A 244,690-nucleotide genomic window follows, 5' to 3' on the forward strand; every position below is an offset into this window, starting at 1 on the left:
GTTGCCATTCACAGCCCTGGACCTCCTAAACTAGAATCCCTGGGACAAAGGTTTTCAACCTTGACAGAGCTTTGGAAAATACTGATGTTGGAGTACCACCTCCAAAGATTTTGATGTAATTAGGCTGGATGAGGCCCAGGGAATAGATTTTTCATTTTCGTTATTATACTTCTCAGCTCCAGAATGTCTATGTAGCGCCATACATTGTTTTCCTGATTTCCTTGAGTTTTTTATTCAAGATTTCCTTTAGTTCTTTCAGCATATTGAACGTAGCTGATTTAAAGTCTTTGGCTAGTAAATCCAATGTCTGGGCTTTCTCAGGGACAATTTATGTCCATTTATTTTGCTCCTTTTTTTTTTTTTTTTTTTGATACAGAGTCTCGCTCTGTTGCCCAGGCTGGAGTGCAGTGGTGCAATCTTGGCTCACTGCAAGCTCCGCCTCCTGGGTTCACGCCATTCTCCTGCCTCAGCCTCCTGAGTAGCTGGGACTACAGGCACCCGCCACCGTGCCCGGCTAATTTTGTTGTTGTTGTTGTTGTATTTTTAGTAGAGACAGGGTTTCACCGCGTTAGCCAGGATGGTCTCGATCTCCTGACCTCGTGATTCGCCCGCCTCGGCCTCCCAAAGTGCTGGGATTACAGGTGTGAGCCACCATGCCTGGCCTATTTTGCTCCTTTTTTAACTGAAAAATTAAAGTTAACTTTACACTTGATGGGTGCCAAAAGTCTTGCACCCAGATCAGCTGCAGACAAGAACAGAAATTTTAAACAAATGAGATCAAAATCCTGAAGCATTCTCCACAGAACTGTAACAGGGATGAAACATTTACTAGTATAATCCTGAAGACAAAGCACAATCAAAGCAATGGCTACCAAGAGATGGAAGTGGTTCAGTCAATGCAAAAGCAGGCTGGTCAAGAGCAAAGATCATGGCAACTGTTTTTGGGGGGATGATCATTTTACTTGCTGACTTTCTAGAGAGCCAAAGGATAATAACATCTGCTTATTATGAGAGTATTTTGAGAAAGTTAGCCAAAGCTTTAGCAAAACAAAGCCCAGGAAAGCTCACCAGAGAGTCCTTCTCCACCATGACAATGTTCCTGTTCATTCCTCTCATCAAACAAGGTCAATTTTGCAAAAGTTTCAATGGGAAATCATTAGGCATCCACCTTACAGTCCTGATTCAGCTCCTTCTGATGTCTTTTTTGTTTCCTAATCTCAAAATATCTTTAAAGGACACCCATTTTTCTTTAGTTAATAATGTAAAAAAAAGATGACATTGACATGGCTAAATCCCCAGGCCTCAGTTTTTTAGGGATGGACTGAATGGCTAGTATCATCACTTACAAAAGTGTCTTGAACTTGACAGAACTTATGTTGAGAAATAAAGTTTATGTTTTCTGTTTTTATCTTTAATTTCACTTTGCCCCAAACTCTTTGAAGTCCCCATATACATTTATCTTTATATAAGTTAGGTGTGTAAAGTTATGTCTATATGCATAGATTGCTGTCTGGAACGATGTTCACCAAACCGGTAGGGGCGTTAAGGGTGATTTTTGCTGTCCTTATTGCACTTCTCTAACTTGCTTATGATGTACACATACTATTTTCACAAAAGGAAGCTGGACTTATGGGTTGAGAGGACTGATTAAGCACATCAGTTCATCTCTTCTCTCTCCAAATATCCCATTGAAATGATAACACAAGCATTCCAAAATTCTAATGAAAACTAACAAAATAATAATAATAATAATAATGCCTACCTCTCAGAATTGTGAATTTTAAAATCTGGCACATAGTGCTTGATGATTATTATCTGCATTTCCCCCATCCACTTATAGTCCTAAAGATAACATTATTATAGATGCTCTTAACCCTTCTTGTGACATGAAGTTCTTTGCAGTCTGGTGGAGCTCAAGGATGCCTTCTTAGCATAATATTTTTTTATTAATAAAATTATATATATAGGATTATAAAAGAAATCATTCGTGTTAAAGTACATTTATCAAAATGTTTAAAAAGTAAATCAGTCATAGAATAACATATGTGCTTTTACAAGATTTGGAACATGTCTAATAATGACCATGATTTCAAAGTTGTGATGAACGTAAGTGATATTTTGAAATAATTTCAACAACAGCAATGTGATGGGGAAAATACCTGATTTCTATTGCTGATGAAGTCACAGGAACACGAATACTACTACAGTCTCTTCTTTATTTTCATAATTGAAGAAAATGCTAAGTTTGAGCTGAACTTTGTGAAAATAAAGACAATTTTTCTCATAATCCAACTTCATGGATGTCCTAATTTAATAAAACAGGTTTCCATATGTCTTTGCCGAAGTCTGTTTATCTGTTTGGTCTCTTTCTTATTTATTACAGACTCTCCTCAAATCTACTATTCTTTACATTGTATTAGCCTAAGTAAAAAAATAATAAAAACCTATGATGCTCCTTGACAGTTTGCTTATATTGAAGGATGAGACTTAGACTAAAAGTTATTGGAAGCTATGTGCATGTGAGCAGGGCTTATTAACTATGAGCTTTGATGACTATTCATTAGTCATCAGTATCAGGATCTTTACATCTTTCCTTCTGAACTGGTCAAATTCTCCAGAAAAGACTCTTCTAGCTTCTTTTTAGGAGAGGATAATCCTCCCTTAGAGAGTATAGTCCTGGGCAGTGCAGTTTTTCTTTTCTTTCTTTTTTTCTTTGAGACGTGGTCTCACTCTGTCACCCAGGCTGGAGTGCAGTGATCATGGCTCACTGCAGCCTTGACCTCCCAGATTCAAGCAATCCTCCCACCTCAGCCTCCTGAGGTGCTGGGACTACAGGCACGTACCACCATACCTGCTAATAGTCTTTTTTTTCAACCTAGGAGTCTCATTATTTGTTTAGGATCAGCATTATTTGCTCAGAGTCAGCATTCTAGAGTGTAGGCTGGGAAAGAAGCCCGAGAAGCAACTGGGCAGAGCATCTCAACCTCCCTTATGTGAACTTTCACTTAATCCTTCTGCTTTCAGTCCGAAGACCCTATCTTTCACTATGCTTGGTGTCTCTCAAGCCAGATACCCCTTGTCTTGTAGTCTGCAGCTTGCTATCCAATAAAGTACCCTCTAGTCGCATGTGGCTATTTAAACTTAATTAAAATAGGCCAGGCCTATTTTATACCTGTGATCCCAGCACTTTGGGAGGCCAAGGTAGGTGGATCACTTGAGGTCAGGAGTTTGAGACCAGCCTAGCCAATATGGTGAAACCCCATCTCTACTAAAAATATAAAAATTAGCCAGGTGTGGTGGCGAGTGCCTGTAATCCCTGCCACTCGGGACGCTGAGGCAGGGGAATTGCTTGAGCACAGGAGGCAGAGTTTGCAGTGAGCCAAGATCATGCCACTTGGCACTCCAGCCTGGGTGACAGAGCAAGACTCCGTCTCAGAAATAAATAAATAAATAAATGTAATTAAAATAAAATAAACTTTCAGCTTCTCAATTGCACTAGTCACGTTTCAAGTGCTCTATAGCCACACAAAGGTAGTGGCTGGCTACTGCATCAGACAGTGCAGAACATTTCCATCACTGCAGAAAGTTCCATTGAACGGTGCTGCTCAAGAACCGGGATTGGCAAATTTTCTCAGTAGCCAGGTAGTAAACATTCCTGGCTTTGGATGCCATATGGTCTCCATTGCATCCACTCCACTCTGTCATTGTAGTATGAAAACAGCCACAGACAATATGTGGACTATTTTCTTAGCCAGATCCAACAGGCTGGATCTGGCCTGCGGACCATAGTTTGCTGACCCCTGTCTGAATGTACTGCCTTTTAAAAAAATCCCTGTACTGTTATTTTAGTGGATCTAGGGAAAGCAGAGTCTAAGATACACAGTTTTTTTTTTTCTTTAACCTACAAGTCTGATTATATGTTCAGGACTTGTCTTTTTCCTACACTTTAGGATCCACAAGCACAGAGCCCTGTCTTTCTTATTCACTATTCTCCACCTAGTGTCCAGCACAGTCCCTGACATGTAATTGTCTTTTAGTAGATCATGTTGAATGATTAAATGCTCACCAAGCCACCCTCTGTGTAATTTGGCTTTTCACTTGGATCTGCCTTCAGGAAAGAATGTGCTGGTTTTGCTGAGTAGATGTCAGTCTGCTTAACAATTATATTTCATGTTATCAATGAATACATTGACATTCCGATTTTCCATCTCAGTCTCATGAGCTTGGTAAATGTAATTCCACTTCTGAGGGAAGACATCAGCTGCTAAACTTGTGTAGAATCAAACAAATCTTGGTTACAGAAGTGTGAAGTCACAATTGAATTTGATAAGAAGACTTGTAAGAGACGGGAAATAATTTGGAGGACATAAGTACCTGGAGAATTTTAAATACTGCACTGAAATTGCCCTCTCAGCAAGATAAGCAAGAGAAGGTTATGTAGAATGTTAACATTGCTGTGACTGTAATAGAACAATATGCCAAGGGCGTTGTTGGAAATTGGTCTGGTGGGGCAAAAGCCACAGGATAGATGAAAACTATACGTGCCCCAGAAGAGTGGCTATCTTAGAGCTTACTGACTGGGAGGGGAATGAGGGAGCCTTCTGGAATGCTGGGAATGTTCTATATTTTAATCTGGTGGCGGTTTCACAGGTATATGCATGTGTGCTATTTCATTCTGCCATGCTGGTAAGATATGGCACTTTATCTTATAACTGTATGTAAGCTATTTCTTATTTGTTTCTTAAAAAAGAAAGGAATCATGAGGGAAATGCAAATCAAACCACAATGAGATATCATCTCACACTCTTTAGGATGGCTACTATCAATAAGTCAAAAAAAAAAAAAAAACAAGTGTTGTATAGGATGTAGAGAAATTGGATCCCTTGGGCACTGTTTTTGGGAATGTGAAATGATGCGGCCACTATGGAAAACAGAATGGCAGTTCCTCAAAAAATTAAAAAAACAGAATTACCATATGATGCAGCCATTTGCCTTCTGGGTATATATTCAAAAGAATTGAAAACAGAGTTTTAAAGAGATATGTGTACACCAATGTTCACAGCAACATTATTCATAATAGCCAAAAGTGGAAGCAACCCAAGTGTCCATTGATGAATAAATGAATGAACAGAGTGTGATACATGCATACAATGGAACATTCTTCAGTCTTAGAAAGGAAGCAAATTCTGACCCATGCTACAACGTAAGTGAACCTTGCAGACACAATGCTAAGTGAAATAAGCCAGTCACAAAAAGACAAATACCTTATGATTCCACTTATATGAGGTACCTAGATTAGTCAAATTCACAGAGGCAGAAAGTATAATGGGGGTTGCCAGGGGCTGGGTGGAGGGAAGAATGGGGAGATATTGTCAAATAAGTACAGAGTTTCAGTTTTGCAAGACTAAAAGAGGTTTTTGGATGGATGGTGGCGATGGCACAATAGTACGAATGCAGTTAATACCACTGAACTGTACATTTGAAAATTGTTAAGATGGTAAGTTTTATGTTATGAGTATTTTACCATAATTTTTAAAAAGTAAGAAATAATATATATATAAATTTTTCCTGATTATATTACAGTTGTTCATTTTTCCTCATGTTCAGCAATATTTAATGAGAAGACACGTGGCTTTCTGAGAGATACTGCTGTAGGACTACACAGATTGTAAATACAATCTTTAAACCATAAAACTCGTAACTGTTTAACTAGTTGTTATAAAACATGTTTGTTAAAGAAAACTTTACATGGCCACTTGAGTTGTAGAAAGCAGAGGCGACCAGTTTTGTGTGGTTATTTTTGCCCAATAAAGAAGGTGTAAATTTTTCACTGGGCAGAGAGCATTGCTGAATACACAGTCGTGCTGGGGCCTCCCAGTGGTTGGTACTATAGAGATGGAAGTTGCCTTTGATAGATCTGATCCAGCCACCATGGCAAGCTTTGTTTCTCCCACACCTGCAAGATTGAGAGCTAGGCTTGAGCAAATATGCTGCATTAAGGAAATCCAACCTAAGAGGTATCTTGGAAGACAGACAGCTTCAGCAGGCCACACTTCTCCACCCTGGTGAACTTCTATATCTGCACTAAATATGTATTACTTCTTTAATGAAAAAAAAACTCATACTTTTAATCAATCACTTACATAGTGCTTGCTATGTACCATTCACTGTCCTTAGTATTTTATAAACATTAATTTACTGGCCAAGCATGGTGGCTCACACCTGTAATCCCAGCACTTTGGGAGGCCAAGGAAGGTGGATTACATGAGGTCAGGAATTTGAGACCAGCCTAGCCAACATGGTGAAACCCCGTCGCTACTAAAAATAGAAAAAAAATTAGCTGGGCCTGGTGGTGTGTGCCTGTAATCCCAGCTACTTGGGAGGCTGAAGCAGGAGAATCGCTTGAACCCAGGACACAGAGGTTGCAGTGGGCCGAGATCACACCACTGCACTCCAGTCTGGATGACAGTACGGGACTCCGTCTCAAAAACAAACAAACAAAAAAACATTAATTTATTTAACTCTCATAACAACCCTAAGAAGGTACCTAATATTAGTACCTAAGAGGTAGGCACTAATAGTGCCATCATCATATTCTACAAATGAGGAGGTTGAAGCACAGAGTGGTCAAGTAACCAGCCCAAGGAAAGCTTACAAATGGCAGAGCTGGGACTTGAACCCAGGCAGTTAGCACCTGTGCCTGTGCTGTCAACAATTATGCTGCCTCCAAATCAGGCAGAATGAATTTCTTGGTGCTGGGGGGTATCCAAGTTCATTGGTGCTGCTATAGCAAAATAGCTGAGACTGGGTAATTTATAAAGAAGATAAATTTATTTTTTCACAGTTCTGGAGGCTGGGAAGTCCAAGATCAAGATACAGATACTAGCAAATTTGGCGTCTGGTAAGGGCTGCTCTCTGCTCTCATGATGGCACCTTCTTTGTTGCTTGAGATGGACTCTCACCCTGTTGCCCAGGCTGGAGTGCAGTGGCATGATCTCAGCTCACTGCAACCTCCGCCTCCCAGGTTCAAGTGATTCTCATGACATAGCCTCTCAAGTAGCTAGGATTACAGGCAGAGGCCATCACACTTGGCTAATTTTTGTATTTTTAGTAGAGATGGGGCTTTGCTGTGTTGGCCAGACTGGTCTCGAACTCCTGGCCTCAAGTGATCCGCCCGCTTCACCCTCCCAAAGTGCTGGGATTACAGGTGTGAGCCACTGCGTCCGGCCTCATGATAGCATCTTCTTGCTGCATCTTCACATGGTGGAAGGGGGCAAAAAAGGATGAATACTGTGTCCTCACATGACAGAAGAGATGGAAGGTCTAAAAGGGCCTAGCTAGTTCTTTTATAAGGGCACTAAGCCCATTCATGAAGGTAGATCCCTTATGTCTTAATCACCTCCTAAAGTCCCCACCTCTTCATACTATCACAACAGGTCTTAGGTTCCAACTTATAAATTCAGGGGAGACACACACACTCAAACCATAGCAAGGAGAGAACACCTTCATGTTTCCTTTCTCCTTTTTCTCTCTCCTTTCCCCACCCTTCTTGGTCCTTAATTTCAAGGAGGGGAAATTGTGCAATTTTGATCTAGATTGGTCAAATCCTACATTATAAAGGATTTTTTTCCCGGGACGGTTTTGAAGAGAGTTAACAGGTCTATAGCAGTGTTTTTCAGACTTTCAGATCTTCCAGATGTATAATTTTTTTCTCAAAAGTGTTGGGCAAAGACTTCTGCTGTCAGTAATGATAGAGTAATAGAGACCAGATTGATCCTCCCTTAAACAATTAGGAAAACAGGCAAAATGATATGAAACAATGCTTTCCATATACTGGACAACAGACAATGAAGACTATGATTCCTGAGAGAAAAAAAATGAGATGAGCCTTAAGATCACCCCTTCCTGTGTGGAGACAGTTTTCACAATGCAGCTCATAGAAGGGAAACTCAAGCAGAATGGCCAAAGTGGCTAGAATTTACAGGTAAGAGTGTTGAAGAGGAGTCCAGAGTTCTCAACCTCAGAGATCTCCAAGGGGCCCTCTTGAGTCTTTGGCTGTGTACTGATTTACACATATGTGAGAAAAAGTACCCAAGGCCGGGGGGGAATCTGCTGGAAAGCAGTAGGCTAAAGAGCTCATATAAGGTGAGAAATTGTTTGTGATTCCAACAGTTAAAATGCAGACACTTCTTAATATATCGGGCATCAAGCAGAGCCCTCATAAGGAGACTCATCTCAGTCATGAGGCTAAATTAGCCGTAGACCAAAGGCTATTCAGAACCTGCCTCTGAAAATCTTAAAAGCAAGGCTAAAATGAACCTAGATGATCCCATGTAATTTAACAGTGTCCCAAAACAAAGTTCAATACTACTTAAAGAAACACAATAAAATCCAGCACCCAATTACAAAATTTACAATATCCAGTGCTATTCAATGAACTGTTCTCCCTCAAATTCATATGTTGAAACCAATGTGATGGTAATTGGAGATGGTGTCTTTGGGGGGTAACTGAGTCATGAGGGCAGAGACCTCATGACAGGATTAGTGCCCTTACAAGAAGAAGCACGAGATCTTTCTTTCTCTCTCTCTCTCTCTACCCCCAACCCCCTGCCCGCCACCATGTGAGGATACAACAGAAAGGCAGCCACCCGCAAGACAGGAAGAAGGCTCTCACCAGAACCTAACCATTCTGGCACCTGATTGTAGACTTCCCAGGCTCTAAAATGGTGAGAAATAAATGTCTGTTCTTTAAGCTATATGCAGTATCACATTTTGTCATAGCAGCCTGAGCTGACTCAAACATTTGCATTCTTGGCCGGGCATGATGGCTCAAGCCTGTAATTCCAGCACTTTGGGAGGCTGAGGCAGGCGGATCACTTGAGACCAGGAGTTTGAGACCAGCCTGGCCAACATAGTGAAATCTCCTCTCTACTAAAAATACAAAAGAAATACCTGGGCATGGTGGTGGGCACCTGTAATCCCAGCTACTTGGGAGGCTGAGGCAGAAGAATCGCTTGAATCCAGGAGGCAGAGGTTGCAGTGAGCCGAGATTGTGCCAATGCACTCCAGCCTGGGCAACAGAGCGAGACTTGTCTCAAGAAAACCCCACAAAAAACATTTAGCATCCTATAAAACATTATCAAGCATGAAAATTTTTACTATCAATTAACACAAATAGACCCAGAAATCACAGAAATGATGGAATTAGCCAACAAGGGTGTTAACGCAGCTATTACAAATAGGCTTCTTATACAAAATGATGTAGAGGAAACCATCAACATAGTGAGGAAAGACATGGAAGATATAAGAGAACAAAATGAAATTTGTAGAGATGAAAAATATAAGACCTGAAAAGAAAGATACACTAGATAAGATTAACAGAAGATTAGACACTGCCAAATAAAAGATTAAAAACTTCAAGGCATAGTAATAGAAGAGATCTAAAATGAAGCACAGAGAAAAAAAGAGGAAAAGATGAAAGAGCCTCAGTCATCTATGGGATGATATCAAGTGGCGTAAAATACATGTAATCCAAAGGTCCCAAAAAAGTAGAAGAGAGAAAGGGAAGGGACCACAAAAATATTTTAAGAAATAATGGCTGAAATTTTCCCAATTTTGATGAAAAATATAAACCCACAAATCCAAGAACCTGAAAGAACTCCAAGTGGAAAAAAGCATAAAGAAAAGTACGCCAACGCATATATAATCAAAGTCATTGAAAACAAGTAATAAAAAGAAATTCTTAAAAGCGTTTGGGCTCACGCCTGTAATCCCAGCACTTTGGGAGGCCGAGGCGGGCGGATCACGAGGTCAGGAGATCGAGACCATCCCGGCTAAAACGGTGAAACCCTGTCTCTACTAAAAATACAAAAAAATTAGCCGGGCGTAGTGGCGGGCGCCTGTAGTCCCAGCTACTTGGGAGGCTGAGGCAGGAGAATGGCGTGAACCCGGGAGGCGGAGCTTGCAGTGAGCCGAGATCCCGCCACTGCACTCCAGCCTGGGCGACAGAGCGAGACTCCGTCTCAAAAAAAAAAAAAAAAAAAAAAAAAAAAAAAAGCGTTTGGGAAAAAAAGAGTTGGGAATCTTTTGGAGTGATAGGGGCTGTTCTATATCTTCATTGTGGAGCAGATGTGTTTATCAAAACTGCATATGTTAATCAAAACTCATAAAACTGTTTATTTAAAAGGATGAATTTACTTCATGTACATTATACCTGAAGAAACTTGACCCAAAAAATATGGAAGGAGGAGATGGGAAGGAGTGGGGAGAAAAGAAGAAAAAAGAAGGAGAAAGGAATAAGTGGAATGAGGTTGACCCAACATGGTCAGATAAGGACAGGGAAAAAAAACAGACTGTTTACTATCATCATCATAATTTCATTAAAAAACAAGAACTGTTTGGAAATAGAAAAGTTGGTGAAAGAAACCAAGGAAAAAGAATCAGCTATCTAGCATTTTTACTCTTCCAATTATTATTAATAAATATGCTGTTAGGAGAAATTCCCTGTTCCCATTAATACCTGCTGAAATTTTTTATTTCCAGCCTCCTCGTCAGCTTGGAATGAATATTAGCTAATATTTGTTGAATATTTACATGTCAGCACTGTTCTAAGCACTTTATTTGCATCTTATCTCTTAATCCTTTTAACAACACTAAGGTAGATATTATTGTAGCTGCACTAGAGGAATGTGGTTTAACTTTTATGTAACAAAGTTGGGAATTGTTTTTCTGTTACCATGGATTTCCAGGTTGAAGGTCACATAACCTGAGCATGCCCAGATGAACCAAACATGCAACCACAGGGGGACCATAAGCCCTGGGACCAAGGAACAGTGACTGAATTAAGAAGCTCGGGAGTTCTTGACCAGCCTGGGCAACAGAATAAGACTTCATCTCTACCAAAAAATATTTTGAAGAAGAAGAAGGAAGAGGAAGAGGAGGAGGAGGAGGAGAAGAAGAGGAAGAAGAAGAAAAGAAGAAGAAGAAGAAGAAGAAGAAGAAGAAGAAGAAGAAGAAGAAGAAGAAGAAGAAGAAGAAGAAGAGGAAGAAGAAGAAGGAGGAGGAGGAGGAGAAGAAGAAGGGGAGGGGGAGGGGGAATGGGAAGAGGAAGAGGAAGAGGAAGCAGCTCTGAGGTGAATGCAGGATCCAATCAGACTGTGCTCTGGCATCACCCCATGACAGGATCCAGTCAGATTGGGCCTCACTGCATCACCTCATTGCAAGGTCCAATCAGATCACTTCTCTTTACCCTGTGCTTATAAAACCCGATCCAGCTCCCAGCTCAGGGAGACAGATTTGAGCATTTCCTCCTGTCTCCTTGTCACTTGGCTCACAATAAACCTTTCTCACTGCAAAAACCCAGTGCTTCAGAGTTTGGCTTCCCGTTGTGCAGGGGCAAACCAACCTAGTTTGTTTCAGTAACGTTATTGTCCCCCTATCATAGACATGAAAACTGAGACTTCGAGTGAATAAGTAAATTGCGTTGAGGTCCCACAGAGAGAAGGTGGCAGAGCCATGTTTAGAACCCAGGCAGTCGGGCTTTAGCCATCATTCTGTGCACAAGTGTTTCCTGGGTAAGGCTCACCGTGGGGATGGCTCCACAACGTTCACCACCCCCATAAGATTCCTAGGGAGTTGCTTGTGAATTGGCAGAATTGATCTTGTCAAATACAATGTCTGGAGAAAATGTTTCTCTATCTCCCAATCCGTCCCATATCAGATCCTATGACTATAGGTTCTCTGATAATTATTATATTCTCCGTTTTTATGCCACAAATCCACCAGAAGTAAAATAAATACGTGAAAGTGATTTGAGGGTACTATGAGCTATACACAGCTAATAAACATGTACTAAGCACCTACAATCTGCCATGAACTTTCAGCTATAGTTTTGCTCCCAATTTACAGCTGCTGAAACTGGGGCCTCAAGAGGATAAATGACTTGCTATATGATTCCATTTATATAAAGTTTTAAAAACAGGTGAAACTAATTGACAGTGTTAAAACAAGGCTGAGTAATCTTTGGGGAGAAGGAATGTGTAGTGACTGGGAAGAAGCACAGGGGGCCAACCAGTTGTTGGTAATAATGTGTTTCTGGACATGGGTGGTGTTTATCTGAGTGTATGAGAAAAAGACAGAAATGGGCCAGGCCGGTGGCTCATGCCTGTAATCCCAGCACTTTGGGAGGCTGAGACGGGCAGATCACCTGAGGTAGGGAGTTTGAGACCAGCCTGACCAACATGGAGAAACACCGTCTCTACTAAAAATATAAAATTAGCCGGGCGTGGTGGCGCATGCCTGTAATCCCAGCTACTCGGGAGGTTGAGGCAGGAGAATCGCTTGAACCCGGGAGGCAGAGGTTGCAGTGAGCTGAGATCGCGCCACTGCACTCCGGCCTGGGCAACAAGAGCGAAACTCCATCTCAAAAAAAAAAAAAAAGACAGAAATGAAATTAGCTGGGTGTGGCGCTGCACGCCTGTAATCCCAGCTACTTGGGAGGCTGAGGCAGGAGGATTGGTTAAACCCAGGAGTTCAAGGCTTCAGTGAGCTATGATGGCACCACTGCACTCCAGCCTGGGCAACAAAGTGAGACCTTGTCTCTAAAAAATAAATACTTAAATAATAAACAAAAATGGAAAAGACAGAGAAAATATGAGGAAAAAGAGATTCTGTCAAACATAATCTATTATAAAGATTCTAAAAGTTTTCCACTGATGTTTAAAAAATATTCATCTATGAAGGAAAGAGAATCAGACCAGTATCAGATTTCTCATCAGAAGCCAAAAGCCAGACATCAATAGTGCATTATCTTGAAAGTTTTGGAAGAGATTTTTAAGCTGGAATTCTAGTCTCAGCCAAACATAATCAAATGTGAGGGCAAAGTAAAGGCATTTTCAGACTTGCCAGGACAGAGGAAGTTTGGGTTTTTGTAGTCTGTTTATTTAAAGTAAGAAGAAAACACTAAAGTCTTGGTTATAGTTGTAGGACAGAACATAATGTTAACTATATCAGTCAGAAGATACTTGGATAATGCTTGGTTGAGTTCCATAAACTTTATTATGCTGTTGTAGTAAATAAATCCAAACTGTCAGAGGCTTAAGACAACAAAGGTTTATGTCTTTGACATACTACACATTGACAATACAGTGGCAGGGGGCTCTGTTCTCCTGAGGATGGCTCAGAGGCTCTACCATAGGGAATGCTGTAAGGTATGACACCAGGGGAGAAGGAAATGTGTGTGTGTGTGTGTGTATGTGTGTGTGTGTGTGTGGTGGTGGTGCTCACACCAGCTATCAAATGTTCCAGCCCAGAAGTAACAAAGATCACTTCCTCTCACAACTCATTGGCCATAACTAGTCACATGGTTACACTCAACTAAAAAGGGTGGAGAAATGTAATTCTCAGTATATCCAAAGGAAATGAGAACTGGGTAGGGGTAGGGAGAAACCTTTGAGGTCTCGTCCCCATTAAAAAATGACAATTTATAAACAAAAGTGAGGCTGACAAAAAAATGGAAACGGGAAGCAGAGAGGAAAGATGGAGAGAAAAGTAAACCATCTTAGAAAACAGGATTTTATTTTATTTATTTATTTGTTTGTTTGTTTGTTTTGAGACAGGGTCTCGTTCTGTCGCCCAGGCTGGAGTGCAGTGGCGTGATCTCGGCTCACTACAACTTCTGCCTCCCAGGTTCAGGCGATCCTCCTGCCTCAGCGTCCCAAGTAGCTGGGACTATAGGCCTGCCCCACCACACCTGGCTAATTTTTTGTATTTTTAGTAGAGACAGGGTTTCACCATGTTGGCCAGGCTGGTCTCGAACCCCTGACCTCAAGTGATCCACCTGCCTCAGCCTCCCAAAGTGCTGGGATTACAGGCGTGAGCCAAGGCGCGCGGCCAGAAAGCAGAATGTTAAGAGGTGTTGTCCATGTGACGAAATAAGAAAATAGGAGTTATATTAATTGAATTTATGAGGAGAAATGAGAGAACTGCAAATAAGCATATAAATGTCAAACAATTGGAGGTGGAGAGAGCAGAGATTGCAAGTAGACTACAGGGAATGGTCCATTTGCCCAGACATTCATCCTAGTCTGTTCACGCTGTGCTATAGTTTGGACATGGTTTCTTTGACTCCTCCAAATCTCAGGCTGAAATGTAATCCCCAGTGTTGGAGGGATGCTAATGGAAGTTGTTTGGGTTATGGGTAGGATCTCTCATGAATGGCTTGGTGTTGTCCTAGTGATTGATAATGAGGGCGTTCTTGCTCTATTAGTTCCCTGGTTGTTAAAAACAGCCTGTGAACCTCCCCCTCTCTTGGTTCATTTCTCTCCATATGATCTCTGCACACACCAGCTCCCCTTTGCCCTCTGCCATGAATGGAAGCAGCCTGAAGACCTCACCAGAAACAGTTACTGGTGCCATGCTTCTCGGGCAGCCTGCAGAACCATGAGCCAAAATAAACCCAGCTCCGAGTATTCTTTTACAGCAACACAGACAGACTAAGACAGGCTGCTATAACAAAATATCATAAACTGGGTGGCTTCTAAACAATAGAAATTTATTTCTCACAGTTCTGGAGGCTGAGAAGTCCAAGATCAAGATGCTTGCAGATTCGGTGTGTGGTGAGGGTCTCTTTCTGGTTCATAGACAGCACCTTCTTGCTATATCTTCACATGGTGAAAGGTCAAGAGGTCTCACTCAGGCCTCTTTTATAAAGCCACTGATCCCATTATCACCTCCCAAAAGCCTCACCTTCTAATACCATCACCTTGGAGGCTAGGATTTCAACATATGAATTTTAAGGAGACACAAACATTCAGACCGTGGCACTGTTGTTTATATTTAGGGAGAAAATGATTAAAAGAGGTGATCTCCAGGGAGTGGTACTGAAGTTGGAAAATAATGTGGTCTTTATTTATTTATTTATTTATTTTTGAGACAGTCTCACTCTCTTGCCCAGGCTGGAGTGCAGTGGCACGATCTCAGCTCACTGCAACCTCCACCTCCCAGGCTCAAGCGATTTTCCTGCCTCAGCCTCCCCAGGAGCTGGGCTTACAGGAATGCACCACCACACCCAGCTAATTTTGTATTTTTAGTAGAGACGAGGTTTCGACATGTTGGTCAGGCTGGTCTCAAACTCCTGACCTCTGCCTCGGCCTCCCAAAGTGCTGGGATTATGGGAGTGAGCTACCGCGCCTGACCTCAAATAGTGTAGTCTGAGGTCATACATATAAGCTTTTACATTGGGCAAATTGCCAGGCGCACTGGCTCACACCTGTAATCCCAGCGCTTTGGGAGGCCAAGGCCGGCGGATCACCTGAGGTCAGGAGTTCGAGACCAGCCTAACCAACATGGTGAAACCCATCTTTATTAAAAATACAAAAATTAGCTGGGTGTGGTGGCAGGCGCCTGTAATTCCAGCTACTCGGAAGGCTGAGGCAGGAGAATTGCTTGAATCCAGGAGGTGAAGATTGCAGTGGGCCAAGACCATGCCATTGCACTCCAGACTGGGTGACAGAGCAAGATTCCATCTCAAAAAAAAATTGCCATTGCTTAACTCCCCTGAACTTCAGCCTCCTCTTCTATAAGGTGGGAAGGTAGGGTGACACTCTCCACTTCCTGGACTTGTCTGAGGATTAAGTGAAATTATGCATGGCTAGAGTTTGGCAGAGCAGCTGGCACATGGCTAGATGTACTGGCTAGAGGGACAAGGCCCAAACTGACGTTAGGTCCAGATCCAAGTCCCGATGGAAGAGCAGAGACCTCAGATTCTTGGAGACCATCCAACCTACTGCTTTCTCGGCCATCGAGCACATGGGGCCCAGTCTTATCCACAGCAACACAATGAATCAGTCTGCAAACCCAGGACTAGAACTGGCTCCTGACACCCAGCCCTGCTGGACACCCCTGCCACCTCTGAATCATCGACTACATTTGGCTTTGGACATGGAGAAAAGGGAGCAATTTGGGAAGAATGAAAACATTTCCTCCTGTGCAAATTGTTTCTTTTTGTGCTGGCAAGTCCAAGGTGTTCTGACAAAGGTCAAAAGTATTTATTTTCTTGAATATCATGGGAGTGAGAATGTGACACAGATGAGGGGGAGTGAGGGGGAGGAAAGGAGGGGGGGGAGGGCTGTTGCCAACTTCAATAGCTGAAAGGGCTTCTTTTTATTACAGGAAGTGTTTGGTTTGGGGGCACAGAAACAACCTCTAGTTTTCTATCAAAAGGAGCAGAAATTACAATTAGGAAAATCACAGTTTATAAACAGACTGACAATTCTGTCAAGGCTGTGCTCCATGCTGCCCTGCCCGCCTCCCCAGCTCAGATCCGGTTCCTCACCCCCATCTGAGCTTTGCCAGCCCACTGGGTCCTGACCCACTGCACTCCCCTATGCTGTTCCTCTGACTACACTGCCCGACCCCAGTGCCAACTCAGGCACTGTTCTTGACCTACCTGAGTCCTCCTCTAGGCCTCCTCCTCAAAAACCCTCCAGCTCTTCTTCTGTGTACATCACACCACATCTTTCTGTCTTTGCACTTACCAAGCTGCATCTCAATTGCCCCTACACCCATCTGTCCCTCCCAGTGGACTGCAGAACATATACTGGACCCTCAGACTCAGGTCTGGCATTCAGACAGAATCCTGCTTTTTTTGGCCTGCTCCATTTGGGGCCACATGGTGTTTTTGAGCTGTTTGCGTTCATCTCCAGAAACTAAAAATTAAGAGATTTCACATTAAAATCCAGATTTTTGGCTTCTCTCAATAAACTGGAAATCCAGCAACATGGGTCCAGCCCTCCCAGCAGCGGTCCCTTTTGGATACCCATGCCTTTTCTGTTTCTTCACAGTCCCTACCACGCCCTACTGTCTCCCTGACATTAAAGCCTTATGTCAGGAACCATTTGTCATTATTCTTGCAAAATATTTCTTTCTTACAGTGGATTAATAAGAAAGTGAAGTATTTCTTTTACTCATGTTCCTTCCTCACACCTGGCTCACTTCCCTTGTTTATGTTACCAGACTGGAACCCATAAGTACCTGGGCTTTCAACCCTTGCACCAGGCTGAAAACTTCTTGAAAACATATACAGGCTAAGTGTAGTGGCTCACACCTATAATCCCAGAACTTAGAAAGACTGAGGTGGAAGATCACTTGAGCCCAGGAGTTCGACACCACCCTGGGCAACATAGTGAGACCTCATCTCTACTAAAAATAAAAAAAATAAATAAAAAAAATTAGCTGGGCATGGCACCCACCTGTGGTCCCAGCTACCTGGGAGGGTGAGGTAGGAGGATTGCTTGAGTAAGGGAGGTTGAGGTTGCAGTGAGTCATGATCGCTCCTCTGCATCCAGCCTGGGTGATACAGCCAGACCCTGTATCAAAAAAAAAAAAAAAATGAAAAAAGATACAGTGCTTCGTAACATCTCTGTAGCTCCAACAGCCAGCACAGTGCATAGCTCAGAGTAGGTCTCTCGTAATGAATATAACTCTTGCTACTAGAAGAAGAGAGCCTCTTTATAAATTCTTTCATCTTCTTCATCATCCATTCTAAGGCAGGAAATTAAAGAAAGAAAGAAAAATAAAATTAAAAAGAGAAATAAGCTTTCCTGTATTAGGCTGACTTGTCCCAGAGGCAGCAACGGGCATAGCCCAGACCCAGGGAAAGTCTTGATAATACTATCTAAGAAGGCAGGACACAAAGGAATGTGCTCTGGAGACTCTCCCAGCACTCCCTCAACACAGGGAGAAGAAAAACAAATTTTCCTTTGTTTTATGGTATGAGTTTATAGATTCTTGTTCTCTGTAACTGGTGACTTAAAGTATTCTGTTTTATCTAAGCAGTGGTGTGAAGGTCACAAGCTGTCTGAGCAGGCCACCTGGGCCCATAGTGCAGGCCATGGAATAAGCCATGCTAGGCACTAGGCAAACCTAGATAATGGACATCTGGGTTGCATAGCAACGGTCATGTGTAACCCTGAGTTATGAACCTGTTACAATTTGATTAACTGTCTTTGTCCTGCCTCTGTATCCCTGCTTTCACACTGCTGTAAGCCTGCTTCAAGTTAGCCCACCCCTTTTTAAAGTGTGCATAAAAGCCAAGTGCTGTCTTTGTTCTTGGCCCAGTCTTTGGATGTTAAGTCGGCTGGGTCTGAGTGCACTCAATAAAGATATCCTCCTGCATACACTCCAAGGTCTCCCTCTGGTCCTTCTGATTCCACAACAATTCAACAACGATTTTCTGAGTTCACCTATAAGCCTATTTTCCTTCCTCAGTGTTCTTTCTCTTTGATGTCCTGGTACCTCTTGTAAACCCTAAATACTCAAAACCCCTCCTTAGATTGCCCTTTTACGTACCTCTTGCAAAACTTTGATGTTAGCAATTACATAAGAGAAGATCATAAAAACCATTAATTAGTAGTGAGAGTATTAATGTCAGTAATAAGTAGATATTAATGTTATTTACTGAGAGTTTCCCATGTATATCAGTTTGTTCTCACAATGCTAATAAAGACATGCCAGAGTCTGGATAATTTATAAAGGGAAGAGGTTTAATTGACTCACAGTTCCACATGGCTAGGGAGGCCTCACAATCATGGCAGAAGGTAAATGAGGAGCAGCAAAGTCACGTCTTACATGGTAGCAGGCAAGAGGGCATGTGCAGGGAACTCCCCTTTATAAAACCATCAGATCTCATGAGACTTATTCACTATCATGAGAACAGCATGGAAAAAACCCACCCGCATGATTCAATTACTTCCCACTGGGTCCCTCCCACAACATGTGGGAATTACGGGAGCTACAATTCAAGATGAGATTTGGGTGGGGACACAGCCAAGCCATATCACCATGTACCAAGAACTTTACATAGATTTCCTCACTCCAGCTTTACAACCCTGTGTATCATTAGTCTTCATATTAGTCAGGACTGTAAGTTGCAAGTAGAAAAAAAGTAACAACCAACTCTCAAATGGTTTAAGCCAAAAGGTTCATATAACTGAAAAATCAGATCTAGTATTCATGAAATCATTATGTGGATGACATAATTCTAAGAATTTTACATGTATTAATTCTTTTAATCCTGTGAATAATATTTTAAGAAAGGTACTAATATAATTTCCATTTTGCAGACAGGGAAACTTGAGTACTGAGAGTTCACAATTTTACATCTGAACCCACTTTCTGTGTGTAAGGGAATTACCTACTTCATTCAACTCCTTGGAACCCAGAGTTCAATTCTGCAGAGGAAGCAGAAAATGCCATGTCCTCCCTGCATGGAGGACATCAGTGTTGTGACTTAGGCGTTGCCCATCAGGTGCATCTGCCATGGACTTCGATTTTCAAACTCATATAGAGACTGTTCTCTGGCAGGTGTGATGAGAGAGTAAGATCCAGTTCCAGAGATGACAATCCAGTGGGGTTACGGGCAGCACTGGCTGTCTGGAACCAGAGGGCCAGTAGTGTCCCCAGGCCAATTCTGTTGATGTGAATGGAGACACCATGCCTGGCTTCTCAACCTCTGAGTTTGGTTCCCCTGTGATTCTATAATCTACTCCATATGCATTCAACAAAACTCGTGTGAGTCAATATTCCATAATAAACTCCCTTACATATATACATCTATCCTATTAGTTCTGTCCCTCTAGAGAACCCTAATACACTATCTCATAAAATAAATTAAAAATTAAAGAGGAAGAAACTGAGGATCAAAGAAGTTAAGTAATTTCTTTAGAGTCCCACAGCCACGGAATAGAGAAGTTAGAATTTGAATGGCTCAAATTTTGTTTTACTTTTGTTATTTTTTTGTTATTGCTTTTCTCATTTGGCTTGCAATAATGTTCTTAATTTTGCTTTTTCCCACTTTCCTGATTTAAATGCTCCCTATAAAAATTTAAATATATAAAGTTATAAGGAAGAAAGTAACATTCTTTGAAATCTCATCAGCATATAATAACTACTGTTAATATTTTACTGGGCATCTTTCATGCCTGTCTTAACGCGTATGGGCAATAGAAGTAACCTTTTTCATAAATCATAACAAATAATACACATTCTTTTAATCAAGAGCACCCTTTTTAAGTGTGATTTTTTTTTCTTATCTATCCTTTTCTTCTTCCTTTTCTGACCTCCATTAATCTCCCTTACTTACTCCACACTTTCTGGCTCACGATAACCCCTGTTAACAACTGATGTGTACACTTGCAGAATTTTCTCCAAGCCAATATAATTATACATTTCTTTATAGAAGTCCTGTTTTTAACTCTTGCAATATTCATATTAAAGGACACTAATGGGCTGTGCGCAGTGGCTCGTGCCTGTAATCTCAGCACTTTGGGAGGCCGAGACGGGAGGATCATTTGAGGTCAGGAGTTCGAGACCAGTCTGGCCAACATGGTGAAGTCTCATCTCTACAAAAATATATAAAACTTAGCCTGGCACGGTGGCATGCACCTGTGGTCCCAGCTGCTCAGGAGGCTGATGCTGGAGAATTGATTGAACCCAGGAGGCAGAGGTTGCAGTGAGCCCAGATCGCGCCACTGCACTCCAGTCTAGATGACAGAGTGGGACCCTGCCTCAAAAAAAAAAAAAAAAAGAAAAGAAAAGAAAAGAAAAGAAAAGAAAAGAAATAAAGGACACCAGTGGTGGCATTTGGGGCACCAGACAGTAACTGTTGAAAGAGATTTCAGCCATAGAAGGAGCCCTTCTTGACACCCCTAAAATTGCACTGCTGAGGTGATTGTCACGTGAGCTCACCCCGTCACAGTTCTGGAGTGAGCGTGAGAAGGCTGAGGGTGAGCACCTCTGTCCCCACCAAAGAAATGGATCGCCAGGCCCTGGTCTCGTGGTTTCCAGGTTTGCTTGCAGGCCTGCCTGCGAAGCTCAAGGAACTGCAGAGTCACTTCTGTCTGGAGCTCCTGAATGCAGTCCAGCTAACCTTCCCTACCCGGAAGCCCTTCAACATCTTTTCTCCATTCCCTTTACGGGTTTTATTCTTCTTTTGCCTGCTCAGCAATTTTCACCAGTCCAAGGACCGAATGCTCTGCTCTCAGATCAATAGCCCTTGGGAAGTACTGCAGACAGTCTCTGAGATGCACCCTAGCTGCTCCTGCAAAGGAATTGCTTTCTTTCTGACTCAGTTTCACTTGAATTAAGCTTCTTCTGCTTTATGAAAGCAGCCTCCTTCCAGAGCACAAGTTGACATCAACCCAGAACCAGAAAGAAATCAGTGGCTGGAACTTGTCTTATTCATCTCTGGAAAGTCCAGCTCTCCAGCAGAGGCTTAGAATTCTATTTCCTTTTTTGTTTCTTAGTCATTGCGCTTGAGAAGGCATTTAAAGATGCTCTTTGGCTAGAGTAAGTGCTCAGTAAGCATTTGTTGGCGAAGGGATAAAACAGTAAAGATGGAATAATCAGCATTTGGTAAATGGTTGGTGAAGGAGAATCAAATGAGATAACACATGTGAAATTGATATGTAATCTGTGAATAGTGAAAATTGTTCCTGGCCAGGCGTAGTGGCTCACACCTGTAATCCCAGCACTTTGGGAGGCCGAGGTAGGCGGATCACTTGAGGCCAGGAGTTCAAGACCAGCCTGGCCAACATGGTGAACCCCCCCCCTATTAAAAATACAAAAATGAGCCAGGCGTGGTGGCACATGACTGTAATCCCAGCTACTTGGGGGGCTGAGGCAGGAGAATCCCTCAAACCTGGGAGACGGAGGTTGCAGTGAGCCGAGATCGTGCCATTGCACTCCAGCCTGGGCGACAGAGCGAGACTCCATCTCAAAAAAAAAGAAAAAGAAAAAGAAAAAGAAAAAGAAAACCAAAGGGACTCGTCCGCAGCGTTATCTGCTGGCGCCATCTTCCGGAAATAAGTTAGCACAACAGGTCTATTTCTGTTTCAGCGGGGCGTGAGGGCACTGGAAATGCAGGCAAGGAGGGGAAAAGAGAGAATGAATTTTAGCAAAATCTCTCCATCTCCTCTGTCCTGGATCATCTAATTACTCTACCAAGATTATCATTTTAATGTAATAGTACTACTAACATGCTAGCACTTGTTTTGAGCACCTAGTACGTACCAGATACTGTGCTCAGTGTTTTACATGTGTTATTTCATCCTCACAGTAACTGCAAGAAGTGTATATAGTAAGTCCTCACTTAACTTCTTCGATGGGTTCTTGGAAACTGCGACTTTAAGCAAAATGATGTGCAGCACGTCCTCAAGTAATGTCCTTCCATTATGATTATGAGGGAAAAAATGGTTTCATCATACATCATTTCACTTAAAGTTGCAGTTTCCAAGAAACTATCAACATTCAGTTGATATTAAAAACCCGAGGCATACAAGGTGTATAGTGGACTTATCATCTCTAGGATTACATATCTAGTTGGTGTTTGGGATAAGACTGAAACCCAGTTCTGTCTGACTTCAGAGCCTGTGGTGGGCTGTTGTGAGTCAGGTCCCGAGGAATCAGACTCCAATATGGAGATTTGAAGTCAGGAAGTCTATTGCAGAGTGCTGTCGGGATTACATCTGTGGAAAGGAAAAGTCAAACTGCAGTGCAACCTCAGCAGAGGCCTTGGCTAATGCCATGGGGAATATAGAGCTGGGATGGCAAGAGGACAGGACCTTGGAATGTCCACCTCGAACAGTCATAGGGACTCAGCTGAGAGCTGCCAGCAGCCAATGCTCCCAGCAGCTGGGGGAATAAATGCCCCATCCTGGGGATGGGGGTCTGGGTGGCACACCACAGTATGCACTGCAGCGCCCACTACCTATTCCCCATGCATTGCTCCTCAAATAAGGGAGATGGCTGGGAGGGAGACAACATCAGTGATGGGGTAGTGGAGGAGGAATTCAGAGAGTAAAAATGGTTTTGTCTGTCTTCCATCCACCTGTGACCTAGGCTATGCATGCCATCCAGCTGCAATAACCAATACATTTGGGTCATTCATGTTGATATAATGTATGGATTATTTTATGGGTTGCAAGCCATTAACAAATAAATAAAATGCAATATTCCACTGGCTGATTGGAGATGCATTCTTTGACATTCTCAAATAAGAAATGGAAGAATTGGCCAGGCACAGTGGCTCACGCCTGTAATCCTAACCCTTTGGGAGTCCAAGGCTGGGGGATCACTTGAGGTCAGGTGTTTGAAACCAGCCTGGCCAACATGATGAAACCCCATGTCTACTAAAAATACAAAAAAAAAAAAGCCAGGCGTGGTGGTGGGCGCCTGTAATCCCAGCTACTTGGGAGGCTGAGGCAGGAGAATCACTTGAACCCAGGAGTCGGAGGTTGCAGTGAGCCGAGATCATGCCACTACACTCCAGCCTGGGCGATAGAGTGAGATTCCATCTGAAAAATAAAAATAAAAATAAAATAAAAAGGAGATGGTGCCTTCTGCCCTGGGGTTAAAAAAATTAAAAAATTAAATTAAAAAGAGATGGATCTATTTGTATAATATGGAAAGACCTCTAAGACATATTTTTGCATGAAGAAATAAGATTCAGTACCCTAATAAACTATATAAAAATTATATCTATTTCTAGAGTTTTACATACACTATAAAAGGATGGAATTTTACCGACTTGCCCTATGGAAGGATTCTACATCCCCACCCCACGTAAGTCAGGCATAGCCATATGATTTGCTTTGGCCAAGGGAATTTGAGTGGAAGTGACATGTGAGACATCCAAGCAGAAGCTTTAAGAGGCTCCCCCATTCTCTCTTTTCCTTATTCCATGAGATCAGCATGTTCCAGCTGCTTCTTCCAGCTGTGTCCAGAGATACAGCTGAATTCAACCCATCACAAACATGCAATTAAGATATAAATTTTTAGGCTGGGCGCAGTGGCTCACGCCTGTAATCCCAGCACTCTGGGAGGCTGAGGCAGATGGATTGCTTGAGCTGGGGAGTTCGAGACCAGCCTGAGCAACATGGTAAAACCCTGTCTCCACAAAAACCACAAAAAATTAGCTGGGCCTTGTGGCACACATCTGTAGTCCCAGCTACTTGGGAGGCTGAGATGAGAGGATCACCTGAGCCCAGGAGGTCGAGGCTACGGTGAGCCATGATCATGCCACTGCACTACAGCCTGGGAGACAGAGTGAGACCCTGTCTCAACAAAAAAACAAACAAACAAAAGACATAAACTTTTATTAATATAAGACACTGAGACTTTGAGGATGTTGTTATTGTAGGTTATTGTAGCATAACCTAACCTACCATCACTGATAATACATGTTGCTATATATAACTGATATGTGGTTACTTCTGGGGAGGAGAAATGGCATTGGGAGGTGGCGATCATAGGGAATTTTAGTTTTTAATCTTTAATATTTTAGTTTTCTTACAATAAAAATATATCCACACATTACTATGTAATAAATATACATTATTTTAAAATGAATACAGCAGGTATTTCCCTACTTAAAATTAAATGCCAAAAAATATCTTTTTTTTTTAGACCGAGTCTCGCTCTGTTGCCCAGGCTGGAGTGCAATGGCATAATCTCGGCTCACTGCAACCTCCGCCTCCCGGGTTCAAGCCATTCTCCTGCCTCAGCCTCCTGACTAGCTGGGATTACAGGCGCTGGCCACCATGCCCAGCTAATTTTTGTATTTTTAGTAGAGACGGGGTTTCACCATGTTGGACAGGCTGATCTCAAACTCCTGACCTCAGATGATCCACCCACCTCGGCCTCCCAAAGCGCTGGGATTACAGACATGAGCCACTGAGGAGCTCTATTTCTGATTAAACCTATAGACCTCTCTGAGTTAGGATCTCAGCCCTTGTTCCATTAAAATGAAAAGCCAAAATTGGTTGCATGTATAGCAAAGACCTTGAAATATCATAGACTGCCTTGCAATTTCAACTTCTCATTCAAGCCAAACAACAGCCCTCTTTATCTTTGAAGTTTACTTTTGAGCAAAATCAAAGTGGCTAGACTCCCTGATCCACTGCCTAGTCCCCAGCTTCATGTGTGTCAGATAGTTACAGTGACCAGAGCAAGAGTAGCAGCAGCACCTCTGGCCTCTCAATCACATCTATGGTGACTTTGAAACAAAAGCCTCCTGGACTTCTGCAACTCCTGCTCTTCTCATGAATTTGTAACCACCTAATTCCCTATAGTCAATCCCTTTCTGCCTACAATACCTAGAGTGGTTTCTGTTCCTATCTCCTGCACAGAGGCATGACTTAGTACAGGTTGGAAGATAATATTCAGAAAAGAGACACAAAGACAAAAAGATGAAAAATTGGAAAGAAAAAGAAAAAAAAACAGTAAAATTAGAAAGCCATTTCAAGAGGTCAAACACCTGAAAAATTAGAGTTCTGGAAAGTGAAGATATAGAAAATGGGGAGAGGAAGGAAGAAAATATTCAAAGAAATAATTCATGAAAATTATTCCAGAACTGAAGAAAGTATATTTTCAGATTGGGAGAGATCATTGAGGAACAATTAGATGTTATGTGCCTCCTGAGATGACGCCATAGAAAATACAAGTCCTGTCTATAAAATATGATTGCCAAAAACTGAACTGAAATCTAATCAGGCCTCTAGATTGAACTACCAGTTTACAGGACATTGGAGGGATGGTGTCACATTTTAAAACAACATGAAGGGCCGTGCGCGGTGGCTCACGTCTGTAATCCTAGCACTTTGGGAGGCCAAGGCAGGCAGATTATCTGACCTCGGGAGTTCGAGACCAGCCTGGGCAATGTGGCAAAACCCCTTCTCTACTAAAAGTACAAAAATTAGCCGGGTGTGGTGGCACATGCCTGTAGTCCCATCTACCCAGGAGGCTGAGGCAGGAGAATCACTTGAGCCCAGGAGGCGGAGGTTACAGTAAGCTGAGATCGCTGCACTGCACTCCAGCCTGGGCGACAGAGCAAGACTCCATCTCAAAAAAAAAAAAAAAAAGAAAGAAAGAAAGAAAGAAATGAAATCTGAGCAATAACTTCCATGAGCTTGAAGGTAGATTCAGCTCCATGACCTCCAGAAAGGAATGCAGCCCAGCTGACAACTTAATTTTTGCTTTGTGAGACTCTAAGTGGCGGATCCCAGCAGACACACACTATACTCAGTCTTCTTACCTACAGAATTGTGAGATAAGAAGTGGGTTCTGTTTAAGCTACTAAATTTGTAGTAATTTGTTACAGCAGCAATAGAGAACAATCATTAGCAACCAGAATATAGAAAACTTGGCAAACAAACAAGAAACAAAAACTTTGTTAATATTAGGGAAAACAAGAAGTTCTATAATAAAGGGAAAGCCATCATGGAATACAGCTGGGCAAGGCTGACAATAGTGTATTTATGGTCACAAAACTGTAAACACTGAATACAAATTTAACTAAAATTATGATATAATCATTTTGACATGATGCATGGGGGCCTGGAGCAGTGGCTCACGCCTATAATCCCAGCACTTTAGGAGGCTGGGCAGGTGGATCACTTGAGCCCAGTAGTTCAAGACCAGCCTGGGCAACATGGTGAAACCCCGTTACTACAAAAATTAGCTGGACACAGTGGTGCACACGTGTAGTCCCAGTTACAGGGGCACTGAGGTGGGAGGATTGATTGAGACCAGGAGGTTGAGGCTGCATGAGCTGAGATCATGCCACACTGCACTTCAGCATAGGTGACAGAGACCCTGTCTCAAAAACAAAAACAAAAAAAAAAAAAAAGGAAAAGAAAGAAAAAAAGGATGCATAGGGAGGGACAGAACATGACATTTACCTGTGGGATTTGGAGGATTTGGAGAAGATGCTGCATAGGGTGTATGAGAAAGAGACAGTCTTTATATTCCATAAAAATTACCCAATAGATATTGCTAAAAGTAAGAAAATTAGGGAATTACAAATTAAGTGCATAATTTTGGTAGCAAAAGGTGGTTGCTCATAGAAGCAGGATATAGGGAAAGGTGTTAAAGACTTTTAAGGCCGGGCGCGGTGGCTCACACCTGTAATCCCAGCACTTTGGGAGGCCAAGGTGGGCAGATCATCTGAGGTCAGGAGTTCGAGACCAGCCTGACCAACATGGAGAAACCCCGTCTCTACTAAAAATACAAAATTAGCCAGGCATGATGGCGGGTGCCTGTAATCCCAGCTACTCAGGAGGCTGAGGCAGAAGAATCACTTGAACCCGGGAGGCGGAGGTTGCAGTGAGCCGAGATCACACCATTGCACTCCAGCCTGGGCAAAAAGAGCAAAACTCCGTCACGAAAAAAAAAAAAAGAGACTTTTAAAACACACACATATAGCAGGTCTTGAAGAACTATTTTCCTCTATCAACTATTCAACTACGTGCAGGTTTAGTCTTAAGTAAGAATAAAATCTAATTTTAAAGCAATTGTTAACTCCAGGGGAAAAAAATTCCAAGTAATATATAAACAAATTGAAAGAATGCTGCAGTGGTATATGTGTAAAGTGATTTTAGAGAGCAAAATTGATTGGTCCATAGTAGGAAGTCAACAGAAACTTATCCAAAATTGAGAATTTAAGAAGGAATTGTGGGGTTTTTTTTTCTTTTTTTTTTTTTTGAGACAAGAGTTTTGCTCTTGTGGCCCAGGCTGGAGTGCCATGGCATGACCTTGGCTCACAGCAACCTCTGCCTCCTGGGTTCAAGCGGTTTTCCTGCCTCAGCCTCCTGTAGTCCCAACTGTCATTTTTTTTTTAAGAAATAAACAAAGAAACAGCTGTTTATGTTATTTAGAAATATGGAGGCACATAGCAGAAGGAACAGCTAAATGAGTTGAAATCACCACCTCTTGGGAGAGGTTAGCAAAAGGATGATGGGTGCGGGAGTGCCCTTTTTCATAATGAAAACAAAATTATCTGGCTTTTGAAATTATGCATAGTGTTACCTAGACAAAAATAAGAATTTACATTGCATTGCTCTGAGATGTTCTTGATTTTATAAGATGTTTTGTGTATATATATATATATATAGTTTCATGTATTTCTAAGGATGTGGGTGGGAGGAGGGATGCTGCCAATTAAACCATGACATGCCACTGATGGTAAAACACATGATTTCAGATATGTTAAAATATGAGAATATGTATATCTTTGAATCTGTGAAATACAGTACTTTTTTAAAATAGATTTTTTTTTTTGAGGCAAGGTCTTGGTCTGTCACCCAGGCTAGAGTGCAGTGGCATGATCCATAGCCCACTGCGACCTCAAACTCTTAGGCTCAAGTGATCCTCAGAAAATTGAGGTCATAGGGTACACGGCCAGCCTGAAAACTAGACAGGACAATACACAGAATCACAGTTTACCAGGAGCAGAAGCAGCTGGAAACAATAACTGGTGGGAACATTTAAACAGTAATTATGAATTGCTGGAGGCTGACTGTGGACTAGCTTGAGGGTTTAAAAAACCCAGGTGCCCGTTCTTGGGGGGCTAGGGGGCAGAGGTATATTTTTGTGAGTTTGGCCTCCCAGAGTCCCACCAGTTTCTCACAGTGAAGATCTGAACAAAATCCCCTCACACTTTGGACAGGAGTAGGGTAAATAAACCATGTGGAAATAAGCCCAGAGTGCTCTGTTCTCTGTAGCAAAGGCCTGCCCTCAATGGATACTACTTTACCAGCATCTTACTAGCCTAGAGGAAGGGCAATTAGACAACTACAGCCTCCTTTAGCTTTCCCATCTCATGTAGGGGGAGAAAAAAAAAGCAAAGAAATTCTTCTGGAGGTTATAGCCCAGGGACTCGGGCCCGTTAAAAAAAAAACCAAAAGCTGGGAGTGGTGGCTCACGCCTGTAATCCCAACACTTTGGGAGGACAAGGCAGGCAGATCACAAGGTCAAGAGATCGAGACCATCCTGGCCAACATGGTGAAACCCCATCTCTACTAAAAATACAAAAATTAGCTGGACATGGTGGCATGTGCCTACAGTCCCAGCTAGTCGGAAGGCTGAGGCAGGAGAATCACTTGAACCCGGGAGGTGGAAGTTGCAGTGAGCTGAGATCGTGCCACTGCACTCCAGCCTGGCAACAGAGCGAGACTCCGTCTCAAAATAAATAAATAAATAAATAAATAAATAACCAAAAATGGAGATTTAATTATAAGTTTAAGCTTTCCCCTCACCAATACCTCACCAGCACAGCAACAGAGCTCCATGTAAAAACAGTGGATTACAACTGAAAGAGCTGCAAGACACAAACCAGAATTACCAAGTTTCCAGAGAAACTGCAAGACACCAAGGGAGACAAAAACAAGAACATTTGAGGAAATTGAAGTCTCTGACACTTACAGCTACAGCAAACAGTAAACACAACCTAACTCCTAGACAGACAAAAAAACCACTAAAGCCCAATTTACCTCCGTTACTATTACCTGATACATCATGCCTGACTGTCAACAAAATTTATGACACATTAACAGCAAGAAAAAACACAGTATGAAGAGACAAAGCCAGTGGCAGAAATTTTGGAATTATTGGATCAGAAATTTAAAATTACTGTGATTAGTGTGCTAAGGTCTCTAATGGAAAAAGTAGACAACAGGCCGGGTGCAGTGGCTCACGCCTGTAATCCCAGCACTTTGGGAGGCTGAGGCGGGTGGATCACCTGAAGTCAGGAGTTTGAGACCAGCCTGGCCTACATGGTGAAACCCCATCTCTACTAAAAATACAAAATTAGCCAGGCATAGCTCTATTAATTTTAGCCAAAGCGGACTTCAGAATAAGGGAAATGTCAGGGATAAAGATGAGCATTACATAATGATTAAGGGTGAGATCTCCATGAAGACCCAACAATCCTTAATGAGTACGTGCCTTACAACAACAGACCATCAAAATATGTCAGGCAAAACATACAGAACTGCAAGGAGAAATAGGGAAATCCATTATTATTATTATTATTATTATTATTATTATTATTATTATCTTTGAGACAGAGTCTGGCTCTGTCGCCCAGGCTGGAGTGCAGTGGCGCGAACTCGGCTCACTGCAAGCTCCACCTCCCCAGGTTCATGCCATTCTCCTGTCTCAGCCTCCAGAGTAGCTGGGACTACAGGTGCCCGCCACCATGCCTGGCTAATTTTTGTATTTTTAGTAGAGATGGGGTTTCACCGTGTTAGCCAGGATGGTCTCGATCTCCTGACCTTGTGATCTCCCCACCTCGGCCTCCCAGAGTGCCGGGATTACAGGCACGAGCCACCGCACCCAGCCAGGCAAATCCATTATTATAGTTGAAGACTTCAACATACCTCTAGCACTAATTGACAAATCCAGTAGGCAGAAAAAAGTAGTGAGAATATAGATGTGCAGTACCATGAATCAACTGGATCTAATTGACATTTATAGACTAGTTTATCCCCAAACAGCAGAATACACATTCTTCTCAAGCTCCTATGAAACATTAACCAAGATAGACTACATTTTGGACCATAAAACATATCTTAACAAATGTAAAAGACTAGCAATCATACAAAGTATAACACCAGAGAATTAAACTAGAAATAAGAGAAAGCTGGAAAATCCTAAAATTTTGGAAATGAAATGCTAGTAAATAACACATTGGCCACAGAAGTCTCAAGATAAGTTAAAAAATATTTTGAATTAAATGAAAATCAAAATTTGGGGGATGTAAGGAAAGCAGTTCTTAGAGGCAAATGTATTGCAATGAATGTGTGCATTAAAAAAGAAGAAAGACCTAATATCATTAATCTAAACTTCCACCTTAGGAACCCAAGAAAGGAGAGCAGTATAAACCTAAAACAAGCAGAAGAAAAGAAAAAGAAATAAAAATTCAAACAGAAATCAGTGAAACTAAAAACTAGAAAATAATAGGAAAAATTGAGAAGACCACAAGCTGGTTCTTTGAAAGATCAGTGAAGTTGATAAATCTTTGGCCAGGCTAATGAAGAAATAAGGAAAGAAGATATAAATTAATTAATATAAATAAAAGAAAGGCCAAGGCCGGGTGCAGTAGCTCATGCCTGTAATCCCAGGACTTTGGGAGGCCGAGGCAGGTGGATCATGAGGTCAGGAGATCAAGACCATCCTGGCCAACATGGTGAAACCCCATCTCTAAAAATACACAAATTAGCCAGGTGTGGTGGCGCATGCCTGTAGTCCCAGCTACTTGGGAGGCTGAGGCAGGAGAATTGCTTGAACCTGGGAGGCGAAGGTTGCAGTGAGCCAAGATTGTGCCACTGCACTCCAGCCTGGCGACAGAGCGAGACTCCATCTAAAAAAAAAAAAGCCATCACTACTGATCTCATGAACATTAAAAGGATAAAAAGGAAATAGAAATAATTCTGTGGCCACAAATTTAACACCATGGATAAAATGGATCAATTCCTTGAAAGATACAAATTACCAAAATTCACAAGAGGAGAAAAATATAATCTGAATAGGCCTAGACCTATTAAAGAAAGTGAATCAATATGCAATAAACTTTCACAATAGAAAACGCCAGACAAAGATGGTTTCACTGGGCGAATTATACAAAATTTTTAAGAAATAAATGATACCAATTATCTGAAGATAAAAGCAGAGTGAATGTTTTCTATCCCACTTCAGGAAACCAGCATTACCCTGATACCAAATCTACGCAAAGACATTGCAAGAAAGGAAAATTAGAGACCAGTTTCTGTCATGAACGCAGATACAAAAATCCTCAACAAATTATTGGCAAATCAAATCCAAGAATGTATAAAATAAACTGTGCACCATGATGAAGTGGGATTTGTTCCGGGTATAAAAAGGCTAGTTTAATATTTCAAAATCAATGAGTATAATCTATTACAACAACAGACCAAAGGAAAAAAATCATGTGATCACATCGACAAATGCAGAACAAGCATCTGACAAAATCTAACACCCATTCATTATAAAAACTCTCCGCAAACTAGGAATAGAAAGATAACTTTTTAAACTTCATAAAAAATATCTACAAAAACACTGCAATGAACAGCATTCTCAATGGTAAGAAATTAGATGCTTTCTCCTAAGATGTAGAACAAGGCAAGCCTGTCCCTTTTCACCACTCCAATTCAATATTGTACAAAAGTCCTAGCTAATATAATAAGATAAGAAAATAAAATAAAAGGTATACAGATTCAGAAGGAAGAAACAAAACCATCTTTGTTCACAGACATGATTATCTATATGAAAAATCCCCAAAACTTGGCAAAAACTCCTGGAACTAGTAAGAAATAATAGCAAGGTTGTAGGATAAAAGGTTATTACACAAAGTGAATTGCTTTCCTACATACCAGCAATTAACTTGCGGGATTTGAAATTTAAAACACAATGCCATTTACATTAGCACAAAAATAAGTATAAATCTAACAAAATATGTACAAGTCTATGTGAGCAAAACTATCAAACTCTGGTGGAAGAAACTAAAGAAAACCTAAATAAATGGATAGATATTCCATGTTCATGGATAAAAGACTCAATACTGTTAATATATCAGTTCTTCCCTATTTAATCTATAGATTCAACACGATCCCAATAAAAATCCCAATGAGTAATTTTGTGGATGTCGACACATTTATTCTAAAATGTATACAGAAATGCAAAAGAACCAGAACAACCAACAAAATGCTGAGGAAGAACAAAGTTGGAGGACTGACACTACCTCACTTCAAGACTTACAACAAAACTATAGTAATCAAGGCAGTGTGGTCTTGGCAAAAGAACAGACAAATAAATCAATGGAACAGAATAGAGAATTTAGAAATAGACCCACACAAATAGTGAACTGATCTTTAAAAAGAAGCAAAAGCAATGCAATGGAGAAAGGATAGCCTTTTCAACAAATGGTGGTGGAACAACAGGACGTCCGCACACACAAAAATGAATGTAGATACTGATAACTTTCACAAAATTTAACTCAAAAAGGCAAAACTACAAAACTTCTAAATGATAACATAGAAGAAAATTTAGGGGACCTTGGGTTTGGCAATGAATGTTTAGATATGAGAAAGAAAAGACTCTTTTTATCTGAAGAATGTGAGCTCCTTTATCAGGCCCAGAGAGGCATTGAAATGTGACAGCACTCATGTCTCCTCCCACCTGGAGGTAAGTAATCATTTCAAAGATGCCTGTTAAATGAATTATAGACTGACTATTGCCACCAAGAGCTATGAATTAACCTAAAACACCCCATGCTGAACACCATAATGCATGCTCTATAGTACAGCTCTATAGTTCAACAATGTATATAGCCAATCACTAATCAATGTTATCTCTGTAAACCAATGACAATTCATTAAAAACAACTTTTGTAATCACCCTCTCTCCCTTTTTTTTTTTTTTTTTTTGGAGACAGAATCTTACTCTGTCGCCCGGGCTGGAGTGCAATGGCGTGATCTCGGCTCACGGCAACCTCCACCTCCTGGGTTCAAGTGATTCTCCTGCCTCAGCCTCCCAAGGAGCTGGGATTATAGGTGCATACCACCACACCCATCTAATTTTTGTATTTTTAGTAGAGATAGGGTTTCACCATGTTGGCCAGGCTGGTCTCGAACTCCTGACCTCAGGTGATCTGCCCTCCTTGGCCTCCCAAAGTGCTGGGATTACAGGTTGAGCCACTGTGCCTGGCTGCATCACGCTCTCTCCTAATTTGTTCTTTTTTCTTTAAAAACTTGAGCCTCTCTTTTGTTCTGTGGGGCACTTCCTATTGCTTCCCTGGCTGCAGTCCTCAACTTTGGTCCAAATAAACTCTATATTAATTTTGCCTGAGTTTCTTTCTTTAGCTCAACAGGTATAACATAAAAAACATGATCCATGAAAGAAAAATTGGTAAGTTAGACTTCATCAAAATTAGTGCAAAGTCACTGTCGAGAGGATAAAAGACAAGCTACAGACAAGAAGAAAAAATCTTTGCAAAGCACATATCACCTAAAGGACGAGTATGCAAAATATACAAAGAATTCTTAAAATTCAGTGATAAAAAAGCAAATAATCCAATTAAAATGAGTGAAAAAATCTGAACATACACCTAACCAAGGAAAATATACAGGTGGCAAATAAGCACATGAAAAGATGCTCAACATTGTATGTCATGAGGGAATTGCAAACTAGAACAATGAGATACCATTACACACCTATTCAACTGGTTAAATTCAGAAAAACAAAAACACAAACAACAAGAAAAAACTCTCACTATATCAGATGCTGGCATGAGTATGGAGCAACCGGAGCTGTTACTGTTGGTGGAAATACAAAATAGTACAGCTCCTTTGGAAAACAATTTGGTAGTTTCTTTATCTTTCTTTTTTTTTATTTTATTTATTTATTTATTTATTTATTTATTTATTTATTTATTTATGAGATAGAGTCTCACTCTGTTTGTTGTCCAGGCTGGAGTGCAGTGGCACGATCTTGGCTCACTGTAACCTTTGCCTCCCAGGTTCAAGCAATTCTCCTGCCTCAGACTGCCAAATAGCTGGGATTACAGGCACCCGCCACCAAGCGTGGCTAATTTTTGTATTTTTTTTGTTTTTTGTTTGTTTGTTTGTTTTTTTAGTAGAGACAGGGTTTCATTTACTATGTTGGCCAGGCTTGTCTTGAACTCCTGATCTCAGGTGATCCACCGATCTCGGCCTCCTGAAGTGCTGGGATTACAGGCATGAACCACTGTGCCTGGCCTTTTTTTTTTTTTTTCTCTGAGATGGAGTCTCACTCTGTCGCCAGGCTGGAGTGCAGTGGCACATTCTTGGCTCACTTCAACCTCTGCCTCCCGGGTTCGAGTGATTCTCTTGCCTCAGCCTCCCAAGTAGCTGGGACTACAGGCATGCGCCACCACACCCCGCAAATTTTTGTATTTTTAGTAGAGATGGGGTTTCACCATGTTGGCCAGGATGTTCTCGATCTTTTGACCTCGTGATCCACCTGCCTCGGCCTCCCAAAGTGCTGGGATTACAGGCGTGAGCCACCGTGCCCGGCAGCCTATTTTTATTTTTAATGTTTTTTTAGGGATGGGGTCTTGCTGTGTTGCCCAGGCTGGAGTACAGTGGCTATTCACAGGCACCATCCCACTACTGATCAGCACGGGAGTTTTGACCTGCTCTGTTTCCAACCTTGGCCAGTTTACCCCTTCTTAGGCAATCTGGTGGTTCCCTGCTCCCGGGAGGTCATCATATTGATGCTGAACTTAGCGCAGACGCCCAGGCAACATAGTGCACTGCAGCCCAGAACTCCTGGCCTCAAGCGATCCTCCTGCCTCAGCCTCCTGAGTAGCTGGGACTACAGGCACGCGCCACCACACCTGGCCAGTTTACTAGTTTCTAACAAAGCTAAACATTGTCTTAACGTATAATCTAACAGTCACACTCTTAGGTATTTACTCAAACAAGTTGAAAACTTATGCCCAAACAAAAACCTGCACACAGATGTTTATCATGGTTTTCTTCATAATTGTCAACAGCTGGATCAAGATAGCTCTCAGTAGGTCTATTAGTTCCCTAAGCCTGCCATAACAAAGGGCCACAAACTGGGTGGCTTAAAACCACAAAAACATATTCTCTCACCATTCTGGAGGCTAGAAGTCTAAAATCAGTGTGACAGCAGAGTCTTGCTCCCTTTGAGACTCTGGGTAGAATCCTTCCATGCCTCTTCCTGGCTTCTGGTGCTGCCCAGCAATCCTTAGTGTTCCCTGGCTCACAGCTCATCACTCCAGTCTCGGCCTCCATTGTCATGTGTTGTTTCCCATGTGTGTCCTGTCTTCAGATGGCATTTTCCTCCTTCTTTAGGGCACCAGCCACGTTGGATTAGGACCCACTCGAATGACCTCATTTTAATTGATTATACTGCAAAAGCCCTTTTCCAAATAAGGTCACATACACAGATTCCAAGGGTGAAAGCTTCAGCATATCTTTCTGGAGGATACAAGTCAATCCTTAAGAATAGGTTAATGGGCCAGGTGTGGTGGCTCACACCCGTAATCCCAGCACTTTGGGAGGCCGAGACAGGCAGATCACCTAAGGTCAGGAGTTTGAGACCAGCCTGGCCAACATGGCAAAACCCTGTCTCTATTAAAAATAAAAAATTAGCTAGGCATGGTGGCACACACCAATAATCTCAGCTACTTGAGAGGCTGAGGCAAGACTCACTTGAACCTGGGAGGCGGAGGTTGCAGTGAGCTGAGATCATGCCACTGCACTCCAGCCTGAGCAACAGAGTGAGACTCTCTCTGGAAAAAAAAAAAGAATAAGTTCATGCATAAACACAATATGGTAGATTCATACAAGGGGATTTTTTAAGCAATCAAAAGAAATAAGTTATCAAATCATAAAAAGACATGAAGGAAACTTAAATCACATTACTTAATAAAACAATCCAGTCAGAAAAGGCGACATATGTGCTGGGTACAATGGCTCACACTTTATTACCCAGCACTTTAGGAGGCCAAGGCAAGAGGATTGCTTGAGCCTGGGTGTTCAAGACCAGCCTGGGCAACATGGCAAAACCCCATCTCTATAAAAAATACAAAAATTAGCTGGGTGTGGTGGCACACGCCTGTAGTCCCAGCTACTAGGGAGGCTGAGGTGGGAGAATCACTTGAACCCAGGAGGTCGAGGCTGCAGTGAGCTGTGATTGCACTACTGCACTCCAGCCTGGGTGACAGAGTGACACCCTGTCAAAAAAAAAAAAAAAGAAGGAAGGAAAGAAAGAAAGAAAGAAAGAAAGAAAGCGAGCAACATATTGTATGATGTAACTATATGACATTCTAGAAAAGGTAAAACTATAGTGTAAAAGGTCTGCGGTTGCCAAAGGTTGGGGTGAGGGGAGGGAGTGAGGGATGAAGAGTTGAAGCAAAGATTTTTAGGACAGTAAAACTTTTATTTATATACATGACATTATGCATGTGTCAAAACCTATAGAACTATGTACAACATAAAGAATGAACCCCAATGTAAACTACGGACTTTAGTTAATAATGATGTATTAATACTGGCTCATCAATTGCAACAAATGTACCACTCTAATACAAGATGTTAATAATAGGGGAAATTGTGTGGAGGAGGGAGAGGGAATGTGGGAACTCTGTAATATCTGGTCAATTTTTCTGTAAACCTAAAACTGTTCTAAAAAATTAAGTCTATTGGCCAGGCACAGTGGCTCACACCTGTAATCCCAGCACTTTGGGAGGCCATGGCAGGAGAATCACTTGAGGCCAGGAGTTTGAGCCCAGCCTGGGCAACATAATGAGACTCTGTCTCTACAAAAACATTTTTAAAAATTAAGTCTATAATTTGAAAAAAGATTCACTGCAGTATATAAGGCTCTAGTATCACTTCTTTAAGGAAATCTTTCCTGCTCTCCCATCATATTCCCAAGATGGGTTAGGTGCTCTTCTCCCAAGCTCCCATAATACCCTGCACATATATTTATTTCTATGGTTGCACCTACCACATTGTATTTTAACATTTATCTGTATCGCTGTCAGTTCATAGCTGTGGTTTGCTGACGCTTGGCCTAGAATGCAGAGATGGTGAAATAAGCTAATCCATTGAACCCTTTAACAGGCACCTAGGAATGCCTGACAAAGGGCACTTCTGTTCCCTCAATGCACTGTTGATGTCATTTGTGGTATAATCATTATTAGCCCTCTGGTCCATTAGGCTATTTTCTGGATGACGGCATAAGGCACAGTCTTGTGACATTAAAAGTTACTTAGCCTGAGTAGTCTCTAGATTACTGGTCTAGGGTCTGCCAAAGACGATCCTCATGGGGAAGTTTTTGCACTAACCTCTCCAGGATTCAAATCCAATGGTTTTGACCCAAAACCATGCTGTTTACGTTACACAACACGTTCTCAATCTTGTTCAACTTAAAAGGTGGCACAGTACAGGGGTCACTGGCACACATGCCTACATGACAGATAACATAAGTGACAAAAGCAGACTCAGGTCGAGAAGGGTCCCTGGCATTTGGGAAAGTCCATGCCCAGTCTAGAACAGGCAGCCACTCCTTGGCTTCAGCCAATTGTTGCCACACAGAAATGTGGACACAGTGTTACCAGACAAGGCAGAGAGGCAGATTTCTGTTCACACAGAAACTTTTCAGTTTAAAAAAGTGTTGGCAACTAAGTCAAACTGCTTAGAAATACTGGAGATGGCATATTGGGAGGGTAAGGAATCATCCAATTGAATTGGGGTATTTACGATGGGGGAGAAATAGCAGCTAAAGGATAAGGGCAGCTTTTGGAGAACCCTGATTGTCACACTCAAGGAACTTATATATTGTCATCTAGGTCTGAGTGCACACTAAATAATTTAAGCAAGAACAGGACACGATTAGAATGGTATTTTTAAAAGATCACTTGGCAGTTGACGGGCGAGGCTGAGACCAAATGGTGAATTAGAAGTCTGTCATTTAGCTAAGTAAGGGTAAAGGCAAGACGGCAAAGGCCTATTTACTTGGCTTTTTCTCCTACCCGACTGCAAACTCCAAGACAGCAGGGCCCCACCTGCCTTGTTCATTGCTGTGTCTCCAGCACTAAGCAAAAAGCCTGTTCAACATTTGTTGAAAGAATAAATGAACAGGAGAGAGGGAAGGCGAGAGGCATTTTGAAGGACTGAGTTTAAAAATCAACTACCTTGAAGCCGGTCGAGGTGGTTCATGTCTGTAATCCCAGCACTTTGGGAGGCTGAGGCGGGTGGATCACCTGAGGTCAGGAGTTTGAGACCAGCCCGGCCAATATGGCGAAGCCCCGTGTCTACTAAAAATACAAAAACTAGCCGAGAGTGGTGGCATGCACCTGTTATCCCAGCTACTCAGGAGGCTGAGGCAGGAGAATTGCTTGAACCTGGGAGGCAGAGATTGCAGTGAGCCAAGATTGTGACACTGCCTGGGCGACAGAAAGAGACTCTGTCTCAAAAACAGAAAACAAAACAAAACAAAACAAAACAAAATCAACTACCTTCAGAGGAGTAGAATGTTGGTAATTGTGAGAGCAGTCATGGAGGGGAGGGGAGCCATGGAGGCCTGTTTCCTTCCCTGAACTTCCTCAACGAGGGGGCATCTTAAAGAAGAAATCATGTACACAGATTTTTGTGGGTTTTTTTTGGAGACAGGGTCTCACTCTGTCTCCCAGGTTGGAGTGCAGTGGCATGACCATAGCTCACTGCAGCCTACAACTCCCGGCCTCAAGCAATCCTCTCACCTCAGCTTCCCAAAGTGCTGAGATTACAGGCGCGAACCACTGCGCTCGACCCTACACAGGTTTTTTAAAAAGACGTTTGTGCATTGGATTCCTGGCACTTCACGTGGCCTCTTCAGTCTACCAAAGAAGGAAAAGGTAAGTACCCTGAAGGATTGAAAGGATTAAATGAACATTGAGGGATGAGCAATTTCTGTTCTTCCCTGGCTCCAGCATTACCAAAGCACACAGTAAGAGGACTGACATCGGCCTCCGACCCAGTGAGGATTACTTTCGGGGTGGAGGGGGAACTGCTAAACCTCGAATCTCCGGGACTGGCCCTGGCGCGTTTCCAGTCCCAGCAGAAAGGGCAATCCCCATCCAGACCACACTCCTAGTCCTCCTTATTCCCACACAGCCCGTATCTTGACCACCCCCAGCTCCGCCCTCTCTCCTCCCACCTCCTTTTCCCGCTCCCCCGCCCCATTTCCTTCTTCTCCGCCCACCTCCTCCTGGGTCCCTCCCCCGGCCATCCGCCCTGCCCCGGCCCCTGCAACCCTGCCTTTCGCTCTTCTTCCTCCTCCCTTCCGTCTGCGCCCCTCCCGTGGGGCCGTGGCAACCCCGTGCCTCGCTTGCCCAATGAGAACACGGTTTGGGGCGGGGCGCGGCCAGGACCGGAGCGGAAGTGGCGATCGGAGCGGAAGTGGAGCTACCGCCACCGCCGCCGCCGATTCCGGAGCCGGGGTAGTCGCCGCCGCCGCCGCCGCTGCAGCCACTGCAGGCACCGCTGCCGCCGCCTGAGTAGTGGGCTTAGGAAGGAAGAGGTCATCTCGCTCGGAGCTTCGCTCGGAAGGGTCTTTGTTCCCTGCAGCCCTCCCACGGTGAGTGCGGCGCGGGGTCCGACCGGGGCCCCCGGGGGCCCAAACTCGAAGCCCCTCTCTGGCTGCTGCGACGACGGCGGCCCAGTGGGTGGGCCCCGTGGGGTAGCGGCGCGCTGCCTCTTTCGCTCCGCGCGGCCGCCGGCGGCGAGGCCAGACCTCGCAGCGGCCCCTCCCTGTTTCCGGGGCCGGGCCCTTTACCTCTTGGAGAGGCTCGGGCCGCCTGAGGTCCTGCCGGCCGGGCGGGGTGCAACTCCGTACTGTGCCGTAAGGGACAGCGGAGCCGGGGATCCCGGACCCTCCCTCACTATCTGCTTCGGGCCCCACGCGACCCCTCCCTGCGTCTTGGTCGGCAAGAACGTCCCCTTCAGCCCTGTCACCTCTGCTCCGTGCTTTCTGGTTTCCAGAAATTAAAATTTAATCAAACGCGGATGAGTTTTCTAGCCCCAGTCCCCGTGTTTGGCTCCTCCTGGATGAGTAAGGGGTTTAACCTTGGGAGACAGCAGTGGGGGAACCCCCTCCCATTTTGCAGTAAAACCATTTCATCATCCTTCACTGGTTATGGAGCCTGGCAGGACCCAAGATTCCCTAGGAAGGGAATTGGGTTTGAATCAAGAAAATCTGTTTGTTGGAGCCGGTTACTGAGTCAGGCCGGATCCCCAGGAAAAAATATCAGGGGGTGAGAATCGGAGTATTTTCTCACAGTATTTACCGTCATTTAATGCCAGATTCTTTTGTGTCTTTACCCCAAATTCCCCCATATTGTGTGTTAGCACGTTTTTCGGTCTGAAATTTGCCCGGTGGCTTCCTGGTCGGGGGGTGGGGAGCGGAGGGAAGAAGAGGTGGGAAGGTGAGTGCATCTTTGCCGCAAATGGAGAACTCCCATATAATGGGGTTTTCAGAGGTGGCAGCCTTGGTAAGCAATTTGCCAACCTTTCTGTAAAATACATGTTTCTTGTCGTTGCCTTCATTGCATTTCTCTTTGGTAAGGCTAGATAGCATCAGGTCCTGATTTTGCTTGCCCTGTGTGGGAGATGGAATTTGGCAAGATGATGCTATGAACATAAAATCAGCCTCGGGAACCAAAAGAGAAAGGTGAAGCACTTATAAGAATATGAAAATTGTCTGCATTTCTCATTCTGTCAGTTCATGTGAAGCCAGACACAGATGCAGTTTGTAGACCTGGACACTGCAGCTTTTGCATTTTCATTTGGAAATGTGTATAAGTATTTGTTCTTGGTGAATTTCTTCTTGACTGCTTCCAGTGTACCCTATTTCTTACTTAGGGATATCTCATTTGTTTGAGCCCTCATTTTTCTTGGATCCCTGTCCTTGGCAACACACGGTGTGTGAGTGTAAAACCTGTCAATCTTATTGGACCTAAGTTAGAAATTTAAGTGTGGCTTTCAAAATGGAAGGCTAATAATCCTGTAGCAACTGCAGAATTATTTTCCTGGCCTGTCCTTCCAATGAGATAAGAAACCATTCACCTATCTTGCAGATGAAGTCTTTATGAGAAATGAGGTGATTTGGCCTAGACTATACACCTAGTTTTTTTCAAACTGAATATCCTCATTCATCAGTAGCAAATATTTATGGATTGCCAGCCCCTGGAGTATGACGCCTACCCTGTAATCTTTTGTACATTTCACATCTTGCAGTGCTTGTTATATTGAAGCCATTTTAGAATTGGAGCGCTATAGATCAGGGAGGCAGCCTCTATAAAACCAGGCTGAGCAAATTCCCATGATGCTGGTTCTCTAGGCAGAGTCTCCAGAGATTTGGGCCGCTACAAAAAGTGCATTTTGCCCATTCGGCTGTGGATAGAGAAGCAGGAAGAGCACTGGACTTGGAGTCAGGTAAATTTGGTTGAAATCTTGCCTGCAATATTTTCTAGCTTTCTGAATCTTCAGCATGTTAATCTCTGGTTCTTGGTTTTCTTATTTCCAGGGTTATCATTAAGCCTTTTTTATAAACTGTAAATTGTTAAATATAAGCTTTTGGTTTGTTTTTTAATCAGAGTTCACTATTAATGGCTTTTTCTCTCCAGTTAACATCTGATGACACTAAACCCTGCTTTGTACACATGTTGCTTTCAAAAAATGGTATATTATTATAGGACTTTATTTTGCATATAGGCAAATCCAGTCTTTCTGAATCATTTTCTCGTCTATATAGCACAAATGGTAATGCAGCTTTTGATATATTTTTGTTGCGACAAGCTCAATAATGAAAATAAGCATCTGGGATATAGTTGGGGTTCAATAGATGTTATTGACCATCTGCATGAATATACACGTGTATAGATTAGACATAGCATATATGCTATTCATGGACATTTATATAGAATCCATCCATTTGTGATTTATTCACCAACTGATGAGGTGGTATCAGACAATTAGTCTATAATAATAGTTACCACTTACAGTACTTACTGTGTGCTAAGCTTTCTTTTAAGCACTTTAAGCATATTAGCTCAGTCTTCATAACAACCAATGAAAGGTAAGACTGTTAGCCCCATTTTACAGATGGGGAAACTAAGGCACTGAGAAGGATAATTTTCCCGAGGTCTCACACACAGCGCAAGGTAAGTGCCAGAACCAGGAATGAAACCAGGTGATCTGGTTCTGAGGAATGATATTATAGATTTCTGCATGTGGTAGAGACAGCACATGTATATGTTTTATGTGAACACCATTTAGTCCTTAATTTTTCTTTACACCAATCCTAATAAAGTAAACGTTTGAATGGGAATATTAGCTATTTTTGAAGATAGATACAGGACAATTTATTGTGGAGCATATACCCATTCTGGCCTGTAGGGATGATAATTGCTAGCATGCATCAGGAAGCAAGCTTGTGAACAATCCAGTTTTTCTAGTACTTGCTTCATACTAGGGAGAAAGTCATCAGTTACTTTGGCATAGAATTTTAGGTTCTTCATCTAATAGAATTTGATTGTGACCATTAATTTTTGTTTATCTTACGACTTCATCAGTAGATGTTCAGATTTTTCTCATTTTGTTGGCAGGGAGGAAATGAGGAAATATATCTACGTAAATAGAGAGAAACTTCTAAATTAAAACATCCTGTTGTGCTACCTGCTCTTTCGGTGTCAACAAACTGAGTTTTCCTTTAAATGCTGGTACCTTAGAGAATGAACTAAAATTTCCTTGTAGAGATACTTTTAAGTTCCTTGTTTCTACATTTTTCTAGGGAAAGATGACAATTCACTAGTTAAGGGGCAAGAAATTATGGTTACATAATAGCAACCTTTAAGCTTTAGAATCCTTTTGATCTCTATGTGAATATGATCTTAGCAGTCATCTGTATTGCATGATGGAGAAACTAACGGTTGGAGCTGGATTCTGAGGGAATTTTTCTAAGGGGAATACTTGAGGAAACAGACTAAAAGTGCTTTCTGTCTCATGATATGTGTGCTGAAGGCCAATCATCTTACTGCTTTCTCAACTAAAAGATTTTCTAATAGAGGTGTGGTTATATGTATCTGATACTTGTAATGAGATGTAAATGATCAGTGGCCTCAAGTCATTCCTAGCAGATTGTAGGTTAGTTAACTTTTTTTTTTTTTTTAAATTCTGGCCAGTTCTTTATTATGTAAGTTTTTCCCGTACTGGTTAGTTTATTTTATTGTTTTCCCTAAAAGAACCAACAGGAGGTTATTTCTGAATGGCCTTGACCAGGACAAGAAGATTGAAGGCTACAATAAAGTAGATATGAGTCCTGTCTATTATTATTATTTGCCCTCAGCTAAGAGCTTTCCTTTAAAATTTGTTTGACATTTTGGTAAGTCTTTGGCATGTTTTTATGCTGTTTTTAACTCCTTGATTTTGTTTTTATTTTTAAAGCTAGATAACATTAGCTTAATAGGCCAGTTTTAAAATTTCACTGTAACAACCTTGTATAGTTCTTTTAAAAGTTGACAATTCTCTCTTTTCCTTAAGTGAGCATTGGAGTTCATAATTGATCTTTAGGAGATAGGGTTACATAAAGGAAAGAGCATTAATTTTAAAATTAATGTTGGTTTAGATCCCAGATCTGCCATATATAGCTGTGTGACCCTGAATGAGTTAACTCTTTGCATTTATAAAACGGGACAATGTCACCTGCCTCATAGGATACTTAGGATCAAATGCGTTTCTAGGAATCCCTGAGTGCTTTGCAGGCCATAAATGATGGATGGATATTTTTGTTATTTACTAAACGAGTTAGCTGGTTTGGGTTTCTGTATAGTGAACTTTTTGTATAGCGAACTGATTGGACTTCTGAATGGAGGAGATGGACAGAAAGTAATCCAAAGGCTTGTTGAAAGTCAGTTTGAATCTATAAATACAATGATTGGTAGCTGAAAAATATTAGTCAAAATGTATAGTGTTGCTCCTGATGAGAGCTGGCTGGCTTTTTTCAAAAAGTAGTCTAAGACAATAAAAACAGTCTGTATTTTATAGGTCAGATGTGTGCTACCTTCCTCTGTCCACGTAGGAAATAATTGCTTTTTCACTTTTTAAGAATGCATCAGTTGATCAAGCAGTCACTCAGTGTGCTAGGCCTTGTACTCCACATTGGGTGTCCAAAGATACAAGTCTGGATTCCTACTTTTTTTTTTTTTTTTTTTTTTTTTTGTGAGATGGAGTCTCACTCTGTCACCCAGGCTGGAGTGCAGTGGCACGATCTTGGCTCACTGCAACCTCTGAAGCCCGGGTTCAAGCAATTCTCCTGCCTCAGCCTCCTGAGTAGCTGGGATTACAGGCGCCTGCCACTGCGCCCAGCTAATTTTTGTATTTTTAGTAGAGACAGGGTTTCGCCATCTTGGCCAGGCTGGTCTTGAACTCCTGACCTTGCGATCCACCTGCCTCGGCCTCCCAAAGTGCTGGGATTACAGGCGTGAGCCACCACGCCTGGCTGGATTCCTACTTTAAGCTCACAATCCGGTGTGGGAGCCAGCAGAGACACTTGCATTGCAGTAAACTGTGATAAGGGCCATTTTAGAAATAAGCATAGGGAAATTGTTATGTGCCTTTCTTTTAAAAGTCTTTAAAGAAAGCAGAGTACGTGTAAAATAAATGAGGTACATAGTAAGTTTCCCTTCACTGGCTGACCATTGGTTTTTTAAGTTTTGTGTGGAATGTACTGTGGTTGCCATTTATTTGAGTGCTTACTGTTTTATATCATAAACAGGTTTACTCCTTACAGGAACCCTAGTAAGTAGATTTGCCTATGTTTTTTTTTTTCTTCACAGAGTCTTGCTCTGTCGCCTAGGCTGGAGTGCAGTGGCGTGATCTCAGCTCACTGCAGCCTCTGCCTTCAGGCTGCCTCAGCCTCCCAATTAGCTGGGATTACAGGCGCCTGCCACTATACCCGGCTAATTTTTTTATATATTTAGTAGAGACGGGGTTTCACCATGTTGGCCAGGCTGGTCTTGAACTCCTGACCTCAAGTGATCACCCTCCTCGGCCTCCCAGAGTGCTGGGATTACAGGCGTGAGCCACCACGCCCAGCCCAGATTTGCCTGTATTATGGATGAGAAAACAAATTCACAGAGGTCACATAGCCTGTGGACTTGGTGTGCGGTACTGGTAAATCAGACTGATAGGCTTCATTATGTCAGTGGGCCCCAAACTGTAGAAATTATTCATAAGGTCAACCAATTGGGCTGTCTTTATGGATCAGAATTAACATAGTGTCTTTTGGATTGATTACTTAAGCCAAGAAGTCAATTTATTGTCATATCTACCATTAAGTCACATGTGTAACCTTGCGCCTGTCACTTAACACCCTCAGTAAGTTTAATCATGGCTAATTGGACATAATTAGCAATGATATGCAACAGCTGATGTGAAAGAGGGAAGGGATTTTGAAATAATAGAAATGCAGTTTCTCTCCAAATTCAGTGTTCACTGGACTTAGTGCTAATGACTTTGTATTACAGATATGCTGTGTTTTGTTTCCTAACAAAGAACCTGCAAATGTTTGAATGGAATTAAATTTATTACAGGACTCTAAATTTTATATGTAGAATGGCACACAGACAGTTTTATAGTGGGTGTTTTTTAGTGAGTAGTTTTCTCTGAGAGCCAGGAGTGTTTAACTTTTTCTGGGTAACACCCACTAACCACCTGGTCCCACTGACTTTCTCAGTCCCTTCTGCAGTAGCTTGGCATCTGATTTTTCTTCAGCAGAGAGACTCCAGAACTAAAACTTCTGCTGTACAGTGCTGTGGATGCTCTATCTGGAATGGTACATCTGTGAATGCTGTTCAGAATATGTGATCAGTTCCTTACCCCATTGAAACATTCGAGCCTAGATTTTTCAGATTTTCTTGTCAGTTTTCTTCCTTATTCTCATTTCTTTATCTGCTTTGGCCTTTGATTTTTATCTCATCTAGAAAAACATACATGCACTTTATTAATAACATCTCTTTTTAAGTCACGACCTAGCTACCTTTAAACCTATTTCCTCTAGTTCTGTCTGGTTGGCTTTCTAAGGAGAGGCATTGTAACCCTTAAACGTGTGCTGTTTTTTTTTTTAATTGATGTGTAATAGATATACATGTGCTCTTTTCTTGTGTTTCTACCACTAGAGTTTAAGCTCTCTGAGGGGAGGACTACACTGCTTTCTTTTAAATTCCTCTCAATGAATAATCCAAAGAGTTCTTAGAAATTTGGTAGTTTTTCATTTTGTTAGTTATTTCAACACACATTGGATTATATGTGTTACATTTTTGTGAGGTAGCTTAAGAATAAAAAATAAGAATGGCTTATGAGCCTTTACTCTAACCAGCACTATATGGGCATTTTATGTTCATTATCTTATTTGATAGCTATTAATGTCTCTTTTTAACACTGAGAAAACAGATTCAGGTAAGTTATAATGTGGAAATGTAGAAAAATCACCTACTTTCTCTTTAGAAGCTCAGATGTGTATGTAAGGCTTGCTAAAAGCAGACCCCACCGTATATTTTATATGTATAGAGCTTGGGTAATTCCTGACATATAATAATGGAGTCTTCATCTGAAATTTCTAACAAATTATTAAATTCAAAGCTTATTATTTTCGAATCGAGCATGTTCTTTGCCTTGAAAACAAAACATAGCTGAAAGCCAGTGCTTCTAAAGGCCACAGCTGTCATTTTCAACCCTTTCTGTCTTTGCACTGCCTTTATTTAAAAAAAAATGGATTAGCAGTAGGTAGTCTTCTTTTTCTTTTCTTTCTTTCTTTTTTGATTCTTCTCCTAGGATATCTGCTCTAGCCACTGGGAAATAACTTCTCAGTATTTTGACCCTGACTAGAAAGATGTCCCTTGGGGAAGGAATTGGGATAGAGGGGCTAGGCTGTTTCCTAGATCCTCTATTTTCAGCATTTATTATCTGATTTAGGATTTTGTTTCTTTGAAGAAAATCCTATTTTGTGAGTACCTTTAGAATTATTTTTCATAGCTGTTTATCTGCACTAGTGGTTTCTCTTTAAACAGAAAAACACTTTTTTTCTTAAAAAAAGAAATAGTACCCAATTTTTAAAAAAGTAATACATACTTGAAGAAAATTTAAAAAGATAGGAAAATGAGGATATAATAATGTTATTACCCAGAGACAGAACCAGTGTTAACCATTTGGTGTAACCTTTCTGTTCGGGTTTGTTTGTTCTTTAGGGGATATTTTACAGAAATAAAATATTGTGCAGCCTCGTCCCTCCAGCCCCCATTGCTCTTAAATAAATCTTTTCATGACATTAAATCTCTTCTTTTGATGGCCACGTAATCTTGTACCATCTATCTCCTTCCCTCCCCTGCCTTTTTTTTTTTTTTTTTTTTTGAGACGGAGTTTCGCTCTTGTCGCCCAGGCTGGAGTGTAGTGGCGCAGTTTCGGCTCACTGCAACCTCCACCTCCTGGGTTCAAGTGATTATCCTGCCTCAGCCTCCCGAGTAGCTGGGATTACAGTCATACACCACCCCGGCTAATTTTTTTGTATTTTTAGTAGAAACGGGGTTTCACCACATTGGCCACGCTGGTCTCGAACTCCTGACTTCAGGTGATCTGCCTGCCTTGGCCTCCCAAAGTGCTGGGATTACACACGTAAGCCAGTGCACCTGGCCAGTCTCCTTATTTTTTAAACCATTCCCATATTGTTGGATATTTAGATTTGCTTCCATTTTTTCACTAAGCAATCTCTGCGTTTATCAACAAATGCTTCCCAGTCCTGACTTGCTGCATCCAGTGGCTTAGAACAGATTGACAGCCATCATCATCATATAGGTGTGCTGGAGAGCTCCTGTTCTCAAGCACGTCAGTCTCTTCCTGAAATATGCCCAGCACAAGGAAAATCTCTTGGCTTACTGCAGGGTTGGGCCTTTTGTGGCCTCTAATGAGTTTGCCTGCGCCAGTATCTTGATGCTTCTGCAGTGGTGCCAGGCCTGACGATGAGACTATAGTCTTTCAAAAACTTTTTAGGAGACAAATAAAGAGTATCTTGCTGACTTTTTTTTTAGTGGGAACCTCATTCAAAGTCTTGGAACAACAGTAGGTCTTGATTAAAAACCATCATGGCATATCACTAGAAAATTCAATTAGAAACTAATGGATAAACTTCAGTTACATTTAACATATATGTCCATTTTAACATAACATACTAACTATCTGTACAAGATTAATCTAGACTTTTGCTTTTCCTTCTCACAAAATTGTATATTTAAAAAGAAAATTCAAGCTTATGGTTTTATGGGCTGCTACAGTGTAATAGTCGTGGAGAAGAATAATAGTACTTCAGTTTGATTTTGCACTATGCATTTTTCAAGGAAGATTTCCACATTTAGTATTCTTTAATTCCCTGCGCCTCATCTTCACAGCAACTCTACTGAGGTAGATGCCATCTTCATTTTATGGATTGGAAGGCTGAGATTTAACATGCTCACATGGCTGTATAGTGGCACATTGCGCTGTGACACACAGTCCTGCTGCCTTCCGACTATACTACATATAGGTACTCTGTGTTCCTTGTGCTCTCCCAATAATGATTTGTAGAAAAACTTGATATTCATTTGCATATGAGTTTTGTGCTTAGCACAGTTATAAGCATTAAATGTGAAACAAACATGAAGCTTTCCTTTGAGGGCACACACGTGAAGCTGTAAGTGGTACAGTACTCATCTGTATCACAGAATGGCATAAAGAAGTCCTAGACCATGTAATAGGCTATAAGTATATTCAGAGTCATAGGCAAGGTAAATCAGTGAGGGCTAGGGCAGTCAGGGAAGGGTTTGTAGCCCTAGAAGAATGGGTGGAGTTCAGATAGGCAGGCAGTAAATAGGAGAGCACTCTAGATGAAGGGAACTACAAAAGCAGTTTCAGACACGTTTGAGCATTGTGTTTATAGGGCATGTGGTGCTGGCCAGCCTGAGAGAAAGGTACATGTTGGAGAACAGTGGATGAGAAAGCCAAACAAGTAAAGAGGAGACAATTTATCAGGAATTTGAAAGCCAGGTAGAGCTTAAATTTGATGGAGTAGCCAAAAGGGAGTCATTGGAAGTTACTGAGTAAGGACAAAGGCAAGACTAGAGGTAATTTAGGAAGAGTAATTTTTTGTTTGTTTTGAGACAGGGTGTCTGTCACCCAGGCTGGAGTGCAGTGATGCAGTCATGGCTCAGTGCATCCCTGGCCTCCTAGCCTCAAGCGATTCTCCCATCTCAGCCTCCCAAGTAGCTGGGACCACAGGCATGAGCCACCACACCTGGCTAATATTTTATTTTTTGTAGAGACAAGGTCTTACTATGTTGCCCAGGCTGGTCTTGAACTCCTGGTCTCAAGCGATGCTCCAGCTTTGGCCTCCAAAAGCACTGGGATTATAGATTGATCTGCCATGCCTGACTGGAAGAGTGAATTACTCTTTGAATTTCAGAGGGCACAGAAATTCAAGAAACTAGGTACAAATGTAATGAAGATTTAATATGCTTGTGAGGCTAATAGGTGCTTTGAATTATTTGAGAAAAGGGAGAACTCTACCAACTCTGCAGTTTTATGCTTACATTTCAGGATCAGTTTGTTCATTCAGCAGATATTTGTTCCTACCAATTATGTACAGGATGCTGTGGGAGATATGTCCAAAGGAGCTTATGGTGTAGGAAGGGAAATAGGAGACACTATGTAAGTAATTTTAGTACTGAAGAAACGTGGTAAGACATTGACAGGTATCAGCGAAATGCTTTGTGAGAATATATTCATTAGAGCAATGCCGTCCCATAGGAATAGAATATAAGCCACATGTAATTTAAATTTTTCTGGTAGCTGCATTTAAAAATTTTTTTAAAGTGAAATTGATTCTATCTGTTTTTACTTAACCCATTATGAACAAAATATGATTTCAATATGTGGCACTAGCCACATTTTAAGTGAATAGCCACATGTAGCTATGGCTATGGCTTAAACAGCTTAAGAAAGGCTTCATGGAAGGGATGGTATCTGAGCCACACTGTGAAGAATCTTGTATGCAGAGTAAATTTGGGAAAAGCCATTCCAGGTAGAGGGAGTGGCTTGGTGAGCAAAGATAGAAAAGCATACTTTGTATGTAAGAAAACCATTTTGGCAGAAGCACATATGATGTGGAAGGCATGATGTGGGGGTCTGGAAGATAGGTTGGCAAGCTTTCACTGATAGGGGAGGAAATCTGACTCTGCTTTTGGCATCAGGGAACTTTAAAGAATTTTGAGCGGGAAGTGACTTGAGCAGAGTTATAGGAAAATGGGTCTTACAGCAAAGGCATGGAGGGGGCTGTAGATAATGAGTGACTGAAAGCATTGCCACTAGGGCAAGATTTTGGATGGGAGATTTATTGTAGATGTAGAAATAGGAACAATTTCATTTCTCCTTTGCTGCCTTCCTCCAAACTGCTGGGTGTTGTGTAACCCATTTCCTGTTGAAATTGGTCTAGTTGCTTCAAAATCCATGTTATATAAGTCAAAAGTTATGTAAGCAGTAGCCATCAGGACCTTTAGCTATGGATTTTGTTTGTTGTAAGTTGTTTCTGTATGTGTATAATTAAAAATATTTGAAACAGATAAATGGATACAGATTTTAAAAAGGTGTGCATTCAGTCCTTATCTTGCCATGATGGTTCTCAATCTCTAAGAAATCTTGCAGTAATCTCGGAGAAGCTTAAAATAGCTGACCCCAAACAGAAAGGGTGCATTTTATTTTGGGAAATAGGGAAGGCATATTTGGGAGGTCCCACTGAATAGTCCAGATTCTTTGGAGTAGTATGATTTAACTTTTAATCCTTGAGAAGGAGAGAAGTAAAAGGGGGATAGCTTAATTTTGGGGCCTAGTAGAGCTGAAGAGGTTGATGGCATTATTTAGCAACGGCAATCCTTTATTACTCCATTATGATACCACATGGGATGGCTTAGCTCTGAATTGGCTTTTGGCCAGTACTTTATGATTTGGAGTAATCCACAGGTAGAGTTGCATAGGTACTGTTCTATGAACTTTGAAGTGGGCCTCTAAGTGACTTCTAACTTTGAGTTAGTCTACAGACTGGAAATTTTCTGAAGGTTGTTGGGTCATTGAAAGTTGGCTTCTTTCTGGTGTACCTGGCACTTTTAGAAACCATGAAGTAGGGTTATTTAATGATGAAGATATTTATTGTCCTGATCTCAAAGACCTTATGGTCAAGAAAGTTAGATATATGAAGACAGTGGTCATCCTTTGGTATCCAGGGGGTGTAGGTTCCAGGACACCTGGGGATACCAAAATCTGAAGATACTTGTTTATTTTGTGTTTTTTTCCTTCTTTATTTTCCACCACGGTTGGTTGAATCTGTGTATCTGGAACCTGCAGATATGGAGGGCCAACTATATATACTTTTAAGATGGTAGAGTATTTTTGATGTACTTGTATTAGAGTAGAACAGGTTGTCTTGTGGTAACCAACAGCTCCAGCATCTCAATGTTTTAACCCAGCAAAAGTTTCTTTTGTTTTCACCCTGCGTGTCCAATGCAGGTCTGCAGGAGTCTTGCACTATACAGTCACCCGGGGACTCAGGCTGACAAAAACTCTACAGTTGCATGACTGTACCACCTAGAATACATGGCCTTCTCAGTGGCTGCTGTGAGGGAAAAGAGCCTGGGGAGGCACACGTAGGATATTCACAGTGTTAGCCTGGAAGTAGCGTCATTTCTACTTATCTTTCATTGGACAGAACTACCATGTGGCCTCTTCTGACTGCTGTGGGGGTTCTGGGAAATAGAAGGGAACAAATGGAATGTTTCTTGAGGATTACTCTCTCTGCCTTAGTTTTATTCTAGTGTTGTGAGTGAAGATGTCAGATGGATCAAAGTGAGACTTGCCTCACTGAGTGTAAGCTTACAATTAGTGAGCCTTATATAAGACACAGCTCTGCATGTGATTTAGATAATAAGCAGTAGGAAGAAAAATTATAGTTATGAACTGGAGAATCAATTCTTTCTGAATCACCTAGATTTTGAGTGTATCTTATTGTGCTCCCTAAAACATTTTTAGGTGATAAGGCCCTGTGTGTAGAATTTCTCTCTTGAAAATACAGAAATGACTTTTGAGGCAAAATCATTTTGTGAGTGGAGGTCATACTTTCTTGTTTTTTTTTTCCTTTTTTTTTTGAGATGGAATCTTGCTCTGTTGCCCAGGCCAGAGTGCAGTGGCGCGATCTCTGCTCACTGCAACCTCCGTCTTCCGGGTTCAAGCGATTCTCTTGCTCAGCCTCCCCAGTAGCTGGGACTATAGGCACGTGCACTGTGCCCAGCTAATTTTTTGTTTTTTTAGTAGAGACGGGGTTTCACCGTGTTAGCCAGGATGGTCTCGATCTCCTGACCTCGTGATTCACCTGCCTCGGCCTCCCAAAGTGCTGGGATTACAGGCATGAGCCACTGCGCCCAGCAGAAAATGGTTAATTTAAAAATAGCAAAGAGGCCAAGTGCGGTGGCTCACACCTGTAATTCCAGCACTTTGGGAGGCCGAGGCAGGCAGATCACCTGAGGTCAGGCGTTCAAGACCAGCCTGAGCAATGTAGTGAAACCCCACCTCTACTAAAAATACAAAATCAGCCGAGTGTGGTGGTGCATGCCAGCAGTCCCAGCTACTCGGGTGGCTGAGGAGAATCGCTTGAACCCAGGAGGCAGAGGTTGCAGTGAGCCGAGGTTGCGTCACTGAACTCCAGCCTGGGTGACAGAATGAGACTCCGTCTCCAAACAAATAATCATTTTCAGAGCCTTAAATTGTGATACCATGTATGTAGTAATGAAAGAATTTGTTTTGAAAATACTGGCATTGGCTAGGTGCAGTGGGTCACGCCTGTAAGTCCCAGCACTTTGGGAGGCCAAGGCGGGCAGATCACCTGAGTTTAGGAGTTCAAGACCAGCCTGGCCAAAAATGGCAAAATCCCATCTCTACTAAAAATACAAAAGTTAGCTGTGCATGGTGGCACGTGCCTGTAATCCCAGCTACCTGGGAGGCTAAGGCAGGAGAATCACTTGAACCCTGGAGGTGGAGGTTGCAGTGAACCGAGATCCCACCACTGTACTTCAGCCTGGGTGACAGAGTGAGACTCTGTCTCAAACAAACAGACAAAGCACACAAAAAAACCTGACATTACTACTACTGTTTAAAGTAGCATTTCATGTTTTTATAGCTCAGGATATTAGTGTATTTTTATACTGTGTGGCACAGATTGATATATCAATATTTAAACCAACAGTACATAAAATTAACTCTTCTTGTTTAGTAAATAACTTTTCAATTATTTTATCCAAAAATTACTTATTAAAATTACCGCACTCTGTAAATGGTGATTATTGCAGTGGGGAACTGACTGTGGTGAGTTGATAAGAGATATTCACTGATTGGCATATGGATTTGATAAATTGATAAACTGAAGTCACTAGGATTTTTGTCTATTTCAGAAAAACTTTAAATGAACTCAGTTATGGTTCAGATGAATTCAGTTATGGTTTCAAGTTATGTTGCTGTACATCTTGTTATACACCCCTTTCTCTTGCAACCTATACCATATACAAAATTAGTGCCTGATATTTTTATATAATGCTTTATACTTTTTAAGGTGCCTTCACATGTATCAGGTCTTTTGTTCCTCATAACAGGCCCACTAAAAGAGTTGGTAGTGTTCTTTCTTTTTTTTTTTAGAGACAGGGGTCTCAGTTGGTTGCCCAGGCTGGAATGTAATGGCACAGTCACGGCTCACTGCATCCTGGAACTCTGGGCTCAAGTGATCCTCCCACCTCAGCCTCCTGAGTAGCTGGGACTACAGGTGCACACCACCACACCCAGCCAATTTTTTCTTCTTTTGTAGAGATGAAGTCTTACTATGTTAGAGACTGATTTGCCAGGATAATCTTGAACTCTTGGGATCCTAGGCGTGAGTCACCACATCCAGCCCTGGGTAGTGTTCTTATTGCCCAGTAGAGACCGAAGCTCTCAGGTTAAGTGATTTAACCAAGGTCATGCCACTTGTAAGTAAGTAGCAGAGCTAGTGCTAGATAGAGCCCAAGTCTGACTGCCCTTAGTTTATGTTCTTCCTGTGCAGTGTGTCCTAGTAACAAAGTTAGCAGATTACAGAAGATGTGATATAATCTTTCCCATCCTTCAGTTATCTACTGCTTGATGGGTGCAGCCAAATAGATCATTTAAAATCATATCTTTTGCTTCAGGATTGGTTGAAACAAACATCATACTTACTCTTTCCTGTACTATGGAAAAAACAGGTTTAGTCAAAACCAGAGTTGCTTACAGGACAGTGAAGAGAGGACTTCCTGTATTACAGGATACAGTTGGATTAAGGTCATTAAAACAAACCAGACAATTACTGAGAGAAGTCAAGGACATATATATAGTAAGCATAAACTTTTTTTTTGAGATGGAGTCTCACTCTGTTGCCCACGCTGGAGTCCAGTGGCGTGATCTCGGCCCACTGCAACCTCTGCCTTTTGGTTTCAAGCGATCCTCCTGCCTCAGCCTCCCCAGTAGCTGGGATTACAAATGCCTGCCACCACGCCTGGCTAATTTTTGTATTTTTAGTAGAGATGGGGTTTCACTGTGTTGGTCAGGCTGGTCTCGAACTCCTGACCTCGTGAATTGCCCTCCTCGGCCTCCCAGAGTGCTGGGATTACAGGTGTGAGCCACTGCACCCGGCTAGTAAGCATAAACTTCTAAAGAAATAGTTATTAAGCAGTCTGTATGTGCCAGGCAGGTGAATTAGGCTAATGGAAGAAAACAAAAGCTCTAGAGCCAGATAGATGTGAGCTGGAGTTCTGGCTCTCCACCATCTATTTGCATGTTGCTCTGGGCATATCACTTGCCTTCCCTGACCCTCCATTTCTTCACCCATAAGAAGGGGAAAGTTGTTGTTATGAACATACCTACTCTGGGACTGTTGGGAAGATTACTGGACCAAAATAATATAAAGGCCTTAGCAAAGTACTTAACCCTAGAGGTGTTTGATATATCATCAATATTGTTGATGGCATTTGGAATGAGATGTTTCACATTTAGTATGCTGCTTTCCAGATGGGTTGGAAGAAGATTCACACACGTTTCCTAGGCCCCGAAACCTGACATTTGCTCTTTCTTTTTCTCTTGCTCTTGTTCTAGGGAATGACAATGGATAAAAGTGAGCTGGTACAGAAAGCCAAACTCGCTGAGCAGGCTGAGCGATATGATGATATGGCTGCAGCCATGAAGGCAGTCACAGAACAGGGGCATGAACTCTCCAACGAAGAGAGAAATCTGCTCTCTGTTGCCTACAAGAATGTGGTAGGCGCCCGCCGCTCTTCCTGGCGTGTCATCTCCAGCATTGAGCAGAAAACAGAGAGGAATGAGAAGAAGCAGCAGATGGGCAAAGAGTACCGTGAGAAGATAGAGGCAGAACTGCAGGACATCTGCAATGATGTTCTGGTAAGAGGCCAGTGCTTCTGTTTTGAACAGTGGTTTCTAAATAGTATTAATTTAATGTATAAATGCAGACTCTCAAAACAGCTTATGAGAGAGAGGTGTCTGAATATACTGGAAAGCTGCCAGGTATTTACAACTAATTTTTAAGCATATGATATAATTTGTGTCACCTATTGCCTGATCAGAGGTTGTACATCACTTCTGAGATACTTTCCTCTCCTATCAAAAAGACCTGTGAAAAACAGTGACATTTTTTCAGCCTCCCTCCATCTTTTAAAATTGAGGCCAGATAGACAGGATTTTAATAGATACAGCTACAGATAGGCTATTGTGTATATTAGTCAGAGTAGTGATGTCATCGCCAGTAGGGGAGGGAGATGAAAAAGCTGAGCTGCCTTTCAGCCTCTCCCCAGTCATGCCTTCACACTGTAAAGTCCTGCTTTGGTCTGAAAGTTAGGCACATCCATCAAGTTCGGCATGCATTCCAGAGCCAAATTCAAAGTGTTTTGGGCATTCTCCTCTCCTGTATTTTACATAAACCCTTAGTCAGATGATTGATTCCCTCTGGCCGCCACTTGGGATTGAATGGGAGGGGTACGTACTCCAAAACAAATCATAATCATATTGTCTTTCCCGCACATCCTGAGCCATTGGGAACTTTCTTTTTCTTCCAGGTGAAATCAGGTAAAAATGAACTCAGCGAGGGCTGCTTTGAAGGGAAAAGGAATTCACACTTGGGGACCTACCACCTTCCCTGCTGGCTGCCTTTCTAAATTACTGCCCATGACTCCTTTCTTTTGAAAACCAGTATAAAGCTTGTCAGCCATCAGGCAGCACCCCTTATCCCTAACCTATTAGGAGTTACACACTGTCTGTCTACAAAGAATATTAAAACGACTGCCGCCCCCTGCATCTTCTCACTTTGGTTGATTAAATCCCCTTATAACTAAGCTTTGCATTGAGCTTCTCTTTTTATTAGACTCATGGCGTAAGAGTGTCATGACTAAATTTGTTGCCTGTTGGTAATTTGGGGGTTTGTTAATGGTGCACTAATTCCTGAATGTTAGGTACATCTGGTATTCAGATGAAGTATGTCATGCATTCCAAGGGCAAGAAAGTTCCATAATTCATGAAATGTAGACCAACTTTTAAGAGCATCTGAAAGAATGTGAAGAAGAGCTTGGTACTTACTGCCTCTTAACCAGTTTTTCAGGATGCCACATTCTAAAACAACTCTTCGAAAATATTGCTCTGTATACGAAGCTTGGACTCCTTCAGAACTACTTTTGTTGTAAGCATAAATGTTTAAAGGAATTTATTATTAATAGTATTAGCTACTCTTTGAGTGCTTACTACGTGCCAGGCAACGTGTTAAGCGCTTTATGTATGTCAACTTATTTATCATTATAACTACCCTAGAAGATGGCTATACCCTAGAAGATGACCCTTCGTATAGCTGAGGAAAGTGAGGCTCAAAGTGATTAGGTAATTTGTCCAGAGTCATACAGATAATAAGTGGCAGAAGAGGGATTTCTACCCAGGTCAGATTGACTTTAAACTTAGTTCTTGGCAGTTTTGCTCTATTATCACCTTTTTCCTCCTAAGGAAAGATATTTTTTCCCCTTTAATTATAGAAGTAATACCAGTTTGTGGGTTTAAAAATGGTGGGGGGAACAAGTCAGAAGAATATAAATAAGAAAGTAAAAATCACTTCTAATCTTACCACCCAGAGAACCATTATTAACATACTCCTTCCAGGCTTTTCCCTTATATATTTGTGAGCATGTACACAAATGTATCTTAATGTTAAAATAGGATTCTTGTGGTATTTATAATCTGCTTTTTTTCCACTCAGATTTCTTTTGAGAGCCTTTCCATTATCTGTTTAGCTCTGCATCATTTTAAAGGCCTACAAAACATTTCATTATATGGCTATACTTTAATTATCCCCTATGGATGGTCAAAGTGATTTTTAACAGAAGAATACAGGCATCTGCTGTTATGACCTGGGCTAAACAACATTTAGTAGCTTGGATGAAAAATTGGTGTTTTTTTAATCTTCCAAAAAATTATTTAGAAGCAGTAGTGTATATCTTGAATCTCAAACATAGTTTTAACATCTCGTGAATAATTCTAAATTCTTAACAATGTTCATTTTTTAGGAGCTGTTGGACAAATATCTTATTCCCAATGCTACACAACCAGAAAGTAAGGTGTTCTACTTGAAAATGAAAGGAGATTATTTTAGGTATCTTTCTGAAGTGGCATCTGGAGACAACAAACAAAGTAAGTAATATCTTTAAAAAGAAATTCGACCAGTAATGGAGCCAGTCTTCTTTCACAGGGACTTTTTAACGATTTTTGCTTTGTTCGCCATAGACACCAATGTCACAGTACTAAGAATTTAAAAGACCACAGCATTGTGACGAACGGGGTCATGGGCGGGCAAATAAAAATTTATCTGACAGGGAAGTATGGAGGGCATTACAAACCTGGTGCGCAGTGTATTTAAAAAGATCTTATCTTGAGTATTATTTGTTAGCTCTCTTTTTAGCAGTGAACTTTTTATACTTGGTGGTACGAAACTACCCTAGTGATGCATTGCATTTATCACATGTATTACCGTGATGGTGGTAATCTTAACCACACTTTATTAAGTGCTTCTGTGCCAAGTACTTCCGAGTCTCACTTACTCTTCACACAGCCTTACGAGTTAGGTGGCAGGCTGCCCATTTTTCATATAAACTGAGGTTTATGGAGGTTTCTACTTGCCCCAAGCCACAGACCTAGGGAGTAAGAGTTGGGAATTAAAGTTTGGATCTATCGACTCTAAAGCCTGTGATGTTTGCACTAGAATGTATGGTTTTTCACATTCTATATTGTTAAAGGTTATAGCTGTATTTAACTGCTTTAGTAGACTTTGTCATAATTGTTTTCCCCCAAAGCATTTAATATACAACTTGGTTTAGAATAAATATCTAACAAATGTATAATTGAATGGCAGAGACACTGACACTTCATTTGATAGGTCATTGCTCCTGCCCAGTTTGGGACTGAGAAAATAATTTGATAGTTGGTCCAATGTGTGATACCTATGAAAGAACCGAGCCTTTAATATTTTCATCTTTATGTTACAGCCACTGTGTCGAACTCCCAGCAGGCTTACCAGGAAGCATTTGAAATTAGTAAGAAAGAAATGCAGCCTACACACCCAATTCGTCTTGGTCTGGCACTAAATTTCTCAGTCTTTTACTATGAGATTCTAAACTCTCCTGAAAAGGCCTGTAGCCTGGCAAAAACGGTGAGAAAGACCCTTTGTGATATCTAACCATAGCAAAACAGTGCTTGTGTTATTAACTTCATTTTATTCCTGAACATACTCATTGTCTTGGACTTTTTTTGAAAGATTTTCTGGGGGTGGGAGTGTATCTTTTATGAGATAAATACAGATCTGTTACTTTTTTAATTCATTCTCAATACCTTCTGCTGACTTTGTTTGATTACTGTTTTTTGCGGGTGGTTGTAGAAAGTTCCAGGTGAATGTAGTTAGTTGTTTCTTACCAAGCTTTGGGCCTTGGTTATACATTGTCATTCTCATGCCAAGATTTGAGGTTATAGTTGTATAAAAGAAATACACAGCACATTCTTGTTGTGTGTTGGATTACCTTCCATATTCTTCCTTTGGCCTTCTCTACATATTTTTTATAGTCCCTCAACATGCACACAACTTTTTAAAAACATTTTTATTCGGGAAAGGTGCCTTAAAGTTCCGTCACTTAAATCAGATTTAGTGATGTGAGTTTCCAGACATTTTGAGTTTTAGTTTAAATAAATAAATAATTTTAAATAGAAGATTGCTAGAAAAGTCTTTGGTAATTAAAAAATCACACGCGTTTGCCCAGAATGACTGTGCTAGGGTTAGCAGTAATACTGCTTAGTTATTAGGTACAGCAAAGTTCTTACCTTGGAGTTTCTGTCATTGTTGGTTGGTGCTTTGTAAATATGCCTTATACTTCTGCTGGAAACAGCTAACAGACAGGGTAATAATAGCCTAGGTTCCCCCAAAGTACTGTACAAGAAGATAAGTTATATTCACCTAGCGGGAAAAAAAGTGGGCTAAACTAGCTCCAGAGAACTTGTGAATTCTTTGCTAAAGGCTCTTTGTTTTAGGCATTTGATGAAGCAATTGCTGAATTGGATACGCTGAATGAAGAGTCTTATAAAGACAGCACTCTGATCATGCAGTTACTTAGGGACAATCTCACTGTAAGTACTACTTCCACAGGGTTTATAGTCTCTTTCCTATTCACCTACTTAATAATTCACTGTTATCTTCAAGAGGGGATTTGTACCATTAAATGTAGTTACAGTTTTAAGTTGTTAAATTTGTTATAAATGACTGCTGAAGTTTTGACCTTTGCAATCATCCCTGTCTGCAGTGACACAGGAATAATTTTAAACTGTCGAGTGAGATAAGATTATACATACTGGGCCACTTACCTAGGGAACTTTTAGTAGCCCTGCTTTGATTATACTTCCTTTCTCTTGCAGCTGTGGACATCGGAAAACCAGGGAGACGAAGGAGACGCTGGGGAGGGAGAGAACTAATGTTTCTCGTGCTTTGTGATCTGTTCAGTGTCACTCTGTACCCTCAACATATATCCCTTGTGCGATAAAAAAAAAAAAAAAAAAAAAAAGAGAATCGTACGTCGACTTTCGATTTTTCACAGCCTCAGCCTAGGAAAAATGGTTCATGGGATAAACAGCTGGTATTTGTATCTAAAACTCAGATTGGTCACATAAATGCCACGGCATTCCGAAGTTTTGATTTTGATTAACATTGACAGGATTACTGTGTGTTTAATTTTTTAAAAACTGAACACTGTGATTATGGGGTTTTGTAATTTAGCAGAACTCTTACTGGTAGAAAAAATAGACCTGAATTATGTGTAACTTTTTGGAAGGTTTAATCTGATATCAAAATAATCATTGAAATACAATTCCATTGTAAAGTTGTACAGAAAGTTATAGAGATTATATTGTGATGCTGGAACTTGGAGTGAGACACACATCATTTGGCATTTGAGTTGAATGGTAATTCACAGTAATGCTGCCGTTGTTCGGGACTTAAAGACACTTGACCTGTTTGGGCTGTTGCCACTTAAAAGTTCATGACCACAAATGTCCACAGTGTCTTCCTCTGAGGAAACTCGAATCCTGAAATGGAAATTCTTTGTGGCAGATAACTGGCTTATGACACCTTGAAAAGTTCAAGTGCTCATATAACACACCACACTGAACCCCCTTTCCTACAGCAATATGTTCACTATGTTACCAATTTGCAACTTGTGCTTCAATAGTGGAATCTACTTTCATTGTTAACACTGAGCTAAAGAAAAAAAGCCGTGTGTTTTATGAATGACCTTATCTGTTTCCTGGATAATACCTTTAAGAATAATGTCCTGAGTCAGGCGTGGTGGTGCGTGCATCTAGTCCCAACTATTTGGGAGGCTGAGGCAGGAGGATCGCTTGAGCCCAGGAGTTTAAAGCTGCAGTGCCCTGTGGTTGCACCTGTGAATAACTGCACTCCAGCCTGGGCAACATAGCGAGACCTCATCTCCAAAAAAGAAAACAAAAAACAAAAAAAGGAATGATGTTCTGTAGAGATGGCCTTTCACTTGAGGAGTACTCAGTTTTCAGGTTCTTCCTAGCTCGGGGCTTTTAAATTTTGAAATCTAAACATTCTTTCCCACCATCCTTTTTGACTGTTGACCTTGGTTTTCTCTTCTAAGTTTCTGTCCCTCTGCTTCCTTACTTTTTTTCCTTTTTGAATTCTATCTTTATCTGTCTTTTGTTCACTTTTTAATGCTATATATGGGCAGGGGTGAGAGACATTACTGAGCACCTTGGTGAGCAAGCCTGGCTTTAAAGATTGGAGAAGAGCTTCTGGCACCAGAACCCTGTCTTCCTCCAGTTCTCAACACGGTGTTGCTCTTCAGTCATACCGGAATCTGAATCAAAAAAGTATTTTTAAATATCCATGATTTCTCCCTGTATTGAGGCTAGCCCTGATCATGCTTTTTGTGCCTGTCACCAGGTCTCCCAAGTGCACTCATCCAGGTCAGTGCTCAGATGTGTTTAAGGAGACCCTATATTCAGGGAAGTTGCGTGAACACTGCAGTGGGGAGAATTGAGAATAGTCAGGCCTATCAGTCTCACAGAATCACCCCTCTACCTTTGATATTCCACTTAGCTGTAGAGTCCATCTGTTTGTCCATCTGCTGAAATGAGAAAAGAAAAATTTATGCACTGATTTAAAACAAACCAAAAAAAAAGAAAAAAACAAAAAAAAAAATCCCTCCTTTCTAGCTGAACAAAAATGTGCAGTTAATACTTGGCGCTTGAAAATGCAGTAGTGAATGTGGAACCAAGCCTGTCTGTATATCTGGTAGCTCTTTTCTTGCTTTGTTTTTTCTTACCAGTATTCTGCCTAACGTTTGCTTCTGTGATGGTTATATTGCCTAGCAAGCACACCCGTGGTTGTGAAAATAGTATAGCAAAAAAGAAAAATCCCCGGTTATTGATGTACTAGATTTGTGTATGTCTTTTAAACAGTTCTAGTTTCACCTTACACAGAATAATCAGGAAAAGTGTAAAAATTCAAAAGTGAAATAAAAATTTTATCAGTTAGTTGCCTGTGAATTGATGTGTCACCACCATCTCTGTTGTTACCAGACCTAGCTAACTATTCTGATCACACTTATTTTTAACTCTGTTTTCTTTAAAAATAGGCAAACAGTTTTATTTCATTATTTAGGACCAGAAGTCAAGGTGTTATCCAGGGGAAGAAATTACCATTAATTAAACAGCCTCTTTACACCCGTTACTTGATACCTCTCTACCTTCCACAACAAACCATGCAGGTATTAGGTCCTCTTTAGTGACTTCTAAGATTTGGTATGGACAGTTATTTTGCATTGTATTCGAGCCCACCATCCCTTCCCCATTTTTTAACTCTGAGATACAACCAAGCCAGTGAAATAGGTAACCTATGGTTGCATAAGTCTTGGTCATCACCAAGCTGGCGTCTCACCTGTCCTCACACTGTATGGTGGCCTGCAGAGCTGGTTCCTCACAGGATTTGCCCCTTCTGAAAACATCCACATTACCACAAGGAGAGAAAAATATCAGGATAGAGGGGTCTTTTTTAGCCCAAGATTAGAATTAGTGCTTCCTTGCTACTCTGAGGCTGGACAGCCAGATGGGCACCTTCTGTCCCTAGTTTAGGAGCTGTTCCACCTGTTGAAGCCACACTCAACCAAAAGTCAGTGGGGGCCTACCTGCTCTGTTGGATCAGTGAGACCAGGAAAGTCCTATCAGAGGAAAAGTGAAGTATTGGTGCTCAGTGGAGTAGTTGTTTTGTTTTTGTGTTGTTTTTAATGTCCCTATACCACAGATTGACGCTGCAAGCTCAGATTCACAGTCTTGCTCTGTTTAGGTCTTGCTCTGCTATTAGTTCCCAATTGTCCGCATTTAGGCTGAGCCACAAGTAACTCAGTGAACCTCCCTGGTGTAATGGATGTGTAATGGCTTAGCAGAGGGACAGGGAATATCCCAGGAAAAGGGGTCTTGGTAATATGAGCCAGTACCAAGAAAGGCCTTAGTGGTCTCCAGTTCTCATGTCTCAAAGCCATTTCCATCCTTGGTGCGAAACGGTGGGACTGGATCAGGCTCTCTGGAGGAAGACATCTTCAATGGAGCAGGGTAAAATTCTCTACACAAGCTTTGAAACAGTGGCCTGTTCGGAATTCCGTTTGTGTGTGAAACGCAAAAAGCGCGGTTTGGGTCTCCTTTCATTCTTGTCAGGAGGGAATCATTCCCATTTTACAGAGAAGGGAAACGGGTTCAGAAAGATGATCATCTGTTCCGGGGTTAGAACTCAGTCCCCTGCGTCCTTTCCGTCCCAGTCCTCGGCTCTTTCAAAAGAGCTGGGGGTTTTGAGAGCTCCACTCAAGTCCCAGCAGCCCTGCTCAAGGCCAGGTTGAAGGCTTTTTCCGCCTCCCAGGGCGGGGTCAGAGGTGTCCCCACCTGTAGCTTTTAGATCCCCAAGTGCTCGCAGGTGGGGGGTGGGCCCAGGAGGGATCCCGGGGGAGGGGCGTCCGAGCGCGCCCACGATTGGTGCGCAGGGACGCGGGGGCGGTAAAGGGAAGGGGCGGGCCCGCGCCCAGGAAGGAGGGCTTCCGCCCGGGTGAGCGCGGGGCTGCTGGGTGACCCGGCTCCTGCTTGCCCCGCAGCCCCGGCCCCCTGCCCACCATGAACGCCAGCGGTTCTGGCTACCCGCTTGCCTCGCTTTACGTGGGCGATCTGCACCCCGACGTGACCGAGGCCATGCTCTATGAGAAGTTCTCTCCCGCCGGCCCCATCCTGTCCATCCGCGTGTGCCGCGATGTAGCCACCCGGCGCTCGCTGGGCTACGCCTACATCAACTTCCAGCAGCCCGCGGACGGTGAGCCCCGGGGATGGGGCGGGAGGGGAAGGACCGACGGACAAGCAGGCGGACAGACAGAAGCCGGAACTGGGCCGCTTGCGCTTTCATCTTACACTTTGCAGCCGGGGAAACTGAGGCTCAAAGATAACAGGGCGTTGGCAGAGGCCTGGCCCCTGAGACGGGAATTGGTAATTAGTGTGGTTTACTGCTATTCCTCTACAGAGGAGAGAGATTAGGGTCGAGTGAAAACAGATACAGGCTTTGTGGGGGTGGGGGTGGGGGTCAGGCGGACCAGGGATAGAAGCCCAGCAGCCGTGTGACTCTGGGCAAGTTACTCGACCATTCTGAGCTTCAGATGCGTGTCTGGAAAATGGGGGTCCTAGCTGCCTTATAGAGTGCTTGTGAGGATGAGAGATTCAAAGCACCTGGTGAGGAAGATGCCCAAGGCAACACAGCTGGTGAGCAGGGGAGGCAGGAGAACCCAGCCTTGGGCTCAGGCCTTTCCCAGCGCGACGTGAGATCCACACTGGGCGCCTCTACCTGCACGGGCTCTGAAAAACCGCTGCCTCCAGGCCGCAAGGCCGCTTTCTCAGAGCTGATAGCATTGATTAGAGCTTGTCCGATGAGTTTGCCTGCACTTCTGTTGAGAGTGGAGAGGATGAGTGAGCTTGGGCAAGCCTTCACGCTCTGCACCTTTTCATCTGCAAAATGGGGCTAAGGCGTATTCTCCAATAACATAAAGAATGGAGAACTGCTGTCTATGCATAAAGAATGGTAACTGCTTGTTACCTCGTAAACGCTCTTAAGTGGTAACCTAAAATAAATAAATAAATAAATAAATAAATAAATAAATAAATAAATAAGGCCAGGCGCAGTGGCTCACGCCTGTAATCCCAGCATCTTAGGAGGCCGAGGTGGGCAGATCACTTGAGGTCAGGAGTTCGAGACCAGCCTGGCCAACATAGCGAAACCCTTTCTCTACTAAAAATACAAAAAATAGCTGGGCATGATGGCGGACGCCTGTAATCCCAACTGCTGGGGAGGCTGAGGCACGAGAATCGCTTGAATCCGGGAGGCAGAGGTTGCAGTGAGCCGAGACTGCGCCATTGCACTCCAGCCCGGGCAACAGAGCGAGACTCCATCTCAACACAAAACAAAACAACAAACAAAAAAGAAACAACAACGAAAATAGTGGCTTTAACATTCTGATGTAAGACTCCAGAAACTCACCCAAAAAATGGCCGGCGTCCACTAGAGGGATCCCTTGCGCCAGGTCGCCTGGGTGAACCTGGTGGTTGCCTGAGTGGGTGGTTTGCTAGGGAAGGGGTTGTTCCGCCGGGCCTGTTCCCCGCCCCTTACTGGGCTGGATTCCTGGGCACTTTTCTGTTTGTTCTGCTTTGCTCCACCTCCTGCCTCTTCCCATCTTCCTCCAAGCCCTGTGAATGAAGTGGGACTCGGCCTGGAAACCGTGCTGCAGAGAGAAGGGTTTTGCCCCAGGTATTTATGATAAGACTAGGTGGAGAATCCGGGCTTCCTGAAACTTGCTCCACTGTGTTCCCCACAGCCCCCTTCCATGTCTCTGCACTAGCAGACTCCCTGAAACAGGTCACGTGTATCACCCAGGAGAGACACAGGCTGCAGCAGTGGCCGGAGGCTGGGCATCGGCTGCTGTTTTGAGACATTATTTTGTGTCAGGCACAAAGTTACAAACAAGGCACTTTTACATACCTTCTTTATTTTTCAGTCCCTCCAACAACCTGGTAGTTGGTAGTATCTCCCTTTGTTAGGTGTGGAAAAGTAGGTAATATTACCATCATTCCCCCTTTACAGGTGAGGAACAGGCTCAGAGAGGTAATGTCCACTTTCCCCAGAGCCGGACTGCTTGAGATCTAACCTCAGCTCTGCCCTGCAGCACCTCTGAGTTTTAATTTCCTCAAAGTGCTGCCACCCCTTGTCATATGGACATTGTTATCCACTCAGTGTACTTTAGAATCCAGAATAGACCTGACGCTGCCACAGACCTTTCATGTTTCTTATTCTCAGTTTTCCCATCTGTAAAATGAGGGGCAGGAATCCATGCTCATGTGGCTGCAGGGAGTTGGTTGAATGAGATCATAACTGGAAGGTTGGGGGAGCACCATACACACTAATTCTCAGCTTATCCTTCCTGAGCCTTTGGGCTCTTATCTCAGTTATTTGGGCTCTTATCTTGGCTTATTGTCTGGGACCCAGACAATGACTTTCTCTTTATTGGCTCCCAGTTAAGCACCTCGAGGGGTGGGTGATCAAGGTAAGAAAATTCCCTAAACTTGCTAATTTCTCTCCTCTTCCTTCTGTCCAGCGGAGCGGGCACTGGACACAATGAACTTTGAGATGCTCAAAGGCCAGCCTATTCGCATCATGTGGTCCCAGCGAGACCCAGGACTTCGCAAGTCAGGTGTGGGCAACATCTTCATCAAGAACCTGGAGGACTCCATTGACAACAAGGCTTTATATGATACCTTCTCCACCTTTGGGAACATCCTCTCTTGCAAGGTAGAGGATGAAGGGTGTACGTCTTTGGGTAGATCGGTGTCAACTACCTGCCTGGTAGAGGGGTGACAAGCAACACCTCACTTTACAGTTTACAAGGTCCTTTCAGTCAAGTTTCAGGTACAGCAAGCACCTGAATGACAGCCGTTCTTTCAGTTTCATCTTCCGTGAATGACCAGACATTACCTGTGTATCAGTCAGCTCTCGCTGTGTAACCACCTTCAAATTTAGTGGCCGTCAACAACAATCATTTATTTAGCTAATAATTCCACAGTTGGCAATGGGCAAAGTTCAGCTGGGCAGTTCTTCTGGTCTTGGCTGGGTTCCCTCCTATGCCCACTGAAAGCTGAGTGGGAGCTCTCGCTGGGTATATGAGGGAGCGACTGGCTGTCAGCTGGAACATCTTGGCTTTCCTCCCTATGGCCTTTTGTCCTCCAGTAGGCTAGTCCAGGCTATTCTCATGGTATTCTCATGGCAATGGCAGGGGCTCAGAAGACAAGAGTGGAAGCACACCAGGCCTCTTGAGAACTAAATGCAGAACTGGAACCATCACTTCCACTACGTTTTTTTTTTTTAATTGAGATGCAGTCTTACTCTGTTGCCTAGGCTGGAGTACAGTGGCATGATCTCAGCTTACTGCAACTTCCTGGGTTCAAGCCTCCTGAGTTCAAACGATTCTCCTGCCTCAGCCTCCCGAGTAGCTGGAATTACAGGTGCGAGCCACCATGCCTGGATAATTTTTGTATGTTTAGTGGAGACAGGGTGGGTTTCACTGTGTTGGCCAGGCTGGTCTCGAACTCCTGACCTCCCAAAATGCTGGGATTACAGCCATGAGCCACCGCACCTGGCCTCTTTCACTACATTCTATTGACCAAAGCAAGTCACAAGACCAGCCCACATTCAGAGTGAGAGGGGAGTAGAAATTATAGGATGAAGGGTGTGGCTACAGGAAGGCCATTAATTGGGGCCATCAAGGCAATTAAGTTATTGAATCTTGTTTTTAAGATTGTCTTACATTAGATGTAAGTTCCATCAGTGATCTTGTTCTTAGTCATTATTGTATCCCAATACTTAGAATAAGATGTGAAACATATTAGGTGCTCAATAAATATATGTTGAGCCAGTGGAGGTATGTCATTTGAGAAGGATTCTGATTATTTCTCTGACTTTTTATATGAGGATGTTGAGGATCAGCGGCCATATAGCAGGTCAGTATGTCTGGAACAGAGGGCTTAAACCTGGGTGTTCTGTCTCTAGATTTTATAAGGATAGTTGATCAGTTACCCCGTAGCCTTTGGAGTGTCTGCTATTCTAGGGAGGATGGGGACAGTTTTTGTAGCCTATGTGTCAGAACTTTTTTTTTTTTTTTTTTTTGAGACGGAGTCTCACTCTGTTGCCCAGGCTGGAGTGCAGTGGCGCGATCTCAGCTCACTGCAACCTCCTCCTCCCAGGTTCACGCCATTCTCCTGCCTCAGCCTCCTGAGTAGCTGGGACTACAGGTGCCCGCCACCACGCCCAGCTAATTTTTTTTGTATTTTTAGTAGAGACGGGGTTTCACCGTGTTAGCCAGGATGGTCTCGATCTCCTGACCTTGTGATCCGCCCGCCTCAGTCTCCCAAAGTGCTGGGATTACAGGCGTGAGCCACTGCACCTGGCATGTCAGAACTTTTATCAAGTGCTACTGTGTGCCAAGCATAATCCTTAAGTTCTCAACGAGGGCTCTCAAATTCCCAGTCAATAAGAGGCTATCCCTGTGGCTCAGAGGAGCAGGTAGACTTGAGGAGATGTAGTAATGCACTAAGGGTTATCTGTGACAGAGAGACGGGGCTGTTTCCTGTCTTTGAGGATCAAAGGAAGAAAGACTCTTAACTGTGTATTAAGTTCTTCACAATAATAATGGCAGATTTATCATGTACTTTCTGTGTGTTAGGTTTTCTGCATACATGTATACTCCTTAAAAGGGTACCTGGCATACTGTTAAGCTTCTAAGTGATAACTGTAACAATCAAAGAATTACTTCTGTTGGCTGACCTTGGACAAGTCATTTATTCTCATTTTCCCTCTGGGGCTCAGAGGTTAAGAAATGACTGAAAGGATTCTCTTATGACTGGCATAGATAACAAGGGAAGTATGTAATGCCCTTAGCAGGTTCTTGACCCACAGTGGGGACCCAGTCAACGTGGTTAAATCCAAGCTGAGGCTTGAGTTGAAAGTGGAAGGCCCCTGTTTCAGGATGAGAGGTGGAGGGGTATGTGCAAGGCATGGGTTTGGAAGCAAGATCTGTTGTGCAACACCCACTGGGGAGCCTCAAATGCCAAGTTGATATAGTTCTGTGGATAGAAGCTACTAGAGATTGAAGGGATGTGGTCAGAATTACATTTTAGAAAGAGCATCACAGTGGTAGTGTGCAAGCTAGGCTGGGAGGCAGTGCTTGTCATCCAGGCAGAAAATGCCACTAGCTGAGCTGAGCCTGTAGCCACAGGGATGAGTGGAGCCACAGTCACCTTGAAGTGGGGGGTTAGTGGTCTTTCTGCGAGTTCAACAAGAGGGATGGGGGCTATGTGAACTAGAAGGTCTTTCCTTGTTCTCAAGTTCTGTCCTGCTGGCCTGAGTCAGGAGGGTTACAGAATGGGAATAGGATATTGTGCATCTTTAAAAAAATTGAGGCGGGGTGCAGTGGCTCATGCTCCTAATCCCAGCACTTTGGGAGGCCCAGGTGGGTGGATCACCTGAGGTCAGGAGTCCAGGACCAGCCTAGCCAACATGGTGAAACTCCATCTCTACTAAAAATACAAAAAACTAGCCAGGCATGGTGGCATGCACCTGTAATCTCAGCTACTCGGGAGTCTGAGGCAGGAGAATCGCTTGAACCTGGGAGGCGGGGGTTGCAGGGAGCCAAGATTGTGCCATTGCACTCCAGCCTGGGCAACAAGAGTGAAACTCTATCTCAAAAAAAAAAAAAAAAAAAATTGAAATGAGTCTGTTGTTGCAGTAATTCATGTATTGGCAAAGTTTAAACAATGTGGAAGGGAAGAAAGTGAAAAACAAGACTCCATTTCTTTCAGCCCTAGTCCCCAAAAGTAATATGAATACATTTTATGTGTCTTTTTCAAAATTTCCAATGTGTAGATGCCTACTTTAGCCTGAATGGATTTTTTTTTTCACTTAACAAGACTGTCAGGCCATGTAACCTACCACATTCTCTTCAACTGTGCACATACAGTAGACTGGTGTACAATTGAGGCTCCCCCTTGATGAATACCCCGGTTGTTTCTAGTTTGCTGATAGAAACAAGGATGCAGATATGGGGGTTTGAATCTAACCCTTTTGCCCATTGCCTTAGGAAGACAATTAAAAGCCAGTATGCAGTATAGATGAAACCTGTGTTCATTTCGTTCTCCCTCTTAAATCTGTTTTTTCTTTTCTGTTTTTATTTTTTTGACACAGAGTCTCACTCTGTCACCCAGGATGGAGTTCAGTGGTGCAATATCAGCTCACCGCAACCTCCGCCTCCTCGGTTCAAGCAATTCCCCTGCCTCAGCCTCCTGAGTAGCTGGGATTACAGGCACCCACCACCACATCTGGCTAATTTTTTGTATTTTTAATAGAGACAGGGTTGCACCATGTTGTCCAGGCTGGTCTCGAACTCCTGACCTCAAGTGATATGCCCACCTCGGCCTCCCAAAGTGCTGGGATTACAGGCATGAGCCACTGCACCCAGCCTTCCTTAATCCGTTAACTTGAGTGGTGACACTCTTTGAGCTTCCATACCCCATCCCTAACATGCAGGATTGCCTTTTCCAGGCACAGCAGGCATGCAGAGACTGGTCGTGATCACCTTTGCCATTCCTTTCTACCTGAACCCTCTGTCAGTACTCTTCCTGTCCTTCCTCCCTGTGGCCCAGGTGGCGTGTGACGAGCATGGCTCCCGGGGTTTCGGCTTTGTCCATTTTGAGACCCATGAGGCCGCACAGCAGGCCATCAACACCATGAATGGGATGCTGCTGAATGACCGCAAAGTGTGAGTGGCTGGGCCCGAGGGAGGGGCGGAGGCTGCAGGGACAGAAGCATGGCACCACCGACTAGGAATCGATGCTACCCTCAAGCTGCTAATGGGCACCAGGCACTTGAGCGGCAGGCAGCCCTCCTAGAAGTGTGAGCCCGGAGCAGCTGCTCAACCTCTCAGGGACTCTTTCCTCACATAAAGATGGAGCTGATGATCTGCATTAGAGTATGGTAAAGGAAGTGGTGATTTTAAAACTCTAGAGGGACTGGCTAATGGTCATATCATCAATGGACTCAGTGTTTTCATCTGTTTTCCAGCCTTCTCAGTATGGGGTGTATGTGTGTGTGACAGGGTCTTGCTATGTAGCCCAGGCTGGAGTGCAGTGGCATGAACACAGCTCACTGCAGCCTTGACCTCCTTGGCTCAAGTAATCCTCCTGTCTCAGCCTCCTTTGTAGCTGGGACCACAGGTGACCACATGCCACCATACCTGGCTAATTTTTTGATTTTTTTTTTTTTTTTTGTAGAGATGGGGTCTCACTTTGTTGCCCAGGCTGGTCTTGAACTCTTGGGTTCAAGTGATCCTCCTGCCTCAGCCTCCTAAAGTGTTAAAATGCTGGGATTACAGGCATGAGCTACTGCGCCTGACTTTTTCTTTAAACCTTTTGTGTTTCATGAGATTTTGGCAGAAAGAAAAGTAGGCATATGCTAAGCCTGCCCTCATCATACTGTTAACTTCGATATCATCCCCACTACACAGATGGGAAAACTGAGAGGCAGATAATAGAGAGAATCTGCCTCTGGCTGTTCCCTGCCCAGAATTTTGATTTTGTTCATCTGAGAGGCCAGCTCACATGGTCAGGGCCATGGAGAGAAGGTGGCTTTGAGCTGGGGGATGCACTGAGAGTCATTTTGTCCAGGGTTACTCAGAGGAGGGTCCAGTCAACCTGTCAAACAAATCTTGGTGGGCTTTTCCCAGTTCTCAGAAGAATGCTCTTCGTTAGCTCCAATTTACTCAAGTTCACCTTTGCCACTCAGTTTTCTTCAAATTTTGGTGCCTGGTACAACTTTGTTTGTGCTAAACGTGCTATAGATACCATCAGAATTTATTATTATTTTTTTAATCTGGGATGCTTTCCTAGATGTGTTTACATGAACTTGGAAATGAACTTTTAAAATTAATCTTGTGACTGGGTGTGGTGGCTCACACCTGTAACCCCAGCACTTTGTGAGGCAGAGGTGGGTGAATCATCTGAGGTCAGGAGTTTGAGACTAGCCTGGCCAACATGGTGAAACTCCATCTCTACCAAAAATACAAGAATTAGCCATGCGTGGTGGCACATACCTGTAATCCCAGCTACTTGGAAGGCTGAGTGAAGCAGGAGAATCGCTTGAACCCAGGAGGTGGAGCTTGCAGTGAGCTGAGATGGCACCACTGTACTCCAGCCTGGGCGATAGAGCGAAACTCAGTGTCAAAAACATAATAAATAAAAATAAAATTAATCTTGTATTTAAGTGATTTTAGTCAATGCCCCCCATAGCAACACTAGCATTGACTGCGTCTAATTCACTTACCCCTGCTTCCCCAGTGCACCCAATACATGTTAATAAGCAAAGCCCCATGATGAGAATTTGAGTCCCAATTTTACAGCAATGAACTCTGAGGCTCAGAGAGGTTAAGTAGCTTGCCCAGGGTCACACAGCTAGGCAACTGCAGAGCGAGGATTCAAGCCCTTGTCTGTCTGACTCTCAGGCTCATTCTTCTGTGCTCTCAGCTGCCTGGTATATAATAGTAATTATGTGTGCATTTGTCGCAAGAATGAAATCTTCTTAACCTTCTGCTGGGGACAAGCTCTGGAACATAATATAATATCTTGGCTATTGGAGGTAGCCGGGCCTTGGGGATGTTCTAAGGAGTATTGTCCTGCCCAGTTTCCTGATGAGGGATATGTAAGCCTGGAGAAGGGCAGCAGTTGAGCAGGAGTTGGCATGGGGGTGGCTGATGGCTGGTAGCTGTCCACAGCCATGAGCCAGTGTGTCATGTCCACAGCTTTGTGGGTCACTTCAAGTCTCGACGGGAGCGGGAGGCGGAGCTGGGGGCGCGGGCCCTGGAGTTCACCAACATCTACGTGAAGAACCTCCCGGTGGATGTGGACGAGCAAGGCCTGCAGGACCTCTTCTCCCAGTTTGGTGGGTGTGTCCCCAAGGGAGCGGGGGGATCACTGTTTTTCCTCTTCCCTTCCAAAGTCTGGTAGGGAGGAGGGGCTCTCCTGGGGTTTCCTGAGGACTTCCCAGACTCCCCTTTGAGCCAGGTTGGTCCTTTGCAGGGAAAATGCTGAGTGTGAAGGTGATGAGGGACAACAGCGGCCACTCGCGGTGCTTTGGCTTTGTCAACTTTGAGAAGCATGAGGAAGCCCAGAAGGTAGGAGCCTCCCCATGGCTCTGTTCTGCAGCAGGGGGACCGAGCTGGGACTAAGAAGAGGGTCCCAGCTGCCTGTGGAGGGGAAGAAAGTCCCTCCCCGGCCTAAGCCAAGAGGGTGGGAGAGTCCTGTGTGCAGGCAAAGCCCTTCCTTCTGTGGTCAAAGGCCAAGGGCTTCATTCTTTGGTCACTTCTAAGCCCTGATGTCCGCAGAGCTGAATATTTAGGTAGGGATGCAGAAGTCATTATTATATAAAAATATTTACTCATGAACTGACCACTTAAATCAGTTTCCACCGGGTGTGGTGGTGTGCACCTGTAGTCTCAGCCTACGTGATAGGCTGAGGCAGGAGGACCCCTTGAGCCCAGTGGTTTGAGTCCAGCCTGGGCAACATAGCAAGACCCTGTCTCTAATTTTTTAAAAACTCTCCAGATGTGATGGCTCATGCTTGTAATCCCAGCACTTGGGGAGGCTGGGTGGGAAGACTGCTTGAGTTCAGTTCGAGACCAGCTGGACAAAACGGCAAGATGCCATCTTCACACACAAAAAGGCTCTCACAGTTAGCAAAGAGGATTATTTTGTGCCTTGAAATCCAACTCAAAGTAAGGATGTTGATGATGCTGTCATGCCATTATGAGAGAATTATGCTTGCTACTTTGTTCAAATTATCCATGTGTAGTTGCAGTTAGAACCTAAATTTTTTTAAGTTCTTTAAGTTCTTTTTTCAGTGTAGTTTTAAGTTCAGAGCAACGTTTAGTGGAAGTTATGGAGGTTTTCTGTATACCCCATTCCCCCAACACATGAACAGCCTCTGCCATTATCAATGTCCTGCTCCCAAGGGTTACGTCTGTTACAAGTGATTCACTTACTTTGACACATCATTAACACACACAGTCCCAAGTTTACATTAGGATTTACTTTTGGTGTAGAGTCTAGGGGTTTGGACAAATGCATAATGACATGTATCCACTATTATGGTATCATGCAGACTACTTTCAGTGCCCTAAACATCCCCTGTGCTCCATCTGTTCATTCCTCCATGCCCCTTAACCCCTGGCAACCAATGATCTTTTTGCTTGCTCCATAGTTTTGCCTTTTCTGGGACAGAGACTATGTCACCTAGACTGGCTTCTTTCACTTAGTAATACGCATTTAAAATATGGGAATATATAAATATTTACATTTTATTTTATTTTTATTTATTTATTTTTGAGACAGAGTCTCACTCTGTCACCCAGGATGGAATGCAGTGACGTGATCTCGGCTCATTGCAACCTCCGCCTCCTGGGTTCAAGTAATTCTCCTGCCTCAACCTCCCGAGTAGCTGGGACTACAGGCGCCCGCCACCATGCCCGGCTAATTTTTGTGTTTTTAGTAGAGAAGGGGTTTCACCATGTTGGCCAGGCTGGTATCGAACTCGTGACCTCAAGTGATCCACCCGCCTTGGCCTCCCAAAGTGCTAGGATTACAGGCGTGAGCCACCATGCCCGGCCATATTTACATTGTAAATATGGGAAAATTTGCAAATCTCAATTTTATTTTTATGTTTATTTTATTAAGATGGAGTCTGTCTGTCGTCCAGGCTGTAGTGCAGTGGCGTGATCTCAGCTCACTGCAACCTCCACCTCCCAGTTTCAAGGGATTCTCCCACCTCAGCCTCCTAAGTAGCTGGGATTACAGGCACCTGCCACCATGCCTGGCTAATTTTTGTATTTTTAGTAGAGATGGGGTTTCACCAAGTTGGCCAGGCTGGTTTCGAACTCCTGACCTCAAGTGATCCAACCGCCTTGGCCTCCCAAAGTGCTGTAATTACCAGGTGTGAGCCACTGTGCCTGGCCATCAATTTTGTTTCTTAAAATACAGCCCCAGTCCGAATTTTTTTTTTTTTTTTGAGATGGAGTTTCACTCTTGTTGCCCAGGCTGGAGTGCAATGGCGTGATCTCAGCTCACCGCAACCTCCACCTCCCAGGTTCAACGATTCTCCTGCCTCAGCCTCCCGAGTAGCTGGGATTACAGGCATGTGCTTCCATGCCTGGCTAATTTTGTATTTTTAGTAGAGACGGGGTTTCTCCATGTTGGTCAGGCTGGTCTCGAATTCCTGACCTCAGATGATCCGTCCCCCTCGGCCACCCAAAGTGCTGGGATTACAGGCATGAGCCAAAGTGGGTATACTTAAATGGCCTTTGTCCTGGTACTGATTATTCTCAGCTAGTGTGGCCAGCCTGGTTTGCAGGTGGCCCCTCTAGATCCAGAAGATGAGCCTGGGCCAGGGCCACATCTGAGTGGTTACCAAGCATGTTCCCTCCTCCTTTCCCCAGGCCGTGGTCCATATGAACGGGAAGGAGGTGAGCGGGCGGCTGCTGTACGCGGGCCGGGCCCAAAAGCGCGTGGAGCGGCAGAATGAACTGAAGCGCAGGTTTGAGCAGATGAAGCAGGACCGGCTGAGGCGTTACCAGGTGAGGTCAGGCTTCCTGGTGGCAGCCACTTCTGTGTGAGAGCAGCTGTGTGTCGGGGGCCCTGAGTGGTGACTGTTTCTTCTAGTGATCCTACTTCTGGGCACTTGGCTCAAGGCGGGAATTGAATGAGCATGGGATGGCCCCCACTGCCTAATGTATAACAGTGAGAAACTGCGCACAACCCAACTGTCCAACCATCATAGGGGTTAGTAGGGGTGCTGGGGACCTTTTGGTTAGAATAATCCTTCACGTGGGACTGGTTAGCATCCCACCCAGCCCACTCAATCCCAGTTGCATCCTCTAGTCTCAGACAACCAAAGTACCCCGCATATTGCCAGATGCCCCTAGAGGAAATCCTACTCCTGGCTGAGAATAATCAGGCCAAATATGTTACATCCAAAAGTTGGAATGTTGGACAGCCTTTGAATTATGTGGAGTTAATAATTAAAGTGAATATTGTGGATCAGTGCAATTTAAAACTTCATTGGGAAGTGAACCCCTCTAAGATTTTATTTATTTACTTATTTTTTGAGACAGAGTATTGCTCTTGTCACCCAGGCTGGAGTGCAGTGGCATGATCTTGGTTCACTGCAACCTCTCACTCCTGGGTTCAAGAAAGTCTCAGCCTCCCAAGTAGCTGGGATTACAGGTGCGTGCCACCATGCCCGGCAAATTTTTGTATTTTTAGTAGAGACAGGGTTTCACCATGTTGCCCAGGCTGGTCTTGAACTCCTGACCTTGTGATCTGCCCGCCTCAGCCTCCCAAAGTGCTGGGATTACAGGTGTGAGCCACTGCGCCTGGCCTCATTTTTGTATTTTTAATAGAGATGGAGTTCATCATATTGGTCAGGCTGGTCTCGAACTCCTGACCTTAGTTGATCTGCCCGCTTTGGCCTCCCAAAGTTATGGGATTACAGGCATGAGCCACCACGCCTGGCCCCCTCTAAGATTTTTCATAAAAGTTCTAGATCCTTCATGGAGAGGGGCATATAAATATACATATCCACACAAAACACGCACACATACTCAGTAGTTCTCAGTGAGGAGCAGTTTTGCCTCCTGGGGGACATTTGGCAATGTCTAGAATTTTCATTGTCGTGTGGGTGGTGGGGTGCTACTGTCATCCACAGGGTAGAGGCCAGGGATGCTGGCAGGCATCCTACAGTGCCCAGGACAATGCCACAGCAAGGAACTGTCTGGCACAAAATGTCACTAGATCTGAGGCTGAGAAACACATACATCCTCTTGTGTACATACAGCGTGTCCAGGGGCTTTCATACCTGCAGAACAAAATACTCATCACATAATCTGCAAGAGCAGGATGCTATGCTGTACAATTGTGCGGTCTCTGTTCTCTTGTACATTCATACACTGTTGTGTTTGGGAGGTCTGGAAGGAGAAAAGTCAAGGTGCTAGAGGCAGCTGTCACTCAACAGTGAGATGCACAGACTCTGAAGTTAGTCTGCCTGGGTTGTCCTGTCTCTGCCACTTAGCTACTGTATGATCTGGGGCAACTTATTTAGCCTCTTTGTGTTTCAGTTTTGTCTGTAAAACAAGGATAAAAGTTTTCTTCACGCAGGGTTGTTGTGAGGATTAAAAATCAAAACGTGGCCTGTCGTGGTGGCTCGTGCCTGTAATCCCAGCACTTTGGGAGGCCAAGGTGGGCAGATCACCTGAGGTCAGGAGTTCAAGACTGGCCTGACCAACATGGAGAAAGGAGAAACCCGTCTCTACTAAAAAATACAAAGTTAGCTGGGTCTGGTTGCACGTACCTGTAATCCCAGCTACTTGGGAGGCTGAGGCAGGAGAATCACTTGAACCCGCGAGGCAGAGGTTGCACTGAGCCGAGATTGCACCATTGCACTCCAGCCTAGGCAACAAGAGCAAAAATCCATCTCAAAAAAAAAAAGTCTTAAAAAAAAAATCAAAATGTATGGGAAAGCTTAGAGTGGCACCTGGCACCAACATGAGTAAGTGCCCGAGGTTCCTGGGCTGGCAGGGGATGGAGGGGCAGCTCACCTGTGTTAGGGTTCTGGTCATGGGCCAGCCAGGGAGGAGCTCTGACTCCTGCTGCCCGACATCCACCATCTGGAGAGCTTGGCTTGGGCATGCTCTGCACCTCAGCCTGCCACGGGACCTGGGACATCCTCGTGGGCCCCATCTGTGAAATGGGGAATAGCTGTGGTGAGGCTGGGACCAGTGCAGATGTGTGAGAACTGCAGGGGAATTTGGGATGTGGGGGCTACAGCTTGCATGTGATGGGCACGCTGAGGGATGGGGGTACCTGGGTGCTGAGGGAGACGGGGAGCAGGAGGCTGGGCTGGTGGGGCTCCCCATGCCCCTTGTACCTGCGTCAGTTCCCTGATCTCCCCAAGGCAGTTGGGGCTTGGAGGAGAAGGGGACATCCAGCAGTTTCCCTTCCATCCCAGGGTGTGAACTTGTATGTGAAGAATCTGGACGACTCCATTGATGACGACAAACTGAGGAAAGAGTTCTCTCCCTATGGAGTAATTACCAGTGCGAAGGTGAGGACTGGGGGCACCTCCGGGGGACAGCGTTCCCCTCCATCCTCTCACCACCATCCCCCCACAACCCCACCCCTCCACCCTCTCGCCCAGCAGCCTTCAGGGGGTTGGTGCCGGCTACCCCTTCTGGGGCTCTGCTGACCCCGTTGGAGCTTGTAGCCATCTGCAGCCTTGTCTGGGCTGGAGGGGAAGAGGGTAGAAATATAGTCCCAGTCACACAGCTGGACTTGGGGCTCACTGTCACCTTGGCATTTATTGAGTGCCTACTGTATGCCAGATTCCAGAAATTCATATCTTAGTATTTCCATTGACTTTTGTTGTCTGGCCTCTGCCAGTGACATTACCCTCCTGGGCCTCCGTTTTCCCATCTGGAAAGTGAGAGGGCTGGACTTCGTCATTCTTCATTTGTTCTTCCCTATTTCTGGAGCACCAATTGTGTGCCCAACCCTGTTAGGCCCCTGAGATGTGGCAACTGGCCCATCAGCAGCTCTATGAGCTTTAGCAGATGTTGTCTTATAGATAAGGACACTGGGCTCACTGGATGGCTTTCCGACCCTGGCTTCTCATTACAACCCCCTGGGCAATTCTTAAATACACACACCTCAGTCAGGCATAGAATGTGGATCCCCGGGGTAGGGCCTGGGCTTTTTATTTTTTTTTTTTAAAGCTCCCAGAGGCTGGGCAATATGGCTCACGCCTGTAATCCCAGCACTTTGGGAGGCTGAGGCAGGCAGATCATGAGGTCAGGAGATCGAGACCATCCTCGCTAACACGGTGAAACCCCATCTCTACTAAAAATACAAAAAATTAGCCGGGCATGATGGCACGTGCCTATAGTCCCAGGTATTCCGGAGGCTGAGGCAGGAGAATGGCATGAACCCAGGAGGCGGAGCTTGCAGTGAGCCAAGATCGTGCCACTGCACTCCAGCCTGGGCAACAGCGAGACTCTGTCTCAAAAAAAAAAAAAAAAAAAAGCGCCCAGATGGTTTTTAAGATGATGATCCAGTGTTTCTTCATTCTATACTTAAATACCTGCTGTTTTACCAGGCTCTGTGGGAAACAGGAGCAAATCAGATGTGATCCTTGCTTTCAAGTAGCTTATAGTCTAGTGAGGAAGTCAGCCCGTCACTAACTCAAATGGATTATAAGATGGGGGACAGTATGGGAGGCAAAGCTACAGGAGTTCAGTGGAACAGAAGGGAAGGCTGCCTGGAAGAAGTGGCAGTAGCAGCAGTGTTTGACTTGGCTGTGAGGAGGTAGGGAGCTGGAGTGGGAATGAGGAATTTTCCAAAGAGATCAGTGTGAGTGACAGGATGGGGGGACCCGCCTGAATGATGTGATGTTGGGTTCTGAGGAAGTGGTCTAGAAGTTCTCTTTTGGCTACTGAGTCCAGTTGTAAACATCCTTCAGGGAGCCTTGTGTTTGGAGGAAAAAAGGTTGTCTTTTAGGTTAAGATCCTTTTGAAAAATGCGAGAGAAGGCTGTGGCACATGTAAATTAGGCATCAGTAAATTTGATTACACATCATAAAAAGCTATAGGTCCTCTTTCCAAGCAAATGCATATACATTTGATGTAGAAACATGGTTGAAAGCTGGAATTTTAAAGTTAATCAGGTTTAAATGTAAACCCCAGTCCTACCATTACCTAGCTGTAGAAACTGAGGCAAGTGGCTTTGCTTTTCGGACCTTGTTTACTCACCTATAAAGTGGGAGCAACATTTCTCACCTCTCCAGGTGTCCTAAGAACTACTAAAGAGGCTGCATGTACAGCATCTGCATTCAATAAGTAGTGAAATAGTGATTGTCGTAATGATTCATCATACACCTTGCATACAGCTTCAGGAGATGGACCTTCTTGAGGACTCCCCGAACAAAGGAAATGTGTAAATTTGGATTGCTTAGAGTTAAGGCACACCTGGGGTGACCATCTTTTTAACAGGACAAACGGTATAAAATGGGGATTATAAATATATCTATTTTTTGTGTGTGTGATGGAGTCTAGCTCTGTTGCCCAGGCTAGAGTGCAGTGGCGCCATCTCGGCTCACTACAACCTCCGCCTCCCGGGTTCAAGTGATTCTTCTCCCTCAGCCTCCTGAGTAGCTGGGATTACAGGCACCTGCCACCATGCCCAGCTAATTTTTGTATTTTTAGTAGAGACGGGGTTTCACTGTGTTGGCCGGGCTGGTCTCAAACTCCTGACCTAGTAATCCGCCCGCCTCAGCCTCCCAAAGTGCTGCAATTACAAGAATGAGCCACCACGCCCAGCCTACATATATATATATATTATACAATTATTTATTTATTTTGAGATAGAGTTTCCTTCTTGTCGCCCAGGCTGGAGTGCAATGGCGCGATCTTGGCTCACTACAACTTCTGCCTCCCAGGTTCAAGCAATTCTCCTGCCTCAGCCTTCTGAGTAGCTGGGATTACAGGCGCCCGCCACCAAGCCCTACTAATGTTTGTATTTTTAGTAAAGATGAGGTTTCACCATGTTAGCCAGGATGGTCCTGAACTCTTGACCTCAGGTGATCTGCCCGCCTTGGCCTCCCAAAGTGCTGAGATTATAGGCGTGAACCACTGTGCCTGGCCTATGTTATGCGATTTTATATATTTTGGTTTATTATTATTTTTTATTAGATGCAGGTTCTTATTCTGTTGCCCAGGCTGGAGGGCCATGATGTGATCATGGCACGCCACAACCTCAACCTCCTGGGCTCAAGTGATCCTCCCACCTGAGCCTCCTAAGTAGCTGGGACCACAGGCATGTGCCACCATGCCCAGCTGATTTAAAAAAAAATTTTTTTTTGGTAGAAATTGGGAGTCTTGCTGTGTTGTCCAGGCTTGTCTTGAACTCCTGGGCTCAAGCAGTCCTCCTACCTCAGCCTCCCAAAGTGCTGGGATTATAGGCATGAGCCACTGCATCTGGCCTGTATTTTGTTTTATATAAAAATAATTATGAAAATTAAAGGAATTAATGGATATAAATACTTATACCACTATCAAGTTCATGGTAAGCTCTGCATAAGTGTTAGCTTTGCTAAATTTTATCATTATTAACTACCGACTGCCAGAAGTTCTTAACAATATATATATATTTTTTTTTTTTTGAGATGGAGTTTTGCTCTTGTTGCCCAGGCTAGAGTGCAATGGTGCAATCTTAGCTCACTGTAACCTTTGCCTCCTGGGTTCAAGTGATTCTCCTGCTTCAGCCTCCTGAGTAGCTGGGATTACAGGCGCCTCTCACCATGCCCAGCTAATTTTTTGTATTTTTAGTAGAGATGGGGTGTCACTATTTTGGCCAGGCTGGTCTCGAACTTCTGACCTCAGGTGATCCACCTGCCTCAGCCTCCCAAAGTGCTAGGATTACAGGCGTGAGCCACTGTGCCCGGCCCTTTGGCTATCTGATGAAGCCTGTGGAACCCTTCTAAGAATATTTTTTAAAAACTTTTTTGAGACAGAGTCTCGCTCTATCACCCAGGCTGGAATGCAGTGGTGCCATCACAGCTCACTGCAGCCTCCAACTCCTGGCCTCAAGTGATCTCCTGTCTCAGCCTCCCAAGTAGCTGAGACTATAGGAGCACCACTATGCCTGGATAATTATTTTTTATATTACCCAGGCTGGTCTCAAACCCCTGGGCTCAAGCAATTCTTCCGCCTCTGCTTCCCAAAAATAGGCATGAGCCACCAAACCTGGCCCTAAGAATATTTTTAAATGCATAAAATAAGATTCTTAGGTGTACAAAAAAATCATACTGAAAAAATATAATGGTCAAAATACTAAAGTGAAAGCAGTATGTGCTTCTTTTATTATTTTTATTTTTATTTTTTTGAGACGAAGTCCCACTCTGTCGCCCAGACTGGAGCGCAGTGGCATGATCTTGGCTCACTACAACCTCTGCCTCCCAGGTTCAAGAACCTGGGTTCTGCCTCAACCTCCTGGGAAGCTGAGATTACAGGCACCCGCCACCATAACCAGCTAATTTTTGTATATTTTTAGTAGAGATGGGGTTTCACCATGTTGGCCAGGCTGGTCTCGAACTCCTGACCTCAGGTGATCTGCCCACCTTGGCCTCCCAAAGTGCTGGGATTACAGGCATAAGCCATTGCGCTCGGCTGAGATTAGCAATAATTAATGTGATATGAAAATATTTTCTTTTTCTTCATGACAAATTCATGGCTAATACTGCCAGGATTTTTTTGTTGTTGCCCATATTCATAATAGAAGGAAATGCTAATATGAAAATAAAGATGTCACTTTTTCCCCAATCCATGCAATTTCCCCCTAAATTGTATCCATGACCTACCTGAGGGGGATCCATGGACTCTCAGGTTAAGACCCCTCTACTGAAGGGTAGCAGAGTACAGTTTCAAAATTACTGATTAAGAGCGTGGGCTCACCAGGAGTTCAAGCCCAGCCGGGGCAACAGGATGAGACCTCATCTTTACAAAAAATGAACAAAATTAGGCATGGTGGTGCTTGTCTGCAGTCCCAGCTACTTGGGAGACTGAGTTGAGAGGATCACTTGAGGCTGAGAGGTTGAGGGTGCAGTTGAGCTGAGATTGCACCACTGCACTCCAGCCTGAGTGACAGAGTGAGATCCTGACTCAAAAAAAAAAAAAAAAAAAAAGAAAAAAAAAAAGGAAAAAAAGAAGATTTTAAAAATAACTCTAGTCCTTATGGGCTGTATGAGCCAGGCCGGTGTCTTCACCCTAAAAAAAGGTTAAAAACCCAGGGCCAGGTGTGGTGGCTCCTGCCTGTAATCCCTGCACCTTGGGAGACCTAGGTAGGAGGATCTCTTGAGACCAGCCTGGGCAACATAGTGATTGCTGATCTCTACAAACTTAAAAAAAAAAATTAGCTGGGTGTGGTGGCATGTACCTATAGCCCTAACTACTTGAGAGGCTGAGGCAGGAGGATCCCTGGAGCCCGGGAGTTTGAGGCTGCAGTGAGCTATGATCATACCACTGCACTCCAGCCTGGATGACAGAGTGAGACCCCATCTCTTTAAAAAACAAACAAATAAACAAAAAGACAAACCCTAAATGCCATGTGGGTTGGATCCTGGAAGAGAAAAAGAATATTAGGGGAAAAAAGAGTGAAATTCCAGTGAAGTCTGGAGTTCAGTTAATAGCATTGTAGTTAATAGGAGCTAATGGTATAAAATAGTTAATAGCATTGCACCAGTGTTAATTTTGTAGTTTTGAAAAATGTACCATGTTCACATTGGGGGAAACTGGGTGAAAGATATACAGCAGGCCAGGCATGGTGGCTCACGCCTGTAATCCCAGCACTTTGGGAGGCTGAGGCAGGCAGATCACTTGAGGTCAGGAGTTTGAGACCAGCCTGGCCAACATGGTGAAACCCTCTCTCTACTGAAAATACAAAAATTAGCCAGGTGTGGTGGCACACGCCTGTAGTCCCATCTACCCAGGAGGCTAAGGCAGGAGAATTGCTTGAACCCGGGAGGCTGAGGTTGCAGTTAGCCGAGATCGTGCCACTCCACTCTAGCCTGAGTGACAGAGTGAAACTATGTCTCAAAAAAAAAAAAAAAGATATATAGCAACCCTCTGTACTGTTTTTGTAACTTTTTCTGTAAATCTAAAGTTACTCCAAAGTAAAAAGGTTATTTTAACAAAAAGGCTAAGAACCTCTTCCCCAAATTCCTAAAGAACTTGGCTTGGTACTTAGCAGAGGCGATAGAAGCTTACCAGAACAATGTGTTGGGTTGAGTCCTGGCTAACGTATGAACCACAGGCTGAGTGACCCCAGACAAGTCACTCTTTCGAGTCTCTCTTATCCCGGCTGTAAAGTGGGAGCCGCGATGCCTCCCGCATCGGGAGGTTGTACATGTGAGGTGTGAAGACATGTAAAGTATCTGGCATGCAGCAGGCCTCATAGATGGGGGTGCGTGCTGCATCCCTCAAACAGCTCAGTAAACAGGGTGCACGCTACATCCCTCCATCACTCCTCAGTAAATGGGGGTGCACGCTACATCCCTCCATCACAGCTTGCTAAACGGGGGTGCACACTACATCCCTCGAACACAGCTTAGTAAACAGGGGTGCACGCTACATCCCTCCATCACAGCTTTCTCGCGGGCCTGCCCAGTGCTGGGCTTAGCCCATGGGGAGGAGGGAGGCAGCGCAGCCCCAGGAGCCTTCCTTCCCCACCCCAGCAGCTCTTGTCTTGTCTTGCTTTTAGGTGATGACAGAGGGTGGCCACAGCAAGGGGTTTGGCTTTGTGTGTTTTTCCTCCCCAGAAGAGGCGACAAAGGCCGTGACAGAGATGAACGGGCGCATCGTGGGCACCAAGCCACTCTACGTGGCACTGGCCCAGCGCAAAGAGGAGCGGAAGGCCATCTTGACCAACCAGTACATGCAGCGCCTCTCCACCATGCGGACCCTGAGCAACCCCCTCCTGGGCTCCTTTCAGCAGCCCTCCAGCTACTTCCTGCCTGCCATGCCCCAGGTGACGGCCTGCCCGCAACTCCCACCGCAGCCTTCCCCCCTGCCCCAGCAAGGCAGAGCATGAAGACTAGAGTTCTAGGGAAATGGAGGTTTCTAACTTGCTTCTGCCGAGGACTCATTAGGAAGTCTTTGTTTCCCTCTCTATAAAAGGGAGAGATAGTGTTAGTCAAATGGCATTTCCCAGTGAGAGAAGCTCGTGAATGTTGTGCTGAAAAAGACTCTTAATGATCCAGCAAGTTTGGGAAATGCTGCGTTAAGCAAGACCTACATTTTTCCTTCCTCCCTTCCTTCCCTTCCCTCCCTTCCCTCCCTTCCCTCCCTTCCCTTCCCTTCCCTTCCCTCCCTCCCTCCCTCCCTCCCTCCCTTCCTTCCTTCCTTCCTTCGTGGGGTCTCCATGTCACCCAGGCTGGTGAGCAATGGCGTGATCATGGCTCCTTCCTTCTTCCCTCCCTTCCTCCCTTCCTCCCTTCCTTCACGGGGTCTCCATGTCACCCAGGCTGGAGAGCAATGGCATGATCATGGCTCACTGCAGCCTTGAATTCCTGGGCTTGAGTGATCCTCCCACTGTAGCCTCCTGAGTAGGTGGGACTACAGGTGTGTGCCACCATGCCCAGCTAATTTTTTTGTTTATTTTAAAGAAGGGGTCTCGCCATGTTGCCCAGGCTGGTCTCAAACTCCTGGGCTCAAGCAATTCTCCTGCCTTGGCCTCCCAAAGTGCTGGCATTACAGGAGTAAGCCACCGTCCCCCGCCCTACATTTTTTTAAAAATTAAATTTTTATTTTTTTGGAGACAGAGTCTTGCTCTGTTGCCCAGAATGGAGTGCAGTGACACCATCTTGGCTCGCTGCAAACTCTTCCTCCTGGGTTCAAGTGATTCTTGTGCCTCAGCCTCCCGGGTAGCTGGGATTACAGGTGCGTGCCACCACACTCAGCTAATTTTTTGTATTTTTAGTAGAGACGGGGTTTCACCATGTTGGCCAGGCTGGTCTTGAACTCCTGACCTCAAGTGATGTGCCCTCCTTGACCTCCTAAAGTGCTGGGATTACAGGCATGAGCCACCATGATCGGCCCTAAATTTCTTTACTATCTACACTATTCTACCCTAAGATGCCAATGTCTACTGAGACTCTCCAAAACAGGCACAGATTATCCAGCATTTCCCCAGCTTAGATGGTCATTTTTTTGTGGGATGCCTGTTAACATCTCCCCTGGATGTTAATGTTCTGAGGAGCATGGTTTGGGAAAGGACCTCGTGGGACTTACAGGAAGTAGAAAGATGTCACCCATTAAAGGCCACCACGGTAAGAACATTCCTCTCCTTTTAGCAGTTGCTTAAGCTGCACAAGTTGGAGTAAGATGTCACCCTTTTTATCCAGGTCATTGGGTTAGCTGACAGGGAGCCAAGATTGAAATCTAAGATCTTTGCCCTGCAGGATTCAGGGCTAATGGACATCCTGAGATGGGAGGAAGGAGCTTTCATTACAGCCTTGTGGGTCTTGACTCACCAGTCCCTGCAGGAGCCAGTGGAGTTCCTGCCATGGTGTCCCTGAGGAGGTGTAGCTTCTCACCTACCCTGCCGCCAAGCCCCTCAGTCTGGGTCTTCTTTTCCCATGCAGCCTCCAGCCCAGGCTGCATACTATGGCTGTGGCCCAGTGACACCCACCCAGCCTGCCCCCAGGTGGACATCCCAGCCACCTAGACCTTCCTGTGAGTGACCCAGCCCCTTCCACTCTCAGACTGGCCTATTGGTGTGGGCCCCGTGAGGCAGTCATAACACAGGGATGAAACCTGGCTCTGCCACTTCCCAAGGTGGGTGACTTCACTTCTCTGAGCCTCAGTTTCCTCTTCTGAGCATGGGCCTGAATGAGACGTGTGTAAAGTACCAAGCACAGTGGTGAGCCAATGGAAGACACGCAGCTAGCCACCAGCAGTCATCACCAAAGATGCCTCTGATTTGTGACTCTGAAAATTCTTGCAAAGCTGAGAAGGTGAAATTCCTCTGGCTATATTGTTGACCAAAGGCCCTCCTCTGTAAGAGTGAATTGCACGCTCACTTGAAACTATCTTGAGGGACTAAGGTGTACAATCCTGGTGCTTATGCAGTTTGGGGCTCTAGGTAGACACGAGCTGGCTTTGAAATTGTAGATTCCTACACTCCCCCTTTCTGGAGTTCTGGGTCTAAGTGAATTGACTCCTATTTCTGTTGTGAATGTTGTAGTTTCCCTTCCCATTCTCTTGGTGGCCCTGGAAGCTTCTAGGCACAGTGTGCCACCCTGATTATTCCCACCACTCCATCCAACTTTTCTCTCTCTGTGGTGTCTGCACCACAAGCTGCCTACCCTCCAGGTGCCTCAATGGTCCGGCCACCAGTTGTGCCTCGGCGCCCCCCGGCCCACATCAGCAGTGTCAGGCAGGCCTCCACCCAGGTGCCACGCACGGTGCCTCATACCCAGAGAGTAGGTGAGTGTGGGTAGGGCCAAGGGGAATGGGGGTGGGGCAAAGTTGGCACTAGGAGTCAGGACCAGCCTCCATGGTGACCTTGCCATATGCCCTCTCGGTGAGCAAAGCTGACTTTGGAGACTGTAGCGTGGTAGTTAGCTTGGCCTCCAGTTCCTGGGACCAACTGACTATGAGGCCCTTGCTGACTACTATATCTGTCACCTAATCTTTAAAATGGGGACAAAAATAGTACCCCCATTTTATTGTAGAGAATTTAAATGTTTTTTTTTTTCTTTTTGAGGCAGAATTTCATTCTTGTTGCCCAGGCTGGAGTGCAATGGCATGATCTCTGCTCACTGCAACCTCCGCCTCCCAGGTTCAAGCGATTGTCCTGCCTCAGCTTCCCAAGTAGCTGGGATTGTAGGCATGCGCCACCATGCCTGGGTAATTTTGTGTTTTTAGTAGAGACGGGGTTTCTCCATGTTGGTCAGGTTGGTCTTGAACTCCTGATCTCAGGTGATCCGCCCACCTCAGCCTCCCAAAGTGCTGAGATTACAGGCATGAGCCACTGTGCCCAGCCTTAATTTTTTTTTTTTTTTTTTTTGAGATCGAGTCTTGCTCTGTCGCCCAGGCTGGAGAGTAATGGTGTGATCTCGGCTCACTGCAACCTCTGCCTCCGGGGTTCTAAGCGATTCTCCTGCCTCAGCCTCCTGAGTAGCTGGGATTACAGGCATGCGCCACCATACTTGGCTAATTTTTGTATTTTTAGTAGGGACAGGGTTTCACCATGTTGGCCAGGCTGGTCTCGAACTCCTGACCTTAGGTGATCCACCAGCCTCGGCCTCCCAAAGTGCTGGGATTACAGGCATGAGCCACCATGCCCGGCTTGTTGTTGAGGATCAATGAGATCATGCATGAAAGGGCTTAGCACTGGGCCTAAAGCCTGGTAAGTATTGCAGTGACTATAAACAAGGGTGTAGGTTTTGGCTGTACAGCAAGCACATCTGTTCTTTCATTCTGCAAATGTTCTCACATCCACAGTGTGCTGGGGCCCCAAGCTCAGCACTGGAGGTTCTGCGTGAACGAGGTATACTCAGTCTCTGGCCTTAGGTTGCTGCCAGGCCCTGACACCCCTGCTTATTCCTTTTTATTGTGGTAAAATACACATAACAAAATTTACCACTTAACTATTTTTCAGTGTACAGATCAATGGCATTAAGTATATTCACACTGTTGTGCACTGTCACCACCATCCACTCTCCAGAACTCTGTTCAGCTTGTAGAGCCGAAATTCTGTACCCATCAAACCATAACTTCTCGTTCCTCCTCCCGCTAGCCCTTGGCAACTGCCATTCTACTTTGTCTCTGTGAATTTGACTGTTCTTGCTTGGTACCTCATGTAAGTAGAATCATAGAGTATTTGTCTTTTTGTGGCTAGTTTTTTTACTTTACATGTCTCAGGATGTATCTATGTTGTGGCGTGTGTCAGAATCTCCTTATTAAGGCTAAATAATATTCCATTGTATGTATAGACCTCATTTTTACTTATTCATTCATCTATCAATGGACACTTTTCTACCCTTTGGGTATTGTGAATAATGCTGCTGTGAAAATGGTTGTGCAGGCTGGGCGTGATGGCTTACGCCTGTAATCCCAGCACTTTGGGAGGCTGAGGCAGGTGGATCATGAGGTCAGGAGTTCGAAACCAGCCTGACCAACATGGTGAAACCCTGTCTCTACTAAAAATACAAAAATTAGCCGGACGTGGTGGCATGTGCTTGTAATCCCAGCTACTTGGTAGGCTGAGACAAGAGAATTGATTGAACCCAGGAGGGGGAGGTTGCAGTGAGCCGAGATAACACCACTGCACTATAGCCTGGGTGACAGAGCAAGACTCTGTCTCAGGAAAAAAAAAAAAAAGAAAGAAAATGTTTGTACAAATAGCTCTTTGAAACCCTGCTTTCAATTCTTTTGGGTATATACCCAGAGGTAAAATTGATGGATGATATGGTAATTCTGTTTAACTGTTTGAGAAAGCCCTATACTGTTTTTCTGTAGTGGCTACATCATTTTACATTCCTACCAACAGTGCACAGTCTTCTAATTTCTTTACATTCTTGTCAACGCTTGTTATTTTCTGTTTTGGTGTTGTTTTGTTTTGTTTTGTTTTTGGATAGCAGCTATTTGAACTCTGCTTTTTTTGTTTTGTTTTGTTTTGTTTTGCAGCCAACATTGGTACTCAGACCACAGGACCCAGTGGGGTAGGATGCTGTACACCAGGCCGGCCGCTCCTGCCGTGCAAATGTTCCTCAGCAGCACATAGCACCTATCGGGTAAGGCCAGCCCAGCTGCCTGCTCTTAGCCTGGGCTCCTGGCCGCCTGGCTCAGAACCTTAGCTAAGGTGTTGGGCCTTGGCTTTTTTTCTTTTCTTGGCTTGTAAAGTTTCGTTTATTAATGTGTACAATCAATAAGAGATCACCCTTACTGCGAGAAGGGGAAAGAGGGCCAGCATTACGTTTTATTTACAATTTGTTTTGCTTCGGTTATTACCAAAATTAATTTGGATATCCTTAGTATTTGTGATGAACACCAAGGAAAGGTATTCTAAGAATATGCTGATTATTGAAGGGATGTACTTAATCTTCAAAACAGAAAATACTTACTGTAATCAAAGACTGTGTATTTATCTCCCTCCCCTAAAAAAGGCCTAAAATTCAGCATTATCATATCCTGTGTAGAATTTCAATGTGTCTCTTTTGAACTATTTCCTGCAAAATGAATGAGAACAGTCTTTAAACAGCAAAAATGTCTATTTTTTTTTTTGGACAGGGTCTTTTTTTTGACAGCACCCAGGTTAGAGTGCAGTGGTGTGATCATAGCTCACTGCAGCCTTGAACTCCTAGGCTCAAGTGATCCTCCCACCTCAGCCTCCAAGTACAGGCATGTGACACCATGCCTGGTTAATTTTGTGTATTTTTTTGTAGTGACAGGGGTCTCATTATGTTGCCAAGGCTGATCTCAAACTCCTGGCCTCAAGCGATCCTCCCACTTTGGCCTTCCAAAGTTCTAGGATTATAGGTGTGAGCCACCACACCTGGCCAAAATGTTTTAAAATTACCAAGATGTGAAAGGGTGAGAGGTGTGCCGGGGACATGTCCATAAATCTACTTGATAAAAAGTGCTTTATTTGGCACAAAGTTATTGGTAACACAGGGCTTTCCTTTATCAACGTTCATCAGGGACCTTTATAAGTTCGTAGCACTACAGGAAACGTCTAAGCTAGAGGCATGACTTTGTCTTCTAATCCACTTTGCCCTTGTTGGGGACTCTCCACCCCACCTGATCATCCAGACCTTGCCCTCTGTTCCCCTCCTCCAGTGCCTCCCTGGCCTTCTGCTCACTTGCCAGGGTAAGTATTTTGAGGACATGCCTGTCCATGGTGATTAAGGGATGTGTCCCCGGCACCATGCAGGTCCAGGAGCCGGCTGTGCACATCCCAGGACAGGAGCCCCTGACCGCGTCCATGCTGGCTGCGGCGCCCCTGCATGAGCAAAAGCAGATGATTGGTGAGTGGCTGGTTCTCCTACTGTGGAGCAAGAAGAGGAGGGCTGCGAGCTGGCTAGCCTGCTGGGAAACACCTCACCTGGTGGTCCAACGTGAGGTCAAATTCCAGCTTTGTCACCGACCCCCCTACTGGGTGACCGTGGCCAAGCTGGCTCTATTCTCTAGGCACCTGTTATCTTGTCTTAAAACGCTGGTCAGACTGGATGGTCCTGAGCTTTCTTCCACTGCTGCTGTCCTGTGACTTTGAGGTTGGGAGACAGTCCAGATGTGGGGAGATCAGGGGACAAAGGGAGGAGTAGGGGTATGGTCTTGGGTTTCTGCTGAGAAATGGCTTGTAGGTGGGGGGTTAAAGTTCCTCACACCTCTCCTGAACGGGAGGAAGCTGCTGTTCACCAGTTTCCAGTGCTCAATGCGGGCAGGTGGGGCATCTGTGCGTTTGGTAAATACATGATGTTTCCCATAGATTCTGGATTCCTTGTGCAATTCATCTTCACCCCTAGTGTCCATGGCAGGCCCTGATAAAAATGCCACTAAGTGAACACAAGCTTGTTCCTGGTTGGCAGGTTCTTTACTGCATGGCCCCCGAGACCTCCAGACCCTTTACTGAAGGCCCCCATTACCACTGCCCCATTGTTTCCTCAGCTTACTTAGGGTTTTGCCACATTACCCCTTCCCCTCACCCCGAAATTTTTTTTTTTTTCCCTGAGATGGAGTCTTGCTCTGCTGCCCCGGCTGGAGTGCAGTGGCACGATTTTGGCTCACTGCAACCTCCACCTCCCGGGTTCAAGTGATTCTCCTGCCTCAGCCTTCTGAGTAGCTGGGCTTACAGGCACATGCCACCATGACCAGCTAAGTTTTGTATTTTTATTAGAGATGGGGTTTCACCATGTTGGCCAGGCTGGTTTCAAACTCCTGATCTCAGGTGATCCACCCACCTCAGCCTCCCAAAGTACTGTGATTACAGGTGTGAGCCACCATGCCTGGCCTCACCCAGAAACATTTTGAATGAGCTTAATGGAAGTAGAAGTCTTTGTTAGTAGTTCTCTGTAAACATTTTCACTTTCTTCATGGGACGATCCTTTCCGCCCCCACTTAAGGCACCCAGTCCTGGCTGGGCCCTGGACACATTGCTGAGATGGGCTGACCACCAATACCAGGCCCAGTCATTAAAAGTACCTGATGTTAGAAGATCAAGTGTTAAATGTCATAGCCTAGAAGGAGCAGTTCTGGGAGAAGAACCCAGATGTCCTCAGTGCTCCACTCCATACGAGCCCTGGGATGCTGGGGTGTGAGCTAGGCCGTGCACAAGCCATTAGAAGGTGTTCCACACAGGGGAGCGTCTCTACCCCCTTATCCATGATGTCCACACCCAGCTGGCTGGCAAGATCACGGGCATGCTGCTGGAGATTGACAACTCAGAGCTGTTGCTCATGCTGGAGTCTCCAGAATCCCTCCATGCCAAGGTAAGCAGGAGCCTGGGCAGCAGGGAGCCCGAGGGGGCAGGAGGAGAGCTAACGACAAGGGCTCTCCTAGTGGAGCCAGTGGATAGCTGTTTGGCCAGATAAAGTGTTTCTTCTTGCTAATACCTGAAGGCCTGCTGAATCTTAAGAGTGGAAGGGGCCTTAGGTAAGGGTTTGCTACTTCAGCCCTTCCGTAGACTAATTCTGTGTTGTTCTGTAGGTAGGTCTTTTGGTACAAGGAAGTGTGTTGTGACTCAGTGTAAGGGTTAAGATTTTTCCAGCTGTCCAGCAATGTACCTCTGTGTCAAAGGTGACAGACAGGGCCATGGGATCTTGCAAGCAGTGGTGGATGGGAGGGTTCCACAGAAACCCTGTGGATGGAGGAGGATCCTGTATCCAGGATGGTGAGCGAGGGGGAGATCAAGGCTCTTCTGTGACCTGCTAAGATAGCTGCACTAAGCCCCCCCGCCACTCATGTCTCACAGATAGACGAGGCAGTGGCCGTGCTGCAGGCACACCAGGCTATGGAGCAGCCGAAGGCGTACATGCACTGAAACCAGGTGGGTGGAATGGTGACAGAAGCAGCTGAGCCCGGGAGAAGCTGTAAGGAAATAGGCAGGGACTGACTTTCACAAACACTGAGAATTGCGCCGTGTTCCTGGCTTTCTCTGAAGCACCAAAGAGTTTGGAGGAAGTTGTGAGAATCAGAGGAGATGATTAACTGTGATCGGAATGGGGGGTGGTGGAGGGTGAAGGAGGTGCCCTCTTGCCAGCTGCCCTGCCTGGCTTCATGCAGAATAGTTTGGGCTTTCCCAGGGCCCTGCCTGGCTCCATTCTGCCTGCCTGAAGGCCTGGCCAGGATGTAACCACCTTCTTTATTGAAGACTGGGTGTCTGCCATACTTTAAAAACACTTATTTTTACCTTTTTGTCCTCAGAAAAGGAAATCCTCGCTTCCATGGCTGCCAAAAGGACAGTGTTTCTGGCTCTCAGCCCTAAGGCCCTGCAAACTCTAACTTATTTCCCAATTAGTCTGTATCTATACTTGGGCTCTGTATGTGAATGAAGGTTGGTCACCCATCCAGCCTATTACCTTTTGCTTTGTGTATTAAAAGTGCTGCAAAATCTGCCTTGCCTCCCAGGAGGCCCTTTTGTGTCTGAGGGAGGTGGGGACAGAGCAAACGGTAGACATGACTGGGGTGGGGCTCAGGCTCTAAGAAACAGAAACCCTAAAGGAGTGCTGAAGTACACAGAGGGCATATACACAAGAGCAGGAGAAGTGTTAGGAACTGACCCATCAACAGTACAGTGGATGATGACATGGATATCACACAATGGACCAGAGCTACAGGGGCCCCCATCTGATGTGCATGCAGCCCCTGGCTTGGGCACCCTGCAGGGCAAACACCCAGCTGCTTCTCGGCTGGCTAAGGGGTTGTGTAACATAATTAACCCTTGTAGGAACGTTTTAGGGTACCTTCCCAGGTCAGGATTTTCCTCCCCTAATGGAGAAGTCTCTCGAAAAGCTTCTTTGTGTCAGTTAGTGCTCACCTCCCATCAGGGACGTACAGTCCAGGTCTTTGCCCTCTCGTGTACCGGAGCGGCCCAGTGAAAGTGGCTACTATGACCCAAGCAGACTGGGTTCTGCTAAAAATTCACCAGCAACAAATCTGACCGAGTCCTCAAGGCTGCTCTGCCACTCTCAGCAACTCACTCTTCCTGTTCTCCGCTCCACAGACCTCCAACCTGTCTTCACCATGTCCTGCCCACTTCTTTGGCTGCTTTTAATCTGTTCCCTGTGCAGCTCCATCGTCTTCTCCCCAAATCCTGACTGCTGGCATTTCTTTACTCTCAGTCCTGGGCCCTCTCGGTTTCTCATGCCATGTTCTCCTGAGCTATCTAATTTACAAGCGCATCTTCCATTTGTACCCAGTCGAGGATGACTCCCTGTTTTTTTCTTCAGCCCAGTCAACTCTTAAGAGCACCTGAGTCACCTCTCTTACATTCCACCGCCTACCTGCCATCAGCTCCTGGTTATCTTGGTAACACTCATGTCTAAATTCAAGCTTATGATTTAACTAAGTTTCTTTCTTTTTCATTCCTTGGTTCTTTTTTTTTTGAGACGGAGTCTCGCTCTGTCACCCAGGCTGGAGTGCAGTGACGTGACCTCTGCTCACTGCAACCTCCACCTCCTGGGTTCAAGCAGTTCTTTTGCCTCAGCCTCCAGAGTAGCTGGGACTACAGGTGCACTCCACCACACCCAGCTAATTTTTGTATTTTTAGTAGAGATGAGGTTTCACCATATTGGTCAGGCTGATCTCGAACTCCTGACGTCAGGTGATCCACCCGCCTCGGGTGGGGTTTACAGGCATGAGCCACCGTGCCCGGTCTTATTCTCTGATTCTCTCTTCCAGTGTTCTGTCTCCATAAATGGCCCCACCATTCTGTTGCAAAAGCCAAAATCAGAGGGTTTCCCCAGCCCTGCTGCCACACCACTTTCTCTCCTCCCCTCTTCCAGAGAAAATCCACCAACATGACCTCCTACCAGATCCAAATCCACTACCACTACCTAGTGGAATAAATCCACTAATTTGAGCTAAGCTCAACCCCTGCGCTCACTGCCTTCTGCCAGTTAACTGCATTTACCCTGGCCCTCCCGCAGTCTGTCCTCCACCATGCAGTCCTAAGGCTTCTTTCAAAATGCCTCTCTAATGTCTCATCCTTGCATAAATCCTGCAGTAGCTTCCCATCATTAGAATAAGGACTACTTTACACAGCCTAGGAGACCCTGCATGATCTGCTCTCTGCCCTGTCATTCCCACGTAACGGTGTTTTACCTTCTCTGGGAGTCGGGGTAGAATTCCATCATGACCATTAAGACAGTCACATTGATAGCTGTGTGTCCCTCTCCTAGAAACATTAACCTATGAGAAGCAGAAGTTTTATTCCTCAAAGCATCTCTGGAAAAGACTGAATGATGTTAAATTTCAAAGATGAGTGATGGGGATGAGGAAGCTTATGTTGTGTTCTTCAGACATTTTTGAAGTACAAAATGAGTAGTCTCTTCGGGTTGTGCCGGCCCCACCCTCTGTGTCTTCACTAGCAAATCAAGTTGCTTGCCTTCTAGAGCTCAGAATGATGTAAACCAGTTGTGACTGGATGTCACGAAACCTGCCTCACATCAGTCCTGCCTGCTTATGAGGCAATAAAAGGGGTACGGTGCCCCACTTTGAAACTGTCCCTTGACTGTGCCGATGGGGTTTGTCTGACTCTAACTCTGCTTCAGCCTGGATGTCTGTGATGGCTCAGACAACAGACTCATCCTTAAGAGAGCTCAGAGGTGGTGTGCTTAACGCCGAGTGCTGCCTAGCACTATGTGATGGGAGCCAAGGGATGATCAGACCCCTTTGTCTACTCTGCTCTGTGGAATCCTAAAACTCTACTTCCATTAGGTGAAAACCAGCCCAGGAAAGGGAGGCAGCCCTTGATTCTAGCTAGATCCTAGAGCACTCTCCAGCCTCACCCCATACCATGTTTTGTGAATTTCATCAGCCCTTTTAGGTCCCTGTACTCACTGGCTGTGCTCCCAATGAGGGCCTTACATGGCCGTTCTGTCCACGGTGTTTCCCTCCCCTCTTCACTAGTTAACCTCCCCATCTGGAACTCAATTCAAGCTTTACTTACTCAGGGACCCCCTTCCCTCCACTGCATCAAATTTCCCCTTTTGGGCAGGGAAATCACTGACGACTGCTTCACAACACTCAGGCAAGCTGCAATTTTACATGTGTGTGGTTGTCTGATTAACTTCTTGCCTTCCCACTGGACTACCAGCCCTCTGAGAGCAGGGGCTGTGTCTATTCACTGCTATCTATCTATCTCCCTAGCACTATTCACAGTGCCTGGCCCATGCAGACATGTCAATAAATTTGTTCAACAAATGAATGAATGCCCAATAAGCAATAACTTTTATTATTACTACAGAGTTCCAGGTGCAAAGCTGAAAAGGCATAAATGAAAGCACAGCAGATATTGATGTAGAAGAAAGCTTTTTAATGCAACAGCTTAAACACACAGTTCAACAAAATCAGTCAATTCAAATTAACTTCAACATATTACAAAGAACTATGAAGCCCGGAGAAGGCCACTGTTGGAACAAAAAACCAAGTCCCTGCCCAGAAAGCATGGACACTGACCAAGGAGGCCTCTTGCCCCCTCCCACCTCTAGGAGGAGCAGCCACAATCACTGGGCTCTTTAAACAGCTTAGGTGCCTCTCTGCAGAAGGCAGCAGCACAGAGTCAAGGACAACCATTCAAGGGTCAGGGCTCTGCCTTCCCACCAAAGGAGGGCCCGAACAGAAGGCACTGGGGCTCAGACATAGGAGACTGTGCAAGGACAGGACAGGGCAGGGACAGCAGCTGTACACCTGGAGAGACTGCAGCCCTGGAGAACCAGCTCAACAGGCTGCTTTGGATCAGGGCCTTAGGTTTATCCCCCTCCTTCCACCCCGGCCCAGGAGCTCAGGTTGTTCAGATGAACTGCAGTGAGTTGGGGTCTGGGGAAGCTACAAGGGCAGCACTCAGTCTGCAGCCCACTTGGGCAGGACAAAGCCAAATGCTTTGCTGATGAGGATCTGTTGGTGTGATCAGCTAGCTGGGCTGGGGGAATAGGGACAGAGCTTCAGCTTCACGCTTAGCTCTAGTGGGGACCTTTCTGGTGCAACAACCATGTCTGTGTTTGACTACACTGAGTTTAATTTGAACAAGCAAAGCCTCTTACAGGGTGGGAGGCCATCAAGGGATTGAGGAGGGGGCTTCAGAGCTCACTTGGGGCATGCTGGGTTTCAGGAGCGGGCACAGAGCAGGTGGCCCATGGCTTCTCTGGGTAAGGTCAGGCAGGGGTTCCAGTTGCCCTGTTGGGTTTTTAGTGTAGGTTCTGCTTCACTTCCTGCCGCAACTTCTGTGCAGGACCATTCCTAGGCTCAATCTGTAGGAGGTTGCTGATGTCTGCAAAGCTGGATTTATAGTCCTAATAGAAGAAAAGACAGGAGTGTGGGGGAAGGTTCCCGGACTGGGGTGGGGATAGCTGCTGAGGCAGCAAAGTGTTTTCAAACCCCAGCCCACAGGCCTGCTCTGAGTTATCCTGGGCCCAGGATGAGAAGGAAAAGCTGCAGATATTGTCTCAGCTTGGCTACACCCTGTAAATGGTGACACTGGCATAAATCTCTGTAGCTATGTTGGGACCTTTTGGCCAGGATTTTTTTTTACCTTGAGTGCTTTGTGGGCTTGAGCCCGTCTGTAGAATGCCTTCACGTTCTTTCCATCCAGCTTGAGGGCTTCTGTGCAGTCCTTCACTGCTTCTGTGTACTGCTTCAGGACCAAATAGCAGAGTGCTCTGAAGGGAAAGACCATTTCAGAGGTTTCAGTCACGTCTTATGGGCCACCCACATGCCACGCAGTAGTTTGAGAAGTGATCTCCAATTTGCTGAACACCTACTCTGTGCTGGTTACTTTATGTCTTCTTAAATCCTCACAACAATCCTAGCCCTTTTCATGGATGAAACATGCTGGCTCAGAAGGGTAAAGGAACTTGGGCCAGGTACCGCCAGTATTAAGGGGCAGACCCAGGATTCAAATAGGCGGGCGTTCGTTCATGGGACTCCAGATCCTGATCTCATCTAGTTCTATCATGCTGTACTGCGCTCTCCTATACTGAGCTCTTTCAAGCAAAGAAAAGGTTTCCTGAAACTTTTCCCTTGACAGATTAAAAAATTATCTACTTTAAGGGGGAAAAAAAAACCCAACAACTACTGAACTCTAATGATATAATGCTGACATGGGGTGAAATGTAAAGACGTTTGCAATTTACTTTTAAGTGCATCAAACACAATAATACAGACCAACAGATGGCTAAATAGTGATAAGGCAATGTAATAATACTAATTGTAGAATTTAGATGGTAGGTCTATGGGTGTTCAATGTACAAATCTTTCAACTTTCCTATATTTTGAACATTTTCATAATAAAATGTTGGAAAAAAGTTATGTGCATCCATACAATATATTCTGCATCTGTGGGTTCAAAAAAGTGCATGTGTGTATATATCTTCCTCATTCAGATCTAGTCCTTCTCTCCAAAGACAGTCACTAAAAACAAAACAGTCAGATGTCTGGGCGCTCATTACATAAGTTCATCTGTTCCACCTCACTGTTTTCAGTGGGTGCAGGGTATTCACTAAGTTGGATGTAGCATAATTTATTTTACCAATTTCCTATCAAGAGGTATTTTTCATTGTTTCCAGTTTGTAAATAAGTGATGCCATGATGAACATCCTTGTGCAAGGGACTGCTGTATCCAAAGATACATGCATTTTAAAACCTGACTGGCCAGGTGCAGTGGCTCATGCTTATAATCCCAGCACTTTGGGAGGCCAAGGTGGGAAGGTCACTTGAGCCCAGGAGTTTGAGACCAGCCTGGGCAACATAGGGAGACCCCATCTCTTAAACAAAACAAAACAAAAAAAGAAATAAAATCTGATTGTTACTGCCAAAATGCTTTCCAAAAAAGCTGAATAGTTATTGACAGAGCCTATTTTCCTACAACTGTACCAACTTTGGGTCTTAAATTTTCATGTATGCCAATATGGAATAAAACACTATCTCACTGCCTTAGCTGCTTAGTTGTGGGTAAAGCTGAACATCTTTAATAAGGGTTTTTAATCTTTTGAAATCAAACTTCTCTAACTTTTCCTTTAACGACTTCTGTAACATTTTTTTCCCTTCACATAAGAATACCTTCCCCACTGCAAGATAGTTAATCCATGTGTTCTTCTAGAACTTAATGGTTTCGCTTTTTACATTCCAAACTGTGATCCACTCAGAACTTACTTTAAAATAAGAAGCAAGGTAGGATTCAAGTTTAACTCTAACCTGGCCAACCCAACACCTCTTATTAAATAATCTCTCTTTGCCCCAGACTTTATTATACACCAGATTCTCTCATGTCGTTGTTCTCATTTTTTTCTGACTTATCATGAATTTAAAGAAGAAAATTCTACTAGTCCTTTGTGATTGCATGGAATTCATAAATTAACGGAGAGAAAAATCTTCTTGTAACAACTTAAAAGACAGGCACAAATTCTTTGGCAATCCTCCACTGAGAGGCGGAGGTGTATCTGCTCTCTCTCTTTGAATTCGGGCAGGCTCTGTGACTGCTCTGACCAACAGAGGACAGAGGAAGGGACACGATGTGACTTCCAAGGTTAGGTCATAATAGGCCTTGCAGCTTCCACCTTGGTCTCTGGAAACACTCGCTCTTGGAGCCTTGAACTGACAGGGAAGAAGCCAACTACTCTGAGGCCACCACGCTCTCAGGAAGCTCACAGCAGCACACATGAAAAGGCTGCTAAGAAAGTGGAAAGAGGTGCCAGCTTGCTCTAGCAGTTCCATCACCCAGCCATTTGAGTCAGGCAGCCCAGCTGCCAGACATTCGAGGAAGAAGGCTTTAGAGGATTCCAGCCCCAGCTACCATCTTGCTGACCCTGCATGAGAGACCCCAAATGAGAACTGCCCTTCCCTAATTCCTGACTCCACAAATTACAAGCAAAATAAAATGGTTGTTGTAAATCACCAAGTTTTAGAATAGTAGCCCGTTTTAAACTTTGAACACAGAAGAATTCCTTTTTTTTTTTGGAGACAGGGTCTCACTCTGTCACCCAGGCTGGAGTGCAGTGGCATGATAACAGCTCACTGCAACCTCCGCCTCCTGGGTTCAAGCGATTCTCCTACTTCAGCCTCCCGAGTAGCTGGGATTACAGGTGCATGCCACCATGCCCAGCTAACTTTTGTATTTTTTGGTAGAGATGGGGTTTCACCATGTTGGCCAGCCTGGTCTCAAACTCCTAACCTCAAGCAATCTGCCCACCTCAGCCTCCCAAAGTGCTGGGATTACAGGCATGAGCCACCTCTAAACATAGAGGAATTCTAAGGAAATTAAAGTTTCCTCCCAATGGGCTTGGCAATTTAAAGAAATAGCCAAGTGTCTGGGAAGCAGAGGAACCACCGTGTATCGTGACTTCAGAATAGAAATGTGATTAATAGGGTCATGTGAGACTTCTAAAGACTATATTTAAGATGAACAAAATGCATAACTTCAGGCAATAAAATAAACCCCCTTGACTTTTGGTAAATGAAGTAACTGTATCCAGTCAGAAGGGTTTTAATTACAAAGGGGTTGGGAAATAACACAAGTGAGTGAAAGGGAAATAAGCTTTGGAGTCACAAAGATCTGGCTTAAATCTCAGCCACCATGTACTAGTTGTTTAACTTTGTGGTCACTAATTCATCTTTCTGAGCCTGATTAGGTAACACAGGACAATGATCTAAGCTGAAGAACTGTTGTGAGTACAAGTGAGATTCTTATGACAGCTGTTTCAGGGCTGGCAAGTTGTAGGTGCTATGCACTCAGATGTCACCTGCACAAAGGGAGCCAAAGTAAGCCAAAGCCTGGGCATTGTGTCATTCAGATGGGCGTACATGAGGTGGAGCATTAGACTATGTCCAAGACGTTCCAGGACATGATAAAATGTTAGCCACAATGGCTGAAAGTTGTTTTGTCATTAGTCCTCTAGATTAAATTATAAATCCAATGCAATCACAACCAAAAGCTGTCCAACAAGACATTTTTTGGAATTTGCCAAAATGATCCGAAGCTTTAGCTAGAAGAACAAACATGGGAAAATACTAGGAATGCTCTGATTAAGAAGAATGAAGAAAAGACCAGCCCTATAAGATATTATAAAGCAAAAGCAATTAAAACAGTGTGGCACAGACACCTGCATGAAGAACAGTATCTAAACAAGACAAAACACAGCTCCAAATATGGTAATGATCCAGAAAAATGAGTTAATGGAGGTGTCCAGCAGCATAAGGTAAGCAATGTGAAAGAGGGTCCAGAGATAGAGGAGTTAGAAGATGCCACACAAATATGGAACAAATAGGCTGCAGGCTTCTTTTTCAAATTAGCCTGGCAAATTGTGGCCCCTCTGGTCCAATCAGCAATAAAACCACATAAAACCACAGGTGCAAAATTCCAAAATATAAGCTTTAAAACTACAAGTTCTCTTTCCAACTCATTGGGCAGCAAAACCTGATCTGAACTGACATGAAGCTATTTAGTTTCTCTATTCCACCCCATGTGAACATGGAATTTTCAAGTTTCACTGGCAGAAATACTAATAATTAACTTCTGCAAGCTGCCCCAGACACTGCTGGGGTGTTACATAATTCAGACCATATTACCTCACTAAAATGGAAAACACTTCTTTTTTTTTTGTGACAGAGTCTCGCTCTGTCACCCAGGCTGGAGTGCAGTGGCACAATCTTGGCTCACTGTAACCTCTGCCTCCTGGGTTCAAGTGATTCTCCTGCCTCAGCCTCCTGAGTAGCTGAGATCACAGGCATGTGCCACAGCGCCCAGCTGATTTTTTGTATTTTTAGTAGAGATGGGGTTTTGCCGTGTTGGCCAGGCTGGTCTCAAACTCCTGACCTCAAGTGATCCTCCCGGAGCCTCAGCCTCCCAAAGTGTTGGGATTACAGGCATTGAGCCACCGTGGCTGGAAAACACATTTTATCTCAAGAGTTTGGAATAAGGAACAATGTGTCTATATTAGATCCAAGATTTTTGAACTAGAGAGTGATATGTGTATGCTGGTAGGGAAGGATAAACAGATTTCTAACATTTTATAATGTTTTATACTAAGCATTTGGTTTTGATATGGTCTCTTGCTGAATGTTTCAAGCTTCTGAGAGTAAAAGTAACAGGAAGATCTTGTTGAAGTCAGATTCCAATTCTTGTGCCAACATTTACTGGCTGGCTGAGTTTAAAGCAAAACCCTTCCTTCTCTGAGCCTCAATTTTCTAAACACTAAAACAGAAAGACCACCTATACGAGCATTGTTGGAGAACAATCACTCCTACACAGTGAAGGGACCGCACCCTGGCTCCCAGGTTCTCAGTCAGTGGTCACTGACGGCAGCTCCTGGTGCAGGACTTTCTACAGGCCCACAAGTCTAACCTTTCAGGCTAGACTGTACCCATCCTTCCTGCTCTCATGCCAGGCAATGGTTACTTCACATTTTGGCTTCTGGGCCAGTACTCTCAGACAGAAATGGTGCCAGAATTTCTAACAGGAGGGTCTTGGAGAAGGGTAGGGAGCAGCGTAGCGTGGTGGGGTGGACAGGCTAAGAGACTTGTGTTAGGGTTGTGTTTGCAGAGCAGGCACACTGCTTTTAGTTACATTGCATGCTTATGAAAATTCTGGGGACAGGGGCCAACAAAGCCCAGGCTACCATTTGGCATCCCTCAGTTTCTACCCTTTTGAGAGAATGAATGCCACTGGTCATGGCTAGCTCACAACGTGGATGCATGTTTTCAGCCATAACATACTTGACTAAATGCTAGGGATGAAGGGCCCATTGCAGTCCAAGAGAAGACTATGGAACAAATGTCCTGAAATGCCCCAGGCCAGCAGCTGTATAGGAGATACCTGTTGCTGTACGTGGCAGATTCCAGGTTACTACACAAGAGGCTTTCACTGTACTTCTCAATAGCTTTCTTATGGTTTCCCTTCTTTACAAGCTCATTGCCTTCTTCCTTCAGAACTCTGGCTTTCTCCACATCCCCAGCAGAAGGCACTAGATACAAATTCAGAAGAGGAAAAAAACCATGGAGCAGCACCCAACTGAGATCAGTGAGGTCTCTTCAGCATCGTCCCTTCCAAACTGACTACAATCCTCTCTCCCAGAGATTTCCTCCCCTGCTGTAAATCATCCTTCCTGATTAATGACTTCCCCCAATTAATAGCTTCTGGGCAATTCAACAGTTTTTCATCAAGAAGTTGGGGAATCCTGATATAAAAACATTTTTGCATGCACATAAAAATATATAAATGATAAAAAGCAACCCAGGTTCTAGCCTTGGCACTGCCTCTTGGTAGCTGGAAGATCTTGTGTGACCTACCTAACTTTTGGACCTCAATTTCCTCACCAATAAAATAGGGCAATACTAATTCCACAGATGGCTATTTTCAGGGTCAAATCTGAGAGTATGTAAGAAAGTACGGAACACACTATAAACTTAAAGCAGGACAATAAGTAAATAAATACTAATAAACAAATATCTGGTAAAGAAAAGGTATAGCTTCTGGGCTATGAGAAAAGGGGAGAAGAGCCTGCTATTCCTCATTTCTGGTTTGGGCTGAGCCTGTGAGTATCCTCCCTCATCTAACACATGCAGCTCTGCTCCAGCCTTCAAGGAGAGGAAGCAGAGGGAACATGGTGAAATCCAAGCTGCTCAACTTGGTGTTCAGGCCCTTCACTGCTTGGCCCCAATTAATTATTCCAGCCTCAGCTCCATATCATCTGCTTTTCAAAAATTTTTAAAACTATCTTTATAAAATACTAAATATTTATGACCAGGGTAAGATTATAGGTTTACACCCTGAATTCATTGCCTGGTTTAAGAAAAAGAACATAACTAGGACCTTTGAAGTCCTGGGGGACCTTCCTCAATTCAATCCACTGCTGGAGGAAACTATTATCCCCAATTCTGTGCTTCTTCCCCACCTTTTTAAACAGTATAACTATATACAACAGTACCCACAGATCATTTGCTGTTTACTTTGTTTTTGAACTTCATACAGAAGAATAAGTCTGTGTATTCTTTTATGACTTGGTTTTTCTTTTTCCCCTTAATGTTATATTTCTGAGATTCATCTGTGTTGATGCACAGACCTGCAGCTCCTTCATTTTCATTGCTGCAATACCAAAGCTGAATTGTCCATTCTCCCATTTATGGAGATCTGGGTTATCTCCAGTTGTTTTTTGCTATTACAGTCTTCTACGAACATTTGTGGGTACATCTCCCTGTGCACATGCACACAGGTTTCTCTTGAAGTAGGGCTTCAGCTTCACTGGCACCCTGCAACACACCACTCTGCAGTCATCCTTATTCCTACTGTTCCCCCCATGCACTTTCATTCTCCAACTCTCTCCACTGTCTCTGCCAAGGATTCTCCTTCCTTCCCACCTGATGACCTTCTTCAAGGTCCAGCTCAAGGCTCCACCTCCATTGCCACCCCTTCTGAGTCTTTCCCCGACTCCCTCATGCACTTAAGTCAGTTTCTATCCTGAAGTCCTCAAACACTAAGACTCTAAAGCACATGTTCCTCCTCCTTGTGTTTTAAGACACTGTTTACATGTCTCAGTCCCTCAACTGAGGGAGAGTTCCCTGAGGGCCAAGACTGTCCTCTGTGTCACACTGCTTAGCATACACATGGCTTGGAACACATGGCTCAGTGACCCTGAAAGAATGAAATCAATGGTAGGTGCACTGATTTAAAGAATGAAATCAATGGTAGGTGCACTGATTGAAAGAATGAAATCAATGGCACTGATGCCATCAGGTTCATTAGCACCGCACATTTTCATCCTAGAGAAGAGTGGGGAACACTTACCAGGCTCCCACAAACCAGAGTGAATGCTACCCATGACCAGAGAGGCATTCTCCTGTAGAAGGTGAGTAACTCTTGTCCTCCCCTAACACCTATAGGTCACTTACACATGGCAGGGCTCCATCTCTGATCCCTTCTGCACCTCTAGCCTGAATCCCTAGCTTGCTGGGCTGGGACCATTCCCCTGGAGCATTAAAAGAGCTTCCTAGTGCCTGACAAATGGCCTCTTCATTTCATACAGTTGAGGTGAGGAATCTCCTGTTTTTGGCTGCTTGGATCTCCTTTCTCTTCTTCATGCTTCTCCAGGGATTCACACAGTGTACATGCTCCTGGGAAGCATCACCCTCTAGTTCTGGAGGTGGGGCAGGTGCCTCAGGGTGACCTAATCACAAAATCTCATCCGCCGGTTATGGTGTGTACTTCAGGGAATGGCCTGTGACCATGAAGACCAGAATAGATTGAGAAAATGATTGAGAAAATATGTGAGCTAGAGTTTTTTGGGGGAAAAAAATCCTATCTTTTCCTAGTGAGCTATCAGAGAAAGACTTTCTTTCTCTGGGTCATGAGGCATGGGGTATGGATGTGAGGCCGGGAACTGCTATAGCTATTTTGCTACTAGGAGGGAAGCTTGCCAAAGACAAAGCTGACGCACAACAGAAAATAAAGCTGTGATAAGTACAGAAAAATGGAGTTAGTCTGTTAATATACTGAGCTGCTGGAGCAAACCTTGCCTGAATTCTCTCGGATTTTTCAGTTTTATGAGCCAATAAATTCCCTATACTATGTTTACCATGTTGAGCTTTCTGTTTTTGCAACCAAAAACATCCTAAGTACTACATCCCAAGTGCTACCAGAGGAAAGAGAAGGGAACTCACACTGCATGCCTATGTGCCAGGCTGGGAGTTTTACATGTCTTATGTCATTCAGTCCTCATGGTTGTGAGGAAGACTTTATCATCACCCTCACTATACAGCTGAGAAAACAGTCTCTAAGAGGTGAAGACTTGTATTTTGTTTTATACTTTGTTCCTAAGATTATTTTTATAACTCAGCTAAACAATGCCAATTTTTGCAGGACTACTCTAAAGAAAATGGATAGTGGGAGATTGCAAGACTCTGGGCAGGGAGTCACAGCTCACCTCTGTTCTTTGTAGCTGTGGTTTCTTTGGATTTGCTTTTAGCCATCTCTTTGTGGTTCTCCGAAGGCAAGGAATTCCACCTCTTCTGAGCTGAAACAGGCACCAAGGGGATTGAGGGCAGCTTCAGGCGCCACTCAGGCCCAAGCGAGTCCATGAGAGCTCTGGTCATTCTGGAAAAGAAGGCAGGATTGCAGGGAGGTTTCCAGCTGGGTCAAGAAGATATTTCTCCTTTCACACACCCATGGGAGGTAGGCCTTTTCAGAAGAGCCAGAGCTGCCACCCTCCCCCTGGTCGGAACCACCTCTTTAGCTCCTCCAACACGTGCAATACAGGAACCCATAAACACCATCTCAGATCAGTCCCCATGACATTCCTTGAGCTTGGTCAAACTATGTTACCTTTAAAGTGGTGATCTGTTGCTTGTTAAGGATACTTAAACCATGATCCAAAAAGACTATAGTTTCTCCAAGAAAGAATCATACATTTTGTTTCATATTTTATCAATGAATCAAGTACACAACCATGCAAGCACCTGACATTTGTTTAATGCTCAGGCTTTTTAAAAAATGCAAAGCTTATGTCATTCTCAAATCTTACAACTCCTCAGGGGTTCCCAATTCCCTAGGCTAATGTGGCATGTGAGATCTGGTCCCCACCCCTTCCTGTCCCCCTTCACTGTGAGCCACATTCTCTTCTGATCCTTCTGTTCAAGACTTTGCACATGCTTTTTCCTCTACCCAGAACAACCATTTTCATTTTGGAAAAAGATTGCCACCTTCCAGGCCCGGCTAACTCCAACTTATTCTTTAGATTTCAGCTTAAAATGCCACCCAGAGACCAAGTTCATTCTGTCAACTGATCTCCAGCACCTGGTATGTCACCTAGCAACCACCAAGGCCCAATCAGTTATGTGTTGAATGAGTGAATAATGCTAACTGTATACTTTTTCTGCTCCTACAACCATGTTTCCTATATTACAAGAATAAAAACCACAGACTGTATCACTACAAATTCCAAGATGTCTCTGGCTAGGCTGTTTTCCTGGCGGCCAAGCTATTTCAAACCTCTGCTCTCCTCAAACCTGTTCCCTGGCCCTTCCCCTTTTTTAGAGCAAACTTCCTCATACCCCAAATACAAACCTACCTGCCTGGGTGCCCAATCCTTCCTATTTCTCTCCTGTCACAACAGAAGAGACAATGGGACCAATCCACCCACCTAAGCTCTGGATCCCATCTCCTCTTGCCTCTTTCAGGGACCACACCCAGGCAGCACCTCCCTCTCCCACATCTTCATCCTTCCTCTCTACTAACTCCAACCGTCAGCATTTAAGTCCCTTTAACTCTTTCCTCACCTAATAAAACCATACTGGACACCCCTTGCCATCACAGGTATACTCCCCAGCTTCTCTTCAAGCCTGACTTTCTGAAAGCATTGCCCTCTGGCTCCTGATCCCACTGACCAGCTTCCATCAGAGCCACCGGTGACTTCATTGCCAAACCTTTAATGTAAGCTCCTTGGAACACCTGACACTAATGATGTCTCCATCTTTCTTGAAATACTCCTTCCCTTGGGACATCAATGCCCTGTTTCCTCCCACCTCTCTAGCTGCTGTTCCTCTGTAAGTCCCTCAAATGCTGGAGTTTCTCAAAGCTCCATCCTCTTCACACTAGCTGTGATGTTCTTTTTCTTTCTCACAGCCCTAATCCACCTCTGCGCTGATGACCCTCAAATCCTTATGTCTGGCCTGTATTTTCTTCCTTTGTTCCATGTAAATACCCAACCGTCCTACTTAGATCTCTAGTCTTATGTCCCACAGTCACCTCCGACTGAATGTCAATAATCTGAGTGTCTTCTTCTATTCCTCCCTTCTCGATACCCCGCAACCACTAAAGCTTGTTGATATACTTCCTACATGTCCCCTGACTGGTCCCATTGTTTTCTCTCCACCCTCTCCCCTGGATTGCTGCATGACTCCTTTCTATTCTGTTGCCCTTCATATCATCCCTCAACATGGCAGCAAAGAGCTTTTCTCTAAAATACAAATCTGCTCATGTTGCTCCACTGCTAAAGACCTTTTCATAAAGGCTGACTTGCTCAGGATTAAGTCCAAGCCCTGAACCCTGGGTCTTGTGTGACTTGGCCTCACCAACCTGTCCCAAGCTGAGCTCCTGCCTGCAGCACCATGTGAAACCGACTTCTTACAATTCCTGTGATCTGTCACACTTGCTCACCTTTGCACACGCTGCTCTGTCTTCTGGCTAACCCCCTACCCCATATCTCTCATTCTTAGCTCACCTCCTCTGAAAAGCTCTCTCTGGCCTCCCCCTCTCCCTCTCAGCTAGCTAGGTGGCTCCTTTCTGGCCTCAGAGCCCCCTGTGCTGCCTCCTACCATGGCGCTTATCATGTTGTATTGTGCTTGCCTATTACTGACTGGTGTCTTCCTTGAGACCGGGACCTCTATGACGGCAGGAAGAGGTATGTCTCAGTCATCAGCCCAGGTCCTAGAGCAAAGTCTGTCACATAATTGGTAGATTTTGTGGAATCAGATAAGTTAAAAAGGAGGCAAAGAGAAAACAAAGAATGCTGGCAGACAAGTCAAGCCAGAAATAAAGCACTAAATACATACCATGAAGTCCCTGTTAAGGGTTTGCTATTAGTGCAGTGTTTGGCTTTCTAGCCGCACACGCAGAGGGGAAACATGATCAGTTATACAAATGACAATATCCATGAGATAAAAGCCAATAACTGCTCAGAGACCAGAAAGGAATTGCACCTGGGGAACCTCTTGGATTGGTCACAGTGCAATATACTGAACCATGTCCACAAACCATATCCTTTTAGGCTTGTCATAGCTGCTTGGGCTTGTGTCTTATTCTTCTAATTAGCGTTAGCGCTTTGAAGGTAAGTGGGGTCTGTATCTCTTTCTCATTTTGGTATCCCCCACTGAACCGGGCACAACACCTTAAACAGTGTACAATAAATATTACTGTGTACATAGATACTGTGAGGCACATGTAGGCAAATATCAATCAATCAATCTTAGTAATTGACTCCCTGAAAACCTGCTAAATAAAAAAGCAGATTTTCCTTTCTCAGCTTCCCCTACATGCCCATCGGGAGTTTTTTAAGTGTAGCCAAAGGGATCCCCTCAGAAGACAGACAAGGCAATGGCCCGCAGCCAATCAAGAAGGACAGGGAGTTGCCGTGGAGACCACCTGCTGGGAATGGAGCTCACCTGTTGATGCCTTCTACGGCTGACGTCACATTATCATCAATCTGCAGCACAGTCTTATAGTCAACATAGGCCATAGGGTACTTCTCCAGAGCCTCATAAGCAGATGCTCGCCGCAGCAGGGGCTTAATGCTGAAGGGAACCAAGGCCAGTGCTCTAGAATAGGAGGCAAAAATGTCAACTGGCTGGCTGCTGAGCCACCAGGGTTTCCCTACAGTTTCTTCCAGGCAGGGTTATCTGGAGCACTCAGCGTACAGGAAGTAATTTCTGGCCGAGAGACATGGCTAAAAACGCCAAACCTCAGAACAGGGATTTTTCAACGTAGACTGAAGTGAGGAGGAGAAAGAAGGCAGAGAAACATGAATTTTGTTAAATGTGTGTGCACATGCATCAATTTTCATAGTTTCAGTTCCCCCAAAATCAAGAACAAAAGCCTCATGGCTTTCATGCTACTATGTTTTTTTACAGTTGTGGTCTAGTGGGAATAACAAACAAGCTTTGGAGTCAGATGGGGTGGTGTCTGAATTCCACCTCTGCTGCTAACTATGTGACCCAGGTAAATCACTTTACTGCCCCAACCCTCAGCAACCAAGTTCTGGCCTGGGACACATGGTAACCGTACCCCACAGATTGGTTGTGAACACTCAAAGAGGGAAATCTGGCACAAGGCATGGCACAAATTAATTCAGCACAGGCTCTGTGAGTATGCTCACACCCCTCCTGCTCTCCTGGCTATCACCAGGGCAGGAATCTAAAGCAATGTCAGAGGACATCAGATCTGAGAACACATTTCAGGTAAATGTGAGAGTTTAATGATGATAAAAGAATATTAGACTGGCTTGAAGAAAAAGAGATATGAAACATTGTTCAGTGTCCTCTAAAACTGGTCATTCATGAATACCATTTTTTTCCTTTCTCCTTCTGAGACAATCTATTAACCTCTATTCCTCCTTCTTTCCTTCGCTCCCTTCCCCTCACATACTCCCATCCCAGAAAAGCACCTGGGCAAGCCAGTTACTGGTCTGCCACTCCACCTTATTCCCAGGTTTCAAATTGCACAAAGACTTTACGGCCTGCTTCTAACTGCCCATCCCACTCCTTTTTCGGCAGCAGAGCCAAGACTCCAAAGATGCAAGTCACGGGCCATAAGGACCAAATAAAGACTCCCATTCTCAGTGACCTGGTGAAACTCAGTGACACTTTCTTAATATCTGTCCCAGATGTAATTGATGGGATCCTTCCAAAGAAGAAACAAGCCAGATTAACCCAGCCTCCTCTTCTGAGACCCTCAGGCATCCCAAAATTACCCTTGGCCACTTACGAAGTGCAATCTTTGATGCAGTCTCTGCAGTTTCCATCCTTCAAGTGACATGCTGCTCGGTTGGAGTAGAGAACACTTTCTTCTTCTGGGTCTGAAGAACCTGCCCAGATAGAGTGGGGAAGATGATCAGTTTGGAAAATGGGTGCCTCAGGGCATTAGGATACATTTCAAACTCAGAGCTCTTTGGGCCTTGTGTTAAGGCAGTAGAGATAACTATAACCTGTTCAGGCTTGTTGGTCTGCTGGGCTGGCGTGTTTGTCATTCTTATGTGACAGAAGGACACTGCGCTTTTTGCCATTCAAAGGGAACCAAGTATTTCCTCATTCACTCATTCCAGCACTGAACTTGATAACAGACAAAAGATAAACAAGAAATAGCTAGCTTCTGCCTCAAAGAAATCCATGCTGTAACTACTTGGGTTTGGGTGGATAAATGGATGGATAGGTGTGTATTTTATTACAAAAAGCATTTAAATCCAAGAAAGAAAGAAAAAAAAAAAAAGAAAAGAAAGGGAGGGAGGGAGGGAACAAGATGATAAACGTATGATAAATGGATTGACCAAAAGTTGTAGGGGCACAAAACACCCATGAAAGACATGAGACTAGTTTTACCTGGTCAAGCCAGGGAGGACTTTGTCAGGGAAATGATAATTGAGCTGGGTGTGATGGGAGTACAGAGAACTTAATCAGGAAAAAGTCTTAAGCTACCCCATGGGGAGAATTATTAGACATTCTTCTAAGGCAGTCCTTACCCTCAGGAATCGCAGAGGCTCAAGTCCTTCACTGTGGCCACCATGATCTTTATTTACGTATTTTTTTTTGAGACAGAGTCCTGCTCTGTTGCCCAGCCTGGAGTGCAGTGGAGCGATCTCCGCTCACTGCAACTCCACCTCCTGGGTTCAAGCAATTCTCCTGCCTCAGCCTCAGCCTCCTGAGTAGCTGGGATTACAGGCACTCGCCACCACGCCTGGTAGAGACAGGGTTTCACTATGTTGGCCAAGCTGGTCTTGAACTCCTGACCTCAGGCAATCCGCCTGCCTCGGCCTCCCAAAGTACTGGGATTACAGACGTGAGCCACCGTGCCCAACCAACAATGATCTTTATTTTTAAAGATAATTTTCAACCACTTCATACCCACTAGTGTCGGCCATTATTTTAAAAAGAATTGAAAACAGGGTCTCTTTTTGAAAATTTTGAAACATACAGAAGACCATTATCTCAGAATCCACCACTAGATTTAGCACGTTATATTAGTTCCCAACTTTTTTAATTTTTAGAGACAGCGTCTCCCTCTGTTGCCCAGGCTGAAGTGTAGTAGCACAATCATAGCTCACTGCAGCCTCAAACTCTTGGGCTCAAGTGATCTTCCCAGCTCAGCCTACCAAGCAGATAGGACTACAGGTGTGTACCCCCAAGCCCAGTTAATTTTTAAAGTTTTTGTAGAGACAGAGTCCCACTGTGTTGCCCAGGTTGGTCTTGAATGCCTAGCCTCAAGTGATCCTCCCGCTTTGGCCTCCCAAAGTGTTGGGATTATAGGCATGAGCTATGGCACCCAACCCTTAAAAATTTTTTTGATAAGCTAAAACTCCAGCCATCCCCATCCTTATCCCTGTGCTCCCTCCCCAGACTCACAGAGGCCAGTACAATCCTGAAGTTGGTATGTAACATTTTCAAGCATGTTCTACATTTACATATATATGTATATATGTATATGTATATATGTATACATGTACATGTATATATATGTATATGTATATATATGTGTGTGTGTGTGTGTGTGTTAACAGGAAAGATACCATTTTATGTCTATTAAAGCATTTCCTAAGAGGCATCATATTGCCTATCCTTCTGCAACTTACTTTTTTCACTCAGTATCCTGTTGCCATGTTGATATTTGATATCTTTCATTCAATACCAACAATAACAAGCGTTTTCCCCTCTTGTTTTGCCAGGCCCAGAGACGGAAAGTACAAAGACTAGTAAAATACATCCTTGCCCTTAAGGAGCTAAGTACCCAAAACCTGTAATCCATCTTGAGTCACCAGAGTACGGTTGCTCAGAAACAGCAGTGGTGCGGTGGAAAGGGCATCAACCCTGCGATCCGGACAAGTCACTCCATCCCTCTGATCATGCGTGCCCACCTACCACATGAGGATATCACTTCATAGACTTGCTGGAAGGGTTCATTGTGTTAGCCTGTTCCCTGAGCTCTCTTCGTGATCAAGAAGACTGATCAGATAAATCAAGAGACTTGCCCAAAATTACCTAGGAAATCTGTAGCAGCAGCAGAACCAAACTCCGGTCCTTGCTAAATCTAGATACCAGGCTAGCTTTTCTATGGACCCAGAATTAACCCATACAAATGTACAAGCTTTTCCAGACCAGCTGGGGTGAGATGAATGAAAATGGCAGCAACATCAATACCTCAGCTTCTTCAGCAACTTCATCAAGTAAGGCTGCCATGAGGAAGTGGGCCTAAAGGAGAGTTTTCTAGAACAAAGAAGGGGGCAAAGGAGTGGCTTGAAACTGCAAAAAGTGCAGACAAAAAAAAAAAAAAAAAGAATGAAATCTGGAGAGGATGTGAGGAGAGGTCTAGCAAAATGATTAAAAATTTGGACTTAGCATCAAAGTCAAACAGATCCATATTCAAATCGTGGCTCTTCCATGTCTTCACTATGTAACCCCGAGGGAGCCAATTTAACTCTCTTGGACTCCTCCTTTCTAAGCATTTTATCCACAGGGCCATAATAAAGATCAAAGGAGATCGTGTCTAAAATGTCTAGCACATGGTAAATCACTCAAGAGATGCTAGCCAAGAAAAGGAAAAAAAGGAAGGCGGCAAAGGGAAATAGGTACTGAACGGTGACTCACAGAAACCAGGATCCAAGGCTCCTTTCAAAAGTCAAGGCTTTAACCAATGAGGGTTTCTGATTAAGTCACCCTGGAGAAGGGGCTTTGGGCAAAGGTCTGCGGTATGCTGACGAAAGCTGGACGCTGGGAGAACTGGTAAGAATATGCTATTCTTCTGTTTCAAACTCTCCAGTAGCTTCCCATCCAGCAGCTTTCATGCCAAGCTTCCAGTTTGGCATGAAATCCGAACTCCTTAGCAGAGTTTACAACACCTCCACAATAAATAAGGGTCTGCCTTCCTAACTGACCTCATGTCTTCCTATTCCCTGCCCTGGCTCACTATGCTTTGACCCCTGAAACACACCATGTTTATATCGTCTTGGAGGGGGGGCCTTTCTCATTGCAGTTCACTTCAGGACCGAAAACCTTGTGCGCTTGGCTTCTCATCATTTAGACATCACCTCAAATATCACTTCTTTACAGATGTTGCCCTTGATCTCCCACTCCAGTCAACTCTATCACATCACCCTATTTGTCTTCTTCCTAACCCTGATTATCCCACAGGTCTCGTTTACTTACTGACTCGCTTAAGACTCACGTCCTCCCCACCGCCCCCACAAGAATGCGCTGTCCTTGAGAGAAGGGACTTTTTGTGTCTTGTTACACAGGCGGTATATAACAGCTACTCAACAAATACTAACTGAAAAATGAATTGCTGCGGGGGAGGAGGGTTTAGCTTTCTTCTCAGGGCTCAGAACGAGGCCTAAATAACTTAGGATGGGGGCCAACAGGGCAGTTAACAAGCAGGTGGAAAGAAAGGGCCGAGGAAGTTTCTGGTAGGATGCCGGAGTCGGAAGGGGCTGGAAGGGTGGGAGGGCCGGGCAGGACTGCTGGCCGCCGCGCGAGGCCCGGGCGGTGGTTGCGGGAGTTGGAGGAGCAGGCCCGGAGGTGAGATGGGGGCCGGGGTCGTACCTTGCGCCTGCAGCACCCGCAGCGCGCGGCCGTAGAGCGCGGAGGCCTCGGCGTACTGGCCGTTGCGGAAACTCTCATTGCCGGCGGCGCGGAGCTCCTCCACAGAGTCTGGGAATTTGGGGGCCATCCCGTGGCCAGGCCGGCGAGTTGGGAGCTCCTTCCTTCCTCCCCCGTGTGGTGCGGCACACCTTCCGGGCGCAAGCGCCGGCGGCGAATATCTCCGCCCAACAGCGAACCCGCGGCGAGGGGGCGGGGCCTGCGAGACCTGGAGGCCCGGAGCGTCCCGCCCTCTGCGCGTGCTCGGTTTGGAACTTAGGCTCCCTTGCACGCGGGGCGGCAGCATGCTCTGGGCTCCCTGAGTTGCTAGAACGCCGTGGATGACGCAGGGAAGGAGGCTGGCCCCGCTATCAGGGAGATTATGTCCTAGTGGGGTCCCCACAGGCAATTAACTGATAAGCAAACGAAGACTCTCATTTCATGTGATTAGTGCTGTAAGGAAAACAAAACAGGATAATGCAATGGAAAGTGACCACGTGTGGGCTATTTTAAATAAGGGGATGAAGGAAGGCCTTTCTCAGGGGGTAATAGTTGAGCTGAGACCAGACAAGATTTAGGGAATGCTGTTCCAGCCAGAGGGATGGTAAGTGCAAAGGTTCCAAGGCTAGAAAGTACCTGGTACCTAGTGCTCTATAGATATTTATTTAATAAATTAATGCACAGGTGGATTGATGGTGTCAAAGTCAACATATAGAGATGAATCTCTAAAGTTTAAATATTTTATTTGGCAATCAAGAATTGCAATTCAGGGCTTACACACAGACCAGGTTGTCTTTGGTATGTCAGAAGAACAAAGAGAAGGTTTGGAGATTTTTATAAAACAGAAATGTTACATATTGCTCTTCAAGGAAGTTTACAGGCACTAGTAAAGTGGGGGTTTATCAGCTTCTTGGGGAGCTGGCAAGCTTTGATTGGTAAGTGATAGTGGTGGATAAAACTCAGAATTGTAGCAGGCTGTTTCAGTAGCTATTAGATAAAACTGGTTTTAGGTTACAGCAGGCAGTTTTAGCAGCCAGGCTTGCAAAAAATTACTTTTTTGGAGCAATGTTATATGCCCTGAGTATTTGTTCCCCTGGCTTTTCAATTCTGTCTTAGTTGGATATGACAAGAATGACCCAATTCGTATGATCAGCTTTCAGAATGGATGAAGATCTTTCACAGAGTGTGACTTCAATTTATCTCCAGCCTCATCTGACGACTCTATGTCCCACGCATTGCTATCTACACACACTAAATTCTTGCTTCCTAGCCTTTGCTTGTTATCTCCTTCTCCTGGATTTTTTTTTCTAAATACTTTTTCTCCTGCCTAATCCTGAATTAACTTATAACATTCCATTCAAACATCATCTTCTCTGAAAGCCTTTCCTGCTTCCAGCCCCCTCCCCACCCCCCACTATGCTCCCTTTGCTCCCTATTGGTCTCTAGCTTTATCCCTAACTTTGCATTAGTCACCCTTTGATTGCCAGTTTGTAGTTTTCCTTAAACACTGCGAGGTCTTTAATGGCAGGAAGTGGGTCCTTTTTATCTTTGTTTATCCAAGACCCTAATAGGGTCTGGCATCCAATAAAAGTCATTGATTGATAAAGATCTAGTCTCTACCTTCAGGAATTCAGTTATAATGATCTGCATACACTTAACTCCACCAGACTATAAGCTTTCTGAGGGCTGGATGGCTGTTCCATCTGAAATGCTTCCCCTTGCCCTCTGCCCCGACCAAGGATGAACACTGACTGTGGTGGGAAAACCAGATGAGGCCCATGCTGCTGGCTGGCTACTCAGTGACTTCCATCTTTGCTTCCAGGAGCCTGAATTTTGCCTGAGACTCTCCCAGCCTGGGGAAGTGAATCAGGATTGCTCTAAGCCAATTAGAAAAATGTCATTTTCTCTTGCCAGTGATTCATCAAGGGATGCACATGTGATGCTGATCTGGGCAATGAGATAAAAGGGAGTCTGAGGCTGGTCGCAGTGGCTCACATCTGTAGTCCTAGCACTTTGGGAGGCCGAGGCGGGTGGATCACAAGGCAGGAAATCGAGACCATCCTGGCTAACACAGTGAAACCCCATCTCTACTAATAATACAAAAAATTAGCTGGGGTGGTGGCACGCACCTGTAGTCCCAGCTACTCAGGAGGCTGAGGCAGGAGAATAGCTTGAACCCGGGAGGTGGAGGTTGCAGTGAGCTGAGATTGCACTGCTGCACTCCAGCCTGGGCGACAGAGCAACACTCCGTCTCAAAAAAAAAAAAAAAAAAAAAAAAGAGTCTGCTGAGTGTTTATGGGAAAGGTTTCCCTCCCCATAACAGAGAGGTACTGGGTCAAGTAGCCATTCTTGCTCTTTTTCTGCTTTGGGTAGTGCTGGGTTAAGGATATGATACCTGGAGGTGTGGCAGTCATTTTGCAACCATGAGGCAATAAACACAAGTATGAAAAGCCAACATGCTGAGTAGGATGGGAGGGGAAAAAATGAAATAGATATTGCTGAGTCATTGAATCAACTGCTGACTTATTAGCTTATTAATAAACAATAAAGGCAAGGTGTGGTGGCTCACAGCTGTAATCCCAGCTCTTTGGGAGGCCGAGGTGGACGGATCACTTGAAGTCAGGAGTTTGAGACCAACCTGGCCAACATGGTGAAACCCCATCTCTACTAAAAATACAAACAGTAGCTGGGCGTGGTGGCATGCGCCTGTAATCCCAGCTACTCAGGAGGCTGAGGCAGGAGAATTGCTTGAATCCAGTGAGCCCAGATCACTGGGCTGCTGTGGTCCATCCTGGGCAATACGGCGAGACTCTGTCTCAAAACAAACAGTAAATGCCATGGTGCTTTAAGCCAACATTTAGATGTTTTCACTTGCTTGCAGCTGAATATTTCCTGAGTGGTTTATCGGATAAGTGTAGCTGTGGCAAATTTTATTTTCCAAAAATGGCCCCAATAATATTTCTGGTTCCCCAAGCTCTTCCAGACCCTTGCCACTGCCCTATGAGGAGGTGGAGTCTGCATCCCTTCTCCTTGAAACTGGGTGGGCCTTTGTGGCCCCCCTCCACAGTGGTAATGACATTAAGTATCTTCCACTAAAAGGCACTGCAGCATCCCACTTGGCTCTCCCTCGGGAACATGCTTTAGAACCCAGGCTTTATTTTGTGAGGAAGCTCAAGAAAAATGGAGACGCCCCTAGCCTTCAGACCCAAGTGAGCTTCCAGCCAACAGCTAGCACCAACCTGTCAGCTGTGTGAAATGCCTTTTGGACAGGGCTGATTGATCCTGATTGACACCATAAACAGAGATGAGCCTTCCTGCTGAGCCATGCTCAAATTGTAGATTTCTGAGAAGAAAAAAAGACTGTTGTTCTATGCCTATAAACTTTGGGGTGGTTTCTTACACAGCAGTCAATACCTGGAAATCCCTTCCTGCAGTGCTTCCTATAAATGCCAGGACTGATAAAAACAGTACTGAAATAATTTGAAGGAGGGACAGATGAGAGGGTCAGGGGAGGGACAAGGGAACAGAGAAGTCTTCTGGGAAGAGGTGTCTTTTTTTGTAAAATAGCTTTATTGAGATATAACTCACATATTGAAAGTGTACAATTCAATGCCTTTTAGTATATTCAGAGTTGTATAACCATTACTACAACCAATTTTAGAACATTTTCATCACCCCAAAATGAAATCTCACACCTTTTAATCATCCCCTCCAATTCACCTATGCTCCCTTCCACCAGGGCCTTAGACAACCACAAATCCACCACAGGATTTGCCTATTCTGAACATCTCCAAACCTGCCAAAGCTATGCCATTAAAAGGCACTACAGCAAAGAGCATCATGCAACTTGCATCACACTGGGGGCCTGGCACAGAAGTGGCGGTGGTGGCACCAGGCAGGGCCTGATCCACGGGGTCCAGGGTGACCATGTGGGTCATGCAAATGGCATTACACAAATATGCCATGCTTGGCTAAGTTTTTTGTAGAAAAGGGGTTTCACCATATTGCCCAGGCTGGTCTCGAACTCCTGTTCTGCCTTGGCCTCCAAAAGTGCTGGGATTACAGGTGCAAGCCATCATACCCAGTCCCTTGAATACTGTTATGCAATTGTTCCCCATTTTCTGCCAGGTGTTGGTTTGAGGATCTATTAGGATACTAAAATGTGAGTATACTCATGTACTATAGTTGACCCTGCAGAACCTATGGAAACGAAAAGTCAGCCCACCCTATACACAGGTTTCACATCCCATACTGTATTTTCCAACCATGTTTCATTGTGGATGTGGAACCCTCTGATAGAGAGGGCTGACTGTATTTATTGAAAACAAAACAAAACAAAACAAGGGTTGTATTGGTGGACCCATGCAGCTCAAACCCTTGTTGTTCCCAGGTCAACTGTATATCCAGAGCTTATAGGAAAATACCTCTCCCAGTAACCCTGCTCACCATTTCTCTCTTAAGCTATTATTATGATTAGCCACGGTTTGCTATTTAAATTTAAATTTAAATAAAAATGTGGCCTTTCAGTTATGCTAGCCACATTTAAAGTGCTCAATAGCCATATGTGGCTAATGGTTACTATTTCGGACAGCACATATTTAGAACATTCCCATCATTTCAGAAATTTTCATTGGGAACACTCTGCGGAAAAAGGGGGCCATCATAATGTGAGTCCATCTTCTGGAAAAATCCTGGGAAGGGGACAAAGGAGGTCTGTTTGGCATTGTGTAATGGTAATTTGGTATTTAATTTTCAAAAATGTTTACCCAATTCCTATTCATCAGCCAGGTGTGGTGGCTCTTGCCTGTAATCCCAGCACTCTGGGAGGCCGAGGTGGGAGGACTGCTGCAGCCCAGGAGTTTGAGACCAGCCTGGGTAATAATAGGGAGATCCTGTTTCTACAAAACACCAAAAACAAAACAACAACTTTGATGTTGTGGAGTCAGGACAGTCCTGGGTTAAAACCTTTGCTCTCCTTAGCTGTGTAAACCGTGGGTCTCAGCTTTCTTATCTGTTAACGGTAGGTACTTCTTCCTAGGGCTGTTTTGAGGATTAAGTGAAAGTCCAAGATTGTGTCTGGCACACAGTAGCTTCTCAGCAAATGTTTTCCTCCTATGTCAGGGAATGGCTCCTTTATCCCGTTTTGGGCCCATGGGTGGCCCTGAAGGGTGGGTGCTCAGGTGTTAAGTTCTGTAGATGGCATATCCTTGGGAAAAGCAAGGCAATTAAAAACAGTGAGAGGTTGCTCTGGTTAAGTTTTCTCCTATAACTTTCCCCATGGGTCAATTGGGTAGAATCTGCCATTTTCCTAATACTTACTGATGGTAGTGGCATTCGGAAGCACAATAGCTGAAGCCGGAGCTCTGAGTGGAGAGAAAGGTCTGTTTCTCAGGCCCAAAAAGAGGTTACACACCCATGGCTGTCCAGTTTGGTGGTGCAGGCCCTGAAATCAGACCAAACTGGATTTAAATCCCCAAACCTATACTCTAAGCTATGTGACCTTGGGCTAGATACTTCACCTCTCTGGCCTTATGAAGTAGGAATAATAATAATACCGTCTAGGTTGTTAGGAGTATTAAATGAGGTAAAGCACTGAAAACGTTTAGGGACTGTGTTAAATCATTAAATAAATAAAAACGGGGATGACCTTATCGGCTTGACACAGGGGATTAAATGAGATAATATATGAAGACAAGTACACGGCAAATGCTTAATTAATGTTGCTTATTTTTATGTCTGCAAACTGACTTAAAGGGGAGGCCTTTAAGAAAGACAGTGGGGCAATTTGCGCGTTGATGCATTGTAGGAGAAAATGTGCAGGGGGCCCGTTGGGACCAGAGTTCAACCAGGTAAGCGGCAGAAAACCACAAATACCTCCAGGCGTTCCTGGGGCAGCGCCGCCTCCCCAAAATCACGCAAAACTTGGTTTGCTAAGAATTGTCAGCTCTTCTAAAGGAGGCGCTTCACGCATCTCAGTCTGTGAAATGGGACCCAGGACCCAGGTAGAGGTGCGTTCTCGGCCTGGGGACCGAGTATTTTGTGCGCTCCGGTAACGCAGGAAGACAGCGCCACTGACACTCTAGAGACCAGCGGGCACCGCCTGGAGGCGCCTTCACCACTTGGCGGTTCCGGGTCCGCGCCCCACCGCGCCACAAGACTCACGCCCGAACCACGTGATCAGGGCCGTGGCTCCGCCCCGCTCCCGCGCCGCGCGCCGCTTCCGGTAGGGGCGGAAAGCGGAAGTGTGGGAGGGTCTGCGGGGCGGGCTCAGGAGGTCCGCGGGAGGATGGAGCAGTGAGCGGGTCTGGGCGGCTGCTGGCAGCGCCATGGAGACGGTACAGCTGAGGAACCCGCCGCGCCGGTGAGGGGCCACTGGCTAAGAGGACGGGCATGGGGTCAGGGGAAGAAAAGGCGGGAACTGGTTGAGGGGATACACCTGTGTGGGAGTCCCCGGAGCTAAGCGACCCAGCCGATGGGGCACCTGCTGAGTGAGGGGGGGGACGTCTGGTGGGTGAGGGTCCGGCTGAGGGGAGCATCTGCTAAGGAGGTTAGACTTGGGACCGGTTAGAGGGAGCACTCGCTGTGGTGAGACTGTGCTGAGGAACGTGGGGACAAGTTAGGGAGAGTACCTGCTGAGGCCGGGCCACTCGGGGGAACGCTATCCAAGCAGGGACTCACGGAGGTGGGGGCGAATGCTGAAGCAGGGTGAGAATCTGTGAGGGATCTCTTTAAGGGGGTGGATCGAGAACTGGCCAAGAGGAAGGCCGGGTGGACTTTCTAAGGGTCTGAAGTCCCACTTGAGGGGTGCGGTGGGGGGATCTGTGGAGGGGAAAAGCTTTGCGCCTAAGGCTGAAAGCATGCGAGGAAAGGTTGAGGGTCTAGCAAGGGAGGGGATGGTGGAGGGTAGCATTTCAGAGGATGCTGTTGGTGGTGTCCCCACTGTAGGATGGCATCTTTTATTACTGATGTTCAGTGTCTTCCTAATGGTCTTCACATCCTCCTCAGCTCTTCAGAACCTGACATTGGGAGGTAGGTAAGGAAATAAGAGGATATTTTCGAGATGGGGAGACTGAGGTCCAGAGTAGTTGGGAAGTGTTTCCTTCTTTACTCCGGGTCACTGAACCCTGCCAGTCTGTGCCCTTTTCAGGCCTCAGTTGTTTTGTGAATATCAGCACCAAATCCTAGTGGTACCTGGAATTGCTTTAGTTCAAGATCAGGATGGTGGCTGATCCTAGAAAATCTCAACTCCTGGATTTCCCTTGTGGACATCCCGGGTCTTTTGCCACTCTACCACATCTGGAGAAAAGTAGGGACTAGAGACCGAAGGAGTCATGCTTCTCTGAGGTTCAGTGTGGTTACTTCTATTTCACAGAGACGTCTGACTTCCTGCAGCAGAATGAGCTCTAAAGAAGGAAGTGTTCAGGGTGTGGAAGTGCAGGGCAACCAAGAGGTGAAGAGAAGGGATTGACTGCCTGGGCAGCACTCTTAGGGGTTGTTTGAGCTTGGGGATGTTTGAGGTGCACAAACATTGCAGAAGGCAAATAGGTGGTTGGGATGGGCTTTGGATTCACCCTAGCGTAGTGTGCTGAGACTGTAATAGTAATGATTATTACACTCATATTGCACTTACCGGGTGCCAGGCACTGTTCTAAGTGCTTTCCATGTGTCCTGCTGAAGCATATGAAATTGCTGATATTTGACCATTTTTGAACCATAAAAACCTCATTTGAACTCATTTGAACCTCACAACAATCCTGTGTGGTAGATATCCCTATATGTCTGTTTTACAGATGATAAAACTGAGATACAGAGGGTAGTGATTTGCTGGGAGAAGTCATAGCAAGTAAGAGACAGAGCTAGGATTTTAATGTCTATGGGGTCTGGTCCAAAGTCCATGTTCTTTTTTTTTTTTTGAGACGGAGTCTCACTCTGTCGCCCAGTCTGAAGTGCAGTGGCGCAATCTCGGCTCACTGCTACTTCCGCCTTCTGGGTTCAAGCGATTCTCCTGCCTCAGCCTCCTGTGTAACTGGGACCACAGGTGCGTGCCACCACGCCTGGCTAATTTTTTGTAGTTTTAGTAGAGACGGGGTTTCACCGTGTTAGCCAGGATGGTCTCTATCTCCTGACCTCGTGATCCGCCCACCTTGGCTTCTCAAAGTGGTGGGATTACAGGCGTGAGCCACCGGGCCCGGCCATGCTCTTAACTGCCTCACTCTGATGCCTCTCTAAAAGTACCCCTGTTTCACAGGTCTCTGTGTATGTTAGCAGATATTTACTATAGTACCATAGTGATCCAATTATGAATGCACACTAGTTATGTTTCTTTCTGAACTATGTTCGTTCGTTCTTCTTGGTTTCTTTCTCCGAGGCCTTGGTTTAATTGAAAAGAGGATTAGGAATCTGAGTTTTGTTTCCCCCTTTGCCTTGTCTTACATAATCTTGAGCAAAGGACTAAAGTTTCTTGGCATGCTCATTCCTGTACCTTTTGGATTTTAAAAAATGTATTAAAAGCACAAGAGAAGAGCATTGCAGGACTGGGTTCTGAAGTGGCTGGTGATTCCCAGCTCATTGTAACTAGTAGATTGCCTAATTTGAAGCAGATCAATTTTATTATCACGTGTATCAGTTTATCAGGACAAGACAAAGTGTCATGGAGTGGGTGGTTTAAGCAACGTAAATTTATTCTCTCACTGTTCTGAAGGCTAGAGATCTGAAATCAAGGCATTGTCAGAGTTGTTTCTTTTGACGCCTTTGCTTGACTCGTAGATGGCCATCTCCCTGTGTCTCCATGTTCTTCCTTCTGTACCTGTCAGTGTCCTAATCTCCTCTTATAAGGACACCAGTCATACTGGATTAGGGCATGCCCATATGACCTCATTTTATCTTAATTACCTCTTTAAAGGCCTTGTCTCCAAATACAGTCACATTCTTAGGTGGTGGGTATTAGGACTTCAGCATATGAATTGGGGTAAGCTGGGGACACAGTTTTATTATGTAAGATTTTGTCCATTTATCATGTATAGTTGTTGTAATCCATATCAAATTCTGTGTGGAAAAAGAAATAGTTACACATAAAATGAACTTTATGGGAGTTCTGAAATGGGAGAAAGCTTTGAGAATTAGCCAGACCTGTAAGTGACTACTTCATAGACACCATTACTTGTGTTTGGAAAGATACAGGTGTCTTTTCAGAAATTCAGATGGCATGTGTTTCCAATAACCCCAGTGCAGGAAATGCCCTTTGTGTTCGTGAGTTTGACATTTGTGTGTGTGTGTGATTAAGTGATGACAGATTGGTGTCTCATATAGGAGTTAATAATTTTAAAAAATGAGTTGCCATTAGATTAATGTTATAGTGGAAGGCGTAGAGTGCATTCCTGGGATGCTGGCCATCCACATGGCCATCTGACTTAGGAGAGGAGCATCCACCAGTATTTGGTCCATGGATGCTCTGTTGATCAGGCTTGTTCATTTATGAGCAAGTGCTGAAACCGTCTGGAACCTGGGGAAGTCCCAGATAAGAGAACTGTATTATCAGAGTCAGGCTGTTTTGGTAATAGTGTTTTTTCTGTGAAGAGTCATGGTATAAAATATTATTATGAATCACTTATCAAAATATTTTTATAGAAATGTTGATAATTCAGTAATACTTCTTAGGTGAAATTCTGTTTTATTGTGATAATTCAAAGATTGCTGATGAAATTCGTGATTCCCATCATTACATTTGTGAATCCATTTCACAAATATATTTTGACCACCTCTTGGTTATCAGGCACCAGAGATGTAATAGCGCCTTAAGTTCAAGTTGTTTTTAATAGCCCCGGATCAAAAACAAACAAAAAAGCACTTAGATTGTTTCAAAGATGTATTCGAGCCGTCATATGCTAAATGACGAGTTAATGGGTGCAGCACACCAGCATGGCACATGTATACATATGTAACTAACCTGCACATTGTGCACATGTACCCTAAAACTTAAAGTATAATAATAATTAAAAAAAAAGAAAAAAAAAGTTTGTCAAAGTATTATCAGAGGTTTGCAGCTGTCTATCTCAAGGCAGTGGCAATTTCCTTTGTTATGCTGTGGTCCCTGAAGTAGTTGAAATAGTGACTTTTGCATTTTGTAAACCACAGAGAGTCAACACTTCAAAGAAACATACTTGATCTTCCTTTGTATAAGCTGTTTATACAACTTTGATTATACTTGAGAAGTGAGGTATTGTCCAATGTTTATACAATTACAATTCAGGACTTTACCAAAAAAACCCTGGCATATGAGATGTTCGTTCTGACTTCTGAGTTTATAGAAGTTTCAGTTCTGAAGTTTAAGAGGAGTTTCACTTCATCCCTTTTCATTTTGAAGGTAGGAGTTTTTATGATGTCATTGGTATTTAATTTTTAGGACCTTTTGATTTTCAAAGGTCACTGTGATCATTTTGTTCTGTTGATATCAAGTTAAGGCAGTTTTGACTTGGAGCAGTTCTCCATTTCTCTAGTTTATAGTCCTTGATATTCATAAACTATAAGATTGTCCTTCTGAGATCAGTGTTTATTGGTAGATACACTTGATGTGGTCAGGGTTTTTGTTGGTTTGTTTTATTTTTTGTCTTCTAATTTTAATCTGTTTTATTTAGGAAGGTACACATTTGTGTGTGTGTGTGTGTGTGTGTATGTGTGTGTATTTAAGTCTTTTGTTGTAATAATTGATATTATCCAGCTAGTCTAAACCTTTTTTTTTCTACAAAGAGGTCTCCAGTGTGACTACTTCCATATTTCACCGTTTCCTCAGCTCTCTATTCTTTGTTGTTCTTTGTAGTTTCAGGAAGCCATTGTGTAGACTACACACACACACACACACACACACACACACACACACACACACATATTCCTTGGCAAGTTCCTTCTTTAAGCTCATTAGTAATTTTCAGAGATCTCAGAGTTTTAAAAAAATGTTAATTTATAACCTCCCATGTTTGTTATGATTGTCTAGCATAGTCAGAAATCTGAATTATCTGGAAATTGTGAGCAGCCAAGTACCTTTGATTTTTGGGACTAGTCAAAGGTATGTATCTACTCATAGGAAGGTCTTTGTGAGAATATCTGAAACTCACAGCTGCCTAGTGATTTTTCACTTTTGATCATATCTAAATGTACACTTTCCACTTTCTGTTTCTGTGATACCTACAGAATTTATGTGTTTTGACAAACTTACAAAAAACTTGCTAATGGAAGAGCAAAGGTTTCCCGTGTCTTCCTTAGTCTGCAGTCCAATTCATAGTTATGTTTCAATTCATAGTTACCTTACATTAAACACCTTTTCTGAAGAGATAATTACATCATTTTAATTCATGAAATCTCAAGATTTAAATAGATTTTGAAGGATACATCGAATGCTTGAATCTACAGCATTTCAGCCACATGACTTTTTTTTTTTTTTTTTTTTTTTTTGAGACAGTCTCTCTCTGTCACCCAAGCTTGAGCGTAGTGGCGCAATTTCGGTTCACTGCAAACTCTGCCTCCTGGGTTCACGCCATTCTTATGCTTCAGCGTCCTGAGTAGCTGGGATTACAGGCATGCGTTACCACGCCCAGCTAATTTTTTTGTATTTTTAGTGGAGACGGGGTTTCACCATGTTAGCCAGGATGGTCTCGATCTCCTGATCTCGTGATCTGCCTGTATCGGCCTCCCAAGAAACCTTGTTTCTTAAAACAGTCTTAACTAGTGAAGTCTGTATAGAGAAGTTCCTGAGATGCTAATTATAAAAAAAAGATATATTTTATGTTCTAGTTCCTAGCAAATAAAATGTATTTTGTGTTTATATTTCTTTATTCACAGGCAGCTGAAAAAGTTGGATGAAGATAGTTTAACCAAACAACCAGAAGAAGTATTTGATGTCTTAGAGAAACTTGGAGAAGGGTGAGTGTAAAGAAACTATAGGTAGGTCATTGGGTCCCAGTCTTTTTCCTGCCCCAGAAGAAGCAGAAGGATATGAACCTTTCAGCATTGTTCTAGGTGGGGTGGAAGGTAAATTTACAGCTTGTGATGTCCTTCTTCGCTTTACTCCAATCCCTATTATAGACAGATTTAGTGATTCCTGGTCTTTTTAACACGAAGAATATCTATTGTTTTCTCTTTTGTAGGATCTGTATGATTTTATCTACTTAACAGATAGCACTAATTAGATTAAAATTCTATAAGAAACTTTTTAATTTGCTGTTCATAATTTCTGATTGGTATGCAATAACTGTTTCAATGAAAATCAATGTAATTTAGTATTTTAATATTTGCACCTTTGTGAAATATAGTAAATAAATTAAGCACTATCACCACCTTCACAGCTACTTAGGAGATCCACAATCCTGGGTTGGGAGCCAGTGGATTTCCTGAAACACAGATTTGTTAATGCGTTTATAAAATACTGATGAAATGATATTAGTAATGTGCAGTGACCATCATTGACTTTCATGATACAATTAAGTTTACATAATTTTTATACTTTTATATATCATTTTAATTCAATCCTGTGTATTTATTCCTTCTTCTGTAATGACCAGGAAATTAAAATGTTAATGACACCATTTCTTAAGTTTTTCTTGTTAATTTTTGAATAGGCGATACAATCATATGATTCAAAATTTAAAAAAATATTAAGACGCATACAATAAAAAAAAAAAAAAACTGCCTCCTACCTCTCTCTGTCTCTTAGCCACCCAGAATCACCAAGGGTAGCGGCTTCTTGTGTGTCTTTCAGAGACAGGCTATGTGTGTGCGAGCGCACACTCGTGTTTGTGTGTGTGTGTGTCTGTATTTTTAATCCCTTGGGAGTATTTCTGGATCAAGGGAAGACCTGACATACTAACTTGTAAAAACAACTACTGACTGATGACTATATGCTCTTTAAAATAATTTCCTTTATGTCATTAGATTATTTTTTGGGTTTAGTATTTTTTATGTTAGGAGACAGATTTACAACGTTAAACCCAATCCTGGATTACATGAAATGGTTTTTTTATGATTTACCTCCTTGTAAAAAACATGAGTCATCGTCTTTTTGTAAGTTGGAAAAATACTCTTTGGAATCCAGCAAGAAATCAAGCAGAGAAGGGAAGTAAAAATGACACACCAGCTGTGCTGTGAAAAGACAAGTCCAAGATGAATCTGAAGACTGCCAGTTGACTGGCATCATTAAAGGTATGGGGAAATGACAGTCCCTCTACATCTGTTGCCTGCCATTTTCAGCTTTAGCTTGCCATCCTTGCTATTTTCCCTAAGGCAGCAAGGCTGTGACCTTTAATCTAACAATGCTCATAAGTTATACTTAGAATAAGTTCAAGACTGATAGGCATAATTGACTATGTAACTTATTTCTCTCATTTCTAATACAGTTTGCTCTTACTACTACAATGTGAGGCTGACCTGGGTTAAAATCCTTGCTCTACTGTTTACTGGTCATAATAGACAAGTGGGCTTAAGCAAATTGCTTACTATTTTGGAGGCTCACAATCCTCATCTGTAAAGTTGGGATAATAATATATCAATTCATAGAGTTGTGTTATTACCTGAGGTAATTGGGGTAAAGTATAGTGCTTATCACAATAATAAATGTTCAGTAAGTGGCAACTATTGCTATTCTATTTTAAATGTATCAACTGAAGCATTTTCAAGACCTCATCATGTCAAGTCTTAAAGTATTTTTAGGTGTTGTTATAGGTAGCTCTGAGCTGATTGGGTTTGTGGAATGTCAAAGGAAGACTATAGACAGAGAATATATCAGAAATATAATGTAAACAAAAAATAAGCTAATTATGATTTTTTAAATTGTATTTTATTTATTTGTTTGTTTATTTATTTTTGTAGAGACGAGGTCTCACTGTGTTGCCCAGGCTGGTCTTGAACTCTTGGCCTTAAGTGATCCTCCTGCCTCAGCCTCCCAAAGTGCTAGGATTAGAGACGTGAACCACTGCACCTGGACAAATTGCGTTTTAGATCTATGGATGTCTTCTGCAAGGAATGTGGAAATTTCCCTATGAAGATATCACCAGGGAGAAAACAAAGCTTCAGATCTTTCTTCCCATACTATCACCTTATTGTTCTTCTAAATAATACCAGATTTCTGGTATTTCTTGGATTTCTGTTATTCTGACTGAATGAACCTAAGCAAGCCTCATTTAACTAGGAATATTTTGAAGGAAGACCTTCACTGCACTTCTTTTCCAAACATGTGACACAATGCTATTCTTTTTTTTTGAGATTAAGTCTTGCTCTGTCACCAGGCTGGAGTGCAATGTCACAATCTCGGCTCACTGCAACCTCCGCCTCCCAGGTTCAAGCGATTCCCCTGCCTCAGCCTCCTGAGTAGCTGGGACTATAGGCACACACCACCACGCCCGACTTATTTTTTGTATTTTAGTAGAGATGGGGTTTCACCATATTGGCCAGGATGGTCTTGATCTCGTGATCTTGTGATCTGCCTGCCTCAGCCTCCCAAATTGCTGGAATTACAGATGTGAGCCACCACGCCTGGCCAATGCTATTCTTAAATTGTTCGGGAGGATGAATGGTTTGTGAACTCTCACTGACTTGTATCTTGTGAAATGAGCTATGGCTAAAAAAACTGTTGGATTCTGGAGGCTGCAATCATTCTGTGTTATGAGGATCATATGGATCTGTGGCAGAGTAGAGCCAAAGCTCCAGACCAGGATGAGTGGAGAGCACTTGGGAAGTGTTTTCAAGTGGAGCCTAGCACCTTTTTTCTTCTACTTAAAGTTGTACACATTGACTCATTTGAATTTTTATCATAGAATGATAACAAAAGCATCTTGCCCATGGTTTCATAAAAAATGAGTGCTATTGTTAAGACTTGTATCTGATTAATTTGGCCTCAGATACTGTGGTATTTCCATTTTTCTACATAGATCCTTGCCTTGCATGGCTTATGTAAAACACCTACTTCTCCATTCTCTGCTGTCAGTTGTAATTCATTGAATCATCTCATTTTGTTGTAGGGAATCAAGTTTTAAGGGACTTGCTTGTGAGTATGATTGCTGAAATCTTCTAACCACCCCCTATCCCTGCCTTCAGATTACTGTAGATGCAGTATATGGAATCAGGAATCTTAACTTCATGTGAGCTATTGGAGTTTTCCTTGCTATCAGGATGCATAGGGAGGTATGAAGAGTGTTCTGGTCAAGATTGCTGAGTGAGTGTATGAAGAGAACTTTCTAATATATAAGAATAATGAGTGAAAATTATTTTAAATATAAGGATATATAGACAGCTATGGACAAGGGATAGGAAAGAAATCTAAATAATCAGCGGAGACTAAAGCATGCCTTATCCTTGTCAGGAGATTGCATTTGAGCTTCCTGCATGAAGTTGGGGGCTGGAACTCGGCTCTCCATCTGTGAACTAAAGCTGAAATAAATTTGCCTGACCACAACCAGAAAGTGTCATTTGCCTGTGGCCTAGGGAAAAAATGGATATACTGGTTCGATAATAGGAACTGAGCTTGGATTGTATTTAAGTATGGTATCTTGAAGGGCAAAAACCCCAAACTCTGAATATAAGACCTGGTTTAAGTTGTATATCCCAGACTACTGTACTGAGAAAACCATGAAATCATCGACAGTGAGTGTGGTATAGAGGAAAATCATTCAAGAGAAAATGAAATCCATGCAAGGAAATCTACTGCCATGAGATAATCAGCAGAATGGGAGAATTCACACTGAAGGAAAAAGAAATAATGAAGCAATCTCAAAAACAATTTAATATAATTACAATTTTCAAAAAGATCAAGGAGGAGATAACATTTTTAAAAGGACATCAGATTATTGACATGATTATTAACATATTTGCCCAAAGGCAGATAAAAAGTTGGGAATCTTGACAATGAAAACTACAACAATTGAAGTTTTAAAAGCCCAATAAATTGGATAAACAGTAAACTAGACAAACTGAAAGGAGAATTTGTGAATTGAAAGATAGAAATGAGACTGATCACAACATGCAGAAATACAGTGTTGGAAACCAGGAAGACAACATAGATTGAGGAGGTCTAATACAGTTTTGGTAGGAATTCTAAAAGAAGATCCTAGAAGTGGTAGAGGAAATAATCACATAATAATCCTGAGAGTTTTTCATTCTTGAGGAAAGACACGAGCCCTCAGATTGAAGAAGTTTATGAAGTGCCAGATCAACTCCTAGTTACATTACAGTAGAATAGTAGACTGTTAAGGACAAAGGAAACCTTAAAAACTATGGGGAGATTACCCATGGAAAATGATAATCTGATAAAAGCTGACTTCTCAGCCACAGTCGATGTTGGAACACTGCAACAACAGTGCTGAGGGAAAGCTGTTGTCAATCCGGTATCCAACCAAACTATCATTCTAGAGTGGAGGTGAAATAAAGACAGTTTCAGACATACAGGAGCTAATTTATCAAGAATGCCTTTGGATGGAAGTAACAATACCCAACAAACAGTGGCTAACCAATAAAGACATTAAGAACTAAATAATACATCTGGGGGTGTGAGATTCGAGAAGCCGTTAATTGGCTTGACAATGGTTTGACATCTGGGTAATTCTCGTAGTCTCAAATGGCTGCATTAGTTTCAAGCATCATCCCTCACATGGCAGTAACCAAAGAAAGAAGGGAAGTGGCAGGTGGAAATGGGCCTTCTTGTGTGCTTGTCTCCTACCAGGGAAGAAAGTCTTTCCCAGAAACCTTTCAGCAGAATTATCTTCAAATTTCAGTGGCCAGAACTGGGCGACATGTTTGCCACTAGTTCAGTCACTGGCAGAAGGGAATAGGAATTCTGTGAGTGGCTTGGACTACCATGGTATATCTCCTGGGACGAAGCACATCACCACTGTAACAAATTAGGAAGTTATTTTAGCAAGGAAGAAGGGACACATGCTCAACAGTTGCCTCTCTCTGGCAAAAAGTATTTGGTGTAATATTTAAGGATGATTATGCTAGTTTTGCAAGTATGACAGCTTCTAATGGAATGGAAATATTTTTATGTGCTCTGCATAGACTTAAAAAGTTTTATGTTACTTTCACATTGAAACAGTTCATGAGCATCTATTTGGCAGTTAGAGTATTGTACTTTGACATAGTAGGTGGCACTGCTATTTTGATTTTTTTTTTCACCAAGACAGTGTGAAGATACAGATGTGTTGGGAAATATGAAAGACAGTTTACTCAGTATTATTTCACTGACAGCTGCCCAGGATTCCAATGAAAATGTTATCTGTATAAAGTGATGATGGTATCTCATTTGACCATCACAAATGAGATACCATCACATCTTGTAAGGTAGTTTGTATTATTGTCATTTTACAGATGAGAAAATTCAGGTACAACAAGGTTAATAAGGTGTAAATGATAGCTAAATGTAGTGTTGGTAGGACTCAAATCCAGCTTCTTTACTTTCAAAATCTAGTGGATCTGTAGCCTCCAAATTGACTAGATACACAAACTTTATTTTGATATTAAGCTGTTAAGGGAAGATGGAGTAGGAAGCAAAGAGTGTGTGTGCTGTGTTTACCTGATACTAATATTAAACAGGCTTAGATTTTAATTAGTTTCCATAATATTTTAAGTATTATTGTAAGTAAGAGGAGCAAGGACAGAAAGATCTTGTGGTACTAGAGTGAATACAATAAAACAAAGACTGCCACTTCCATATTGTACCCCAGTATAGATGGGGAGACAACGTAAGCTTTGTTTTCAGACACACCCGGGTTCAAATCCTGGACTGATAACACAACTGGTTTCAAATCCTGGACTGATAACTTATGTGACCTTGGGCAAATCATAAACCCCTTTGAACCTTTTTACATTTACCTGTAAAATAGGGATAGTCATCTCATCTTCATTTTTTGTAGGAATGAATTGAGATGGTGTACAGTCTCTAGCAGATAGCAGGCATGCAGTGCATGGCAGCTACTATATTACCATCTCATAAGAATACATTCATTACAGTTTTGAATGTGAAGCTTTCAAGATGCCATTTTGTTGTAGTTCTCTTGACAGTTTTTTCCCCAAAAGTATTTTAGCTATCTTAGTTTTGCAAGTGTATATGTATTAGGCACTTAGGGATATATGTTAGAACTATCAGTTGCTTGTGTTTTACCACTTCTTATATCTTGGCTTGCTTTGACTTTATAAATGTTCTTCTTCTCCCAAATGTATAGGTCCTATGGCAGCGTATACAAAGCTATTCATAAAGAGACCGGCCAGATTGTTGCTATTAAGCAAGTTCCTGTGGAATCAGACCTCCAGGAGATAATCAAAGAAATCTCTATAATGCAGCAATGTGACAGGTAAAGGCATGTGGGCTTCCTTTGGGGAGAATGTGGTTTTGAATTAGCTATGATTGTGTAGAGTTTGATACCTAGAGACACATTTACTTAGATATTTTGCAGAAGGGAGAATTCGATGGAATCACTGTGCATTTTCTTTTCAGAAAAAAATATGATGATAATGGTTGTTTTTGTAGCTAAACCTCCGTAATTTTTATGCATGGTGTTTTGTTTTTTTTTTTCAATTTTTCTTTTTTTTTTTTTCTGAGACAAAGTCTCGCTCTGTCGCCCAGGCTGGGGTGCAGTGGTGCAATCTCGGCTCATTGCAACCTCCACCTCCCAGGTTCAAGTGATTCTTGTGCCTCAGCCTCCCGAGTAGCTGGGACTACAGGCATGTGCCACTACGCCCAGCTAATATTTTTGTATTTTTAGTAGAGATGGAATTTCACCATATTCGTCAGGCTGATCTCAAATTCCTGACCATAAATGATCTGCCTGCCTCGGCCAAGTCCCAAAGTACTGGGATTACAGGAGTGAGCCACCATACCTGGCTTTTTTCTTTTCTTCAGTGAGCCCTTTTAGAAACTAGGAAGAAGAGGCAGAAGGTGGTGCTTGCTTTTTTTTGTGTGTGTGATAATGATCTTTTTTACTTCCTATTGAGAAAACATTTCTGCAGAGATAGCCAAGAACAGATAATTCAAATGTTTTTTAGTTCTAGAAACCTTAGAATATCAGGTAAATCTATAAAAAAAGAGTAGTTATGTATATACTACTGTTTGTTCCTTCACATTAAAAAAAATTATTCTAGCTGAGAGTACCTACGTATTTATTTTTGAGGAACTAAGATTTGTCAAATGTTGTAAGCAGGAAGTCAGACCAAAAGACAACCACAGAAAACCACGTGGTTTGCTCTGAAATTCCATGACAACATGGGTTGGTCACTGATAGAGCAGGCTTCCCCAGCACTATTTAGATTAGAGACAAACACAAAGTTAGGGGCAATGCCAGCTCTAGGGAGCTGAAGATGGGTGAGAAATTCTCTCAGTTGAAGCTGCATTCATTCTTCTGAAGGCTTTTTGGTCAGCAGATCAACTTAGTACCTGCTGTTTGCAAAACTTCTACATTAGGGTTTAGGTGGGGCTACCTACCAAAAAATTAGTCCAGAAGCCTTTCAGTCTCACAGACTTGGGAATGTAGTCCTTTCTTTTTTCTCTCCCTTCTTTTTTTTTCCCTTCTATTTTTGTGATTACTGTCTACTAGATAAAATCCCCATTTTTCTTGATTGGATTGACCAGATGAAGGTGGCAGTTTTCCATTTGCTCCTTTTTCAGATACATTTTGGAAGTTCTTTCCATTTGGCAAATTGGGACTTTGTCACTTTCGATAGACTGTGCGGGAGCTGTGTTCCAAACAGAGTATGGAAATGTCTTTAATTAAAGAAGAGATATTTTCAAGCGTCTACTCTGTGCTAAGCACTGTAAGGAATACAGTGAAATACAGAGCAGAGTCCTTGTGCTTTGGGAGTTTATAGACTAATTGGACAGGCTAAGTATATATATATGTAGAGGAGAATCTAGCCAACAGTGCAAGTCTATAGAGAACATATTCCAGTAGTAAATACTTGATAGTAATGGCCTACAGTATTTAACTCCTGTCAGTACTGTATTACAGGGAGAGTAAATGTGTTGATATTTACCTTAGACACTTTTTTCATTAATATTTAATGTGTGTGTGTGTTTTGCTGTCCTTGTCACTGGCATGTTTCCTAAGGTTTGAAGAGGAAATTGTAAGAGTTCTGAGTTAATGAAGCCAATTTGGTTTTAACATCAGTTGTTAGGAAACTTCATTTGGCCATGATAACAATCTAGCCAGTTAAAGCTGGCAGCTCTCAGAGGGCACATTATTTTATTTTAATAGGATATTTGATTTTTCTCTGAATTTCTTGTTTGGTATCTCTCTTCCAGCTTGAGACCTAAAATTCCAGGTTTGATCCTGAACATTTTTTCTTTATAATAGATTGTAGTATGTGTATGTTTTTATTACAAAGTACATATGACTTCTTAGAAAAATTCAAATGAAAAGAAAAGAAAATCACTTTTCCCTTTGGAGAAATCATCATTTTTTCTTTTTTTTGAGACGGAGTCTCCTCACTCTGTTGCCCAGGCTGGAGTGCAGTGGCGCGATCTCGACTCACTGCAAGCTCCGGCTCCTGGGTTCATGCCATTCTCCTGCCTCAGCCTCCTGAGTAGTTGGGACTACAGGGCCTGCCACCACGCCAGGCTAATTTTTTTGTATTTTTAGTAGAGACGGGGTTTCACCATGTTAGCCAGGATGGTCTCGATCTCCTGACCTCGGGATCCGCCCACCTCGGCCTCCCAAAGTGCTGGGATTACAGATGTGAGCCACTGCGCCTGGCTGAAATCATCATTCTTAAACACTGCTTGATACACATATTCTTCCAAATCACTTTGGAGTTTTACAGTAATTCCTGTTTTGTAGCCTGCTTTTTTGTTTGTTTGTTTGTGTAAACACAGTATCTTCTCATGTTATCACATAGTCTATAACATTTTTCATGGATTCATGATATTTTATTATACGGCTATAGCATTCTTTGTTTTTTTTGAGATGGAGTCTTGCTCTGTCGCCCAGGCTGGAGTGCAGTGGCGCGATTTCGGCTCGCTGCAACCTCTACCTCCTGGGTTCAAACAATTTTCCTGCCTCAGCCTCCCGAGTAGCAGGGACTACAGGTGCACACTGCCACGGCTGGCTAATTTTTTGTATTTTAGTAGAGACAGGGTTTCACCATCTTGTCCAGGCTGGTCACGAACTCCTGAGCTCAGGCAATCCGCCCGCATCGGCCTCCCAAAGTGTTGGGATTACAGGTGTGAGCCACTGCACCTGGCCCTGTATCATTATTTCTTAAATAAACTCCCTAATGTTGGATGGACATTTAGATGATATCTAAATTTCCACTTTTGTCAATAGTGCTATGATGGTAACTGTTACTTTTTGAACATTTATAATTCTTTTTTGAGGATAAATTGTAGACATAGAAATGCTGGTTAAAGAACTCACCAAGTTTTTTATACTTTTGTGATTTATTACCCTCCAGAAAAGCTATACCATTTTGCATTCTTATCAGGAGGTTGTCCATTTTATCCTTAACTATGAATAATTGATCTTTCCAGATGAGGAATTAATTTGTATATACTTGCTAGCATGAATTAAGAGATATTTGAAGGCCATTTTATTAATTTGTATTGTCTCTCTCTCTCTAGCCCTCATGTAGTCAAATATTATGGCAGTTATTTTAAGAACACAGACTTATGGATCGTTATGGAGTACTGTGGGGCTGGTTCTGTATCTGATATCATTCGATTACGAAATAAAACGGTAGGTTTACCTTCTAGAACATGCAACTGAGCTAGTTTCTTATGCCATCTTCTTTTCTCTGCCTCTTTTTCAGGGCATTCTCCTACTAGAGAGACGACTGTCAGATTTCCCCTTTTCCATGGTTATTTTCCATCTTTATTCTTTTATGTCTCCTAAGTGTGACAGCTTTTTTTTTTTTTTTTTTTCAAGAGACCAGAGTCCCCTGTCACCCAGGCTGGAGTGTAGTGGCACAGTCATAGCTCACTACAGTCATAGCTCTACCTCCTGGGCTTCAGTGATCCTCTCACTTCAGGCTCCTGAGTAGCTGGGACTACAGGCGTGTACCACCATGCCCAGCTAATGTTTTGTTTTGTTTTTTAATTTTTTTTTTTTGTGGAGATGGTGTCTCACTGTGTTGCCCAGGCTGGTTTCGAACTCCTGGCCTCAAGCAATTTTCCCACCTCGGCCTCCCAAAGTGCTGGGATTACAAGTATGACCCCCCCATGCCTGGCAATGTGGCAGTTTTGACACCAATTTAGTCCAGTGATTTTTAGCATGCTTTGGTTATTTCTTACTGGGAAGAAAATGACTGTTAGATCTTAGTTATAGAATGAATTTTAAATGTTTAAATTTGGATTTGGATTTGGGTTTCTGCTTCTACCTAGCGTGTTCACAAATTAAATTCCTGTATTTCCTGTTAATCAGAGAATAATCCCCTTATGAAAGATTATTTGCTGATACTGTGGTTGCAGTATAAGACCTAGGAGTCATGGGTTTTAGTTCTGGTTCAGTTACTTAATGTCTTTATGTATTCGTTCAGTAAATATTTCTTGAACACTGTTTTAGGCCTGAAGGATCTAATAGTAAATAAAACAGATGACAACTCTGCTGTCATGGTAGTGTACTTCGGAATAGGGCAACAAAAGCAAATTAATAGTAACTATTAATAGAAAAGATATAATAATGATATATACTATGAGGAAAATGAATGAGGATGAAGTGATGGTAAAGTTGTGGAGACTGGTGGGCTATTTTAGAGTAGATAGTTGAGGAAGGTCACTCAGAAGTGGTGACGTTTACAGGAAGACTCAAATGACGAAAAGGAGCTAAGAGTCCTGAAGGAACATTGTAGGTGGGCAGTAACCAGTGCAAAGACCTTGAGGCTGGAATGAGTTTGGCATGTCTGAGTGATAGAAGGGCTACCATGACTAGAAGGGAATAGGCAAAGGAGAAGCTGTAGGAGATGAGGTTTGACAGGTGGGCAGGGCTAGATTGTATTGGATATTGCAGGTCATGGGAATGAGTTTGAATTTTATCCCAGGTATTATAGGAAACCATTGCTGGATTCTAAGCAAGTGAGCGAGCCATCTGATGTATGTTTTAGAAAGATAACTCTGGGGCTGGGTGTGGTACCTCATGCCTGTAATCCCAGCACTTGGGGAGGCTGAGGCGGAGGATTGCTTCAGTCCAGGAGTTCGAGGCCAGCCTGGGCAACATAGCGAGACCTCGTCTCTACAAAAGAAAAAAGAAAAACAAAATTAGTCAAGTGTGGTGTCATGCGCCTGTAGTCCCAGCTAACTTTTGGGGTGTGATGGGGGTTGAAGTGGGAGGATTGCTTGAGCCCAGGAGGTTAAGGCTGCTGTAAGCTGTGATTGCGCCACTGCACTGCAGCCTGGGCAGCAGAGCAAGACTCTGTTTCAAAAAATAAAAAAGATAACTCTGACTTCTGGGTAGATTGTGGGTGGATAAGTGGAGAAGTAGAGAAAATCTTAGCCTGTGGTTTTTTTGTCTTAATAAGAAAAATAAGAATAATAATATCTGTATTCCATATTTGCAAAGTTGGGAAAATTAATTTAAATATGTAAAAGTACTTTGTAAATTGTGAGGTGCTACACAAATTATAAGGTGAGGGTGTTTTAAAACTGAGTTATAACTTTTGGATTATTCATATACTATCTTCTTAATTTACATTATTCAGAATTAGTGTGTTTGCTTAATCGAATAGCAAGTTCTTTAGGAATAATATCCTAACATAAGATATATGTAAAGAAGTTCCAAAACTGGAATAATTTATTGAATTAAACATTGGATTTCAGGGCTTCTTATATGCAGCATTAAGTCAATTTATTTCAGGTATTTTAAACTAGTCCAAAATTAATTTTGATGGCACTTTTGGTTTTTTTTTGCCATTGTAATAGTAGGTTATTATATTTAAGTAAATTTTAACTTAATTACTAAGTGCTGGTTTTTTGTTGTTGTCGTTGTTTTTTTTTTTTTTTTTTTTTTTGAGACAGAGTCTCCTTGCTCTGTTGCCCAGGCTGGAGTGCAGTGGTGTGAACTCGGCTCAGTGCAAGCTCCGCCTCCCAGGTTCATGCCATTTTCCTGCCTTAGCCTCCCTGGTAGCTGTACTCCCTAGTACAGGCGCCCGCCACCACGCCTGGCTAATTTGTTATGTATTTTTAGTAGAGACGTGGTTTCACCGTGTTAGCCAGGATGGTCTCGATTTCCTGACCTCGCAATCTGCCTGCCTCGGCCTCCCAAAGTGCTGGGATTACAGGCGTGAGCCACCGTTCCCGGCCTAAGTGCTGATTTTTAATTACTACACGTTATTTTGCCAAATGTTATAACTCTGCCCTGTCCACCGTGATATCCACTAGCCGCATGTGGTTATTAAGGACTTAAAATGTGGCTAGTCTGAACTGAGATATGCTGTAAATATAAATTATACACCAGAGTTTGAAGAATTATTGCCATAAAAATTGTAAACAAAAATCTTTGATTTTTTCATATTGATGACATGGTGGAGTGATAATATTTTGGATAAATATGGTTAAGTAAAGCAGATTATCAAAATTAATTCTTTCTTTTTTTTTTTCAAAGATAGAGTCTTGCTCTGTTGCCCAGGCTAGAGTGCAGTGGTGTGATCATAGGTCACTGTATGTTGGAACTGCTGGGCTCAAGTGATCCTCCTGCCTCAGCCTCCTGAGTAGCTGGGATTACAGCACCAGCCACTGCGTCTGCTTGTTTCCTTTTTCAATGTGGCTACTAGAAAATTAAAAATTATATTTGTGGTTCCCATTATATTTCTATTAGGCAGTGCTACTTCAACTGATTAACTTAACTGGTTAGAATAAAGAGGTGGTAAGTCAAGTCATGAGCTTTGTTCTCTTCCACTATAGAAGGTACCCCAGACTCTAGCCTACTACCTTGCCAGTAGTGTTTGCCTGGACTTTAGTGAAAGCTTTATCATTTCTCTCTGACTTTTGGCATAAATGACTTAACTTGTCTGTGCCCTCAGCTTCATTATGTATAAAATGATGATGATAATAATAGTTCCTCTACCTCATTTAGTTGTTATAAGGATGAAATGAGATTACATAGTGCTTAGCATGGATTAAACACTTAGTAACGGTTAGCCTTTATTTATTTATTTATTTATTTTTGAGACAGAGTCTGGCTGTGTCACTCAGGCTGGAGTGCACACAATCTCAGCTCACTGCAATCTCCGCCTCCCGGGTTCAAGTGATTCTCCTGCTTCAGCCTCCTGAGTAGCTGGATTACAGGTGCCTGCCACCACACCCAGCTAATTTTTGTATTTTTAGTAGAGACAGGGTTTTGCCATGTTGGCCAGGCTGGTCTTGAACTCCTGGCCTCAAGTGATCTGTCCGCCTCAGCCTCCCAAAGTGCTGAGATTACAGGCATGTGCCACTGTGCTTGACTTTTTTTCATATTATTAGCATAGTACCTGGTGCTTATTAAATATTGATTGATAATATCAAAGGTGTTAAATTATGACATATTAATTGATTTTCATGACACTCTTAAAAGTTATATTCCTATTTTATAGATTGGGAAACAGGCTAAGAGAATAAGAGAAGGTCAGTAACTTGCTTAAGTCACATGAAAGTAGAGCCAAGAGTAAAAGCTACGTCTTCCTAGTCCCAAATCCTACAGTTTTTGCACCAGAGCACACTCCATTTCACATCTGAGTTGTTTGTCAGAAGGGGAACTATGTAACAGTTTGTTGATAGATTGAGTTTGTTTAGGACTGGTGTTGGGTCTGCAGAAAGTCTATATTGGCCAGATCAGATATTCTATACTAGTTTCTAGCATTCTCACTTTCAACAGATATTTTTTTCAGTGCCTACTGTGTGCCAGGTGGCTTTATTGGTATTAGGGAAACAAAAGTAAACAAATCAGACATTTTTAGGAGCTTGTGTTTCTAACAGGGATGATATCACATACATAGATAAATAATGGGTAATATGTCAGATGGTAGTATACTGCAGTGACAAGGTAATTTAAGGGAATAGAGTATGAGCTAGAAATGGAGTAAGAAAGCCCTCTCCATTTTCTGAGGAGGTGATATTTGGGCAGATTACAAACTGAGGAAGCATACTGGATAGACATCAGGATGAAGAGAATAGGCAGTTGAAAAGTCCCAGAAAGGGGAGTGTGCTTAGAGTGTTTGAGGAACAGCAAGGAAGCAAGCCCTTGTTGAAACAGATTGAGCAAGGTAGAAAGTGGTAAAAGATGAAGTTAAAGAGGTAGCTGAGAGCCAGATCATGTAAAGCCTTGGTAAGGACTGACTTTTATTTTAAGTGGGTTAGGAAGACATTGGTAGGTTTTGACTCTGGCTTACATTTTAATTATAGCTTCTGTGTGGAAAATACATTGTAGAGTGTCAAGAGCAGAAGCAAAGAAGCCAGTCGGGAGATTATGAGAATAGTGCAGTCAGGACACGATGGTGACTTGGACCATGGTGATTACAGAGGGTGTATTTGGATATACAGTGTTTTGAAGATAGAGAAAAGTCAAGGATGACTTCAAGGTTTTTGACCAGAGCAACTGAAAGAATAAAGTTTCCTTTTACTGAGAGAGGGAGGACTGTGGGAGAAGTGGAGTAGGTTGGAAGGATCAGAGGGAGAGGGGTAAGGTGATAGACATAGAGTTTGATTTTGACATGTTATGCTTATGATGCTGGCTAGGTATTCTAGTTGGAGATACATAAATCTGATTGAGGGGAGATCTGGTATGGAAATATAGCCTTGGGAGTGGTCAGTGTATCTATGGTATAAGCAGTCAAATGCTGTTCACAGGTTGAATAAGATCTGTTTATATTAAAGAAAGGTTTGGATCTGATTTTTTCTCCTTTTTCTAATGCGCTGATGTAAACTGATAGAATTTGAACTTCTTATTCTTTTTTCAGTTAACAGAAGATGAAATAGCTACAATATTACAATCAACTCTTAAGGGACTTGAATACCTTCATTTTATGAGAAAAATACACCGAGATATCAAGGCAGGAAATATTTTGCTAAATACAGAAGGACATGCAAAACTTGCAGATTTTGGGGTAGCAGGTCAACTTACAGTAAGTAAAAATATTACTTGTATTGATAATTTTCATTTCTGTCCTGAGAAGCAGTTCCTTTTATTTACCTATTTTTAAAATATAATACTTGACTTAATTGTATTAGTAAAAAATCACAGAATCTGCCAATAGGTTACAAAAGAGCTAGTTAGTGGGTTATTTTAGATCTTTTCCTGGGGTTCAGGTCACATAGCTTAACTTTGTTCAACTTTTATAAAGATGAAAAGTAAAGCAAGAAATGATAGATTACTCTAGTGCACTACATCAACATATTTATAAAAGGAAGAAAAATTAAGAGGAAGAAAAATTAAGTCCAAACTGCTTTCCTTGACTAAGACATAACATCATCTCATTCAACTTCCAGGTAGTACTTGGCAGTTACTGTACTGAAAACACTCTGTTCGTTTGAGTCCAGGATACAGTCTCTTGATTCTTCTCCTGCCTAACTAGTGCATGGAAGTGAAAAAAGAAAAAAAAAAACTTGTTTTCAAAATAGGAAGTCTAGAATTATTTGATTCTACATAAGTATATATGAAAGTATATATAGAAAAATAGAAATAGTTTTAGGCAGGTATACTCTAAAATTTGCAAAAATATTACATATCAAGTGGTTTTCTTGGGTGGTAGAATGAATATATATAGTGTGTGTTTAGAACTGGTGTTATGTACGGTTTTTTTTTTATTATTTTTTTTTTATTATAAGTCTGCCTGGGACATGTTAGGGAGCCTCAGGTATTGTAACAGCACAGAAATTGCTTTGATGTTTAAAATAAATCAGAACCTTATTCAGTATCATGATTTGTGGGCTCTCCAAAAGGTTTTGTTGTTAACACAAAAGTAAACAGTACCAGACAATATTACCTAAACCACAGTCTTAGTCAGGAAACCAAATTGAAAAAATACACCCTCTGATGGTCTATAAAATAATATAATATTGGCCGGGTGCAGTGGCTTATGCCTGTAATCCCAGCGCTTTGGGAGGCTAAGGTGGGAGGATCACTTGAGGTTAGGAGTTCGAGACCAGCCTGGCCAACATGGTGAAACCCCATCTCCACTAAAAATACAAACATTAGCCGGACATGGTAGCGCACGCCTGTAATCTCAGCTACTTGGGAGGCTGAACCTGGGAGATTGCGCCATTGCACTCTGCACTCCAGCCTGGGCAACAGAGTGAGACCCCATCTCAAAAAAAAAATGTGTATGTATGTATGTGTGTGTGTATATATATGTGTGTGTGTATATATATATATATATATATATATATATATATATGTATCCATTCCATTTACTAATTTTAGTAATTGATTGATTACCCAATAATGACTTACAGTGTTCTTATTGCTATAATGCCTGCCTTGGCAGAATTTTTCTCCCCTTTTAATATGTACAATTCAGTGTTTAGTATATTCACAAAATTGTGCAGCTATTGCCAATGTCTAATTCCAGAACATTTTCATCATCCTCAAAATAAACTGTACCCTTTAGCTGTTAGTCCCCATTCTCTTCCCAGCCCTTGACAACCACTAATCTACTTTCTGTCACTATAGATTTGCATATTCTGAATATTTCATATAAATAGAATCATACATAATGTGCCCTTTTGTTTCTGGCTTCTTTTGTTTAACATAATGTTTTTGAGTTCATCCATGTTGTAACATGCATCAATTCTTCATTCCTTTTTATTGCTCAGTAATATTCCATTGTGGCTGTAACACATTTTGTTTACTTATTCATTAGTTGAATATTTAGATTGTTTCTGCTTTTTGGCTGTTAGGAATAATGCTACTGTGAAATTTGTGTACAGGTTTTTATGTGAACCGTTGTTTTCATGTGATACACAGAGTTGCTGGATCACATGGTAACTCTGTGTTTAATTTTTTAAGGAACTGCCAAACTGTTTTCCAAAGTGGCTCACCATTTTGTGTTCCCTGCTGATGTATGAGAATTCCAACTTCTCTGCATCCTCGCCAACATTTTCTTTTTTGTGTTTTTGATTATAACCATCCTAGTGAGTATGAGGCAGTATCTCTTTGTGGTCTTGATTTGCATTTTACTAATGACTAGTGATGTCGACTGTCATTTTTTCTGCTTATTGGACATTCGGGTATCTTTGGGAAAATGTCTATTTAAATCTTTTGCCCATTTTTAATTGGGTTATTTACCTTGTTATTGTTGAATTAAGAGTTCTTTATATATTTTAGATATAAGTCTCTTATGTACATGATTTGCAAATATTTTCTCTCATTCTGTGGGTTGTCTTGAAGGTGTCCTTTGAAATACAAAATTTTTAAATTTTGGTCGTGTCCAGTTTCTTTTTTCTTTTGTTGCTTGTGCTTCTGGTGTCACATCTAAGAAATCATTAGCTAATGCAGGGTCATGGAGATTTACTCCTATGATTTCTTTGAAGTGTTTAATGGTTCTAGCTCTTATGTTTAGATCTGTAATCTGTTTTGAGTTAGTTTTCATGGTGTGAGATAGGCATCCAATTTCATTCTTTTATATGTTGATATGTAGTTGTTCCAACATTTGTTGAAAAGACTGTTTTTTCTTTGTTGAAATGTATGAGTTTATTTCTATGCCTTCAATTCTATTCCATTGACCTATATGTCTGTCCTTGCACCAGTTCTGTGCTGTCTTGATTACTGTAAGTTTGAAGTAATTTTTGAAGTTGGTTAAGTGTGAGTGTTCCAACTTTGTCCTTCTATTTCAAGATTGTTTTGGCTATTCTGGGTCCCTTGTATTTCCACATAAATTTTAGGATCAGCTTGTCAATTTCTGCAGAAAAGGCCGTTGGGATTTTGGTAGACATTATTTTGAATCGTAAATCAGCTTGAAAATACTGCCATTTTGGCAATATTGTCTTCCGATCTATGAATATAAGCTGTCTTTCCATTTATTTAGATTTTCTTTAATTCTTTTAGCAATGTTTTATAATTTGCAGTGTACAAGTTTTGCATGTATTTGGTTAAATTCATTCCTAAGTAGTTTGTACTTTTTGATACTATTTTAAATGGATTTGCCTTATTTTCAGATTGTTCATTGCTAGTGTAACATACAATTGATTTTTGTATATTATCTTGTGTCCTGGCACCTTGCTGGACTTTTTTTTTTTTAAATTAACTGTGAACATGTATGTTGTTTTGTTAAAAAAAATGAGATTTTTTTTCCTTCACTAAAATAAACTGAAACTGTAGTACAAGATGATCTGACTTGGCTGTTTGGTTGTGAAACCTCCAGTACTACTAAGTTTAGGCCCCTCTCCGGTCTCTTGTCTAGAGGCTGTAGGCCTTGTTGGCAGCTTTCTGGGAAGTGGTGGTGGTGGTGGCAGTGGGGATTGTTAACATGTTAATGCTCATTTAATGTTCCTGATTCACAACACCACCCACACTCTCTATAGTCTAGAGATCCTCGGTTTCACTCCCCAGAGAGTACACCTCCAGTCTAATGCCAGGGTGGGGCGAGGGAAGCCCACTAGTTGCTTGATGGGAGAGGAAGGTTTAGGGTGCTTAGCTGCTTCTTAACTCTTTCAACCCAGGCTTCCTATTTGGATGTCCGTTTTCACCCCTCTTTTCTCTGCCTGATGCCACCAATTTCTAAGTCTTTTGGAGGGGTTGGTGTTAAAATCAGGTTGTTTCCTAGTTTTCCTGGCGACTGACTGAGGATTCCATCTGATAGTCTGTTCAGTTAGTTACTATTGGGCCATCTGCTCTCCAGCTTTTAAAATTCTGTGGCTGTAGTTATTTTCCCCTTTGTTTTTTTATTCTTGTAGATTTATTCTTAAAAAACAATCCTTTTAGTATCTTTTTGAGTGAGTTTTGAGAGATAGTGAAAGTAAAATGTATTTGCTCAAGCTGTCATCTTTACCCAAGACTCTGTAATATTATTTCTGGTGGCAACATGGGTATTTCATTGTATGGATATAGCATGATTTATTTAACTCTTTCCCTACAGTTGGATGTTGGGTGCCCATTAAGGTTGCTTAGAGTTTTCCCACCACTATAAACATAAACTCTGTGATTAACATTCTTGCAACTAAATTTTTCAGCATTTCCTTGAGTAAATCCTTAGGATAATTTATTTACATTGGAATCTAGGTCAGAAAATATGTGAATGTATATTGGCAAAGTGCTTTTGATGCATAGTGCTGAATTTCTTCTAGAAGTGAACAGTTTCAGTTTCCAACTTCAGTATATAAATGTGCTCTTTTCCCCTCATATTTGCTAATGCTGAATGGGCAGCAACTTGTATCTTCCCTGCTATTTCTCAAAGCAGTTGACATATTTTTGCATTTAATTATTGGCCATTTATAAAAATTCGTTTGTAAATGTTCATTTTTGTGTCAGTTTTCCTAATTGAATGTTGTACTTTTTTTTTTTGTTTTTGGGAGACAGGGTCTTGCTCTGTCACCCAGCCTGGAGTGCAGTGGCACAATCACGGCTCACTGCAGCCTCAACCACCAGGCTTAGGTGATACCCCCACTTTTGGCCTCTTGGGTAGCTGGGACTACAGACGCACACCACCACCCCCAGCTAATTTTTAGTAGTTTTTGTAGAGACATAGTTTCACCATGTTGACCAGGCTGGTCTCAAACTCCTGAGCTCAAGCAATCTGCCCCCCTTGGCGTGCCAAAGTGCTGGGATTACAGGTTTGAGCCATTGTGCCTGGCTGAGTGTTGCATCTTTTAAATAAATCTTATTAAAAAAGATAAACTAAAAAAATTTATGTTAAAATTGTTACTCCTATTTTGTATATGCTGAAATATCTTCTAGTTTACTAGTTGTCTTTTAATTTTGATTATGGCTTTTTAAAAAAATACTACATAAGTTTCCAAATTTTATATAGAAAAATCCATCTACCTTTTATCTTATGGTTTCTATCTTTGATGTCATGCTTAAAAAATCCTTTTCTCCTTAACATTATAGAATGGTTAATCTATGTTTTTTTTATTTTTTATTATTTTATTTTATTTTATTTTTTTTTGAGACAAGGTCTTGCCCTGGCACCCAGGCTGGAGTACAGTGGCATGATCATGGCTCATTGTGGTGTCAAACTCCTGGGCTCAAGCAATCCTCTTGCTTCAGGCTCCCAAGTAGCTAGGACTACAGGTGTGTGCCACTTCGCCCAGTTAAAATTTTAACATTTTTTATAGAGATAGGCTCTCCCTATTTTACCCAGGCTGGTCCGGAACTCCTGCCTCTGCCTCCCAAAGTATTGGGATTAGAGGTATAAGCCAGCACACCTGCTCTGTTGCTCAGGCTGGAGTGCAGTGGCATGATCATAGTTCACTGTAATCTTGAACTTCTGGGCTCAAGTGATCCTCCCACCTTAGCCTCCCAAGTAGCTAGGACTACAGGCATGTGCCACCATGCCTGGCTAATGTACTGTTTTTTTTTTGTTTGTTTTTTGTTTTTTGTTTTTGAGACAGTCTCGCTCTGTCACCTAGGCTAGAGGACAGTAGCGCAATCTTGGCTCACTGTAACCTTCACCTCCCAGGTTCAAGTGATTCTCGTGCTTCAGCCTCCCGAGTAGCTGGGATTACAGGTACCTGCTACCACACCCGGCTAATTTTTTGTACTTTTAGTAGAGACGGGATTTCGCTATGTTTCCCAGGCTGGTTTCGAACTCCTGAGCTCAGGCAATCTGCCCACCTCTGCCTCCCAAAGTGCTGGGATTATAGGCATGAGCCACCGTGCCTGACTGTCTAATGTACTTCTTTAAAGTATTCGTTGGGCTTTGTTTTTTATGTTTAAAATTTCAACTTATTTGAACTTATTTTGGTGAAAGTATAAGGTAGGCATTTAAGTGTAGAGTTCTACAAATGACTAGATTCCCAGTGCTTTTTTTTTTCATAATCTATTCTTTGCTTGCTGATTTTAAATGACATTTTAATCATAAATCATATGTATATGTGGTATATATAACAGGTTATTATATATACATATATATGATATATATGTACACACACACATACATATACACATATGCCATAGTGAACTTCTGGACTTTATATTTTTTATTGCTATGCTATTGTACTAATATAACTTTATAATACAAATCTAAGTGGGGTTAGTGTACACTCATTGCTCTTATTAATTTTCAAAAACTTTCTAGCTATCCAAGTAACCATTTCTAATTGAAATAATCCAGTGAAAACAATTTTGACTATCACCATTTGAAAACACCCTTGCAAATTTGAAGTTTCAGAGCTAAGGAAATGACTAAGCAGTAAGTTAGTTCCTGTGTTAGTTTTTTACATAGGACTGACAATGAGATTGATTTAAATGACCTGTCATTTGCTTCTGACTGGCATAGCCTAAATCACAGGCATTTCAGAAGGAATATCAGTGATGATGATCGGAAGTCCTTTTTCGTATTTAGTTCTGTTTAAAAATTCTTCTTTTGCTGGGCATTGTGGCTCATGCCTGTAATCCCAGCACTTCGGGAGGCCGAGGCAGGTGGATCACCTGAGGTCAGGAGTTTGAGACCAGCCTGGCCAATGTGGCGAGACCTTGTCTCTACTAAAAATACAAAAATTAGTCGGGCATGATGGTGGGCGCCTGTAATCCAAGCTACTTGGGAGACTCAGTCAGGAGAGTCGCTTGAACCCCAGGGGCGGAGGTTGCAGTGAGCCAAGATTGTGCCTCTTCACTCCAGCCTGGGCAGAAGATCAAAACTCTTTCTCAAAAAAAAAAAAAAAATCCTTCTTTTGCTAAAGCATAGGAACTGTAGGGAGGTTCTCTTTCAGTAGGGCCATGCCATCCTGAGAAAGTATGCAAGTGGTTATTTGCTGTAATGTGTACTGTATCCACATATTCTTCTTTAGCCCATAAACTAAGATATTTTGTATATTATTTTTTATATATCAAGTTTAAAATTTTTTTATTGCACATGTATGCTCATATAAACCTTCAGAATGTTACAGATGTATACAGGATAGACAGTAAAAATCTTTAGTGATTCTGCCTACTAGATATAATTAATGGTTTGGTGTGTATTACTCCAGATTTTTTGTGCTATGATATAACAGTGTTTCATATTATTGGTTATTGTTTTATTATTGTTATGATCATCATTATTATATATATTTTCCTTTTACAAAAACAGGGCTATATTATATATAATTGTACAACTTTTTTTTGCTTTGTAATGTATGTTGTGCATTTTTTTCATGCTAGGAAAAGGTATATATCTTCTTTTTTTTTTCTTTTTAATATGGTGTTTCAGTATATGGTTATTTATTATATTTAACTTACTATCTTTTGATGATCATTTGAGTTGTTTCCTTTTCCTCCTCATCTCCCCCATTACAGACATTTCTACAGTCTTTGTGCATATCGTTTGAGATACTTGAACATAAGATAGATTTCAAGAAATAGATTTGGATCAAAGGATATGAATATTTAAAAGTTGAATAAATATTGCCAACTTATGTACTAAAATGTACCAATTTATACTACAGTAACATTTTATTTCGGTGCCTGATTTTCTATGCTATTATCAGCATTAATTATTAATTTAAAATTTTTTGTCAGTCATTTTAGTTTTTGTTTTAATAATTGATTGAGAATCTTTTTGTGTTTCTTTGTCATTTGAATTTCTTCTATGCCTGCTTGATCATGCTCAGAGTATGGTTTTTATATGTATTTCAAGTACAAGGCATTTTTTTATTGTTGGAAAAGCCTCTTTTTCTCAGTAGTTTTTTTTTTTTTCTTCTTTTTTTCTCTGTAGACTTCCTCTGTGGACATCTCAGTAGTTTTAAGCTTAGTGTCAGTCTCTCTCCCTTTCTATTTTAGGATACCATGGCCAAGCGGAATACAGTGATAGGAACACCATTTTGGATGGCTCCAGAAGTGATTCAGGAAATTGGATACAACTGTGTAGCAGACATCTGGTCCCTGGGAATAACTGCCATAGAAATGGCTGAAGGAAAGCCCCCTTATGCTGATATCCATCCAATGAGGGTAAGAAAGTGGACAGAAAGCCAGTGGGGTGGTTAGTTACTGATCATCATTAAAAAGTGAAGTTCAAGCCAGGTGTTGTGGCTCACACGTGTAATCCCAGCACTTTGGGAGGCTGAGGTGGATGGATCACCAGAGGTCAGGAGTTTGAGACCAACCTGGCCAACATGGTGAAACCTTGTCTCTACTAAAAATACAAAAATTAGCTGGGTGTGGTGGCGTGCGCCTGTAATCCCAGCTGCTTGGGAGACTGAGGCATGAGAATCACTTGAACCCCAGAGGCAGAGGTTGCAGTGAGCTGAGATCGTGACACTGTACTCTAGCCTGGGAGAGAGAGTGAGACTCCATCTCAAAAAAAAAAAAAAAAAAAAAAAAGTTCAATGGCTTACTTGTTTAAGTTGCAAACAATAAATGAATTATGTGTAAATTTGTAAGTGTCGCTATAGATGATACACCTCTACTGACTCTAGTTGTAGTCATTAATTAATTTAAGTGTGTTCCACCCCTCTCCATTCCAGAGGTTGTGTATTGATAGCCCTCTGGCAGGACATAGGCCATAGAAATGCTTAGTTTGATTTGTGCTACTCTCTCTCTCTGTCTGTCACTCACTCATTTTGAATAGTTTAGACAACCACATTTTAACATGTCAACATTCACTAGAGCTGAGTAGTGGTTCAGAGTATGAACTCTCTACTTTATCAGTCTCCATGATTCCCTGTTGTGTCACCAAGTATTAGCTGCCACTTATTACAGTATTTCTCTAATGTTTTTCTTATAATAGTGTTAAGAAGAAAGCAAACTGTATTTTTGAACTCATGTCACTGAAACCCAGCCTTGTTCATTTTTTATCTTTCTTCTGCCTGGCCCCTATAGGTGTTTTGAATTTGTAAGTTTTGGTTTGTAGATCCCCATATCCTCTTCATCTGGAGGCTGTGTACTCTCCAACCCCTGTCTCCTTCTAGAATGTTAAGGGCCCATAGAATGCATCTCCAGTGAAGCTCTTCCAGTGCTCACACCCTAAGCAGTTCCCAGGCTTAACTGTCCCAGAACCCTTCATCACAGCACTGTTGTAATACACCCCCCCGCCAACCCTGCCTTCCTCAGGGGCTCTGTGGTCCTCTCCATCCTTCCTTACCACAGCTCTTCCTCTTCTCTGACTAATTAATTCTCCTATTAAAAGACTTACACAAATTCATGTTCCCAAGGTAAGTCCTCCCTCTTTTTTGGGAGAAGGAGTGAGGAGATTTACTAGTTACAATTTTAGATTTAAAGAATATAATTTAAGCTGCTTATTTGTATAGTGTTTTACTTTTCAAAAAACATGGCTTTTTTAAAATTGGAAATTTAATAAATAATAGTCTTATTTTTGGACATAGTAGAATGTAACTGCAACGTAGTGGGCCAATTTTTAATTTTTCCCCCTCACACATGCGTTGATTTAGCTTACTTTGGAAGTTAATGACCCCATTGTGATTTTTGGGACTTCTGGTTGATGACCTTATTGTGTAGTTGCTGCTGACATCTGGGGGTGGTAATAACTTTTAAGAGGCAGGGAAACTTGACAACTATGGGGTCAAGGTTATCTTTAGGATGTAGATACTCTTAGGTCTCGCCTTTCTACTTTGAAAGGCAATGTACTGTGGTTACCAAAATAATAATAATAAAAAAGCTTGATTGATGTTGTGAGGTTTAGGGAACAAGACCCATATATGAGAGAGGGAAAAGGAGAGAGGGAGATATATCAGGTTCTTTAACCATCAGATGCTTAGACTTTTGTTGGAATTTGGGTGAGCTTCTCAGTGGGTAAGTGAAAAATCATTTACCAAGCTTCAAATGTAATTCCACATGTATTTTTTATTGGAGCATTACTTTTATTTTACCAGATCTTTTTGTTTGTTTGTTTGTTCTAACCAGGCAATCTTCATGATTCCTACAAATCCTCCTCCCACATTCCGAAAACCAGAGCTATGGTCAGATAACTTTACAGATTTTGTGAAACAGTGTCTTGTAAAGAGCCCTGAGCAGAGGGCCACAGCCACTCAGCTCCTGCAGGTATGAATCACCCTGTGATGCCATCTCGCTCCATTTCATTTACTTGCTGACCAAAAGATGCCATGAGGTCACCTACGTGGAGATAGTAAAGAAGTATAAGGCAGGCTGGGTGCAGTGGCTCACGCCTGTAATCGTAGCACTTTGGGAGGCTGAGGCAGGTATATTGCTTGAGCCCAGGAGTTTGAGGCCAGCCAGCATGGTGAAACCATGTCTCTACAAAAAGAATGCAAAAAATTAGCCAGGTGTGGTGGCGCATGCCTGTAGTTCCAGCTACCTGGAAGGCTGAGGTGGGAGGTGGGAGAATCTCTTGATCCCAGGAGGTTGAGGCCGCAGTGAGGCATGATTGTGCTGCTACATTCCAGCCTGAGCAATAGAGTGAGACGCTATCTCGAAAAACAAAGTAAAAGAAGTTTAAGACATTCTCTACCTCTAGGGAGGTTTGAATCTATTTGAGTAGAAAAGAATGTTAAATCATTGAACAAGACAATAATGTAAGAAAATACAGGGCAGTATGGGATTAGAGAAAGGGAACTGACATTTAGTGAGTACCTGCTGTCCGCCACATACTTTGCATATGTGCCATTTAATCATCACATAGACCCTGTGAAGGGTGGGTATTATTTCAGTTTTATAGATAAAAAATGGAAACTTAGGGAGGTTTACTCATTTCGGGTCACTCAGCTGGTAAGTAGCACAGTCAGTATTAGAACTTGAGCCTTTTTTATTCCAAAGCAGGGGTACCATCAAGTCTACCCGAGTCTGACAAAGAATTAAGAGCAGTGGTGGGTACTGTTGTAGTTCAGGGTGGGAGAAGGCCTCTTTGGACTGGAGATGCAAAAAGTGTTTTCCTGGAGGAGGTAGCTTCTAGGCCTGGTCCTTGAAGGACAGGTGGCATGTGGCAGGCAGTATGCTTAGTGGTTAGGAGCTTGGATCCTGGTCAGATTGCCCAGGTTTGAATCCTGGCTCCCAATTTACTAGCTTTGTGATCTTGGGCAAGTAACTTAATCTCTCTGTTCTTTTGGTTTTGTGATCTGTGAAATGGGGATACAGTACCTGCCTCATGTGTTGTGATGATTAAATGATATAATGTGTGTTACTTTGAACAATGTTCACATGTATTGAAGACAGTATGGTATGAACGTGATAAATATTAGCTATTATAATTGGGCTAGGCCAACCGTTTGCAGTCATTTCAGACCCAGTGCCCCCTTTTTATAACCAATGTATATATTTAAAAACTCTCATTACTTTTCTGGAATGAAACTCACATATAATAAAACCTTTTTATGCCCATAATTTAAAAAGAATCAATATTGTCTATGATGTGATGGAGAAAAATAAAGATAATTTATAATGAAATAATATGGCTTTCAACGTGCAGTTACTTCAGCCTGACCCAGTTTGCAGACATAATGAAATAGATACCTGTGCCTGGCATCATGAATGAGTTTAGATTTAAGAGCTGTAAGAAAATCAGAAACTAGCCAGGTGCAGTGGCTCATGCCTGTAATCCCAGCACTTTGGGAGGCTGAGGCAGGCGGATCACTTGAGGTCGGGAGTTTGAGACCAGCCTGGCCAACATGGTGAATCCCCATCTCTACTAAAACAATACAAAAATGAGCTGGGCGTGGTGGCGCATGCCTGTAATCCCAGCAGGAGGCTGAGGCAGGAGAAGCACTTGAACCCGGGAGGCAGAGGTTACAGTGAGCTGAGATTGTGCCACTGCACTCCAGTCTGGGCAACAGAGCAAGACTCCATCTCAAAAAAAAAAAACAAAGAAAAGGAAAAGAAAATCAGAAACTACGCCATTTAAGAAATACAGTAAAAAGAATGAGTGGACACTAGCATGAAACTGATGTTAAATAATAACAGGCCAGATTTATTTGTCTCTTATTACAGAAGGTGGGATATGATCTTACAGATTTTCTAAGTGGAAAGAACAAGGCAATATGATATTATTGCAAATGAGCTGGGTCTTATTTCTAAGTGGATTGCCAAATTCTTTTTCTACCTGGATGGGGTAGTGACAAAATGTTACGGAAATGTATCTCCTGTGTTGCATTCTGACCACATTTTGAGGTATACTGTCCATCTCTGGAGTTCTTACTTGGAACTTGTATCCTTTGACGGGTGATGGAGAACAGAGAATGGATTGCCAAGAAACAATGGGGACAATATTGGAGTAAGTTTGGAAGACAACAGGCAATTCCCCAAAAAGAATTTCCATATGTAACTTTCACAGCATAGATTTCTTATCACGTGCTACAAATACAAACAATAAAAACATATGATGGTATTAATATTAAAAACTTATAAAGCAAATTTTATTAATGAAATTCAGCAATACCCCTTTGTTTCAAGTATCTTTGGTGATTGAATAATATTTGGGTCAAAATCTGTTACATATATATGATCAGTTTTAGTATGTCTGCAGCAACTGCATTTTTGCACTAAAATCCTTTTTACCTAAATGTGTAGTTGGAAATGCTACCATAGAAAGAACAAGTCAGATGAGTAGATTTTTCAGTGATTTCTAAATAATTTCTTTATTCCATTAAGCTCCCCTCTCTAAAATCACCTCCCAAATCACTGGCCTTTTTGCATATCTCTTGAAAACATTTTTTTAGTATTATCTACTAAGGTGTATACACACCCTGAGACATTTGAAAAATGTGCAGAATCTGCCACAGTTCATGGTCGTACAGGACAGTTCTGTACTTTGCAAAATTGCTAATGTCCCATGCCATTTGTGCTCACCAAACATTGTGGCAGCTATAACATGTTCCCAACATGTTTACACAAGTTCCTCCAGGAGATGATACTCCCTATTGAGAATCGCTAGATTTGACAGAGAGAAATGGCATAGGCATTTCAGCCAGGCTGAAAAAGATAGGCAAAGACTGAATTTGCTCTACTCAGAGTTATAAAGCGAGTGTGGTTTAGCTGTTGTCCGAAGCACAAAGAGAAAGATCAGATTCGTTGATTGATTCAACACATGTTATCCAGTACCTACTGTGTTCCAGGTACTGTTTTGGCACTGTCACCATATAAACTGTCTCCAGTATTTTCTACTTTGTTCTTTTAGCACCCATTTGTCAGGAGTGCCAAAGGAGTGTCAATACTGCGAGACTTAATTAATGAAGCCATGGATGTGAAACTGAAACGCCAGGAATCCCAGCAGCGGGAAGTGGACCAGGACGATGAAGAAAACTCAGTGAGTGGCAGCCGTTGCTGTGGGCCTCAGACATTGATGCTTGTTATTTTATGATTGCCAAACCAGGTAAGATGAGTAGGAGGTATTGGATCAACTTGGAGCTGGAGATGCTTCCAGCATAACTATGTCCTAACCTGGATCAACGCATGCTAGAGGGTTGTTGTATCTGTGCTTATTCTTCTCCCAGTGCTTCCTAAAACACTTTTAAATTTTACTCTTTGCCCCTCTTTTACTCAATTTAACTTTTTATTTTAGAGAGAGAATGCTCAGGTCTGGGACTTGGCTTTTCATATCCTTTTGGGGAATCTGGGATCCATACTTAACATGTAGCTTTTACATTTATAGACTTCTTCACAACCCTGAGATTCCAAAGATGTTCACATGAGTTTCTTAGATCTATGTCACAAAACTCTATTAAGAAGAGTAGAGGAAGAATTCCTTTAGGGTTAGATACACTGCTTATTATCACGTGGATAAATTTGTCTTCTTTGCTTAAGTAACAGCGCTTTCATTTCTGGAAGGTGAGTTTAGGACCTGAATAAGTGTTAAATCTCGAAATATTTTCACTAAGACAGGTAGTAGTTATTCAGAAAACTCAAAGTCTTTTGTCAAATTAGCCCCAATTTGAGATTGTATCCTTTTACAGGAAGAGGATGAAATGGATTCTGGCACGATGGTTCGAGCAGTGGGTGATGAGATGGGCACTGTCCGAGTAGCCAGCACCATGACTGATGGAGCCAATACTATGATTGAGCACGATGACACGTTGCCATCACAACTGGGCACCATGGTGATCAATGCAGAGGATGAGGAAGAGGAAGGAACTATGAAAAGTAAGGCTCTGAGTAAATTCACTGACTTCTTAGACCAAGCATACATATTTCAGAGAAGACAGATTCTCATGGTTCATGCAGGCTTAGCCTTGGGTTCTTTCTTTTGTCACAACCAAAGGAGTAGAAAACTTGGAAGTTTGCGATGGGGACAGGAGGTTTGGTGAGGGGGAAAGCTGGCCTGTGGAGTCAAAGTCAAGAAAGCATCAACAGTGAGAAAGAATTTTGCTTTTGAACCAGAGCAGCCATTTTCTCATTGAATGTTGTTATTATTTTCCTTCCTTACCTTGATCTTTGGAGGCAAGCACATGCATTGTTTGATGCATAATTCCTGTGAAGGTGTAATGACATTCTGAGTTATTTACTGTACATACATCTTCAGTTTATTTTCATGACAGTTTGGGTCTAACCCAAGTTTACCAATACTGTCAGTCAATGAAAGATGACTGTACAAGTTGAAAAGTTCTATCCAGTTTCTTCTAGTTTAAACTCATCTCTGCTTCTGTCCGTATCTGGCTGATCCTTTTTTGCCTGTGACTAGGCCTAACATCTTGTGTTCAGCTCCTATCTTAGAGTGAAATTCTTGTGTCATTCAGTGCTCGTGGTGCTTTATGTTTCATCCCCTAAACTCAAGATTAAGGCACTGTAGAAATCCCATGTTTGATGATGTACAAATTATCAACTAAATGCCATGTACTAGATTGCCCTTCTCCTCCCCTCCTGTTTTAAAAGTAGCCAGTATGATTTGTTAGTAATGTTCATTTTGCAGTAATGAGCTACTGACCTCTAGTTATTTTCATTGACTCTGAGTACTAAATTGTCTACTTGTCTTAAGGGGTTTAATTATGTAGATGATTATAACCGCTGTGTAATACAACTAGGCCAACCTGTTAGTATGTGTTGTACATGCACGTGTTAGGGAAATTGTGCCCATTTTTATTTAAAGAATTAATTTTTTTCCAAATGTGATTTTCATAATTCAAATGCTAATTCAATGAGTTGTTTATTCTTTTCAGTTTCTGAACTTGTTTTCAGAACTGGATAGTTTTAGCATGTCTAATGAGAAACATGCATCTTTTATTATAATCATGAAGAGAACTGTTTAAAAACCTAAGCAGTCACAGTCTGAGTAACATTAAATACAATTTGTTCACAGACAGTCTGTTGCAGATTTTGTAATTCTCCCTTTTGGATTACAGATTTGACAGATTTGCCACTTATTTTGAGATTTTTAAAAATTCCTTATTGTTTTAGGAGTTACTTAAATTTATCATTATGGAAAATTAAAACATACATACAATTACACAGAATAATATAATGACCCCTATAGACCTATATCACTCAGCTTCAGCAATGATCAACTCACTGCCCGTCTTATTTCAGCCCCACCTCACCAAAAAGCAATTAGTAAACACTTTGTAAAAGTATTCATTTTTAAGGCCATGAAAAGCAGTGAGAGGAGTAAGGGGTAAAAAAGATTCTTAAGGTAATGCAGGCTTCAAAGTCCTGATTTATAGGACATGCTATGACATCAGTGGTATTTTGGGCAAGATTTTTTTTTTTTTCTGATAATAACTCTAGAAAATAGTAAAATGAATTAATTCAAAGTAAATCTGAGTCATCATACCATTTCTTTATAATTGATTTTAAGTATTTATTTAAGTTATTATTTTTTTAACAGATAGGGTCTTGTTCTTGCCCAGGTTAGCGTACAGTAGGTATGATCAGCTCACTGTAACCTTGATCTCCTGGGCTCAAACTATCCTCCCACCTCAGTCTCCCAAGTAGCTGGGAGTATGTATAGGTGTGTCCAGCTAATTTTTAAATTTTTTGTAGAGACAGGGTCTTGCTATGATGCCCAGGCTGGTTTTGGGCTCCTGGTCTTAAGTGATCATCCTGCCTTGGCCTCCCAAAGTGCTGGAATTAGAGGTGTGAGCCACCTCTCCTGGCCTGATTTAATATTTAATATTGGACCAGGTACAAGCCTGGGGCTCAGATACTGATCTATGTGGTGTTAGATAATTCACTTTCCTCCTATGGGTCTCAGTGCCCTAATCAGTAAAATTAAATTATTACTAAACTTGTTTATTTTCATTGTCCCTTATTCCTCTAATAGTCAACACATTTATAAAAATTGTGTAATTCATGACTTGCAGAACTGAAATTTCTAGAGGTTAAAATTTGTGAAAATGGATAGACTTTCATTTAGTTCCTTATTTGAACCTCTATGAAATGTTTATCCTTGGAAATTAAAATTATAAATGTTAAGGGAGGCTATGCATGTGTGGCAGGGAGTATATGGGATATGGGAACCCTCCTTTCCTTCCTCTCAGTTTTGCTGTGAACCTAAAACGTCTCTAAATTTTTTTTTTTTTTTTTTTTGGAGACGGAGTCTCACTCTGTCGCCCAGGCTTGGAGTGCAGTGGTGCGATCTTGGCTCACAGCAACCTCCACCTCCCGGGTTCAAGTGATTCTCCTGTCTCAGCCTCCCGAGTAGCTGCGACTACAGGCGTGTGCTGCCACACCTGGCTACTTTTTTTGTATTTTTAGTAGAGATGGGGTTTCACCATGTTGGCCAGGCTGGTCTCAAACTCCTGATCTCACATGATCTGCCCACTTCAGCCTCCCAAAGTGTTGGAATTACAGGTTGAGTCACTGTTCCCGGCCTCTAAAAATGTCTTTAAAAAAATGATAACTGTTGGTTAGTCCGAGTGCAGTGGTGTTTACAACTAATTGATCACAACCAGTTTTTTCTTTTTTTTTGAGACGGAGTCTTGCTCTTTCGCCCAGGCTGGAGTGCAGTGGTGTGATCTTGGCTCATTGCAACCTCTGCCTTCTGAGTTCAAGTGATTCTCCTGCCTCAGCTTCCTGTGTAGCTGGGATTACAGGCGTGTGCCACCATGCCTGGCTAATTTTTGTATTTTTAGTAGAGATGGGGTTTCACCATGTTGGCCAGGCTGGTCTTGAACTCTTGACCTCAAGTGATTCCCCCATCTTGGCCTCCCCGAGTGCTGGGATTAAAAGTCATGAGCCACTGCGCCCGGCCACAACCAATTTTTTCTTTGTTTTTCTCCACTCCCACTGTTTCACTTGACTAGCCTTAAAAATAAAAATAAAAAAAAAATAATCTTTTAAGAAATGCCTGTTCATGTCCTTTGCCTAATTTTTCATGGTTTTTTTTTTCTTGTAAATTTGTGTAAGTTCCTTGTAGATTCTGGATATTAGACCTTTGTCAGACGGGTAGATTGCAAAAGTTTTCTCCCATTCTGTAGGTTGTCTGTTCACTCTGATGATAGTTTCTTTTGCTGTGCAGAGACTCTTTAGTTTAATTAGATTCCGTTTGTCAATTTTTGCTTTTGTTGCAATTGCTTTTGATATTTTTGTCATGAAATCCTTTTTTTCTCCTTTTTTTTTTTCTTTTTTCTTTTTTTTTTTTGAGACGGAGTCTTGCCCTGTTGCCCAGGCTGGAATGCAGTGGTGCGATCTTGGCTCACTGCAACCTCCGCCTCCCAGGTTCAAGCGATTCTCCTGCCCCAGCCTCCCAAGTAGCTGGGATTACAGGTGCATGCCACTACACTCAGCCAATTTTTTTTTGTATTTTTAGTAGAGACAGGGTTTCACTATGTTGGTCAGGCTGGTCTCAAACTCTTGACCTCGTAATCCGCCCGCCTTGGCCTCCCAAAGTGCTGGGATTACAGGCATGAGCCACCGCGCCCAGCCTCCTTTCTTTCCTTCTGTTGGATTGATTGAGTCCTCACCGCCATCACTTCCTTTCCCTTACCTTAATCCCCTCTCTCCACTCTCTTCTACCAACTGGCAAAGTGTATGCATAAGTATATGCTTACTTAAATTTCTACTTTCCTAATAAATTTCAAAGTTAATCAGTATCTCTCTCCTCTTCCTGAATAAGAAAAAGGATTTAAGACACTTCGCCTTTTTTTCAAACTGCCTCTCTCATATTTTGTTATTGTTGTCTATTGCTTTGGTTCACCAGGTTTTTAAAAAACATTAGCAGCTGGGCGCTGTGGCTCACGCCTGTAATCCCAGCACTTTGGGAGGCCGAGGCAGGCGGATCACGAGGTCAGGAGATCGAGACCATCCTGGCTAACATGGTGAAACCCCGTCTCTACTAAACAAAATACAAAATATTAGCCGGGCATGGTGGCAGGCGCCTATAGTCCTAGCTACTCGGGAGGCTAAGGCAGGAGAGTGGCGTGAACCTGGGAGGCGGAGGTTGCAGTGAACCGAGATCGCGCCACTGCACTCCAGCCTGGGCAACAGAGCGAGACTCTGTCTCAAAAAAAAAAAAAAAAAAAACAAAACGTTAGCTACTATAATCATTATTTAGAGTCAATACAATTTATGAACATAGTGAGCTACTAATATGTTTGCTTACCTTTGCTTCTTTAAGCTTATACTTTATCTTATGGGCTCATTTTTCTTCTCCTTTCAGTAGGATGTAATGGGTAGCAAACTTTTATAATTTGTATGGTTAATAAAAGTCTTAATTTTTTTCTCTTTTTTGAATATAGTTTACTGAGGCATGGATTTCTAAGTGGACTCTTATTTTCTCTTTGTACTTTGAAGAGATCATTTTGATATTTTCTGGTATCTGTTGATGGTGATGGAAATTCTGTTGTCAATATTGTTCTTTTCTAGATGATTTACTTTTTTCTCTTTTTTTCATTTTCCTGAATATTTTCTGTTTTAACTTATTGTCTCTATGTTGGATTTTTTTTTTCCTTCTAATTCTGCTTCTTCTGGCTCTGTACTTTTCAATCTAAGGACCCAGGACTTTATTCAGTTTTAGAAAATTCTCTTTGGTTTCTCTATTATTATTATTTTTTCTAGGATTTCTTTTTCTCCTTTTTTATTTTATTTTTGTTTCATTTTGTTTCGGATGTATTTATTTATTTATTTATTTATTTATTCCCAGAAATGTGGTCTTGCTATGTTGTCCAGGCAGGTCTTGAACTCCTGGGCTCGTCATCCTCCTACCTCAGTCTCCCAAGCAGCTGGGACTACAGGTGCATACGACTGCTCCGGGCTTGTCTTACAGATTTTTTTCTGTTTATCTCTTTGAACATTTCAATTTCCCTTTAAAAAAAAACTTTCAGATCCTGCTATTATTTTGTGTTTTTTGGGTCTAATTTTTCTGTTTATTGTGTTTGTTATCTCTCATATTGTTACATTTCTTCTTACACTTTGTAAATTTTGTTTTTGAGCTTATGTTTGGTGAGAATTATCTTGCTCGGAGGTCCTTTGTATTCCTTGGGTTGTACAGGCATCCCTAGGGCCCTATGGGGTATTTCTTTCTAGAGCAGTCTTTAGATTATTTCTCAGTTCCACATTGGACTTGTGGTACAGCCAAGGGAATTGTATTTCTAGAAGTTGATTTTTTCCACCTCTTACCTACCGAAGCAGAAGCCATTTTTAAGCCATCTTCTTAAGCTTCTGGGCAGTATTGTCCTGGCTCCTATCTTTATGCTGGGAATTGAGTTCTGGCTTCCCCTTTAACAGGTATGTCTTGCCTTCTGCCTTATCCTGATTGCTATTTGCACATCTGCCTTAAAGCTAAAGTCCTTGTGATTTGGTTTTCCCAGTAGGCCACTCGGCTCAGTGCTGTGGGTTTCTTTCCCGCTTTTGGCATCTGGAAGTTTTCGTTTTCTGGTTCTGAGCGCTATGGGTTGTTTTTTGTTTGTTTGTTTGTTTGTTTTTTAAGTCTTGAGTTTCTGTTTGTTTATAACAGGAGGGGAGGCCTTAGCACTTCAGCTCATTCCGTTATCTTAACTGTCTACAGAGATGATGTTTCTCCACTTTCTCTATAAAGGAACAGGTTCAGAGAGATTGAGATTGTTGCTTGTTCATGGTCACATGGCTAGTAAGTGGTGGAGCTGGAAATTGAAAGCACTTCAGAGTTGGCTGGACGCAGTAGCTCACGCCTGTAATCCCAGCACTTTGGGAGGCCATGGCGGGCAGATCACAAGGTCAGAAGATCGAGACCAGCCTGGCCAATATGGTGAAACCCCATCTTAAGAATACAAAAATTAGCTGGGCATGGTGGCGGGCGCCTGTAGTCCCAGCTACTCGGAAGGCTGAGGCAGGAGAATAGCTTGAACCCAGGAGGTGGAGGTTGCAGTGAGCCGAAATCGCGCCACTGCACTCCAGCCCGGGTGACAGAGCGAGACTCCATCTCAAAAAACAAACAAACAAAAAAAAGAAAGCACTTCAGAGTCTATGCTCTCTTCATTCCACAGAGCTTCTGATTTGTTTTGGTTGCCTATTATATTCATAGGCGTTAGATCCATAATAGAAAACTCATCATAGTTATGGTGATTCTGGTGCTGTCTTTCACTGAGAATCCAGGGATGGCTTTTGTTTGTTCGAAACAATTGTTTATTCATTTATTTATTTAAAAAATTTCAACTTTTATTTTACATACAGGGGGTACATGTGCAGGTTTGATGCATAAATATATTATACCCAGGTAATGAGCATAGGACCCAGTAGCTAGTTTTTCGACCCATGGTCCCCTTTCTCCCTCTCACCTCTAGTAGTCTGCAATGTCTGTTATTCTCATGTTTATATCCATGTGTGCTCAGTGTTTAGCTCCCACTAAGTGAACACATGCGGTATTTGGTTTTCTGTTTTTGTGTTAGTTTGCTTAGAATTATGGCCTCCAGCTCCATCCATGTTGCTGCAAAGGACATAATTGCATTTTTTTAACGGAGTCTTGCTCTGTCGCCCAGGCTGGAGTGCGTTGGCACGACCTCGACTCACTGCAACCTCTGCCTCCCAGGTTCAAGCAATTCTCCTGCCTCAGCCTCCTGAGTAGCTGGGATTACAGGCATGTACCACCACACCAGGCTAATTTTTGTATTTTTAGTAGAGACAGGGTTTCACCATGTCGTCCAGGCTGGTCTCGAACTCCTGACCTCAAATGATCCACCCGCCATGGCCTCCCAAAGTGCTGGGATTACAGGCGTTAGCCACTGCGCCTGGCCTAATTGCATTCTTTTTTTATGGCTGCTTACACGGATGGTTGCGTAGTATTCCATGGCGTATATGTATCATATTTTCTTTATCCAGTCCACTATTGATGGGCACCTAGGTTGATTCCATATCTTCGCTATTGTGAATAGTGTGGTGGTCAACTCATCGTATGAATGCATGTGCATTTTTGGTAAAATGATTTATTTTCCTTTGGGTATATAGCCAGTAATGGGATTGGTGTTTTAAGTTCTTTGAGAAATTAGCAAACTGCTTTTTACAGTGGCTGAACTAACTTACATTCCTACCAACAGTATATAACCATTCCCTTTTCTCCATAGCCTCACCAGCATCTGTTGTTTTCTGACCTTTTTTTTAGTAATAGCCATTCTTACTGGTATGAGATATCTCATTGTGGTTTGGATTTGGATTTCTCTGATGATTAGTGATGCTGAACATTTTTTCATGTATTTGTTAGCCACTTGTATGTCTTCTTTTGAGAAGTGTCTGTTCATGTCCTTTGCCCATTTTTTAATGGAATTGTTTTTTGCTTGTTGATTTGTGTAAATTTTTTTTTTATAGATTCTGGATATTAGACCTTTGTTGAATGTATAGTTTGTGAATATTTTCTCCCTTTCTGTAGGTTGTTTACACTGTTGATAGTTTCTTTTGCTGTTGTGCAGAAGCTCTTTAGTTTAATTAGGTCCCACTTGTCAATTTTTGCTTTTGTTGCCATTCCTTTTGAGGACTTGGCCAAAAACTTTCTGCCAAGGCCAATGTTGTGAAGGGTATCGCCTAGGTTTTCTTTTTGGATTTTTATAGTTTGAGGTCTTACATTTAAATCTTTAATCCATCTTCACTTAATTTTTATATATGGTGAAAGATAAGGATCCACTTTCAATCTTCTTAATATGGCTAGTCAGTTATGCCAGTACCATTTATTAAATAGGGTGTCCTTTACCCATTGCTTGTTTTTGTTGGCCTTGTCGAAGATTAGCTGGTTGTAGGTGTGCAGGTTTATTTCTGAGTTTCCTATTCTGTTCCATTGGTCTATGTGTCTGTTGTTGTACCAGTACAAGAACAGCATTCTGGTTACTATAGTCTTATAGTTTGAAGTCAGGTAGTGCACTGCCTCTGGCTTTGTTCTTTTTGCTTAGGATTGCTTTGGCTATTTGGGCTCTTTTTGGTTCCATATAAATTTTAGAATAGTTTTTTCTAGTTCCGTGAAGAATGTCATTGGCAATTTTATAGGAATAGTATGGAATCTGTAAATTGCTTCGGAGAGTATATACATTTTAATTATATTGATTCTTCCTATCCGTGAGCATACAATGTTTTTCCATTTATTTGTGTTGTCTCTGATTTCTTTCAGCAGTGTTTTGTAGTTCTCCTAGAGATCCTTCACTTCCTTGGTTACCTGTATTCTTAGATATTTCATTTTCTTTGTGGCTGTTGTAAGTAGGATTGTGTTCTTGATTTCACTCTCAGCCTGGCCATTGTTTGTGTATAGAAATGCTACTGATTTTTGTACATTTTTTTATCCTGAAACTTTACTAAATGTGCTTATCAATTCTAGTAGCCTTTTGACAGAGTCTTTAGGATTTTCTAGGTATAGAATCATATTGTCAGTAAAGAGAGATAGTTTGACTTCTTCTTTTCCTATTTGAGTGCATTTTATTTCTTTCTTTTGCCTGGTTGTTCTGGCTAGGACTTCCCAATTATTTATTTGTTTATTTATTTTTTTCTGAAACGGAGTCTTGCTCTGTTGCCCAGGCTGGAGTGCAGTGGTGCGATCTCGGCTTATTGCGACCCCTGCCTCCTGGGTTCAAGCAATTCTCCTGTCTCAGCCTCCTGAGATTGGGATTACAGGTGCATGCCACCACACCTGGCTAATTTTTATGTTTTTAGTAGAGATGGGGTTTCACCATATTGGGCAGGCTGGTCTCCAACTCCTGACCTTGTGATCCGCCTGCCTCTGCCTCCCAAAGTGCTGGGATTACAGTCGTGAGCCACCGCGCCCGGCCTCCCAATTATTTATTATATGTAACTTATGTGTTATACTCAATAGGATAGATGTTATAACTGCTAATAATAATTATTAGTGATTAGGCACTTAATATATACCACACACTGTGATTTATCCTTTAAGCATTTCACATATTTTGATCATTACAACCATGCTGTGTGGTAAATTGAACCATTCCCTGTTTAATAGCAGTTGAAACCCAGTTGCAGAGATTAAGTAACATACTTGTGATTATATAATGAGTAATAGAGAAGCCAAGATTTGAACCCAGATATGTTTGATTTCAGTGGTTATGTTCTGAATCATTAGATTATACTACTTCTAGCAGAGCCCCTTTATCAAGTGTTGGGAGCTGGGACTAAGGCTTATGTTACAGATCATGTGTTGGTGAGTCTCAGCTTGTAGTAATGTACTTCTCCTTGCTGGTTATTTTGATAACCAGTTACTCTACATATGTCCTCAGTATTTCCAGAAAGAAAGGACAGATGGTTTTCAAAGGGAGCATGCCTCTGATAAGCTAATGATATTGTTACCTCTGAGGGAATTTGTTTTGGATGTATGTATCTGAATCTATAGGAAGGAGTCAGATTGCAGTTGGAGAGAAGGGATTAAGGTGGGATTTGATTGATTTTAAGTGGCCTCAAGCATACATGTGAGAACGAAAGAGGCAAACCATGGTCCACGTTACTTGGAAAACCTCTGTCTGGATAAAATATTAGATTGGGGATTTTGGAAGGCTTCTTCTATTTGTCTAGATATGTTCTTGTTTTTGTTGTTGTTTTTGTTTTTGAATAAGGGCTCTAGAATAGCCTTGTTTACCTCCCCAAACAGCAGGACACATTATTGAAGTGACATGAGAGGGTCTGTGTCAGTGTTAGGATCATTGTGCATTCTCTGGGCCAGCAGAGGGAGCTCTGTATTAAGTTAATGGGTTATAATCGTGTTCCCATTTGAGTTCACAAATCCCCTTTATATAAAAGTAGCCTTTATGCTAGAACAAGACCATTACTTATTCATTCTTAAGTGTATTTTAAGTAACCGCAGTGACACTAGGGCAATGTCTTTATTTTATTTAGTTGGGAGATTGGATACCTCATACTTGGCAAAGTTCAAATAAGAAGTCAGCCAAAACATCTCAAAATAGTCACTTTTTCTCTCCCTTCCCAGATTTCTCAGTGGACTTGACACAATTGGTGTTCTTTTTCTGTAGCATGGTACCATGCATATAGTTTTTAAACTGTAATCAGCTAAAATGGCCTTACTTGAATAACTGAATAAATTTTTTAAAAAACCTAATAATTCTTGTGTAGAACTGATTTGAAAGTTCTTGTGTAGAACATACATATATATATATATATATATATTTTTTTTTTTTTTTTTAAGTCAAGTTGTTGGGAGCCAGGACTAAGGCTTATGTTACAGTAAATAACAGTAAAAATATATATATTCCTGATATAGATCAGGAATTTGTTTTTGTTTACAATATGAGCTCTAGTAGTCTGTTTTATTTTTCCATCTGAAAGACTTGCTTCCTCCCTCTATCCAGGTCTTTGATCCTGTCACCTTCTCAGTCCTTCTTTGACTATTTGTCTGCAATAGATTTCCCATCCCCTTATTTTTCTTTTCATCACAGATTACTTCTTGAAATTTATATCACTCTTCTCCGATACAAATTTTTTTTTTTTTTTGAGATGGAGTCTTGCTCTGTCACCAGGCTAGAGTGCAGTGGCGCGATCTCAGCTCACTGCAACCTCTGCCTCCTGGGTTCAAGCAATTCCCCTGTCTCAACTTCCCAAGTAACTGGGACTACAGGCACGCACCACCACACCTGGCTAATGGTTTGTATTTTAGTAGAGATAGGGTTTCACTGTTTTGGCCAGGATGGTCTCGATCTCCTGACCTCGTGATCCGTCCACCTCAGCCTCCCAAAGTGCTGGGATTACAGGCGTGAGCCACTGCACCCGGCCTCTCCCATATAAATTTTAGGATCAGTATATCAAATTTTATAAAATACTACTGGAATTTTGACTTAATTGCATTGGATACACAGATTAATTAGGCAGAATTGCCATCTCTGTGTTAATTCTTTCTATGCATGAACATGGTTTATCTTTCAATCTGTTTGGTCTATCTTTTATATTCTTAGATAATTTTATAATTGTACCAACAAAGATGTTTTAGAGCTTTTTGTTAAATCTATTTTTAGATACTTATTTGTTGCTATTACAAATGGCATAGTTTAAAAAACTTTTGTTTCTAACATTTTTCTTCTATAGACAACTACTGTAGATATTTATGGACTGTTTTATTCATTGTAACAGGTTTTATGGAGATTGCCTTTTTAAAAAAATGGAGACAGTCTTATTGTCTATGAATTATGATTATAGTTTTTCCTTTTGATCTTTATATATAATCTTCTTCTTCTTCTTCTTCTTTTTTTTTTTTTTGAGGCACTGTCTCACTCTGGAATGCAGTGGCGCGATCCTAGCTCACTGCAGCCTTGAATTCCTGGGGCCAAGCAATCCTCCTGCCTCAGCCACCTGAGTAGCTGGGACCACAGGCATGTGCCACCACACCTGTGATTTTTTTTTTTTTTTTTTTTTTTTTTTTTTTATAGAGATGGGATCTCCCTGTGTTGCCCAGGCTGGTCTGGAACTCCTGGGTGCAGGTAATCCTCCTTCCTCAACCTCCCAAAGTACTGGGATTACAAGTGTGAACCACCAAGCCTGGCCAAGGTTTTTTTCTTATTAAGACCTCCAATACAGTGTTGCATAGTAGAGCTGGTAGTGGACATTCTTGTCTTGTTGCTCACTTTAAAGAAAATTCTTGGGATTTTTTACCATGGAGTCTGATTTTGCAGCAGAATTTGGTCGATACCCCTTAACAGGCTAAATAAGTTTTGGTTTATTTTTAGTTTAAGAGGTTTTATTTAAAAAAAATTCTTTAATTAATGTTGTTTTGTCTTTTTTTAATTTGAATAGTTAGCTTTTTAATTTTCTTGCTTACTAATACATTTAATCAACATTGTAACTTTTTCTCTTAGTTCTGTTTTAGCTGTATTCCATACATTTTCATATGTGGTATATTGTAAATATTTTTTTCCAGTGTGTAGTGCTTGTGCTATACACATTTATTTTTTAACCCATGAGTTATTCGGAAGTGTTTTTTAATAGCAAATGTATGATTTTTAAAAACTGCTTATTTAAAATTTTTAATTTATAGAATTGTGGTTGAAGAGTGTGGTCTGTTATATCAATTCTTTGTTATTTTTTGAGACATTGTGGCCTAACATGTTATTAATTTTCATTAAATGTGCTTTGTGTGTCTTAAAAATAATGTATTTTCTAATTGTTTGGTGCAGGAATCTGTAATTAGCAATCAGTTGCTAATTGTCTTTCATTTGTCTATCTTTACCAATTTTTGATACTTGATCTTTTAGCTTCTGGAGATTTGTTAAAATTGTTAAATTGTTAAAATTGTCACTGTGTGGTTGTGGGTTTTGTTAATTTTGGTATTACTCACATATGTCATCCAAAATAATATACTGGTGGCACTGAATACAATTGGTAGTACTGTGAAAATGATGGAATTTTTTGCATATTTTCTCTTTTATATTAAATTATATATTTTCTCTTTCTTTTATCTTAATATGCAGAAGAATAGTTTCACCATTATCCGTTTTCAAGCAACCATTTTTTTAAAGCAGAAGAATTTCTTCTGTTTTATTTGATCATTATGAAATAGGGTGTTAATATTTAGAGCTAAAATGAAAACGGTCCAGGATGTGGTGGCTCATGCCTGTAATCTCAGCACTTTGGGAGGCCGAGGTGGGTGGATCACTTGAGGTCAGGAGTTCGAGACCAGCCTGACCAGCATGGCGAAACCCCATCTCTACTAAAAATACAAAAAATCAGCTGGGTGTAGTGGGGCGTGCCTGTAATCCCAGCTACTAAGGAAGCTGGGGAAGGAGAATCTCTTGAAACCGGGAGGCGGAGATTGCAGTGGGCCAAGATCGTACCACTACACTCCAGCCTGGGTGACAGAGCAAGACTGTCTCAAAATAAAATAAAATAAAATAAAATGGAAAGGATTAATTTTATACTTGATGTAGAAAGAATCCAAGCTTTCACAACATTATTAAATATTTAAAAAGTATATATTTGAAAGCAAAAAAATATTTTTTTTTTAGTGGCAAAGATAACAAAAACATTTTGGAGCAACTGAAGTAGCTTGATTTGCACAGACTTGTAGTTTAGCAGTTAAATGCTTTTGCCCCTCATGAGGAAATGACAAGCCAAAGGATGGCCACTTGCAGTAACATGTACTCATCCACTAAAGATTTGACATGCGGCGGTTCTTCCTCTCAGGATTCATTGGCGATAATGTCATGGTTTTCTTGTCCTTACCACATTCCCAAGAGATGCATAGCCCTGGTCACCCCTCCTCATCTCCAGGCTTAATAGGTCAATGGGAGGCAGAACTTGGACTACTAATTGAAAGAATGTTTCCCCTGACCAAGCCTTCAAATTAGATTCAGTGAATTGAAGGGAGTGAGATGATGATTCCTCTTTAAAACTTGTACTTAGTGCATAAGATTCTAATTTTTCTCCCAGAGCAACAGCCACATTAATCTCTTTGAAACAGAATTTTAAAGCATAATGACATAATTAAGTTAGGGCAACTAAGAGACATGTTTTAGTTAAATTACTGAGATAGTATTTTGTGGTAAAAACATTATGTGTTTATAGTTCCTCAGAAAGTCCTAAGTTTCATGAAGGCACCTATTGTTGCTGTGAGTTTCCTCATGTTGAAATCAGGTGAAAGGCTAGGCTGTTGTCAAAATGATTTTACTTCAACACCGTCCATCAGATACTGATTTCAGAGCTGCATAAGATAGGAATTCTTGACTCAGAGCCTATTTTCTTTCCATCTGCAGTTTGAAAGGGGTTGTTAGAACATTGTCTCCCTTGTGTGTTATCTGTCTTATTCTCACTGACTCAGATTATGGCATTTGCAAGTACAGTAATTAGGACATAAAGTACTGCAAGTATTTTAACACTTCTTTTACCACGGTAGCCTTACTGTCCAATTTCTGATCCCTTCAGGATTTAAACATCTATCATCAGAGTATTGTGTTGGTGTATGCTTGCCACTCACAGTCAGCATCACATGAGAGTTTCAGACAGCATTAGTCCAGTTATGCACCCCAAAACTAAAGCTGAAAACATTTGATTTTGTTGGAACCCTATCTCTGAGTAAGGGCAAGAGAAGGACAAAGGAGTAGTGGAGTGAACATTGATTTTTAGCATCAGTCTTTGGCTTGAAACTTTGCTCAGGGTCTTACAGACTACGTCACCTTGGTCAGGTTCTTTCTTTTTTGATCCTCAGTTTCCTTGTCTGAAAAAATGGGGCACCAAAGTTCCTATTTTGTAGTTTTGTCAAGATGATATGAGATTGTATGTGTAAAATATTTAATGTGTAAATGCTCAAAAATGGTAGGTATTATAGTAAGTCTTTTAATGTATGAGAGTGTTTTTTTCATTGGACGTAAACATTTCTTCAACAGTGCTACTTTTCTTCTTCCTAATTCCTTTTCTCTTGATACTAACTTTTTACTAACTTTTAGTTTTTGCTCTTGGTATTGATGATGTTTTGTAGGTGCCACCCCAGGAATGCCTGAGTGCTGGCATGAACATGGTTGAGCTAAGGGAAGGTCACTTGTCAGTTTCAGTAACATTTTACCATTGTGCCGAGAAGAGAGAGGGAGGCTCTGTGTGGTTTGTGTCTGTGTGTGTCTGTGTTTTAAATTCCTTGGCAATAAGATGATACATGTTTTGAGAATCTATTAAATAGCCCAGAATACAAGGTGACGGATTTTTAAGAGGGCCAGACTTTAGATACACATGAGCCTTCTTTTGTAAAGTTTCAGCCTCTTATCTTAATACAGTGGAATTTATTACCGACTGGATTTTTTTTCCACCCCCGAAAGATAACCACTGTGGTTCACTGTGCATTTTATCAGTAGCTCCCTCGTGGGTGAGATTTACAATAGAAGAGCAGACATCTTGGTACTTAGGTTTTTCTCACAGTTTCAAAAATAATTCAAGGTTGTCCTGCCAGAGTGGAGACTAAATCCTAATTGTTTGTGCAGTTTTTCTTATTGTATCCAGATGTTGGGCCCCCTTTTATCTTTGGAAACCATTAGCATTCTTGATTCTTTTGGAATGAGCCAAAAAGCACAGAACTCCTGATGCCTGAAAATTCATTCAGAACACCCTGCCAGACCACATTTTAGGATATGAAAGTACCAGATCTCAGTATAACTTGAGTGAAGGGCTCAAGGCCTATATATTTTGAAAGATAGCTACTCCAGTATAGTTATATTGGTAAAAGGAGAGCCAAGAACAGCCATGAGGGAAATACATTTTTCAAGAGAGGGCAGTAGCATAATGGTAATGAAGAACATAGGAAAGTGAATCACAAACAATATACTTTGGTCCTTAAGCCTAAGAGGCAGATAAATCTTTCTTCATCAGTTAGTGGAATATATTATTTCTCTGTTGCTCTAAGCTTGCTGTTCTGACCTTCTTTTGTTCAGCAAGAAAATGGAGATACATTTTTAAATATCAATTTAAGTGGATCTATAAAGAAAAAGCAGATGATTCTTTTCAAATGTTTATGCTCTATAAATATCAATTTGGAATCAGTATTTGTTTATAATGAATATTTAATACCAACCAAGAAGCATTTATTAAATAGTCACTATGTGTCATTAACATGTAGAGTATGAAAACCAAATGAGGCATTCACTGCTTTCAGTAACTTATATATTAAAAGGGGAAGATGACATTTGTCATTATCATTATCTAATACTTATGGCATGTGTACTGTTCTAATTGTTCTAATTCCTTATGTGTATAGAGCATTACTCTAGGCGCTTCAAATAATAGTATTTGATAATGATGCGACGTAGGAGAAAGGACTTCTACATATGAAGGTAATAATATACTAAGACAAATGCTAGGTAAGTGGTACAGGAAAGCGTTAAAGGATTTGTGAAAAGGAAGGCAATGACTCAGATATGCAGGAAGGCTGGGGAAGGATGTTACAGGCAGGTGCAAAGTCAGAAAGGTAGAAATGTGTTTTCATTATTCAGGTTGGCCGAAGCAGATGTGGGTGTTGACTGGATTTTGGAAGACTTTGAATTTGAAAGTAAGGAGTTTGAACCTGATTCTCTTGTTAATAGGGTATCTGAAGACACTTTGACTAGGAAAGTGATAAAATGGAGTTTCAAAAGACTGTAAAAGGTGAGACCAATTAGGAAATTCTTGCAAGAACCAAGATGTGGACCATTCTCACCTGTGAACATTTTTTATCTTTTTAGATGTGCTGCCACTATTGCTCTAGTTAGTAATCCTTTGAATTTTGGATTTAGCTCTCTTTGAATTTATATATTTCAGTTCACCAGAATTAAAACAGCTAGAGCACCATTGCCCAGAAATTAAGTCCATTCATATAGAGGCAGTTACTGAAACTGCTTAACTGGAAGAGTTATTCTGGGCTCCAGGGAACCTTATAACTTATGATTCCAGCAATTCTTAGTGGTTTCAAAGGACATTCAAAGGAATATTTATGGCTGTACACAGCTACTTGGATAGTAACCAGTGTAATTAAATGAGCTGATACATGTAAAGCACTTAGGTGCCTGGTAACAAAAACAAAACCCAAAACCACACACTCATAACAAATGTTAGAAAAAAACAAACCCTGTGATAAGAATTGCACATTAAGGCATACTATTCCAAGCCAGAGGAAAACATTTGCAGGATTACCAGAGTTGTTGTTGTTGTTGTTGTTGTTGTTTTTCCTGCAAACATTCATGCATGAAACAGAGAAAAAAAATCAGGCTCTGCCCAGTTCTCTGGTTTGCACAGAATTAATTACAATTTAAGTAGAAAAGAGTCATTGTAGGAATTAAGGAAACAGTAGGTTGACCATATTGGTTTACTTAGTGACAGTCTGGAAAATGAAGGTTTGAAATTGAAGGTCATGAAGTTTAAGGTCTAGTAGATGGTCATTCCAATGGAACAGTGGGCTTCAGTCTTTGGTCAAGGTCCTTCCCAGTTATGACTACCTAGACATTATGTTGTAGTTCATATGAATCCAGAAATAAGAGCAAATAGTTAAGGAAAGGTGTCTTGCTGCTTAAAAAAAATTGAGTTACTGACATATAATTTACACACCATACAATTTGTTCATTTAAAGTGTACAGTTTAATGGTTTTTAGTTTATTCACAGAGTTGTGCAACCATCACCACAATCTAATTTTTAAAATTCTATCTAATTTTTAAAGTTCTACTTTTTTTTTTTTTTTTTAATTTGGAGACAGGATCTTGGTCTGTTGCCCAGGCTGAAGTGCAGTGGCATGAGCATAGCTTACTGCAGTCTTGAACTGGGCTCAAGTGATCCTTCTGCCTTAGCCTCCTGAATAGTTGGGACTACAGGTGTGCACCACTATGCCCAGCTAATTTAAAAAAAAAATTTTTGTAGAGACAGGGTCTCACTATGTTGCTCAGGCTAGTCTCGAACTCGTGGCCTCAAGCCATCCTCCTGCCTTGGCCACCTGAAGTGCTGGAATTACAGGCATGAGCCACCATGCCTGGCCACTATTTTTAAATTGAGATATAATTTATATGTCATAAAATTTGCCATTTTAAAGCATAGAATTCAGTGTTTTTTTAGGATATTAACAAGGTGTTGCAACTTTAAGCACTATTGAATTCAAGACATTTTTATCATCCCCTCAAAAAACTCTAATCCTGTTAGCAGTCACTTCTCATTTGCCTCTCACCCCCAGGCAACCATTAATCTACTTTCTGTCTCTATAGATTTGCCTGTTTTGGACAGTTTATGTAAATGGAATCATATAACATGTGGCCTTTTGAGAATGGCGTCTTTCATTTTGCATAATGTTTTTGAGGTTTATCCATGTTATAGCATGTATCACTATTTCTTTTTGTTGCTGAATAATATTCCACTGTATGGATACACTGCATTTTGTTTATCTGTTCATCAGCTGATAGACATTTGGGTTGTTGATTCCTTCTGCTTTTACGTAGCATTTTTCAAAGAAAAATAAATGGAAGATACAGTTGCTTATGAATTCACTGCTTTGTCTGTAGGCTTAGACAGATTGTTCATTTAGCTTGACAAATGCTGCTTACAAAGAAAAATAGGCCAGTCTTAGCATAGGAATTCATGCATTTCCGGCATCAGATAAAAGAATCAGAGCAAGATGTGGTATTTTCAAGGCTTGATTTCTCTCTTCAGTCCATTCTTTCTACGGCTTTAGGTTTCTTGTATTATCATTCAGCTGAACATCTTTATTTCTTGGGATACATCTGAAAAAATATGCTAGCTCAAGTTAAAACAAAAAACCCACAAGCTAGCTGAAGCCCTGGGGGACAGCATGGCCTTTAATCAGCTTGGAATGATTCTCTTACACTTTTCAACCTGACAAGCTGCTGTCCAGCACACTTGATCATCTATCTAGCTAACGGGTGCTGAAAGAAAAGTTCAAAGATAAGGTTACTGGGAAAATTACATTTCCCCACTCTTTCTGCACTTAGTTTAATGGCAGTTCTAACATGTCAAGAATCTTTATTTTGATTTTAGAGACTGTACAATATGAGATGTAGATCACTAAACTTAAAACCTGACATTTGGCATTCAAGTCCCATCCTTGTTGGTTACTAGCTTAGAAATCTGCAAATTTCTCACTTGTAAAAGGGGCATAATAAATAACATATATCTCAAAAGACTCTTTGAGGATTAAGTGATATAGTACATTTTCTGGCACTTGATAGATGCCTATTAAGTGTAAGGCTTTTCCCCCTCTACTTTATATGGTGGTCATGCAGTTTGGATGTGCAGTTTGGATGAGACCATTATGTGAAAGCACCTAGTAGAAAGCCTGAAATGTAGAAGGTATTTAGTGAATGTTAGTTAAATTTGAACCTAAGTTTCCAAAGAATAGAACTCTTTTTTCCAGATTTAGGGGTGTATGTTTATGCGTGTGTGTGTGTGTGTGTGTGTGTGTGTATGTTTATGTTTATGTTTATGTTTATGTTTATGTGAGATAGAGATACTGAAACTGTGTCAGTTAGCTTTTGCTGCATTGTAAACCACCCTAAAATTTAGTGGTTTAAAATAGCCATTTTATTTAACTTGATTCATGATTCTGTAAGTTGGCAGTTAGGTTGGACTCAGGTAGGCAGGCAATTCTGGTCTGAGCTGGTTAGCTCTGCTCTGTGGTCAGCTGGTGCAATAACAGCTGGGGATGGCTGATTTATTTGTTGAGACATTTGTTGACTTGGGCCTCTCCACGTAGTATTTCACCATCTAGCAGGCTCAATCAGGTTTATTTATATTATAGTAAAATATACAAGACTTTTTTTTTTTTTGAGACAGGGTCTTGCTCTGTTACCCAGGCTGGAGTACAGTTGTGCGATCATAGCTCACTGCAGCCTTGACCTCCTGGGCTCAGGTGATCCTCCTGCCTCAGCCTCCCAAATATTTGAGACCACAGGTGCGTGCCACCACACCCAGCTAATTTTTTTAAAAAATTATTATTTGTAGAGACCAGGTCTTGCTATGTTGCCCAGGCTGGTCTCGAACTCCTGGGCTCAAGCAGTCTACCCACCTTGGCCTCCAAAGTGGTGGGATTACAAGCATGAGCCACCATGCCCAGCCTACACAAGAATTTTTAAGTCTCTTCTTGCTGTACATTTGCTATTGTCTCAATGCCCAAAGCAGGTTAGATAGCCAGGCCCAGAGTCATTGTGAGAGGGAGTAAGGTAAGGATGAAGATACCAAGAGGAAATTGTTGTGGCCATTTTTAAAAACAATTTATCTTAGATACTAATTGTGATAGGAATGCAAATCTGTTTACTGAGAATTATTATCAGTCTATAAAATCAGACTTAGTACAGGTGCTGCAATGTAATGACAGTGTTATTCACAATAGGAATACTGCTGTCTTCTTCATATAAACTTAACATGTCAGTAAAGCACTCTCACACATGAAGAAAGAATCATTATGGTGGAGGCATTTATTTTCTGGAATCACTAAATACAAGGATCAGCTAATTGTTTTTGAATGTCTGCTGTTTCTTGCCAGTTAAGGTGGCTTCCCCTATCAGTCAGTTCATTCAGTTTTTCACTTTAGTTCCATAAAATATTTCATCTGCATCTCTAGACGATATCTTTATTACAGTTTGAGTTACCTCTTCCATCTGTTAAACCACCAACAACAAAAAATCCAAAGAATCAGAGATACTCTTGTCACTAAAATATTTCTTGAGTCTTAACTATTTTTCACTTTGGTCTTTGCTTTATGCCTGTACACATCTAGTTGTAGCATGTTTTAGATGAGAGGCATCCAGTATCATAATCCTACTAGAGATAAGAACTTCTTCTTTTGAATAGTTATTAATAACTGAGCATAAATATGTTTTCATATGCTACTGCCAAGTCATAAAATCACGGAATTTTTCAAAGCTGCAGGGAACATTAGATATAATCTGGCCCTGTGTCTTCTTTTTGCAGATTGGGAACCTGTGGTTTTACCAAGATCGTGTAGTCAGAACCAGAATCTAAATCTTTGAACTGCAGGATAGGGATTACTTTCCATTTTTTTTTATTGTGGTAAAATATACATAACATAAAATTTGAGGAGAGGAATTTTTCCGTTCTTCTGTCTCCAAAATCAACTTTAGCTTTTTGGCAATCTGATAAATGTAACATTTTAACTAATCATTTTGCTATAATTAAATTTCTAATACATATGTGCATTTTACTTACAGCTTATATCTGAATATGTGGTTAGATAAAAAAAATTCTCTTTTTATTTCACTTTAGTTTTTGGAACTTCGAATTCTAATAAATGTCAGGTATAATCAGGTCCCTGGTATTGATATCAGAAGGTAAAAGCAAATACATTTTAGATAGACTTTCTTATTTGTGGATTTTCATTGTTGAAAGAGACAAAGAACAGTTGGTGTTTTAACTCCAAAAATTAGAAATTTTTAAGTGGGTTGGTAAGAAAGAAGAACTCAAATATGAGGCAAGCAGATGTTCTCACTTTTTCATCTGAACAGTGACAGAAATAGACAAATAATTATATTCTCACTTAACAGACATTTCTTTGATTTTTATGACATGGTTTAGAATTAGACCACAGAAATGTTATCTTTAGTGTTTCATCATCCTTGGTTTAAAGATTCAATTTCTTAAGTCCACCTGTATTGCAACTGAAAGTAATTAATGAAGAACCATAGAAATATATTGTTTTATTGTTGGATATAATACATTTTAAAAAAGAATGACGCCCTTATGGTTTTTGTAAATTCCATTGGAGAAAAAGTTTTAAATTACCTGTTATTTCTGTCCAGAAGTCGCCATTTTTATTGATGAACTCAATTTAGTCATTTATCTGTGCATATATAAAAATGAATGGATGGATGGATAAACAGACGTGAATGACAGAAATAATGAGACAAGAGAGGTTGGTGCGTGATATATGCAGCTTACTCTCAAATTTTAAGTGTGTATTTCCTAAGAAAGAAGATACCCTCTTTTGTTTGTATTTCCTACAAAGGAGTTGCTCTTTTTTGTTACCACAATAAAGTGGTCAAAGACTGATTTTTCCTTTTTATTTCTTGGGACCGTGTCTCACTCTGTCTCCCAGGCTGGAGTGCAGTTGCATGATCATGGCTCTAACATCATACCTAGAGCACACAAAACAAAACACCATATACTTGCTGATTGGTCCTAGCAAATAATGTATTTAATTCTTAATTAGTGAGGAGAAAACAGTGTAGTAGGAAACCATTGGCAGTCTGTGGATATGGGCAGATACGGGATTGGCTGCTGTTGAACTTAGCAATGGTGATAGTGAGAAAAATGACAAATGTTCTGAGAGGTAGGGTGGCTGGCCTGAAACTGGACTAGGAAGTGTCATGAAATAAGTAAGATTGCATAGACCAAGGGTGCCTGGAGAGAAACACTTGCTGTTCTTTATCTTCTAGATACCTTCTCATCTACTTCTTAAGGTGCTGAGCCTTCTGGTTGTTTTTCCTGATTACTGTAGGAAAGGGCCGTATAAACCCCTATGTTCATGGAAAGCAATGAAAAATACTTCCTGTATTTCCCTGTATTAGAATACTAATCAGAGGCACAAAGATACTTCAACCTTTGAAACAGGTACATTCAGCTAGTTTGATTTTTAAATCATGCCAGGTAAAATTATTCTTTCTGCTCTTGTTACTAATAACTAATAGCTGCTGTATTCTGCTCTCTTAACGGTTACTGCTACTATGTAACTGCTGATGCTTTTCTCCAGGATGGTTTGAGGCCCCATCTAAGTCCCCTTTTACCAGTCTTCCCTGACCACACAGCATGCAAGAACTGGGCACATATAATTCTTTTAATCAATTCTATTTATTTTATACCTGTTCAATACTAACTTCTTTTTTTTTTTTTTTTTTTTTTTGAGACAGAGTCTCGCTCTGTCACCCAGGCTGGAGTGCAGTGGCGCGATCTCAGCTAACTGCAAGCTCTGCCTCCCGGGTTCACGCCATTCTCCTGCCTCAGCCTCCCGAGTAGTTGGGACTACAGGCGCCCGCCACCACGCCCGGCTAATTTTTTGTATTTTTAATAGAGATGGGGTTTCATCGTATTAGCCAGGATGGTCTCGATCTCCTGGCCTTGTGATCTGCCCACCTCAGCCTCCCAAAGTGCTGGGATTACAGGCGTGAGCCACCGCGCCTGACCCAGTACTAACTTATTTAAAAAAATGTTCATGAGAAGTAAATAAAATCACCAATAGTCCTACTACCAGAGATAAACCCTGTTAACATTTTGGGTATTTTCCCCTAGTTTTTTTTTTTTCCTATATGTATGATTTTATAGAGTCAAAATCATACTGTATATATAATACTGTATCCTATTTTTTCCTGTAAGTTTATTGTAAGCCATATGTAGATAGTATTTTTAAAGTTACCTAATATTTCATAGAGTGGATGAATTGTGATTTATTTATGTTTTCTTTTTCATGTATGTTTTTCTCATTATTCCAGTTAGATTATGAGATTATCAAAGAAAGTCACCCTACTGTATCATCCCCTCTTCCTACTTAAATGCCTATAGAGAATATTGTATGTGATAGATGCTAAATATTTTTGCTTGCTTCTGTCTCATTCTAAATATTATAGGAGCTGTTTGCTATGGGAGACTCCAAATGTATTATTTGCAGATTATCAGAATCATTGCATCACCCAAATCTTTCCATTTAGAAAGAGGGACCCCAGGGAAATTTCTGAATGTATTTTAGGGGAAATCTTAACTCCTCTGGAATTCCATGAGAATTTTTTGGGCAAGGATTTGTGCATTTTTTGTAGTTTCACTAGATTCTTGAAGGAGTCCTTTATCTAACAGAAATATCCACTGATCCAGAGATTGTAGCCCATCTGGAGATATGTCTATTTATTAAACTTACCTAAAATTTAGAATGTTTCTTTTCATTTTTCATTTTTCTTTGTTTTCAGGAAGGGATGAGACCATGCAGCCTGCGAAACCATCCTTTCTTGAATATTTTGAACAAAAAGAAAAGGAAAACCAGATCAACAGCTTTGGCAAGAGTGTACCTGGTCCACTGAAAAATTCTTCAGATTGGAAAATACCACAGGATGGAGACTACGAGTTTGTAAGTAGTGTTGGAAGTAAATGGTTATGTCTTCAGGGGAAGTTATTTGAAATATCACACATTAGTGCCCAAGCATTTTCTTGTGCATTTTGAGTCTCCTAAACCATCCCTGACAGTGTCTACTGAGCTGAAGGACAGTATTTTGACTGATGTTTGGGCAGTTCTCTGGTCCCTGATTAGTGGCATCTTTTTCGCTTTCGAAGTCCATATTCAGTTTTTATTTTTGTCCAGTTAGAAATTGTTCATGGTGAGAGAAGTATTCAATCATCAAATGAAATTGCAACTGTCTTTAATAGTTTATTTGGGGTTTTGATTTTATATTTAAGAATTAGATTGGAGGGCAATTGACACTGTTTTGTGGTGTCCTTGTTGTTTTGCTAACTATTCTCCTAATTTTAACCCTGCTGAAAGGATTATTCTCAGTTTTTTTCAGAGGATGAATGTATAATTATTCCAGTTTCATATGAAAAACTGGATGTGTTTTCCTTTCTCTACTGTGGAACATTTTCCCTCAACCATAGACACTTATTAATGTTCATAGGCATTTAAGGAGTAGAGCAATAAAAATTTTGGGAAAAAGTAAGCTAAGGAGTCTGCATTTTCTTCTTGACTATTACTAGAAAAGATTTTTCTCTTCAGGAGCTTTTTATTTTTACATTCTAAAATTCTGAAGTTTGATCCTCCATCTGTCATAATTCTGTTGTTTATAAAAGAACTTAGATTGGGCATTGGGCTTGAATTCTGGTAGGCCTGTCTAGTTCTGGCTTTCCACTATACTACTGACTGGCCTAGAGGAAATGACGCCATTCTTCCATAACTTAATTTCTACTTTTATAAAATGGCAGGAATATCACAGTTTATACAACTAATGGTAGAGATCCTTTGAGGACCAGAATAACTCATCTGAGGTAAATTAACTGATTAGTCACTGAACCCATGATAGAACCCAGGCTATTTGTTTTATTACCTGTTTGTTCATTTACTTACTTATCCAGTGGTTTTTTTTTTTTTTTTTGGATGTCATGTGTTTGACACTATTCTAGGGATGTGGTCATTAACAGAACAGCCAAAAACCCATCCCTCATGGAGGTTTCATTCTAGGCGAAGGAAAATAAGTATTTAGTGTGTTAAATGGTAGCAACTATTGTAAAAAATATAAAGCAAAAGGGAGGTTAGGAGACAGAAAGAGTGTGTGTGTGTGTGTGTGTGTGTGTGTGTGCATAGTTTTTTAAAAATAAGAGTAGTCAAGGAAGTTCTCACTGGTAAGAAGATGAGGATGTGAACTATGTGAATATCTAGAGGAGAGATTTTTAGGCAGCAGGAATAGCAGATGCAAAGATCCTGAGGCAGGGACTTGGCTGGTATGTTTACAGAACAACGAAGAAACAGTCTGTTTTGGAATGGCATCAATAGGATGTGCAGCAGGAAATGATATCAGAGATATAATGGAGAGCGAGATAATGCAGGGCTTTTTGTGTAATAAAAAGGACTTTAGCTTTTACTCTTGAGTGGAATGAAAGACCATTGGAAGGGATGACTTGACCTTATTTATATTTAAAAGGTATTATTCTAGTTGCTGTATTAATACATTATAGGAGAACTGTAGCGTTTCTGAACACAGGTGCAGTGTTTTTATTTACTATTCAAAGGTGGCAAATTATGGGGCACATCTGCTACTATTCTCCTCTTCTAGGCCTTTGGCACCCATCTGTTCCACTGAATCAGGGTTCAGCTTCAGAATCCTTCTTAACACAGCACACCAGGCTGCCACTGCTAATCATAGTAGACTTACGAAATTTGAATTATTGTGCGTCTGTTCCATGTTGCCTGTATAGTTGTCTTCAACATGTGTATAAGGACTGATTTCTCAGTTTAGCCAGTCTTCAGGCAAAGATGTTTAACTACTGGGTACCAAATCACATCATTATTGTGATAGAATGCTTGAGAATCCTCAAATCTGTAGTACTTCTAAGCTTAGTTTCCTTGTTTTTAAATGTTTTAGAAGTTAGCGATTTTGGCTAGGCGCAGTGGCTCACGCCTGTAATCCCAGCACTTTGGGAGGCCAAGGCCGGTCAATCACCTTAGGTCAGGAGTTCGAGGCTAGCCTGACCAACACAGAGAAACCCCGTCTCTACTAACAATACAAAAAAATCAGCCAGTGTGGTGGTGCATGCCTGTAATCCCAGCTACTCGGGAGGCTGAGGCAGGAGAATCGCTTGAACCCAGGAGGTGGAGGTTGTGGTGAGCCGAGATCATGCCATTGCACTCCAGCCTGGGCAACAAGAGTGAAACTCCGTCTCAAAAAAAAAAAAAAAAAAAAGAAGTTAGCAATTTTGAAAACCCAGTCACTTTAATCCTTTTTAATTTTAAAAAATATTGTTTATGATATTTTTAGGATACATGTAATATTTTAGTACCTGTTCATAATGTGTAGTGATCAAATCAGAGTAATTGGGATATCTATTACCTCAGACGTTTTTCTTTGTGTTGGGAACATTATAAATCTTCAGCCGTTTTGAAGTATACAATAAATTATTAACTATAATTTTCCTACTGTACTATCGAATACTAGAACTTATTCCTTCTCTCTGACATATTTTTGTACCCCTTAACCAACTTCTCTTCATCCCTCTTTCACCTCTTTCCCAGCCACTGCTAACCGTCATTCTACACTCTGTCTCCATAGGATCCACTTTTTTAGCTCCCACATGAGTGAGAACATGTAATATTTGTCTTTCTGTCTCTGTCTTATTGTAGCTAACATAATGACCTCCAGTAATATCCATGTTGCAATAAAAGAAGCGACAACATTTCTTTCTCTTTTCTGGCGGATAATATTCCATTGTGTGTATACCACATCTTCTTTATCCATTTATCCATTGATGGACACTTGGGTTGATTCCATATCTTGGCTATTGTGAATAGTGTTGCAATAAATAGGAGAGTTTAGATATCTTGTTGATACATTGATTTCCTTTCTTTTGGATATATGCCCAGCAGTGGGATTGCTGGATCATATAGTAGACCTATTTTAATTTTTTAAGGAACCTCTATACTGTTTTTTATAATCGTTTTATTACTTTAAATTCCTACCAATGGCGTATGAACATTCCCCTTTCTCTACATCTTCACCAGCATTTGTTATTTCCTGTCTTATTGATAATAGCCATTCTAACTAGGGTGAGATGATATCTCTCTTTTTTTTTTTTTTTAAGAGATAGGGTCTTGCTTATTCTCCCAGGCTGGAGTGCAGTGGTCCGATCATAGCTCACTACAGCTTCAAACTCCTGGCCTGTAGTAATCCTCCCACCTCAGCCTTCTGAGTACCTAGGACTACAGGTATGGATCACCACGCCTGGCTAATTTTTAAATTTTTTCCAAAGATGAGGTCTGGAAATGTTGCCCCAGCTCATCTGGAACACCTGGCCTGAAATAATCCTCCTGCCCGGGCCTCCCAGAATGCTAGGATTACAGATATGAGCCACTGTACCGGCTCTTTGTGGTTTCAGTTTGCATTTTCCTAATGATTAGTGATATTGAGATTTTTTCTTATGACTGTTGCCCATTTGTATGTCTTTTGAGAAATGTCTATTCAGGCCTTTTGCCCAACTTTAATTCTAATCATTATTCTTGGATCAGTAGTTTCAACGTGTAAAGAATTTATTTCTCTTTGCCACAGTTTTCTCATACTAAGATCATTGGCAGGAAACTTGTTTTGGTGGGCAAGCTACTTATACGGAGGAGCTTTAGGAGCTTTTAGAGAGAGTACTTTTTATTTTGGAAGTAGATGACTTCTAGGGGGAGTGGGCCCATGGTGCACAGTGACCAGGTTAGCACATTGCATGACTTGTATTCCTCCTGAGACTTTCTTCTAAATCTGAGGTCATAAACTGGCAGCAACCAGCTCACAGACCTTTCTGTGTGTCCTATACGGTGTTTAAATTTTTAATTTTTAAAAATTAGTTGCTTATGTTAAAAACTTATGAGATTTTACACAAAATGTTGGATCTCCAGCTTATTTTGAAAATGTGAAAGATCTGGCTACAGTAGACCTACATTATTGGTTAATGGTTGTCTGGAGCTGAGTGGCAGCTGCCCTCTTTAGGTATGACCTCTCTAATTCTTCACACTATTTGACCTACTTCACTCATTTGTATTAACTGTCTGACCTGTCTGACACTTAGGGGCATTTGATATTGGGACTCTTGCACTAAATTGTTTGGATTTATATATGCTTGAGCCAGCCTATTCTGATATATGACATTCTACTCTATTTGTACCTTCAGAATGTTAAGATAATTTACTTAATAAAAGTCTCTTACAGAAAAATTTCAAACTAAGCAATAAAATTGAGATGAGAGATACATGAGCTGCTCTCCCAACAAAGATCAAATGAAAACTGTCTTCATAGTTGATATTCTTGTTACATAGCTTTTACCTTGATCCTAAAGCAAGCATTTGAAATAATAGTCTAGAACAGTGGTTCTCAAAGTGGTCCCAGACCAGCAGTGTTAGCATCACCTAGAGACTGTTAGAAAGGCAGTTATTCAGGCCTTACCCCAGGCAGACTGAATAGGAATATCTGGGGACAGCACCCATTGATTGGTGTTTTAACCTGTCCTCCTGGTGACTCTTACCCACTAAAGTTGTTCTAAAAGGTTTTTACAGTAGTATATCTTCATATACATTTCTTGTTTTCTTTTCTATTAGGTACTATAGAAATTCAGAGATAAGGATGTATTTCTATTTTATTAACATTGTATGATTTTTAAATTTCCTTGTTATTCCCCTTTTGAGTCTCCTATACTCTTACTGGAGGTACCAAAGAAGCACATAAAATATGGAAAATGTATGTTTGTAAGTGACATCTGGCAAATAAAGAGCTAGTCCTTTGAGTGAAGAAAGTTCTGAATAATCTCCTGAAAGCTTAACGAAGGATATGTGTCAGACTTGCTAACATGTTTCCCTCACAGTTGCTTTTTTTTTTTTTTGAGATGGAGTCTCACTCTGTTGCTCAGGCTGGAGTGCAGTGGTGACATGATCTCAGCTCACTGCAACCTCTGCCGCCCGGGTTCAAGCACTTCTCTGCCTCAGCCTCCTGAGTATCTGGGATTATAGGTGCCTGCCACCACACCCAGCTAATTTTTGTATTTTTAGTAGAGACAGGGTTTCACCATCTTGGCCAGGCTGATCTTGAACACCTGACCTTGTGATCCACTCTCTTTGGCCTCCCAAAGTGCTGGGAGTACAGGCGTGAGCCACCGGGCCCAGCCTCCTTCACAATCTCTTACAGACTTTCTGATTTCTAGGCAGATAGTATTTAATTATGAAAAAAGATAATTCTGTTTCCTCCTATGAAGAGAATTGCTGCTTTCCAATGACCTTTTTGCCCAAAATGGCAAATAGGAAGTAATTTAATCAGGAGTAGCCGAATTTTGTACTGACAAAACTTCATATTTTCATCTGAAACTGAATATTTGTCTCATTTCTAAAAGTGAATTGCCTGTTTGCCAAGTTGAGAAACCCCTCCAAAAATTTCTAATAGTGTTTAAGATACATAGTGATTAAAATATAAAAGGTGCTTAAAAATGCAATAGTCTCTAAAATTGATATTTCATATTCTATTAGCAGATCACTTTTTTGGAAAAAAATGTAATATTTTGTGAGAATTCAGACCTTCCCATTTTGCCATTCATAAAGCCACAAACAGCTGTAAACTTAAATCCAATTTGGCTCATGAATCTTCCAAAAACACACTGTAATATTTTAGTTTAAGATGACCCAGGCTGGGTGCAGTGGCTCATACCTGTAATCCCAGCACTTTGGGAGGCTGAGGTGGAAGGTTTGCTTGAGCTCAGGAGTTCGAGACCAGCCTGGCACATAGTGAGACCCCATCTCTATTACAAAAATAAAAAAAAGATGGCCCAAGTGCCAACAGTGGTGAACAAAACAGACCAGGCCCATGTTCTCATGGAGTTTACAGTGAAGGAAATAGACATTAAGCCAGTACCCTAGTAGGTATCAGTTCAGGTAATAATAGCGAATTTTTTTTTTTTTTAAAGCACAGTTAAGAGATATTGTGAGAAAAGGCCTGTGGAGAGACAGGACATTCAGCTGAGACATCAGTGAAGAGGGGAAGCAAGTCACAGGAAGGTAGGGGAAATAAGTACAGAGACTGTGAGGCAAGACATAGACTATGTGTAAGGAAGGAAAGGAGTCCATTGTGGCTGGAGCCGAGTGACACATGGGATAGCAGTTTAAATGTAAATGCATCAGTAATCACAGTAAATGTGAGTGCACTAAAATCTCCTATTAGAAGAGAAAGAGTCTGGATAAAAATAACAGTCAAATTCCGGCTAAATGCTGTTTATAAGAGATGTAACGGAAAGAAAATACAACCGAAAAGTTTAAAACAGAGGAATGGAAAAAGATACACTAGGCAAATACTCACTAAAAGAAAGTGGGTGAAACAATATTGATATCAAATGAGGCCAAGCATGGTGGCTCATGCCTGTAATCCCAGCACTTTGGGAGGCCGAGGCAGGCGGACCACGTGAGGTCAGGAGTTTGAGACCAGCCTGGCCAACATGGTGAAACCCCATCCCTACTAAAAGTACAAAAAATTAGTTGGGCGTGGTGGCAGATGCACCTGTAGTCCCAGCTACTCAGGGGGCCGAGGCAGAAGAATTGCTTGAACCCAGGAGGCGGAGGTTGCAGTGAGCCGAGATCATGCCACTGCACTCCAGCCTGGCTGACACAGCGAGACTTCATCTCAAAAAAAAAAAAAAAAAAAAATCAGATGAAATAGAATTTAAGACAAAAGAATGTTACCTGGGAAGGATATGTTTTATACTGTTAAAAGGTATACTTTATCTAGAAGATGTAAGTCATGCACCTATATGAAACATACATATTTATCCCAAACTGATAGAAATAGAAGGAGCAATGAGAATACTGCAATTATAGTTTCAAGAAGTTAATCAAGAAGACTTAAATATTCTTCTCTCCAAAATTGACATTTCAGTTAGACAAAAAACTAACGCAATTAACAACACTGATAAAACAGAAAATAGACAAAATTTCTAATATATATGAAACTTTAAAAACATGGAATATTTGTAAAACAACTATTTTATTCTTTTTTTTACCTTTATTTCAGGTTCAGGGGTACATGTGCAGGTTTGTTACACAGGTGAATTGTGTGTCATGGGGGTTTGGTGTACAGATTATTTCATCACACAGGTAATAAGCATAGTAACCCATAGGTAGTTTTTCGATCCTCACCCTCCTCCCACCCTCTGCCCTCAAGGAAGCCCTGATTTCTATTGTTCTGTTCTTTGTGTCCATGTGTACTCAGTGTTGAGCTCCTACTTACAAGTGAGAACATGCTGTATTTGGTTTTCTGTCCTTGTGTTAGTTTGCTTGGGATAATGGCCTCCAGCTCATCCATGTTGCTGCAAAGGATGTGATCTTGCTCGTTTCTGTGGCTGTGTAGTATACCATGTCAACATGTACCACATTTTCTTTATCCAGTCTGTCATTGATGGGCATTTAGGTTAATTTCATGTTTTTGCTATTGTGAATAGTACTGCAGCGAACACAACACATGCATGTGTCTTTATGGTAGAACAATTTCTGTGCCTTTGGGTATATACTCAATAATGGGACTGCTAGGTTGAACAGTAATTCTCTTTTAAGTTCTTTGAGAAATCGACACATGGCTTTCCACCATGATTGAACTAATTTACATTCCCACCAGCAGTGTATAAGTAATCCCATTTCTCTGCAACCTCGCCAGCATCTGTTATTTTTGATTTTCTAATAATAGCCATTCTGACTGGTATGAGATAGTATCTCATTGTGGTTTTGATTTGCATTTTTCTAATGGTTAGTGATGTTGAGTATTTTTTTCACATGCTTATTGACCATGTGTATGTCTTCTTTTGAGAAGTGTCTGTTCATGTCCTTTCCCCATTTTTAATGAGGTCGTTTGCTTTTTACTTGTTAATTTGTTTAAGTTCCTTACAGATTCTGAATATTAGATCTTTCTTGGATGCATAGTTTGCAGAAATTTTCTCCCATTTTGTAGGTTGTCTGTTCACTCTGTTGAAAGTTTATTTTGCTGTTCAGAAGCTCTTTAGTTTAATTAGAACCTATTTGCCAATTTTAATTTCTGTTACAATTGCTTTTGTTGCCTTCATCATGAAATCTTCGCCAGGTCCTATATCCAGAATGGTGTTTTCTAGGTTATCTTCTAGGGTTTTTATAGTTTTAGGTTTTACATTTAAGTCTTTAATTCATTTTGAGTTGATTTTTGTATACGGTTTAAGGAGGGGGGTCCAGTTTCAGTCTTTTGCATATGGCTAGCCAGTTATCTCAGGATCATTTATTGAATAAGGAGTCCTTTCTCCATTGCTTGTGTTCGTCAACTTTGAGTTACTATGTTTTTTTTGTTTTTTGTTTTGAGACAGAGTCTTGCTCTGTTGCCCAGGCTGGAGTAATGCAGTGGCGTGATCTCAACTCACTGCAATCTCTGCCTCCTGGGTTCAAGTGATTCTCCTGCCTCAGCCTCCTGAATAGCTGAGATTACAGGCACCTGCTACTCTACCTGGCTAATTTTTGTATTTTTAGTAGAGATGGGGTTTCACCATGTTGGCCAGGCTGGTCTCAATCTCCTGACTTTGGGTGATCTACCCACCTCGGCCTTTCAAAGTGCTGGGATTACAGGTGTGAGCCACCATGCCCAGCCAATGTTTGAAAGGGTTAAAAAAGAAATCAGGCCACGTTACCTGACTATAATGCAATAAAATTAGAAATTAACATTAAGAAAGTAGTCAAAGCCACTTTATCCCACCTGGAGATATAAAAATATATTCTTAAATCTTACTTTAAAGATAAAATAAAATATAAATTATAAACAATTTAGAAATGAATAATAAGAATTATACAAAATTCAAATCCCTGTAATTCAGAACCTGTGGGAGGCAGTAAACAATGGCACTTAGAAGAAGATTTATAGCCTTAAATGAATTTTCTTTTTAGAATACAAGAAAGATTATAAATAAGTTAAAAATAGGATAAAGATAAAAGCAGAATTTAATGAAAATAGAAAACAAACCAAAAAGTTGATTGGTAAAAACCAACAGCAAGATATTTGAAAGGACCTGATATTTGGTAGATTTGATCAAGTTAAAAAGGAAGAGTGTACCAATAAACTGCAGTAGGGGAAAGGCGAGAGACAGTTACTAGAAACAGAATATGGCAGTGTGATTAGAGATTATTATTTATAATTTTATATTATTAAATTTGAAAACTTAGATAAATAGATGTTTAAACACTATGCCATATTTACTTCCCATGTGGAAGTGTAAATGCATAAAAATATGCAAGATACTTTTGAACAAGAAGAACAAGGTTGATCTTATTCTTTCAGAGACCAAAACATACCACAAAACCACAATAATGAAAGCACTGTGATATTGGCATAAGAATAGAACATAGGCCAGGTGTGGTGGTTCACCCTGTAATCCCAGCACTTTGGGAGGTTAAGGCGGGAGGATCACTTGAACCCAGGAATTTGAGATCAGCCTAAGTATCATAGTGAGATCCCCATCTCTACAAAAAAAAGGAAAAAAAATTAGCTGGGCTTGGTGGTATATGCCTATAATCTCAGCTACTTGAGAGGCTGAGGTGGGAGGATCTCTTGAGCCCAGGAGTTCGAGGCTGCAGTGAGCTAGGATTGCACCACTGTATACTGCCCTGAGTGACAGAGTGAGACCCCATGTCTTAAAACAACAACAACAACAAAAGATCAATGTTAAAGAGTAGGATTAAGAAACATACCTATGTATGTATATGTGTGTGTGTATATATAATATAGATAAATTTTTAAAAATATATACACCTTTGTTGGATGCATAGTTTACATTATATATGAGTGTATTATATAATGATAAAATACAAAATAATGCAAACTGTAAAATTTGTGTAAATTTAATAAAACACAAATCATGCTACCATTTCTATGTATATGCACACATACAGCTGCATAGATAAAAAAAGACAGGATCTAAAAATAACTTGAAAGTCATTACCTGTGGAGAGAACTTTAGTTTTAGCTGTCTTTACACAGAGAGAGAATATATTACTATATCAATATATTACTTGCTTAACTTAAAAGAAATAAATAGAGCAAGATACATTTTTAAACTTTCAATTGAGATTTTTTTTCTGGTTTTAGTCTAAATAAAGTTAACCAGGTTATATATATACAGATTAAGAGAACCACAATACTTTTCAGTCAGTTATCAGCTTTGCAAGTATTGTTGATTATTAGCTTTCAGTATCCTTAGCTTTTAGAGTAAATTTCCTATTTATTCAAATGAAGTTGCTTTCAGATTTCTTATGACTTCTTCTATAAAAAGAGTTGATAGTAACTGGCCCTCACATATTAATTCAATCTATATTTATTGAGGTTCTCTGTGTGTACTATGTGTGAATAGATAAGACTGCGAGATCTTTTACAGCCTTCACTTTATCTTACCCGTCTTTGTATTCATAACACCTAGCAATTGCCCAGCTTAGAGTTAGCACACCATTTCAAATTAAACTCAGACATAGTCTCTGAATTCATTCATTATTTTATTCAACTACTAGTTGAATTAAACTCAAATATAGTCATTACGCTTAGAGAGTTTATGATGTAGCAGAAAATAATCAAATGATTTTGATACATTATACTAATGATAGCTTACATTTATTGAAAATGTACTATGTGCCAGGCATTACATATGTTACCTCGCTCTCAGAACCATCCCATGAAGTAGGAATGTTGTTATTGCCATTTTAGGGGTAAAAAAACTGAGGCTTAATAGGAAGAATAAGTTCAAGAGATCTATTGTACAACATGGTAACTAGTTAATAAACAATGTATTGTATTTTGAAAATCACTGAGAGAGTAGATTTTAATTAAGTGTTCTCACCACAAAGAAATTGTAAGTATGTGAGGTAGCACACATGTAAATTAGCTCGATTGAGCCATTTCACAATGTATGTACATACAGTATGTCCTTATGAGGTTCATTTTATGAGGTTTCAGTTACCCACTGCAGTCTGAAAATATTAAATGGAAACTTGTAGAAATAAACAGTTTCTAAGTTTTAAGTAGCATGCCATTCTGAGTAACATGATGCAATCTTGTGCCATGGCGCATCATCCCGCCTGGGACATGAATCATCCCTTTGTCCAGCATATCTGTGCAGTACACGGTACCCACTCCTAGTCACTTAGGAGCCAATTTGGTTATCAGATCACCTTTTGAGGTATAACAGTGCTTGTGTTCAGGGAACCCTTATTTTGCTTAATAATGTCCCCAGCGTGCGAGAGTAGCGATGCTGGCAATTCCAGCTTGCCAAAGAGAAGATGTAAAGTGCTTCTTTTAAGAGAAGAGGTGAAAGTTCTTGACCAAAAATAAGGGGGGAAAAACCATATGCTGAGGTTGCTAAGATCTGTGGTAAGAACGAATCATCCATCCATGAAAATTGTGAACAAATGTGAATCTTCCATCCGCGAATTGTTGTTGTAATTGTTCTATTTTATTATTAGTTATTGATAAATTCTTAACTGTAACAACTTTATAAATTAAACTTCATTATAGGTATTTACGTATGGGAAAAAGCTGAATGTATAGGGTTCGTTACCATCCACAGTTTCAGGCATCCACTGGGGTTTTCAGAATGTATCTCCTGTGGATAAGGGAGGGACTACTGTATTTCAAAACATCATGTTGTATACAATAAATATGTACAAACTGTATTTGTCAATTAAAAGAAAACCCTGAGACTAAAAGGGAGGTGGTTGACTACAGTTATACAGACAGTTAGTGGCACAGTGAGGATTTTAACCAAAGCAGTTTGGCTCCAGAGCCCATCCTCTTAACTATCTGTACTGTGTGGCATTTTTCTAGGCTATTCTGGTAAGTTCTCTCCATAAAGTACATAAAGAAGGGGCTGTAGGAGCCCAAAAGAGAGAGCAAGAACCCCAGGGAAGGCACCAATAAGTGTCATTGGAAGTGTGTTTTGAAAGATGAAGTGTGTCTGTGGGGATACTAAGGAGTGTGGCATGGGTCCAGGAAGTACTGAGTAATTGAGCTGGAGCATTACCAGTGTGGATGTGTGCAAAAGGGGAGGAAGGGAGCGAAGGAGAGAACTTCAGGTGAAGTAAATTAATGCCCAATGTACCCTTTTTTGCTGGAAATATTTAGTACTCTTTTAGATTTTTTCCTTGGTATATCAGAGAAATTAAAAATGGAGTCCTAATGCAGCACAGAGAGCTAATATCCATCTGACGTTGTGTGATAATGGGTCCATCAGGATATAAAACCACCAAACTGTTAATTCAAAATTAATTTGATAAAAGTAACAGAACCTGAACAAAATTGATTGTTTGAATTCCCTGGATAGTTATAAGCCATTCAGTTGGCTTTTTGTGGTAAGGAAGGATAAATTTTAGCCCTGAGTTTTTCCCAGGAGGCCGATAACAACCTATGATTCCATGAAACTTTATCTTAACCATTCTCTCCTAGATCAGGGCTCCAAATCTGATTGTAAGTTGAGATTTCTTTGGGTTTTTACAAAGAAGCTTTACTGAATTGTCAGAACATAGTCAGTTACTCATTTATTATTAGGTTGTACTTTTTGCTTTTGGCTGCACATGTTAGAAATCAGACACTTGCTGGGAGGCAAGAATTATTACTACCTTATTTATAATTAGAAATCATGATTGAAATGGTAGAAGAAATGCTTTATTTGCCTACGCTTAAGTCAATACTGTCAAGAATGCATCTTGATGTTTCCTGGGAACTCAGTTATCTACAATTTGAAACTTTATCTGCCATTTCATAGAGACAAAAATAACTCTCCCAAAACATTTGGTGAAATTATTGTTCATTTATTTCAAAGTGACTCTAAAAGTTAGTGCATATTCTTAAATTTACCAGCCTTTAATGGTAAGGTAAAATTTAATGTCCCATTACTCAGTTACAACAATCATCAAGTCAGCTATTCTTGTTTTATTTAATCCTTCACCTCCACTATTCACCCACACTGCTTGATTGTTTTGAAGCAAATCCCAGGCATATCTCATTTCTAAATATTTCATGTGTATTTATAAAATATTATTGACCTTTTAAAAATTATAATACCTTTATCATACTTTTACAAATTAGGAGTAATAAATTTCCTTAATGCCAAAAAATGCCTTGTTACTGTTTAGTCTCCTGGATTTATATATATTTTTTAGCTTGTTTGAATTAGGATCCAAATGCGATTTATAGGAAGTTGGTTGATATGTCTCTTAAGCCACTTTTAATTTAAAGCCCTTCCTTTCTGCTACCCCTGCTCGTGTACTCTGAGATACTGTTGGAGAAACCCAGTTGTTATCCCATATAGTTTCAACCTTCATTCGGGATATTGCTGATTGCATCTAAGTGGTCTTATTTAATATGTTCCCTGAGTTTCTTATAAATTGGTAGTTTTATCTAGAACAGAGGTCCTCAGGACCGCTTCATACTTATAAACATTATTGAGGACCCCAGAGGGCTTTCGTTTATACTAATATTTACTGAATTAGAAATTAAAACTCAAAAAATGTTTAAAGAATTTATTTACTTAAAAAAAAAGCTAATTATACATTAATGTAGTTTTTTTCAATGAAAAATGACCATTTTCCCAAAACAAAAACAAATGAGTAAGAAAAATAGCATTGTTTACATTTTTCAAATTTTTTGGCTTAGACAGATAGATGATCCTATCTGTTTTGCATTCAGTCTGTTGTAATACATTGTTCTGTTTGAAGTATAGGAAGAAAGTCTAGCCTAGCAAAAAGAGGTGTAGTTGAAAAAGACAGAACTATTGTAATAGCTGTTTAAGATAACTGTGGATAGTCTTTGACCCTATACCAAAACTCAACAAGTAGTGGTTTCTTATAGGTTAGTTGCAATGTAGAATATAAAACTAAATTCATGAAATTTTCTTACTCTGTATATTAAAATTCATTGATGTTTTAAAATTTTGAGTGGAACTTTTACTCACACATGATTTTGTAACATCACGCATTGGGCATTTGGAAGATGTTGGTTCATTCAGTTACATGGATCTTCTAAATGTTGGCACATTTCATTAAACAATATAAAAAAACCCCACATTCCTTGAAGTTATGACCAGTCTCATCAGAAGAGTAGCTAAGTGTAGGGAAGTTGTCAAGCTCACAGTGGTAGATTCAAGTTTTCCAGAATACTTATTTTCATTTGAAGGTTTGAATTTTATCATCAGCTACAACACTCTTAGTTGTTTTCCTTTGAGTGACAGACTCACTTTTTTCATTTCTGAGAAAATGTCTGCCAGATACCCAAGTCTGAATACTCACAGTTTGTCATTTTTCATGTAAAATGGTGCTCTGTGGAAAAAGCAGCTGGTTGAGCTTGCAGCTCAATTGCACAAGTGCTTTGCTTCAAAATGACCATTGTATTTCAGTTAAAACAGAAGTGCTATATGCGGACTTCCCATTTCATCATAGATACTATTAAAAAGACATGAACTTTTTTACTACTTCATCAAGGACATTCTTAAGGATTTTTAAAAAACTGTAGCCAGTGACTGTAAAGAATGCAATAACTGCTGACACTATTTGGTGCCACTTTTTGGTTTCTACTGAGGCTAACAGTTTTAGCCCCCACTGCTTTTGTGTAATCAGTACAGATGTCAACACAGTAGAAAAGTCAAATAGTGTCTTAAGATTAATATGAAAATAGTTTGGTCTTATAGAGTCCCCTAAGAGTGTGTCAGGGATCTTCCAGGGATCTGCAAGCCAGACTTTGAGAATTGCTGATCTAGAAGCTTGATCAGAATCAGGTTCGATTTTTTTTTTTTTTTTTGGCAAGGGTATTTCATAGGTGGTATGTATACTTCCATCAGAAGGTTCATAATATCTGGATATATGGTCATCTCTCTTTTTCCGTTGTTAGAAACCAGTGAAGGTCATTGTCTGGATGCCATTTCATTAGAGGTTACAAAGTGGTGACATTTGATCATTTCTTCTCCATTTACCAATTGAAGTAAAGAAGCATTTCATTATTTAGATAATCTCAGGTACAATGTATACAGAAAAGACAGAATATGCACTTGATTTTTTGATTTTTATTATAATTTTCAAAATAATGTATTGGTTCCCTGGCATTCTCCAAAGATATAACCAGGGATTTTTTTTGTATCATAAATTCGTGGATTTAAAAATATTTGATCTGTTTCAATCCTTTCATCTATTTCTTATGTTCAAATGGTTCCATCTTGATATAACCCCAGTAGTTACTTTTAAATGTTTTATTGAGGTATGCTTTATATACTCCCTGGTAGTTTGTGAGAGCATCCTTGCTTTCTAGTATGATGAGATGTGAGATGTTCCAGGCTCATCTTGTCCATGTCTTGCTCCAAACCTGGAAACAGACCTTTTTTTTTTTTTTAAGGAACTCAGGTTTTTAAAATGGGAAATGGTAATTAGAGACCACAGTCTGGGTGCAAGTTGTGCTCATTGCAGTTAGGTCATTTTTTTCTAAGCCTTTTCAATGTATGAATCCAGGAAATGTGTTTATTACAAACTCATGCGTTCTTATGCTATTTCCAGTGTAGATTGAATACTACTAGTTTTTTCCTTAACCACTTTCATCCCACATCTGTAATCCTTTCCCCCATGCCAAATATCTTCCCAGCAATTCTAATATAATTACTCATTTGTTTTTCAATTCACAATAAATGTCAGCCTCGGAATAATAATGCCAGTACTTCTGACAACAATACTGAAAACAGTTAAAGATTTGTGTTGCAGCTTGTTGTCCTTAGGGACATCCCATATAGATGTACAATGAAATTATTATATGTTAAAGCTACTGGGAATAATTTCTACGTGGTTATGCCACAAACTTAATTGGCCAATAGGTTTTTTTGTTTCATTTTGTTTTTTGTTTGAGGTATTGCTTTTTATTGTTTTGCTTTATAATTATATAAACTATATGGTTCCAAGGGGCAAGTCTACAAAACAAAGTTGTTCAGATTTAGTTTCTATTCCTATCTCCTCTGTTTCCTCCTTTTTTTAATGTTTGGGAGATATACACAAGACACATGTATGCATGCATGCATGCACGCACAGACAAATACATGTATGTTTGTACTACCATTCTGAGATAACAGTAGTGTCCTGTCCATACTTTTCTCTGTTTGTTTTTTGTTAATTATATATCCTAGAAATTACTCCATAGCCATACATAGAGATAGTCCTCATTCTTTTTTCCTATGCTTAGTATTCTGTTGTGAGGATGTATTGTAGTTTATTCAGCCAGTCCTCTGATGATACACATTTAGGTTGTTTGCAACAGTTTTTAAGTTGATTGCTTCATAAACCTATTCATAAATAGGGAATGCAATTTTTTATGATTGTTTTGGTTTTTTAGGTTCATGCTTTGTCAGTTTTGAGAAGCAAGTTACATGTTTTAAGCGTGTTTAGCTTTTTTTTTTTTTTAAACAGCAAGGAGTGGATTTATTCAGAGGTCTCCCTCTGCCACATTTTAGTGCTGTTTGTATAAAGCAGCCCCTAAGACTCTAGTCATAACATCACGTGTCACAGGAAGAGTGAGTAATCAATCTCCTGGCAAACATTGTTTGTTAGCCTGCCGCAGGCATTAAAATGTTGCCAGGTGTTAACAACCTGGAGGCCTGGAATTCCTAATTGCTGTAATCAGAACCTGAAGTTTTTAAAGTTTGAATCTCATTACAACCAAAGCCAGATTTGGTTCAGTTACTTTAATTTTTCTATAATTTGAAGTCAGAAAAGAAAAAGAAAAACAACTGTAACTTCAGTGTTGTTTATTATTCATCAAGAAGGTTTCAATGGCTGAAATTTAAAATGTAAATTAGCTATTACTCTAGAAAGCACAGTTTTTAGTTTTCAGCTGAGATGAATGTATTTTTCTTATTCCTGGATCTATAGCCACGCTTTTGAATTATGATCTCATTCACTTAGACACATATTTTTCACTCTTCTTTTGAGCTGTTGAAGATATTTTCTTCAGTCTTTCTTTTCAGCTTTACCTCCTGTTTTTTTTTCTCACACGAACTCTTGACAATTCAGTAATCCTTATTCCTGGGACATGAAATGTTGAGAAGACAAAGGAGATTTATGCAAGTTTTCCCACTCCATCCAAAGAAAGGGTCTCTATTAGAGCTCTTGAAAGTGATATTTGCTTATGTAGCCCAGTGCCTCTGAAAGAAAAAACATGATGCAGAACTTTTCTCATTATCTAAGGTGTGTTCCTGGTGTCATTTCCCTCTCCCAACAGGACCACTTTTACCTAATACAAATCTGGATCCTCCACTACTCAAGTGAAATACAACGCAATTAGCATCTTTTGTCTTTGATAACACACCTACTCCAAGCACCAGTAATGCTGGAATGGAAAGCATGTTTCATTTCCTTTCTTCATTTCTCTGTTGGAGTTTGATGCTGATATTACTGAGATTTCTAATGGACAGTGTAGGGAGGAGAAGGCTGATTGATGGTAATTTATTGTACTGCTACTGAGAAAAAAACACAACTCAGGGTATTGGTTGTTCGATACATCCAGATTTTTTGACTGAAAATGTTAGATTTTACTTTTTCTTTTTTAAAAATTTCCAACTTTTAAGTTCAGGGGCACATGTGCAGGATGTGCTGGTTTTTTACATAGGTAAATGTGTGCCATGTTGGTTTATGGCACAGATCATGCCATCACTTAGGTATTAAGCCCAGCATCCATTAGCTATTCTTCCTGATGCTCTCCCTCCTCCCAAGCCCCCACCCTCTGACAGGCCCCAGTGTGTGTTGTTCCCCACCATGTGTCCATGTGTTCTTATCATTCAGCTCCCACTTATAAGTGAGAACATGCAGCATTTTTTTTTCTGTTCCGTGTTAGTTTGCTAAGGATAATCACCTCCAGCTCCATCCATATCCCTGTGAAGGACATGATCTCCTTCCTTTTTATGGCTGCATAATATTCCATGGTATATATATACCACATGTTCTTTATCCAGTCTATCATTGATGAACATTTAGGTTGTTCATTACAGCACTATTCACAATAGCAAAGATTTTACATTTGTTTAGAAGGCTTGATAAAGTTGCAGTTGTGTACCAAGTGTACCAAAGTGACTGTTCTTTTAGTGAAGAAGCAGTAGATTTGGTAGTTAAGATCATTGGAATCAGGCTTTCAGCGTTCAAATCCTGACTTCACCATTTGCTGAGTAGCTGTGGGCCACTTACCTCTCCTCTCTGAGCTTCATTGTCCTCATCTGTAAAATGAAGTAATACTAGAACCCATAGGATACATTTTGAACCTATATGAGAGTTAAATGGAGTAATGCACATCAGGGGCCTGCAATATAATACAGATTGAGTATCCCAAACCTGAAATCCTGAAATGCTCTAAAATTTGAAACTTTTGAACAGTCAAAGAAAGTGCTCATTGGAGCATTTCAAATTTCATATTTTTGGATTAGAGATGGTCAACAGGTAAGTATAATGCAAATATTTCAAAATCCTCCAAAATCCAAAGTTTAAAACACTTCTGGTCCCAAACATTTTGGTTAAGGGATACTTCACCTGTAGTCACTTCATAAATGTCAGCTTCTCCTCCCTCCTTCCACTTTCCCCTCCTTTCTTGAAACATTGTCCATGGAGTAAATTTCACTACCTAAACTTTTCCCCCAGTGATTTGCCATTGCCTTCTGTTATAAAATCAGAGATACATTCCCAAAGAATACTTGCTCCCAGAGGGACTGATCTAAAACTACTCTAAAACAAAGGAATTAAAACTATTACTGCTTGGAAATTGATTACCAAAGTGATCATAGGTATCAATTTTAGAACTTCCTAATGCTTTCTTCCTTTCTTTTCCTTACATCTCTATACAATAATACAGTGTTTCTTTCTACCCACCTCTCAAATCATGAACTGTTGAGGTTAACGGAAATTTTCAAATCTTGAAGCTCTGAAACTACTTCCCTTACAGTAACACACTTCTACCAATAGATGCCGCCCTTTCACTTCTTGAGTGCACAATCTCCTGTGTGGCATTTGCTTAAGGCAGAGCTTGCTGGCTATGTAAAATGAATGATAAAATTATTGAACCAGGCCGGGTGAATGATAAAATTACCGAACCAGTGGCTCATGCCTATAATCCCAGCTTTTTGGGAGGCTGAGGTTGCAGGATCGCTTGAGCCCAGGAGTTCAAGGCCAGTCTGGGCAACATAGTGAGACCCCATCTCTACAAAAAATAAAAGCACATTTTAAAAAGCCAGGTAGGGTGGCATGTGCCTGTGGTCCCAGCTACTCAGGTGGTTGAGGTGGGAGGCTTGCTTGAACCCGGGAGTATATGGTTTGCAGTGAGCCGTGATTGTGCCACTACACTCCAGTCTGGGCAACAGAGCAAGATCGTGTCTCAAAAAAAAGAAAAAAGTTACTGAATCACTTTAGAAATTTGACATTGTGTGAAGTGAGTTTGTTTGAAAATAGGGAAAACTTGTAACACAGACCAGTAGAATGAACATTACATTACATAAGAAGAAGGGTGAATGGCCCAGGCTTTAGCTGGGACCTTGGGTGAGTCACCCTCCTCTTTGAATTTTAGTTTGTGATCTGTAAAAATTAAACATAATAGTACCTATCCTGCTTTTCCCACAGAGTTGGAGAAAGGATCAAATGAAATATACATTGGGTTATTTGAACTAAGTTTACTTTCAAAACTTTGGTAGAATTTTATTAGCCAAGAATTATAAGGCCGTTGATGTTTATTTTCGGTTCATTGTGTATTAAGTATTATCACTTATTTTTATTTCACATTTTATTTTACTATTATAAAAAAATTAACTCTTTGAATGATGACAAATAATTCAGAAGTGAGGAAGACAAAGGAGCAGTTAAGCCTGGATTTCTGGTATGACTCCGTTTGCTGATGATAGTAACATTATCACTTTAGATCTAGGTAGCATTTAATATAGTTAAAGATGCATTCATAGTTTGTTCTTTTGTTTGGCAATGCTTACAGTGTTTCTGTGAGGTAGCAGGGTGGGGTTTCTTATCCTCTTATAGTTTGAGGAACTGGAGCCCAGAGACATTTTACAAAGGCATCTTTCCTACTTGGTGCCAGAATCAGGTCTGGAACCCAGACCCCTAAGTGGCTTCCTGTCTGCGTTAATTCATAAGTGTGTGTGTTTTCTCACATGAAAACAAAAACAAAAACTATGCTTACATATTAAATACCCAATGTTATAAACCAGGAAAAAGAATCTTCTTTCAAATAACATGTGATAGGGACTACAGTAACCAGGAAGAATGATTTCAGGTTTATTGCATCTTCCTGGGAATTTCGTGACATTAGAGGAGTATTTATTATTAACTCACAGTGTTTTTTTTCATGCTTATTGAGAACACAATGCAGATTGACAAGCTTTGTATTTCATTAATTGTTTATGCAAACAATTCTTATTGGAGCAATTTAATTTGTACTTTCTTTTGCTGTTCTTTCTTATTTACTTTCTAATTATGGGTTGTACAGTAATTTTGCTATTGTCAGAAAGTGTCTTTTTTTTTTGTTTGTTCGTTTGTTTTTTTGAGAAGGAGTCTCGCTCTGTCGCCCAGGCTGGAGTGCAGTGGCCCAATCTCGGCTCACTGCAACCTCTGCCTCCCGGGTTCAAATGATTCTCCTGCCTCAGCCTGCTGAGTAGCTGACATTACAGGTGCATGCCACCATGCCTGGCTAATTTTTGTATTTTTAGTAGAGATGGGGTTTCACCATGTTGGCCGGGCCAGTCACAAACTCCTGACCTCAGGTGATCCGCCTGCCTCCGCCTCCCAAAGTGCTGGGATTATAGGCCTGAGCCACCGCACCTAGCCAGAAAATGTCATTCTAACTAAAAAGGCATTATTATTTTAAGAACATTTTTGGTTTTCGCCAGGTGCAATCCCAGCCCTTTGGGAGGCCAAGGCAGGAGGATTGCTTGAGGTCAGGAGTTCATGACTAGCTTGGGCTACATAGCAATACCCTGTATCTACAAAAAAAAAAAAAAGAAAAATTGGCTAAGTGTGGTGGTGCGTACCTGTAGTCCCAGCTACTCAGGAGGCTGAGGCAGAAGGATCGTTTGAGCCCAGGAAGTTGAGGCTGCAGCAAGCCATGACTGTGGCACTGCACTGTAGCCTGGGTAACAGAATGAGACCCTATCTCAAAACTAAAAGGAAAAAAAAAAAAAAGCAAATATAACCTCTGAAAACAAAGGTATCTATTGTGGAGGAATCTTAATGGATACAGGAAATATTTGATATATTTTCTGGTTATATCTCTGTCACAGTGTGCTTGTCAGTCTCATTCAGGCACTTGTTCCTGAATTTTTCTTCTCTTCTACTCTGTTATCTATTGTCTAATCAGTATGGGCTTTTCTGCTAATTTGCTTTTCTTTTTTTTTTTAAATTTATTTATTTATTTTTTTTCCGAGATGAAGCCTTGCTCTGTCACCTAGGCTGGAGTGCAGTGGCGTGATCTCGGCTCACTGCAACCTCCGCCTCCTGGATTCAAGCAATTCTCCTGCCTCAGCCTCCTGAGTAGCTGGGATTACAGGCACCTGCCACCACATCTGGCTAATTTTTGTATTTTTAGTAGAGACAGGGTTTCACCATGTTGGCCAGGCTGGTCTTGAACTCCTGACCTCGTGATCTGCCCGCCTCGGCCTCCCAAAGTGCTGGGATTACAGGTGTGAGCTACCACGCCCAGCCTAATTTGCTTTTCTTACTCCAGTGTTAGATAATGAATATTTTTAGTAATCTTCATATTGGTTGCTCATTATCTTGTCTAATTTTAAATTTTATTGGCAGACACACTTGGTCTCTTAAGACTAACTACATTTTGGATTTTGACAAGGAAATGATGAAAATAGCAGTTATTGAATGCTTGTTGTGTGTTAGGTCCCTGTAAATGTTTTATACCATCTTCTTTTCATAATATCCTCACATGGTAGATCTTATAGATCTTATTCCCACTTATTTGACAGAGAGGCTTTGAGGCGCTAGGTGACAAGAGATGCTAGGTGACCTGTCCCACCCTTGGTGCATGATTAATAAAAGATAGACCATTATTTTTCTCAGAATAACGCACGTTTGTTTGTGTGAGAATGGTTATATATGTGCCGATGGTAAACATTCATCTAATTCAGATGCTGCATCTTTTCTTTCTCTAACATGTGCAGCCCTTAGCGAATTGCCATAGCATGCAGGTGCTCAGAATGTGTTATTTGATTATGTTATTTGGGCCCATTGTGCACTCTTTGGAAATCTTTTTAAATTTCTTCAGATTTTCTTTTTGTAATATCCATTCATCTATGTGTATAGGAATATGTTAATTGGACTATAATTTCATAGATGTGGAATTTAGATTTCTTCCCTGCTTCTTTGGTAAAACTGTAGTAAAAAACATTGATTGGAAATACAGTGTTGGGAATTCCCTTGATCGAATTGGATAAAGCATAAAGCATTTAGCAAAGTGCCTGGCATTCCTAATCTATTATTAATATGTGGGTTCCTTTTAGAGTGATGGCTTATTTATAGTGAAGAAGAGCAGTGGGTTGGGAATCAGGTCTCAGCTCTGACTGTAACTAGCTTTGTGTCCTTAAGTAAGCCACCTAACCTTTCTGGGACTCTGTTTCTTTGTCTGCTAAAGGTAAGATTAAGCCTTCAAGAGCCCTCAAACTCTCTTGGTCTTTGTTTGCCAATTTAAAAAATGCAGCTAATGCGTCTCTCTCATAGGGATCATGTGAGCCTAAAATAAAGAGCTTGTGTAAAGTGTGTAAAAGATGCTCAGTATATATAAGGTTCTTTTCCTGTTCTTTTAAAAGCAGAGAAATGCTTAGGACACCCAGGACGCCAACATGAGCATAGAAGGCAGTCTGATATACTGACCAAGAGCAGATAGACTTGGATCCATTGCTGGTTTCATTATTTATGGGACCAGTAACTCTAGGCTTCTCACCCAACCTAAAATGAAGATACTAATCATATTTACTTCTGAGTTATTGAGAAGATTAATTTAAAAATGCTTTTAAAGTGCTTAGCAGAGTATCTGACACAGAGTAGGCATTCAGTAAATTTTATTTACATGTGTAACACTTAGGGTGGGAGACATGGATGAACTACTGGAAAAGGGAAAGATACTGAGGTGGGCTGCCCTAAAAAAGGAAGGTAAGAGGAAGACCTACACTTATTTCACACTTTTGTTGCAGGCCCTGCTAGTTCACACATTGTTTGCTTTGTGATTTTTTTTTTTTGAGACGGAGTGTTGCTCTGTTGCCCAGGCTGGAGTGCAGTGGCGTGGTCTTGGCTCACTGCAACCTCTGCCTCCTGCGTTCAGGTGGTTCTCCTGCCTCAGCCTCCCGCCACCATGCCCGGCTAATTTTTGTATTTTTAGTAGAGACGGGGTTTCACCATGTTGGCCAGGCTGGCCTCGAACTCCTGACCTCAGGTGATCCATCCGCCTCGGCCTCCCAAAGTGCTGGAATTACAGGCGTGAGCCACCATGCCCAGCCATGATATTTATTTTATACCTAAGATGAGCTTAATTCTGTTATGACTTTCTTGTTCCTAGGGTGAGCTTAATTCTGTTATGACTTTCTTGTTCCTAGGGTTTAAATATCAAGGATACTCACTAAAACACTGATAGACCTTTTGTGTTTTCTCTGATTGCTTCCCTTCTGTGCCTGCCTGGAGGCTATAGGTCCTGGACAGTTCCCACATTGATGTTTTTTTTTTCAAAACAGTTTTTTCCTGATGGTACATTTGTTAATGTAAAATAGCTCAAGTAAATGTATGTGCGTATGTATGAAAGAGACAGAGAGAGACAGAGAGAGCTGTATGGGATCCATCAGCTGCCGAGGGTACCCTTTCATCAAGCAGAGTTCACATTGCAGAGCATTGGATCAGAGGGTGGCCAGCAGCTGGAGGGAGAGCAAACTTGAATCTACTTTATAGACCCACTAGTCACTTCCATTTGCCCTTTACTTAGGAGAAAATACACAGCAAAAACTGTTCTTTAGACATGGATGCATCTAGTTTAATAAATCTTAATGTAGTGCTATTAAAAATGAGGTAAAGTCAGGAAATTTTCTACCCCCTCCCAAGTGCTCTTATTCCTAGATATGCAGGACCAAGCATAAAGTTATTTTCACACATTGGGAAGAAATGTTCCATTCCAATTTCAAGTGGAGGTTTTCCACTTTTGGAAGTGCTGCTGAGACTGCAATTATAAACTACAACTATTCTTTTAAAACAGTTCCTGGGATGAATTAAGATCTTGCAGTAAAAATACCATATACAATCTGTCACATTATCTGTGGAACTCTTCCCTTTGCCAGCTTGGTCAGTGAGGGTAACAGCTGCCCAGAGTTCATTGCTAAACGGATGTTTAACAATGGTACTGTGAATTCAGCACTTCATATTAGAATAATGCTTGAGTTCCTGGTATTCGGTTAATGGAGTTTTACGTACAGTGATACAGAAAATATGTGATGCACAGGATTTCAGCTTTTTAAGAATTCTCACCACTTCTCCTCCCATCTCAATTTTGTTGTTGTGGAAAATGAAAATCCCACAGGAAAGCCAAGTGTAGTCCTCATTCCCTGACTTCTGGCTTTGTACTCCATCACTTTCCACTTCCTTCCCCTCCCCTCTCTACACTGTTCACCTGGGCCTAAACGTCTGAATGACTGCAGCCTCAAGGAAAGCTTCAAGTTAGACTAGATGACCTTTAAGGTTTTGTTAATCCTGAGAATCCGTTTGGCCACATCAATGAGCTCCTTTGTATCTACTCAAATGTGATAGAACAGACGAGCATTCAGAGTAAGGGGATCTTCCTAGGCTGGCTGCAGAGAGAACAGTCAGCAGTGCTCGTGCCATGGCTACAGATTACACATCTCACTCTGGGGGTGTGTGGGGACTGGGAAAGGGGGAGCCAGTTTGGCCTGTGGCACATGTAATTTTTATACTTTGAACTACTGAAATGGGTCTGAGTTCTCCAGCTCTTCACAGACCCCATCACTTCCTGTTTTTGTTTTATGAGCAGACTGTTGAGTTTATTTCTGTTGTCTTTGCCAGTCTCTCAAAACATTTGTGTTTGTGATCTCTGATTTAACCAGTCTCCAGCTGATGGTCATTTAGGTAGCCTTCAGCTTTTTAATATTAATAAATATTGCTTTAATAACATCTTTGCATGGTACGCCCTTAGAATTAATTCCTGCAGTAGAATTATTGGGTCAAACTGTTCACAAATTTGAAATTTTGATACATATTGTTAAATTTCCCTATCGTTTTTGGTATGTGAATTGTTGCTTTATATTATTTACTGAATTTTCCATGGAATTCTTATTTTCTTTATTGATTTTAAAGACTTCTTCAGCTATCAAGTCAGGTTATGAACCTTTTAACATATGTGGTAAAGATATTCTGCTAGAATATCTTTTAAAGCTTTGTATATGGTATCTAACTTCAGACATTTAAATTTTTATATATTTTGATTTATTAGCTTTTTCTTGTGGTTTCTGGAATTTTATGTCATCTTTGGGAAAGTTTTTCACATTCTAAGATTACAAAAATATTAACCCTTACTTTGTTTTAGAATGTTTTATTATTTTTTCTTTCTCAATATTTAATCTATCATGTATTTGTCTTGGTGTTAAGAGTAAGGTAGCAATCGAGCTTTATATTTTTCTAACAACCAAGGGTTTAAAAAATACATAATTAATTTAGAATTACCAAATCTTAATAGCTTATAGTACCTAAAAGTGGCTTGTTTTTACAGATAGAAACTTTCCACTTCAAACTCTGAGTTTTAATGTTTTTCGGCTTTTAAAACCTCTAGAAAGAAACTGTGAACAGAACACCGTATTGGTTTTGGCATTAACCTTAATGCATCTCAAATAGGCTGATTCTACAGAATTTGATCCAAAGTACTTCTATGTCTTGATCCTTTTTTTGCCAAGCAAAATTGATTGTTTCTAACCAAAAGGCCTTTAGTGCTAGACTGAAAGAAAAGTAAGGTGGTCCTTCTGTGCTGGTTGTATTTTATATAATTTGGCATCAAGTACAATGCTTTTTATTTTTCTCTTTAGTTTCTTTCTTTTCTCTAGCCTTTGATGGTCCAGGCCTCTTGTTGCTAGGGGGCTTTTTGGGAGACAAATTCAAATCCTTACTGTCTAGCTCATTGTTATTGTATCTTTTAGTGAGTTCCTTTTTTCATGGTAGTTCAATAAGTGGTTACCAGGGGTCTTTCTTTGACAGTTATTACTAGCTTCTCTTGTATAGTGGGATTTAGCTGTGGGTTGATTTGTTGTGCTGGTATGTTTTCAACTGCAGCGATGCATTGCTCTATCACATGGATTCTTTTTATAGCTTCATTAGAGGTGTTTTAGTTCCTCTTTTGAATATTTATCTGAGTATCTTAGTACCTTGGCAGTCACACTATCCTAAATTATTATAGTGCCTTCTAAAGTAGATTTTGTCATTGAGGCTTATGTTTAGGTCAGGCTTGCAGGCAGGGAGACAGATTATGCCATTGTGGTTGAGAGGCATATAGTGGTTAAAACCACTGGAGTTATTCTGTTAGGGCTCATAGCCTATCTTCTCCACCTATTATGCCACCTGTCTAACCCTTGATTGTCTTATCTGTCAAACATGGTAAAGTCATACCTCTTTCATAGGGCTGTCGTGAGTATCAAATGAGATGCAGGTTGCGTAATCCCAAATCCAAAAATCCAAAATCCAAAACACTTCTGGTCCCAGGCATCTTGGATAAGGGATACTAAACCTGTAATGCACGTAAAGCACCTTTAGGACAATGGTCCTTACTGCTGGCCTGCAATAAGCACTTAATAAATGTTATTATTTTCTTCTTTTTTGGTGTTGGTTTGCTCTTCTATAATGTTACAATGCTATTTTGTTAACCTTCTAGTTGTAAAAACACACTCATTATAGAAAGTTTAGAGACTGAAGAAAAGCTTAAAGAAGAAAATGTCTCTTACAACTCTTCCACCCCCCCCAGCAATAATAATTACATTTTAACATTTCCTTCCAGTTTTTTAATACTTAGATATTATTTTACACAGCTGAGATCATTCTGCATGCATAATAAATCTTGATTTTTTTTCACTTAACATATCTTAAACATTTTCTCATATCATTAAAAACACTTGTGAAATCATTTTTAAGGGTCACATAGTAGCCCATCACATTACATTCTTTTGATTGATTTAATCATCCTCTTTTTACTTGGCATTTAACATTTGGGGCTTTTTTGGTTGGAGTTGGGTTGTTTTCAGGTCGTTCTAATATATTAAGCCAGGCTTTTTTCTTGTCAACAGGAGGTTTGGGGATTGAGTCTTTGTGATTGTTTTTATTGTTGCATTTTTTTGCCTGTTGAGTGTGTGAATTAAGCTGGGGTTTTAACCATCAGCACCTGCGCTCTCAGACTCTTGCCACCACCTTTCTGGACAATCTCCATGCTCTGCTTTTTAAACTTTTTCTGATGAGTTTCTTTTCTTCTGTGCTAGAAGAAAGATGAATGGAGACTATGTTTGGTGTTTAGGTTTCTGACCCGGCAGTGCCATGTGAATGCCCAGTAGCTAGCCAAGGTCAACAGCACTGCCTGTTAATGGCTTTTTACTGAAGTAGTCCTGTCGAGCAGTTTCTGGTGAGAAGACTATCCTAAATTGTTCTTGACAGGGTACACTATTTTTGTTTCAACTTCTTATTTTTCCTGTAAAGCTTGGTTTAAAGTATGTTGAGACTGAATTTATTTGTGCTTTGGAATATAATGAGATTTTGTGCTCTTTTCTTTCAGAAAACTAGCCAAGAACAGCAGTCTGGAAAAGACATATGTATCCAAAATTGCCAGGGAAACCTGCTGTGTAGATACGCTTTCTGAGAAACCACATGGTAAATGAATGTCATCTTTGTCTCAGAACCACAGTAGCCTGGTTCTGCTGGTGGATCGTGCTAGCTGATTTGAGCTGGGTTTTTAACTCAGTTATTGAAATGGCTTTGAGAGCAGGACTTAAATGCCTGCGGTTTTTGACCTCAAGAGGTTGCTTAAAACAGTATCAGCCTGTGTGAGCCTGAGACTGTTTTTCATTTCCTTTGTTTGGTTCGGAGACTGCTTGATCCATGGCTGCTTGGCAGGCTTCTTCTTTAGCGTTCATTCTTGTGGCCATTTATTCTCTGATATTAAACTACAGGATAATTTTAATCTCAACTACATGGTGAGAAAAAGAGCTGAGTCCAGACTGGCTCAGAAATGGAGCCTAAGAACTGCAATAAGTATCCTAGCACCTTAGGCCCTAGGAAGGACTGTTCCATAGTTAACTTCTGTGTGGCTTCACTGTAAGCACAGGTGACAGATGGGCATGTCTTGAATTCCTAGAAGCCATTGTCTCTCTCAATCATCTGTTCCAACACTGTATCAGAGAATGATAAACTTTCAGAATTGAAAAGGGTCTTAAAGGACATATTTTCCAGCTCTTGCTATATTTCCAACAAGAGGCATCATCTCACATTTGCTTGACTACCTGCAGTCATTTCTGAGAAGAGGGAATTCCACAAGTTGGAAGTAGTTCAAATCATTGCTCAAAGCTGTGTGTAAAGATAGTAGTTTTTTTTTGTTTTTTGTTTTTTTTTTCAGCCAAAATTTGTCCCCAGGGAACCTCTATCCATGAAATTTTGATTACTTCTCACAGGAACTTTAGCAAAAGTTAGTTGGGATTGTCTGGATTTTCCGTTTTGCAGATAGAGAAAGCCACCATCTCTTTCCCCTAACTACTTAGTACTATGGTAACTTGGGTTTAGGAAAATTTGCCAGTTCATTGTTACCAAGGCAAGTGACTAAATCGTGGGTTCTCTGTATGCTAATGCTGCCCCGCATATAGGCTTTACTGCTGTCCGTGCTTCATTCTCTCTCTGTTTAGCTGAGAAAATGAGTGTGAAAGCACTTAGCCAATAGTAGTAGATGTTGGGTGACATTTCATTAAAAGTGCAGACTCCTGGCCAGGTGCGGGGCTCACATCTGTAATCCTAGCACTTTGAGAGGCCAAAGCGGGAGGATCCCTCGAGCCCAGGAGTTTGAGACCAGCCTGACCAATGTAGCTAGACCTTGTCTCTACAAAAAATTAAAAAATTAGCCAGGCATGGTGGTGCCCACCTGTAGTCCTGCTACTCAAGAGGCTGAGGCAGGAGGATCACTTGAACCCGGAGTTTGAGGCTGCAGTAAGCTATGATTGCACCACTGCACTCTAGCCTGGGCAACAGTGGGACACCCTATCTTTTTTTTTTTTTTTTTTCAAAAAAAAAAAAAAAGGAAAAAGTACAGACCCCAGAGTCAGACAGAACCTGATTCAATTTTGATTTCAACCACTTGCGGGCTGTGTTAACCTCAATGGATTATATAATTCTTCAAACCTCAAATTCCCCATCTGTAGCACTGGGTTAATAATTATAGCTGTAAGATTTAATGAAGAGCAAATGAGATTAATACATATAAAATACTTAATGTATGGCTGCTAATAATGAACAGTTAATGCTTAAAAAATTCTGGCTTTTATTATTGCTATTGTTACTATTCCTGTAATCACTGTCCAACAAGGTCCCTGAATCTGCCCTCTCATTAAGGCAATACAGGCAGAGCTTAACCTTCTCTCCCACCTGTCCTTGTGATTTCTTCTCTCCATAGGACTACCCTTGGTATTCATTTTCACCTGATTTACCAAGAATAGCAATATAAGCATCAAAAGAAGGGGTGGGGATGGGCATGTACACAATTTCTCTGGCCCCTGGATATCCCTGCTTCTCTTACATGGGGAGGTTTCAGGAGTGACCTTGTTACTCTGCCGTGTTGTCAGAACTGGAGGTTGGGCGTTAACTTATTTTTTCTCATTTTCCTGCCTTTAGGGAAAACACGTATATTCAGAAATATCATGGTTGTCTCTATTTTCAGAGATGGTTTCATCCTCTGTGGCTCTGTCATTTGAGTATGTGTTTTTAACAATCTACTCATTCCACTTTGTCCTTGTGGTCTAGATTTCTTAGTAGTCAGTTTTGTTTGGTTTCACTCCAGATGTAGGTCTCTGCCGCTTCCCAAGACATCTTAATTTCATGCACATTTAAAAATTTATTGGCATCAAGTTTCAGATTTTAAAATTTGCAGTATCTGTATTTATAGCTTGCTTTTCATTCCTGTTATTTGTTTCTTCTTTTTTTTCCGGGGGGTGGGGATCAGTCTTATCAAAGTGTAATTTTTTTTTTAAGCCCAAACCAGCTTTTGGTTTTGTTGATCCTTGCTACTGCACATTAACTTTTGAATTCATTAATTTATGTTCTTACATCATTTTCTTCTTTCTGCTTTCTATGGGTTTATTTCTCTTTTCTTCACTTGGACAATTCAGCTTACTAATTTTTAATTATCTTTCTTTTCTTTTTCTTTCTTTCTTTCTTTTTTTTTTGTTTTCTTTTTCCCCGAGACGGAGTCTTGCACTGTTGCCCAGGCTGGAGTGCAGTGGCATGATCTTGGCTCACTGCAATCTTTGCCTCCCAGGTTCAAGCAATTCTCCTGTCTCAGCCTCCCGAGTAGCTGGGACTAGAGGTGCACACCACCATGCCTGGCTAATTTTTGTATTTTTAGGAGAGACGGGGTTTCACCATGTTGGCCAGGCTGGTCTGGAACTCCTGACCTCATGATCTGCCTGCCTCGGCCTCTTAAAGTGTTGGGATTACCAGCGTGAGCCCCCGCGCCGGGCCCAATTATCTTTCTTTTCTAACATACATTTAAGGCTGTAAAATTTCCTTTAAATACTATTTCAACTACCTGCCACAATTTTTTGCTATGTAATATTTTTGTAAAGTCAGATTTGTTGAGGTTTAATTTATATGCTATAGAACATGCTCCTTTTAAGTGTACAGTTGGATGAGTTTTAATAGAAATATACAGTTGTATAAATACCACCATAATCAAGCTATAGAACATTTCTAATATCCCATCAAGTTCCCTTATGCCCTGTTTTTTGTCCCTAAAGTTTTGTCTTTTCTGGGATGTCAGATGAATGGAATTGTGCAGTATATAGCCTTTTGTGTTTGGCCTCATTCACTTAGCATACTGTTCTGAGATTTGTTCATTTGTTGCATATGTCTGGAGTTTGTTCCTTTTTATTGCTGAGTAGTTTCCATTGTATGGATATTACCAGAATTTATCTGTTCACTACTACTTTATTTTCAGTGGGAGAAAATGAGAGTATTTTAATTCTGCATTTGGACTGTAAATATCATCCAGACTCTTCTGGATTGGAAAGTATCTTGGCATTTTTCAAATACAAATATTTATTTAGGTTTTATCATTTTGAAAGTTCTTCCATTAGTGGGCAAACATGAGCTCATGTGTATTCACTTGCACGCTTCCTCCTGTAGCAGTCTGGGTTCAGAGAGGAGATAGAAACCACACAGTAGATTAAAGAGGGGAAATTTAATATAATAAGTATTACCTATGATAAAAGAGTAACTATCAGATATGAAGAAACTCTGTAGCGTTCCCTAAGGCTGAGGGCGTATATCCAAGGAAGGACAAACTGCCAGGGCTTCAGACTTCATTGGAGAAGATGTGGTTCAGCCCATGGAATCACAGAGGAGTTTGCTGGTTTGACAAGACTGGAGCTGATCCAAAGTCTCTGGGCAAGCCGTCGTTTACCTTCTGGAGTGCTGGCAGAGAGCAGGCCATCCAGTGGGTTACTGGCCATCCGGTGGGTAGCAGGGTGTGGGCCCTGGCTGGGCCAGGAGGCCTTTAGAACACAAGAGCCATGTGGAGGCTTTAGTGGCCATGTCAGCTGAGCTCCCAAAACGTTAGGATAGGCTGAGTCTGCAAGGTCACAGAAAGACCACGTTCTAGGCTGTCGCTGGGCCACAGTGTCGATGGTCCTCACACCCACATTGCCATCTCCCATGCTGGACACTTAGGACAGCCTCTTCCTCCCAGTGCTCTACTGAGAAAACTTCACAGCACACGTTCTTCAGAGAAATGATTATCACAGAATGCATCTAGAAGGGTGCACTTGGATCTTAGAGGTAACACACTATCCCTATTCTTTTAAAAAGAAGTGCTATCAAGTCAAGAGCAGTAATAACTATATGCTTGTGTTATTAACAATCAGACCCTTCATGAGGGGAAAAGAGTTTATGAAAATTAGAACTTACGTAGTTTTAAGTAACAAAGATATGTTTATAGACAAATAGAACTATACCTTCCCATGGGACCTGTGTTATATACTAATCATGATATTGTCCCTATTCTCCCCTCTCCCAGTCATTGGAATCATAGATTCCAAGTTGTAAGTCAGACCCCAGATTGGAAGCACTTTCTTTGTTCAAGATGTTTGCTCATTATAGAAAACATTTAGGAAGCACATTTTAAAGAACGGTTTTATACCAGAGAAGCTAAGTGTTTTTAACTCTGAGCCTAGATGAGCTTACTGCTAGGAGTATAGTGTTTAAACCTTTCAAAATGAAAAACTAGGACACATGGTCTTTACAAAATTTTTTTCTGGTTTAGGAATTTATACACATTTGAGAAGTATTACCATGGCATAAATTAATTCACATTTGATTATACCAATTAAACAGTTGCCGAAAAGAATAAAAGACTATCCTAAAATATTTAGGCTATATACATACTAATGCTTTTACAGAATAAGGATTAAACAAACCTATCTTTTTTAGAGTCTTCAACCAGAAAAATGAACAAATGATAAAAACTTATATTTAGCAGTTTGAAGGTCACACACACACACACACACACACACACACACACACCCCTACCCCTATCTAGACCTATTTTATGTTTTTGACACTGTAGAGAGTTCAAGTCCTAAGACTTTATGGCCATTATAAAAAGATTCTGACATGCTTTGTGGAATTCTTGTCTGCTTTTGTTGCAGATTTTTTTTTTTCTTTCAAAGGATTGCTTGAGAGGGTATTTCTTTTTTGGGTATTTAGGTTGTGAATCTCACCCTTCATTACATGGGAGTACCCAGCAGTAAGGCTTACAGAGTGTTATATACTTTCCAGAAACTGAGTGCTATGTACTTGCAATCTTTTCCACGCTAAGAAATCCCCAATTTTAAAACTTCAACCTGCAAAGTAGCTTACTTAGGGAATTTCTATTTGTATTCTTGACAAGTTTTCTGTAAGCATTCTTTTTTCTTTTATGTGTTTAAAATTGGATCCTATTTAGTCTGAAGATGCCTTTTAAGACTGCATCTATTAAATAAAGTGAGATCAATTTGCATTTTAGCTTTCAAATTTTGCTGGGGATTCTTTGGGCTTTTTTTATTTGGCAGGAAGAGAGAGAAGCAGCTTGGCCTTTTTGCTATCTCGGAAATTTCCAGCCCAAGAAAGCATACAGAGACATAGCTCGCAGGGTTTCTTATGTGATTAGCTAGCTCTTTTCCTGAATTATTAAGCTGCATTAAAACAGTAGCTCGGTGCAGTTGGTGTTTTAGGTTTTCATACCTTCTGAAAGATTAATATTCCTACAAGAATGAGGTTATTTTTGATGCCTCCCTTTAGTGCTTTCAAACATCAAGAGCCTCGCATTCTTGTACTCTACCTTCTGTAGACATTTACAATTATTCTAGGAGGTGTAATGGGTGTTTACTAACTTCCTGAAAGTGTTTCTCTCACAGATTGGCTTCCTTAAGTGTGAAATTTATACACCAATTTAAAACTACAGTGTCCCCCTTGTCAATGGGGGAATATGTTCCAAGACCCCCCACTGGACACCTGAAACTGTAGATAGTACTGAACCCCATTGCCATCAGTCAGAACGTTTCTGTTCATGTCTTTCACCCACAAATTTAATCCCTTTTCTATCTTAACCAAGCGCTTATCACACAACTGTGGTTGAAACTTTTGCTCCTTGAGGTATGACAGCAAAACTAGCATGTATTTCTTTTTCCTTCTTCACAGTATCATGGGTAGAAGATTCATTCTTACTGTAATCTTAGCAGCCTTAGTGTATGATTTTTTGTTGTTAGCCAACAATGTTCATCTTTTCACTTAAAGGAAGCACATCATGGTTTCTCTTCGGCATATGTGAATTGCCAGCATCACTACTCTTGCATTTTGGGTCTATTATTAAGTGAAATAAGGGTTCCCTGAACACAAATACTGTGATACCAATTCTGCAACAGTCCATTTGATAACCAGGGTGACTACTGAGTGACTGAGGGGTGGATAGTGTGTATAGCATGGTTATGCTGGACAAAGGGATGATTCACATCCCAAGCGGGATAGAGCAGGACAGCGCAGGATTTCATCATGCGTCTCAGAATGGCACACAGTTAAAACTTAGGAATTGATTATTTCTGGAAGTTTCCATTTAATATTTTCAGACTTTGGTTGACTGTGGGTAACTGAAACTACAGATAAGGGGGAATATAATATACTCTTAAAATAGAATTTTTCTTAAAGAGCAATCATAAGCAACCAGGACTAGAGAATTTTTTTCATTTTTTTCCTTGTAATTTTATTGCAAGTAGGATACTGAATTAGTTGCTTATTTTGATTTTGGTATGCATGGATCAATTTTGAGTAATTGATACAACTTTATTTAATGAACTTAAATTATCCTCTTAGGCTTATGTATTGATTACATACTTTCAAAGCTGAAATGCTTGAGAGAACCCAGTAAAAAGTCAGTATCATTTTCAAACAAAGGCTTAAAGATTAAGGATCTATTTCTTTATTAAATATTTATTAAGAATTATTTTTTGCTGGCCTGCTCTCTGAAAATATATTAGATATAGTCTTTAATCTCAAATAGGTCCTACTTTAGTAAAAGAAAAAGATACAGGATTGAGAGAGGAGTTGGAGCTTGTGCTGAGCTGGAAGGTTGAATGGGCAGCCCCCTAAGCAGAAGACAGAATTAGATCCAGCAGAAGCTTGGAGGTGTAAAAAAGCATGGCACCTGAAGGAATTGGGAGTTGTTGTTAGTATTTCTGACTAATGAGCTCATAAGTCTTTTCGTTTATTTAACCTAATTTGATTAGTTCTCTGTATCTCAAATGTGTTACTTGATATAACCAAACTTGCATTTCATTTTTAAAAGTTAAAATTCAGACCTTTCCCTGATTTAGAATGACCCCCTCTTCTCTGCACTATAAATGTGTGACGAGATAAAGTTTTTTTTCCCATAGACTCTGACCACAGGGATTCTTCCATCTGTCAATTCCTATAGCACATGTTGCCTTGACACACAGTTGGCCAGGCTTTACAGTCAGACACGCTAAGGTTCCTATCCTAATTCAACCACTTACAACCTCTGGGACCAGAGGCAAATGCCTATATCTCTCTAAGCCTCCAGTGTCTGCGTCTGTAAGATGAGGGGTAAGAGCACTTATTTCTTGGACTGTTGTGAGGATTACTCGAGATAATGCATGTAAGGTGCTGAGCACAATGTCCAGCACATAGAACTCAATTAAAAGTATCTCTAATTAATGTTAGTGATCATTAGCCCTCACTAATACCCTAGACTGTAGCTTGTTTTCATGACTTCCCTACCTCTTTTCTCTCCACAACTAGCGTGAAGGGAGCATGCCATATACTTTTTTTGTCCCATACCCACTCTTACTCACCCATACTCCTCGATCCTTACATGGGTTCTGACACAGAGTGGGTACTGGCTACATTTTTAAAAAGATGTAATGCTAGATATCAGCAAGTAAACCTTGGGGGATAGGAAAGTTTCTGATGGGTTCTTGCTGTGGAGAATCAAGGTCAAAATGATAGGGAAAAAAATCTGTGTTTGGTCAAAACTGTATTACCTTTGGTCAAAGGCTGTTCTAAAACTCACAGAACAAAAACAAAACAAAACAAAACAGGTGCTTTGTGAATTCCATAGCAAGTCGTAAAGGCTCATGCCAGAATAGAGTTGGAATAAATTCTAAGCATGCAAAATACTACTTTAAGAATTTTGTCCTGTAAATTTGAGAATGTTTTTTAATTACGGTAGCTCCCAAACCTTAACTATGGTTTTGCTTTCCATGGCTTCAGTTACCCACAACCACCGAATATTAAATAGAAAATTCCAGAAATAAACAATTCATGAATTTTAAATTATGCGTCATCCTGAGTAGTATGAGGAAACCTTGTGCCATCCTGCTCCATCCTGCCTGGGACATGAATCATTGCTCTGTTCAGCATATCCACTCGGTTGCACCCATTAGTCACTTAGTAGGCATCTTGGTTATCATAAAGACTGTTGTGGTATTGGTATTACAGTGCTTCTGTTTAACCCTTTTGTTTTATTTTAGTATGGAAATTTTTTTTTTTTTTTTTACTTTTAGGTTCAGGGGTACATGTGCAGTTTTTTACATAGGTAAACTGCATGTCTCTGAGGTTTGATGTAGATTATTTCATCACCAAGTAATTAGCATAGTACCCAATAGGTGATTTATTGATCTTTTCCCTTCTCCCACTCTCCACCCTCCAGTAATCCTCAGTGTCTATTGTTCACCTGTATGTACTCATGTTTTTGTTGTTTAGATAAGTGAGAACATGCAGTATTTGTTTTTCTTTTCTTTTCTTCTTCTTCTTCTTTTTTTTTTTTTTTTTTTTTGAGATGGAGTCTTGCTCTGTCTGTCGCCCACGCTGGAGTGCAGTGGGGCGATCTCAGCTCACTGCAACCCCCGTCTCTTGAGTTCAAGCAATTCTCCTGCTTCAGCCTCCTAAGTAGCTGGGATTACAGGCATGTGCCACCACACCCAGCTAATTTTTGTATTTTTAGTAGAAACAGGGTTTCATCATGTTGGCCACCCTGGTCTGAAATTCCTGACCTCAAATGATCCTCCCACCTTGGCTTCCCAAAGTGCTGGGATTACAGGTGTGAGCCACCGTGCCTGGCCTCAGTATTTGTTTTTCTGTTCCTGTGTTAGTTTGCTTAAGATAATGGCCTCCAACTCCATCCATGTTGCTGCAGAGGACATGATCTTGTTCTTTTTTATGGCTACACAGCATTCCATGGTGTATATGGACCATATTTTCTTTATCCAGTCTACCGTTGATGAGCATTTAGGTTAATGCCATGTCTTTGCTATTGTGAATAGTGCTGTGATGAACATTATTGTGCATGTGTCTTCATGATTTATATTCCTTTAGGCATATACCCAGCAATGGGATTGCTGGGCCAAATGGTAATGCTGTTTTAAGTTCTTTGAGGAATCACCACGCTGCTTTCTGCAATAGCTGAACTAATTTACATTCCCACCAGCAGTGTGTAAGCATTCTCTTTTCTCCACAACCTCGCCAGCATCTGTTATTTTTTGACTTTTTAGTAATAGCAAAAAATTCTGACTGATGTGAGACGATAATCTTACTGTGGGGTTTTTTTTTGTTTTGTTTTGAGACGGAGTCTCGCTTTGTCGCCCAGGCTGGAGTGCCCAGCTTTGTCGCCCAGGCTGGAGCGCGATCTTGGCTCACTGCAAGCTCCGCCTCCCGGGTTCACGCCATTCCCCGGCCTCAGCCTCCCAAGTAGCTGGGACTACAGGCGCCCACCACCACGCCCGGCTATTTTTTTTTTTTTTTTTTTTGTATTTTTAGTAGAGACAGGGTTTCACCATGTTAGCCAGAACGGTCTCAATCTCCTGACCTCGTGATCCGCCCGCCTCGGCCTCCCAAAGTGCTGGGATTACAGGTGTGAGCCACCGCACCCGGCCTTTTTTTTTTTTTTTTTTTTTTTTTTTTTTGGACACAGGGTCTTGCCTGTGTCACTCAGGCTGGAGTGCGGTGGTGTGATCATGGCTCACTGCAGCCTCGACCTCCTGGGCTCAGTTGATCCACCCATCTCAGCCTCCTGAGTAGCTGGGACTACAGGGATGTGCCACTACACCTGGCTAATTGTTTTTGTATTTTTTTGTAGAGATGGGGTTTCACCATGTTTCCCAGGCTGGTCTCAAACTACTAGGCTCAAGTGATCCGCCCACCTCAGCCTCCCAAAGTGTGATTACAGGTGTGAGCCACTGCACCTGGCCTCATTGTGGTTTTCATTTGCATTTCTCTAATGATTAATGATGTTGAGCACTTTGAATATGCTTGTTGGCCACATGTACATTTTCTTTTGAAAAGTGTCTGTTCATGTCCTCTGCCCACTTTTTAACAGGAAGGTTTGTTTTTTGCTTATAAATTCGTTTAAGTTCCTTGTGGATTCTGGATATTAGATCTTTGTTGGATGCATAGTTTGCAAATATTTCCTCCCATTCTGTAAGTTGTCTGTTTACTCCCTTGATAGTTTACCTCTTGCTGTGCAGAAGCTCTTTAGTTTAATTTGGTTTCATTTGTTGATTTTTGTTTTTGTTGCAGTTGCTTTTGGTGTCTTCGTCATGAAATCTTTGCCAGGTCCTATGTCCAGAGTGGTATTTCCTAGGTTATCTTCCATGGTTTTTATAGTTTTAGATTTTACTTTTAAGTCTTTAATTTATCTCAACTTGATTTTTGTGTATGATATAAGGAAGGGGGGGGTCCAGTGTTTTTATTTATTTATTTATTTATTTTTGAGACGGAGTCTCGCTCTGTCACCCAGGCTGGAGTGCAGTGGTGTGATCTCGGCTCACTGCAAGCTCCACCTCCCGGGTTCACGCCATTCTTCTGCCTCAGCCTCCCGAGTAGCTGGGAATACAGGCGCCCGCCACTATGCCCGGCTAATTTTTTGTATGTTTTAGGAGAGACGGGGTTTCACTGTGTTAGCCAGGATGGTCTCGATCTCTTGACCTCGTGATCTGCCCACCTCAGCCTCCCAAAGTGCTGGGATTACAGGCGTGAGCCACTGCGCCCGGCCAAGGGGGGGGGTCCAGTTTTAATCTTCTGCATATGGCTAGCCAATTATCCCAGGACCATTTATTGAATAGGGATTCCTTTCCCCATTGCTTGTTTTTGTCAGCTTTGTCGACGATCACTTGGTTGTAGGTATACAGCCTTATTTCTAGGCTTTCTGTTCTGTCCCACTGATCTGTATGTCTGTTTTTGTACCAGTGCCATGCTGGTTTGGTTACTGTAGCCTTGTAGCCTAGTTTGAATTTGGTTAAACCAACTTCAAACCTGCAGCTTTGTTTTTTTTTTGCTTAGCATTGCCTTGGTGTTTTGGGCTTTTAAAAAATTCTGTATGAATTTTTAAACTGTTTTTTTCTAATTCTGTGAAGAATGTCATTAGTAATTTGATAGGAATAGCATTGAATCTGTAAATTGCTTTGGGCAGTATAGCCATGTTAACAATGATTCTTCCCATCTATGAACATGGAATGTTTTTTCATTTGTTGGTGTCATCTTTGATTTCTTTGAGCACTGTTTTATAATTCTTTAAGTAGAGATCTTTCACTTCCCTGGTTAGCTGTATTCTATTCACATATCTTTTATTTCCCTGGTATTTTATTTTTTTGTGGCTATTGTGAATGGGACTGAGTTATTGATTTGGTTCTCAGTTTGGACATTGGTATATAACAATGCTACTTATTATATTTTTGTACATTGATTTTATATACTGAAACTTTGCTGAAGTGGTTTATCAGATCAAGGAGCTTTTGGGCAAAGTCTATAGGGTTTTCTATGTATAGAATTATATTGTCTGCAAACAGATAGTTTGACTTCCCTTCTTCCTGTTTGGATGTCTTGTATTTCTTTCTCTTGTCTCATTGCTCTGGGAGGACTTCCAGTACTGTTGAATAGGAGTGGTGAGAAAGGGCATCCTTGACTTGTTCTGGTTTTCAGAGGGAATGCTTCCAACTTTTGCCCATTTAGTATGATGTTTGCTGTGGGTTTTTAGTAAATGGGTATTACTATTTTGAAGTAGTTTCTTCAGTTACTAGTTTGTTGAGGTTTTTTTTTTTTAACATGAAGGGATGTTGAATTGCATCAAAAGCCTTTTCTGCATCTGAAGTAATCATGTGGTTTTTGTTTTTAGTTCTGTTTATATGATGAATCACATTTATTGATTTGTGTATGTTGAACCAATCTTGCATCTCAGGGATAAAGACTACTTGATAGTGGTGGATTAACCTTTTTATGTGCCGCTGGATTCGATTTGCTAGTATTTTGTTGAGGATTTTCACATCCATGTTCCTCGAGAAAAATGGCCTGAAGTTTTTTTGTTTTTGTTTTTGTTTTTTGGTGGTTGTTGTTGTTGTATCTCTGTCAGGTTTTGGTGTCTGGATGATAGACATAGATGGACACCTCATAGAATAGGTTAGGGAGGAGTCCCTCCTCCTCAATTTTCTGGAATAGTTTCAGTAGGATTGGTACCAACTCTTCCTTATACATCTGATAGAATTCAGCTGTGAATCCATCTGGTCCTGGTCCTGGTTCTACATTTTGTAGCTTGTGAGTATAGAGGTGTTCATAATAGGTTCTGGGAATTTTTTGTATTTCTGTGAGGTCAGTGGTAATGTCCTCTTTGTCATTTCTGATTTTGTTTATTTGGCTCTTCTCTCTTTTTTTATTAGTCTAGCTAGTGGTCCATCTATCTTATTATTTATTTATTTATTTTTTTTCAGAAAACCAATTCCTGGATTCATTGGTCTTTTGCATGTTTTTTCACATCTCAGTTTCCTTCAGTTCAGCTTTGATTTTGGTTATTTATTTTTGTTAGCTTTGGGGTTGGTTTGCTTTTCTTTCTCTAGTTCCTCTAGTTTATATGAGTAACCCTTATTTTACTTAATAATGGCCCCAAAGCATAAGAGTTGTGATGCTGGCAATTTGGATTTGCCAAAGAGAAGCTGTAAAATGCTTCCTTGTTTATCTCTTACTGTGCCTAATTTAAAAATTAAACTTTATCATAGGTATATATGTATAGGAAAAAATTGTGTATGTGTATATATATACACACATTATATACATATGTATATACACATTATATATCTACACACACACACACACACACACACACACACACAGATATCTAGCTAGATAGTACCAAAATATATACATCTGTGGTTTTGGACATCCACTGGAATGTATCCCTTGTGGATAGGGGGGACTACTGTAATCACAAAAAACTAACAGTATGCAAGTACTTCATATTTTATAAAATGTTATTTAAAGAAGAAAACTTGTTTTTTGTGTTTGCCATTTATTAAATCATATTCTTTATACATACACGTGTGTACACGCACGATGTACTGAGTCTCCTCTCTAGGCTCTGTGGACAAAGTCTTTGGGTTATTTGAACGCAGTCTTCTAAGAGATCCGTGTCAGAGGTCTTGTCATTACATCACCATGCCTGCTTGAAGCCAGATTTCTTTGATTCACCCAGGCTTATGATCTGCATTTCATTCCAGTCTTCTTGGTAAATATTTTTTATATATGTGGTCAAGTTCTCTTTGTTTGGAATTTTGATAATGAGAACTGCAAGTGTTGATTAATTATAAACCTAAAATGGGATTGAGGCAATTGTTAACTCGTCGTGGTTTTGCTGCTTTCCCTCCTTATTGGAGAAGAATTAGGAAGACTTTATAGGGGACTGATGGAAAAATAATTTGGCATGACCATAATTTGAGTCAGAGAAAGTCTCTTATTAAAATTCCCACAAGGCTTATTTAAGGAGCAAGATCTTTTGAAACTAATGGTGTGGTACTTACTTAATCCACACAAGTTATGATTTGATTGTCATCTTCTTTGATTTTTCTGCTTGGCTTTCTGTCATCTGATGAGAGATTACTGCATTACCTGAGAATCTCATCTTATTAGAGTCACCTCTACCTAAACTAGAATCCATTCCTAAATAGTAACATACTCGCATCAAGAAAGAGTAAGTATCCTCGGTACTAAATTAGTGCTCTAGATGCCTTTGTACATTTTTTTTGTTGCACTTTTCCGGACTTTCTAGTGGCCAGTGTTGAGGTATGGGATGGTATGATGGTGGCTTCATTCAACTTTTTAGCTTCTATCGAGCTTCCCTGTCATCTTGCTAAATTCCAAAGGTGTGTTCTTTCCTCATTCTTGGTCACAACAAAACATCACCTGAGACGGGATCAGTCTGACTCGCCCAACCAGAAGGGATGATGTGTTTGAGAAATCCTGTTTGTGACACTGGAGGAAGAATTGTGACTGTTCATATATGATACATATGGAATTGAAACTTGTCCTTAAAAGCTCTGGCAGGTCTCTCTTTGATGGTTTTTAGGGACAATAGACTTTTGAGGTGAGAGTTTGTAGTGGCAGAGGAGCAGAACTTTGAAATAGGCCTAAACCCTGTACTTTGGATATGGGCCAGACCCATTTGTGTTCCCTATGGGGCTGGTTGACAAGGGAAGAGGAAGCTCTACTATACATTCTCATGTGTTTAGTGTAGCTTAACTCTGCTGATTCAAGATGGGCTAATTGTCAGTGTAATTCCTTTGAATTATCTCTGTGATGAAGTATCAGCTGGAGCTTGCCAGTGGCACTCTGGGCCAATTATGCAGCCGACTTTGAAAAATGGTATGATTCAGAATGTCAGAGTTGCTAAGGTGATTTATGAAGAAATCAGTTCCCATCAGCCTTCATTATTCATAGAGATGCTGGGAATCAGGACTTTGCAGTGACCTGGCCCAGAGGAAATAAACCAGGTGGGTATGATTTAGGGTTTCTCACATAGAGTTCAATAGAGGTGCCTCTGTGTATGTGGTATGTGTCCTGTACCGTGTTGTGAGCTCATCTTAGAGCAACAGCAGCTATTATTTACATTACATACTTCCTCCATTTCCCAAAAAAGGATATAAGGTGGTAGCCTTCACTTACCCACTTTCTTTCTGGTGGATGCATGACATTATGTTATATACCTTACCAATACCTCCAAACCTCACAACCGCTGTTGTAGAACGAATAATGTCCTCCATTGAAAAATGAGAAAATTGAGGCACATATTAGATGATTTATGCAAAGGCATCCAACTACCAAGGGCAGAACTCGTATAGAACCCGGTCCATCTGACTTAACACCAGTGCTCTTGCCCCTAACCTGAGCTGCTTCTCTGACAGGTGTATTGCCCTTTATATTCATGTTGCCCAGCAGTGTTCCTGGCCTAGCGTAGCTGCCAATAAAATTGATTGATTTGATTTGAATCATATTCAGCACCCTGGAGTCACTGCACGTCAGCAGCAGCACCATGTGTGTAGTAGGCACTTGGTGCCTACTACAAAAGGCACAAAAGCAGCAAAGTAGATAGCATACCCATTTTACAGATGAGAAAACGGAATCTCAGAGAGGACAAGTAACTTGCCTAAAGTCACCCGTTACCACTAGTGGCATTTCTGAATGTGAGGGCCATCTGATGTATCTAATATCAGCTAAATTCATAATTCTTCCAGTCTTCCACATTTTTCACAAACACACTCCCATTTCCAGAAACCCTTCATGTTTCTTCCAGTTGCTTGTTGTCTCTTCTAATTCCTTGTTGTATCACTTAAATTATTTTCCCACTCTTATCCTCAGTGACCTCATCTCTAAAAGGAGGATAATGATGATACCTACCTTACAGATGGATTAAATAAAATAGTGCAGACAAAATGTTGAGTTCAGCATTTAACAGATGCAAATGGTGAAGTAATTAACATACTTCTTCCATATCTATGTGTAGAATCCAACAGTAACACAGCATTTGTATCCTGCTAACAGAGTGAGGCTGAACTTTAAACTAAAAATATGTCTACTTTAAGATACAACACATTTCCAGAGATCACATCTTTTAAGAGAAATCTCATCTGCACAAATGTTGTTGCTTTTACTTATTCAGACATCCTTTGGCAGACATCAGACCTCATCAGACTGGGTAAAGGCGATGGTGAGGGAATTCTAGGTGTTAGACAATAGTGAGTGAGTTCCCATAAGACATTAGTACTGTCAGGCTCGGAGCCCGTCCTCTTCCTTTACCCAAGACTGATGTGTTGCTTAGCCTTATGATGGCAAGGAAATTCTAAATAACCATGATTAAGAGGCTTATTTTAGTTTCTCCTTCCACTGTGATCTCTCCCAGAAAGAGACTCAGAAATCCTTATACTTGGTCTGATCTCTTCAGCAAAACCCACCTTCAGTAGCAAGCCTGTGGCTCTAGGGTTGGCCCTTATTTTGTCTTGTCCAGCAGGATGGTGTCTCTTATTCTTTTGATGATCTCATTCTTTCCAAAGTGTATTTCTTATAACAGAAGTTCTTTTTTGTTTGAATAAACAGTTTAAATGGACATGCCTTTAGAGATAACTTAGCCAGGACTGGAGCCCTGCTTCTTATCAGACATTACAAAACACAGACATTCTCATTAAGTGAACAGAGATTTCCTTTGATTTCAAAAGAATGTTAAGGGGAATTACTTTTAAGTTTAAAAGCTCCTTGAGGGCAGAACGCACTTCTTATTCTACACTGACTCTTCTTAGCACCCATCCAGAACCTTGTTGCATATGATGATGCCCCATGTAAGCTTGCTTCATTGGTTTCAGTGGCTTTTGTTCTTAGTTGACTAGAAATGAAGGATAATTTATTCATTTCTTCAACCAGTATTACGTTTAGCATAGTAAACAAGACAAGGTCAATCCCTTACAGAACTTATATCCTAGTAAGAGAGACAAGTAAAAGAAAATAAATAAAAATAATTACAAGGTACATAATTGTTTTGAAGAAAACAAGAGTCTGAGATAGAGGATAATGGAGAGGAGGCAGTCTTTCTAGATAAGATGGTCAGAAAAGGCTTGCCTGCATCCTCTGAGGAGTTGACATCTAAACTAAAACCTGTAGGTTAAGGAAGAACAGGGCATGAACCATGCAGGCAGAAGATTCATTAACTCTGTAGGCCACTGAGGCTGGAAAAAGTATGGCCTGTTTGAGGATCTGAAATAAAGTGTAGCTGTAGGGTCCTGAGCAAAAGAGGGAGTAATAGATTATGAAGTTGGAGGGGAGGCAGGGGCCAGCCATATGAGGCCCATGTAGCCACTCATGAGTTGGATTTTATTCTCAGTGCAATAGGAAAGAAACCTAAGGGTGAGGTGATTGGATTCATTTCTGTGTTTTTAATTATGTTTGTTGCTGTGAGATGATGGCAGCCTGGACCAAGGTAGATGGAGATGGAAAAAAGTGGTTGGGTTTGAGTTATACCAATATTTCAGGGACAAAATTGATAGGACTGCTAAAGGATTGGATGTTGGCAGGAGGCGGGGGTGAGGGAAAAGGAAGGATCAGGGATGATTTTGAGCAAATGGAAGAATGATGATACCATTCCTGAGATGGGGAAGACTGGGGAGTAAGGAGACAAGATTTGGGGATGAGGAAGGGATGTGACTCAAGAGTTTTGCTTTGGATGTGTTAAGCTGCAGATTCTATTAGCGTGGTGGCTCACACCTGTAATCCCAGCACTTTGGGAGGCCAAGGTGGGCAGATCACCTGAGGTCAGGAGTTTGAGACCAGCCTGGCCAACATGGCGAAACCCTGTCTCTACTAAAAATACAAAAATCTAGCCGAGCGCAGGTGGCAGGCGCCTGTAATCCCAGCTACTTGGGAGGCTGAGGCAGGAGAATCGCTTGAACCCAGGAGGCAGAGGTTGCAGTGAGCTGAGATCTTGCTGCTGCACTTGCCTGGGGGACAGAGCCAGACTCCGTCTCAAAAAAAAAAAAAAAAAAATCAGATCTCATCAGGCTTACTATCATTAGAATAGCATGGGAAAGACCTGACCATGCTATTTAATTACCAAGATTTAATTACTTTCCACTGGATCCGTCCCATAACATGTTGGAATTGTGGGAGCTACCATTCAAGATGAGATTTGGGTGGGGACACAGCCAAACCATATCACAGATTTTTCACGAGATAATCAGGGACTGAAATATCCAGTGGGAGCTGATCTGGATGTGCGAGTATGGAGTATGGGTATCACAGAATAGAGAGGATATTCACATCCTATGGGATAGATGAGGTACTGAATGGGTGATATTTCCCATACCTCGTGAAAACAGCTCAAGCTACTTACATGGCTGGATTGAGAATTTGCTGCTTCAAGATTCTGGCTGTAGCAAAACTGTAGAATCACAGTTATTTTACTGCAAGATATTCATTTGAAATGTATTTATGCCACCAAGGACCAGGAAGGTGAAATGCTACACTTGGCGCCATGAAACTATTGTCTGAGCTTGTTTTTCGGAAAAATCCATATCTGGATGATATGACTGAGTCATCAGCAGTGCCTGGCTGGCTGTGTTGTAATAGGTCAGATGTAACTTAAGCCCCAAAGTTCTTAGGACAGCCATAAATTAGTCTGAAGGTGGCTGAGATAAGGCAAGGGTGCTTGTTGCCTCCAGATTAGAATCAAGGGCAACAAAACTGCCTAGAAATTGGAAACCCAGGAGAAGCTTTAGGCTAGAGACAGGCAGCAATACTTTGTGAGAATTTTACTAACAGAAAAATAAGGAAGATACAGAATCATGTTTATCAAACTTGAGGATTTATAAGAAATACCTGTATAGCTTCTTTATTTTAGTTTATTTTTATTATTATTTATTTATTTTTGAGACAAGGTCTTGCTCTGTTGCCCAGGCTGGAGTGCAGTGGCTCAGTCACAGCTCACTGCAGCCTTGGAGTGGGCTCAAGCGATCCTCCCATCTCAGCATCCTAAGTATCTGGGACTATAGGTGTGCACCACCACACCTGGCTAATTTTTTTTCCCCCGTAGAGATGGGATTTCACTATTTGCCCAGGCTGGTCTGGAGTTCCTGGGCTCAAGCAATCCTCCCACCTTGGTCTCCCAGAGTGCTGGGATTCAGGCATGAGCTACCATGCCCAGCGTGAATACCTTCTTCAAAATGCAAAATCCTGTACCTCACCTCCCAGGGAGTCTTATTAAGTAGCTTTGGACTGGGGCTCAGGAATCTGTGTTTTTAGCAAGTGATTCTGATACAGGTGATCCATAGGTCATACACTGAGAAACATTGAGTCTGGAAAGACTTCTGAGATCATCTAGTCAGCCCTGTCTTACAAATGGGGAAATTAAGGTCTGAGGAGGAGAACGGGCTTGCCCAAAGTTGCAGAATAAGTTGCAAAGTCAGTGCAGCTCCACTAACTTATATGTCTTCATTTTGCAATTTATTCTTCATCCTAGTGGCTAGATGAAAAGCAAGTCTACCCTCCTAATTCCCAGCTCCCCTTCTTTCACACTATTTTTTATTTTCTTTTTTCCAGAGCACCTTCTAATATAAAAATAATTTACTAATTTACTGTGTTTATTGCTATTTTCCTTGCTTCATTAAAATGTAAGCTTCACAAGGGCACTGCTTTTTGTTTGTTTGTTTGTTTTCATTAAAGTAGCCTATGTGCCTCGAATAGCACCTGACCCATAGTAGGTGTTCAATGAGTATTTATAAATGGATGGGTGAAAAATATTTTGTTAAACTGTACATAAGTTAACAGGTATTATGTACCAGCCCTTAGGCATTAGCATGAAATAGAGTAGAATATTTTCTTTTTCACATGTTTGATTCTAGCTTGAATTAGAGGTTACAGAAACAGCTTATTTATGGAAGATTAATTAGAGACTTACCAATCATATGTACAATAATAATAAGAATAACAATAGCAACAATAACAACAGTGATAACATCCATTTGTGGAATATTTACTATCTGCCCAACACATACTATATGAAGTTCTGAGCTAAGACCATCAGACCATTATCTCATGTAAGTCTTAGTACCGCCCCAGGGTGGAGGAACAAAATAGTATTGTCTGTTTTCCAAAGGAGGAAACCGAGGCTCAAGAGGTGAAATTACTGTTTAAGGTTACATAGCCAGTACAGATTTAGGACCTGTGATCCCAAAGATTACATTCTTAACTACCAGTTACATTCAGTAGTAGGCTTGGGGAATTCTCTCTTTGCAGAAGGAATTGAAAATGCCAAAGACTAGGCAAGCATTGCTATTAGGGGTGTCCTTGGGCCAAGAACACCAACCTCTAAGGTAGTATAAAACCACAGGCTGGAAAGATGCATTTTTTTTTTCAGCCCGACTTTCCAGCATTTACCCACACTCTCAAGTCTTCCATTCTCACATTACAAAGAACCTTTCGTCTTGAACTATTAGGGTTTTCTCACTTCTCAGACACCCTCCCTGAAGCAGGCCAAGGAAAATTCCTGTGGTGACAGGCCATTTCTAGGGAGGCCACTGTAGCACTTCACACTTGCTCTCACCCCACCCACTCAAGGAAGGGTAGACAGACAGAGGGCCCTTTACCCAGCTCCTATACTACTTTCCTGTGGAGACCTCAGGAAAGGGCCGAGGATCATGATTTTCTAAATGTGGGCACAACAGACCTCTTGTAAGACTTTGAGTTCTTGAAACACTGTACCTATTAAACTGGTTGTGAGCACACAGAATAAAGTATCACCACCCACTGTGGATAATGTCAGCATTCATTCCCACCCCTGACAGCCAATATTGGCCAGGCTTGGAATCACTGAACACACATGGCAGCAGAGTCCCTTGCCCCATAGCTGCAGACACAGGTTGAACACTGGTGTATCCCTGGGCTTTTATGAAGAGAGAGGCTTATAACACCCATTGCCATCTTTACACACACAGTGCAGCAGGTACTGTGCTGAGAACTTTACAGCCGTGATCTTATTTAATTCTTACAATACATGTGATGAGACACTGCTGTCTGACTTCTGTAGATGGGGAAGGCCTGGAGAGATTGGTAACTTGACAGAGTCTCATGGCATCTGCAACAGGCAGAACCACATTTTAAACAAAGGTTGAGTTACTTCTAAAACCTGTGCTTTGCTAGTCTTCTGTTCTGCAACACTGGTTAAGAGCATAGACTCTAGAGCCATGCTGCCTGGGTTTGAGTCTTGATTCTGCCACTTACTAGTTGGGAGACATTGGGCAGGTTACTTAGCTACCCTCCTCCTTGGGCTGTTCATCTGTAACATAGGGATAATAATGTCCTTGTAGCATGGGTTGCTCTGAGGATTAAAGGAATCCATATATGTAAAGCACTCAGTGTCTGGTGCATAGAAAACACTAAATGCCAGCCATTATTATTAATTTATATATCAACTCATTGTTTTTCTTTGGATGATAGAAACTTAATCTCAGAAGTTTGAGGTTTTTCTAACTACCCACCCTTACCCCAACCCCTGCCAAGGGTTGCGTCTGTATTCCCAAGGGGCTTAGACTGTTACCTGGTATATAGTAGCCTCAAGTAAATGCTGGTGATGATAATAGGGCAGTGCCAAGACATTGGGGGTGTGGGAAGGCAGGGTTAGGGGATGGCATCTGCGCCTCATCAGCATCGATCCTCCATGGTGTCGTATCCTGAAAGTGGGAAAGGCGCTGTCCAGATAGACGCTTATCTCGTAGACAGAACAAGAACGGGGAGGCAACCATTATTTCACATACAGCAAGTTACTGTTATTTTAATGCCCTAACAATGAATCTATATTTAATTAACTTAAAAGATAGGGGAGGTGAGAGTATTATTCACTAAGTTCTTGGTCAAGGCACATTAAATCAAAGCGGTTAGCACTTAGATCTCTTCCAGGGATAAATTATCTCAGACAAGCTTCAAGGTATGCCATGCTTTGGAATGAATTGTCACTTTCCAACCACCACCACTCAACCTGTGATCTGACCACAGTGTCTTCCTCCTGTCTCCCTTCCCTCTGGGTGCCTGGGAAGGCTGGGCTTCTGCACTGTTCTGCCACTGACTTAAGCTTTGTCGTGACTATACCTTCCACTTCTCTTCTAGCTTAAGAGTTGGACAGTGGAGGACCTTCAGAAGAGGCTCTTGGCCCTGGACCCCATGATGGAGCAGGAGATTGAAGAGATCCGGCAGAAGTACCAGTCCAAGCGGCAGCCCATCCTGGATGCCATAGAGGCTAAGAAGAGACGGCAACAAAACTTCTGAGCAAGGCCAGGCTGTGAGGGCCCCAGCTCCACCCAGGCTTTGGGTGAATTCTGGATGGCTTGCCTCATGTTTGTTAGCCAGCACTTCTGCTCTGTCGTCTCTCCACAGCACCTTTGTGAACTCAGGAATGTGCGCCAGTGGGAAGGGCTCTCTTGACAGTCAGCGTGCCATCTTGATGTGTGTATGTACATTGGTCAGGTATATTATCTCAAAGGATTTATATTGGCGCTTTTAACTCAGAGTTTTAAACCCCAGGAACAGAGACTCCTAGTTGAGTGATAGCTGGGAAAGTTTTACATTGTCTGTTTTTCTTCTCCCAATAGCTTTCAATTGTTCTTTCTGGAAGACTTTTAAAAAAATATAAATATGCATATATATATATAAATTATAAATAGATTCCCCACGCAGTGTGGTGGCATCTCTGTACAGGTACAGTTTTAAACGGTTTGCCTCTTTTCTGTAAGATTATGGTACTGTGGAACATGAGGGCAGAGGACACCGGGAGGCTGTTAGGGGGTCACTGAATCCCAGGAGCCAACCTCCCCCTTTGCAGGGCTGCATTTAAAAATTAGGTTTGGGACAGTTCTTGTACCGTGGTTTCAGCCTTGTGTGGTCATCACTGGCTTCTGGAGCTATTGGTGATGTCCAAGGGAAAGCTTTGAGAGTTTATGTTTACTCTTTGAGTCCCAGGAGAAGCCTGGCACCCTCTTTGCAAATTGGCCTTTGCTCTTTCAATGCCTTTCATCCATCTCCACTCTCTCAACTGCCTAAAGTCACAGCACAGATACTGCCCAGTGCCTTAAGAGGAGACATGATCTCTACCAGGGACTCTCAGCAAACACGGGACTGTGTTCAGTCCACAAAGGAAAAGCGTTTTTGAAGCTCTCATTGTTCATGTAAAAATCATACACGTGGCATGTTGCTCCACATTCCTTACACACAGGGGTAGAGGGGATTGCTTTTGTGACCCACGTTCAAATATGTGACTGTTTTCTTTTCTCTTTTACTGCTAAGCAGCCTGGAAAGGATAAATGAATATTAGACTAAGATTTGTTTTCCAGGAGGCTCAATCTGAACACACAGAATGTCAGAGCTGGAAGGGACTATAGAGATCATCTGATCTGATCCTCTTGTACGGATGATCGCAAAACTGAGGTGTAGAGAGGGGAATGGCCAAAATCACAAAGCAAGTTAGCGTTAAGAGCTGAGACTAGAATTCAGGGTCCTCACTCCCAGGCCACCGAACCATGCAGCCCCTTCTTTGGGGGAAGAGACCTGTGTCAGTCTTGGTTAATTGTTCCAGGGAACCTTGCTAACAGAAACTTGCTCTTGCCTTGGCTCTTCAGTAGATGACCTGGCTGTAAAGAGATTCCCTGGACGAGCCAGATCATTCAGTTTCAGCGAGTCCTTGAGCTCCACAACATCTACCAGATATAGCAGACAAGCACCCATGGAGGCAGGTTTCGGGCCTGAAGCAGATCAGAGGGCTTTGCAAAAGACAGCATAGAGCCATCTTCCTGCAACTTTACCTCTTTCCCTCAGATGGGGAGCCATGACTGGGTTGCACCTCAGGATACTGTAATTTGACTCCATAATTGCTTTTGCTCCTGAAACCTGGGAATCAATGGAAAGGCAGGGAATGTGCCTCTTCTGTGGCCAGATTCTGTTATTTGCAATTAAAGCAAGTTTTTAAAAAATGCAAGAGGCAGTTGTTAGTCTTCAGGGCTTGGCAACTGAAATAGCTATGTGGCGGATACGGAAAACAGAGGACAATTTGAGGATCTTGCTGGAATAATAAATGACAGCTACCATTTGTTGAGCACCTATTATATATCAGGCACTGAGCTGGGTAGGCTCTAAACTTCACAATAACCCTGTGACTTAACTACTTTATCTCCATTTTGTAGTTGAAGAAATAAGTTCAGAGAGAAAGATTCCTTCCCAAGGTCATGCAGCTAGTAAATGATAGAATCAGGATTCATAGCATCACTATAGGGGGTCAATATTTACACAAAAAAGGAAAGTCACAAGCCTGTTTAAAATGAAGTGACCACCTTTTCTTGCATAGACTAAATAACTCGAACTGGCATTTTTAGGTTGGAAAGACAGCTGAATTAGTAGTTAAGTCTGATAGCCAAGTAAGTTTTAAAAACCAAAGCATCCAGGATGCACACCCCTGCACCATTTGCTGTGCGAATTAATAGTTCTGTCTCTCTCTCTCTTTCTTTTTTCTTTTTATTCTTTGAGATGGATTTTCGCTCTTGTCGCCCAGGCTGGAGTACAATGGCACGATCTTGGCTCACTGCAACCTCCGCCTCCCGGGTTCAAGCGATTCTTCTGCTGGGATTACAGCATATGCCACCATGCCCAGATTATTTTTTTGTATTTGTAGTAGAGACGGGGTTTCACCATGTCAGTCAGGCTGGTCTTGAACTCCTGACCTCAGGTGATCCACCCGCCTCAGCCTCCCACACTGCTGGGATTACAGGCATGAGCCACCGCTCCTGGCCTCTCTTTCTTTTTTAAACAAAGAACTTTGCACTTGGCCAGAGAGGAGGAGAAAGCCCATTTTCTCCCTTCCTAAGCTAGATCCAAATAAAAGAAAGTTCAGTTTTCCCCCATAACTATTCTTGGGTCATGAACTTTGATCTGGAGTTTGTTTTGTTTCAGGAATGTGTGCACCCAGCTTGCTGATCCAACAAAGTCTATTGCTTACCAGTCTAGCTTGATGAAGCCTTTTGGCCAGAAGTCAATTTGTTTTGGATCAGAGAAATTTCCTGACAAGGTATATTTGTTTTCTAGTGACAGAAAGGCAAAGGAACAAGTCCTAGTTGTTGTTGTTGTTGTTGAATACTAAATTTAAGATATGTCAGCTTGCTTTCAATGAGCCTTGGGCTTCTGTTATTGCTTGAGCATTTGGAACTCGAGCTTCCAGAGAAATTTGAGGTCCTCGCTTGTTCTCTGCCTTCAAGAAACAATGACCTGATTCTGTCTTTAAAAAAAAAAATCTCAGAATTCTTTTTTTGTTTGTGTTTTTTTTTTTTTTTGAGACAGAGTCTCACTCTGTTGCCCAGGCTGGAGTGCAGTGGCGCCATCTCGGCTCACTGCAACCTCCGCCTCCCAGGTTCAAGCAATTCTCCTGCCTCAGCCTCCCAGGTAGCTGCCACTACAGGTGCTGCACCACCACGCCCGGCTAATTTTTGTATTTTTAGTAGAGACAGGGTTTCACCATATTAGCCAGGTGGGTCTTGAACTCCTGACCTTGTGATCCACCCGCCTCGGCCTCCCAAAGTGCTGGGATTACAGGCGTGAGCCACCTTGCCTGGCCAAAAATCTCAGAATTCTTTAAGACTGTTTTAATTGCTCCATCAGTAATTTTGAAGCACTTTCCTTTTTTTTTTTTTTTCCCCTTTTTGTCCCTTTCCCCAAGCCACCAATTGGATGGATGAATGTTTGACGGGGAAGAGGAAGGGTAGGAGGATGCATGGATGAGTGGATGAGTGGATCGATGGATGTATTGATAAATAGATAGAACCAGTCATCTGAAGCAACTTAAGAATTGTAGCCTTGACTCCTTGAGACTGTAGATTTCGATCCAGGAAACATTTATTTAGCACCTGCCAGATGCCAGAAATTTATACCATTTAAAACTCAGTAAGTCTTTTAAATATCAGGAAGGAGAGAAGCGACATCATGATACATCCTATGGGTATTAAAAAGCCAATAGAATATTATGAATAATTTTATGCTAATAAATTTAACAACTTCAACATCATAAACAAATTCCTTGAAAAATAAAAAGTACCAAAATTCATTCAAGAAGAAATAGATACCAGCCTGAGCAACATGGCAAAATCCCATCTCTACAAAACATCAAAAAAAAAAAAAATTAGTCGGGCATGGTGGTGCACACCTGTAATCCCAGCTTGTCAGGAGGCTGAAGTGGGAGGATCACCTGAGCCCAGGGAGGTCAAGGATGCAGTGAGCCATGGTCTCACCACTGCACTCTAGCCTGGGTGACAGAATGAGACCCCGTCTCAAAAAAAAAGAAGAAGTAGATAATCTGAATAGCCCTATATCTATAGAAACTTAATAGTGCTGGGAGATATAGGTATTATTATCCTCATTTTACAGATGTGAAAATTGAGGCTCAGAGAAGTAAAGTCTATTGCTCAAGGTCATGTGGCTAGAATATGGCAGAGCCATGATTCAGATCCAGGTCTTCTGATTCTTATTCCAGTGTCCTTTCTAGCATACCATGTTGCCTCTAAAGATTGCAGCTCCTTATTTACTAGAAAATTGTTCCTGCCCAATCTACATCTCCACCTCACCCCATCTTTTCTTAAGCACTATGTTTGTGTTTTTATCAGTATTATATTCATTGTCTTTGGAATACATGTTCTTGTTTGTGTTTGGAAAAAAAATCTCTTTTACCAGCTTGCACTCGGACCAACTTGGAAAAAAAAAAGCTTAAATGTTTTTGCTATGTACAGTTTAAAAATGTGAAGTTTGTAGCTTTAACTTTTTGTAAGAAAATCTAATAACACTGGCTTAAGTGCTGACTTGAAATGCTATTTTGTAAGGTTTGGATGTAAGTAATCAATTGAGGTCAGCAGTTTGTATGAGACATAGCTTCCTCCATTGCCCCCACTCCTTTTTTCTTTTTTAAGTTTGAGATGCTTCCTGTGTTTTTATGTTAGAATTGTTGTTCTCCTTCTTTTCTTCTTCCTATACCTCATCACGTTTGTTTTAAATAAACTGTCCTTTGGACCACAAACCCTTATTAACGAGAACCTCAATATATAGCCTGGATAATGGTGTTGTGAACAATCTTTGTGACATTGACTCAGTGGTGTGTTTATTCTAAGATCCAAAGCTGGGGAGAGGTTGGTAAACTTTTGTTGGGCTTCTATTATGTGCCAGGGTACTGAGCTAGTTATCAGGAATATAATAAAGATGAACCAGATACAGTTTTTGCAGGGCATTTGGGGAGTTAGCCAAGCACAAAAACACACAACATTGAACATACCATGGTAGAAGAAGGTACAGGGCCTGTGGATACACAGAAGAGGGAGTGACGGTTCTGCTGGGATGTCCAAGGAAACTCTTCTAGAGGAGACAATATACCTTGAAACTTTAAAAATGAAGAAGAGATGGCTAGATTAATAAAGAGTAGGAAGTGAGGGAGAGAAGACATCCTGGACAGAAGAGCCCGCCTGTATAAAGCCTCTAGTGTGAGATGATCACCTTGGAATCCTTCATCCTCATCTGCTGCTGCACGAAGCCAGGCCAGACGTGGCCCAGCATTCAGAGGTGGAACAGCAGGTTCCTGCCCTGGTGTGGCCCATTCTTATCCAGGAATAGTTCTCCAGCCTGACCCTAGGTTTTTTTTTCAGCCTTAAAAGTTGACCCCACGGCAGAGAGGGAATAGAGTTACATTGAAAAGTAAGTGTAGTTCTCTTGAGTGAAATTGCTCTACAGTATTTAATAGAATAGTTCCACAGTCTGTGTATATAACTGTCATGTTATTCTGTGGGCCTTTCTTGGAGTGGGGTGATAAGTGCGTTTATTGTTCCCTAACTTACTCACCTCACTCCTTGAAATATTTAGTGTACCTTCCTTCCTGTAGCCAGGGTTGATGACAGATGTTCCTTATTGATCACACTGAGAACCTATGGCCAGATGAAGGAAAGAAGGAAGGATGAAGTAAGTTTATATTTATTAAGCACTTATTATCTGCCAGGCACAATGCAGAGCCGTTTAGATGACTTCATTTGTCTTCTCACACACACTCTTAGGTAAATGATAGTGTACCCTTTCTATAGACATATGGACTTTTACAGTGTGCAGTACTGCCCACCAGGGGGTGTTTTGGAAATGTATGAGAGTGTTTTTGTGGTGATAGTGATTGAGGAGCCTTACCAGCATTTAATGGGCAGGGGCAGGTTTGCTAGATGCTCTGCAGTGCATTCTGGGACAGTCCTGCATAACAAACATCTGTCCGGTGTCCAACACAACATTCAGATGTTCCACTGGTTATTAATTTTGGTGAAAATTTTGTTTATAAACGTGATACTAAACCAAAGTTCATTTACATGTAAACACAAAGTACTTTTTATATGGTTTTACTGTTTTGTTTTTTTTAAGAATGAACTATGAAGAATGGAGAGACACTTGTAGTTTGTTTTGTTTGGACCTTTACTAAGAGTTGTTCTCCATTTCAGAAAACCACATCATCAGTGACAGCGATGCTTGTGATTTTTGAGTCACTCACTCAAGATTGGTTTAGATCTGTAGCTGTTGTTTTCACAGAAAGTCTATGTAACATGTAAACACATGGTAATTTCAGAGAATGATGAAGTACAGCAAAAAGAAAAGAACAGGGTAATGGGATTGAGAGTAACGTGTGCATGTGTGTGCATGCACATCTGTGTATGTGTAGGGAGAGATGGCTTTATATAGAATGATAAACGATGCTTCTGGAGAAACGATGTTTATAATGAGAACTGCATGACAAGAAGGAACCAGCCAGGCTGAGGGGACAGCAAGAACAAAGACCCTGAGATAAAAACAAAAGTTTGGCTTGTTGGAAGAATGGAAGGATTCTTCCATGGCTGGAACAGTGTGTACAAGGTGGGTGAAGGCAAGAATGTTCAGGGCCTTGTGGTCCATGGGAAGGGGTTTGGGTGTTATTCCTGATGAGATGGAGAGCCGTCAAAGGGTTTTAAGCAAGGAACTGGCATGATAGATTTATGCATTTTGAAACTATGCCTTCATGAAATAGTGCTCAACTTTAGTCATCAGGAAAATACAGTCAGCCCTCCGTATCCATGGGTTCTACATCAACCAACCATGGATCAAAAATATTAGAAAAAAAAAATGGCCCAGCACAGTGGCTCACGCCTGTAATCTCACTTTGGGAGGCCAAGAACTCATTTGAGGTCAGGAGTTCAAGGCCAGCTTGGCCAACATGGTGAGACCCTGTCTCTACTAAAAATACAAAAATTAGCTGGGCATGGTGGCAGGCCTGTAATCCCAGCTACTCGGGAGGCCGAGGCAGGAGAATCGCTTGGACCCAAGAAGCAGCAGTTGCAGTGAGCCGAGATTGTGCCACTGCACTCCAGCCTGGGTGACAGAGCGAGACTCCATCTCAGAAAAGAAAAAAAAATTGTGTCTGTCTTTCTTCCTTAAACAATACAGTATAACAGTAATTTGCATAGCATTTACATTAGGCATTTTGTGTAGCATTGTATTAGGTATAAGTAATCTAGAAATGATTTAAATTATACAGGAGGATGTGCATAGGTTATATGCAAATACTAGGACATTTCATATCAAGGACTTGAGCATCTGCATGCAGATTTTGGTATCCATCAGAGTTCCTGGAACCAATTCACCACAGATACCAAGGGACAACTGCACAGATTAAAACCTTAATGCATTACTACCGTGTACCCACCATAATAACTAAAATGGAAGAAATAGAAATGCTAGGTATTGGTGACGATATGGAGCAACTGGAACTCGAGTACTGGTGAATATACCCATGACCTAGCATTCCTTCCCTAGGTATTTTCTCAACAGAAGTGTGTATGCCTTTTTACCACAAGACATATACTAGAACATTCATAATGGCATTATTTATAATTTTGCCAAACTGGAAACCATCTGGATGCCCAGTGGCAGCATAAATAAATTACGTAGATTCGCATAGTGGAATACTATACAACGAGAATGAGCTACCTATAGCTACTGTGGAAATAAGCAAAAGGGTATTGTGAGCTTGCTACAGCAAAGAAGTCAGCCACTGTTACTTGCATTTTGGCAGAGACTCAAAGGCAGGCAAAGGAATGGGAAAGTAGAAAAAAAAGGAAGGCTTCAGGGATGCCCTGTTGGAAGCTGTTGGCATGGGAAAGCTGTAGGTGGGCTAACTTGAAGCAGGACATCCTATGTGATTGATTTAGGGGTGCATATTTGGTTTCTCTGTTTGATCCTAAGTTGGAAGTGGGGACAAAAATTGGGGAAGCTGTCAGTTATTAATCAAGTCCTGACCATTTTGGCTTGATTGTTACAGAAGTTATTGTTTAGCTTCCTGGATTGCCACTGGAGATAGCAATCTGTCTTCCTGCAAGTCTGACTTATAGCAGGCTGGCAACCTGGGCTATTTATTGTAGATATGGGGTTGGTTTCCTGGGCAGGTTACTGCAGGTTGTGGGTCAAAGTTCTATTTATATATATATTCTGGGATTGTCCATTTGTACATTCAGTCTCTCACTACATGCAACAATATGGCTGTATCTCTCAAACATTTAAATGAAGCTAGACACATCCATCGATGGATGAATGAATAAACAAAATAGGGCCTACACATACAATGAAATATTATTCAGCCTTCAGGAGGAGGAAATTCTGACACATGCTGCAACATGGATGAACCTTGAGGACATTATGCTAAGTGAAATAAACCAGTCACAAAAGGACAAATACATGATTGGACTTACATAAGGTACCTAGAGTAGCAAGGTCTCTTCATAGAGACAAAGTAGAATGGTGGTTGGCAGAGGGAGGGAGAGAGGGATGGGGAGTTAGTGTTTAATGGGCCCAGAGTTTCAGTTGAGGAAGATGAAAAAGCTCTGGAGACAGATGTTCTTACAACAATGTGAGTGTACTTAATGCCACAGAACTTTACACTTAAAAATGGTTGAAATGGTAAATTCTATATGTATTTTGCCACAATAAAAAATCCAGATACAAACTAGTACATACTGTGCAATTCTTTTTATATACAGTTCAGAACCAAGGAAACCTACTCTATGATGTTAAAAGTCAGGGCAACGATTGCCTTTGTTGGTTGTGGGGTAGTGACTGGATGTGAGTATGAGGAGGGACTACAGTGCTACTCAGGTTCTAATTCTTTGAGTGCTTGTTACACAAGTGTGTTCATGATGAGAAAATTTATCAATGTGAACTCTTAGGATCTGTGCTTTTTTTTCCCATATGTATTTTATACTTGAATAAACAAGACTTTTTGCCTTCTACTCCACTGGGCTCTTTTAGAAGCTTCCAAGACCATGGATGGGAAGGCCCCTTGGAAACTACCTAGGCCTCTGCAGATGTAAGGGGTGGTTACTCTTAGCCCATGAGCATTTATCCCAGCCACATCTTGTTCTGATGAATGATCCAACAGAGGCCCAAGACTTGGCAGTGTCAAGTCTGGATTCAAACTTAGGCTTCTTGACTCCAGTGTTCACTCCAGGACCCCAACTATGGCCTCAAGTGTGAGTCCAGGTTGTGATCTCTAGATAAGCAAACCCCTTCCTTTCCCAGTGCCCTCTGCTTGGAGTTGCTTTGCCCTCCAGAGGAAAACAAGAGCCCTGGTAGAGGCTGCTGAGCTCTATTTCCTTGCTTTGCATTTTTTGGGCTTCTTTAATATTTAACCTTGTGCCAGGCATTTTCATACATATTATCTTACTTGAACTTGCCCATAACGCTCTGAGGTGTAGGTGTTATTAAACCAAGATAAGTGAAGAAACAGGCTCAGAGAGACAAAGAAACCCAACCAAGATCACACACCTCATAAGAAGCAGATTCAAGCCCAACTTGCTGGACTTAACCACATTCTTTCCTCTGCATCGCATGGCATCCCTCATATTCTCCCATTTTATTCAAATATTGTAAATAACTCACTGTCTGAAGCCAACACAGAAACACAGAGCAGAGAGAGAAGCAGGGAAAAATGACAAGATGACTTCAGTGGAACCTCTGGATCCACCTGTACTTAAGTCACTTTGTTGGGTCTCTTTCACTTGTACCTGAAAGATTCCTTATTGATCTAGGTATGTAGGAAAAGATGGCAGGGAGGTGGGGTGGGGGTTGGATACCAGTTGGGGGTTGGTCCTGATAATAATACCCCTTAGAGGTCAACAGGTCCAATCTAGGGTCACACACTGATGAGTGGCAGGGCCAATATTTGAACCCAGATGTGACTTCAAAAACCAAGGTGTGTGCAATTCTTCCTCTTGAATGAATGAATTTCTTGAGGGTTCTGAACTCTACCCTTCTGAGCAAGGTTAAATACCAGTCTACAACTGCCCTTGTCCTTTTCTTCCTTTCTAGCAGACAGGATTCTGAAAGACATTCCCTGTGCCACCCCCTCCCCTTCCTTCTCAAAGACTCCTGTCTTAGAAGATTATCTTCTCAACTTACTAACTTCCTGGAGAATTCTTTCCACACAGGCAGGGCCGGACTGGCCTGAAGTATGAGGTCTGGTATTGAGGACCATCCCAGCCAGCACCTCAGGGCTGTTTCCAGAGCCTTCAGATAGAAGAAACTCATTATAGGACGCACACTTCAAAGCCACTTCCTTCAGTGGTGCCTGGGGAGTTAAGTTTACCAGACAAAGTGATAATAGTGGGAAGTGGTGCTGAGTGAGTACAATCTGGTATTAAAAAGCCTGAGTTTGAATCCCTGATCTGCTACTTTTTAACTGTCTGACCATGGATCTTGGTTTTTTCATCTGTTCAGTGGTGATACTACTATTTTATTGTTGTTGCTGTTGTCTTGTGGAGTTGTTGTGAGAAGTATATGAGATAATGTATGTGAAACCACTTTGCAAATTACAGTGACAAGGATATGTGGAGGATGACTATTATTTGCTAGGCTATCTTCACTCTTGGGGGCTTCAAAGAGTACCATATAAGTCAACTGGAGTCTTCCACTCTGATGTCCCAGTGTAAACACCCTGCTTGGCCCTTATTTGAGCTGAACAGCTCTTCTTACTCAAAGGGATTGAGGAATGGGATTTGCTTCTTGTCTGACCTTGGACTTCTGGGTCTCTCTTTTCTGATCTGTAAAATGGGGCTGGAGAGGGGGCAGATCTTCAATCTGATAATCCCTAAGGAATATTATGTCTCACTCACAAGGGAAGTCGCCACCTTGAGGTCACTGCAAAGAGGGGGAAACTCAGTTTGTTTATCATTAACAACAAGCACATCACATCTCAGAGCCCAGATGTGCTGAGCTGTCCCACATGCCCCCAGTTGCTCCCTAACATCTCTGGACATTATCCTTCCATTTTACAGAAGTTGAAACTGAAGACCAAGAGAGCAAGACTGCAAGGGATTACTATGAGATCCGTCCTGTACTCCCTCTTCTGGGAACTGCTTGACTCCTACCCCAGCCATAGGTTCACATGATCCAACCCCTTCGCCACAGTTGAGTGATCCAGTCATCTCACCCAAGGTGACCAATCTCTGGGCCAATCAGATTTTTCAAACTGGAAATGGGAAGTTCTCTAGTGGAGGCGCTACAAGATACCAAACTGGGAGATGTTGGTAACCCTGTTATCTACCATGTGATGCAGAAACCAATTTCTCCGTCTGTCTATCTGTTTCTCTGTCTCTCTCTCTCATTCTTGATTTCGTCGTTGCTGAAACCAAGCTGCCTGGCTGCCATTCTCACTCAGTGGTATTGTAAAAGATATGTGTTGGTTTTGTCTCCCCTGGATCCTTTCCCCTCATTTTAATGAAAGGACCCTCATCTTCCTTCAGGGAGCTACCCCTCTGCCATCTATGTCCTGGTGGGACTGTCTGTGATAGTTCCTCCCATCTCACCCCGAAATCATGTGATGAGCATATGACCCAAACCAGTCTAGTTAGACTCAATCTTCAGAGAATTTTTTAGCTTGAGCAGAGTGATTTATACAATGGAGGCAGTTGTCACTAAGCTATTTTAATTGTAGTGCCCCAAAGAGGTGATTTATGAGTTTTACCTACCTCAATCCCTATGTTGCTCGAATTGCTGTCTTTCTCAAAGCCTTGTTGTTTAATTTGACTTTGATCCTATCCAGTACCTTTCCAATGCAGTCCTTTTTTGGCTTAAGTTTTCCAGAGTTGGATTCTGTTGTTTGCAACCAAAAATTCCTAACTGATACAGAAATTGGAACTAGAGTTGAGTTGTAGACACCATATCCTCTAGGAAATGTGGGATATTTCCTAAGACTGTGATGGGGCAAAATACAATGAGGTTGTTGCTCATGCTCTAGTCTGGGAAGCCAGCAATGGTCTGCAATGGTAAAGACCTATGTCTTACATTACTTCATAGCATCTGACCACTGAGGAGGCTCTCAGAGAAGGGATAACACGTGTCACAGTTAATTTTAAGGAAGTGAGGAGTGTTCAGGCTGTGTGATAGAGTATTTTGTTTCTAACCACATAGATTAATATAAAGGGAGAGTCAACAAAGGAAGCCCCAATGCCTTTTTTTTTAACATAAAAAAAATTCATAAACAGAATGAACGGACAGCATTTCTATGACTACGGTAAAAGACTCTCTTATGACTTGCAGTAGGGCCTAGTTCTCCAAATACCAAAGTTGGCAATTGATGATGCAGGCTGCTGAATTCACAGCCCTGCTGCACTTTGTGAAGTTAGGCATTAATAGGCAGTGGGATTATGACAAGTGGAATGATCATATGAGAGGATGTGGGAGAAAACTGAAAGCTCTCTAAAACACTGGGTGCAAACAATTCACACCTTTTCTTAGAGGAGAAAGCTCACAATTTTCTGCTTGCCCCATCCCTCAAGGCTACTTAGCTGGAAGGTGGGGATCAGTTTGGCCTAGAGCATGACAAGTAGACACAGTAGGTAAAAATCCTGGACCCATACAGAATTGAAGAAACTTGTTAACTGACACCATCAAAAATTTGGGGAAGTATCTGTGGAAATGGATTTTTGTGGTGCTTTATCAAGGAAGGGGGAATGTAATCTTGGCTCAGGCTGATCTTCTTGATATGGTTTCACTTGCCAGGGATTATTTGGCATTCTCTGTGCTAGCTCCAGGAGCTGGCAAGGCTCTAACAATGTGATGAGTTGGCTAATGCAAACTTAAAACAAATGCTGGCCCACGTGAAATGGAACTTAAGGGCCCCAAATCCCTTGGCATCATGTAGAAGAAGAGATTCAAAGATTTCTGAAAGACAGGAGGCTGGATTGGATCTATTTTGTGCCTCCTTCCCACAAATACCTCTAACTGTAGCCCTCACACTTTACCCTTGCTTTGAGGAAAGTCAAGAATGCTGGGTGGAGGGGCTGCAATTTGAAATAGGTTGCCTGATTCAGAGGGGAAGAAGAATGCAGAGATGTGGGAGGCCAGGCGTTGGCACTTCATCCTCAGAAATGAAGTGGGAGTGATCACTGGAATATTCAGTAGGCTCTGTATGAGGCAAGAACTCATGGTGTAGTGTTACAGGCCGAAATGATGAGGGTCGTGATCAACTCCATATACTACTGGAGGCTATATGAGTAAGCAGCAAACTGTTTCTCATAAATGCAGAATGTTGGCAAACCGACGAACTGCATCTGCCACCCGGCAGGAATGCTGAGGGCAGTCACGTCCCAAGCATAGTGTTTCTTGTGATTAGGTACATCTGAAGCCTGTTAGTAACAATATGAACCTGTGATCAGTTAAGCAGCTGACCAATCATTACCTCCTCCTCCCTGCTCTTGTTACCCAATAAATAGGAAGGACTGTGGAAGCTTGGGGGCTGCCTTTGCTCACTAGAAGCGGGGAGCTCTCTTCTTCTTCCCCGGCCCCTTCCTTTAAAATAGTTTCTTTTGTCTTAAGTTTTCATTTCTATGTTCGTCCCTTCATTCAGTCTTGTAATGACGGTCTCAGGCAGTAACAGTAGTAAGCTGTCGTAATGATGGTCTCAAGTAGTAACCGTGGCACACTGCCACAGTGTAGGGCCCTAAAAAGTTAAAGGCAACCCACTAAAGTCTTACTTGATTTGTTTAACCAGCAAAACATAAGAAACAAAGCAAAATGGAAACCAAAAACACCCTCTAGTTCTGGCAAAAAAAAAAAAAGTCACGACTTGAGCCACTGTGTAACACTGGGCTTGCGTTTATTGATCTAAAGCCCTTTGATTGAAGGATATGCTACTCACCTTTGAGGAAGGACTCTGCTATATTGCATGAGTGTAATGTGAATATTTCTCTTGCCTTCTCCAAAAGGATCTGTGGCCATTTCCCAAGGTAAATGGATACTGGGGAAAGGGAAATACACCATTCAGGGAACCTTGATGAAGACTTCGAGCTAATACCAGTTTCTTGGGTTCAAGAGTACCACTGTAGGTCCATCTATCATGTGAAAAAGTGTTTTGGCTTTTGTCCATGCCACTGGAGGCCTAATGGAATTCCAAAACTATTCTATATCAGCAGTTTCGGAGAGATAGTTGGAAAAGATCCCCATATTGGCTCTCTGACCCATGAAGTGAGGGCCATTGTGATATAAAAGGCCAATAGAATACAACTGAACAACTGTTTCAAAATAGAAAAGTCAACGATAGTAACATATCTTTAGGGGAGGCTGCAGAGATTAGTGTTTCTACCAAAGACCTTGCAGGCTGATGACTCCAATCAAAACACCATTAATTTCCTCTGGTAGGTGCAAAATTAGATGGGTCTTGGAAAATGACAGTGGATTACTTTAGTCAGGTGATAATTCCATTTTTAACTGTTGTGTTAGATATATGCTCATCATTACAGTCCCTGGAGTCATGCATCTACTAGTTTCACTCTCTACTCTGAGGAACAGAAACCACTGGAAGCATTTTGCTATTACCTAGAAGGGATAAGAGTTTTCATTTACTGTTCTAACTCAGGCATACCTCTGTTCTCCAGCTCTGTAACAGGAAGGCCTTGATTCCCCGAATATCCCTATTCTAAAAGACAGCAAACTAATTTTGACTAAATCAGTTGACTAAATCACATTAACAGGGCCTGGAGAGCACAAAGGAGCAGACACTTCAGCTCTGTAGGTAAGACACACCTTTTACAAGGTGGGAGATAAATCCAGTGCATCTCAGTGAAGTTTCTTAGAGTGTCCAGTACCCTGGACATATGTGTAGTACTTCTATCACCACAAAAGAAGTACAGTGTTAATTTGGATTTTGTTGCTTCTACCGCTATCAGATCCTGGCTTGCTACTGGGCTTTGATGGTGAATGAAGGCCTAACTATGGGATATCAGGTAATCTGATGACCCAACGTGACAAACTACGATATCATCCATCCAGATAGAAAGTCAAGCATGCCTAGTAAGGACTCCATCATCAAGTGTATCCATGGGTACATGGGATTTGGCTCACGTAGACCCTAATGATGTAAGTTGATTGCATGAGAAGTTTGCTTTCAATCAAGTTGCATGTTTTCTGATTAAACCCAATGACCCACTTGCAAATCTATTGCTTCCTATCCTATGACTCTGAGCTCTGCTGACTTAAGAGATTTTGGTACCCAAGGGAAGAATACTTCTTTGGTACTCAAGGAAGAATACCCTGAATCGGAGACTGAGCCTGTCACCTGGACTTTCGGAGCTTTTCTTTTCCCTATGTGTGTATAAAGGGAGTTACAGTCT

General features: G+C 41.5%; 4 protein-coding genes and 2 long non-coding RNA genes across 23 annotated transcripts, besides 14 other annotated features; 4 read left to right on the forward strand and 2 right to left on the reverse strand.

Annotated features, from left to right (window-relative positions):
* Positions 39,427-39,486: a silencer, noted in NCBI's record as "silent region_12948". NCBI's record gives its function as "represses an Ori minimal core promoter by ATAC-STARR-seq in GM12878 lymphoblastoid cells {active_cell/tissue: GM12878}" and the evidence as "EXISTENCE:reporter gene assay evidence [ECO:0000049][PMID:35858748]".
* Positions 39,533-40,149: an enhancer, noted in NCBI's record as "H3K27ac hESC enhancer chr20:43514076-43514692 (GRCh37/hg19 assembly coordinates)". NCBI's record gives its function as "activates a minimal SCP1, AML or CMV promoter by ChIP-STARR-seq in primed H9 embryonic stem cells {active_cell/tissue: H9 hESC(primed)}" and the evidence as "EXISTENCE:reporter gene assay evidence [ECO:0000049][PMID:30033119]".
* Positions 39,547-40,096: a silencer, noted in NCBI's record as "silent region_12949". NCBI's record gives its function as "represses an Ori minimal core promoter by ATAC-STARR-seq in GM12878 lymphoblastoid cells {active_cell/tissue: GM12878}" and the evidence as "EXISTENCE:reporter gene assay evidence [ECO:0000049][PMID:35858748]".
* On the forward strand, positions 39,803-62,630 carry YWHAB (tyrosine 3-monooxygenase/tryptophan 5-monooxygenase activation protein beta). 3 transcript variants are annotated; one of them, NM_003404.5, is made up of 7 exons: positions 39,803-39,984; positions 41,746-41,840; positions 55,629-55,931; positions 58,091-58,214; positions 59,066-59,229; positions 60,099-60,194; positions 60,480-62,630. In NM_003404.5, the coding sequence occupies exons 3-7, from the start codon at positions 55,632-55,634 to the stop codon at positions 60,534-60,536; spliced, it is 741 nt and encodes a 246-aa protein (NP_003395.1). In that variant the 5' UTR covers positions 39,803-39,984; positions 41,746-41,840; positions 55,629-55,631; the 3' UTR covers positions 60,537-62,630. The 3 variants fall into 3 exon arrangements, with proteins under 3 accessions (NP_003395.1, NP_647539.1, XP_016883529.1); NM_139323.4 differs by lacking the exon at positions 41,746-41,840; XM_017028040.2 differs by lacking the exons at positions 41,746-41,840; positions 59,066-59,229; positions 60,099-60,194; positions 60,480-62,630 and having other exon boundaries at positions 56,996-58,157.
* Positions 64,012-64,341: a silencer, noted in NCBI's record as "silent region_12950". NCBI's record gives its function as "represses an Ori minimal core promoter by ATAC-STARR-seq in GM12878 lymphoblastoid cells {active_cell/tissue: GM12878}" and the evidence as "EXISTENCE:reporter gene assay evidence [ECO:0000049][PMID:35858748]".
* Positions 64,158-93,414, forward strand: PABPC1L (poly(A) binding protein cytoplasmic 1 like). Of its 5 annotated transcripts, NM_001372179.1 has the most exons (15): positions 64,158-64,434; positions 66,758-66,951; positions 70,854-70,969; positions 73,004-73,143; positions 73,281-73,375; positions 75,692-75,829; positions 78,259-78,354; positions 84,558-84,824; positions 86,440-86,530; positions 87,155-87,283; positions 89,489-89,595; positions 90,735-90,828; positions 92,159-92,289; positions 92,772-92,846; positions 93,224-93,414. In NM_001372179.1, the coding sequence occupies exons 1-14, from the start codon at positions 64,242-64,244 to the stop codon at positions 92,838-92,840; spliced, it is 1,860 nt and encodes a 619-aa protein (NP_001359108.1). In that variant the 5' UTR covers positions 64,158-64,241; the 3' UTR covers positions 92,841-92,846; positions 93,224-93,414. The 5 variants fall into 5 exon arrangements, 3 of the variants coding, with proteins under 3 accessions (NP_001359108.1, XP_047296474.1, XP_047296475.1); NR_134987.2 differs by adding an exon at positions 90,992-91,074 and having other exon boundaries at positions 84,616-87,283; NR_134983.2 differs by lacking the exon at positions 86,440-86,530 and having other exon boundaries at positions 84,616-84,824; positions 87,170-87,283.
* Positions 70,499-70,999: an enhancer, noted in NCBI's record as "H3K4me1 hESC enhancer chr20:43545042-43545542 (GRCh37/hg19 assembly coordinates)". NCBI's record gives its function as "activates a minimal SCP1, AML or CMV promoter by ChIP-STARR-seq in primed H9 embryonic stem cells {active_cell/tissue: H9 hESC(primed)}" and the evidence as "EXISTENCE:reporter gene assay evidence [ECO:0000049][PMID:30033119]".
* Positions 71,000-71,500: an enhancer, noted in NCBI's record as "H3K4me1 hESC enhancer chr20:43545543-43546043 (GRCh37/hg19 assembly coordinates)". NCBI's record gives its function as "activates a minimal SCP1, AML or CMV promoter by ChIP-STARR-seq in primed H9 embryonic stem cells {active_cell/tissue: H9 hESC(primed)}" and the evidence as "EXISTENCE:reporter gene assay evidence [ECO:0000049][PMID:30033119]".
* Positions 93,415-96,227: 2,813 nt separating the features above from the next.
* TOMM34 (translocase of outer mitochondrial membrane 34) lies at positions 96,228-114,495 on the reverse strand. 3 transcript variants are annotated; one of them, NM_006809.5, is made up of 7 exons: positions 114,305-114,495; positions 110,484-110,583; positions 109,166-109,318; positions 105,931-106,100; positions 102,828-102,975; positions 97,551-97,677; positions 96,228-97,311 (listed from the first exon to the last, which is right to left on the reverse strand). In NM_006809.5, exons 1-7 carry the CDS (start codon positions 114,429-114,431, stop codon positions 97,207-97,209), a joined length of 930 nt encoding a protein of 309 aa, NP_006800.2. In that variant the 5' UTR covers positions 114,432-114,495; the 3' UTR covers positions 96,228-97,206. The 3 variants fall into 3 exon arrangements, with proteins under 3 accessions (NP_006800.2, XP_011526803.1, XP_016883089.1); XM_011528501.2 differs by lacking the exon at positions 114,305-114,495 and adding an exon at positions 112,342-112,405; XM_017027600.3 differs by lacking the exons at positions 96,228-97,311; positions 102,828-102,975 and having other exon boundaries at positions 97,550-97,677.
* Positions 109,314-113,635, forward strand: LOC124904912 (uncharacterized). The gene is made up of 2 exons (XR_007067599.1): positions 109,314-109,718; positions 112,435-113,635. It is a non-coding gene; the product is annotated as an uncharacterized LOC124904912 (long non-coding RNA).
* Positions 113,424-113,513: an enhancer, noted in NCBI's record as "active region_17941". NCBI's record gives its function as "activates an Ori minimal core promoter by ATAC-STARR-seq in GM12878 lymphoblastoid cells {active_cell/tissue: GM12878}" and the evidence as "EXISTENCE:reporter gene assay evidence [ECO:0000049][PMID:35858748]".
* Positions 114,294-114,343: an enhancer, noted in NCBI's record as "active region_17942". NCBI's record gives its function as "activates an Ori minimal core promoter by ATAC-STARR-seq in GM12878 lymphoblastoid cells {active_cell/tissue: GM12878}" and the evidence as "EXISTENCE:reporter gene assay evidence [ECO:0000049][PMID:35858748]".
* Positions 114,354-114,443: an enhancer, noted in NCBI's record as "active region_17943". NCBI's record gives its function as "activates an Ori minimal core promoter by ATAC-STARR-seq in GM12878 lymphoblastoid cells {active_cell/tissue: GM12878}" and the evidence as "EXISTENCE:reporter gene assay evidence [ECO:0000049][PMID:35858748]".
* Positions 114,674-114,753: a silencer, noted in NCBI's record as "silent region_12951". NCBI's record gives its function as "represses an Ori minimal core promoter by ATAC-STARR-seq in GM12878 lymphoblastoid cells {active_cell/tissue: GM12878}" and the evidence as "EXISTENCE:reporter gene assay evidence [ECO:0000049][PMID:35858748]".
* On the reverse strand, positions 117,892-120,556 carry STK4-DT (STK4 divergent transcript). The gene is made up of 3 exons (NR_038341.1): positions 120,215-120,556; positions 119,660-119,783; positions 117,892-119,546 (listed from the first exon to the last, which is right to left on the reverse strand). It is a non-coding gene; the product is annotated as an STK4 divergent transcript (long non-coding RNA).
* Positions 120,435-120,684: a silencer, noted in NCBI's record as "silent region_12952". NCBI's record gives its function as "represses an Ori minimal core promoter by ATAC-STARR-seq in GM12878 lymphoblastoid cells {active_cell/tissue: GM12878}" and the evidence as "EXISTENCE:reporter gene assay evidence [ECO:0000049][PMID:35858748]".
* Positions 120,610-234,119, forward strand: STK4 (serine/threonine kinase 4). Of its 10 annotated transcripts, none has more exons than XM_017028031.3 (13): positions 120,610-124,703; positions 126,176-126,256; positions 127,381-127,531; positions 128,198-129,508; positions 132,541-132,669; positions 135,927-136,041; positions 141,230-141,394; positions 149,188-149,355; positions 151,267-151,404; positions 154,490-154,618; positions 155,265-155,451; positions 179,071-179,228; positions 229,116-234,119. In XM_017028031.3, the coding sequence occupies exons 4-13, from the start codon at positions 129,432-129,434 to the stop codon at positions 229,272-229,274; spliced, it is 1,425 nt and encodes a 474-aa protein (XP_016883520.1). In that variant the 5' UTR covers positions 120,610-124,703; positions 126,176-126,256; positions 127,381-127,531; positions 128,198-129,431; the 3' UTR covers positions 229,275-234,119. The 10 variants fall into 10 exon arrangements, 8 of the variants coding, with proteins under 8 accessions (XP_016883520.1, XP_047296381.1, XP_011527320.1 ...); XM_047440425.1 differs by having other exon boundaries at positions 127,399-127,531; XM_011529018.4 differs by lacking the exon at positions 128,198-129,508.
* Positions 121,825-121,904: an enhancer, noted in NCBI's record as "active region_17944". NCBI's record gives its function as "activates an Ori minimal core promoter by ATAC-STARR-seq in GM12878 lymphoblastoid cells {active_cell/tissue: GM12878}" and the evidence as "EXISTENCE:reporter gene assay evidence [ECO:0000049][PMID:35858748]".
* Positions 122,365-122,494: a silencer, noted in NCBI's record as "silent region_12953". NCBI's record gives its function as "represses an Ori minimal core promoter by ATAC-STARR-seq in GM12878 lymphoblastoid cells {active_cell/tissue: GM12878}" and the evidence as "EXISTENCE:reporter gene assay evidence [ECO:0000049][PMID:35858748]".
* Positions 205,928-205,997: a silencer, noted in NCBI's record as "silent region_12954". NCBI's record gives its function as "represses an Ori minimal core promoter by ATAC-STARR-seq in GM12878 lymphoblastoid cells {active_cell/tissue: GM12878}" and the evidence as "EXISTENCE:reporter gene assay evidence [ECO:0000049][PMID:35858748]".

This window comes from Homo sapiens, chromosome 20 (assembly GCF_000001405.40).
Source record: "Homo sapiens chromosome 20, GRCh38.p14 Primary Assembly".
In the NCBI taxonomy this organism is placed as follows: Eukaryota; Metazoa; Chordata; class Mammalia; order Primates; family Hominidae; genus Homo; species Homo sapiens.

Coding starts and splice junctions, on each gene's coding strand:
- YWHAB (NM_003404.5), top strand. CDS start 55,632: ATGACAATGGATAAAAGTGAGCTGGTACAGAAAGCCAAACTCGCTGAG. Junction 58,215..59,065: donor ATCTGGAGACAACAAACAAA/GTAAGTAATATC, acceptor TTTATGTTACAG/CCACTGTGTCGAACTCCCAG. Junction 59,230..60,098: donor CCTGTAGCCTGGCAAAAACG/GTGAGAAAGACC, acceptor TCTTTGTTTTAG/GCATTTGATGAAGCAATTGC.
- PABPC1L (NM_001372179.1), top strand. CDS start 64,242: ATGAACGCCAGCGGTTCTGGCTACCCGCTTGCCTCGCTTTACGTGGGC. Junction 66,952..70,853: donor GGAACATCCTCTCTTGCAAG/GTAGAGGATGAA, acceptor CCTGTGGCCCAG/GTGGCGTGTGACGAGCATGG. Junction 75,830..78,258: donor ACCGGCTGAGGCGTTACCAG/GTGAGGTCAGGC, acceptor CTTCCATCCCAG/GGTGTGAACTTGTATGTGAA.
- TOMM34 (NM_006809.5), bottom strand. CDS start 114,431: ATGGCCCCCAAATTCCCAGACTCTGTGGAGGAGCTCCGCGCCGCCGGC. Junction 102,976..105,930: donor CACAGCTACAAAGAACAGAG/GTGAGCTGTGAC, acceptor ATTTGTATCTAG/TGCCTTCTGCTGGGGATGTG. Junction 97,678..102,827: donor TCTGCCACGTACAGCAACAG/GTATCTCCTATA, acceptor CTTTCCCTTCAG/AGCACTCTGCTATTTGGTCC.
- STK4 (NM_006282.5), top strand. CDS start 120,667: ATGGAGACGGTACAGCTGAGGAACCCGCCGCGCCG. Junction 132,670..135,926: donor ATAATGCAGCAATGTGACAG/GTAAAGGCATGT, acceptor CTCTCTCTCTAG/CCCTCATGTAGTCAAATATT. Junction 151,405..154,489: donor CAGCCACTCAGCTCCTGCAG/GTATGAATCACC, acceptor TTGTTCTTTTAG/CACCCATTTGTCAGGAGTGC.